The 280,308-nt window shown below is 37.4% G+C and overlaps 2 protein-coding genes and 1 long non-coding RNA gene across 11 annotated transcripts; 2 read left to right on the top strand and 1 right to left on the bottom strand.

Moving 5' to 3' along the window:
• Window positions 1-11,193: 11,193 nt before the first annotated feature.
• LOC311430070 lies at window positions 11,194-17,513 on the top strand. Its single transcript, XR_014688536.1, has 4 exons — window positions 11,194-11,385; window positions 11,813-12,047; window positions 17,146-17,196; window positions 17,380-17,513. It is a non-coding gene; the product is annotated as an uncharacterized lncRNA (long non-coding RNA).
• A 22,117-nt stretch (window positions 17,514-39,630) lies between these two features.
• Window positions 39,631-99,601, top strand: SACS (sacsin molecular chaperone). 2 transcript variants are annotated; one of them, XM_084497284.1, is made up of 10 exons: window positions 39,631-39,841; window positions 58,192-58,762; window positions 69,447-69,597; window positions 71,646-71,733; window positions 74,562-74,647; window positions 76,559-76,670; window positions 77,880-78,026; window positions 79,027-80,509; window positions 82,684-82,775; window positions 86,185-99,601. In XM_084497284.1, exons 2-10 carry the CDS (start codon window positions 58,740-58,742, stop codon window positions 97,743-97,745), a joined length of 13,743 nt encoding a protein of 4,580 aa, XP_084353410.1. In that variant the 5' UTR covers window positions 39,631-39,841; window positions 58,192-58,739; the 3' UTR covers window positions 97,746-99,601. The 2 variants fall into 2 exon arrangements, with proteins under 2 accessions (XP_084353410.1, XP_084353411.1); XM_084497285.1 differs by lacking the exons at window positions 39,631-39,841; window positions 58,192-58,762 and adding an exon at window positions 69,155-69,249.
• Window positions 99,602-103,951: 4,350 nt separating this feature from the next.
• Window positions 103,952-238,641, bottom strand: SGCG (sarcoglycan gamma). Of its 8 annotated transcripts, none has more exons than XM_084497309.1 (10): window positions 238,497-238,641; window positions 195,746-195,837; window positions 176,028-176,077; window positions 167,014-167,211; window positions 151,380-151,481; window positions 148,144-148,231; window positions 133,073-133,192; window positions 124,669-124,741; window positions 105,696-105,819; window positions 103,952-105,248 (listed from the first exon to the last, which is right to left on the bottom strand). In XM_084497309.1, exons 4-10 carry the CDS (start codon window positions 167,206-167,208, stop codon window positions 105,075-105,077), a joined length of 876 nt encoding a protein of 291 aa, XP_084353435.1. In that variant the 5' UTR covers window positions 167,209-167,211; window positions 176,028-176,077; window positions 195,746-195,837; window positions 238,497-238,641; the 3' UTR covers window positions 103,952-105,074. The 8 variants fall into 8 exon arrangements, with proteins under 8 accessions (XP_084353435.1, XP_084353436.1, XP_084353431.1 ...); XM_084497310.1 differs by having other exon boundaries at window positions 167,014-167,208; XM_084497305.1 differs by lacking the exon at window positions 176,028-176,077.
• Window positions 238,642-280,308: the final 41,667 nt, after the last annotated feature.

The raw sequence follows: 280,308 nt of genomic DNA, 5'->3' as shown, positions 1-280,308 counted from the left end.
ATCACTGCTTTGGTACCTGGGAGCTCAGTTCCCTTACTGCCTATATCAAATTCTGTACTCCCAAGTACACACACTGCAAGCACAAATCTAACTTTCTGTGTTGAGAAATTTGTATTCTTTTTTGAATGACTGTCAGCTTTGTATATTCTTACATCTGCAGTTAAGATCCTAAGAGCCTGAACTTAATGACTGAAAAGTTGATAATTGGCTTGAAAAGCACAGAAAGGCTAGAGAGTTGAGATTTCTTTAATTCTATCCCTATTACAAACGCTTCTATGTCTGTGCATTTAAGCACAAGACAGTCAACAGGATTTAAGTGCATGCATATTTCTGACTTGGGACCTAGCCCATGTGTTATTTTTGGAGATTCAGGCACAACAAAAAGAGTCTTTCCTCAGATGATGACACAGTAGCTGGCTTGTAGAGTATGATTAGTATAATATTTGGATGGGTTTTGCCTTCTAGAGAAAATTAGATTTATTCAAAGAAGTTAAAGAAAAAAAGATGTAGATTGTCACCACTTTTAAATAGGCAGCTTTGATAAATAGCACTATCATTAAGGAGACATCTCAACAGAAACAATGTCTTAGAAGAAATAGTAACTAGATCTAATCCCCAAGCAATTCTCTTCAGCCCTGATTGCAATATATATATTTTTTTTCACATATGAAAGAGTTGACATTTGATTATTTTTCCTTTTTTGTTCCTGGTTATAGATGATAAACTATCTTTTCCCTATATGGTGTGATAGCATCCTACCGTCTGCAAGAAATCTTCCATATTATCCAGAGCTATGAAAATGCCAAAATAATAAGGAAAAAGATAAACAAAAGAGTATAAGTTATAAAAAGGATCAGGCTCAGCCAATACTTGCTGCCAGCTTTTTTAAAGCAGATGTTCTTCTTTTGACATTCATCTGTTTTTAGTCTAGAGTTCTGTATCTAGTTTGACGCACATTTCCTAGCTCATGATTTGTAAAGCTTTCATATATTTTCCCTAGATATATATTTGCACTTTTCCTCACCTTAAAGCTCTTTATGTTCTTCCAAAGAGCAAAGAAATGAAAAAAGAGCTTAAAACAACCTAAAAACAAGACATCGTAAAAACTATATGGAGATGACTAAGGAACAGCAATCATGGGTTCTAATGATATCTTCAAATTATACAAGTGATGAGAGGACAGCTTTAAAATTTGCTTGGAAAAGGAGCAATGTATGAGGGCAAAACAGATTTTTTATTTTTTAATCAGGAAAATACTATGATGACAATTTATCTTAGGAAAGGCAACAAAAGATTTGTAGTCAAGATTGCTGACTAAGAGCTAATGCACATGAGTTCCTCACTGAAATTCCACAAAAAATAAAAAAAAAATTAAAAAATCTTTTCTTAAAAGCCTATTTATTCTGTAAAACATTACTTTGTATGGCAAAATGCTTAATTTTTTATTTATTTTCATGTGATGTACTTGCTGTCTCTCAAAATGTTGAGCTTTTGAAATGTGGATCCATTATTTATCTGATATATTCCAGTTTTTGCCCTATTCAATGTACCTTAGTGTTAAATACATACTTTTATCAAAAAAAGTACTGAACCTTTAAGGAAATGCCAAAATCATCAGAAATATAATGCCCATATTTTTCTGCAACTTAACACTATGTTGTATGAAGCAATTCTTCCTTTTGTTTGTTCTGGACCTGGTAGCTTTTTGTTTCATTTGATACCCACGAGTGATTGTAATAAAATAAACAGGGAGTACTTGCTCTATACCAACATGTGCGATCTTATTTTAGGGTTTGAATAAACTTTGGTTTTTGCACCCTAGAAAATACTGTTATGAAATAGCTGTTGCATTTGGCACTAGTATTAATACCTAGCAGTTGAAGGGCTCCATCATCTGTGGGATGTTGGATCCCTGACATGTTCCACAGTATCATAGATAATGTCTCGATCAAGCCTTATGTCCCACTGGACTGCTGTGCATGTTCATACAGCAGTGGGGACCTGAAAGAAAATCATCTGGAGGCAATGTTTATACGTAGAGGTGAAAAAAAATGGAGGTAGCAACTTATAGCAAAGGGATTGGATTCAGAGGAATCAGGCACCTGGGTGGAAAGTGTCAGAAGGTCAACAAAAAAAGGGAAAATCAGTTAATGGGTGGTCAGGGGATGTTTTAAGCAGGAGCAGTGTGCAGACGCAATCTAGAAGAGACCAGTAGTAGCTGAAGAGTGGGAATGGATCCAGAGGTTAATAGTGGGTTATGTATGGAGATCACCATAACATCTCAGCAGCAAGAGTTTCCAGGGATTATAGGTGCCGCTGCTGTGACAGTGTGACAGTATGCAGTGGTCTACAGATCTTGTGCTTGGCTCCTCTTGACCCTGCAGCATCTGGCCCTATGTTGTCTTTGCCTTTCTCCTGCAGCCCAGCAGAGATGTTGCTTGCACAACCTCCTCTCTCCAGAAGAAGGGACAGAGGCTACAAGCCTTTTCTCTGTCCTTTGAAATAGCAGTTTCTCCCCAGAGCAGGCTGGAGTTTGTATTCATCAGGGAACTTGTGTCCTAGAAGGGGAGATGAAGGAGGTTGCTGTGGAATAGGAAAGCTAAAGGAGATGAATGTGGAGGAGATCTCAGTGCTTTGCAGCATCCACGATGGGAGATCTTGTTTTGAAGGAGAGGTCCTGGTTCTTTTGTGAGTCCAAGTGACTGCTCTGGACCTGCACTGACCTGAGATTTAATAATACTGAAAACCTTATGATTTCATTATATTTATTTGGTACCAGTATCACTGAAAAATTCAAAAAGTACCTCCCAACACTCCTACAAGAAAAACATGTGTATGAAGGGATCTCTGAAAATGGTTTGCTCTTATTTCCAAATGATCTTTGCCACATTTAATTATTTAAAGTGACGAAAGCCTGTTGTTTCATCAGTTCTTATATGTCTGAGCCCAATATAATGTAACTAACTCAGTAAAACCAGCTACAAGCTTCTGCTCAGCACAGCTATGCCGTGGTCACATTCAGGTTAACTGCAGCTTCAGGGACTTTTGCAGCCCTGGTTAGGCACTGGGCTTCCTACAGCTGTATCTTTAGGTCCTAAGTGCCAAACAAAACCGTGCCACTATTCACATTGCTTCACAGAGCCTTCTGGAAGAGCCTTGTGTGACTTTCCCTTTTACGTGCCAGGAAGCGTAACATGCCAACAGCTTAAGTTAAATAAAGCAGGTAAGGCTACAGCCAGCCTTCCCTCTGTGAATTACAGCCGCTGCTGCTGGGACACATGCAGGTTGTGCCTGTACGTGGCATTATATTGCCACCAGGTGCTGAGTTTAATAGCTGTTATCTGCTGTGTTAGGCAGCAATCGGAAGCAGGTTTGCTGACGCAGACTTGTCAGATCGCTTGTAGACGACCTTCAGTTCAGCCACACAGGACAGCGCTGCCAGGCACTGCCTGCAGATATTCTGGTTGAGGAGGAAAGTCTGTGTTGCTGGGCATTTGTGAGGCAGTTATTCCTGTGATCTGTCCAATACTGCTCTTTGGCCATGAGCACTGCCGATGAACAAGCACCTGGCTGGGACAATGCAACAGCTGGAACAATCAATAATGCACGTGTTCTTTGTTTCCCTTCCTGTCCCTGCTTGGCAGATCTATATAAGTACTTCTAAAAGAAAAAAAAAAAAGGTTGTTCTTTCATTTTAAACCTCTTCATCAGCCACAGAAAAGAGAGAATGAACACCAGTAAGGATGCAGTGGACATCTGATACCTCTGAGACTCATACATCTGAGGGACGAGGAGGGGATCTTGCTACCTTCAGATAAATATGCAGGACAACTGTTCATTGTTCAGTCAGAGAGCCCAGCCTGTTTTCAGCACACAAAGCAGTGTTCTGTACCTGGCAGAAGATCTAATTACACATACAGTAGCTAATTGATAGTGTTAGAGCTTTGGCTGGTTGAAAACAAAATGGCTTTGTCTTGCAAACCTGTCCAAGTGGTGATGTGTCCACAACAATTCATGCTATTCATGCTGTTGGGAAAGAGCTGCAATCAGAAGTGGCTCAGGCTAGTCCTGATGACAGGAGTGGCTTCAGGAACCCCATACATGGAGGAGTGTGAGCTGCTTTCCATGAAGGAAAAACATGGAAGGGGAGATAGGATGGGTGGAACAAGTACCAGTAACTTGATGCATTTTTATGTCATCTCAAATAAACTTCTTTCCTTTCTTATTTCCTAAATCCTTCATGCTAATTGGCGTATGCAGACACAGGCCAAATCCCATTACATATTAAGTTTAATGTCATGGAAGCAATTTTTTTTCCTGATGATAGCACCCATTATTTTAAGAATTAATACCAGTGGAAGACAGGACATTGCTGTAGAAGACACACAGCAAGTCAGTGGCCAGACTGACAGGTGGACACAAATAAACAAGCATTGAAATGTGCTTGAAGATGATAATAACACAGGTTTTAGACTGAATTCCTGTTGCAAAGAATTGGAGCCCTTTTAAGTCAGAACCTGGACTCTCATAGGTCCTTCTGGTACCCTACCTGAATGGTGAGGAGCATACAAACTTAGACTTTTGCACGTGGATGCTGAGGCAGACCTGGGCAAGAAGAATTGGATCAACATTTACATCAATGTCATGCAAATGCATAGAGGGTTACAAATTAGTGCTGTTTGCACAAAGCATTCACTGCAGAGCAGCCTTGAAAAATATCTACAAGACCTTGCAGTGTTTCAGTTGCTCAAAGAGGGAATTACAAATAATAAGTGATACAATAAATACCCTATGTTTCTCAACAAGATAAAAGCTTCTGGTATTTCAAGAATCCGTCAGGAAACTTAGTCCTGTAAATAACATTGTTTGTTATTGATACTGTGATTTACTCCAACTCTTTCATACTGTGTTAAAAGCTTCTATTTTAGGCAGCTGTGGAAAAGTGACTTAATTTTCAGCCTTTCTGGGCTGTACTGACATGCCATGGTGATCAGCTCTGCACATCTCCAGGTCCTTCAGCAGTGCAGGTAGCTCAGCCCCAGTCAAAGCTCACTGCTGCCTGGCCAATAACACACCGGAGGTTCTTTTGGGGATGCTGACTCCTTTGCCAGGAGATGCCTTGCCTGCGTGTCATGCTCAGCAGGAAGATCTTCCTCCCTCCATCCCAAGCCACAACCTGTGCAGGCTCCCTGTGGTCCTATCCTGCTGGACTGGTGCTGCCCCTGTGTATATGTAGCTGGGTCAGTAGTCACTGGTTGTCTTCATCATGGGATGTGGAACAACAGCCCCACTGACTCAAGGAAAAAATGCTGTCTTTCACCCTGTAAAAGGGTGATATATGGAACATTATGTGCTTTTTGGTTCCTTCTGCCTGACACATGGAGAGCAGTGTATTAGAGTGCTTGGGGACACCACTTTGTATTGGGCTAAATCAGTGTAACTAATTATGCTATCTACTGGGACTTTAATTCTTTGAAAGCCATGTAGCACTGTCTTGCTATTTTGGATATTCACAGCTTTGACATGCCTCTTCCTTAGCATACAGGCTTTGGAAATAGAAATGTGTCTTGGAATAAGACTTTTTAGAAGAAGGAGAGGATAAGCTTATCATTTTGGGAACCACTAATCTCTCTGGTTTAAAAGGCTTTGATAGCTACCTTTTAATTAAGGATCTGCAAACAGCAATTTTCAGCCTTATTTCACTGAAATGCAATTCTGTTCAAAGCTATCCTTTTATAGTGTGATATGATTACCTCAAATACTCTTTTCAGTTAGGCTCTTTCTCTTCTGGCTGAAACTATGCAGATACTTATTTTGAAAGAACATGTATTGTGGATATGATTCACATTTGCCATTCGTTATGTCTATTTCATCTTCATCTTTTGTGATTAGTATTTTGTACTTCCAATAAGTGATTCAACGTAACCACTGCTTTCTGTAGAAGCTCGGAATTAAACTCTGAATTTAATTTAGTTTCCTTTGATTATAGAAATGCATCAGGTTAGTTTGTAATTAAAGATAATGATAATGTTGTTTGATACCTTGTGGGAAGAAATTTAAATATTCCATAACCAAGGAGATGTAGAAAGGAGGGCGGCAAAGACAGCAGAGTTTCTTTTTTCCTCTCTGTTGGCATGGAAGACAGACAACCACCATACCCCAGCAAATTCTGCCTGTAATCCGAACACAGGGAGCTCGTAGCAGTTTTAGATCCACTGCGTGCAGAAGAGAGGGAACACTGGAAAACACAGAGTTGAGCACACATAGATTTTGAGGCCCACCTTGAGGAAGCCACCACCCCTCTCTACCTCCTCCCAGTGGAGGCTGCAGAAAAGGGGCATTCAGGCCAGATCCACCTTTTAAGTTAAACTGTGTGTAAAAATGGGTTATGTGAAGATGCTGAACTCAGCAGGAAAGTGACTGAGGCTTCACTGTAGGTCCCCTTTGAAGGACTCTCTGATGGATTAACTTCTTTCAAAGAGGTGGAGCAGTCTGTTGGAGCTCCTGAGTTTGTTAAGTCACCACAGTAATACACACACAAGGAGTGTTTTGTCAGTGCTCTGAAGTGGAAAGGATCGCTGCTGAGTGATTTCTTTGCATCCTCATGAGTGAAATCATTATCTACTACAGACAAATGCATGTGTCAGGATTGTTAATAAACTGGAATTTTGTCAAGCTTGAATATTTCTTAAAAAGATTGTCTTATGCCTGAAATTAGCAAAACTTCCCCATATACTTTCTAATTACATCTTCACAGAAGGGGAAGGAATGAAGAGAATGAGGGCAACCACACAACTGCACAATCACAGCTAATTATTACTGCATTGAAAAGTCAATATATCCCCTGACTATATATTCTAAAAATTGACCTCAGACATTCCTGTTGTTTCAAACCCTCAGTGCTCAGTCATGTAGTTAGCTTGTACATCCCTCAGGAGGTTTTAAATTCCAGCCTGTAAAACACTATGCGTAGGGATGCCTTTCCTTCTCTACTTAGCCAGAGGAAGATAAAACTTAACAGGCATTTTGAAGTTTGCTGCTATTTCATCTCCTTCCTGCTTCTTATGTGTACACATTAGTAATAATCTCAGGCAGGTGTTAATCCATCATGATGGGGTTGTTTTTACATGTGAAGTATACTGACATATGTGGGAGACAACACAAGAATGGGAGACGACTTTTTTTGCACAGCTGTAAGGAATGAAAGAAAATCAGTCTGTTCTGGTTCTGTGGGTTAAGTATTTCATTTGCTGAACTTGTGGGATATACTAAAGACTAGCAAATTCTTTTGTTGAGTTTGAAAGACTTGATTATTTATTTTGTGAAAATATTGCTTTAAGAGACATTGCAAATCTGTAAAAAATCTGTTACAGCGTTGCTTTATCTACAGATGTTAGCTATTTTAGAAGTCAATAAAGTTTAAAGCTGAGATCACACTTAAACCCATATTTGTAATATTCTCTATCTTGCTTTTTAAACATTTTTTGACAGAGATGTGGCTGGTCCTGTACAAATGCTTTTGGGTAGGAGAAAAGGGGTTATAATTACCTACATTCTTAATGTTGCCTGATTACAAAGAGCAAGAAAAGTAGAATTGAACATTGACTCTTGAGGGATTGAAGAAGGCAAAGGAACTCAAATCACGCCTTAAATGAAGAGATCAGAGCCTCTCCTTTGATGTGGGTTTGCCCCCTAGCAGCATCAGCTAGAATGCTTTTGAGGATTCCTGTGAGGTACACCATTGCTCTGCCATCCTCACTACAGAAAAAGCGCACAGCCCCTGGACTGTTGCTTTCCAAAATAAAAGTGGCTTTGGTCATGTTACAAGTGATGTCATGCATATGTTGCCACTGGGGAGGTGTGATTGCAGAATGTGTGGGCATCTTGAGATAACTTTCATCTAGCTAGCAACAAGCTCAGTACCCATGAGACTTTAGCAGCACTGGCTTTACAACAAGCTTCCTGAAGATTCATAAGTACCTGGTTGTCTGTGTTTTGGTGAAGTCAGTGCTGCCCACCCTTACATTGATGCTGCTCCTCAAACTGGAGAAATTAAAGGTATCCAGACTGTCTCCATAGGTTATAATTGCCCCTTGCTGTAGTGGAATTTTGTTTTGTTGAAGTTTGCATTTACAAAAGGCATGAGCAGCTACCACAGCACAGCACAGACACAGCAACTTCTCATGTCTCTGAGGCCATGAGTTTAACAGGATCCTTCCTTTACGGTAACCATAAGGGAAAAATAAATTGGTTGGGTCAGCCATCTGAAAGAATGGTATAGAAATACTACAAAAAAAAGTGGGGATGATTCAGTGAGCATATGTTTTGACGATGGATACAACAGAAAGACCAAAACACCTCTAAATAAGTAGCAGAAAGCTAGGACAGAATAACAAACACTGCAAAACAACACTGCAGCCAAAGATGTGGTGAAAAGCTTCCGGGCTAAGGGCAAACTGCTGCAGGATTTGCAATTACACTTCCCATTGCTTGAATGGTGTTGTGTCAGGGAAACAAGACTGCCCATTTTCTGTACCAGCAAAACACCCAAATCTACTTAATAAACTCTGTACCTGGAAGAAGTGGGCAACTCTCAAAACTAGCTAATAGGTATAGCGATAAATGCACATTATGTGTTAATAATGATATGAAATATATTGATTTCAATATCTGGGAATTATTTTCTGTACAGCAGGGAGAAAGAGAACAAAGGAGTCTCCCCATATGATGATGATATTTTTAGTTTTACAAATAACACAGAAGATGGAGATAACAATGACTTATCTAAAGGACTCATAATTCTCAAAGGTACTTTCTTAGAGTTACTTACTGTTACCTTACTGATTCTTGGTCCTTTTTACTGATTCTGTTATTTTTAAAAATCCATCTATTTGCATAAATAAATACGAGTACTACAAAGTCTGGGCTTGTTCAATTTGCTGGAGGACTTGGTTAGATTGTAGTGTGAACTCTCCCACAGTACTCCGAGGGACAGGACTGCTGAATTTTCTTCAAAGGGTTCCTCTCTCTGACCTCTAACTATTCACTAGGTGGAAACAGGTGATAACTGGAACAATGGAGCAGGCTCCGCAGGGCAGTGGTTATGGCCCTGAGCCTGCTGAGGTGCAAGAATCATTTGGACAATGCTCTCAGACACATGGTTTGGTTTTTGGGTGGTCCTGTGTGGAGCCAGGAGTTGGACTTGTTGATCCTTGTGGGTCCCTTCAACCTTGGGATGTTCTATGATTCTAACGTCTCATTCCAAATTCGTTACCGCCTGACACTGCCTTTCTCATTGAGTCAGTCTCTGTGTGTCTTGACCCTTGCAGGAGCACATGTATGAAGTTCTGCCAAGGTGGCACAGCCCACTGACCCCTGCTGACATCTGCTGGTGTTAGATACTTCAAAGGAGAGCATGGAACCTTGAAACATTTGACTGTGGAAAAAAACAGCCGTGAGAGTCCACACAAAAATTCCTGAAAACTACTAGTTGAATTTGCTGGACATCCTAAGAGTTCTGCAATTCATAGATAAAACAGCGAATTCTGTCTAATGTAGTAGTTGCACAAACTTTTATTAAATTCAGGGATTGTGGGAGGTTTTGGACTTCTTTTGTAAAATTGCAGTTGTTCAAGCATAAGCTACAGTATGTTGAAAATTCTCAGTTAATTTCGACCTCCTGTTTTTTTTTTTTTCTTCACAAAAAGTATTTAAAATAGAAATTCTTACTTGTATGAAATGCTTCTCTTCCGTAAATAAGAGCCAGTGAAGGACATCATAGACTGAAAACAAAAAAAATTAAAGTACTTATCTTTATTACTTAGGAGGACAATACATAACACTGAAAAAACAATGACTGTTAAAAATAAGGTATGTGTTATAAGTAATTTAGATTTAATGACTTAAAATATCTTGAAGTTAAAGAGGTAAAAGTTATAGGGAAATTTTCATTTTTTTCCTTTGTTTTCATATACGCTAGTTGAAATAAATAAAACTATTCATTTTACTGGAAAGAAATTTTTATTTTCATGCTTTAAATTGCAGATTTCATAATGTAAATTTTCACTTCAAAGTATGATCTGCACAGTGTACTGAAGCACGTTTTCACTTGTTTCCTAGTAAGTACCTGCTCCTCTCAGTAGGAGGGCAAGATGTAAGATACTGTGAACAGAATTAGAGGACTCTTCAATTAGTCCTGTTCCCATATTTTAAGTCTCGTACTTCCTGATGGACTTCAAAGACTATCTTGTTCTGCCCACCTATAGTGTAACTTGAGCTATTGCTAGTTAGAATTTCTGAATATTGTAATTGATTTGTGTGATTTATATTCTCTAGGTGCTGCTATCTTCTAGCTGTCATTTATCTGGCAGGAATCTGTTGCCACTTGTCACGGTGGAGATACAGTTTCCTACAGTACCTGATGCTATGCAGCCTTATCTAAGCTGGAGACGTGTCACGATTCCATGTTTTATCTTTATATTTTAATTTACTGTTTTGAGTCTTGTGCCAAAATCGTTTCCTGTAACTTAAGTCTATCTTGATGCAGACAATTGTAGTTTCCTATTTTACATGTAGCCTCCCTCTTTTGCATGCATATATAATTTAGTAGGAGGTGGAAGTGTGTATAATCTGATGTAGCTGTTCCACGCATACACCTACCTATTAAGATGCTACATGCACACACAGATGCCCTAAGATCAGAAGTCTTGGGCAGGTTTTTCTGGGTTATCAAAACGCCTTGGGTTTCTCCTTCCTGTGGTAAAACCTATATGAGATATTCTTGGCTAGGAAACGTGTGTGAAAACCTGAAAAAAAATCTGTGAAGATGAATAATGTGTTTGCTCTTATACTAGCTTGAAGAGCCCCTCTCAACCTGGACAGATGCTCCATATCCTCTCTGGTCCCCCCCATTTGTGTTTATATTGAGGACTAGCTGTAAGCATGGACACAGGCCAGCAAGCTCAGGCAACACAAACAGTCTGAACCCAGTGCTCAAGGCAGGGAGCAGGGCACATTAGCTTGGACTGAGCACCATGCTGTCAAAGAAGCTATTTGCAAGTGAGATGTGAGTTATTTGCAAGTGAGTCTTTGCCTTGCACTGCAGCCCACAGCTCATTTGTACCGCTGCCTGCTGAGACATAAGGACATCCAGGCTCTGGACAACAACCTGCAGCTTTGCTACTTTCATTTTGGGGGATGCTGCTTGGCCTGTGGAGGAAGTCTTAATCCTGCTATGTCAATCTCCAGCCCTGCCTTTGGGACCTGCAGCCGGGTGCCTGAGAACCCTCAAATGCCCTCAGATATCTCTTTTCCAGAGGAGGCAGTGAATGCTTTGGGTGTGGAGTAAAGAGGGCTGCATGCGAGGAGTTCCCTGAAGGCATTGAGGTGGGCCAATGTTTTCAGCATTGTAGGAGATCATATTCATTTAATGAGATCTTGGCTAGTTTGATATTCATAGTGGTTTCGTTTCTCTTGCCTTTTCCCACCCTACCAAGGAGGGATTAAGAGCTATTTTTTGTTTGATTGCTTTTTAATTTTATGACTTTAAGTGGTGAAATGAGATAAGATATATCTAATGCATCATACGGCTTGCACTTTATGGGTACTCATCTCTTTGGAGTCACACGAATGCCAAAAGGATCAGGATCAAAAATGACACCTGCCCTTTGAACGCAGATTTGTTTAGACGCTTGCATGCATTTCAGGGCCTGGGGTGAGGAAGTTGTAGCCCTTCAGCTGTGACTTGCAAGGCAGTTCTCACACGCCTGGCTGTCAGCAGTTCTGTCCTGGATAACAGGGTCTCTGTCTGCAGGCAGTGGCAAGCCAGTGGGAGCATCAGCAGGAGACCTAACACCAAGCTCTGTGCTCTGTGCTGCCTCCAAAACATAGAATCATAGGATCATTTAGGTTGGAAATGACCTTCAAGATCATCAAGTCCAACCATCAAATGCATCACATGCAGCAGGATAAATGAATTCCCACTGCACTGTTATCACCTTCATCCTCTGAACTACCCCTGGAGCTTCCCCTGCACTGCCGATCTCAGGGTATGTAGTATGTGCTGTGTGGCCTTGAATCCTGGGGAGGTTTTGAATGCTCACATCAAAAGCATAGCCACCACATGGCAAGTCCTTAAAGTACTTTTACATAAAGGAATTAAAAGCTGTCTTCTTTAAATGCACTACCAGCCTTTCCCTCTTTTGATCATATCCTAATAACACCACTTTCAATTGTTTCACTGCTGTAAGGGATCCCCTGTGTAAACGACTTTCATTTGGTCTGGGAGCTGACTGAAATATCAAGTCTGTTCAAAGGAAAATAGACATGAGACATTCTGTGCCTGCACAACTTCCTTGAAGCTAGCCTTTGTGACTTTGTGACTGTAAAATGTCAAAATTGCCAGTGTATACACTGGCAAACGCACACATGCACATACAGCGATGTACGCACTTGCAGATATAAGTACCATGTGCTGGAATATTACTGTCATTTATTTCACTGCATGTATGTGTCACATAATTCTGTTGTATAAATGCTGATGCCAATTTCAGAAAGAAAAAACAGCATCTGTTTTTTTTTGTTTGTTTTTTTGTTTTTTTTTTTTGGGGGGTGGGTGGCAGTTAATATGCTGAAAAGGCTAAGGAAAACATCAAGAATCAGAACGGAAATTAAAGTTATGGTAGGTTGCACACTGGGTGTGAGATGCAACCAGTTAACACAAGACATCTAAACTATTTCCAAAGTAATAGAAGTGTTGAAAAGTAAAATAATTATCTCAGAACAAGAGCACACATTCCTACTGATATAAAATACCTAAGAGAGCCAATTTTTTCCTTCTGGCATGTGCACAGCACATAGAACTTCCTGATAAAATATGTCAGTAATTATGATAAAAATGGTTTGAATTGGTAAACCTTTTTAGGTGAGAATTCCCAAATAGCTTTGCAAAGGAAGAAATCGGAATTATTATCATGAAAGCAACAGGGGAGGGCAAAACAGAGACCCTAAAAACAAGACCAGATGTGTAGATGGAGAGGAATTGCTATATCCTTGCTGAGGTGGTAATTTACCAATAGAATTTGTTGTGGAATTCACCCTGTTCTGCAGAATTGTTTTCTCCCTTCAGAGGGTGTGTCCATGCTTGTGAAGCTACTGGAATTTATTGAAATAATTACACCAGAACAATTTGGTAAATCTCCAGAGAAGCTTCCAGCCCTAGTTTTAAAATATTTCTGGCCCTGATGTTTGAGAAAAATAAGTGGTTTTATTTGTATGGTTGTATGGAAATATAGCTGTCTTCCTGAGGTCACAGAGAGAGCCAGAAATAATAATGTGGGAGATGTGATCTGCCTGGTACCAGGCTTGTTCAAACTTAACAAGGCAAGTCCACAGCACAGTAAAGGTGAAATTTAGACCACAAGATGAAATAAAACCAATTCACTACCAGGTAGCACAGGCACAGCTTTACTGAATGTGAATGTATACTTTATTTTCATATTAAAACAGCAACTTGAATCTTAGGGCTCTGTGAAATTTCTGGCAAATACACCCCTGCATTGTAAAATTTGGGGTCCTCTTGCAAAAATGACACCCACCTTTGTGCAGAGCTCAAGGGCTGTGACAGAAGCAGCACAATGAGTTGCATTTCTCAAGGCTTCAGGAAGAAAATTTTCTTGCTGGATAAAACCACACATGCTTTCAAACCCAGATTGATATGGCTTTGTATATGAACTTTATTCCCTACAAGGGCTTACACATGAATAGCTTTTGATAAAGGTGACATACTCATGCAGGATCGATTAGGTATGAGGAGAAACACTGGTCAATTCAACAGAAAATCTCAGAAAGCTATATTGATACCACATATTCTCCAGAAATATTAGTAATTTATCTTCCCCTTCAGTGAAGTAAAATGATTTTAAATGTGCACATATGTGAGAAGTTATTAAAAACACTTAGTGTATTGGGACAGGCAATAGTGATTTAGTAGTAACAATTCTGATCAGGTGGATGGGAAATCTGTCTTCTATAAAAGAGTATCCATGTCCTTTCTCACACATGATGATGTCTTCCATAAACCCTTATATGTTCACTCTATTTCCTTTTTTTTTTTTTTTTAATTAAAGAAAAAAAAATAAATTTTTATAACACTGTTGATTTAGACTTTTTAATGTTCTCTCTCCATTCATTCTTTTCTCCTTGACCTGTATTGTTTTTTAGGTAGATAAAATTTTTAAATTCCCTAAGAATGTGTGAATGAAGCAATCCAGTCCTAGTTTTAAGGCACTGATCCAGAGACACTGAAGTCAGAGGTAGTCCTTTAGCTGATTTCAGTAGACTTCATTTTAGAATATGATTAGTTTGTCTTAACTTATTCTTATCAACTGTTCTAAATACACGGAAATAGCAGCAAGCTACAGCTGGAGATAGACATGTTCTTGTACATAAATTTAAAATTGCTTTGTTGTACAGATATTAAAAAATATAATCTAAATATTTTGCAGAGTATGTGTTGTTATGAACCAGTGATATTTTTCAGTTCAAAAACCTTTGATGTACTTTTTTGATGCACAAGACAGTTTTGACATATATCAAATGTCAAAGTTTTCAGAAGCTCCAAGATTGTGTAGATAAATGTGATTTTTTTTTTTTTTACACCTACAATTATCTTAATGCATTAAGATAAAAGGAGATTATACACCTGTAATAGACTTAGAAATACGTAAAGCTCATTTGAACTTCTCTTGGGGAATGAAGGACATTTAAAATAAAAAAATATCTTTAAATACTGAAACAATAGTATTTTTCCTATGGTGTTTTAGGCATATTTGAATATTTAACATCAAGTCAGTCTTTGTGAAAGATAATGTGAAAATGATTCTCAGTGCTCTCTGTGAAAATATGTTCTGATATGGAGATGCATGGGGAAGAGATAAAGACAGATTGTGAATGCAGGATTTTCTGAATAATTTGGGAAACCTGTTTTAAAAAGATTCTTGGGCACACTGAAAGTTTTCTGTGCTGAAAGGGGTATTCAAGCCATAATTACAGGCAAGTAGCCTGGAAAGGAGAAGCTCTGGACATGACTTGAGCATCTTGTGTCTATGTCTCAAGAAGATAGAGAGCACCCAGAGGAGGGCTGTAGGAATGACAAGAGTCCTCAAAAGCATGCCCCACGGCGAGAACCTATATCAAAACCAGAAACACACCATGAACAGGCTTTTTGAACTCTAAAACAAACTAGTCTTTAATAACATCCAGTTGGTGCAAGATGAAGCAGATAAATGTAAACTACAAATAAAGCACACATTTTTAATAGAGATGTTAATTAAACTCTGGGACAATTCATCATGGCTTGTGGTAGATTTACCATCACTGGAATCATTTAAATCAAGTTCATATGTATTTCTGGAGGTCTCCTCCAGTTGAAAGGGGAGTTAATTCAAGGCATTCCTTTGGCCATTATTATTCAGAGAGTTAGGTCAGATGATCTCAGTAGTTTCTGACCTGGTTAAATATTAATCTAACTAAAAAAAAAAAAAAAAAAAAAAAGCCAACCCAAAAAGAAACAACAAAACCTACACTCCACAAACACTTTTGCCTGTATAGAATGAGAAGAATTAGCTTTCAGAAACAAATAATACATCATAAACTATTTTCAACAGGAGGTAGCCTCAGAGAGGGAGCAGGGGCTGAAGCAGGTGGCTAGGGACCTTGCAAGACAAACAGTTAAAGATGTAAAATGAATCAGAGATGTCAAATAGCTAATTTAGTAGCATGAAAATAAAAATAATAAAAAAAAACAACACACAGCTTCTGGGGGGGGGGGAGGGCACATTGGTTTTGACACAGTTATAGTGAATAGTTGGAATAGTTGGAATTAAGAGAACTGTACATTTCACACATCTAGAGATAACGTGTTCAGATTATTTATGAGACATGGCAACGGGAAAAAAATCAGCATACTGATCTCCAAAATCATGTCCCTTCGGTCTGAGCAAATGAATATTGGATGCACTGATATTAAAACATGCAATTCCTTTCTTGCCATGACATGGGACTAAATGATATCTATTTAAGAAGTGGTGATCATCTGCTCAGCACAAGTCACTGATGTGCATGAACTGCTCCAAATGGTAATTATAGAGACATAAAAGTAACAGTAAAATGTTTTTGGAAGCTGATGAAATTCCTGAAAGGTTCCTTAGCTGATCAGCATATATAAGACTTGTTAGTGCACACATATTTAGTTAGATTGCAAAGTTATGAAACCTTTGAATTATCTTATGTGCCATCCTTTTATTTCTAATGAGGTGTTTTCCTTGGAATATATTTCAATAATTTTCCTTGTATCCTTGCACATTTATTAGGTGTAAATTTTAATGACCTCATTCTGATTTGGCAGGTTGCTTCCCAGTGATTGCCATTAACTTCACAGTTACCAACAAAAAGGGTTTGTAGTGCTGGCACAGCAGTGAGATAAGGATGGTCTCATTTGTTGTTAGCATCTGTAACCAAAGAAATTGCAAAATTACCTCCAAAACAAGACTCAAAAGTAGTGGAAACTCCAGGTTTTCTATACAATTGGTTAATTACACTGAGATGTAAAAGAGCTTCTCAACCACTGCTGTTCTCCAGCAGGTCCACCTCTGCAAAGGGACAACACATTGGCATGCTGTCATGATACGGACAACACTTCCTCCATCATGGGTCACTTGGGGAAATCATGTTCAGGCATGAACCTGAGGTACCCCCAGGTAAAATGCTGATGAAAATATAAAATATTTGGAGTTTGCAAAGGGGTCCTCCTCCAGCCCAACTTCTGTGAAAGAAGGTCATAGTAATGCAGCTATGGAGCTTGGAAATGATCTTTTTTAAGATAATCATTGAATATTTAATTGAATGTAAAGGAAAACTTTAATTATAACACCACTTAACAAGTCTTTAAAGTTGGATTTTAATCGGGGCTGTGCATCAATGGTGCTTCTGCTTTGCAAAGAAGAGCAAATCATGTCTGTGTGTGACAGGCAGTCTAGCAGATCACACCCTGCTGTGGCAGGAAATGTAGCCCCAGGAGGCAACCAGCCTGCTTTTTTACCCAGGATTTGAAGCTTTTTTTTTTTTTTTTTTTTTTTTTTCTTTCAGGGACAAGAGCTCTAGGAGCAGTCTGAGGCCACGTCACTTGCTCCAGGGGAGGTATGTCCCAGCTGGGGAGGGCTGTCGCTGGTGGCCACTGCTATTTCCCTCTGCACACCCCAGCCATGCTCTACCTCCAGACACCTGCAGCTTATTTTTTCATAAAGACATCAGGTGGGAACATGAATGATAAACCTAAATCACAGTTAATTCCTATGGTCTTTTCTCTTTGTGCATTAGCAGGTAGCACATGGTGATCAGAAAAGGGCTACCTGGGGATGTGCATGGCATGAAGGAGTGTGCCTGTGGGGCAGGGCTGCTGAAGGCACAGGACAGCAGGAGTGGCAGCTGTCCCACCGAAGTACTGCGACAGCCTTAGGCCTGCTCACATCTGATACCAAGAGTTAATTTTGCCAAAAAAAACTAGAATAAGGGCAATGGAAAAGTGACTGATATGCTTTTTCTATTCCCATGACTCCTCTGCACCAAATGAGCACTGTAGTCTACTTTACACACACAAACACACACACAGTTGTAATTTCATGATTGTATTTCAGGCAAGGTTTGGGACACAAGTCACCAGATCCCAGCTTTTTAAGAGCCAAACCATGCCTATGGGTAATATTGTAATAATTTTTCTTTCTCCCAAAGACTGTGTTTTTGGACACAGGAATGCCAATGGCTCAGTGGTTGTAACTTCTTTTGGGACAGCAGCATGACTAGCAGCAAAACATGTGCAAAATGAAAGCACCATGCTCTGGTGGTCAGCTGAGGGGAGGATAATGTGCTGGTCCCAGAAGCACTGGGCAGATAGGGCAAATACACACACACACAAGGTTTTAAAAGGTTTTAAAAATGTAGATTAAAGTTGACATCTGAAGGGTTGAGTATCATGCAGCTTATTAACTATTTCACCATTGCAGCTGTTGTGTAAAGGCTTGTCAGAAAAGGGTGTAATAAATGTTCATTTAAAAACCTGTTTTCTTTATCCTTTGCCTTTGTGCTAATTTTCAGGGCATAATGAAGATATCTTTTAAAGTCTGAGGTTTTAAAATTAAGTAATTCTTAAAAATTATAAACATAAAAAGTCAGACACTTTGAAACATGTGAAACCAGATGACATTTTTATTTGCATCTCACTCATACAGAAAGGGTTTGGTGATTTTCCATCAGGTGGGGCTGGGAAAAAAAAAATCCTTAAAGACCTTTTCTGCATTCTGGCAATCAACAGGGAAAAACGAGACTGTGTAGGGTGGGGGGTGCAGGGTAAGGAAGGGCTAAGAGACAAAAGGAAAACCAAAAAGCTGACAAGAGGGAAACCTCATTTCAGTGGGAACTTTGATTCTGAAAATGTTGACACTGGTGCCAAGTTTCTTCTCCTAAATTCAGGGCTTCAGGACTGAGTCTTTCATAGATGCCTTGGTAAGCTCTTAAGGAGGATTATTTTTTTTTTTCGTACCTGAACTGCTGTCCTTATATTTTCATTAAAACATATATTTTTCTCATTACATTTCACAGATCCTTTATTAATTCCTTTTGTTAGGAGTTTCTTTACATGCTGATAGCACTTGCATCTGAGGAAGTTCACTAAGATGTACCAAATCTACATTCTTCAGTGAATGACATTATTTAAAGTTCATTACTGAATAGCAGGATTTTGATCAATTTCCCAAAAGAAGGGTTAAATAGGAAGAGAGTTTGATCTCAGAAGAGAGCAATGTTGTTATATGTGAAAATAGAAACCCAAACTGTAAATGAATCTGAGAAGTCCAAACTTCAAGCTTCTGTCTCACCATGGTCCAGGTGTGGGACTCCTCTGGAGGATGGAGGTGCCACCTGAATGTGCTGAGCCTGTGACCAGAGCTGTTTTCTCCTCCCTGCAGAAAGCTCCCTGTGCACCAAGTGGGGAGAGAAGAGCATGTGGAAACAGTCTGTGAAGCCTGGAGAACAGGCTTTGTAAAGAAGAGGAGAAAAATGAATGCTTTTATGCAACAGTGTGCTGCTGGTGACCCACTTTCTGCAAAAAGAAATCTGTCAAGGCTATAAAAATTGTAATTGGATTTCCCTTCAGAAACCAGGCAATGTGCACACCCTAGGAGAAATCTGGGGTAAGACCACAGCAGCTTATTCTTCCCTGGCATGGATTGTCTCTAACACTCATTGAGTTTGTCCTACAATTCTCTCCATTATAATAAGAATAGTTATGAAATTATGATGAAATTTGTGGTATATTTCTAAATGTTGTCAAATGTCAGCCTAACTTTGTTTAACATTATCCGTGCATGAATTTTGCACCACCTTCTGGCAAATGGTCTTCTTTCCAGATGTCAATGGAGTCAATTTTGCCCAGTGAGATGAATAGTGTCTTTAAAATGGATCAAGATAGTCATCTGTATTAAAACATGTAACTACCATTCTAGGCAAATATTCAGCTCCCTGTCACCACCTCATTAACAAGTTATAAATGGTTGTGAGTGATAGCAGGGCATGACAGATCTGAGGGTGTCACGTAGCATGAAGAAATAGCCATGTATTTGAGATGGAGATTGTATTCAGCTCTCAGGAAGATTTGCTGCAGCTTCTGTTCTAGTTCACAACAGCGAAATAAGAGCTGAGGGCTAAAATTACTCTTCATAGTCTTTGTGCTTGGTGCTGCTTATTTTTTGTGTCCTAGAGCCTGTGAGATGCTCTGACCTCTGAAAAACAATGTCTTGGTGTCAGAGTGGTACCTGAGTCTTCAAATGCAAAGCTGCAGCTTGAGTTTTGATCCTTTCATCCCACTCTTTGCTGGCACCTGGTGGTGCAACAATAAAATGTGTAATAAGGGAAAAAGAAAAAAGTGAAGAAAACAAACAAACAAACAAAAAGATGTTTCAGCATATTTTTTAGGTTTGGCTCCTGCTGATTCTTATGAGGCTTGCATTTTCTCCATTTTCAATCAGTAATTTTAAGGCATAATTTGAAGTTCTGCAACATGGAAATCATCTGAAGATATCTGAGCTAGCTTATTACAGACATTACATTCAGTTTGTAATTTATGGTTCTTCCTTCCCTAAAAGCAGGACGTCTCTTACATCCTTTTCCCACTTCACCTCTGCTGACCCATGAGACAGAAATTGCAGCTTACGTGTGCCAGCATGGCCAGGTGAGCCCTGGAGGGATTCACCTGAGTGCTCCTGCTGCCTTCCCACCCCCAGGTCTCTGGATGAGCAGAGCAGCAGCATTTGGTGAAAGCTCCTCAACATCCTTCCATCAAATAAAGAGCAGGGAAGAGCTAAACCTCTTGATTTCCAGCCACACCACTTATGCCTTTGTCATTGCCAGCCCTGCCAACTTCTGGGATACCCTTTGTTACTAGCAAAGAGGAAAATGGGTAAAGATCGACTACGTATGGTTTTGGGTTATGAGTCAGAAAAAAAATTGAGATCTGCTTTTGTCCACAAGTAGTAGGGGATCTCCTGAGTGATGGTTGTTTTTTGGCAAGGGTGAGCTCTTCTCCAGGTCCCCCTAAGGAGTCTAAATTTAGGCAGGGAATCTGAGCACTGTAAATAGTTTTCCAAAATCTTCTATTGTGCTTCACCAATGGGGACTGAGAGTCCAGCCCAGGATGCCAATTCCAGATTTTAATCGTTTTGCCCAAAATATGGGATAATCTAACCCAGTGTTCTCATGAAATTCAAATGACTACAGTTTTAAGAAAGAACATATGTATACATTCTTGTAGTCTTCATGGGAACACCTCACTCACCACACTTTTCCTGTGAGATGAGTGTTGTTCAGATGCCCTCTGACTGTTGGAGAGTTGGAAGTTGGGTCTCACACCTCCTAAGGAGAGCATCAGCAATTCTATTGTGTGATTTAAAATAATAATAATAATAATAATAATAATAATAATAATAATAATAATAAATGGACATACTACGAGTACTTGCATAAGGCATAAACACAAGCATTGTGTAGAAGACTTATTTGGGGGATTTATTTATTTATTTATTTATTTTGAGGCTTCTCAGTTTTTTTGAGAGGGCACATCAAGGAGAGATTTAAGGCTTTACAGGCTAGGTCAGAGATGGATCAAGCCACATCTCAGCCAGTCCTGAGCAGATCCTGCAGTGAGATGCTACACTCTGAGAGGCCCAGGGAAGAAATTGGAACGTGCCCCATTCTCCCTGTTTCCTGCTGGTTAGTCTAATTGGTCATGTAGTCTGTGTGTTGCCATGTAAAGATCACTGTAGGTGCTTAAAGCTTCACCAAGCACTGTGGACATCTGATTTGGGGCTATGAATTTTGGTGTGTGCTGCAGCACCTAAGCATTAGGGGTGGCATTGCTCCACAGAGGTGCTTTGAGCACTGTGCTGTTCTGAGCTGTTTGACATTGATGGAAATTGAAATTACACAGTCATGACGGAAGCAGCTACATCCAGGGTAGATGAGCTAATGTCCTTGCTGATACAATTTTTCATTTCAGTTAATTATTAATATCACTTAGTGTTACATTGGATGTATGTTCTTCTCACAAGTGTGGGCTCTTTCACCTTGAGCTGAGGGGCAGTATATTAAACACAGCAATAAAACTATAAACTGAGAAGCCTCGTAGTGTCTTTAAAGATATCATAATTGATTTTATATTTCATTTTGCTAAAGAAACTGTCTTTACAATTTTTAAAGCCTTAGGGCTGACTAACAATATGCAGTATCTAGTTTCATACACCAGATAAGTGCTTAGAAAAGATTAAAATCAATTATGCTATTGTGAAGTTTTAAAGTTCAAAGGGCTTAAGATCTGTAAAAAAATGTTTAGATGTAATCTTCAGGCAAAGAATTAGGCACTTATGGCTTCATTTGGAAAAGTGCTCCGCAGTCACAACTTATTTCATCCTCTCTGTCAGTCTTAGCCTGGGACCCAGCACCGCAGTGTATTAACAATGAAAAACTGCTTGACATTAGTGTGTGGGATTGTCTAAGAGGGATTTGATAAACCCCTTTCACGCTGAACTTCAAGAATCTTGTGGCTGAAGGGGCATTGCAGCAGACACCCCTTTAACTTCCATTTAGTCCATTTAATCCATGCAGAGACTGAAACCTTCTTTCCTTAAAGCCCCTGATAACTGGGGGCGAGCTGAGCTGGGCTGGTGCTGGGACCTTCCCAGCCAGTCTGTCTGCTTTGCTGAACACAAGATCCCGCAGACCCTTTTCCTGCAATCTTTTAATCTAGCACAGGATGATATATATACAGCCATCTGTGCCAGAACTGAATTTCATACATAAAGACTGGAGGAAGAAATAATGGTTTGCAGGTTTATATCCATATTCATCAGCAGAGAATTTGTTTTAATGAAAAAGAAAGAGGCTAAGGCTTTATCTTCAAGCAAGCTATGTTAAATTCATTGGAAAAAGTAGTTCTGAGAGACAGAAGGAATGTTATCTGCATATCTATGGAAATGGAAAAACACAGACTTTTGTGCTGTGTCTGTCTGGGTAAGTGTGGGCCCTTGCATCCCGGAACTTGCAAGACAAGAGCCAGCTCAGAACTGATATCCATGCAAGCATGCTGGTGAAATAAGAGATGCATAATACTACAAGCTGGAAAAAATGATTTCCTTACACTCAGTGTTCTGTTAATATAGATTCATGGTTTGCCAGGACTGGGAGATGGGTATGGCAGTTATTCAATCACCTGTACTAAAGCACATAGACGTGTCCACAAGTGTCTCTACAGACATAGGAGGGGTGGTGGACTTAGTTTCCTTTTGATTTTTTCATGTCTGTTTTTATTTTTACCCCTTTTCCTATTATATCTCTATTCCTAGACCAGTGTGCTCTGCAGAGGATGCTGCCAACATCTAGAGGATGCTGTGGGTGCTGGCAGGTGTGGTATCGAGGGGCAGAGAGAGCCTCGAGCAGCCTGGCAGCTGGAGTGAAGGCACAGGGAATCCAGTTTATCCTGGGAATGACAGCAAAACTTAAAAAAACCCACACAAATGAAACAATAAACTTCCCTTGTCTCTTATAACTATTCTGAAAACCCATTTGTTACAACAGCCCTTACTCCTTCCCATTAGTTTAATCTTCACTCTCCTTTCCCCCAGCTGTTGCCTCATTTCTTTCCTTGCTAGTTTTCTCCAGTTTGGGGCATATGAAGTGTTCATGCTGTTCTCTTCTGAGGCTCCCAGCATTAGATGGTGAACTTGTCAGGACATACTTGCATGCTGCTCATTGCATGTGAGTACACTTTGCTCCTGTGTTTGCAAAGTAGCACTTAAGAGAGTTTATTATTAATAACAGTAAATTATTCTACATTTTCTTATCAGATAATATGAAATCAAGTAGCTGTCAAGACATGTTGAGCAGATATCTACAAAAACAATGATATGTGAAGATCCACAACAAAAAGGAAAAATTTGGAAGGCCTTCAGTCAGCTCCCAGCAGCTGCAAATGTTGCTTTGGAGGAAATAACGAGCCCATCCAAAAGGTTTCTCTGAACAGTCTCACCAAGTTGTACTTGTCAGAAGTTGTATCTGGCTTCTCATTTGGGTGCATTCTCCTCCCCTGCTCCCCTCCCACCCCCCCAAAAAAAAAAAAAAAAAAAAAAAAAAAAAATGTTGGAAGAAATAACTAGAACTGGGTAAATCAGTATGCTATCTAGCTAAGATTAGGGTATATAAATAATAAAAAGAATAGTGACCCTCTATTTGCAGAAAATATGACACTGGAAATACTGCTGAAGTCGCTTTGGTATTACTTACCTAATTTTCTCTCTCATTATCTATATTAAAATTTTACAATACATACAATATGATATGCAAGATAAACTTGCATTCTAAAATCAGCCAATGCCCTTAAGGCTGTGATACAAGTGCTTCTATTTGTATAGTATTTGATTAACTATTATATTCCTCCTGTTTCATAGGTTAGATTTCTGTAATGAAAATTGTCTGTGCTGGCAATTAACAATACAGAAACCAGTAAGGAAATGAAAAATAAATAAATAAATAAATAAAAGGATTAGTGGAGCTTCAAACACAGTGAATCAGAGACAACTTACTGATACATAAACCTTTTTATTTGCCATATGGAATCCTATGTCTTTTTGTTTATTTGACGATATTTATGTTCTTGACCGAATTGATGTTTTCTGCACAAAGGCAAATATCGGACAAATACACATTTAATAACAAAAAGTTGGATTTGCCTTAATTATCTTAATTTTTATTTTCAGAGACAATTGTGTTCAACATCAAGTCTGACAATGATTTTTTTGCTTGAAAGTTTTAATCCTTTATTGAAAAGCTTTTTACACAGTGTTGTAGCAATAATGGTATTCTATTTCCTCACTGTAGTTTTAAGAATCAAAATTATTGTATTTTAGGGCAAAACCTATACAAGTTTCATAAGCATTTCAATTAAATATATATTTACAAATTTTTGCCAGACTTACTGGTTAGAGGTGTATTAATCAGACATATATTAAGTACATCAACATAATACAGATGCTGTCTGTTAGCTGAAGGAAGTAATTAAGAGTTGTTCATTCAGTGAAAGATGAAAAACTTTCACATGCCTTTTGCACATACATGTGGGCACGTATGCGTGTGGTACCACAGTACCCCCCCATACATCTTTTCTTCTGTGTGCCTCATGTTGCAATAAAGCCCTTCTGCAGAGCTAAATAGGCTCTGTTAAGATGGCAAGTAAGGTGTTTCCCAAAGTTTTAGACTTTAATGTTGTGTTCTGTATATATTCCAAATCTTCATTTATCTTCATGAAAGAAGCCAATGCTGCGTGTGGTGAATGACCCAGGAGGTGTCAGCTGGCCCTGTTCAGTTCTCATTTGCTTGCTGAGAAAACAAATGACATCCTGAGTATACACTAGAGGAGCCACCAAACGAGAAAATGTACAGGGAGAAAAGACTTTATAATTTAGATGGCTACAGAGTCCTCTGTTTTGTCCTTTCCTTTCTGGCCCAGAAAGTATCGAGCTTCAGAAACAGTACTCATATACAAAATTGGGAGGCTAATAGCAGTTGAAACAGTCAGGGTTGCTGTATTTAGAAGGGCGCTGAGATGTGTTGTCTAAACGAATAAACATCACTTCATGTTGTGGAATGGGTGACAGGCCATGTTAATCAATAATTTAATTACCAGTGACCCATTTTGCTTACTTCTAGTTGAAAGAGAATTTCTGCATTCTTGCATAAGTTATCATTTATCCAACTTCTTACAGATGGATTCAGATGATCCTTTTCCTGCCTTGAGGATGAGATGAACTTAATCCAATATTATAAATGAAAAACAGGTGTCTAGATACACATTCTTTCCCTCATAGCTCGCATTGCATTTATTTATCTAAAATAATTCATAACTCAACGTTTTCTGCCAAAAGTTTAACTTCCCCTCAATTAAGGTGAGCATTGGTGTAGATGTGATAGCTGCAGCAACAGAAAGCGACTCTTAGCAATGTTTTGAAAAGTTGCAAGCCCTTTCAAGAATGCCAATGTTCACATGTTGTAGTTATTATTATTATTATTCATTTTTATTGGAAAGGCAGCTGGCTGGAGGTTCAGGAATAGAACAGGTTTAAAGTGAAGCAGAATTTTTCATTTGTACCTAAAAATAGGTCATCTTCCAGTACGGAATTTGAAACTGCCAGTTTTTATGCTTTTGAATACCCTATGTTATTCCTGTTGGATCTCTCTTCATGCAATTTTAATAAGAACTCTTTGAAATTGGACTCTGGCTGGAATGTTTCCTTGGCTTGAAAGCCTGTGTTTCACATTCAGTTGCTTTAGTTTAAAAAAAAAAAAAAAAAAAAAAAAAAAAAGCTGGATCAGAACAGGTGGTGCAACACACATTTTTTTATAAACATTTTGGATTTATGTGGTGTGTGGCACTGTAGTCATCTCCACAGTCAGGTGGGCAGCAGAGAAGCAGAGAAGTATGTGTCACATTTCTGAGAGATTAAACTTCAATTTTAACTACTCTTTTTTGATTTCTGATTGTATGATACTGTTCACATAGATGCCCTAGCACTTTGCAACAAATTACTGTGCATGCACTGATTATAATACTGGCTAGAGCTCTAAATAGAAATCAGGATCTTCCTGTCTTGACTCCCAACAAGGAACTCAAGAGCCAGTTCTTGCCCCAATCTGACAGCAACGTGGACAGCACAATGGTAGCACTAATGCCTCCACTGTGATGATGAGAAGCCTAAGCACAGGAAAATGTAATTGATTGTCCCAGATGCACTAAGCCTATGTCTAGACACCATAACAGGGAAACATCTGAGTTTCTGAGTTGGGATGTGCACAGAGGCCGTGTCTTGATCACATTTTGGATGGAAGCCATGTGCATGCCAGCCATCCCTCCTGAGGTCCCTGGTCTGAATGGAAAGGACATGTGGGATGTGAGCCAGGCAGGAGCTACAGCAATCCCCACCAGGTGCCTGCTCTGGTCGATCAGGGAACTGGGTGCAGACAATGGAGCACTTTAACAGTTAAGTGAATTTAAGGCAAAACCACAAGAAAATAAAAATAATTTTAAAATCCAACCTTTGCAACAGCAAATCCCATGCTTAGGTGCACATCTGTACTCTATGTGCCCAAACATTTAACAGGATTAAAATGTTCAGATGGTTCTCAGTGCACAGGGACAGATTTTAAATAGAGTGATGGGGAAATCACTGGAATAGTTCCACTATTGTCCAGGGCCATTTGCTGGTTCCTGGGAACAGCACTTCTGTGCAGCCTCCCTTTTCAATGCACAGAGACACAAAGGAGATTTATTAGACATTTTGGAATGTGAGATATTTATTTTAAAAAGCAAGAGAGAGTTGTATACCACGTCATGGGTGGGTTACTGATGAGCTGCTAGATGTTTTAAAACTGTGAGTTTACTGAAGAAGAAAATGCACGGATGCTTCCAGCAGAATACATCCTGCAAGCAGTGCCTTCCCTTACACCCCAACAACGCTGCAGTAGCAGTCACCATTTAAGGCCATAAGCCTCTGAATAGAGGTAATGTGGTCTGTATTACCCAAATATGGTCTTTATTACCTCCTGTCGCAAATACCATCTTCATATACTTATTTATGATCTGTACCACTTTTGATATAATGGCCTGTAGCTTTTCCGAAAAGATTTTATGATAAAACGATTGCCTGATATAGACTAAATTACAAAAAGTCTTATGAGCATCTGAAGCCAAAGCCTTACTGTTATTTGCACCACAAACTTCAGTGCAGCTATAGGATTCATGGCTACACAACTAATCACATCTTCACTGAGCGCATTACTTTCATTTAAAAACGCACCTCGAAATGTGTAAATTCACAGATGTTAGTGATTACACACATGTTTTCCCTTATTGCTTCGAAGCCAGCAAAGGCCAAATTCTGCTGTAATTTGCACTGCATTGATGAGATTTGGATTACTATCAATGAAATGAAAGACTGAATTCAGAGGCTTTTTGCTTTTTGCAAACAATGGGACATTTCTGGTTATGTCTGCTTTGGAGGAAGAAGTCCTACCCTCCAGGCAATGGGGCAGCAGGAGAGGATGTGAATGAGAAGTTAAAGGTGTGCAGTGTCAGGGAGAAGAGGGAGGACAAAAAGCACTTTCTTTATCCCATAGCAAGATCTGGCTTTTTGGAGCAGAACCATGGTTCATACCTTATGAAGAAAAAAAAAGAAAAAAAAAAAAAGGCAAATAGAGTGGTGGATGAAAAAAATCCACATCAATGTTCAAATACAGCAGCAGTGGTATTGTTTGAGTACCACACACATTCTGCTACCAAAACTCCCACCATGACCTCTGTACCTCTGTATTTTTCTTCCATTGTTTCATGCATTTCCATGCATGAACTTTTGTCAATATATGCAATTTTAAACAATATAATTTTCCCATTTCTATACTAATTCTTGTACCAACCATCATAAGCTAAGACACTGAAATACAAAAAAAAATGTTGAAAAAGCCCATCTATCCAAATATGTGTGATCATAAATAGCTTATAAACTTGTAGAAATGTGTGTCCTATGAATAAAATTTTCATATGCTTTTCTGTCTTTGAAGCTGATATAATTGAAGTTGATGTAAACATATGGGTTTATTCAAGACCTTCTATGTGATGGCTAAGATTTTCAGAAAAGCCTGGGCTCCTAAACCCCAGTTTGTGGTTGTATATAAGCCCTATGCTGTACTTTCCGTTCATGTCAGTAGGACCCACTCAATACTAACAATTTTTAAAACTTTAAATAAAGTGGTTTAGTACAGCTTTAGCAGGCAGACTTAAGGCATCTACTTCCTAATTTTTTTCATCTGATTTTTGCAATAGTTCGATCGAAGGGGCAGTCCCTGTTTTCTAAGAAGTAAAGCTTTTTAAGTGGAATTTAATGTGTGTATGAGCAGACATGCAGGAAAAAAAAATAAAATCCTGCCTCTTTGATGTCAAAACTAAGAGCTGGTGTCATGGCTAAGGGCATGAGGCACCAAGCTGACAATTCTCATGTGCTGCAGCTTACCGCACACCCATGCTGCAACAGAAGTCCCTGCAGCACGCTCCATGGTGTCCTGGGGACAGGGACAGCCCCACTGCGGGCATGGCTCCTGCCTCACCACGCAGTGGGTCTGCCCTGATGGCCGCTGTCCAAATGCCTGCTCCACTCAGCATCAGAAAGCAATTCAAATGCTTTTCGTGCATGTCTTTGATCTGGAAATTTATTTCCCTCTTCAGTCACTCTTTAATGACAGGATAAGGTTTTTGCCTTCTAATCAGCCATTTACAAGGTTACTTCATTTCCCCCCGAGGTCATCTGGTGCTAAAGCTTTAGCATTTATGAGTAGCTGCATGCAAATACATGCACTCTGCTGAGTGCATTGCAGAGCATCACCAAGGTATGTCACTGAGGCATCGTGCTGAGGTGCCTCCGTGTTCAGGCTAATTCAGCAGTTCCACTTGGTAACAGTGCTGCCCACATACAGAACACTTCCAATTTAGGAATTAAGCAGGGTTTTTAGGGGTTTTAGGAAAACAAACATTTAAATCTACTGAAATATATTTCTAATGGTGTCTTAATCAGAATTTTCAGATTTCTGAAGGCTGTAAGATAGCAGGGTACTTTGTTAAGCCAAGGCATAGCTTAAGTTTTATGTAAGCTAACACTGTTCCCCTGGCACAGCAATGATCCTGAATGACCAGGCTGAAGTTGTGTTGGGACTCAGATGGATGGAGGAAGAACACAGTAGGAGCCACAGTACATCTTTGCAGATGGTGCATAGAGGCTTTAGGAGACTTCACCAGGATTATAGGAGACTTAAGCAGGAAAATAGATGTCCTATTGACATCTGCCCAGGTGGAGCTTGTGGCAAGACTGGGCCTGAAACCACCTGTTTCTTGGATTATGTGGCATCACTATGGGTAAAGGAAGCTGAGGAGCCAGATTTTCAGACACTAACAGGAATGGTGTGATGTGAATAGATGGAGGGTATCGAAGGGAGAAGTCTGATCCCGTGTGGCATTTTCACAGGTGCTTCATTTCAAACGTGAGAACAGCCATAGTGCTGTCAGTGAATTGCTTTTGAACTGAAAATTAAGTAGAGGCTTTGTTGGATTCAGGCTGCAGTACAGCCTTGCCAAACTTAGCCCCTGGTTCTTTCTAACTGTATGACTGGGCCGACCTGTTCCTCGCCATTCCCCTCCGCGATGGTGATTAATGTACAGTGAGCAGCACTCAAAGTCTTCAAAAAATTAAATAAACAACAAAAGAAAAGATCTGTGACAGCCATGGGGATACAGCATTGACCAAAACTAAGAGGGTTGCCCATATGCTGCCACTTGCATCTCCCTTTCATGCCGATGAATATCGCACAGATATCTGTCACTTTCGCTACCACGAATCATTAGCCATGTTAGCAATTCAGCTGGAGCACACCCAGGCCTGCAGTCATCTGGATGCCTACCAAAACGCATCTCAGAATATGCTCCAGTAAAGTCATATGGCAAGCACTGCCAGAAAAGTGCTCATCCGTTTGTTCAGGGCCCCCACTGGCACCAAGAAATTTGCACTTCCATGTTAACTTCGAAAGAAGCTTTGGAGGAAAGTGAGAGTAATTGAGTTTATTTGAGGTCTGACCAGAGACAGAATGTTTTTATGAATGATTCTGAATATTTGTTCAGGGGTATTTTTTCCTATTTCTGGTTTTGTGAGGTCATTTTTAATTTTCTATCAAAACAACAGCATCAAATACAGCTTTGGTCTTTGAAACACGGGGATGTACAACTGCAATCACAAGGCTGGCAGGCATGGAGTTGCAGATAATGTGGCTTTAAACACTTTGTCATCTGAAGGAACCCCAAACCCAACTGCACATGGTGATGGACAAGTGACGAGCAGAGTCTGCTCCCTGCTCCGTGTTTCCCGTCAGTGTGTTCTTATTCCCAGAGGGAATAAATTAATTGAGGGGAGAATAAAAATAAATCAAGTCTCATATTTAAATGCTCAGTTTTAGACCCCCGGGTTTGACTAAGTGGCTGGCTGGAGATCACACGGGCTGCTGCTGTGGCTGGTGCCGTGCTGAGCCGAGCCGTGCCTTCTGCTGCGACAGCGCCTCCGGCACGGTTCGTGGGGCTGTGGGGACCTCTCGTGGTGGAATCACAGAATCACAGAGTCATTAGGGTTGGAAAAGACCTTCAAGATCATCTGGTCCAAACACCCTCCACTGTCACCCACTAAACCATGTCCCCAAGCACCACGTCCAACCTCTCCTTGAACACCCCCATGGACGGTGACTCCACCACCTCCTTGGGTGACCCGTCCCAGTGCCTGACTACTTTTTCTGAGAAGAAAGTAAGTCTTGGAGCTGTCGGCCCTGGCTGCCTCCAGCAGTGCTCTGCCCGCTGGTGAAGCCGAGGGGCAGTGGGATGTGGACACGAGCAAAGATGAGCCTGGAGAAATTTACCAGTGCAATGAGTGTTACATGATATCAGAGCTGGAAGAAACTCAGGTCCCCAGCTGTATTCTAAAAACATATTGCACAAAAACTCATGCTTTTTGAAGTAATCGGTCCCTATATTCATTGTACACATATAATTTTCCTTAACACTCAGTCCAGGAAAGATTTTCCATATCCATGGCAGTTGGAGGGACCTGCTCATTAGCCTTCACCAGGCAGTAATCCTGCAATTTGTAATCTCTTTTTGTAACACTAGTTTTGAGGAGTCAAAAATATTTTTAGTTCTATGCATATATGATTTAGGATCTTTTGGTTTCTTCATTGCATTCTGGATTTTTCCCCCCAAAATACCTAAGCCCTGACTTTGAAAAAAAGAATGTAAAACACTTGCTTCTAGTGAAATTATTATTATTATTTTAAATTATGAACAGTGCATTTTTTTTTCTTGTAATAAACCTCTATAGCCATGACCCAAATTATCCCTAAATCAATATGAAAATGTTATCATATAAAATGTACCTTCATGTACTTTTCATTGAGTTTTAACAGAAAAACTTCTAGAATATCTTATGGAAAACTCTTAGTCTACCACAGCATGTGGGTCTCTGAAGCAGGTAGCCCAGGCTCCCATTTAGGTTCACCAATGGACATAACCAGACTTTCATTCTTTTTTGATCTGTTCTCATGAATGTAAAACAAAGGTGCAGTGTTTTTCTTGATTTTATCAAGAGCTACTCATAAGCAGGGATTAAGGAGCATTTCCTATTCTGTTTCCAAAGAAACCCACTGCAGTCCTCCTGCAGAAGGTGGACCCAGCCAGGTGGACCAAGCCTATGCAGTGCCAGGGGTTCTTTCATTCCAGGAGCAGGGCTTTGCATTCATTCTTGAATTCCACAAGACTGGACCAGTCATCCAGACTTTCTAGGTCCCTCTGAAAGGTATGAATTACTAGTCACTAGTTCCCTCTGGGGCTGGTATCATCTGCAAAATTTAATTAGAAATAGATCCTTGCATGTAGGTCATGTGTATGGCTACATGATTCCATGCAGACTAACATGAGCTCTCTGAATCCCTGCTCCAAGTGTTTCTGTGGCATCCGGCCTAAGCTAACACACTTTGCCTCTCAGCAGAGCTTAATAGCATGGGATCAGGTTTGTGCTAATCACAGCTAAATAGCTTTTGGTTCAGAGCACGGGAAAACTGAGCTGTGTCTGCTCCAGTGTCCCATGTGAGTGTAATGCGTAAGTCCACCAAAATGCATGTTCAGTTGGCTCTGGTGGAGCTACTGAGCTGGCAGGCCTGAAAGAAGTAGCACTCTGATAAAGTGGATCCAAACTTAGTGCTGGCCAGAAAGCTGACAGTGAGAGTATTAATTACTCTGAAGTCACTTAAAGCAGTGCCGAAGAGAAATCATTATTGATCACCAAGAATGAGGACATGTTATCCTGTTTGTCTCATGTAACAGCATCGCTGATTGTCATTTCCAGCCTGACTTCAGGCATGTTGAATAATTCGCCTCCCAGACACCTATCAGCAATCATCTTGATTTTGGCAAGCTTTGGGTTTTGTGAGCACTTGCAGGCACCAGCAGAGCTGTGCATGGAAGAGTTTCCAATTCTCTGAGTGAGCATTGAGGGAGCTGGTGGCAGCCTCACTTCCAGAGGGAATATGCCCAGGAAAGGCATGTCCAGGGGCTGATACCATCCTGCAATAACCTGAACAGATGTTGGAAGCCAGATGCTCCTCAGGGCAGAGAGAAGCTGAAGGTTAGGTGAATTGATACTCCTTGAAGAGATTCCTGTTGGCTTCCAGAGGACTCCGGTTAGACCCAGAAAAGAGGGAAAGTAGCAAAATGAACAGACATGAAGGCAATCTGTGTATTTATACGAACGACCAGATTAACTGCATAACTTCTGCTTACCCTTATCTTGCAACCACTGAAGTTTATAAAAAAAGAGTGGGCATTATCTCAGTAGCTGGTGTTGCTGACAGCCTGTAGTCTAAACAAACAGAGCAAGCACCAGCATTAAAGTTTCATGGTCCTATAGAGCAGCTGGAAATGCACTGCATTGCTGCTAGAGGAAACTTAGAACCAATTCTGGTACAAACCCATTGGGCAATCACTGCCTGGGTCTCAGGAGTGAGATGTACCCTTGACAGAAAGAAGCTGTCAGAGCAGCTCTTAGAGCTGGCACCCCGTGGATTCAGGTTTTTCTTGTACACCCATCTTAGGTGACTAAAAGCAAGGAAGCTACTGGGTCTAATGGTCTGATGTGATGGGTCTGCTAGGCTGGCTTTGGGTCAAATCTCAGGCTGTTAGGAAGCATAAAGTAGCTGCTGAGTGCACCTGAGAACAGTGCTGCCATTGAGCCTGAGGGTTGTGACAGTGTCAGAGGTAGGGCAGCATCAGAGGTAAGGGTGCTGCTACATTCATAATTTCATCAGCTATTGTATTAATCATTTATTATGTATTTATTTTGAGACACTCTAACTGATTTCAGCATGATGAGAGGGAAAAGGAGAAGCATAGAATAAAGGAAAAAGAGGAAAAAAAATTCAATTTAAAATTATTTAGTGAAAAATACCACAGAGGTCAGAAATAAAAGGCTACTGACTTGTAGGTCAAGCCTAAACACACACACACAAACATCAGAGAGAAAAAAAAAAAAAAAAAAAAGTGAGTAGCTCTTGGGCCAGGCAAAAAGCAGATAAGGGAAGATGAATAAGATTTTCCCCATGACTTAATTGTCTGATAGGGAGACAAATATACTGGTGCCTGACAGATGAAATGGGAGGTAAAAGGCAAAGCTGGCTATCAAGGAGGTTGTGGAAACTGATTTAGGTAGGAAAAATGAGTAGCTCTTTTCTGAATGTGAAATTAATAGTGTCTAGTAGCCTAAAACCCTCTTTTACTTCCTGTTTTTTTTTTTTTTTTTTTTATCCATGGGTATTTCTGATCATCAGTCATAATTTTTCTTCACTTTCTTTTTGATGAACAAGTTAAGTGGGTTTAACTTCTTCTTTGAAGATGAAGATTATTTTTCTAACTGTTGCTAGGGCTCCTCTGAATCTGTTCTCTGCATCTTTTCTGCATCCTGAGAGGAGATCAGAATCACACAGAGTATCACAGACAGCTCTCACTCTCCAAAAGCTTCATATTTTCTGTCTTTTGTAGATCATGCTTTCCTTCTTCATGGTCTCACAACAACAGCAGATAAAAATTGCCAACAACAATTATGATGATTAGCAAAATAATTTTTATCTTTTTGAATAAAATATATATGAATATATACATATAAATACAAATTTAAAATATATTTTTATATTTACACCTTAGTTAATACACATTATTATTTATAATATTAATTATTAATCTTTTTTCTGACTGCAGGATGGAGGCAGAACGTGGGCTCATTGACGCTGCAGTCTGACTCATGCTACCAGTCTGCCTTCAAGACCCAATTTAACACCCCTCATTTCACATTCTTCTGTTCTTCAGTGATCTCTGGAGAGCAGATTCAAGAGAGCTATCTGAAAGTTTTCCACAGGTTTACTTATATCTGCTGAGACGTGTGGAAATTGTTACATGTGGATCATTTCACCTTTCTCTCCCGAGTCCCTTGGTGTTTAAATCATGGCAGATAACGAGTCAAAGATGACTCTGCGCTGACTGTTGAACACCACGTGTAATGCTAGATCATAGCTAGCTAAGTAGCTACCACTACTTAGAGGAAACATCTCACCTAGGGAATATCCTTTCATAAATAAACTATGACTGGATGTGACACAGCTGTGAGTTGATTAGTGAGGAACATCCTGAAAATGCACAAAGCTAATTCTATGTCCCTTTTCAAACACTTCCCATAAAGCCCTGCCATGGTAAAACAAAGAAAACAAGCTCTTAGCAGGAAAAGCTGAATTGGTTATTTGCATTTCTGTTCACCACAAAAGAGGTAAGGGAAATATCCATGCTGGCATCCTTCCGGACAGAAACAACCATACAGAATGGCTAACTTAAAGCGAAGTAGGTGTAGAAAAGATTATAAGAGAAGTAAACAAAGAGTAACAACTTACTGGGGCCAGGTGTTTTACCCAGATATTATCAAAGAGAATTTCATTTAAGAACTCAACAGTGAAATGCCTGAAAGACTGCTTATGCTTGTAATTTTTTGTTTCAAATTCCTTTGGTTCCCCAAGGGCTGGGAAGTAACTGAAGAGACCAGTTTTCAGAAAGAGTCCCAAGAGGAAACAGAGAAACTACAGACTGGTACATACAATATCTGTACAGGACACTTTCAAAAGATCTATAATAAAGAATAAAATTGGAGGACAGAAATAATTGTGGCACTGGGCAGAAGTCATTTGTAAATGCAAATAGTACCTTTCAGACCTACTTGAACAGAGAGCAGCAGCATTCAGGGATATTGGAAATCCCATAGCTGCTTCTGCACAGTTGGTTTTTTTTTTTGCTCTTGGTGTGAAGTTCTGTCTCTCCATCAGTGTTGCCAGTATTAATTACAGAATAAGCTCGCCTCCTGAATTTCAACACGTGGAGTCAAAGCCATCTCTCCATCATCAGCTGCTGCCACCTGCCTCCATGAAGCAGGGAGGTCTGCGTGCACTTCAGTGGTTAACGCACCGAGTGCCCCGGGTAAATGGGGTCAGTCAGGCTGCACAGCTCTGACTGGGCTGCATGCCATCAGCTGGCATTTGCATTTTAGTTAGAGAGTGAATATGTTATGATCATTGTTTTAATTTCCTTGCCTGGAATTCTTTCTTGATCATCCAGTCTCTTCATGACTTGTCCTACACAGATGATATATTAAATTCTGCATTGCCATGCAGGTACAAACGCACCAAAACATGTTTTTCTTATGATTTCATGAATATTTGAAATATATATGTATATATTTTAATGATGAAAAGTATTATTAATGAAAAAAGTATCATGTCAAGCTAATCTGAGCCTAAATCAAAGTCTCAAAGTACTGTACGATTCCACACCATTGATGATACCAAAGATAATGGCCTGGGCTAGCCACATACCAATCACGCTGGCTCCAGAAGATCAGACTGGTATTTTAATCACCCAAATGTTAATAGCCTGGCCTCTCTGGCATTATAATTGTTATTACACTAATAGCCCAGGCAAGATGGTATTTTAATAATCCTGGATCACAGCCTAGAACTGTCAATTTTTAACATTTCTGTCTTTTTATCAAGGCTACCAAGAGGTTTACCTCAGATATCATCAGTTACAAAATACAGAAATTGCCATTTTAATTTAAGAAAGGATCAAACTTAGGAGCATTTGCGCTCACTGTACCAGATACTCTTCAGTCAGATTGCCTCTTTCCCCTCAATCTCTTAAAATTTCTCTTCTCTTCTGCCCCTCTAAACCTCATGTGAGTCCCTTGCAATAGCCATGCCACACTCTGTTGGTGTTTATTGATCTAGACATTACAATATTGCTCTGTGATCTTACTACAGCATCTAACCAATACAGTCCCAGATATTTAACCTCATACGATAGCAAAGCTCTCACTACTGTTGATATTATAAGAAATTAATTTGGATTGTCAACACTTCTCTTTGCCTTTAAATTTCACTCATCAGTTATCTGTTGAACACTCATTCAGTTCAATGAGCCCTCTAAATCTTCACTGCTGCACTGGGCACATCGTGAGCAGTTGGATTTGGCAAGAAGTTTTATGGCCAAGCCTCATTTTTGTCCCTTTTAATTTGAGGCTTGGAACACATGGGGCTGAGAAGACTGATTGAGAGGAAACTGACAGTTTTCCTCCAACAGCTTGCAGTGCCTGGAAAAATTTAAACAAATAGTTTGTGAATTTGAGCTCTCTTTAGAAAAAAAAAATGAATTGTGGTTAAGATATTGGATTTTGCTTCATATTTCTGATAGCAGCTGGGTCACCTCTTCTGAGATTTTCCATAAAGTTAAAGCAGTTAAAGCAGCTAAAGCTCCCTTGTAACTTCTGAGCTGGGTCTATCATGTAATTGAAATATGTCATGATTTGAGGAGGGATTCAGCTCCCTCATTAAGGTGGTTTGCGAGGACTGTGGGCAGCATGAGGATGATGAAATGATGAAACCCTTTGCTCAGCATGAAGGGCTTTGCAGTGGCACAGTGCATCAGGGCCTAAGCACAAGCGTGTGGTTTGGAAGTCCAGCTCTCCTGCAGCTATTCAGGGAGGAGGTAAGTAAAATGCAAGAGGCAGAGAAGAATGGTCCTGGCTGAGAGAGCAGGTGGGTGAACTCCAGGAGCTCCCTACCCTACAGGTAATCCATGAGAGTAGCCAGCTGCACCCCACCAATGACCAAAGTTGTGCCAGAGGCAGCAGTGTCGATGAATCCTCTAACATGACTGGATTTTCACAGCTGAGATGGTGAATTCATCAATCAAATGCTTATTTTGGCCTTTGTTTTTAAACATCCTTGGAGAGGAAATTGGCCCTTCACCTGCTTCCCACCAGGAAGCCCAGCTGCTTCTCCAGTGGTGGTACTGAGACAGAGGGCTGGCTGCCTCAGGAGATCTTCTGTCAGGAGATCACTGATGAGACTAACAGCTCCCAATCCACTTTTTCACTGTAGGAAGTGAATTTCTTCAAGCCTGCTGCTTAGGAGGGATTTGAGCACTGTGTGAGAGCATTTTCCAAACGCTCTCCTTTCCATGACCCCATTGCCTCCTATCATTGCGATACCTCCTCTGTCACTCGTGGCTCAGTTCCCACAGGTGTGGGATAAATAGGGATTTTTCCTGCTTGCAGGGTCTGACACTGACAAGCCACCCTGCCGACGTACATGGCTGTGGCCTACACATGTGCCCTGCTTGGGAGCAGTGCGGCATTCCCGGCGTGCCACCGTGGTACAGACGATGCTCTGAACTGCTAAACTTAGGAGCGAGGCGACAGCTGGGTGAGATCATTGTGCTGCAGGAGCTTATCCAGTGGGGTAATGCTTTGGAGACTGGCACAGCATGTTTTCATGGCCAAACAGCCCCGTCTGCCTGGTTACAATGCGCTTTTGTTTACTTGAACTCAGAGAGGATTTCTTATGTGACCGTGGCGAGCTTTGGTAGAGCTGAGGTGTGATCACCATAAAAATGTGTTTTCAATGGTCTCTGTGTGACAAAAAGCAACACTGTAAGGCCAATTTTCTTGCTCACTTATGCTCAGCACCTTTCACAAACAGGGCTCTACCTGTGAGGATGTTGGCCTCCTCTGGTAAACTGTTTGTAAGTAAACTCTAAGCCTTATGATAACACAAATAATTTTGTTTACCATCTGAAATATTTTAACATGAAAAATAAGAAGCAGACTTCTATTCCTCGGGAGATTAATATCCTTTCACACAATGCTGCAGGCACTCCTTAATGTTTGCAGCATTGCTCTAACCTTCAACATGAGAGAAGTCAGCCTCGGCTTCTTGGCAAGGAAACAGTTTTTTTAAGCAAAAGCAGCAGAGTCATAGTAAAGTCCAGGAATTCTCCAAGAAGAAACCCTCTGCCTGTACAAAGCTGCAATACCACCGTGTTTTCTTGGTTGTTTTCTACACCTTTGCAGGTGTTACCCTGTGGACAAGCTAATCCTGGTGCATCTTCATGCAGCCAAGGGCTGCTTAGGGAAAAGAGAGCTCCAGGATCCCTTGAAACCCTCAATTTCATACTTTTAGCCAGCTCTGAAGCTCTTGTGAAGTGCTACATTAGTATAATATTTTAAATAGAAACAGAGAGAGGTCAGATGGAAGTGTTTGTGGTGGTGGGTTGCTGGACCCTGAGATCATCAGTTCTTCTGAGGTCTGCTTTATGCTCGGTTGAATACAAATAGGAATAGGAATGCAAAGGAGCTAAGTTTTAAAATATGTAAGTGCTTTAAAATGTGCCAACTTGGAAAAGAGGAGAGCAAATCCAGGATGCTCCTGGTAGTACACAGACCTCTGAGTATTGATGTAATCAGCACTGAAGAAATTAATCTCCTGGAGTCCTGAAGAGTGCAAGCATTGCACACTGGTGGTGGATGAGGGAGGCTGAAGCAGAACAGCAGGGGCATTTGTAAAGCTGCTCCACAGACAGAGGTTTTCAGAGGGAACTTCTTCAAATTGTGACCATTATAAATGTAAACATTCTCTGACACAGCAGGATAGCTCAAACATGAAATAGATATAAAATCTGTTATTTCTCCTGTATAAGCTGAAAGAAATGCAAAAAGTGGAGAAATAGTGTGTTGAAATAGCAGGAAGTAGATTTGAATTAAACAAAACAACAAAACCCCAAATCGGATCTGTTACAGGAGATATTTACTTCAATTACAAGTTATGCCTCACGTTGCCTTTCTTCAAAAACATGTTTCCTTGTCCTTCTGCCTTGTTATCCTCCTTTATTCTATGACTACTCCATGCCTGCAGTTTGTATTGTGCTGCTGAAACCTGAGATCAGTCAGGACCATATCTCTTTAAAAAAAAAAAAAAAGGAAAGAAAGAATAACCCAGGCTGGGAAGGGGGAGCTAAAGCCTCTGCTGCATTGGGCTGCTCGGATACATTGAGGCTGCAGCAGTGGTCACGCATCCCTCCGCAGCTTGCTGATTTTGCAAAAGAGAGGGGAAAAAGATCGTCTTGCATTCCAGATGCTGTCAAACACAAGCAACCAGTGGAAGAAATGGCACAATGAGCAGACGAGCATGTGGAAGCAGTTTATGAAGGAATAGTTAAGTGCAGAGCTTTGTCTCGGCCGATGCTGTAAGTACGCGCTCGATCTCAGATCCCATGGCCACTGCAGTTGTCTGGGGGAGATGTTTACGGGTATGCTGATGCCCTGCAAGATGTTTCACGGGTATCCTGATGCTCTGGGAGGTGTTTCACGGGTATCCCGATGCTTTTAGCACTCACAGTTGAGGAAAGCTTTGGCTGTGTCACATTTAGCAGCGTATCGAGCCAAATAACGGCACCCTCTGTGTCTCAACAGGGTTTTGGGGTGACTGACGAGCTGCAGTGCACTGGCAGGGTGGGTGAAGCCCAGGACTCTGCACATGAGCTGCTCTCCTTGCTGGGTGGCTCTCCTGGGCTCCCCTCTAGGCGTGCCAGCAGCATCCTGCAGTACCCCCCTCCCTGGACACAGGCCTCCCTGAATAGCAGCATCGCCTTCAAGCACGGGGCTACACAATACATTTTTCTCATGTCACAGTTCCTGACCTGATTTTCAAAAATTCTACAATTATTTGTTACACAAGCTTACTTCATGCCAAGTGCTGTATTCTTAATTTTCGTTACGTATGCAGTTGTAGAAAGCTTATGAAATTCCAGCTGCTTTGTGTGTTACCTTTGGTAGGCTGGGTCTTAATGTAGCTCTTGCTAAGAGAGTGCCAAGTATGATTTATTACTCAAAGAAATGAACATTTTCCTATCTTTTGTTTTATTTCTGGTTTAAGAATATGTATGGATTTTTAAATGTAAACACTTGTGCTTATGGAAATCCAGAGTCTTGCTCTCTGGCAGATGATTTAATGCCTTTTGTTCTGCATCTGCTGTGACGATCTAGTACAGCTTTAAAACCAAGTCAAAAAGCAGAGCTACGAGCAAGTTTATTGCACTGTGTTTCTCAGCAAATTGTTCAGTAACCAGGCAACATTTCTTTATCGTGGCTAAAACTATGCATGTAGCTAAAACTAAGTAATGAGTATTTCCCTTGTTCTTTTACAAGAATATCAGTTTTGCTTTCATCTGTCTAAGCACTGTGTAGGACCACAGTGATTTGTTCTGAAACAAAGGTTATCATCTATTTGATGGCCTCTGCAGTTGCAGCTCGGTACCCAACCAGCTGCTGCAGAAACTGCTGGAGATCTCATGCCAGTAGCAGGGGAGGTAACAGCAGGGTAGATGTGATGAGCAACCTTGGTGGTGTGTTATGGAGGACGAGTAGATGATTCAAGGAGGAGTCTTCTGTGCATCTCTTCTGGGACCTAGCTGAACCACAGCTCCTGGTGCTGGTGCTGGCAACTAATAACACACTCGTGACCCTGTCCCACTGGGAATGTCAGACAGAGCCTCCCATATGGGAAACATATCATGCTTTTGGTGTTATCTGCACCTCATGTTTTCAGAGGTATTACAGAGGTATTGTGACTGTCACCGGTCATTTGCAAAACATCTTCTTTTTGCTTGCTATCAAAAACTGAATTATAAGAGGCCCAATTTAGCCCTCGATTAGCTTACAACAAAATACTATTACCTGAGGAGTGTTCCAGCTGGGAATGTGAATGGTGAGGCTGTGGCATTGTCAGTGTTCACTCTCATCCCTTCCTCTCCTGTGTAAAGATTGTCACCAACACCATGCAACATCTCTAGTTAGAAGCAGAATTTCCAAAGATTAAGAGAGCAATCGTTTGCTTTGTCACGTGAGGGTTATATGAATACAAACAGAATGCAAAAACCCAGCCTCATATAGAGAATTTCTGTTCCCATACAGAAAATGTGCAAGACCATGACATAATTCAATTAGATAAGATTGTTTTATAGGCTGCTTACTGTTGTGTGAAGGCAGTGGGAAAAGTTCAGCTCCTGTGTACTTCCATTGTTTTCAGCAGAATTACACTGGGGTGGATTTGGTATTTTTGGGACCAACTGGAGAACCTTTTCTTTCTGTCCCTCTTTCTTTATTGTACTCCTGTTTCTCAGACTTTTTTTTTTTTTTTTTTTTTTTTTTTTTTGACTCCAGGGCAACAGGCCAAGTTTCATACAAAAATAATATGAAGGATGTAAGAGCCCAAGTTAAGAGCATGTCTGCCTACGGCTCCCTGTAAAGTGTGGGGGCACTTCCCAGCAAATTGATAGACAGCATGACAAAAATTAGCCAGTGGTCCTTGTGCTCACAGTGTTTGGGATCTGTTTGGACCCTACTCTCAAAAGCTCTGCTTCTAAAATATTACATTAGATTTTTTTTGTTAAACTATGTGGAAGAGTCATTTTTTTGTAATCCAAAAGAGCATTTTCTTGAAGAGTTTAACAGTAAGTGTCATGCTACCCAGTTTGCATGAATCCTTGGGATAACGCAATGAATTAAAATGTGAGGAAAACATACTTGTTGGATTTTGAAGCATATGATCTTTTGGAAGATTTATTTTTTTAGAAATAAGTGTTAATTAGTTCAGTGATTTTTTTTTTTTTTTTTTTTTTTTTTTTTTTTTTATATGCACAACTATTCAGCTAGTATTTCTGCCCCAGCTAAGAAATATAAGTTGAACATTAATTTGGTACAGTAGCTCTTCTCTGTATATTGTATTCAGATTTTTCTTATCGTTGTGTACTTAATGGGTACATATGCATTTTACCAGCCTTGAACTAAATCTCTAAATGAGGTGATTTAGTTTATTAACATTTTTCTTCCTTTTGGCCATCTCAATGGTCACAGTTTGGAATTTTTGGCCAGTATCTCTTTTGTTTTGATGGAGGTAAAACAGCTGTGTGAGGAAGGTTTCACACTGCCTGTGAAGACCTAAATATGTTCATACACATAAAAACAAACAAACATGAAACCATGAAGGTCAGACTAGAAATAAATGAGGCCTAGGTGTTTTCTCTAAACTTACCTTTAGAAATTGTCCACAATAGCGCAGCATTTCTGGTGGGTGATGATTATACTCAGGACGTGATGGGGCAGGTGTTGCGAGCTCTTCTGGTAACCTCCCAGGAGGGCATGAATATGCCCAGGCTCCTCTCCACTGTAGGGTTTGGCTTCTTTTTCCTTACAGGAGAATGTTATATGTGGTTGCATATCCTACTCCCCACCTGTCTGAGGTGACACAGATGGCAGAAAATAGCTAAGGTCTGAGCTTTACTTCTGGGCTTCCACAAAGAAGGAAATAATAACATTAGTATTCAAATTACCAGTTTTAGCAGAAGCTTCACTGAAGCGTCTTGTACCTCACAGAATTGTTTTAGGTCAGGCTAATAGATCCAGCTGTTTCTTTGCTAGTTGTATATGGTACATGCTGGAGCTTTGCAGCACTAACAGCAAAATCACTCTCAGGTTTTCACCAGTGTAAGCTGAGATCCTCAGGAACATGACAGCAGGTTCAGAGCGGTCTGATGTGTTTTATAAGAAGGCACCAGCTGTCGATGAGTCCTGTTCCATAAGATCATTCACACTATGAAATAAATTGCAAATGTCAGGAGATGTCTAAAACCCATGGGGATAGAAGGGGATTTGCAGCCCACTGCTCTCAATGCTTGCTTATGCAACCTGTGCTTGCCCCATAAACCACCCCATGTAAATCTTTCCCTTCCTTCTTGCATTTCTCCCTTGATATAGTTCTTTTTGCTTCCTCCCAGGCCAGTTGCTATATGAATTACCTCTTCTGATCTACTCTCATTAGTTTTTCTGTAACAGAAATGTCCCTTTCTTTCCCCAGTCCTCCAGTAGCATCTCACATTTTTCCTACTCCCCAGGGGTGAATTTGGAAGCACTAACCATATCTGTGCTGCTCAATAAAAGAGACAGGAAAGAAAATTCTGCCTCCTTTGTGTTCACTGGTACAGCCAAGCTCATGGCTGAATTGGGAGCAGCACAAATGTGTTGAGCCATGGTTTCTGTCTAGAGCAGTCCATGGGCAAGAGACATAACAGGCTGTGCACTGTAGGGTGCTCTCTTCACAGCAGAATTATGTGGACTCTCTTTCCAGGCACTAACAAGTAATTTTGACCTCGTAACCTTTATATTCATATAGACTGGCATTGGAAAGCTGGATCCTGGTATAGGCTTATATTACCCCAGCAGTCCTGTGCCATGGAGTATCTCAGCCTACCACAGTGCAGATACATCAGAGCAAATTAGATTTAGGAGCTGAAGAAATTAAAAGTGCTTTACAGTTTGCTTTGGCTACTTCTGTCAGCACTGAGACTTTAAATGTCTTTAAATCATATTGGTTGTTAATTTTTATACAACTTATGTGTATCTACACTTAGAAATTTCTCCCAAACAGCAGTGGTAGAGTTGAAAACTCATCACTCTGGGACATAGAGAATTATATACAATAAATTGTTTGGTTGCATATGTTAGAGAGCACTACCTTACTGCAGAAAAATGGATTATTAGACCTGAAAGGGCATTTTCATCTCTGCTGTGATGCCACAAAAACTGATTTATTTCAATTTCTCATTAGCTATGACAGGGATGATGTCAGACAAGTTGTGCGTGCTCTGTCTTATAAATAATAAATGAGAAGGACCACTTCTCCTCTTTCTTTAATGCATTTGTGTTATAGCTGGATAGAAAAGGCACCAGCCTGCTTTATGGAGGATAATGGATTAAATAGAATTGCTCAGACACGACTGAAGGTATTGATCCTGGGGGGTCCTGCTTATCATCCTTTGTCTTGTTCTCTGGCATCTCTCTCACCATGTTGTAAAATACTACCTTGATTAAGAGGAATAAAAATAGGATCCTAAAGTATTCTTAAAAAACAAACAAACAAACAAAAAAGAAAAACCACAAAAAAAAAAAACAAAAACAAAAAAAAACAAGGTACACGTTATTTTTTTCTTCTCATTCTAAATTTTATAATATAAAAATCTTCCAAATACCCTATCAGTGGAACTTCATTTCTTCATTTGTGATTTAGTAGCTCCATTCTTAAATATACTTCTCTTTTCCTTCTTTGTTTCTCGTGCAGTACTTGCAGAACGAGATTTGTTGTTATAAGCATCTCATTAATCATAATTTTCACTAATACGGTGCTGTTTAATCAAGTAGTTCAAACTACTCTGCAAACACTCATGGATGTATGAAGATACTCATGTTATGTATGAAGATACTTATGTTATCCCTGTTGCTTAATATAGCTCTTTGAATAATGCTATTTCTGTTTCAGATGCTGAAATGTCCATGTTGATTTCAGTCATTTGCCTTTCTAAACTTTTTAATTAAGAAAAACAGCCTAGAAATACCTGTTTACAAAATAATATCTTGAGTTGGGCATGTTGTGAAACAACAAAAGATAAGGAAGTGATGGCAAATCATGGGCATACCAAATATTGGCAGAGCTCTCCTAAGAATATATTTCAACAACAGTTGCTGTCATGAATGGCACCTGCTAAACATGCTACATTTCCATGCTTTCATAATGATTTGCAGCATCAGCAAAGGAGTTAACTATTCTCAGATGTGTAAAGATTTTCTCCCCACCATCTTGGCATCCTGTATTTAGCCAAGCCTCTGTGTTAATCTCCTTGCTTCTGCAACGTTTGGCATTCCCAGATGTAAATTTTTAGCATATTGTGCCCCAGTTTAGAGTCAAGTCCTCCTACTTACACAGGAGACGTAAATATAGATAAATTCCTGACTTAAAAGCATACTAGTCATAGGCAGAAAATGCCATGCCATTTGTCTTCAATTTTGGCCAACAAATGGCATAGAGTTGAAAATACTTTTAGTCATGTCTGTCAGACTCTATCCATACTTAGAGAAGTATGTCATGATCTTAAGAGCCTCTTCTTGTTGCTTTTGTACAGAATTCATTTTGGAGGACCAGGAGAGAAGGAAGGCAGTTGTTTACTTTCATGTCAGTAACTGGAAATAAATGTCAGCCTTGCAACAGACACCTCAGGAGGATATATCGGTCTGAACAACACTGTGTGTCAGGTAGATGAGATGCACTTGTTGGGGCTATTCTCACTATTGAGTCTGTTTCTGAAGATGTTTCCTTTACTTTGCAGAAAAATTTGCTTGTCTGGCAATATAGAATTTCTTTGAAGAAATGAGTCCACCTGCAAGTTATTCCCTACATTTTCATATTTGCCTGCCTTTCTCCTTGACAGAAGTTGTGGAGGCATGCAGCATTGTGTCTGTGATAGTAACTTTATGCTATAAAAGTGTTATTTTCATGCAACTTAACTGTCATTATTTGAGGCCTTTTGACCTAAAAAGAACCTTCCTCTCCCATCAAACCTCTCCCAGACCTGTTAAGACCACAGGACTGTGAAATGGGGTGCAGAGAAGACCTGGGACAAGGGGTGTGCACTGGGTCTGTAGCCTAGACCTAGCATGCTTCTGATATTGAACATATGTGAGTCAGTAAGCACCATCTAGATAGGGGAACAAGTCCTGCATTTGGACCTTTATGGACAGGATGGGAATATTTCCCAACCTTTCTGCTCTGCTGTATTGCTGCCTCTGACTTTATTTTTTTTTTGCAGAAAATGGATTTGCTGTCTGTCCTGGATCTTAAAGGTTACAGCATCCTTCTCTGTGCCTTTCAGTAGTCACTGTCCTTCCCTGCTGATGCTGACCCAGTTGCTGTTGTGCATATGATTTTCCTGACGTGCCAGTAGGGTAATGCTGCCCTACTCTATGCTTTTATTGGTTCCTCTCTTTTCCTAAGCATCAAGCATAAGCTGTCTATCCTTACTTTCTAACCATTTGCAACCCTGACACACAATCTTCTGTCATGATCTTCACTGTGAAGCTGACCTGCCTTTTTTTTTTTTTCTTCCCCCCCCCCCCCCCCAACTGAACACCTAAGTAACTTCTCCCACAAAATGCCAAAGGTTGCTACATGCTGATCTGAATCAAGTGTGGATGATGATGAGGGACTGCACAGTTTGTGTTTGAAACCACATTATGCAATGTACCCATATGTCCCTACCAGCTGGTGCTAATGGGGAGTAAGGAAACTGTAGATGCCTTTATCTCCTCCTTGCCTATCCTCATTACTGTCCTTTCAAAAATATCTTAGATAACTAGTTTGGTAATAAAATATGAAAAACAGACAACCTTTCAGGTACATCAGTGTTTTGGCAACTCCATGTCCTTTCTAACAAGTATTGTAGACTTTGTTTCTAGGACTGATTCTGGGCTAGGTATTAAGTATTGCAACTCTCATTAATAGGGGATTGGGAATGACTTTGATGGGAGTTTTCTGGGACACCAGGCAAGTCTCTACACTTCAAGCAAGCCATGTTTTACTCAAGTAGTGTGACAACTACATATCTGAGTTTCAAGTAATAATCAGTCATACTAAATTTACATACATAAATAACTATAACATGTATGCCAAGCATTAGGTATAAGTTACTGTAAATCTGATGCTGCTTGGTTTGTCTTAATGGCCACAGGCTTTACTGGTTATGTCTCTGGGGATGAGATGGACAGTCTCCAAAGCACTTCAAAGATGATGCTGAAGAGGTTGTCTTCCCCAGGTGCCACTGGCTATCACTGGAGTTTCCATACACCTTTTACATAGGTGAGGACTAAAGTGGCTTAAAGTAATAGGACTTCTCACAGGTGTGGCTTGTTTATTCAGGTTGGTGTTATGTATTTGCAGACTGTTGCTGATTACATGATTCCTTCCATCAGTTGCAGATTGAGTACCTTTATCTTAGTTCTGATAGTTTTATGCAACTATACCAAGCAAATAGCTGCTACAAAATATTTTGCTTCCTGACCTACGTCAGGCAGTCCTGTGGTATGTCTGGGTGCAAGGCAAACGCAACAAAATCAACTACATCAACACTGAAATTCCCTGCCAAGCTGACAGAACAAACTCATCTGTCTATATTAGGTTGCTAGATAATGTACTAGGCCTGCAATTTGTTCATATCATCATTCTCTAAAAGCCAGATCATCATATTATGCACAACTGAGAGAGTGATCTTCTGTTTTAGGAGACTACACTAAAACAATTTTTGACTTAATATATCCATCCATTTTTGTTTTAGTCTCATACATTTAGCAAAACTGAGATGCATGACTGAGCTTTAAAATAAAGCTTTGTTGACAACACCGTAGTATTCCCAAATCATGAGTAGAAAATGATTTTGTTTTATCTCATTTTTCTGAAGAAATTAGGAATGCATTCAGTGACCCACAGGTCAATGAACTCAGTTGCTACTAGATAAGAGGGCAGATGTGAATTTCAGTTAAGAGCTTCTCCTCACCCTTTACCAGCTGCTAGTTTCCAGATACACAAAATTAGATGCTTTCAGCTTAGATGTCCCAAGTGATTTCCAGGGCTTGGATGTGCACTGCTGGGTTGGAAGGGATCTTCTGGAAGAGAGCAGTGCTCTGATGTTGTATTCTGTGAGATCCTTCTTTGGAGGGAAGCTGATCAGTCTCCAAAGCTGACAACTCTCTGCTTGCTTCTCCTTTTGGAGGGCTGCCTGGGAACCACAATGCTTTTATGATTAATTTTCCCAGCCCTCCCAGGCTAAATTTATTCTGGGATAATTTAAACCTATGTATTTTTGTACCCACATGATCTAATAAGTTAAATAGGACTTCTTCCCTTCCTGTGCTCATCCATCTTAAAAAAAAATAAAAAAAAAATCCAGCCAGCTTTAAAAAAAATAATCTCACCTTTTCTCTGCTATCTTCTTCATTCTGCTTGATTAAAGAGGCTGGTTTCTCTTAGTCTCTGCTTAAAAGATAGGCTGTTGATTTTCTTGGTTGTTCTTGTGGTCTTAAGTCCTGTCTTTGGGGGTCTGTCATTAGATTCTCATAAGCATCTGCCACACAGCTGGTTCTATATCTACCATTCTTGTAATAATTTCCACCTTCTCCTATTCAACTGATGTTTTTTGAGGTGCTCGGTGTTTCTAAACTTCAGAAGGTGAGATTTATTCTTTTCATTTTCTCTGGAAAAATATATTTTCAATAGAATATATTAAGTTGACTTTGCATATTTTACTGATTTTTAAATCATTTTGCATTCGCTTTCATGTCTTTAATTAGTCTTTCATTTCTTAGGCCTTGCACACTATTGTTATTGCACAAAGGATGTGCAGTTGCCCAAAACACTTCTTCCCAGTCATATAGTGGTAACTGCAGTTTGATTTATTTAAAATATTTCCTACTAAAACTTGAGATTTTATGTTCTAGAGTACTTACACAGAAAATCTGGTTTTGAAGGTGAAATCAGACTTACTTTTAAAACATTGTGTGAAATGATACTTTTCCATATATATGCATTATTTATGATAATTTGTGTGAAATGATACTTTTCCATATATATGCATTATTTATGATAATTATTTGGAATTGGATTTAATTAATAGATAAGAAAATATTCTTTTTTCTATTTTAGGCATTTGGACAATTATTTTGTGATCATCCAAGACAAATAATAACACAAGTACATTATTTTAATTCATTATACTTAAGCCTGAACTGTCTGTTATTAGTTTACAAGGTAGGAGGCAAACCAGATGAATAATTCAGTTACTAAAATTAGGTACTCAGAAGTTAGAGCACGACTGACTTTAACTTTGGAAGAATATTTATTTACCATAATCTTTAAGGTAATTTCATTTTCTTTTTCACCTTAAGGCAATTCAGGGCAATTTTAGATTTAATGCATCTGTTATAATGGTCTTTTGTGTACAACCCTGTAAGTGCTTTTATGTAACCATGCAGGATATATGTGTTTCCTGGTATTTTAGCCAGTAGTAATGTTGCAAAACAAAAGTCAAGGTGTGAGTTTTCTGGATTACTTTTTAAGAAACGTGCTCAAGGAAGAACGTTTTTGTAACTAAAAGAACCACTTCATTAATCTGAAGAAAATCCAATTAAAATAAAATGAAAGGGAAGGAAATCTGCGAAAGTACTCACTCCCCCATAGAGAATTGTATTTACATTTGACTGACTCTCTTCCTTTCAGTCTTGTATCCCTTACAGAAACTGACTTTAATAATGCAGCTGGCATATTTATTCTGAACTTTCAGTATTTTCTGTACAAACACTCTGTTCCTATTGTGTTCTTAATGTGTTTTTTCATCAGGGCCTCATGAGAGACAACTCATTGCTCTGTGCAGAATCGTCCATACAAAATTTTGTGAATTATCCAGCAATGTGCTGTTACTCTGGACAGTCCAGACTAGCTTAGATAGTAGAAATGATATTGCTGTTTTTAGCAGAGAGAGCTCAGAGATTTTAACGTACCCTGCTTTAGAGCAAGCAGAGTTTATTGATTAAGCTGAATATCTCTAAATGGCATTGCCTTGTGCAGTCAAGCCATAACTCATATTCCTAAGAGTTTTTTTTTTTCTTCTCTGCTTAATAGACCCATTGTACATATACTTCATTTGCTTATGAATGCAGAGCTCTTCAGACTTCTGCTTCATGGTGTGTTGGGTCTGTCTGAGCTGGAGTCACCTTTTCCCTGCAGCAGCCCGCACAGTGCTGTGCTCTGCACTCGTAGCTGGAACAGCACTGATATCACTCCAGTGTTGTGTCTATTGCTGCATAGTGCTGGCACAGCATCAGGACTCCTTCAAAGCCCCCAAGAGCCAGCAGGCTGGGGGTGGGCAAGTGGTGGGGAGGGGACATTGCTGGGGCAGCTGACCTAAACCAACCAAAGGGATATTCCATAACACCTGATGTCACACTCAGAAATAAAAGGGGGAGCTCTCGTGGGGGAGGGGGCTGTTCCTCCTGAACAACCACTACGCGTTTGAGGCCCTGTTTCCCAGGACGTGGCCGAACACCGCTCGCTGATGGGAAGTAGAGAATAATTTTTTTCCTCTCTCTGTGCTTCCGCGCGGACTGATTGCTTCTTTTGTCTCTGTTTTTTCCTCCCATTCCCTTTCCCTTTAATTAAGCCTTTCTTATCTCAAACCTCGAGTTCTCTGTGTTGTATTTTCTCCCCCTTCCTCTTTGAGGAGAGGGGGAGTGAGAGAGCGGTTGTGGTGGAGCTCGGCTGCCCACCTGAGTAAAACCACCACACATGGTTCATAGAGAACCTCAATTTCATGTTTCATTGGAAAACCCAACAAATCGTTGAGAACTAACTTTCAGCAGAACTGGTTCTCCTTCTGATTGTCCTTTTGTGTGGCACTTACTGCTTTCATTTTCAGAGAAAAGGTCTTAAAGTTGCCAGGCTTCTGGAGAGCAACAGTTCTGGTGACCTTCTAAATCCTTGTCTCTTTCCCTCATTTTTTGTCAAGCCTTTTCTTTTTCTCCATCTGCTATGTATTGTTTAGAAATCACTTAGATACCCCGTGAAAATGGCTCTTAGTTCACTTCATCAGAATTCAATGAAAGGATTCTTTATACATAGTTCAACCACACAGTCCCAGACAGTTAATGTAAGATCATTTGAATACCACAGAATCCAACTGTAAGTTAGTCATATCATTACAAATCATTTTTTAGATCTTTCATATTGTTGTATGTAACCATACTTCCTGAGTCACCTTTTCCGTAGTGTTGCAAGTCATTTGTTAAGCAGATTTGCTTTTCTTTGTTAGGCAGAATTGCTTTTCCTTTCTTCCTTTGAGGAAGAAACAAATGGAATTGGCATGGAGCCTATATCTGGTTTCATCTAACTTAGGCCTAATCTTGAGAATATAAATAGTACTTTTTCTGGCCCCTGAGACGAATTTCTTATATTCTATGGCTTGAGTTAATGGTGATCTTGGCTTATGTCCTCACGCAGTGTTGATCTATGTGGAGATCACAGAATCATAGGATGGTTTGGGTTGGAAGGGACCTCAAAGAATCACCCAGTTCCAACTCCCTTGCCATGGGCGGGGACACCTCCCACCAGACCAGGTTGCCCAAAGCCCCATCCAGCCTGGCCTTAAACACCTCCAGGGATGTGGCATCCACAGCTTCTCTGGGCAGCCTGTGCCAGGGCCTCACCACCCTCTGAGTGAAGAATTTCCTCCTAACTTCTAGTCTAAACCTCCCCTCTTTTAGTTTAAAACAACTCCCCCTTGTCCTGTCATTATCTGATTGAGATAATGGTTGATCTCTGATTAAGATAAATGGCTTCATCTTGAGAACCATATGGCTGTCAGCTCTGCTTGCTGCAGCTGCACCACTGGGTTGTTACTGCTCTGCTCCCTCTGGTTTTAGACCTAGCACTTTTTCCATTTGCTCAGGTAACTCTGAACTGTTTCCCAGTATGTGCTATAGAAGCATCTGTACCAAATTCTGTTCTTAAGGTTATCGCCCAACTTCACTGTCTCTTGGAGAGACTCTCAACAGACTGTCATCTTTCTTTGAGTAATAAATTTTCACAAACAAAACAGTGGTTGTCAGTTGACCAGCACACACTGAGGCAGAGGGAATGTTCACTCAGCCATGAGGGACCTTTGTGACCTTTGCTGTAGATAAGACTTTATTGTTGCTTTGAATTTGCTCTGGACACTGGTGTGTGTTTTGATGAGCAACCTGTCTGTGCTCCCACCCACACTGCTACTGGTGCAGCTTTTTTCTGTTAAAAGGTAATACCTAAATTTAAACTAGTTGCAATTGATTCCAAGAATACTCTTGTAAGTTGCACTTTTCTGTACTTCTCAAGAAATCACTGGGGAAATGTGAGCATTGAGCATTTTTTGTCTTTGTTCTACAAGAAAACTCTCCGTAACAAATCTTTTGTCTCAGGGAACACTTCCTCTTTTTCAAACAGTTCTTGGCATTTTCTGGGTTCAGGCAGACATGAACAGGGAATTTTCTGTGCTATAATCTGGCCTACTGCGGGTGCTTGATTTACTGCCTTACAAATACTCTCCTTTGAAGAGAGCAATGGAAGTGGGGTCTAAAATCTTTCAGAAGCAGTCTGAATCACTGACAGCCTTCGTGAGTCACTGCCATAATGTTGTTTAAGCTGCCCAGCAATCACAGCTGTCTGTAACAACCATCTTAGACAAATATGGTCCTCTCTGCTCTCCGTGGTTTATCTTTATAAATTTTTGGCATGAAAGTGAAGTAAATAGTACTTAATTGGAAGAAACAGTCTCAAGTTCTACCAGGGGAGGTTTAGATTGGATATCAGGAAGAATTTTGCCATGAAGAAGATGGTCAAGCATTGAAATAGACTGCCCAGAGAAGTGGTGGCGTCCCTGTCCCTGCAGGTAGTTAAGAGACACGTGGATGTGGTGCTTAGTGTTTAGTGATGATACCCAGTAGGCCAGGTTGATGATTGGACTTGATGATCTTGAAGGTCTTTTCTGGCCTAGATTATCCTATAATTCTAATAATCCTGCCTCATTTCTTTTTTCTTTTATTTTCTTTTATTTTTTTTTTCTTTGAGTGGATAAAGAAGTATAAAAGAATATATTAAAAGATGTTGATCTAATATAAGGTTATACAAGTATACCTTTGGAATCTGGCAGGTTGTTTTTAGAGGAGGTTGGAATATAGTCTGTTTGAAGTGTACCCTTTGCTTCTGAGTGTCTGCTGGTCTGTGCAGTGATCAGGAGGAAAAGACCCTTCCCTTCTTCCCTTTGATGTATAATATAATTTCTAACAGTGCTTAGTCCATGGGGTCTAAGAGAGAGAACTGCTGCTCTCTGATTCTTGTGTAGCCTTGCAAGGGGTAGGCACAACAACAGCATGTGGTCCAAAAAAAACCACCACAATGACTACAAAACTTGCTCATTTTTTCATACTCTGTATAAAAGTGAACAAGAGTGCGGTAGTTTTATTCTCAGAAGTATTAATAGTATTAATAATATGATATGAACAGTGTCAATAGCAGCAATAGTACTAATGTGTTGGCATTTTTGAAAAAAAATATTTTACTTTTCATCTTAAAATGATTTGTGATAAGGACTGAAAGACCATATTGTGCACAGCAATATAAATGCAGAGCCATATACTTGTCTGATGGCACTGATTTATATTTGCTGGTGGCCTGGACTACTCATTTCAGTTGAATTTGCTGCACCGAAGCTGTCTAGACAATAAACATATTAAGGGCATATATTTTACTTAGAGTATTTCTAGCTTGCTGGCTTGCTGCCATGTTATCATATTGCACTGTATCAGGTCTGTCTCAGATTTCTGCAGGACAGCCACCTCTGAAAAGCAACTCAATAAATTTGTGTGATACCTGCAGTTGTGGGGTAGCCTTGAGTTTAATTTAACCTTTGATAGAAAGGAATTTTGAACCCAACTGGTGTACTTGTGCATCAAGAGGAACAATTTGTATTTAAGTTGTGTCTGTCTTCTCAGATTTTTTGGTACCTGGATGGTCTCATAGTCTCTCTCTCTCTGTTATTTATTTATTTATTTATTTACTTACTTATTTATTTATTTATTTATTTTGAGGTTTAGCTGTTTCTCCTGGAATACAAGCTATGTTGAGTAGATCTGCTGCTTCAGGCTATTTTTAACCCTGTATGTCTGAAACCCTAGAGTGCAAATTGCTGTACAGTTTTATGTCTCAGTATGCATTCAGGTTCACTTCTACATGAGTTTCTGTAGCCTGTTCTGCATGTAGATGTTGCTCTGTGTCTTTGAAGTGCCATGGTGAGAGTGCTGGACTTCACAGTAACACATTACATGCAAGTTGGCTGCGTAGCAGCACAAAGCACTGCCAGCCCATTTCATCCACCAGTCTGTTGCAGCCATGGTGGATCAGGTCTAGGCTCATGCATATTGCACAGAGTGGGATTTTAATTGGGATAATTAAACCTGTCATGTGTTCCTGCCTAATAAATCCAGGGGAAGGCAGAATTTAGTGAAACAGCAGAGCCATTCTGCATTTGTAATGGTATATAGGAGATTACGTATTAGCCCTGAGATGACCCCATACTACTTGAGATCATATTAGTCTTCAGACATACTTGGTTTCCATCTGCCTTTTTGTCAGTCCTCAGTTTCACCAGGTATCCTTGCTTTTTCCCTTTTAAAGGGATGTTTCTCTCATGCTCTCAGGTTTCATACAGAGGAAGTTTTTAGCATGCGTCACAAGGCACATCTCCCTTTATTTACTGTTGAAAGATTTATTGGTAAAACGAAATTGGATGTCACATTCATGGGGTTTGCTTGTGTTGTATGCATGGGGTTTGATTGTGTTGTATGCTTCCTTTCATTTTGTGCTTTACTAAGGAAACATTTTTGAGGGAGAGTGAAATGTCCTAAACAGAAGAAGTGTTTTTTCCCCTAGCTCCTTTATACATGGATTGTTTGTATCAATGATATTACAAGGAGCTGTGATTAGCACAATAGGATTGTTCCACAGTGTATCTTTGTACCTGAGGACAAAAGCAAGGTAGAGCCAGTGCTACCTGTGGATGCAGCAGGTAGCGGGGGTACCTTTTGGCTGTGCACATCTTGTTGTGACCCAGGTGTGCTGCAGCTCTGGTCCACTCAGCCTGTTTTAATGCTATGCTGCTCACTTTTTTTCTTCTGCTTGAAGACACATAACTCCCATTGTTGTGGTCCTGTGATCAAGTTGTGCTTTTAAATGGTATAAAACATGGATTCAGGATTTGTTACTGCTGTGCTGTCTTTGTTCTTAGGTTTTATCTTCTCTAAACTTGTGATTGTATTCAACAATTGTGATGGTTCTTGTGTGCTTCTCATGCTGCTGGATGGAATATTAGAGGTTTGGTTTTAGTTACCCTGGATGAGGAAAGAAACCCATGAAGTACACGTAGTTTAGACTGATCCCAATACTAAAAGGATTGACAAGGGGCAAACAGATATAGTCAGATAATGGTTTTCACACAAAAAATTCCTGGAATAGTATTTAAGTTTAGGTACCTGTTTTGCAGTCAAAATTCAGTATTTGCATAGTAGTGTGCTAGGACCCATACCTGTGGCTTCATACCCAGAACTACTTGTGGGCATCCACAAAATTGAAGAATGTTTTACAGATTGAATTCTGGTGGAGGAGGTTTATTAGCAATTAAAGTCAAAATCCTCCAGCAAAACTGATAAAGGCAATGATTGTAACTTTATAAAAAAATAATAATTATAATTTTTACCCAGGAGAGATGTATGTCAATGTCTATACTGTTGAATTAAATGAAAGAGTGGTGCCATATACTGGAGCTGAATATTGTGTAAAGTTATAGGGTAACCTGCATGACTACCTTGGACAGTGAAGCAGTGTAAGGTGAAGAAGTTAGTGTGCCAGAGTCTGTCTGTATCTGGTGTCTCAGAGCCAAACTGTCTCTTTCTTACCATGCGAGACAACGTGGAGATGACTGTGTCAGAGTCTTTCTAGGATTGCAATGTGATCTGGAAGCAAACTGACAACACCACTTGGTCACATCTGTGCAGGCAAGACCAAGTTCCTTCGAGGACTATCAAAATGTTTTGCAAGTGTAGAGATGTCAATTCATGTGATGATTTAACATGCTGCCCCGCTAAGCAAGCTATTTTTTTTTTTTTTGAATTAATAATTCTAGGTTGCTTACAGGTACTTTGGATCTATCCATTTTCTGGATGAGGTATCATTGTCAAAGATCCTACAAGAATTTTTCTTTTTTAAGGGCATGCCAAGTAACATATCAATTCTGAAACAAAAGGTTTTTTCAGGGTCTTAGGAGAAATACTCATAGTGGTTACTGACTTACTATGATAACAGATTTAGCTAGAGTCTTGTCAGCATGCAGGTCATGCACAGTGATATGTGTGAAATCATGCACAAAATCACAGTGAGTTAAAAAGCGTCCCCACAGCAACATAATAAAGGACAATCTTTGAAAGGCCAAGCCTAGAAATAGAATACAGCCTGAGAAAGTGTGTCACTCACTAATTATGGAGAGGCTGTCTCTTAAAGTCATAATTAGCTTTCCATTATAAACCTATTTTTTCTTTTTCCTTCCCCAAGACAATTGAAGTTGCTCAAACAACTTTAAATGATTTTCATGTATGATTTTACTAATGATTTTTTTAGGGAAAACAGTATAAGCTGTCCTGGTCTCTAGCTATGGCTGCACTAGCATGCCAGGACCCCCCTGGGCATGGCTTTCCACTGCAGCCAACATCCTTTTCGTTGGTGCTCCCCTCCCAGTTGCAACTCATTATGCAGCAGGGCTGCACTGGTTTTATTCTGGATGGAATCATTCACACCTGTGCAAATGAGGCTGGATTTGCATGGCTCTTGGCTTCAGTCTCTATTACTTAACTATGACTTAAGTGTGGAACTTTTCCTTTGGCTAGATATACATCCCAGCATCTCTAGAAAAAAATAAAATATATATATATTAAAGCCATTTAGCAGCACATTATGCTAAGTTACATGATCTGCGATACTTTTCATGGAAAATATGCATCAAAATACATCTTCAGTCTATATCCTTTGATATTCACTTACATGCTGAGTAGGTAAATTCCTAAATACTGAAAAAGAAAAAAATAACCCCTCAAAAACATGCAAAACCCAAACCATATATTTGACCCTCCTTTCTCACATTCCATTTGTATTTCGATATCATACTTAGACAATAAACTAATTTATTTAACTTTTGCAATGCAGTCACAGTTGTTTCCCTTTCTGGGTCAGGAAAGAAAGGCTCTCTGCATTCCTGTTTAAAGAGGGATATATGCAACTGCACATTATGAAAAGACTTGCCAGCACTGTCAGAGGCTCAGAGAAGGTTTACATTTGCACAGATGCAGAACATTAATGGAATACCACTGTCTTTCTCCCTGCTCTCTCACACATATTCTCCTGGGGTAATAATTTAGCATGCATATTGAATGAAATGTTTTCTGCTGCTTCACAGCACATGGCTTGCCTAATTTATACACTCTTCTGGTGCCACAAAAATTTTGTGGGTCAGCTTGAAGGAAATAGTTCCTGAAGACATAGGCAGTGTAGGATGGATGTTGACCTATATAGCTGGGAGGGGGGATTAGATGGGAAGACTTTGAATCATCCTTATGGAAATTCATTGCAAGCTAGTTAATCTCTTCCCGTAGCTGCCAGCCATTTGAGCAGAAGGGCAAAATCCTTCTCCACTGGTGTTCTGCCCAGCCTGTTCTTTTCTTTGATGGCATAATTTTATATCAAAGCTGTAATATATCCTAGAGCCTTTTTTAGCAGATACTGATGTAAAGAAAGAAACTGAAAATTTGTCCATTAATTCAGCGTACTTACAGCTACATATATTAGTTATTGTACTGATTGCACTGTATTGTACTAGAGGAGAAGCAAAAAATCTCACTGCTTTTTTCCAGCTCTCCATGTGCTTACAAGCACTGTAATGCAGAAAGCAATTTATAATTAGCAACATGACTCACTTAATACTAGTAACTGCAACTATGCCCTCAGAGGAAATGACTTTTCCATACCCTTCAGTTCAATTCTGTGTTGTATTAATGGCCCACCTCTTTTCTCTTCTGTCTTTTCTTCCAGAACTCCTGAGTTGACGTTAAGAAGCAGCTTCCAGCAGGTGTGAGGGGGAAGACGAATCAGACTTTTGCCCTGATAAATACTCTTCCAATTTTGTCTGCTTCCAGAAAAAAAAAAAGAAAAAAAAAAAAAAAAAAAGGAAGAAAAAGCAGAAACAGCAGCTGCCACAATTCCACCCCTTCTACAGAAATCAATCCCACAAAAACATAGCTTGAATTCTGTTTCAAAAAAATAAGCAAGACCTCCTTGCTTTCTGAGACCAGTCCTATTAAGTGTGTTCCTGATTATCAGAAAGGCAAGTTCTGTGAACAGTTAAGCACGGGATTTTAGAAGACAACTGGAGAAGCAGCAGATGGTGAGACGTACAGCAATCTTTTGGAATACAGGGATGGTGTGAACACTGAATTGAATTTCATATGTTTGGGATTTCTTGTATCCACTGAAGAGGAGGTGATGAACCACCAAGAGAAGATTAAAAAATAATTTGCTAATCTATAAATCCAGTATCTGCTTCATGTTCCTACAGGGAAGATATCAAAGAAAAAGAGACGATGGAGATCAAGGATAAGAGCAGGTAAAATGATTAACTCCTGAAAGAATCTTTTGTTAGGCTGAGATGTGCTTGCTTGAACCCTTGTGGTCTTCAGTAAGATAAAGATTGTCTTATTATTTGTATCTGTGTCTTATTCTTTGTAAAAAAACAAACAAATGGAAACTACTTTTAAGGATGAAATTTCTTTAGTTGCAAAGTCATGCATAGGTACCAGGTTCTGCTGCATTTACTTATGAATTATTCCTGTGAAATTTATTGCTCCTGTGAGCAACGGATTTATAGTCTAACTTTCCATTTACGTGTGCAGTCCACTTTCACAATAACATTTCTTAAAAACAAGTAAAAGCTTTCTTCTGCCCCTATTGCCAAAGGGTGAATTTAACATATTGCTTTACTGGGAACAAAGAATAGTCTAGCTAACAGCCAAAGAACTAAGCAAGTTCCTTGGGTGGATGGGCAGTGTCTGAACAAAGCTCAGGAGTTAGGTGTTTATCTGGATGTTAAGCTGTCACTAGAAATGTGGTTACTTGCTACCAGTGGGCCTTGCATGAAGAGATGGCAGCCTCTACCCCCAGCCTTGTAATCTGCAGGATCCCCACTGATGTGCAATTCTCTGTAAGACAGCCTCTGTGTGGATTGTCCTAGAGGTTCAGGACCAATATTCAAGTTGAAACCATGCATTCGGAAGAGATGGGACTGAATAAATCAGACTTAAGAGTTGTAGACAAGGGAGAAGCAAACAGACTGGGCCTGACACATATTGACTGTTGTATGTGAATGGCTCAATCTGTTCTGCTATAGGCAGATTTCTCGTAGTGAGTATTATTCATGCTGCCAACGGTTTAAAATTCTATATTTCAATATTGACATTCTTGCATACTGTTAAGTGATGGGTTTTCTTCTACCCTGATCATAAATGACAAATATTCTGTCATATCCATTATTTAATGATTTCTGCTCACTTGGTTCCACGCAGTTTTTGTTTTTATGTAAGTCTCAGTTAAACTGAGTTTCCATTAGACTATGAAGTGATATGTCAGAATCCCCGCTGGCTTTTTTTTTTTTTTTTCTATTCCATTATCATTAAATTAGGAAAAAAAATACAGATCTCAAAGATTTTGGTACAGTACATCAACTTCACATCAATTTTAATATTGTTATTGTTCCTAGCTATAATAGGAAGATTATTAGTTGTAGTTGAAGTGTCATCTTCAACTTAGTTGAAATGAAGTGTCAATTATAGTTGTAGTGAAGTGTCAGTTATCAAATGAGAGTGTGAAGTTTGGGCTTTAGATGCCTGACTTGAAGCAACTGTCTCAGCTTTAGCAGACCGCTGTGACCTTGTGGTATCATACCAAATCAGTTTGCTTCTTAAATTTAGATGTATGCCCTTCCTCCAGCAAGTCTGCAAATGTTTTTTTTGGGGCAGGGCCAAGCTATTATGCATTTTATTTTTTTGTACAGTGCCTTTAACAACAAGACTTTGGTCCCGCTTGGAGCTTCATGGAATTTGTGCAGTATATTTAAAGACAGTAGCTAAAGTGCAGACTTCCACTGCAGGTGATGACTTTGAAGTTTTAGAACTCTTCACTACGTGTATTTTGTAGTATTAATTCATACTAACAGGAGTGCAATTCCCCTAAGTTCCTATCCTCATTCCACTTTCTATCAACACACAGATCTAATACAACAACAACAAAACCTCTTATAGCTAATTAGAATGAACTTCTTTTCCAAAAGGGATTCACTGATTAAGCTGTAGGTGGGTTTTGCTGCGTTATTAAACAAATGCTTCATTTAATCTCATTTCTGTGCATTCACAAAAATCTTTGGGTACTGAAGTGTTCTAAGTTGGTCTGTGGTGGGAGGGCGAGAGTGCGATGCAGCCCCAGGGGTGCTGATGCTCCCATGGGACACAGTCACACTACACCTTCCATTACCACACCTGTTAATCCACTCTTCGCTGGCTGTGAAGACACTTAGTGCAAAAACCAATTGCTGCAATGTGGCTGTTTCTGTTCAAAACAGACACAAGCAGGCTAATTGATGAGAAATTGGCACAGGCTTGGGTAACTTTGCAGTTGTCATACCCATATTTCAATAGAGATTTTACAGGAGTTATAGTAAGAGGTATATTGTATCTAATCAGCTCTTTCCATAGCTGTGTATGTACAAACATTAATACATATTCATAATAAATAAGCATACAGCACTGTATCAAAATCTGCTCAGTAGCCCCTGTAGGTGTCCCATCTCCTTTTCCTTGGACTTTTTAGAAAAATTCCTTGACTTTTTGTGCTTCTCTTTTATCCAAATATACAGAGGTATGCTGATATCTGTGCTGTCACACTGATGGAGATGTAAATGAGAATGATGGCATTTTCAAAAGTACCCTACCCCCAGCTAGGAAAATTTTACCTTTATCTTTAGTGGATGTAGTGAGAACATTTATATCCTTGCTGAAGCTAGAGGGTAGCATTCTGCCGGCTCTGAGGGTATCACAGCTTCTGTAGTTGCTTTGTGTCTCAGCTCTGTGAGAATGAGCCAAACCAGCTCAAACAAAAAGAATTTGTTAAATTGGGTAATAACATCTGAATCAGGGTAAGGGGTGATTATGTAAGATGTTCCACCAGAAAACCGAAAAGAAGAGTGAAATGCAGTGGGGTGTAGAAGGCTGGAAATACTTCCATCTTACCCTGTGCTACCTTATGTAGGACAGGAGATGGAAACACAGCCTCTGGCCCCTGACAAATGATTCTGCAACTCTTGTGCAAGAGCTATAGCTTGGAGTAGTGTTTACTTGGAGATACCACAACTGTGGCACTGGACTTGTCAGACAAACCAAGAATCCCTTTCACTTCTCTGTGTTTTCCACAGAGAGGATGCCCTGTGATGTTTCTTCCCCTTTTACTCCCTCTCACTGGGCATTATGTGTAGCTAGTGTTTCTTCTTTTGTGCCACCCATCATTCTCCTGTTGTCCAAAGGATAATGTGTTGCTTGCCTTACTATTTTAAAAACAGCTAGAAATGAGACGGGAGTGACAGAGAGCTAGCATCACCTGCAAGGCTATTGAAGGGTACCACCCACTACATATTTGATTTACAGTTATTTGCAGAGGTGCTTGAAGTTGTGGCTAGTCATAATTTAAAAAAAAAAAAAAAAAAAAAGCATGTCTTGCATCTCCTTCTGTTTGATATTTTAATATTTTCTCCATACATAGGGTGTTCTGTTCAGTGATGCCTACAAGATATTCAGAAACTTTGGAGCATGAATAGATGCAGTATTTAGAACCAATCCTCTTGCTCAAGGATAAAAAAAATAGATCTTAAAATGTATAATCCATATGTAATCTGGGGCTGATGATCTCATTTTACAGTTGTTGAGTGGATTTTCCTCACTTAAGCAGAAAGATAATAGCTTCATTACGTCTTCTGGAAAGAAATAAGAAAACTGTGTTAAGGCAGTATGGAAAAAACACCCTTGATAAGCTGATTACTGCATGTCCTAAGTGGAGGCCAAAAACCCAGGACTGGATTTGTCATGGTATTTAGGAACCTACATTAGGCACTGAAATCAATCTGCAAATTTAGCCTCTGCTTTTTTGGTGCTACAAGGTTAAAGTAGGTATTCTAAATCTGGCCCTTTTATTGTCACCAAAGGCTGTAAGAAAACAAGTATTATTAAAAAAATGTGTGCCAACAGCAGCCTTGCAACACTGCAGTCCCTCCTAAGGCAATTCTCTGAAGAGCAATTGAGGAGTTTATTTTTATCACTATTTTGGCTTAATGTTTTGCATATTTTGAAACTCCAAGCATTTTGTACTGGTATTTGGTTACTTGTACCATCTGGAATAGAAAACCCCAAGATTCTTAGCAATTCACATTTGTGGAGTAATGGTTACTGTACTAGAGTTAAGAGTAAGGTTAGGTCTGCCCTTGAAGAACTTCAAGTATTCTTTTCCCAGAGGTAGATCTAAGAGGAAGTTTTACTTAAGAATTTGAGAAGATTATGATGTTTTGTCATTTGTTTATGCCTTCTTGTTCTGCTGTTTATTAGCAAAAGGTATACAAGTTTTATGGTCTTTTAAGCACTTTCCATTGGCATTTGCTTAGGGCCATCAAGGAACTGGCTTCAACGTTAAAATAAATAATTGAGAGCACAAAATCATTAGATGGAAATAAATGGCTGCCCTTGGCCTTTTTGTCCTTTAATCCTTTATTAGTAGTAGTATTTCAAAAGCATCTTGTTATTTTAGAAATACATCAGCTTGCAAATAGAATACTTTCCTCTAGTTCTTGAATATTTTACTAAGTCATGATCGTGCAACTATTTGGCTCAGAAGCTGGCTGTAGTGGTTTCACATGAGGACTGCAGAGTAGGAAAACTGATTTAAACTCACTGCACTGAAATACTGTAAAAAAAAATATTAATTAATTTGCTTAATTTTGTAACAGAATTTTGTAACAGAATTCAGGGCAAAACTGGATATTTTGTTTAGATCAAGTGCCTCACAGGCCAAACTTTTGTTATTTGTACTAGATGTCATTATAGCTTGTTCAGTGATTTCTCTCTCTCTCTTTTTTAAAAAATAATAAAAAAAAATATATAAAAAAGAAAGGTTTGTTTTCTATTAACAAAGCTATTCAAATAACATAGAAACTTTCCACTTTCCAGAAAGGGGTGTTTTCCCAATGAGTAGCACATGTGTCATCAGCAAATGACATCAACAAATGGTAGGTTTATATTCGAACTTCTTGAAAGAGCATTTGTAAGCAAGAATATACCGAGCTCCTGGCAGTGACTGCAGACCATTGCAATCTATAGTCTCTGGCTAATGTGAAATATGTACAATGTAATGTTCAAAACATCTGTTAGAAACACTTAAGGAATTGATTTCAGAATGGAGGTAAGTGCTTACTGTGTCATAGGCAGCTTTGAGTTTAGTGTGCGCTGTCTGAAATAAATGTAGCTGTTGAGTCACCACTACTTGCTTGCCAGCACTGCAGAATATTTGCTGCACTGGATGGTGCTGTACTGCAGTGGTTTCCTCTTGCATTACTAACCTAACAATGTTTACTTCTTATCACACCATACACTCTTCCCTTTGCAGACTCCATTCCATCTTTTTGTGCACAGTGATAAAGAAGGAATGGGCTCAAATCCATCTCCTTCTGCTGCTGAACAGTTATTGTAAATTATTGGAAATACGGGGTCATATTTCCAACATAGAATTTTCTGCTTTCAAGGAATAATCACTATGAAATTGTCTTTCATTTCATTTCATGGAAAATACTTTAATATTACAGATACTTTCCACTTTTTTTTACTGCGTGTCTCTCTGTGTAGGGGTTATATGACCTCATTCTCAACCAAACAGAATTCTTGTTTTTACACGCAGGAGAATTTCCCATATATATTATTAAATCCAAATGCTGTTCAGCTTGGAAATGTGGTTATAAGAATGTTATCACAGGGATTTCTACATTTATTATTTGAAAGTTCCCAAATCTATCTCAATCATTTTAAATGTAAAACTTATGCTTTGTAAGTACCATAGCTACAAAATTCCACCTGGTTGGGTCAAGTGTGTTGTTTTTTTTTTTTTTTTTTTAACATCATCATGTACAATCAGTAATACAAATATGTATGTTTAGGTTTCATGTATATACACATGAAACATATACACATGATATTACGCAGTTTCCTAGTTCTGTTTTACAAAGGGACAAGCAAGATCGAAAACTAAAACCAAGATTTGTGTGTGTGTGTATTCCCAAATTCTGCAAACTAGAAATTGTAATTCTTTTTGGTTAGACACTGCAATTTCTGAGTAACTCTTTGGAGTTACTTAGATAAATAAAAATCTTATAGAAATCAGGACAAAAAAAAAAAAAAGGAAGGTTGATAAAGGTCGCTGTCAAAAAGACAAAGAGATTGATAATGGATAACAGGATGTACATAAATCACTTCATAATAAAAAAGGAAAATTATACCAATAAAAGGAAACTTATATTATATTCCTTGCCAGATGAATGGCCAGGATATTGCTGATAGAAATCAGCATTGTAATTGATGCTCCAGTAGTGGCTTTAAATTCCTGTTAAGTTTCTGCAAATAGGTTTTTACTGAAAACCTATTTATTTATTTATTTATTTTTTAAAATGGAGTTTGAGAAGAGCTTGTTTTCCCCATTCTTTGGATCTGATGTCGGTTTGTTTTTATCTTTCTTACTGAAATCAGTTCCTTCTCTTGCTAGGAGTCTGTGTCATAAAATTGTTAACCTGAAATTTTGACACCACTGAAATCAGGGGAAAGCTTGTTCATCAGCAGCAACATCTATCCAATAAACAAAAGGGAGCCCTAAAGAAGGGGCCAGAACTCTAAGGGTAAGGGCTTATGTCTAAAAAAAATCAACAGCCACCTAAAACCAAATGTCCTTGTCTGTTCTGCCTGTGGGCAGCTGTCCCTGGTTTATGAACTGTCTGGTCATCATCCCAAAGACTAGTGGTGGTTATGGGTCAAAATTGCAACAAGAAGCACAACAGCAGTTAAACAGTGCGGATAATCACATGGCTGTGATGGAACACATGCTCTAGTCATGCCTACTCTATTAATGCAGATACACAAAGAGGATGACTATCTTGCTTCTATCTGGATGGACAGAAATAAAGAACCCAGGGCAGAAATTGATCAAAGGGAAAAACATAGTAGAAAACACATAATAAAGGAGAGACAAACGAAAGCCATCCCATAGTAAATAAAAATGGAGAAAAATATAAATATTGCTGATGAATGAAAATAAGATGTTGCAGCACTGGCAAAGCTGTCTACCTAGATGTTGTGTTGGGTGCTGATCCACTTGACCTTTGTTTTTGAAGCTTCCTTCTGTTTTAGTGGGCTGATCACAGAAACTCTGTTATCTGTTGCTGCCATGCAGTAGTTTTAGCTCCCTGACACTGACTGAAGTCCTAAATGGTTTCATTTATAGTCAGGGACTGGAATTTAAGACCAGTTGGAATGAAATGGAATTGTTGGTTGGGGGTTTTCAGCTTCCTCTGGAGGTTTCCAGTCCAGCTTCCTGTTCAAAGGAGGCTCGGGTCAGCCATGGCCAAGCCTTGAAAATATGCCAATATGTTAATTGTCTTTCCGGACAAGTCCTTCCAGTACTGAATTACTCCTAATGAAGTCTTTTCCTATTGTCCATTGTGAACCTCCCAAGGTGCAATCAGTTGCCATTGCTCATTTTTACAGTCTTACTCTTCTAAGAGTTCAGTTCCATCACCTTTGTAACTGCCCTTCAGGTAGTTGCAGGGTGCTGCAAGATTGTATTTCACTTTCCTCTTCATCAGACTAAACAAGGCCAACTCCCTCAGCTTCTCTTTGTAGGTGATATGCTTTGTGTCCCTCATCATGTTAGTAGTCCTCTGCTGGCTTCTGGAGCTAAGGAGGCCCCAGTCACCACATTCTGGTCACAATATCCAGCCTCATCAGCACTGAGCAGTCTGCTGGCCATCCTCTTTACAGAGAGCACACACTGTTGCCTCATTCAGCCTGGCATTCCCCATGTCCTTTGAAGTAGTTTTGCTATTCAGCCCATTGCTTCCCAAGCTGTGCTGACACAGCCTATGGTCCCCTCTGCAGAACACTGCACACATTAACTTTGGAGGTTTCTGTTGGCCTCCTCCACCAGTTTCTCAAAGTTCCTCTAGGTCATTGGGATCACAGATAGACTAAAACTCTGGAACTTGAAGACTGATTTGTACAGTGAGACTGCCAGTTTAATTGACTGATGAGAAGCACAAGGATCATTGAGCTGCAATATCCTTTACTGCATAAAAAACCAATTCCAACTAGTTATTGGTAACCCTATTGCTAATATTATGGGTATGTGCAAACAATATCTAACCTATTACAATATCCACAATAACTTATAACAATAACCCCACTTATAACAAAATCCATGTTCACATGGATACAGACCAAATTAGCTCACTCATGCACTAGTTGGCCCATTACTGCAGTACTGCTACCCTACTAGCCACCAGGAGCTCAACTTGGCAATACCAGGGAAGCCCTACTCCCCTGTGCCACCTAGTTGGTGACAGGAGGAGGGTATCCACGCTAAAGATAGTGGGCAAATGTCTCTGTAGGTGCTGCCACCAACCTAGAGCAGCATTCACGTTAGGCTTCTCTGCTTCAGGCATGCATCAAAGACAGACTCATCCTCTTCTCTCTAACCAGCAATTAAAGTCCCCAAACAGGATCTCTTCTGAGGTTTCAGAACAATTTTCCTAAGCTTGATTTGCCACAGTTTATGCTTATAACGGTTTTCTCTGGGATAGGGATCACATGGGCCACCCAATCAGATATTTCTTTATTCATCTTGCCATGATATTATCTAGTCATCATAAATCTCTTGCAAACCATACCTTTCTACTGTTAGTTTTGGCTAGGTACCAATTATTATTATTATTATTATTATTATTATTATTATTATTATTAAATTTTGTTATATCAGTCACCTTACAGCACAACAGTCACTTAATTTCCATACCAGTCATATTAAAGGTTGTCTGTGATAGACCCCAGGTGTCAAGAGAAGGCTCTGAACACTCCCTCATAAGTGCTTTCTGCAAATTTACTTAGTGCCATCATTGTCATCATCTAGGTCATCACTGAACAATATCAGGCCTACGCAACGCGATTGCATACAGTACTTTGCTTGCCATCTCAGTGTTGAATTACTTACCGTAAATTCTTAATCTCAGTGATCCAATAAAATTTTAACCCATCTAATTTCCAGCCCATACTTCCTCAGCTTCCATATATTTATGCTAAAGGGGACCGTGTCAAAAGTCATACTAAAATCAAGGTATATTTCATCCACTACTTGGATTTCATCTACCTGCTCAGTCATCTCATCATATAGGGTAATTAAAAGTTCATTAGATCCTTGTTAATTAGTGTTTATTTTTCATGGTTACCTTTTTGTCCTTCAAGTATTTGGAAGAGAATTCCAAGTGGATGTTCTTCACGATATCTCTTGGGACTGAGGTGAAATTTACTGGCCTTTGATTCCTTTCAGCCTCCTTTTAGTCTTTCATAAAGATGAGCCTTTTTATTTTCTTTTTTTTTTTTTTTTCCCCATCCATAAAGCTCTCCTCATCAATGTGCTTTTTCACAGACAGCTGATTTCTGAGGTGGCCTTGCTGTCATGTTGATCTGCATTTTGAACACTCTGGTGAATTCTATCTGGGTTTATGGGCCTGAATAGACAGAACTTCCTAACTGTGGTACCTAATTGCTATTTAGTTTTCATCCTTGGCTGCTCCTCACTTTTATCAAAATGTGTCAGAGATTGGAAACAGGCTTTGCCTTTGAAGACTAATTCATTGAGTGCTTCAGCAGTTTCCATATTGATGGTCATTAGGTTGCTTTCTCCACACATCAACATCCATCTCCCAATTTTGGAGAAATTTCTTTTTCCTGCTAGCATATTGGTAATCACTGAGCTGCTGTACAGTGAAAAGTTACAACACAACCAGTGCATCCTTTGCCTCTCGCTGCGTCTTGAGAGACTGGAGTTGTTCCTGCCTATTGTCAGGAATACTTTCCACGAGTCTTGAACAGCAAGGGGAATTATAAGATGAGATATATATATGAGATATATAATATGAGATATGTTGATCTTCCACCCTATGAGATAAGGTGGAAGATCAACACCAGTCAGTATTCATGGCCAAGCCTGACAGAAAAGCAGAAAAATGATGTTTCTTTCTGTGCTCTGTGTACTTCAGAAATATGAGGTTTATTAGCACTGATGTTGTGTGCTCTGCATTGTGGTGCCTGAATGCTGGGCATTACATGAGATATGATGAGGAAAAGGAGGGGTGGGAGATACAGCTACTTAAGGATGGCAGTAGTGGAGGGACAAAGCACAGCCCCTGCTCTCCTCAGGGTGTTGAGCTGTTACTGAGAGAACTCCCTAGGTGGCAAAGTCGTGTTTGCAGTGCACAGATCAGGCAGCACTGAAGGCAGTAGGTGCTACAGCCTTGGTCCTGCCCCATCAGCGCTTTTTCCCTGCTGAATGAAGGAGGGAGCTGCGTGTGGCCGTGCTTCTGGACCCAAGTGTTACTCACGGATTTGGGGACCTCATGCCACACTCTCCCACTAAGAGCTGCCTCACGCAAGCTAACAAGCCCCCAAAACCAGTCACAGAGGAGCTTTATCACCACGGGGATCCTCCCCACGTCCCCAGGGCACCCTACTAAAGGCCGGGCCCTTACTACCGCTAGTAAGGCCACCTCCCCCCGCAGCCACGGCTGCTTTTAGGGCGGCTTCTCCGCCGGCTCCCCCCTTCCTCCTCCTCCTCCTCCTCCTCCTTCCTCTTCCCCCGCGGCGCAGAGCTGAGGGCGAGCCCCTCCCGCTCTCGATCCCACCCCTTCCCCGTGAGGGGCAGCGGTGGCTGTGGCGGCTCCACCAGCCCTTTGTGCGCCGAGGCGGGCATGTGAGTGGCATCGGGACGGGGCACGGGGGGCAGCGGGCGTGAGGCGCTGCCCCAGCCGCTCCCCTCGGCGGCTCCTTCCCCTCAGCCCGGCGGGGAGCGCCGCGGAGCCTCCGGCGGCCTCCGTGAGGGAGGTTTGGAGGGAGGGAAGGCGGGCTGCGGGCGGCTCTTCTCAGCCGGTGTCTCTCGTGTCGCCGCAGGCTGTCCCGGGTCACCGTCCTCCATGGCTGCCTGGGCTGCAGGACGTTTGAGCTGCCGCCGGCCGCCACCGTGGGGGACGTGAAGGCGCGGATCGACGCGGAGGCCGGCTTCCCCGCCGCCCGGCAGCGCCTGTGGCACCGCGGCAGAGAGGTGAGAGAAGCACGGGGAGTGTGGGGGGGAAGCTGCTGCTGCTGCTCCCTGCCTCTGGTCGGGTCCCCTGGGCACTGCAGAAGCTGTCAGCTGAAATCCCAGGGGAGGAGGGAAGGGATGAAAGCCCTTGTCCTGCGGAGAGCATCAGCCTGAGGGCAGCCCTGCGCGGGGCTGTGGTGGGAGCAGGGTCCTGGAGGTGGGCAGGAAGGGGAGAGGAGGCTGGGGGTTTCCAAAAGCACCAAAAAGTGGGTGTTTCTGGTTGTGCTGCTCCACACGCTTCAGGAAGGGAGTTTCCGGAGCACTCAGGTTTGAAACCCATCTAGTGCATCTTTTATATTCTGCCCTTTTTTGTGCCCTTGATTCTGTTCTCTTCAGGCCTTCCTGTTTCGGGAGGAAGGAGATCTATGTATCTCTCTCTAAAATTCATCTGGAAGCCAAGCTGTGAGTAGCACGCTGTCTGGCACAGAAATCTATGTTTTGGCAAGGAGCAGACTGTAACAGCTATTCTGAGACATATAGCTTTAAATATTAACCTCAAAGATGTGTAGGGACGTTCATTCTGTGCTGCAGTCATCTTGAAAATCCTTCCTGAACTTTTGAACTCTTATTTTATTCTTTATTTTATTGCTAAATCTTTTTTCCATTACAGCTGTTACCTACAATTACCAGCTGTTGAGTGAAATCCTGTATCTCTGCTTCTCATAGCTCCTTACAGTGTTAAGCTATTAATACGAATCTGTTAATTCTCCAGTTTCTGATGGTGTTTTGGGTACAAAAAGCCTACCTGAGAAAATTTGGTTATTCTACCCCTTTTATACTTAATGTATAAAACTCCCAGCATTTGTGGGTTCTTTTTAATTTTAGTGAATTCTGAGTGGGAAGTGCACCCACTTTAAGTTATTTTACATCTTGAGACATGGTTAGCTCAAGTACAACGTTTATCTAGGAACTTACAATAAGTGTACTGTTCTTGTAAGTACTACTTAAAACTGATGTAAATGAAAAGAAGCATCTGTTTCTTATTAATGTTTAAAAAAATATAATTATACATTGTGAACTGGGACTGTCTTTTGCTTATTAAATGTAGTTTGGTTGTAAGCATGTCTGTGTAAGCACCAACTAGTGATTTGTTTTTACCCATTGGAGAAAGTAGATCTAAACTTTACTATACACTGAGACTAATATGATGATTTCTCATAATAAAATTTTCAAGTAGCTTACTGTAAACTGAGACTAATTTGAATTGCTTAGGCTTCAAATTAGCACAATGCAACTTCTAATTCTACGCTCGTTATATTTGTGCATCGCATGATACATGATTGGGACACACATAATAAACCGACATTGTAACAAAACCATGACTTGTTATGATCACTAGTTTTCCCAATGGCTGTTAAGGAATCTGTTGCTTAGTTTTTCCCTTATTTCTCTGTGGTCCCAGTGGGTCCATAGGCTTGCATGTGGAGGTAATAGGGAGATGAGGCTGTCAAGTTTTTCAGGGGTCTTTCTATGACATACTTTTGTCTCTACACTTTTTGTCTTATTAGCTGCTCTTAGCTGATACTGCTTAGTTTGAAACTACTTTACAATTGTATACTTATATGTACTTTTTGGAGTACATAGAGCACATTTCTAGTGTGTTTATTTTCTTTATGGGTTTGTACCTTAGAAAAATAACTGTTATGGTTGCATGCTTTCAGAAGTTCCCAGGACAAGGAACTTTCCAAGTGTAAAAATACGAGGCTGTGGTTTGCTCTTAGCATGCTTCTACAGGCATTTTTCCACCTGATTTGTTTGCAGCCATTTGTTGGTCCTGTTACTGTCAGACTGATGCACCATGTGAGTATTATGTAGACCATTTGGCAAAGGAGGCCATCCTAGTCTGGAAGGACTTAAAGTGCAGTTTAAACTGAATACTGGACGTTGCAGAGTGTTTGTATACTTTTAGCTAAAACTAGGCTTCATGGTATAAATATTTATGGAATAAAACTGCAGTAAATTACTTACACTGTGGAATGTTTTGACCAAAACTTGTCTTTTTATTTCAGTTGTCTGATGGCATTAAGATTGCAGATCTTCAAAAGTCTCAAAATCAAGTTTTTCTGCAGCTTCAGTCAGAAGGTTTGAAAGGAGGAGGTAAGAAAAATAGTTGTCTGTGTTTATGAACTGAAAGGTCAAAACATTTTCTGACACAGTCTGGAGTTAATAGAAATTGTTTTTTGACCTCAGATAGGAAGCAATTATTTTGCTTCCATGTTACAGGTATTCCTTCATTTTATTATTTTCATTCTTTTCCAGGAAAAACAGTGTTTTGGTGTTTCAATTTTTATTTGTAATTTGATACATAGAAGTTATAATGTTGCTGTGCTTTGGAACTGACAAAAACTCATCTTGCAACAAAGTTAATAGCTGCCTTGTTTCACATAAAATAAGCTGAATACATGTAGACAAGGTAGCCACTGAGAAGATATTTTTTCAGTAACTATTATATAGACAATTGTACTGTCAGTAAAAAAGCTTCTGTTACTTGGTTGTAAGTGTTAATATTCTTTTAACAGTAACTTTATTATAAGGGAATGAATAAATGCTAATGTAATGGTAGGATGAAGAAGGAAGCCTTTATTGTCATGCAGGTATTTTATTTGTTATCACAAAAAAGCTGCATTTCTCAGCCTATGTAAGCCATGAGTTTTCTAGACATAGAGGAAAGCAAGGTGTTTGTGTTATTAGCTATAAGTTCATGTTTTCTTTCTCTAGAATCTGAAATGGTTAGAAAACACCTATGAAAATGGACCCCATGGTTCTATGGCATGAAATATTTTTTCTTTCTCTTATCCCTGACTGCTCTGATAGTGATTTTGGTATCTGTAGACTGGTATACTCTTTATTTACAGTTTTTTCCTCTTTTTCCTCTGTTTATTTTTTGTCATGCAAATACATGAAGAATGTAGAGTAAGCAGCCATATGAAATCCTTCATGGGAAAGAAAAAGCTGTTGTTTTTTGTGCCTGGGAACTGTTGTTTTTTGGCCGTGAGATTTTCATAGAGATACCTCTCTAAGGATTCCATGTTTAGATATAGCACTTGTTTTCTGGCCCACAACTCTGATGTAAATCAGTCTAAAAGATCTGAAGGTTTTAATTCAAGCCTTTTATGTGCATAGTGGAGCCTTGTTTCAGAGATTTATTTATTTATTTTTCTAACAGCAGGTGAATCAAAGAAGGTCCTGAATTTATAACTTCAACAAGGGCATGGTCAGTAGGGCCAGGCGTGCTGGTTCCTGAAGCACTCTGAAGTTCACTTAAGTCACATCTGTATTCAGTCATTGCTAGTGTCTGTCAAGTAATATATAATAATTCTATATGTTCACAGAATATTTCATTTTGGAAGGGATACTGGGGGGTCTCTACTTCAACTTTCTGCTCAAAGCACAGTCAGCTTTGAGGTCAGACCAGGTTTTTCATGGCTTGATCTTGAAGAGTTTAGAAAGCCTTCAAGGATGGAGGTGCATGGACTCTTTGGGCTCCTATGCTTGGCTGTACTGGTGGAAAATGTTCCTTCTTCATATTTCTGGAACCAATATGATCTGCTCTGATACTCAAGAAGAATCAGTTCAGCACTTGATATCATGCAGTAAATCAGAATCTCAAGATTTTTTGAGTAGATCAGGATCTCAGAATTTTTTCTGTTGTTTGTAGACCAGAATTTTAGATGTTAAAAGTTAGAATAATGTTCATCCTCAGTGCTATCATTTGAAGTTACTGATGTGTTTTTGTTGTGCCCATAGTGTTAATATAGTGTTAATACTTCCTCCCCTCCACCCAAGTTAGACCTAAAGAAGATAAGTTTCCTGATCTTAGAGAATTTCTATTAAGAGACACAAACTTTTCTCGTATTGATTAGTTCAGTTTGTTTTGGAGGTCTGCATATTACAAGTTGACATTCATGTACTTCTTCATACAGTTTAAAAAAAAAAAAGTTATAAAATAATTCCCACGTTTTCAACTGCATGTTGCAACTTATTTGTTTTCACTGATTTATTAGCTAAACTCAAATATAGAGTGATGAAAGCTTCCTAAGACAAGATGTTGGATGTGACTTTTTCTTGGCAAACACTTGACATTTTCTCAGCAAATAGATCTTCTATCTCTTGCTTCTTCCACATTGCTGAGGACTGTGGTCTTTTTTTTTGTCTTATTTTTTTCTATAATATATGTAAGATATACATGTTTGCATCTGTATATTTGATAAACATATATAGGCCAAAGGGAGACAGAAATAATTGTTGTATTAGTAACTTTGAAGGGAAGTAATAGGTGATGACATCAGTAGAGCCTGATTTTCTTGAGGGAAATACATCTACTATTTGAAGTGTGTGTTTTAGAGGTTTCAATTTAGGGAACTACTCTTCAGTCCCAGGCTGGAGGTGGAATTGAAGACTTTTGATCCTTTCATTCTGTGATAGATTCTTTCTCTTAGAAAGCACTGGTAACACCCATGCTAGCACCACAATATGCCAGAACAAGAAGCGTACGCTAGAGCCATAGTGTACTGTGAGGGTGAATAGATGTCACTAGGGATCATCACTGTCTGTAAAGAAGTTAGAGACATTGATGCCATAGAACACCATCCTGCTACTTAACTACTAAAGGAGTACTACTTTTTACTATATTTAAACAGTAGTAGTTGGAATTGGAGTATAACTGATCTAAAACCTTTGTTTCACCCAGATATGAAACAGCGTGCTGACATTAACATCAGGACCACTACTTGATTTTGAAGAAAAGGATTTATAATATGATATTCTTGCAGTTCATTTTGTAAATCCAAGATTTTATAGTATCAGGTCTTAGGATATTTTTTCAAAATTAACTCAAGTAATTGCCTGATAAGTATTTTTTAAAAATCTGATATTCAGTGCATCGTAGAATAAAACACAGATTTTTTTTTTGTTTCTGTTTCTAGGTCGCTTTGGACAAACAACTCCTCCACTTGTTGATTTTCTTAAGGATATTTTAAGAAGATACCCAGAAGGAGGACAGATTCTTAAGGTATATAAAAGATGGTATTTTTAGCAGACATTTAATGTGCATGACATCCTACCATTAGTTTAACACTTTCCAGCAGATCTTGCTGGAAGATTTGAAGTATGGAAATCATACTTTATCAGATATTCATTCCAGAGCAGTAGATAAATATTTCTATTTCTGTGTACAAAGCAAAGTGAGCTGTGTTTTGTTTAACATCTCTGATCTTGTTTGCTGTAGTTGCCATTGTAATTTAATTAGAAAATAGAGATTAAGATGCAGATGTTAATCTGTATCATGAAGTCTTTGATGTCATTATATGTGAGTGAGCTATCTAAAATGTGTATTTTGGTAGCTGCTTGATTGTACATTTCTGTTGTAAATGATGACAAACCCACATTTATAGTATATACAATTTCAGGGGGGCTCATCTTAGTATAAGACTGGGATAAGCCTGAGGCTTTAATATAAGATTTCGCCATGGAATTTCTTGGTAGCTAAATGTATTTTTCTCAATGAACTATAACAGTATCACAACGTTTCATTGTTAGATTAAGTGCACTTTGTATATATAGGCAGGTATATATTTGTCGGTACATATAAAACAGACAAGTAAAAATTGTGAAGCAAGATGAAAGTCCCAGCTGTTGGAAGGTTTGCTTTGCAACCATGGAACTAGAAGGTTTTTTTTTTTTTTTTTTTTTTTTATGCATAAGTTCATCAATTGTTTTGGCAGATTGCATCCTGGATATTTTTTGAGAATTGTATTTTTTGAGGGAGGGGTGCTATATTTTCACTATGCATTCCCCAGGATTAGTTGAATTTATGAGGTGCATTTGAATCACGAAGGGTTCATACTTAACAACTAAAGCCTAGATTTTCATTCCAACGTGAAGAACTAAGATAATGTGCTTAGAAGTCAGAGAGGTAGATATAAAATTATAAATTCTTTCCACATCTTTCCACACTTTACAATTTACAGTTAATAGGATTTTTGCTGGTCTGTTAATTTGATTTCATTGTTAATATTCTTCAAGTACATTGCTTTTAAAATTAAATGTAGCAGATCCTTGATGTGACACAAATGAATGCAAGTCTGACTACGTTGTGGTTTCCATAGCTATTTAATTTTTCTAGAAACTTTGGTTATCTTTCTGTATCTTCTTGCATAATTGTGGCAATTCTTTTAGAATCATTTTTTTAAAAATTCAGTAAATACAGATACTGTTAAAAAATATATATATAATTATTGATGCTAAGCTGGTTATTTTTATTGCTATCTCATCTTGCTTCAGAATAATATAGACTTGCCAATATAAATAATTTATCTTGGTTGCTTGTGAGATGTACCTTACAGATTAAATATATTGTCATAAAGTGAAAAATTGAGGGCTTATAGTTTTAAAACTATACATTAGATAACAGCAAACATCTTTTGCTGTCAATGGTATATTAGGATCCAATGTAAAGATTTATCTTGCTAGCAAGTCTTTTATTTTTATGCATGACTGAATTAAATTGATGTTGTATGAATACACTGGATTTGATGTGTTGTACCTACATAGCTTTTCAATTCAGCTGAGGTACCCCTTTATGCCAAATTACCACCCCTCCCCCTCATACAGGTGTACATTTGTGTGTGCATGTGTATCTCTGGGGCCCTGATTTCTAAACTTTATAAATACTGCTTGTGTATGATATTTCAGCTCCAAATTCAAATTGTGTTTGCAGTATTTGCGTTTATAGTATGTTCCTTCTATGTCTGTTTTCATTCAGGTAAGCTAGATAAAAGACTAAGTTGAAAGGTATGACAACAATTAAACTTGAGACAATTACTTTATATTTTCTACTGCTTAAGTTGGAAAGCCGTGGCTACAATATGTATATCATTACTGCATTGAATACTAATGTTTTATTTTTTGTTTTTGCTGTCAGGAATTGATACAGAATGCAGAAGATGCTGGTGCCACAGAGGTTAGGTTTTTATATGATGAAACTCAGTATGGAACAGAAACTCTGTGGTCAAAGGACATGGCACAATATCAGGGTAAATATACTTATTAATTAATTATTTTGGACATTATTTTTCAATTTGGATGTGGTTCTGTGGTTCTCTTTTTCTTTTGTGAAGTTGACCGTATAGAGATGACTGCATTACCACTTCCACCTTGCTAGGTGGATATTTTGTCTATGTTCTAATGTTGATAATTCTTTTCCAAAGCCAATTTTTCATCTTGAAGGCCTTACTGTCTTTTTGCATGCTGTCAGTAGCAGCTTTCTGAATGCTTCCAATTAATTTCGTTTGAGAAAGTCTTCATGTTCTTCTTTATTCTAAGTAACTTCTTCCAGGGAGACATGTCCATCTTTGGATTTAATTCCCTGATATTCCAAAATACAAGACAGGACTTTCTTGTAGAGCCAGTAAACAAGATTTAGTAAGCAAGACCTAAGATGAACAAAAGTATTTGACAGTCATTTTTGGACTTTTACATGTTAACTACGTCATTTCAGTACTATCTCCAATCGTTAATGTAAAGATGGTACCTAAAAATGGTGTCTTCTGCATGTGTAGTTTCTGCCCGTGTACTGCAAATGTAGTTTCTTTTAACTGTAAGGTTTTTAAAGTCTAAAATGTCTTGGTGTGAAAGAGGCCAGTTATGTGCTTATCAAACAAATTAGTTTGCATAATTATCCCACAAGGCATTCAGCTGTGATTTGAAGATTTCAGTGATGGATGATCCACTGCTTGTTTCCGGCTTTTACCAGTTGTTAATCTCATTATGTCTTCTAATTTGAATTGGTCTGTCTAATTTTCTAGACATTTATTACTTATTATAATTTATGAATTTATGGAATTTATGCTTTTAAATGTCTAACTTTCTAGACACTTATTATATCTTGCTACATATTTCCCTCCAGTGCAGGTATTACTGTGATTAGTACATATTTTGAACATCTTTCCGATATACTGAACAGAATGAGTTTAAGCCTTTCACCATTGGACATTTCTTTCAGAAGATCTGTTGTTTGCTTCTACTTTATGTTCAGTTTTTCAGAATCATTCTCTTATGTGGACACCAAAAATAGATACCACATTAGAATATGTATCTCTCAAGTACCATACACAGAGGTAACTCTTTGCACATGCGTACTTTAAAGAAATGCTTTCTCTGTTTTGTCAATTCATTCTCTAGAAGATTTCAACAGTAAATAATTTTCTTCTGTTATCTTTTCAATGCTTGCCTATTTATTTTAGGGCCAGCATTTTATGCATACAATGATGCAGTTTTCACCCCTGAGGACTGGCATGGTATACAGGAGATAGCAAGAAGCAGAAAGAAAGATGATCCCTTAAAAGTTGGAAGATTTGGAATTGGCTTTAATTCGGTTTATCATATAACAGGTATTCTCAGTAGATATCTTCATTTTAAAAGTATTTTTTTAAAATTATTTGATTATTTTAGATATTTACCAAGCACGTAACATTGTCTCTGTAGTATATTTTAAGTTAGATCCCTAGCTAGGTTTCCCTATGGAGCATTCATAGCTTTCTAAAACCCTACAAGATATCCTTCTAATTTGAACGTTTGGGGGAGATTTACTTCTTCTAATAACATTATTATGTACTTAGTCACTTATATTCAAATGAACATTTCCCTGCATTGTTCTGTCAGTTATGTGCTGCAGTTCACATTATAGAGGCCTGTAATATAGGGTGTATAAACAAGTAGAAGTGTCTAAATTGGACTAGACCTAAACTTTCATGCAGGTTCTTTGTATAATAAGCAGTGATGTTTATTCCATGCTAAAAAGGATATATGCACATTTACACTGGAAATAGATTTCTCCTCCCAAAAAAACAAAGCCACCCAAAACCCTCACAAGAAAAAACTGTTTTACTAACCAGGAATATTAAGTCTGGAAACATATTTTTCCAGTGAAATGTTTTGTTAATGTATAGCAAAAAAAAAAAAAAATAGTGTAAATAGTGCCTAGATCCTTCATAGCAGTTACAGTAGTACAGGATAAGAAGTAAAATTTGCTGAAATAACATTTTTAACTTGCGACTTCCTGTGAAGGGAGTTTGTAAGGCATAGGATGTTTTCTCACAATATTCATGCTCTACTAAGTAAAATAAAAGCTTAATGCATTCAGTGGTGTTTGACAGTTTGGGGAATTTATGCTTTCAAATGTGCCAGCCTTCAATTTAATTGCAGAATAGGGGATGTACTTGTTTCTTCCTGTCAATAAGTACTGAAGTATATGTTATCAGAATTCTACTAGGTTCGTTGCAGTTTTAGAACATTTGTTTTTCTTGCCCTTAATAAAATCTTCCTATAAGACTGTATTTGAAAATCTGTTCTTTTAGGGTTGTTAATATTTGTTGGTTTTTATTTATGCAGATCTCCCTAGTATTTTCAGTGGGGAACAAATTGGAATGCTGGATCCCCATCAAACCCTCTTTGGACCACATGAATCAGGCCAGTGTTGGAACCTAAAAGAAGACAGCAAGGAAATCAATGAACTTACAGACCAGTTTGCGCCATTCATTGGTGTATTTGGCAGCACTAAGGAAACATTTAAGAATGGAAACTTTCCTGGTACATTTTTTCGCTTCCCACTTCGTCTGCAGCCTTCTCAGCTGAGCAGCAATGTTTATGACAAGCAGAAGGTTTTGGAGTTGTTTGAATCCTTCAGAGCAGATGCTGACACAGTGTTGCTCTTCTTAAAGAGTGTTCAGGATGTTTCATTGCATGTTAGAGATGCTGATGGAACAGAGAAGCTGATTTTCAGAGTAACCGCTAGTGAGAACAAAGCCTTGAAACATGAAAGACCCAACTCTATCAAAATCTTAGGAACTGCAATAAATCAGTACTGTAAGGGAGTTCCAAGCAATAGCATCACATGTGTGACATACCATGTAAATATAGTGCTGGAAGATGAGAGTGTTAAGGACGCACAGAAAACGTCTTGGTTAGTATGTAATTGTGTAGGTGGTCGAGGAATGTGTACGGAACTGGATTGTTTAGCTGATGACTTGAAATTTGTTCCTACTATTGGAATAGCCATGTCTTTATCAAATAAAGAGGAGGAAAACGGAGCTGTGGCAGACTTTTCAGGAAGAGCATTTTGTTTTCTGCCTTTGCCTCCAGGTGAGGAAAGCAAAACTGGTCTCCCAGTTCATGTTAGTGGTTTCTTTGGTCTCACAGACAATAGAAGGAGTATCAAATGGCGAGAGCTGGATCAGTGGAGAGATCCAGCAGCTTTGTGGAATGATGTTCTTGTGGTGAACATAGTGCCAAAGGCCTATGCCACTCTTATTCTGGAAGCTATCAAACGCATGGAGACTGAGAAGAATTCAGATTTTCCACTGTCAGCTGAAAGAATTTATAGTTTATGGCCTGATGAGAACAAAATCAGGGTGCCCTGGAAACCAATTGTAATACCTCTCTTTAAAGAGCTGCTCCAGCATACAGTTATTTACTCAGTGAGTAATCAGTGGATAAAGGTGGAACAGGTGCACTTTTCTGAAATGGATGAGAGTTTGGAGTACACACAGTCTGTTCTCAACTACCTCCAGGATTCAGGGAAGCAGATTGCCAAGGTGCCAGCAAATATTGCTAGTGCCGTGCATCTTACTACTTCTTCTGTTAAAGCTGTGAAAAAAGTGACTCCTGCTGTTGTACGGCAAGTGCTAAGGAAATCTGGACACAGTGGACCTGCTGAAGAAAAGCTTCACCTCTTAGAATTTGTGCTTTCTGATGGAGTCTACAGTGAACTGATTGGACTGGAGCTTTTGCCACTGCAGAATGGAAATTTTATTCCTTTTTCCTCATCTGTGTCAGAACAGGATGTCGTTTACATAACCTCAGAAGATTTTCCCAGGTATGCTTACCAGCAACAAGATGATATGCAGCAGCCTATGATGTACTGAAATATTGCATAAACAGAACTCAGTTCTCTATATAAGTGTAGATGTTTATATACATAGGTCTCGTTTGAAAATTTTGACCGCTACCTGTTATAATTTTCTAAAGAATCATGTAATCTAGGCTTTAGGGGAATGCCTCAGATTAGCTTTCTTAGAATTAGTTTAGAATTAGTCAAATTAGCTTTCTTAGAATCATAAACGATTAGAAACAGGAGGAGTTTAGGCACATGCATACTAGGAAGTACATTAAATCAGTTAAAGTTAAAAGGCTTTCATAAAGTTTGAGATGGCTTTGTGCTTTTTAAAACAAAAAACAAAAACTTTTATCTGTTCCTCCTTAAGAAGTTACCAATATGTGTGTACAACTGCTGCCTCCTCCTTTCCCTCAGTTTCAATGATTTTCAGATCCTCTGCATTAGAGGTGTGACATCTGGCATGTGTTTTGCTACTTTTACTGGCCTTTAAGGAATGTAGATTAGAGTTGGGGTGTGCCCATGTAGGTATTAAGGCAAAAAGTACTCCATATAAAGGTACTGCTCTAAGTCATGGTTTAAGTGTTACGTATAGACAACACATATTGAAGAAAAACACTTTCAGACAGGTAGCTGGTTTTACTTTGTTTCTTGAGAAGAGTTTGCCTTTTTTTCAAACCCGCTGCTGTTCTTTTTCTGTATTCTAAAACTGCTATCTTTTAGATATATTTATTGATCTAGACAATTCAGGTCATTCATCAGGGCACTGACACAGATCGAAGAATCTGTGATTCTAGTGTATTCTTTAAAAAACAAAACAAAAAAAAACCCTAAGTGCTTAGCATCTTTTTGAGATCATTTATCTTTTGATATTCTTTCACTATTTTCTTTTCCTCTTTCAAAATTCAAGCCATTACACCAATAGAGAACATACATACCCATGATGAGACTAACAGATTTTCTTTATGGCCTTGCTTCAGACTAGTCATAAGACTAAGTCACTTTCTGGGAAGTTAATGATACCGCTGTATCTCATTCAATTCATGTTTTTGTTGTTAATGGACTTAATTAGTTAGTCTTATAAAGCTGATACAAAAGCACATAGTATGCATATATCAACTTGCTAGCTATGATAATGCAAATAGTAATGCTTTGACTCTGTTCTTGAGTACAGTAAATATTTCCAATTCTAATGCTATAAATATGATAAATTACTTAAGATATTTTAAAACACCTTCAGTTGAATTGTTTGGCTCTTTGCAGATTCAAATTTGGAGCCTACTTAAAAAGCTGAAGTAAGCTTTTTACAAATTTCACAGACTCACAGGAGGGCTGAGTTCAGAAGGGGCCCCTGGAGGCCCCTGGTGCCACCCCAGCCCAAGCAGGGACACCCAGAGCAGGCTGCCCAGGACCACGTCCAAGAGGCTTTTGGAGATCCCCACAGCCTCTCTGGGCAAACTTTGTGAACTTTGTAACACAAGTTGGCTTGTGTTAACAAAAAGCAATCTGTTAATATGTGTAAACAGGCAATTTCTTTTTGTTAACATATGCATTTGAAAGTAAGACTTATTCAACATAAAGTCTTGTTATTTGTATAATTGAGATATCTGTTGTCAAAAGTAAATGGTTAGTTATTGGTGACTTCAGAATTGGAAGGAGCAGGGCCCTTAAACTATTTGTTTAATTTTAAGTACCAATATAAGGGAAAGTGAAGAAATTACAAGGTAAGTGATGCTTGGTTACAATAGTTTAAAATGGTGTCTGCACACAGACCAGTGTCTGAACGTACAGATATGTGTGAAGTCCTGGAATTAAATGTTGTATTTTTTTTATTATTTCAGATAATTTTTGAGACATAATATATAGTATTATTCTAACAAAAAAAATAATACAAATAGATGAAAATACTTTTCTAATACTAGTTTTTCTATCAAGAGAAAACTCTTATACCCGCTTTGAAAAGATGAGTAGTTGGAAAATTTATTTTCTTATTACTCTCTTTTTCTAAGTTCATGAATTTCTTATAAATAAGAAAACACCCACTTAAAGCCCAATTCCACATATGGAAGTGACTGCTTTGCATGCAACTCTTCTGTGTAGGAACATACATGAATTAGATGCTTTGCTAATGTTTTTGTTTTTATATGGTATGTTAGATCACTCTTTCCTGGCCTTGAAGGAAGGTTGCTTTCTGATGACCTGAAGCCTGAGGTTCTAGCTGCTTTGAAAGAAGCTGCCAAAAGCAGAGGTAATGTCTTTGGTATTCTCATAAAGTGAAACAGATTGCTAATAGTTAAACAGACTAATTCTAAATCCAAGTTAAAAGCACTGTCTTCTATGAAACTGAGCTTGCCTAAGTAAGTTGGTCATTTCAAAAAAATAAGATACCGCAGATGGAGTTGTAAATGGCATAAATGAAAATTCTAAATGAATAAAAAGGCAAAAGCTAAAGGATGAAAACTTACAATAAAATGATAGCAGGACATGTCTTAGTGTAAATTTTGTGCAACTAGTATTCCTCTTTGTAAGAAGGTCTGAGTTCTATTTTACATTTATAGTATTTTCATATGCAATAGCTATGTCATACTTTTTATATTGTGGATCATCTTGTAGCTCACAATTGCAAGCACACACTAATGCATTTTAAAAATGCATTTAAAAAAACAATAGATGAAACCGAATCATCTGGCCTGGAGTATACATGTATGAAGACCATATTAATTTTGTCAAGTGTTACCTGAGTCTTAATTCATAGCTTTTTGTTGTTTCAAAGCAGACCTACTGAAATACTTCTAATCATGATCCAAATAGTTTGCTACAAAGCTTGCTGCATTTGTAGATATGATGCTTCAATGTTTAACTTCCTTCACTATTACATTTTTTTTTGCTTCTTTTCAAGTCAGCATTAGTTTAATTTACCTTTCTGTCTTTGCATTTCACTATGCATTTGATGGGTAAATTTGAAGTCCGTCTCCAAAACTTTTTTTTTTCTCCAAACAAGTCACACTTTAACTTATTTTTAAGTAGTGCGTATACAGTGAACTATTTTACTCTTCAATCTCTAGAAAATGTGCCTTTAAGAAAAACATCCATGTTTGTCTTTTTAAATTGTTCTATTTATCAGAATTATTTTTTAGACTGAAAACATTAAAACCAGAAATAGAATACTAGAAATCATTGTATTGATTTTCTTTCTTTGATACCCTTTATCGATGTCTTCAGTGACAGTCTCCATTTCTTCAGTCCATATTCTGACCTTTTTTCCCTACAATCCTTTTACGTCTTCTGTTTATTATTCGTCCTATTAACTTGGAAACCTGCTGCTTTCTCCATGGGTTGTTTATCACTTGATTATCAAAACTAATAGAAAAATAAGATAATTCTAAGGCAAATAAGATGCATTATTGAAATTATGGCTAAGCATCTATGAAAAGACTGACAATTGGAGTGACTTATTTCACAGAATAAACAGTGTACATACAAATTGTATAGAAGGTATGAAATCGGTGCTGGGACTTTCATTGGATATGAATGACAGCAAGTCTGAAACTATTGTTAAAAAAAATATATTTTCTAAAAAACAGAATTGTCAAAGCCTTATGGGGGGCATATTATGTGATGAGTGATGTCTATTTGTTGTTGTAGGAGGGCATGCTGGTATCTGAGTTGCAACAAATTCTATCCAGTCCTTCTAGTTCCTAGAAGAAGTTTTGGTCACATTTGAGGTCTAACTTCCTGCTCTCTTCTTTTGTCCATTTCTTTGAACTCCATTATTCTAGGTACTTATTCTTGGTTGGTGGTGTGCCTCTCATTCATTAGAAGAACATATTTTTGTAATAAATACGACAAGAATAGTTCTTCCAAATCTTTTAGAAATTCCTAGGGACGTTCAGATGACCCTGTGCAAGTTTTTACGTGGCTTACTTTTCTCTACTTTCCACCTCCTATTCTTCATTCTCAGATTTTGCATAGTTGTAAATTATACCTCCATATCTTCAGTACCATAAATATGTACATTATAAATTTGTTAGATTTTTTGACAGATTTTGAATTATTGACAAGGATCTTACTTCTATAATTGTAGAAATTATATTGGAGATATTCTTGATATCAGTGTAGAAATGGAAACTTCCTTATATAATTTCTTTGAGAAGATGGGATAAACTTTTTTTTAAAAAAAAAAAAATAAAATTGTTTTGCACAAAGAGAACCATATCTTATTTTTTTCTCTCCAAAAATATGTACTATAATTTTGTAGCTAAAAGCTGTTCTATATTTGGTGTGTTAATGTGTAATTGACCAGATGTTTTCTAAATGGATTTGATTATGTTCTAGCCCAACAGCTTCTCTGGGGATTTTCAGGTATGGTTATCAATTGAAGATGTACTGGTTTAGATTGAAGCTTGATATTTGTGTGAATTTGGTGATGAGCTATTCTCCTTACCCCCAGCTTTTTTGTAGATAAAACCAGCCAAACATAGCTACCAAAAATAATTAGGAAAATAGTTCTAAATATAGAGAAGGGGAAAATTGCTTATTAATGAAGTAAACCTTGTAGTTAATGTTGCACAGAAATGATCAATATTTTCCTTAGTTTATTTATGTATATTTTTAAATAAAATACTGGAAGTCATCCTACACTTCAAGAATTTAAAGTCACATGTACAGATTTTGAGCACAGAACTAGCGATACTGTCTTAAAATGGGATTGTAGTTTAGCTTTTAAGTAAATTCTTAAGCAGTTGGTCCACTGCTGCCAGTATTTCTCACTTTCTTAAGACTGCTGTGTTTTTCTAATAGCATGACTAACAATACGTAGCTCTGTGGGCATGAAGTGAAAGAACTTTTTTTTTTTTTTTTTTTGAAGGATTTTACTACTTATCTCCAGCAGAGCAATGACAGTAGATAGTATCTTTAATTGGACTGTTGCTTTTAATGAAACAGCAGTGCTATTTAGAAAGAAGAAAGATCTGAAACTCAGATGTCTTGATTCCCTGTTATTGTTTTTGGTGTCACTGGGAGGTGTTGGTATTTTTGTGTTCTGAACTATTTTTTATAAACTAGAGTCTCTGTGGCTAAGTGTAAGCTATTTTAATGATAATTAAGATGTATTAGCATTTCTTTTATTGAAGGCTTTCATGATAGGAATAAAAACATACACATCTAAACTTAGCGTTCCTTGAACAGCAGAGTTTTGTTCCTTGTCAGTTTTTAGTGTAAGAGCATCTATACCTGCTCTGGTTTGCTATATCTAATAAATAAGCTTTCAAAACTACTGTAATCCTTGTGGGTATAGACAAACAAATAATGGATTAGGTTCTTATTTGCCACTAGGCAAGTAAGTAGAGCAAAGAATCAACCAAACAGGAAAAAACTACTGACTTTGATTGTAAATCTGTAGTTGCTTTGTATGCCTGAAGGTTCTTATAGCAAACTAACAAATTCAGTAACTTATTGATCATTTTTGATTGTTTTTTATACTAATATGGAATGTATTTGTTTTTAATTAACTCCCTAAAAGCAAGAGTAGCTGGTATATGCAGTTCTATGTAGCAGTTTTTCCACATAAAGAGGAGCTTCATTTCTACATTCAAAAAGCAATTTGCTATGTAACTCTGCTCTGATTTTCATGGTTTACCCTTTTGCTGTAATTTCAGGAAGACCATGCACTCAGCTGCAGCTTCTGAACCCAGAAAGATTTGCTCGGCTAATTAAAGAAGTTATGAATAGCGTGTGGCCTGGCAGAGACATGGTGGTACAGTGGTATCCAGGTTTGGAAGACAAAAACCACCCATCAATTTCCTGGCTTAAGATGGTCTGGAAGAACCTCTATATGCATTTTTCTGATGACTTGAGTGTGTTTGATGACATGCCGCTTATTCCTAAGACTCTTCTGGAGGAAAACCAAACGTCAGTGGAACTGGTTAGATTTAGGAATCCATCACCTATTATTCTGGAAGATGAATCTGAGACTCAACTCCCAGAATACTTAGCTGATATTATTCAGAAAGTTGGTGGAGTGGTACTGAAGAAACTAGATGTTTCTATCCAACACCCGCTTATAAAGAAATATGTGCATCCACCATTACCAAGTGCTGTTTTACAAATAATGGAAAAAATGACCCTACAGAAACTATGCAATCAGGTTGCATCATTACCATCAACGCATAAAGATGCTCTTAGGGCATTCTTAGCTAGTTTAACTGATGCAAATGAAAAAGAGAGAAGAATTATTCAGGAATTGCTGATATTTAAAAAAATGGAAAAATTATCTGATGAAGGTGTCCCTGCTTTTGCTGGACTGAAAGGTAGTAAGGTATTACACCACACTGCTAAAATTCCACCTGGTCTAAGATTTTCTGTTCCAATAATTGACAGCAGTGATGAAGCTACTATTCGCTTAGCTAACCTGCTAAAAATAGAACAGCTGAAGAGCACAGATTGCTTGAAGTTTATTATAGAAGACATAAAAAATGATTTTTATTCATATGACGAAACAACAAAGATAATGCAATGGGTTCTTGAGAATCTGACTTTTCTGAAAAATGAGAATACGGATGTGATAGATTGGCTGACAACACTGAAGTTTATTAGGATTTCACAAGAAAAGATAATGACAGCAAATGAACTCTTTGATCCTGAGGTGGAACTGCTGCAAAACCTGTTCTATGCTGAGGAGGAATTTTGCTTCCCCCCTGCTATTTTTACATCTTCAGATATTCTTCATTCTCTGAGACAAATAGGCTTAAAAAGTGAAGCCAATCTTGAGGAAAGTGATATTGTGAGAGTGGCAAATAAAATTGAAAATTTGCATGCAAACTCTAACACCGATCATGATTTACTGTTAAGAAAAGCTAGAACTCTCTTGATGATTTTAAACAAAAACCATATGCTGCTTCAGTCATCTGAAACAAAAGCTGTGCTGAAAAAAATAAAATGGATTCCTGCATGTAAGGAAAGACCTCCAAATTATCCAGGATCCTTAGTTTGGAAAGGAGATCATTGTAATCTGTGTTTACCACCGGAAATGTGTGATATCTCTCATGCAATTTTAGTAGGTTCCTCAGTTCCTCTTGTGGAAAATGTGCAGTTAGATATAGAAAAAGCTCTTGGCATCTCCACAAAGCCCAGCATAAAGGCAGTTTTAAAACATTTCAAGGTAGTTGTTGATTGGCACAGTTCTAAAACCTTCAGTGATGAGGACTATTATCAGTTTCAGCATATCCTGCTTGAAATTTATGGGTTTATGCATGATCATTTAGAAGAAGGGAAAGAAGCTTTTAAAGCCTTGAAATTTCCCTGGGTTTGGACAGGAAAAACATTTTGTTCCCTCACACAAGCAGTAATAAAGTCAGTACCTGATCTTGATCTCCAGCCTTATCTGCATTATGTGCCAAAAACTATGGCAAAGTTTCACCAGTTGTTTAAATGTTGTGGTTCAATTGAGCAGTTAACACCAGACCATGTTTCTATGGTCATTCAGAAAATATATCTGAAAAGTGAGCAGACTCTGTCCGAACAAGAGAGTAAACAAAATCTTCACATTATGTTGAGCATTATAAGATGGCTGTACAGCAATCAGATTCCTGCAAGTCTGCATACACCCATGCCACTGTACAGTGGCAAACATCCTTACAAACTTGCAATGAGGCCAATTCACGAATGCTGTTATTGTGATATCAAAGTTGATGATTTAAACGATTTGCTTGAAGATTCTGTTGAACCAATAATTTTGGTGCATGAAGACATACCAATGAAAACTGCTGAGTGGTTAAATGTCCCATGCCTTAGCACAAGGTTGATTAATCCAGAAAACATGGGATTTGAGCAATCTGGGCAAAGAGAGCCTCTGACTGTAAGAATTAAAAACATTTTGGAAGAGTACCCTTCCATTTCAGACATCTTTAAAGAACTTCTTCAAAATGCTGATGATGCTAATGCGACAGAATGTAATTTCCTGATTGACATGAGGAGAAATATGGATATAAGAGAGAATCTTCTGGATCCAGGAATGGCGGCGTGTCATGGTCCAGCTTTGTGGTCATTCAATAATTCTGAATTTTCTGACTCTGATTTTCTAAATATAACTCGATTAGGAGAGTCTTTAAAAAGGAGTGAAGTTGACAAAGTAGGAAAATTTGGACTGGGTTTCAATTCCGTTTATCATATTACTGATGTTCCAATTATTTTGAGCCGGGAGTTCATGATTATGTTTGATCCAAATGTTAACCATATCAGTAAGCATATTAGAGATAAGTCTAATCCTGGGATCAAAATTAACTGGAGTAAACAACAGAAGAGGCTGCGAAAATTTCCCAATCAGTTTAAGCCATTTATAGGAGTTTTTGGTTGCCAGCTACCACTGACTGTAGAATCTCCATACAGCTACAAAGGAACACTGTTCAGGCTCTCCTTCAGAACTCAGCAGGAAGCTAAAGTGAGTGAAGTCAGCAGCACATGTTACAATACAGCAGACATTTATTCTCTTGTGGATGAATTTAGCATTTGTGGTCACAGACTGATAATATTTGCTCAGAGTGTAAATTCAATGGTTTTGAAATACTTGAAAATTGAGGAAGATGATCCTGGGGTGGCACAAGATGTTATCACTATTAAAAAAAAAATTTGTTCTTCCAAAGCCTTGACCACACCAAATGTAAGCGTTTTAAAGGAAGCAGCTAAACTAATGAAGGTCTGCAGCAGCAGTAATAAAAAGCTTCCCACTGAAACACCAAAGTCCTCATGTATCCTACAGATAGTAGTAGAAGAATTTCACCATGTATTCAGGAGGATTGCTGATTTACAGTCTCCGCTCTTCCGAGGTGCAGAAGATGATCCAGCTTCTTTCTTTGAAATGGCTAAATCAGGACAGGTGAAAAGGTCATCTGATGAACTGCCACAGAAGACAGTAGATTCAACAACGTGGCTCATATGTTCTTGCATGGACACTGGTGATGCTTTAAAATTTTCATTACATGAAAGTGGACGAAGACTAGGTCTTGTTCCTTGTGGTGGAGTGGGTGTGTTGCTGTCTGAAACCCAGGATCAAAAGTGGGTTGTGAAACCTAATTGCAATAACGTAGGTGAAGTATTCTGCTATTTACCTCTACGAATAAAAACAGGTTTACCTCTTCATATAAACGGCTGCTTTGCAGTTACTTCAAACCGGAAAGAGATTTGGAAAACAGACACAAAGGGGAGATGGAATACAGTGTTCATGAGGCATGTTATTGTTAAAGCCTACATAGAAGCTCTGTGCGTTCTGCGTGACATGGCAATCAATGGTGAGCTAGTTGACTATAACTACTGTGCTGTGTGGCCAGATCCTGATTCAGTTCATGATGATTTTTCTGTTATTTGTCAAGGGTTCTATGAAGACATAGCTCATATGAAAAGCAAAGAAGGGATCAAAGTGTTTTCTGATGGTTTCTCTTGGGTTTCCATGAAGAATGTAAGGTTTCTAGATGACTCGATACTGAAACGACCAGATGTCGGACCGTCAGCCTTTAAGATCTTTCTAAAGTACCTTAAAAAAACTGGTTCCAAAAATCTGTGTGCTGTAGATCTCCCTTCTTGGGTTAAGACAGGATTTGAAGAAGCGGGATGCAAGTACATACTATTGGAGAACACTTTCTCTGAAAAACAATTCTTTTCTGAGGTGTTTTTCCCTAATATTCAGGAGATTGATGCAGAGTTGCGTGATCCTTTGATGCGTTATGTTCTTAATGAAAAACTTGAGGAGTTTTCAGGAATTCTTCGTGTTACTCCATGTATTCCTTGTTCTTTGGATGGACATCCGTTAGTTACACCATCAAGACTGATCCATCCTGAAGGAAGAGTTGCAAAGTTATACGATGCTGAAGATGGAAGATTTCCTTACGGCACCACTCAGGATTATCTTAATCCAGTCATTTTGGTTAAACTTGTTCAGTTGGGAATGGCTAAAGATGATATCTTATGGGAAGATCTGATAGAACGTGCAGAGTCAGTGGCTGAAGTTAACAAGACAGATCATGCAGCAGCTTGTCTCAGAAGCAGTATTATATTGAGTCTTATTGATGAAAAACTGAAGTGTAGGGACCCTAGAGCTAAAGAATTTGCTGAAAAATGTCAAACCATCCCTTTTCTTCCTTTCCTTAGCAAGCCAGCAGGCTTCTCGCTACACTGGAAAGGCAGTGATTTTGAGCCTGAAGCAATGTTTTCAGCGACTGATCTTTTCACTGCTGATCATCAAGATATAGTTTGCCTAATACAACCAATTCTTAATGAAAATTCCCATTCCTTTAAAGGTTGTGGTGCTTTGTCATTGGCTGTAAAAGAATTTTTGGGTCTACTGAAGAAACCAGCTGTTGATTTGGTCATAAATCAATTGGAAGAAGTTGCAAAGTCATTTGATGGCATTACATTATATCAGGAGAATATCACTAATGCTTGTTACAAACATCTACATGAAGCAATGTTACAAAATGAATCATCAAAAGCTATGATAATTGAACAGCTGACAAGTTATAGTTTTATTCTTGTTGAGAATGTCTATGTTGATCCAACAAAAGTGTCTTTTCACTTGAATTTTGAAGCAGCACCATATCTATATCAGTTGCCTAATAAATACAAGAATAGTTTCCGTGAGCTATTTGAAAGTGTGGGTGTAAGACAGGCTTTTGCAGTTGAAGATTTTGCACTTGTTCTGGAATTAATAAATCAGGAAAGAGGGACCCAACAACTAACTGAAGACAACTTTCAGCTGTGCAGGAGAATAATCAGCGAAGGAATATGGAGCCTCATTAGAGAGAAGAAGCAGGAATTTTGTAAGAAAAAGTATGGTGAGATTTTGTTACCCGATACTCGTCTTGCACTTCTGCCTGCTAAATCTTTGTGTTACAATGACTGTCCATGGATTAAAGTTAAAGACACAACTGTTAAGTATTGTCATGGTGATATACCGAGGGAAGTTGCAGTAAAGCTTGGAGCAATACCAAAACGCCATAAAGCTTTAGAAAGGTATGCCTCCAATATTTGTTTTACTACCCTTGGAACAGAATTTGGCCAGAAAGAAAAACTGACGAGTAGAATTAAAAGCATCCTTAATGCTTACCCTTCAGAAAAAGAAATGCTGAAAGAGCTCCTTCAGAATGCAGATGATGCAAAAGCTACAGAGATCTGTTTTGTGTTTGATCCTAGACAGCATCCAGCTGATAGAATATTTGATGAGAAATGGGCACCGCTTCAAGGACCAGCACTGTGTGTTTACAACAATCAGCCTTTTACAGAAGATGATATTAGAGGAATTCAGAACCTTGGAAAAGGTACTAAAGTAGGAAATCCCTGTAAAACCGGACAATATGGTATAGGTTTCAATTCTGTTTATCACATTACTGACTGCCCTTCTTTCATATCTGGCAATGATATACTTTGTATTTTTGATCCTCATGCTAGATATGCACCAGGTGCGACGTCAACAAGTCCTGGCCGCATGTTTAGGGATTTAGATGCAGATTTCAGAACACAGTTCTCAGATGTATTGGACCTCTACTTAGGAAATCACTTTAAACTGGATAATTGCACAATGTTTAGGTTTCCTCTTCGAAATGGAGAAATGGCAAAAGTATCAGAAATTTCCTCAGTTCCATGCTCAGATAGAATGGTCCAAAATCTTTTAGATAAGCTGCGTTCGGATGGAGCAGAACTCTTAATGTTTTTGAACCACATGGAAAAAATTTCTATTTGTGAGATAGAAAAAACAACAGGAGCACTGAATGTGTTGTATTCTGTACAAGGAAAAATCACTGATGGAGACAGATTAAAACGAAAGCAATTCCATGCATCTGTAATTGACAGTGTAACTAAAAAAAAGCAGCTAAGTGAAATACCTGTGCAACAGATAACTTACACGATGGATACTGAAGACTCTGAGGGGAATCTTACAACTTGGTTAATTTGTAACAGGTCAGGCTTTTCTGCCATGGAAAAGGTATCTAAAAGTGTGGTTTCAGCCCACAAGAATGAGGACATAACTCTTTTTCCACGTGGTGGGGTAGCAGCTTGTATTACTCATAATTACAAAAAGCCCCACAGAGCGTTCTGTTTCTTACCTTTATCTTTGGAAACTGGGCTACCTTTTCATGTGAATGGACACTTTGCACTGGATTCTGCAAGAAGAAATCTGTGGCGTGATGATAATGGAGTCGGAGTAAGAAGTGACTGGAATAATAGCCTAATGACAGCACTGATAGCACCAGCCTATGTTGAATTGCTGATTCAGCTGAAGAAACGGTATTTTCCAGGCACTGATCCTACAGTGTCAGTACTGCAGAACACAGCAGTTCATGTTGTGAAAGACACTTTGAAAAAGTTTTTATCCTTTTTTCCAGTTAATAGACTTGACATTCAGCCGGATTGGTATTGTTTAGTGAAAGCAGTTTACAGTTGTATTTATGAAGATTTGAAGCGTCTTTTGCCTGTTATGCGAGCTCCGAATGTTGATGGTTCTGATTTGCATTCTGCTGTTATCATCACGTGGGTTAACATGTCTACTGTGAACAAAGGCAGGCCGTTCTTTGACAACTTGCTACAAGATGAATTGCAACATCTCAAAAATACAGAATACAACATTACAACTCGGAAGTCTGTGGCTGAAAACGTTTACAGACTCAAACATTTACTCTTAGAAATTGGATTTAATTTGGTATACAACTGTGATGAAACTGCAAATCTCTATCACTGCTTGGTAGATGCAGATATTCCTGTCACCTATGTGACACCTGCTGATGTTCGATTATTTTTGATGACGTTTTCTTTTCCAGACTCTAACTGCCACATTGGAAAGTTACCCTGTCGTCTTCAGCAGACAAATTTAAAACTCTTCCATAGTCTCAAACTTCTGGTTGACTATTGTTTTAAAGATGCAGAAGAAAATGAAATCCAAATTGAGGGCTTGCCACTCCTTATTACCCTTGATAATGTTCTGCAAATTTTTGATTCAAAACGGCCAAAGTTCTTAACAACATATCATGAACTGATTCCATCTCGCAAGGATCTCTTTATGAACACATTGTATTTGAGGTACAACAATATTTTACTTAGCAGTGATGTAGCAAAAGTCTTTGATATCGCAAGCTTTGCTGAGTTGCTATCTTCTGTGTTGCCTAGAGAATATAAAACTAGAAGTTGTGTGAAATGGAAAGAAAACTTTGCAAGTGAATCTTGGCTTAAAAATGCCTGGCATTTTATTAGTGAGTCTATAAACGTTAAGGAAGAGCAAGAAGATACACAAGCAAAATTTGATGATGTTGTTGAAACTTTGAAGGACTGGACATTGCTTCCAGGTGTAAAGTTTACTGTCTCGGCTAATCACCTTGTTGTGCCAGAGTGTGATGTTTTGCTGCCACTTAGCATTATGCATATTGCTGTTTTTCCAAATGCTCAGAGTGATAAAGTCTTTCATGCTTTAATGAAAACAGGTTGTATTCAGTTGGCATTGAACAAAATTTGCTCCAAAGACAGTGCTTTAGTGCCTTTGTTGTCAGGACGTACAGCAAATATAGATAATCCTTCAAGCATTCTGAAAGCCATACAATATATGGTACAAACATCAACTTTTAGAACTGAAAAGTTAGCAGAATGTGACTTTGAGGCTCTCTTAATGTACTTCAATTGCAATTTGTGTCATTTGACATCTCAGGATGACATTAAAATTTTAAAGTCTCTTCCATGTTATAAATCCATTAGTGGCCGATACATCAGCATTTCAAAATATGGGACGTGTTATGTGCTCACAAAAAGCATCCCATCAGTAGAAGTAGATAGATGGACACAGTCAACTTCAGCAGCTTTTCTTGAAGAGAAAATTCATTTGAAAGACCTGTATACTGTGCTTGGCTGTGTCTCTGTGGATGATCTTGAAGTGTACTTGAAACATCTTCTTCCAAAAATTGAAAGTTTGTCTTATGATGCGAAGTTGGAACACCTGATCTATTTAAAGAACAGGCTAACTAGCATTGAAGAAACTTCAGAAATGAAAGAACAGTTGTTTGAAAAGCTTGAAAACATATTGATCATTCATGATGCAAGCAATAGATTAAAACCTGCAAAATATTTTTATGACAGGACTGTAAAAGTCTTTGAAGTTATGCTTCCTGAAAAATTATTTATACCTCAAGATTTTTTTAAGAAACTAGAACAACTTACAAAACCAAAAAGTCAAGCTGCGTTCCTTCCATCGTGGATAACTTTTCTACGACATATTGGGCTAAAATTCATTATTTCACAGCAACAGTTATTACAATTTGCTAAGGAGATCAGCATGCGAGCTAATACAGAAAACTGGTCTAAAGAAACACTGCAGAATACTGTTGATGTCCTCCTTCATCACATATTTCAGGAAAGAACCGATCTTTTGTCAGGAAACTTTCTGAAAGAATTGTCATTAATTCCTTTTCTGTGCCCTGAACGAGCACCGGCAGAATTTGTTAGATTTCATCCTCAGTATCAAGAAGTTAATGGGACGCTCCCTCTTATACGATTCAACGGGGCACAAGTGAATCCAAAATTCAAACAGACTGATGTGTTACAGTTGCTGTGGACCTCATGTCCCATTCTTCCAGAGAAAGCAACGCCTTTAAGTATCAAAGAGCAAGAAGGAAGTTCTCTTGGTGCACAAGAACAACTTGAGCAAGTTTTAACTATGCTGAATGTTAATTTAGACCCTCCCCTGGACAAGGTTATCAACAACTGCAGGAATATATGCAATATAACAACTGTGGATGAAGAAATGGTGAAAACTAGGGCCAAGGTCCTGAGAAGCATTTATGAATTTCTTAGTACAGAGAAAAGGGAATTCCGCTTTCAGCTTCGAGGTGTTTCTTTTGTAATGGTGGAAGAAGGTTGGAAGCTCCTGAAGCCTGAAGAGGTGGTAATAAACCTTGAATATGAATCTGATTTTAAACCTTATCTTTACAAACTTCCTTTAGAACTTGGTACTTTCCATCAGTTATTTAAGCATTTGGGTACTGAAGATATTATTTCAACAAAACAGTATGTTGAAGTTCTAGGTCGCATATTCAAGAACTCTGAAGGAAAGCAATTGGATCCTAATGAAATGCGCACAGTTAAGAGAGTAGTTTCTGGCCTGTTCAAAAGTCTTCAGAATGATTCTGTCAAGGTTAGAAATGACCTTGAGAATATGAGGGATTTTGCCCTTTATCTTCCCAGTCAAGATGGTAGGTTAGTAAAGTCAAGTATCTTAGTTTTTGATGATGCACCCCACTACAAAAGTAGAATCCAGGGTAACATTGGCGTACAAATGCTTGTTGATCTTAGCCAGTGTTATTTAGGCAAAGACCATGGTTTTCACACTAAACTGATAATGTTATTCCCTCAGAAACTGAGGCCTCGCTTGCTTAGCAGTATTCTTGAAGAACAGTTGGATGAAGAGTCTCCCAAAATTTGTCAATTTGGAGCATTATGTTCTTTGCAGGGAAGATTACAATTACTGTTATCTTCAGAACAGTTCATCACAGGACTCATTAGGATTATGAAGCATGAAAATGACAATGCATTTTTAGCTAATGAAGAAAAAGCAATAAGACTTTGCAAAGCTTTGCGAGAAGGTTTGAAAGTTTCCTGTTTTGAGAAGTTGCAAACGACATTAAGAGTTAAAGGCTTTGCTCCTATTCCCCACAGTAAAAGTGAAACATTTGCTTTCCTAAAGAGATATGGAAATGCAGTAATACTGCTTTATATACAGCATTCAGACAGCAAAGACATAAATTTCCTGTTAGCGTTAGCAATGACCTTAAAATCTGCAACTGACAACCTGATTTCTGATACCTCATATTTAATTGCTATGCTGGGTTGCAATGACATTTACCGGATCAGTGAGAAGCTCGACAGTCTTGGGGTGAAGTATGACTCTTCTGAGCCATCAAAACTTGAACTACCAACACCTGGCACTCCTATACCAGCTGAAATTCACTATACACTTCTTATGGATCCAATGAATGTTTTTTATCCTGGTGAATATGTTGGTTATCTTGTTGATGCTGAAGGTGGTGATATATATGGGTCATATCAGCCGACTTACACGTATGCAATCATTGTACAAGAAGTAGAGAGAGAAGATGATGAAAGTCACAGTTTTCTAGGGAAGATTTACCAGATTGATATTGGATATAGTGAGTATAAAATAGTAAGCTCTCTTGACTTGTACAAATTTTCAAGACCTGAGGAAAGTTCTCAAGGCAGGGATAGCACTCCTTCTACCCCAACTAGTCCTACAGAATTCCCAGCGCATGGACTGAGAACAATTCCACCTCTCTTCAGTGGTAAAGACGGCCACAAAACAACGTCCTCAAAACATCACTCTCCAAAGAAGATAAAGCCAAACTCCTTGCCAGAAATACTAAGAGAAGTGACATCTGTGATTGAACAGGCTTGGAAGCTTCCAGAATCTGAAAGAAAAAAGATTATTAGAAGGCTGTATCTTAAATGGCATCCAGATAAAAATGCAGATAATCTTGATATAGCTAATGAAGTTTTCAAACATTTACAGAATGAGATTAACCGGATGGAAAAACAGGCTTTTATGGATCAAAACATGGACAGAGCCTCAAGAAGAACGTTTTCATCCTCAGCTTCTCGATTTCAGTCAGATAAATTTTCATTTCAAAGATTTTATACTTCATGGAATCAAGAAGCAACAAGCCACAAATCTGAAAGGCAACAGCATAAAGAAAAATGTCCATCTTCCACAGGGCCGTCTTTCTCGCAACGCTTTTTTGTCCCACCTACGTTCAGGTCTGTTGGCAATCCTGTAGAGGCACGCAGATGGCTTAGGCAGGCCCGAGCTAACTTTTCAGCTGCAAGAAATGATCTCCATAAAAATGCCAATGAATGGGTATGCTTTAAATGCTACCTTTCTACTAAACTAGCCTTGATTGCAGCTGACTATGCTGTGAAGGGAAAATCAGACAAAGATGTAAAGCCAGCAGCCCTTGCACAAAAGATAGAAGAATATAGTCAACAACTTGAAGGGCTTACAAATGATGTTCAGACATTGGAAGCTTATGGAGTAGATAGCTTAAGAACTAGGTATCCTGACTTACTTCCTTTTCCCCAGATTCCAAATGATAGGTTTACTTCAGAAGTTGCTATGAGAGTGATGGAATGTACTGCTTGTATCATAATAAAGCTTGAAAACTTCATACAACAAAAAGTGTAAGAGGGTTGAAGATGTTAGAGAAGTGTATTGTCAAGAGCTTAGGTATTCCATGTGATGAGACACAAATGTGATTGTGCAGATTACTGAACATCCAAGGGGTTAAACATTGCAAAGCAGTTTAGAAGGATAATGCGCACAGGTGGTTGGTACTGAACTGCTTAGAATTGAAATTTATTTAAATGGGATTTATTTTTAACTGAGCCTGCTGTATAAGCAAACTGTAAAACATGAATATTTTTAAAAATTTCCAAGGAAACTGAGCTGCAAAAATTAGCTGTGTGTATAGTATCGTGATTAATTGGCATATTATTGATCTGCACTTTATATAACCAAAGCTTAGCTTTCTGTTAGATGAAGCCTGTAAATATAAGTCCTCATTAGATTTTACTTCATTTAATATTATGTTTCCAAATAGATGATGCCATTTTTCAATGTACTAATCTTAAGACTGGACATACTATGAAATAGGAGGCGAGATGGAAAATAAAATAACGTTGGAGATACCGCTCCAAACCATTTGTTTTCTTTTGCGTTCTATGGACATTCACGTCAATTATAGTAATATTCTTATCAGCTGGATCTGATTATAAATTTGCTGCAGTCTCTCCTTGTGAACATTTAAAGGATTGTTTAGTATCTGTGAATTGGTACAGTATTTTAATCCTGAATAATGATACTTGATTTAACATGCAACTTCATGTCATGCATTGATTGCATTTACTTCATTGTAAAATAATTATTTAATTTACTTCTTTTTTTTCTAGAGCCTGTCTTCTTTTGTTTAATGAACAAATGCATGTGGATGATGCAATATTGTTGACCATTATTATACAGTGCATTATGATGATTTTTTTTTAAAACCACACACCAAAACCCAGTTTTCAGATGTCTAAATGCTTGAGTTTCTTTTTTTATGTGTGCCTTTGTGCATGTACATATATACATATATTTTTCCACAAACAAACATTGGTAGTAGTACAATTCAGTAACACATTTCTGGTGTACAGTGAGTGCTGTTTTTTTTTGTTGTTTTGTTTTTGTTTTCTTTTGTTACATATGTAAAGGTGCTGCAATGTAATACTTTTGTTTTGTTGCTCACTACAGCCCTGCAGAAGTCTGGTTTTTAGTTCATGCTCTTTCTTTCATAGTTCATAATACTTCTGGTAATGTCATGCAATATATTCAACATTAACTATTTGTAGAAAAATAAAATAAAATGAAGGATAATGCTAAACAGAAGGCTGCTTCTTTACTGGATCAGCCACACTTAACATGTTAATCACTTTCCAGTGACATGCTGCTATGATTGTTTACTCAACAGCACAGCAAAACTGTAATTTACCTTACAGAATGCAAAGGAAAATAAACAACAGTGACCTTGCAGGGCTGATACAGCTGTTAGAAGTGTTAAAATCCAAAATAAAAGTCATGACAAAAGCTTCTTCAGTTTTGTGCAATCTGTAAAGGGCTTGTTCTCTGAAAATATTCTGGAAGCTCTTGCAAATAATTAACAGTAGTGGGAAGAAATTTGATGTTTGGAAAGTGATACTCCTTCTGGTTGTGAAGCCCTGTTATTATTTCTGCTATTAAATATTAAGTGCCATAATTTTAATAAAAATGCAAGCATACTTCAGTCTGATGTGTCTTGGTTTTATAAAGTAGACTAAATTTAACTATTATTTCAAGCTTTCTATTATATTATATGCAATCTTTTAAATTCTAAACAATTGTACAGATACTAATATTAAAAAGGAAAAATGCATTTTTTCTCACAATGACAAATGTTTGTGATTTTCTCAAGAAATTGTAATTTTGTTGATTTTTTTCAATAAATAGCATGTAAGTAAACCACAAAACTTCTTGTGTGCTATCAAATAAATCAGTTAATTCCCTATACATTTTTTAAACACCCTTTTGTTGCTCATCCTTATTTTGTGTATTGACAGTTGAATAGTATTCAGAATAAGCATAAAACAAACAAGGGGGAATAGTTCTCCCTGCTTTTCAGTTTAAGTACACCTGAAATACAAGGTAGCAGGGGGGCATGGAAAAAGCAGAGAAGCTATGTGAACAATTCCATTTTTAGGTGAGATTGTGAGGAAGAAAATCTTTAAAGTATGTAACTAAGTTTTGTAAGCAACTTATGTTACAGTATTGACATTATGAACCATTAAAATTGCTGTGCAAAATTATTAAGCTATTTTGTTAACTATGTCGGATATATCATCGGGTGCTGATGCTATAAGAAAGAAATGGTCTCAGTTCTTAGGAAGCTAAATGGTCTAAATTAAGTTTAAATGCTGAACCAAGATGTGCAAGAAAACCTGTATGACACAGAATAAATAATTTATTCTATTAATGTGTTGATGCCATCTGTAAATGAATTTACATATGAGTACAGAAAGACAGGCAAGAGTGGGTGTCTACATTGGCAATCTCCATTTTCATTTGGTTAACTTTCTGTAACAGCCTAAGTAAAGAGGCCTCATGAGATCAGGAAAACGTGATAGAGATGGATTTCATAAGGGTATTTTAATCCCTAGAGGGGGACAAAAACAACAACAACAACAAAACACCTTAATTCATGTTTTCTTTTGGCTCAGCTGGGAGCTTTGGAAACACATAGTATTGTTCCTAAGTTCAGCGTGGAAACTGAACAGTATGTTGTGATGATGCTTAGTAAGGGTCTGTAGAAGTAAATGTTTGCATTCAGGTTCCACAAAAATAATTTTTACAAGTAATTCCGCACGTTACACAAATTCATGAGTGAAAAAGTTTTTTCAGCTAGCTATATATCCATATGCACCAATAGTGTGTGTCTCTAAAAGGAGCTATAGCAGTCCTGTCTTCAAGGATTACAGTTTCGAGGCTTAACAAGGATAACTGCTATGGGAAACTGACTGAACCATCAATCAGTAGCTTAAATCTAAGCAGCTGTCATGGTAGAGTCTTGTTGAGTTTGTTGCTATGTTATCTCCTTGTGGAAGTTTCAAAAGTTTTCCTCTCAACAGCACTAGCTCCTATTTGAAAAGGAGTTTCTTGCCTCAGCATTTAGTGAGAAAAGTAGCTCACTTGCCTCAGCATTTAGTGAGAAAAAAAATGACATTTTAAAAGGAAATAAATTTTTGTGTAGGCTACTAAAAGAAAAAATAGTTGTGTAAAGAAACATGGTTTTGAATATTTGTGCTTTAATTGTCATCAAAATAAAGTTACAGTGGTGACTGGAAAAGTAAGATTAGTTTAAGAGCTATTAGTGTATGGTTTGAATTAATTTGGTACTTGGGTTACTTTAAAAGAGGTTTAAATAAAATCTATTGTAATTGTTACAATTAAAGTAAAAAAAGATAGTACCAAATTTAAGATTTCATATTGCCAGATCTGAACAGTCTGAAGATGGCTGGATTGACATTGTGTAACACTGCCAGAAATAATAGTTCAAGAATAATTAAGCTTGACAGACGAAGTAGACGTTTTCACTTGGAGAAGACGCATGTTTTTGTCACATGGAGGTGTTGGTCAATGAGTTTTTTACCAAAGCTCTTTATGTTTTCATTGGTTTGCTTTCCAGGTGATTAATTCAGTAGCACTGGCATAATATTTTGCTTTCTCTCACCAACTACTGATGAAGACAAAGAAATTCTAGATGACCAGTGAAGCCTAATTGCAAAGCACAGTCTTGATGCTGGGAAGTAAATCTTTAGACCAAATTTAGTCCTATTTTTAAATAGCATTAATTTCATATTCTTGGAGTCTTGGGAAGACAATCACATTTTAAAACATAAAAACATTCAGTTAAGGTGAGTTTTGTTTGAACACAAAGGAGAAGCAGATTTTTCAAAATGTATAAAGTTTATTCAAGAACTCAGTTTTCAGTTAATTCTTGCAATTTCCTTTTGCATAAAGTTATATAAACAAATGTAAATACTAAAGGCCTGTGAAATGGAAACAAAGTGTAGTGTTTGGGCAATTATCAGTAAGTATTTACTACTGCTTTGATGTTTTACTTTTCCACTGTATAGTAATCCCAACCAGCTACAAAAACTGCCATACGTAGTTCTTTTTTGGGGAAAAATACAGTTCATGATGCTGGGTGTTTCTTTTTTTCCTCCATTTGCTTAACATTTTTGTAAATAAATCAGAGAAGTGCATACTCTCATTTTCCTGTGCCATAGTTTTCTGTTAATCTCTTAACTCTTTACTAGAGTTTGATTCAAGTAGAAACAATAATGTGGAAGTATTAAAGGTTGATGGAAGGATGGCCACATGGAGATATCAGAAATGATAAGTCAGTGATATATGAACTACACTGACATTAACAATTCAGATGATAGCATCAGCTGATTACACTGTGATAATTTTAGCATGAATTCGGTTTCTTTACTAACCACAATTAAAAGAAAAAATCCCCGAAATGTTCTTCAGTGACAAGAAGATGCTATCCAGGGTTTAAAAAATCCTGCGGCTTTTCACTTCACAACTTAAAAAATGCAATTATGTTTTAACATCAGTTTTGCAGAATAATGAAAATGAGACTGAAGTTTAAAAAAAAATAAAGAGGGGCAAACTGGTGGTTGGGATGATGGCCCAGCCTGGGACACGGCAGCTCTGTACTACCCAGAACTCACCTGTGAACTTAGGCAAGTCAAAAAGGATTACCTCCACTGAAAGGCAGTAATTGCAATGTCTATCTGAGGTGCTATAATGCTCAGTAGTGTTACTTAGCCAGGGAATGGCAACCCTATTTTCTTAGGTCTACACCACAGCTTTGTAAATGTTAACTAAGATGGAGCAACTTCAATGGATGAAGTCGCAACAGACCTTGCCTGCAAATACCCAACATTTTAGGCATTAGGTTATTCTTGTGTAATATGGGAAGCCTGGATGTTATCCCTTTGACTGTATTAAGTGGCAATTCATGTTTGAAAATGTGCCTCCAAAACATAAGCTTAAAATGAGTAACTTAAAAATGCTGTTTTCATTGCCAGCAGAATAGGCAGATTGTGACTGACGTACTTATTTTCAGTCTCTGGCTAAAATGTAGAGATTAAATCAGGTAGATGAGTAGTTTGGTACCAAACAGAAGTGGGTATGTGGTCCTTGCTGAAGGAAATGTAGGTATGAGGAAAATGAGATGTCTTTGAAACTAGACAGTGGCTTAACTCTCTGAGGATTAACTCCCTCTTTTGCTGTTCCACTACTTCTGGACATTACAGCACTCCAAGTTTCTTTTAGCAGTAGTTTTTAGGTATCTGGCACGTGCAGTGGAATTTGCCGTCTTTTATTGTAATATATAGAATTTTCATCTAATATATGTAAGCTAAGACTACCCATAATTTGGCCTGGAAAAACTTGTACATGGAGCTGGAACCACCTAACTAACTTAAATTAATGCTGAAAACAGGTTTCTGTTAAAGGTTGTTTCAGCTGAGAGTTTAGTTGCGTTATTCAGTAGTAGAGATACATTTCCCTCTTTAGGGCCAAGAGCCCTGGATTCACTCCTGAAGGTAGATGTCTAAAGCCAGAAATAAGGAATTTTAGACATGGAGGATGTGTGGCTTCCTACTTCTCCCTTAGGCATGATGTTAGCAGTCAGAGTAGTCTCCAAATATTAAGGGAGACCTGGATTTAATTGCCTCCTTTGCCTGAAGGGACCCAAAAACTCAACTCTCACACTTCTCCTACTTTTCCCATTGAATCTCTTCTAATTTGCAGGAATTGCTAAGAGCTCCACCCTGCTAATGAAGGGTAATTTCAGGACTGTACATTAGCATCATTGGATAAATTACAAAGGCAGCCCTCGAGGCAGGGACTACCCAGGGCTTTGCTGCAATAAGAACAGATACTGTTAAATGGGGGCTCTTTTTCCACTCAGACTTCTGTAGCTATCTGGGATCTTAACTGAGTGTTGGTTTCTTCAGTTGTCCACCAAAGCTGAAATACCAAGTGTAAAAACACGGTACAATCTTGGTCATTTGTTTTGATTCTCCTGCCTTAAGGATGAAGATTATTTTCTGTGAAGGATAGGCATTCTGTGGTCTAATAATGATTATGGTTTAAAATCCTTCTGTAAATAGACCCCAAGGCACAATGTGGTAGCAGCTCCTACTTGGGTGATAATAACAAGTGTATATAAAACAGCATCAATGGGGTCAAAAAGACGATGAGGTTTAAATGACAGATTATTTAATACAAATCCTACTACCCAGAGGTGTGCAAACAATTTATTTGCGTTCAGTGCAACACTGTACAGGGGAATGGGTCTGTGGTTGTGTTTCTCTACAAGGTCAATAAATGGTTTGTCAGCTCTGGTGAGCATTTACTTTGTATCCAAAGTCCTAACATAAAAAATAATAAAGAGTAATTTTACTCCCTCCATTTGTGATGGAGTCCCACTCTGATAGGATATCAGTCAACAGCTGCAGACGGAAATGATTTTTTTTTTTCCCCACCGCCCAGACAGTTCCTTGTAGCAGACAATCTGGAGCCACATTAAGGATTATTTTGTTTTTAGTGGTCGAGCTGGCAGAGTAAATTGCCTTGTTGGATTAGTGTGTCCTAAAATCAAAAAGGGGATTAAATGAGTGTGATAGTACAGGCAGTACAACAAACTATTGCTATTATAAAATATACAAACATATTTCTCTTCTCTTTAGTGAACAGTATTGAAGACACATAAGGTAGAAATAACTCTTGTAACTTCTTGTATTAATTTTTATGTGAATCTCAGAAATACGCAAATCAGCATTTATGTTGCCAAATTAAAATAAAAAGCTATTAGCAAATTAACACCTTTTACACAGGACTTATACAAATAGCACATCTTTCCTATTTTGTGTTATTGCAAGAACAAAATTGCATAGACCATTTGCTGGCACTGTCTTAATTCTCCAAATAATGCATTTGTCTTATCAAATAGTTCAAGTAGTTCCCTCAATTTAATTTCACCCACTAATGCAGTAAGTATTTACATGTAGTGAGAGAAAAAAACCACGGAGCTCAGAAATATTAGTAATGACATAATCATCTGATGGAATAATAGTTCAGCAAGAAAACATACTCCCTTTATTTTTCCTTACGCTCTCTATCAGGATGTTTTCAAAGTGTGACTGCCAGAACATATCATCTCACTCAGGTCATTCTTCTGAAGTTGAAATGTCATTTGTGCTCTTCTTCCCCTTTCACCCTGTAGTCCAGAGTTGTAGATACAGATTTGTTTCATAAACAGAAGTACTTTGTTTTTAAAATTCTGAAAATTCCACTTTCAGTAAATGCTTGTTAGCAATACTACAAAACTGAGAATAGCGAGGGCGTGCCGCATTTTCTAGTGCTTCACTGGCAGACACGGCTGTATTCTTGGCACGTGGAGCCCACGCCGGCCACTGACAAATAAAGCTTGCCATCCGGGCAAACACAGATTTCATACAGCCCCTGAGAAATACCAGATCCACCTCTTGTACCCTCAGGCAGCTTAGGCAGTCGCACCGTTTCTGCATCGAGCAAAAGCTGCATGGAAGAAAGAAGGACAAATTTTTTTTTTTTTGAGATAACGATGTAATAAAGTGTGCCATAGAAACAAACAGACCTAGCTGGTAGATTAAGAAGAACCTAAATGGTTTCTGCAGAGCTTTGTGCCTTTGTTCAGCAGTCCTGGGGCTGGGGCTCTGCCAAGAAGCCCCCAGTGCTGCCTGGGCACCTGGGAACTGGCAGAGAGCTGAGCTCCAGCAGAGTTTTATTAAAAGACATTTCTCTAAGCTAATACAGCATTATATCAATTGGCATTATTGTTTAATCTGATCCACAAATAAATGTCTTCTTGTTGGCACCATTGATTTTAATATCCCATCCTCTAGAATCTTAGGAATTCAATTAGCAGAACTGATATAACTGATAAAAGGCCTGAAGTTATTTATTGTGAACCACAGCTTCAGAAACAGAATGGCTTATACTCACCACACCATCGCTGCTTTGTAGTTTGATATCCATCTGGGAAAGAGCCTCAATATTCCCTGCTTGTGCTTTGATATTAATGCCTCTTGGTGCATCCATGCTCAAAGATCGCGTTGGTGATTCCAGCCTGAAAACAGGAGCAAGAAATCTGATAGGAGCACATTCTCATATGTTTCTTTAGTTTGAAAAGCAAGTAAACTTTGAACAAGCACTTCAAGGATCTTGCCTGAACTCATATAAAAGATGCAGCTTTTTTTTTTTTTTTTTTTTTTTTTTCAGGCAGCCTTGAAAAAGTAGCTAAATTACACCAAAGCATCCCAAATGAAAAATATATTGGCATTCATAATAATACAAATGCTGAAGTTGTAATATTACAAATGCAAGGTATTATTTCAAGATAGTTTCAGATTATTTAATTATAACTAATTTATTTATTTATTTATTTTTTAAATGAAACCCATTTTTACATTGTTTCATTTGAACTTGTTTTTATTTGTAACATAATAAGGTATGTAAAATAATATAACTAGTGCAGCATAGATGTCTTTTAATTAACAAGTTTTGACATTGTCGTCAGTCAGACCAAGATTTCACTCCATGTTATTTAACTAGATAGCATTTGAAACGTAAAACTCAAATAACTTGAAGGAAAAATTATGCAATATAATGGAAAGTCGCAAACCCCTTTGTGCCACAAGGTGGCAGGAAGGTACCGTGTTAGCTCAGTGATCACCTCGGTGGGCCAGCCGTGCAGGATTAGTGAATTTTATTTTCCAAACAGATAAGGTCTTGTTTCTTCAGGACTTTGGTACCATTTCCACAATAGACAGAAGCAGTAATTAAAAATCATGAGAGCCCAAGCTCAGCAACAATCTAGTGATTATATTGCTTCTTTCGAGTTATCCAGTAAAGAACTGCTTCACCTGGGAGCACTGGGATTCTGGTATCAGACTTCTTACAAACTGTGTTTTGTTTCTGGACCCTCCCTGGTGACACCAGCTGGAATTTTGCAGCCCCCATTGAACAGGTCAATATTAAGGCTAGAGAAAATAAACTAGAGGACCTTATGTTTTCCTTCAGATAATACAATCCCTAAGCATTTTAAATAAGGCAGCAGACATTATCAATGTCCTTTCTCAGTTTTGACCTGAATTTTTTGCAAGCAAGTTACATCACTGGATATATTTTTTGAAAAATCTCAGGCCTTCTTGAGAGGTACTGGCCTGACAACCTCATAGGAGGGGGAACTGTGTTCAGTTTTGGGCCCCTCGCTACAAGAAGGACATCGAGGTGCTTGAGCGGGTGCAGAGAAGGGCGACGAAGCTGGTGAGGGGCCTGGAGAACAAGTCCTACGAGGAGCGGCTAAGGGAGCTGGGCTTGTTCAGCCTGGAGAAGAGGAGGCTCAGGGGTGACCTTATCGCTCTTTTTAGGTACCTCAAGGGAGGCTGTAGAGAGGTGGGGGTTGGCCTGTTCTCCCACGTGCCTGGTGACAGGACGAGGGGGAATGGGCTTAAGTTGAGCCAGGGGAGTTTTAGGTTAGATGTTAGGAAGAACTTCTTTACAGAAAGGGTTGTGAGGCATTGGAACAGGCTGCCCAGGGAAGTGGTGGAGTCACCATCCCTGGAAGTCTTCAAAAGAAGCTTAGATGTAGAGCTTAGGGATATGGTTTAGTGGAGGGCTGTTAGCGTTAGGTTGGAGGTTGGACTCGATGACCTTGAGGTCTCTTCCAACCTAGAAAATTCTGTGATTCTGTGATTCTGTGATTCTGTGAACCTGGGCAGGTTCCAGCCCTTCAGACTGACTGTATGAGAAAATAAAGCCCAGGTGAGGAGGAATAAAGGTCTCAGGAGAAAATTCAGCTTCTCGGAGTTATGGGAACACTGTGGTGGTCCCAGTTTACTTTACATTTGGGTTACTTTGTCTGTTCTGTGCCCTCCTTCTACAAGCACAGAATAGCAGGGCCTACATCGGTAACACAGTCCTCAGGCATGCTTCCCTGTTCTCTCTCTCTGTGTGGTCACCCAACATCACCAGGCAGAAAACAGTTTTCTCCAGCCTCTCTGTCTTGCTGTCTACCTTCTGAAATTTAGGGACAAGGGTTGTGTGTGTGTGTTGGCCTCTTCATGTGCGCTGAATGGCTGCCGGCCTGGATGAGAGCAAGACTGTGCCCCAGGAGGTCCTGCACTAAGGATGCATCCCATCGTAGGTCTGGACACTGACTACCAATCACATGCTAAAGCATGAAATAATTTCATACACAATACTGATGTAGCTGTCTTTCATTTACTCAAACTGCTTCAGTTCTTCCTTTCTTTGCAGTTACTTCGGGACTCTGAGATGGCACAAACATCTACCATGGTCATGCTGAGGACAAGGGCATGAGTACAGCTCTGTCCTGCACCAGCCTTCTATTAGTAATCATTATTAAGCAGTGTCTGTGATTTAACAACTTTTCTATGACCTTGCTTCAGATCTGTAGATTTAAACTTTCATGAAAAGGGAACTCAATGTTTCATCATGTGATTTACATGGTAGGTCTGTTTCATGGGAGCATTTTTCAGTGCACATTTGTATGCATTGTATAATGAAAAATTAATCAAAGCTTGTATTTTCAATATTTAAAGTTTAGTATATTTTCATAAATCTGTGTCAAGGTAGTTGCATATAACAGGAATGCAACTGTTTCGTTAGTTTGTTTTAGGGAAATGCTATAAACATTGAAATTGCTCATGTTTTTTGTAAAGCATTTCACATATATAAATAATCTACATGTAGATATGCATTTTTCTTTTTAAGGTCTGTTGCATATTAGAAGGAGGCAGACTGGGACAGATTTTTGAAGAGCATATCAGACATGGAGTTTGAAAAGCAATCAAGCAACAGAGAAATATTTTTTACTTTCTATGAAATTTAATGCTGTCAAGAAGCCTACAGGATCCAGAAGCAGTTACAGATATATGATATGAGTTGCATGTAATTTAAATTACATGGCAGGATTACATTTGGTATATTAATCACAATCCTAATTTTCTAATGTTTATTAGAAAACAGGGTCCTATTTCTAGATTAACTATGGGTGGGGTTAGCTAATTTATTAGGATTTACCTTATTGGGGCTTCTGGGCAATGGAAACTGCAGTGAAACTCATGCAGTGATTTTAAGCCCTTCTGGAAGTCATGTGTGTGAGATTTTAACAAAGGCAACATTCACTAACAATAAAGACATATTTCTTTATACAGCTGTCATGTCAAAGACTCCGTGTCTCAAATCCAGACATAATAAAAGGGAAACAGGCACCTATTGTGGAAACTATATGACTGAGCTGAACCGTGCCTTTGAACGTCCCTTCTTAGTCCCTGCTTGATCTCAAAGCCTGTGACTTCATCAGTCCTTAGACTTGACCGTAAATTCTTCAGTGGTCACAGCCTTGAAGAACTGCCAGTTTGTCACTGATGGGCAGGTTTGGACTTTTCCTATGTCCTTAAAGGTCTGGAGACCACAGATTCGTTCAGTGACCAGCGGATCTACTTAAAACTAGAAGTTGCTATGCAGTGCATAAGGTTTGCATCAGTCAGGGAGCACACAGATACACTACTGTGTGCATACAGTGGCTGATAAAGTTTCAAGGTCTCTTCCCTAGGAAATAAAAGGAGGAAGAGAGTAGAGGGGGTTGAGCAAAAAGTAAACATGCATCCCTCAAAATTCTTGGCAAAACAGGAATTCAGCTTGCTTGCAAATGCAAGAGGTGCAGGGAGACTTAGAGGACAGTTTTGGAGTTTCTGGTCCTTTTGTAGTGTTTGAAGTCAAATGATGAAGGAATATATTGTTACCAATCACTTCATCTTTTTAGTATATTATTATTTTTATTACAGGCATAAAAATTGCATTTAACAGAATGGAGTGAGAATCTTTATCATCTGAGTGATTAATTTATGTAATATGCTGTACCAAAGGAGATATCTGTCACAGCCTGTGTCTCATTTGGGAAGAGGGATTCAGAACTTAGGGGTAGCTGCTAGGTACTGGGGTAGCTGATAGGGGTGTATTAGCAACTGGTGCAGTGCAGGAGGAATGGGGTGGGATTACACAACGTCTGATGCCAAGGACTTGACACCCACATTGTATGTGCGGAGTACTCTGGACTAGCTGTTGCCTGGACCATACTTGATCTTACAAGTAACATAATGTATCAGAGAGTTGGTTTTAGCACTGCAGAAAGAATACTGTGGTCTTCAGGAGCCCCAGTGCCCTTCATAACGCAATGTGGGGTTGCTTGACTCTTAAGAGTGGGACAGAGGAACCAGCTTGCTCTTGTGGATCTGGGGAATAGCTAATTCCTTCCTTCTGGCCCTTTTCTGTCTCTTACATCTTATGAGTCAGTAAGTATCCTGAATTCATTAGAGACAGAACTCCTGTATGTTACTCTAGATAAAGGTACATGGACTGTTCCTCCCAGCAACTACCTAAGAGAGTCCAAGGTTAGTGTAAGTGGACTGGAAAGGTAAATGGACACTGCCTTTGAAACTGCGGTGCACCCAACAGCTGCTGTGTGCATACATACAGCTAAATTCTCTTGCCTTTTGGTTAAAATATCGAATATCCTGATCACTTTTACAAAACAGAGAACATTTAGTGAAAGGTAAAAGGTAAACCTGGCACTAAAAAGTTAAAGGTGTGGTAAAGAAATTAGCACTGTATAAGGCATGTGAGTTAAATGTATTCTTGTATCAGTAAAAGAGAAGCACCTATGTGTTCTAGCATTGACTTATCTTTAATTAAAGAAAGGGCCCTTGTATGCAGCAGAAACAAAATCTCATAAATAAATTGACTTGATTTACTTTGTATTGCATTATGTTTAACTACACCATTAATAAGATATTGGTATGGTGATTTTTGTTGTTGTTGTTGGAAAGCTCTTTTAAACAATGAAAGAACACTAGCTGGGCCCAAGCTAAATACTAGCTAGTTCACAATTTCATTAAAAGTTGTTCACAATGCTTGCCAGTATTGATTTTTATGAGAATTCATAACATTTATTAATCCATCACTTATGTTTCTCTAATGTGCTCAACTTTCCTTCCATAGTGCTTTACTATACTTAAAATAAAAGGATTCATGCAAAAAAGGTCAAATAAATATATAGTAGGTTTGATTTAAGAATGAAGACATAATTTCAGGTTGGAATTTAGGAGACATTTATTCTAAGAAAGAGCAGTCAGGCACTGGGACGGGTTGCCCAGGGAGGTGGTGGAGTCACCGTCCCTGGGGGTGTTCAAGGAAAGGTTGGATGTGGTTCTTAGGGACATGGTTTAGTGGGTGACATTGGTGGTAGGGGGATGGCTGGACCAGGTGATCTTGGAGGGCTTTTCCAACCTTAATCACTCTAAGATTCTATGATACTAATGAGGTCAGAAAACAGTGAAATATCCCATGTCCCTTTCTTCATGTCATTTAGTCTATGGGACTGAAGATGCTGCTTCACACTTGCTCCTAGGCATTGATACATGTATAGCAGCAGGCACGGGAAGTATAGTGTTAGAGAAAAGATTGAAGAACATGAAGAAAAAAGAAGAGAGATAAAAAATGGTACTCAGAAGAGATGGAGCTGGATTAACGGTACTTTCTGCACTGGTCATATTTGCATGTTATTCTTATTTCCCTTGAAGTTTCATGAAGATAATAACATCAAACCTCATGACCTGATATGGTTGTCTCCCACTCTTCTTTTTTGAGTACATGGTTGTGGGACCCACTTCTCAGTAAATGACCTCCATGACGCCTCAGTGTTAGAAAGCATTTACAAAAAATGGTGTGTTGACTAAACTGTTCCAAGGCCAAATAAAGCCATTACAGTGAGTTCAATAAGGTTGCCAGTTATGGGACTAAAGATCTCATCCTGCAAACCTACAATACTCTGAAAGTAAGCCCCATGCAACACTGCCTGTGCATATGTACTTCCAAGACTAGGCTCATCTTTTTTCTAAGATTATTAATATATGTAACTTCTCATTCCTAGTTTATTTCCTAGAGAGAAACAGGAGGAGTTAGGAAAGAAAATGCTACAGTCTGTAAAGATGCAGAAGTACTGAGGTTATCCAGGCCACAGCTTATGAAAATGGGGTATAGAGCAACATATGCTGTTGGCACATAAAGAAAATAGCTTTTTCACATTGTCAAGTAAAGAAGAATCCCCTCATATGCCTCTGGCATGAAGAAAGGAGTCTTAACAGGTATACATGCCCTTGAGTTCAAGTCTGACTTTAGAAAGGTGAAAGAGGAACAGAAATAAAATTCGTCAGTGACCGGAGGCCACAGAGCCATGGAAGAATAGGAAAGGTAAGGAACAAAAAAAAAAAGAGAGGGAAAAAAAGGGGGGGAAAGGAGAATCTTTAACCTGCTAAGAAACTAATATCTCTAGAGTCAAAAAGCAGCCTACAGAGGATTCTGTGGGCTTAGCTGGCCATGGTTCTCTGCTTCAGTCTGCTTTCAGCTCTGCTCTTTGAGTGCATGTTAACCTTTGAAAGGCAATAGGAGTGTGTATATATATATATGTATATATTTTATCATTATTATTATTATATCATTATCATTATTATATATATATTATCAATCTGAAGGCAGTCTAATTCACTAGCAATGCAGCTAGACATTGTAAGAGGGTAAACCATAGCCAGAGCATACACTAGTTACACCGGAAAAAGTGATCATTATTTATTTATGGTCCAATGTACAGAATTTCAAACCATATTCTCTCTTTACGAGGAAGCTGGATTTCTGTTGACATGAGCTGGTGCAAAACCTTTCCCAAATTGGAGCTGGAAAGGTGAGCAGCAGGCACACACTAATGCCTGCTGCCAATTCTCACCCAAACTCACTTATCTCCCAGCAGCTTGCTGTTTTGAGGTCAGACAAGTGTGGAGGGTGATCAGGATGTAGGAAGAATAATGCACACAGCTATGGATCTTGGTGTTCTGTTTTGTGGCTTTTGGTTGTTTGCCAGCAGGTCCAAAGGCAAAGAAGGACAAGACAGAAGGACTGAACTCTCAGACTCAGTATATGCCTCATTTCTGTTTTGTTTTGGAAAATTATTTCAATTGTAATGTCTCCTAAAACTACATCTCTATTCAAACAGGACAGTTGAGTTTCACAGCATGTTCCAAAAAACTGTATATACCTTAAGTACAAGGAATTATTAGTACTCAGCAATAAACTCTGATTACTAAATGTCAAAAAATGCAAAATACTAATGACTAATTAAATATTCCCCAATCAGTTTCTGCACAGTAATGGACATTTTTTTTTTTTTATTTAATTGAAAACATCCTATTGTAAATCACACAAACTGAACTTCTTCATTAAAGGGTGCAGTAATTGCTTCCTATCTGTATGGTGCAGTCTTTTGTATTCTTCCATTTCATTTGATACTCTAAGTCTGAGCTTCAGTGATTTAAACTAAATAAACTATAATGAAAAAAAATTGACTGAAAAACAGCATCCATTTTCCCCTGTTGAGTCCATTACTTGGTCAATGGTTATGTTATATCATCCCAATTTTTGTAACTTAGTTCAAAAAAAACATTTTCCAAGAGTTATTGCTCCTGGGACTTGTTTGCCTCAGGACACACATTCTGTTCCAGTAAGACTAATGTCAATACCTACAGCTCCCTTACACTGAATCCCAAGTTAGTCTATCATTTATGTCACAATAAAACGTAATATGCAAAACAGTATGGTTTTAATGAAGAAGAATGAAGTAACAATTACCTAAAATTAAAAAAAAAAAAAGGAGCTTTTTTCCATCTTCTTTGAAGTGCACCTGGCTATTTCATTCCAGACAAATGCACAGGAAAACTTATAATAGCACAAATTACATCTTAATATTAGAAAAGTACTTCTGACTTAAGAATGCCAAGGCTAATACTTCTCCATAAAATTTACCATTCCAGAAACAAAAAAGAAAATCACCAGTATCTTGGAAAAATACAGAAAAGTTGTCTGATAATATCAGAAGAAAATGAGCAGGTGACAACTGAATTCAGAGCAACAAATTACAAGAGTATCTGTTTAGAGGTCTGCATTTACATACAAAAGAAATCTATTAGAGAAAAATTATTTGGCCAGAATGAAGGAGCTGCACATAAACCACCTCGTTTTTCTAGTAATTATGAAGCATTTTTTAAAAAAACTTCAGTGGCACTATGTTGTAATTTAGAGACTACAAAATGATGGAGCAATTTGTTGCAATTTGATTTTAAAAATCACTTTTTTCTCAACTCTCTTCTGCTTACTGGTTAAACGCATTGATGAAAATGTCATTTGGGGAGGTCTATTATTTTGTCTGCAATCACTTGGGAAAGTCTCAAAATGTGCTAGGCTTTGCTGGCGGTTTGTAACATTTCTGACCTCTAGAAAATAGACACAAAAGAACATTGTAATGCACTGAAACATCCCACATACTTCAGTAACAGCAGAACTACTCTGAAATAATTGCACAAAGATTCAGTATGTTTTGCCCTTTCTGGTAGCCTTCTTTCTTGGGACAATAACGCTGTTGTCATTTACATATATACATGTAATGAGAGTCCTACTGAGTGATGCAGCAGTTGTTGGACAAGTGTTATCTGATATAAGCTGTTAATAGTAATGCAGGACTTTTGTGTGACGTGTAATATTGCTGCAGGATTCTTACTTGAAAAGTTCATTCTCTCTTGAAAATAACATTGTCAACTATTTTGGTCTGAAATAAGCTGTGAAAGTATGGTTACTGAGCTTAAAAATAATATCTGACACCCCTCCCCCCCCCCCATCTCTATGGATTTTAGCAACTTAGAAGGAAAATACACTTCTTTTAGGTAAATATGATGGGATCATGACTTCATGACTTTCCTGAAGAGACAAGGTTCTAGCATGGTCAGGGCCTCCAAGCTAATTATTACCTTGGAAGGACTCACTACCTTGTGTCTGATAGCAAACAAGAGCCAGTAATTGGCAGCATTTGCTAGTCCTTGTTACAAGGCTATATAAACAATGATTAACAATTTAAATGAATTCAAGGAATATAGGCCTACAAGTGGAAAAAGCTTCACTCTGGGATTGGAATATTTCCCAGGACAGTGTGTGGCCTTGTTTCTTATGATGAATTTTCATGTCTTTGGAGCTTAGCCAAACATGGCACTGTTGGTAAGTGTATGACTCTTCTAAACAAATGTAGTTGCCTCTAGTAATGAGTACTGGACATCCCCTGTGCACCCTTCAAAATGAACAGAGAAAAACAGGCACTGCTAGGGCTTAATTCATCAAATCTATTTTAGGTGCCTCTCTTGGGGTAAAATGTATCATGCCCTAACAATATGTGTTTCTTCCTGCAAAGAGGTGATGAGATCCAATGCAGCTAGCTACACTCCAGATGTATAAATGAGATGAGATCAACTGCACCCGAACTAGCTGTCCAAGCAGTTGTAAAACCCTGAAGCCACATTCCATGGATTTTAATTAACCTCTCTGAAAAAAACATTTATGAGGATGATTCATATGTAAACCTACTGGATATAAAACTATTAGATGGCATCCAAAGGAGGGAAATAAAGATGGTGAAGGGGCTACAGGGGAAGATGTATGTGGAACAACTGAGGTCCCTTGGTTTGCTCAGCCCCGAGCAGAGCAGGCTGAGGGGAGGCCTCATGGCGGCCTGCAGCTCCCTCACGAGGGGAGCGGAGGGGCAGGCGCTGAGCTCTGCTCTCTGGGGACAGCGACAGGACCCGAGGGAACGGCATGGAGCTGGGACAGGGGAGGGTCAGGCTGGGGGTTAGGGAAAGGGTCTGCACCCAGAGGGTGCTCGGGCACTGGGACAGGCTCCCCAGGGCAGTGGTCATGGCACTGAGCCTGCCAGAGTTCAAGAAGTATTTGGACAGTACTCTCAGATATGTAGTTTGATTTTTGGGTGGTCCTGTATGGAGCCACGAGTTGGACTTGATGATCCTTGTGGCTCCCTTCCAACTTAGGGTATTCGATGATGCATGAGAGGAACCCTTCCCACTTCAGTGAATGAATTGTGAATGAGTGTTTCTGCTTGCAGAGAGAGGAGAGTTTTAAGCCTGGGTGAGCATTTAAGATGCACCTCTTTATACTGGGCACAGAGATCCTCCATGATTGGAATCTCTTGTGTAAATGCAGCCTGAATATGTATGAGTTGAATGGTAACCAGAAGTGTGTGCTGAATTATGAGCTGAATCATGGAAACAATGAGGAACACATTTAGGATCACCCAAAGTTTTGAGCAGGTGTTTGTTATTGTTGTTTTGTTTGTTTTTGTTTTAGCTCTACTCCATACATTAAGGAAGTGTGGTTGCTTTTCAAATACGTATCACTGTTGATTTTTAGCTTATGTTGTCTTACATTAAAAATAATCAAGGCTAAAGGGCATATCCCTGAGGCACTCCATTCCTTTCGAGCAGCATTCTTAAACGTTGGGATTATTTGCTGTTGTCAGCTGGTATGTTCTTCAGCATATTTTCCATTACTTTAAATAAAACTTTCTCATCATATTTTTCTTTCTTAAAATAGTCACTGTTCCAATTTGTTCCACATTTACGTTCTAAATACAAAATGACTGGCAACTGATGATTCCAGTAAAGTTCAATTATAAGATTCTGGATTCAAGGGAATTGTGAAGCATAAGCACTGCAGGCACCAACATTGCTTACCGCTTAGGGGTGATCTTTGTATGCAAGTACAATTACAAGGCCAGATTTGAACAACAGATGTTTTCCAGTTCCCAAGGTTTTGGATAACAGAACTTATTTTATGTAAGCAATATGAAAGAAATGATTCAAGTTCTAGGACAAATGCACTTATATATTCTTTTGAAAAGAGAATAAAACACTGCCAAGTTTTAATGATACTTTGAAAAGACTATAAAAGCAATTCAAAACAACATTTATAACCTATTCAAGAGCATAGCAGGCATGATTATTAGAGTGTAGTTATTTGTTTGCTAGTGCTTCATCCATCTTAAATACTGAGATGTTTTTGCCTGTTTGTTCACTGTCACTCAGTTCAGAGATATTGAAGGAATGAAGACTGAAGATCAGAACTGAGATCTGATTAAAATAGAAGCTTCTCTCAAGACTGGTGGTTATGATAAAGAGTGGTAAGCAGAGCTAATTCAAAAAAGGTCTCCAGGATGACCTCAATTTTGTGATGTGCTGACTCTCAAGGTAATTAAAAACAACCAAGAACCCGGTGAATATGATTGAATCTGGCACACCACAGATGTTTCCAGAATGGTTATATTTTTCAAACGACTTTAATGATATTATAAAACAACTTATAGTGTTATATTTTTTTTTCTCTGATATAATAACACTCTTTGCATCACTGTTGTCAAAATTTGGTTAGTATTTTTATTATGAGTCTTTATTTCCTTAAAAATATCTTTCAGATTCAAATGCCCCATGCATTTCCTTTTATATGATTCAACCATTTTTTTCCTTTGTTATTTAGAAGCATAGAAAGATTTCAAGAAACCAGAATTATTCAGTAGGTGCTCTTCATAATGTCCACTTGTTCTACAGGTATTCATGGAAAGAAACACTCAAGTGAAGAGGTCTTTGCTAACAAGCAGGTCATACCATTTCCCTCTTCTGATTCATTAGTACAGTAGTTGAGCGTGCCACACTCTTTTCATTGTCCTCACAACTGAAGTATCACAACTGCACATAAAAGCTCAGAGAGAGGGTAAAGAATGTGAGAAGTGCCCATGCACATGTGCAATATATCTTGAAGAACTACTGTTATTAAGAAATGCTCTCCTTTCTTCTTCCCTTTTTTCTGTTTCATTTGCCACATGAACATCCTTATGGTGGGGGACTCCTGTTTCATGCTTTCCCCTACTTTCTTTGATATAAGTGCTGGCAAGTATGTAAGTGAAAACTAATGTAAGGGGTGCTCTACCCAGCTCAATGTTACATCTTAGACATCTTGAAGTGACAGCATAATCATAGACTTACAGAAAGAGCTCCAGGTGGTCATCTGCAAGGTATCTATAACTGTGACAATCATTAATGAAATTTTCACGGTAGCTTGCACACTGGTGGAGTATGCTTTAATCACTGATGACACGTTCACTTCAGCAATCTCACAGAATAATCTGACATTATCGGGTATGCAGTTCAACAGTGTAGGAGTAGAAATCGTTATACCTCCAGTCTTTGCGCTACTGACATAAGCAGCCATGGAAAACATGTAAATGGCTTTGTCCTGTACAAGCAGCAGAAATAACTCCTATTGATTTTAATGTGTTAAGTAACTTCTCTGAAAAGCTGAGGCTTTAGGAAGAACATCAGCCACCTTACTATCTTAAGTGGAAGTCAGTTACAAGAATGGGCAGAAACCTGGCATTTGTTCTTAGGGAAATCTTATTTGGCAAAAAGGCCACTAACGGTGCATGGATTTCCTCTACTGTTACTGAGGTATCACTCACTGGTTTCAGAGGCAGTTCTCTGATGCACAAAACACTGTAGGTGCTCAGGAGAGCAGCTCTGACTGCCAATACATCTATGTGGAAACAGGCTTGCTAGATCTGAGGCTCTATTTCCACTGGTCACCAAATGTTTCTCCTACCTCAGGAGGGAAACATCTTCTGTGAGAGCAGGAGAGAGCACCTCTACAGACTCAGCATTACAGAAAGGAGGATTATCTAAGCAGCAGAAGTGAGTTAGTCCCCTAAGGTCAGATAGTCCATTTGTCCTTTATTTATTTATAAGATTTTGAAAATTCCTTAAATCAATCAGCTTTGGGTGAAACATTGGGAGACCCAGTTTAATCTATGTGTATTAACAATGGAGGCTCCAACTGTTTTCACTAGTGCAGGGGTGCCTCCCACAAACTGGTAAATTCGAACTGAAGCATGTTCAAGGTTAATCAAGACATCTTGGCCACAAAGACCAAACCTTGAAATCTCAATCCAGCATCTACAGCTGACCTGATGTGGTCAGCCTGGGGAGCTCTCAGTTAAAAAGCTAGCCAGGATCCTGCCCTACTGCCAGCTCTGTTAGGTAATGCTACTAAAGGCTAATAAATTAAAGACAGATCTGCTGAGAATCAGAAGAACGATGAGTGAAGTAGCATGACCAGCCACATCAGTAGAAAGAGAGAATACAGAATGGACCACTCCTATGAGCACCAGAGGGAAACAAATGAGACCATTCTCCTTGGTGTGAAATCCACTAAGAGGAGTCAATGAAGTAAACTCTCTTTCTGTAATGTCAAGCAGAGTAAAAGAGATTATTGCCTACAAGACTTACTATGGCATGCAAGAGGAGGTGCATCTTGAGACATAGCAGGGTGACCTCCTGAGTTGTGTAAAACTTATTATGGGATGTTTAGGGGAAGGATCAAAGAAAGGAAAAAAGATAGATCAAAGTGGATCCAAGAGATGAAAAAAAGGAAAAATAGAAGGAAACGGGGATAAAAGTGGCTGGTTGGGTGCAAACAAATGGCTGGTCAGTTCTTGACTACTGTGGTTTATCCTCTATTCATCTTAAATCCTAACTATTTTCTGTATGAGTTTGTTCCCTACTCTGAGCTTGTGTGTATGAAGAGAGTGTGGTGAACTTCAAGCCTAACTAGCTGGTTAGCTGGTTAGCTGGTGAGCAGGTTGAGTGTTCAAAACTGAAGCAGGCTGGTCTACTGGATACACTGCATGTTCAAAGCTAGATACTGGAGGAACCTTTTTTTATTTTTATTTGTGTGTGTGTGTGTGTGTGTGTGTGTATTTCACCAGCGAACCTCAATACTGGTTAGCCAGGGAGGAGGAACAAGACTGAGCTGTCCATGCTACTCATGCTTATGTGATGTCCATTTGTGTTGATGTGGCTGGGTAATGGCACTGCTCTTCGGTTGCTTGGTGTGGCTGGCCATGCGTGTATTGTTTGTAGTCCAGGCACTTGCATGCCCACCAGGAATATGTGCTCATACATAACTCAAGAAAGATGGTGAAATTAAATACTGGGGAAAGATTATCTTGACAGATTAAAGCTTCCAGGTATGTGAAAAGGGTAAATGCTTTGAAGTACATTTCCTTGAGTTTGGAAGCTCTACAGTATCTTCGTATTTCGGCTGAAGGGAAAACAGTTGTACAGAGAGCACTGTTAGTTGAAAATAATCAGTGCAGATGGGCCTCCTTTCCCTTACTGTTATTCTCTTTGTAACATGCTAGGGATGTATCAGAAATATGTTAGAGTGAATGTAAGTACAAACCTATGCGGAAGATGTTACAAATTCAATGCCTGAAAAATAAGAAAAATTAAAAAATGACTTGAGCTTATGGAGCTAGTACTTTAATATATTGACAGAATATGAGACGTGACATAAGGAATTGTTGTAATTAAGCAAAAAAATAGCACTGTAATTTGTAATGTCAGTCCCAATGAACAACCTGTTTCAAGTAGATGGGTGCACAAAAAGAAGCTGGCAACCATGACAGAGAAAAGAGATTTTACTTGGAAACTACTTTCATTTTAGAAGACAAGATGTGAAATAGTACCCAGGCCTATGCTAATAAAGTATTTTAAAATATATGTCAGATCTTTAAATTTGTCAGATATGTTTCTGAAAAGGTGATAAATGTGATGACCTGTACCATCCCATCCTTTTACACTACATGTTTTCATAGATTTGAAACCATTCATTGAATGGAAAGAAAATCTTTAAGCTTCCAAAAGAAGTATGTGATGATGTTTTCAGTTAACATGAAAGTAGTAAAGTACATGAATGCAAATGTGTATCTAGCAAATTAATGCCAGGGCTCATAAAATTATATTGCAGTAGAAATGTCTCACTAGTCAGGGAGCAGAGATGCTTTACAAACACTGGCTTATAATTGTAGACTCACTTTCCTGTTATGTAATTCATTCTCTTCTGACTGACTGGGCTTTTAATTTGCATAATGAATGCAAATAAAAATCACTGTACTTCAATTAGTCAAATGGTATTTTTAGTCAATTAGCATGTAAGCATTAGTATTACAGATATGATTAAGCAATGATTTTGTGAATGCTTTTACCCTGATTGGCTTCTATACATCTCCTTCTAGACTTTCTTCCTTCCTTATAGAACCCCAGAGCTTCACCTTCCAGCAGTTTCTTACTGTCCAATTTAACCCTAGCAAACCTATACTTTGAGTGGAAAAGGCAATAGATTATGCATGAGTAATGGAAAGGATAAAAGTAAGACTTTCCTTTAAAGAGTCAAAGAGAAGAAGAAGCCGTAAGAAAAGTAAACTTACAGGCTGCCACAACAGGGACGTATTTATTTTGAATATACAGGTCGGGATGTTTACCAGCAACCCACCAGTACATGCCTTAACTAAATGCTGAGATGTATCAGTATAATTATGCCCTCAAGCTACCAGTATTCTACAACATGAATATCAGAAACTCATAAATACATATTTTGATGCTTTTCATTGTTGGACGGAGGTGTTTCATCAAAATATGAACAATAGTTTCTTAAATTACATTTTTAAAGTTTTGGTGAATGCCAATAGAATGTATTTGTTTAAAATAAGGCTGTTTTCACTAGGAAATATTGAAATCTTCACAGAATATACATGTAGACTGTTAAATATACCTATATTCTGTTAACAGTATTTATAGATTTATAATCATGCTCTGACCAAAGCTGACTCTCTGGAAAAGTGACATCACTCCTACTATAGCACTTTTCAAATCCAAGAAATGTGGAATGATGTGGGTCACATTTGAACCTTGAGTTGAAGAACTGGCAAAATACCACACGCTGTACTAAAAGTGATTTCCCATAGGACTTCTGGTCAGAATGCTCAGTTGTTGGCTGTCAGACATCTGTATGTGGCAACTATGAGAACAATGCTAGTACTCATCTGTGAGCATTACATTCATCATGCATAATATGCAATTAGCTGATAAATGGTATCTTATATAGAAGTAGGCAATGTTATTTTAAACCTAGGGATGTTTCAACTTTGAGATGTAGATTTTGTTCCTATAATTCTTCCTACCACTTCGAAGTAAGTGCAAGCACATCTCTTTTTCTTTACAGGTGAGTCGTGAATTCAATCTATTAGACTGAAAAGGACTTGATGTGTTTCCTTCAAACTAGAAAATGAAAAGACAGGTACTAACCACAGTGTAATTGCATCACTCTGTCTCCATTGCTTAGCTATAAAAAAGATATGCTCTAACACACATCATTTTGTTTCCAGAAAAATAGTCTATCTTGAAATTTGGCATTTGGACAGGAAATCCAGCAGAATGTGTAATTCAGAAGGCCGTTTGTGTCAACATTGTTTGCGATGCTGCTCTAAACCTGAATGACAGAGAATGTCGTCCCCATTCATATGACACTAGCGGAAATGTTATGACCACTAAGAGCTTTCCAGTCAGCTCCTTGAAACATGCAACTACTGTTGAAGTGGATGGATTTTCTTGAAGCATTATTCTCTGTATATAAGGCTAAATATTGTGGCACTTTAGATCACATTCATCCAGCATATTATATTCACATAGTACAATATAACCACTGAAAGAAAAATAGAAGAAAAATAGAAGAAGATTAATAGGTGGTGAAAGTGTGGAGATAAGGCTTGGGGTGAGCAAATAGGTTCTATTACCTGTAACTAGATAGTCACTACTTTAATCTGTAAAAGAAGTATTATTCAAAATTAAAATAGAAAAGTATTACTTAAAATTGCATTTAAAAAATTCATATTGAAGTGTTTTTCAATAGGTATCTTCCTGTATTTAACAATGTGGAATAAAACAGAATATTTATAAAGCATTACAAAATTACCATGCATTGGTAAACTTGTTTCAGCTTCTTCACAATGGAATGCATGAATTTTGTTTACACTGCCATTTAAGGTTACCCTTGAAAATAACCTTTCTCCAGTATGAGCTTTCTAAATCGCTCTTCTCTGTATCTTAACTTAGCATCTGCACTGCAGACAAACACATTTGCTTCTTGATCCTCATAAGAAGCCCTTCATGGAATCATTGCCACCTCTGCTTTCAGACTTGACATTGATTATGGGTGGTGATGACAGCAAAAAAATTAAAGGAGCGAGGCATTTTGAATAGCTGTGATTTAGCTTCAGGTCTTCTGGGCCTGCCGGGACATCACATAGCTTCATGCCCTGATATTCACCATTTTTCTTAGGGTTAAGCTAACTTGGTTTCTAGCACAGGTAGTTAGCAGCTCTGGCTTTAAGGCAGATAATAATGTCTGTCACAAGTGTCAGTGCTGATGCCACCACGTAGATAGTTCCTAATAATTATTAGGTTAACTTTTGTAAATTCTGAATCTGTGTTTCCCGCTATTTTAAGTCCACTGGACACAGAACTGAGTGAGATTTTAACTATTACTGTTGAACCCTGCTCACGTGGAGCAACATTATAGATAAAAATGTGCTTATAGTTGACATGGTAATATCACTAAACAGATAAACCACCAGGTAAACATCTGTGAAGGAGAACCTTATAAATACCTTCAATTAATCTTAGTCTGTTCCTTCTAATGATATTCTGTGTCAAAAATAGATGAAAAATTTATAATAGACATAGTTGAATATAGCTCAAAACAGTGCAATTGTTAAATGAAATGTAGATAAGAGCTTACACTTAAAATGTAACATGGTACAATAACTGTAGGAGAAACTATTAGCTTTAAACCTATTAAATACTAATTGATGATGTATTTAAAGCAAAGTAACAACTACAGAAAATATCCAATTAAAATTTATAAAGAGCTTCTTGACTTTGTAATTAGAAAATTCAGTGTCTTAATTGTTCATAAATGCTACTTTATCAAAACTGAGACAACCACAGGAAATTAAAAATATACAACATAATGAGTCCACTCCCTCCAAAACCAGACAATGTTCATTACAATGCACAATCCTATATATTGGCTGAAGTCTGTCACATTCAAATTCTACTACAGTAGAAGGAACACTTTTTTGAAAGTAGAGATAAACATGTGGAAAAACTGATGTCCCAAGCCCATTCTGTCTTCAAATGCAAACACACAGTATTCGCTCTAAGTAAATGTTGAAAATCATGAAGAAAATTAAAAGAAGAATCTTAATAAAGTTTCCCTCTCATTTGCCATTCTCAATTTGCAAGTTCAGTCACCAAGGTACAGACAGTGCTCTTGAAAGCTTTAATCATCTTCTGCTACTCTCTAATAGTTACTCCTGTTGGAGAGGAAACACTAAGAAATTATTACAGAAAGTAGCAGACTGCCAAGGTATGAAAGGACAGAAGTAAAACTGTAAAGAGGTCCTCTTCATTTAATTTTTCTTTGAACTGACATACAAATGGAATAAAAGATTTTCATGAACTGAATGTAGATTGAGTTGAGCTCATCATAATCAACACATTATAAACTAATTAGGGATACTACGAATGACACGGAGTAATTCACAAAGAAATCTATCCCAGGATTAAGGAGTTTTGAAACTTAGGAGATACTTTATAATTATATTCTCATCCCAAACTGCTTTTTAATGACACAGTTTTGTATCCTTCCAAATGTTTCTTACTAGTCTGTTTCCTTGGACTGATAATAGCTTATAAAAATTTTGCCTTGTCATAAGACTACGACCTACTTCAAATAAGTAACTTTTATTTCAACATAGAAGAAAAAGTTATACTTATGTGTTCTGAAATTTTAAAATTAAAGTGTACAGAAAAACTTTGCACAGTAGATTATGTGGCTTTAAATACTCACCAACAGTAACAAATCATCTCATAATGGTGTGCAATACTTCTAGAGTTGCACACCAATGTAGAATTTTCCAGTAAAAAAATAAATTATCACATAATAGGAAAAGTTAGCACTAGTTCTGTAAATATTGTTTAAAATCCCTTGTTATGAAAAAAAAATGTGCAAACAACATTTACTTATTAGATTTATGCTTTTATGTATAAGTTCTTACCTAAGCTGTTTAAAAGGCTCTGCCTTCACAAGCGGTGTTTCTACAGAGTGTTCAAAAAGTGCTCCTTCGGGACCTGGAAAGAAGGAAAGATACTATATTAAAAAAGTTCAAATATTAAAGACATAGTGACAGTGATTTATATAGCCACTCTGAAAACAGAAATTGAGATACAAAAACATGTATTAACAACTAATGAGACAATTATTATCCAGATAGAGTTTTACTATCATTGTATTAATTGGAACAAAAGAATACACTGTTAATGCAACATTACAAGTTAAATTCTTAAAATGGAATTTGAAAAGTCAGAAGACAGTCAATGTTTAAACTACTTGGGAAAAAAATATAAGTTAACAGGATTTTTATAATACAACTTCCTTTAGAATTACCAGAGATAATTAAAGCTCCACAAAACCTTTGCAAATATTATAGAATTAAAACATCACCTGCATTTTAGACCATTCTATATAAAGCACAAAAGCTGCCATGTAGCTTCATCAAAGATTTCTCTTGATTGTCAGTCAGATGTGGTAAACATAAAATAGTATTTATGCACATAAAATTGTATCAGATGGTTTAGCTCTTGAAATAAGAGTAATTTCAGACCAAGAGAGGAGAAATGGTGCTTACCTACATGTGGTGGTATGTGTGTAGATTGAGCAAAGCAAGTCAGCCATATCAAAAGATTTTTTGTGTTGTTCAGCTGAAGGTAAATGCAACTTAAAGCCAAGATGTCCAGAACCCAGCTGAAGTGGATACAGAGTCTTGAACTGTTCCTAAGATCCTCCCCATAAAGCGGCCACTGTCTAGCCTTATTACCTAGATATCAGTACCCTCCTGAAAATCAAGAGTCTGTGGCTGTACTCTTTCTTTGCAGTTTTAAGTTATTTTGTGCAACAAATGATATGATAATAAAGGCAGTAATTTTCAAGACCAGAACTTGTAGTACAGAACACAGAATGCAACGGACAACAATATTACTGTGAGAATTTATGGTCTGAAATAGAAGCAAGATTGAGTGCTTCTACAATGAGAACAGAAATGAAAAGGTAATAGCTCAGAAACCAAGATCTTAGAGGATAAATCCAATTAAGGACTTACATGAATTCTAGCTCCTGCACATTTAATTTATTTAGGAATTCAAGTTGCCCATAACAACGAAAGAGTCAATTTTCAACCTAGGTGTGAAGTGCTGAGGTTCAAGACAACAATTAAGATTAAAAAAAAAAATCATGGTCAGACAGCTAATGAAGGTAGTGTCCTATGCCTTATGTCTTATGTCTTGTTTTCTACCCAAAATACAGCCTCTGTCTCTCAGAACTTCTCATGCTGAATGAAGTTTTCCTTACAGGATTTCCCGTAAGAATCTTCTGTAGGGGTCCCGGTTTAACTCTGAACTCTGTGTCACAGATCATATTTAAAGGCAAACTTTATTCATTATTTATTTGGTCCCACTCTCAGGCCGACTTTGTGGGGTTGGTCTCTTCTGAGAGCTTTTTTTCCTATTCGATCCTTCCCTGAGGCTGGTTTTCTTAATCAGACTCTTTTGATATTTGTTTGACCCCCACTGGGCATCAAACTTCTGGGAGCAGTTTGATAGCACTTGGTACTGGTAAAATCAATATGCACAAATATGTGCATATAAATAATCAGTTATTGAGAAAAAAGTACATATATGTACACGTAAGTAATCAGTCATTGATAAGTAATCAGTTAGAAGATAAATCTGTTTTTTTGTGTGTGTGTTTTTCTTCTGGAAGATCTGATGACACCAGGATGAAAAAGTGAATGTGGAATCAGAAGGAAGGCAGAAAAGACAAGAAATGTGTGGTTAGTAAATGGATGTGGTATAATCACAGAATCACAGAATCATTTATGTGGGAAAAGACCTTCAAGATCATCAAGTCCAACCATCAACCTGAGCTACCAATTCCCATCACTAAACCACGTCCCTCAGAGCCATATGCACACATCTCCTGAATACTTCCAGGGATGGGGACTCCACTACTTCTCTGGGCAGCCCATTACAGTGCTTGACCAATGCAGCATGAAGAAATTCTTCCTAATACCCAATCTAAAATTCCTCTGGTGCATGATTAGTGCCATTAAATGTCTAGTCTTACATTTGCATTTTTATAGTTTCCTGTTGTGTGCATGTGAGAAAAAAAAAAAAAAAAAAAAAAAAAGTTTTAATTTAGTCCACTTGCTATAAGTCATATAGTTTGAATTCTTATAAAGATTAGGGAAGAATATCATCACTTCCATTAATATTTTGCAAAAGTACCATCAACAGATATTCCAAGAATCATGAGATAGCATATTTAGCTTTCAGTGCAATAATCAGGTGATAAAAGGTAAGTGGAGCCTATAAAACAATAAAAAAATGACTTCAAAAGGAAAAGAATTGTGTCTGTAACTCAACTCATGAGTTTTATCTTCACATTAGACATCACCTGCATGGACAGACTCTGAAAAGCCCTACTCTGTGCTCTGCCTGATTTTCGTTTAATTTCTCTGTCATCTTCAGAAATCCATAAAATAGCCATAGCTCATCATCTATTTGTAGTTTCAAAACTGATTAAAAGTGGAATTAAAGGTTTTAAGTATGGATGTTTGCATCAGTGGCTTGGAGAAAACATAAGAAATTTAATTGCTCTCTTTCCCATACATACTTAGCTGATAGTCAAGAAACTGAGGTATCAGTATGAAAGGTGAGCACAAAATACTAAGGTTCTCTAGCAGATTAAACACCATCTTCTGTAGTTCTTGCACCGTTTTTGTATGCAGTAAAGCACTGGGTATGACATTATTAAATGCATTTATATCTTTGAATTGTAAATGAGATGACAAGCTTGGTTGATAAAGATAATAGTATGGGCGTAATAAACTTTCATAGGTATTTACTTTGATGCCACATCACATTTTGATTAAGAGATTAGTGCAACACAAATCAACCTGGAATGCATTACATGAATTAAAATGGGCTGAAAGGTCTTAAACATAATTGCAAACAGAGAGCCATGAATGAATGGATGTATTACTAGTGGGGCCAAATGTGGTATAACATTTTATCATGGACTTGGAACAATAAAAAAAGATAATTTCAGTTGACACAGACACTGTGAAAGAGGAGATAGGAGTGAAAAGGACAAGTCACTAATAAAGGGATATCTCTGTTTAGCAAATGGGACTTTATCAGGTCAGCAATTTTTAAGCTGACCTATCTATACATTAGCTCCCTATTCAATTATTTAAGTTAAACTAACTTGTCTAGTCTAGTAATATTTTCTGACCCTGAATGCTTTGCTTTGGCAACATTCCTAAACTTTATTACTCAGAAATCTACTTCTTTTGTAATTAAAATTCAGAATGTCCTACTGACCCTTGAGCTTAGTTTTAAAGCCACCCTCAGAACTAGATGTGGAGCTTGCTCAGAAGTGGGCTAGCAGGCTTCTGGGGGCTTCTTACAGCACAAAGGATGTCACATACCAAAGGTGCCCTCATGATATCTTGCTACAGAATATGCAGAGCACTGCAAGACTAGTTAGAAAGTGCTTACAGAAGGGGAGGAAACTCTTCTTTCTCACAGACTTTTCTTATTTCACTCTGGGACCTGATTATGAACAGCCTTTTGTATTTCTTCTACAGTGCCTTTTACACATAAGTTCACATTTGACGATATAAAAATGAATAGTGTTTCCTTGCATTTGAGATGTAGCTTGATAAGATTATAAAAGACATTGTACGACCTACTTGTCAGGCATGAAAGGGATGGGAGCTGATAAATCAGATGCCTCTTCTAGCCCACTTTTACATTCCTATCAAGGTTTGGACTTGCTGTGATTAAGATGACCAGATATGCACAGAGAGATGTCAGAAAGAGGAGCCTGGCAAAACTGACTGGAGGAGGGGAGCAATCATCTATATGGAGATTTCTGACGCCTGAGTGCAATCACAGAACCATAGAATCACAAAATGGTTTGGGTTGGAAGGGACCTTAAAGACCATTTAATTCCAACCCCCTGCCATGGGCAGGGACACCTCCCACTGTTATGTTTGCTGAAACCTTGTTTGAAAAATAAACAGATCCTTTTTCAAGGATGTGCTTCTGTCTCTTGCTCTGGCATGACAGGTCTAAGCACCACCATGGCTCAGAAACAAGGCAGAGAGACACACAAGCTCCCTAGAAAAGCCCGATTGTATCACTAATTCTCAGCCTGTGCAAACCAAGAACAATGGAGATAGTTCTAAAAACCATCAACCACAGCATTTTAATTAAAAATAATCTTTCCAATAGACTTTATATAACAGCATTATCATCGAAGCATTCCCCCCTCACTGGAGGAGACAGAAGCCCACACTTGGCAGTGAGCAACTTTGAGGAGCTCACCTTCTATTTCTCCTTTTGAAGGAGAACCATGAAAAAGGAAGAAATGAGAACATGGGGCCACAGGCAGAGCTTCACATTGCTAGTGGACACAGAGTGCTCTTTTTCAGCTATCTTCTTATGTTGTGCACATAACTTTTGCATGGCATCACAGAGCACTGTCTTGGGTTGCAGGATTGCAGGCCTGAAGTTTCCCAGGCCACAGAAGGAAATTCAGATCATGTCTCCCATTTCCTAAGTGCCCTAACTAATAGATTTTGAAAAAAAAAAAAAAGAAAAAAGAAGAAGAAGAAAAGAGCCCTCTTGGGTGTGTGCTTCCAGGACACCCTGCTCTGAAAGACAGGTGAATGGTAATAGAGATAGTACTACTTGCATGGGAATAGGAGCTAAAGGAAAAAAGCCAATGTGAAATACCAGTTTAAATATTCCAGAGAGAAAGGTATTAAAGGGGCATGTGTGCATAAGAGGGAATAAGAAGGTTTACTTATATATTACTTATATATTCTAGAGTTGTCATTTCCAAGAAAGTTTAAAACGTTACCTTCCTGTGAGGAAAACTTCATCAAACAACATTAAGTTTTAGTCAGTATGACACACGCACAAAAAAAAAATCACTTCATGGCAAAAGTTTTTGGGAAATGGCCCTAAACTGATCTCTTGCCTACCTTAACTACTTTATCTTTTAGACTGTAAAGGAGTCGTAAATTATTTTATAAATATTACTGCATTTGCTATTTGCTATATATATGGAATGTTGTTTATAAATATTATTTAATCCTAAAATGCACAAGAACAAGATACTCATTTTCTATGGAGAGGATTTTAGTGAGAAGACTGAAGCCAGAAGGCTTAATTAACACCCTCCCCAAACACACTATCAAGCAAGGTCTATTTGCCTCTTAAAGTCTAACAGCAGAATGTTTATTCATATACTAAAATTGTCACATACTTAACATAGCTTGTGAGCAGAAACATTTCAATTAAACACACATCTTCACATTGAGCTTCAGTGTTAGCTACTCAAACTGAAAACCTTTCCACACAGAACTAGAAAACCACTGTCAATAATTAGCAAACACTCTAAAAGATTATGAAGGACAGGCAAGCAGAACAAGTAGTAGACTGGATAAAGTGTGATGTAATACTGATTGCCTCTGCATTGCCAACTTTTCCGCAAAAAGAGTGGAGGATAAGCAACTTCATTCTATTAATTTCTTATGTTCCATTATTCTCATCATCAAAATATTACCCTTTACTATAGTCGTGATACATAAAGCACTGTTTTTTGTCAGTAGTTGAGACCATTTTGGACCACTCCTCCCACAGCCTGTAGCGCTGCATGGGGTTGTTGTGCCCCAAGTGCAGGACCCGGCACTTGGCCTTGTTGAATCTCATACAGCCCATCAGTTCAGCCTATCCAGATTCCTCTGCACAGCCTTCCTACTCTCAAGCAGATTAAAGCTTGCATTTAACTTGGTGTTGTCTGCAAACTAACTGAGGGTGCACTCAAGGCCCTCATCCAGATTATTGATAAAGACATCGAAGAGAACTGGCCCCAGTACTGAGCCCTGAGGGACACCACTAGTGATCGGCCTCCATCTGGATTTAACTCCATTTACCATGACTCTTTGGTCCCAGTCACCCAGCCAGTTTTTAACCCAATGAAGCGTACACCCATCCAAGCAGACAGCTTCTTCAGGAGAATGGAATGGGAAATGATGTCAAAAACCTTACTGAAGTCTAGGTAGACCATATCCACAGCCTTTTCCTCATCCACTGAGCATGTCACCTTGTTGTAGTAGGAGCTCAAGTTCATAAAACATGACCTGCCTTTCATAAACCCATGCTGACTGGGCTGGATCACCTGTTTGTCTTGTAAGTGCTGTGTGATGGCACTCAAGATAGTCTGCTCCAAGAGCTTCCCCAGCACCAAGGTCAGACTGACAGTAGTAGGAGAACCTGTAGTTCCCCAGGTCCTACTTCCAGCCCTTCTTGTAGATGGGTGTCGCATTTGCTAGCTGCCATTTGATTGGGACCTCCCCTGATAGCCAGGACTGATGCTAAATGATGGAAAGTGGCTTGGTGAGCACTTCTGCTGGCTCCCTTAGTACCCTTGAGTGGATCTTATCTGCCCCTATGGTCTTGCATATGTCTATGTAGTTTAGCTGGTTGCTATCCATTTCCTATTTTTTCCAAATTAGGAAATGCTAACATTTTCCAAATTGTTGGAAAATGACAATTCCTGATGTGTTGAGTTGGATTAGATTTGCATTTTTCCTGAAATACTATACATCACAGACACTGGTTCTCTGCTATACTATATTTTAGTTAAAAACTGCCAAATTTTCTTATGAATTGTTACTGGGCTTTTCATAATTCATGTAACAATGAGAAGTAAAATCAAATAGCTCACCATACTGTACAAAATACCCTGCAAAATATTTTTCATGTATTTTAAGCCTGTTGCAGTCCTATTGTATGAACTTTTCAAAATTCATTTGACATAGATCTTTCTATGAAAAATGTTTAAAAATTGTATCTCAGTACTCAAAGTATATCCTTTATGGTAATAGTATCATTTAAATCACAATTCTAACAAATGGTTTTAAAGCATAGTAGGCATGAATCTCCTTTCAATTCTGTTAATTTTACACTGAAATAACCTTACTGACTTTAATGGATTTATTTTTGAATTGTACTACAGTATAAAAAAGAAACAGGCAATGTGCCTTTCTACAATATCTGCTAAAGTAAACAATTATCCTTGCCGTCCAAAGATTAATATTGGACATGTCAGAATACATGTTTTAGCATAGCAATTTCACCTTGTGTATGAATGATTTTTACTTACTTTGAGCAGAGATAGACCTTTTCCAAATCAGTTAACAATTATGCAGTTTTTCATATCTTTGTTAAACATTCTTTTCTATTAAAGTTTAGCATCCCTTGGGCAAACAATAATCATTTGATATGGTTTCCTGGTTAAACAAAGTTGTAATTTCAATTAGGTTAAAAAGTAAAAAACTTAAGATAAGACCCTCAGGTGTAAACAAAATTCATTAACACATTCTTCATAACTTTGGCTTTGAAACATTAATTGTGTACTTACTATCAAATTTGTAGTTTTGCACAGTGAAATAATATGAATTGATCCATTAAAATTAAGACCTCAGTATTTCAGAGGACCGACAATTAGCAAAAGTTAACATGATAGTTGCAATCATTTTAAAAATACCAAAAACGTAATTGAAATCTAGCTACAGGATAATTTCAGTATTTCCTTTGATGGAGTCTTCCAGTTAAAGAGAAATCACACCTTGACATATCTGTTTTAATGCAACCTTACACCTGGAAAATGAAGGTTGACTTTATCAGGTCATATAAAAGGAAACAGCTTTTCATGTGATAACTTTGACATCTTACTTTGTAAATGAGTACTTTGGTGATTTGCAGAAATAGCCTAAAGCAAACTTGTCTTCTGACAGATGACATTTTAAATACACTATAAATACCATCCCATGGCATATGTGCTACACATAGAGCAGAAATACATTGGATTTCACTTTGAAAGAAAAAGTCATATAAAATATCAGAGTCTAAAAAGTTTTCACAAATAAACATTAATTTTCACAAATTAAGTTTTCACCAATAAACCTTAACACAACTGGTTTCTCAAATAGAAATATGTAAGACTTTTCCACCTTCAATTAACAGTAGGCACCAGAAATTTTAAGTAATTAAAAAAAAGAAAACCCATACAAATACAGCTCCAATCACTACTTGTATTTGTTTTAAGTAAAATACATACATACAAAATGCATATGTATTTATACATACATATTATTACTTTTTTGTTAACACTTTTTATGATTATTTACTGAAAAAGGTCACAATACCTTCAGATATCTATTTTCTAATGAGGTAAACCCAGCATTTTTCACAATGGTTTATTTAAAATGCCATTTTATTGTGTTTTTCTTGCGACAATCAGTTGCACATTTCTTAAACTTTACAAACCTGTGACTCGAAGTTTATCTGTGCCAATTACAACCTCATTTTCATCCACTGTAAAAAGTGGCTTGCCATCCTTTGAGTTGATCTGAAATTGCTGACCATGAAATTCTACCATTTTAGGACCTGCAAAACACAAGCAGAATAATGGAATAATTACATGAGCCTTCTTCAGCTTTCTGTGTAAATTGCTAACCATTCAAACTATGATCTTAATTTAGTGACTCACTAAAGTACATTAGTGACTCACTAAGTACATTAAAGATCATGAAGCAGATATTCCAAGGACAGTGGCCCTAGAAGTACTGAAATTGGCTAAGTGTATTTACATGTTCTGGTCCGTTGTTCAAAACTGTGCCTGGAGTCATGCTTTCAAGTTGGGTTTCCAAGAGGGAATTTAGGAAATCCCTCACAAATCAAGATCAAGACAAACATTCACATTCTTGGTGCTGAAGTTGCTAAGATTCCTTGATCTATATGAATGCATAAGGTCTTCCTTTTTTTTTTTTTTTTTTTTAACATAAAAATTAATTATCAGAGTCTTTGCAGCATCATCCCTTTTGATTAGAGAGGCTCAAATGCTTTAAAATCCCCTGTAAGGCCTGGATCCTCAGTTCTCCATAACAAATGCCAGTTTAGCTCCACATATCTAACAAATATCACTGATCATGTTCTTAGATGATTTTTAAAAAGCTGAGGGAGTATTTTCAATTGGATCTGGAACTCCAGAAATTAATATCGTGTACATGAGTCTTTGCATATCAGCAGATCCAAAATTCAGTAAAAAATTCTGTTCTACAGTTTTCTTTTTCAGTAAATATATGCCAAGCCCTTAACGTTCCTCATTTTAAACAATTAGATCAATTAAAAATTCACATCATATAAGTTTGAGTATCTGTTTGATAGAGTCATCTAATTTTATGTTCAGAATTAAAATTATAGATAATGGTCAAAGTGCTTAAGATTCCGTTTTTTAATTAAGGGAATTCACAGAACATCCAGAGGACCGACAAGCACTGAGATGTTTCATTTCCCTGCAGGAACATGGACATTAAATACCTTCTGGGTAGTAATTCTCAAAGGAACCAGGAGCTTTTGACAGATCTTAGGTTAAAATGGCATTAGGTAGCTGATTAATATAGCAATGAAATAAATTCAGACATTTCTTATAATTTCCATGGCAGCTGATGCAAGAGATACATACCATAAGGTCCTACATAAATTGTTACTGCTTCATTCAGTAGATGCAAACAATTACTTTTAATCACTTAACAATGCATAGAAAGGATTATACAGGCCATAAGAACGTAAACCAATAAAAAACAATACTGACTCAACTTGAAAATGGTCAGGATAGAGGGCTGAATTCATACATTGTACTCTGCTGTACTCAGGCACAATCTTACTGATCTCTGGCTCTTCTCAACAGCTCCTCCAAAGCACATGGCTTGATTTCTGAGAAGTGTATCACAAAAATACAGAAAATATCTTTGTTCAGAGAAAAGGTGTTACTCAGAGTCCTTTTTTTTTTTTTTTTTTTTTTTTTTTTGGAAAACAAACAACCAAACAAAGGAGTTCCAGGTAAATGAAACAAGGATGGTTCCCTATCAATGCTTTCCTAAAAAATATTGGTTGTTTTATTACTCATGATCCTGTCCAGTGGGGAGTAATGTAGTTACTGATCATTTATGTAGTGTGGGTAGATCCTTTGTTCAAAGGCCTAAGTAAACTGGCAATTATTATCTTTAATTGGTGCTGCAATGTCTGGTTCCTCTTTTCTTCCTTTCTTTCATCCAACACCACAATTACAGTGTTTAGCATGACTATTATGGGATACACAAATCAAAGCCTCTCTTGAGGCTTGACATGATTCAGGTTGGGCGATTCAGGCACATTGAGGCACATCTTTTTGGTGGGATGGGTTTAGGAGCAATTCTCACTTTTGTTATAGATGTTGTATACAGTATAGAAAAGACGGTATTTTTTGAGCCTTTGCTTCCTCCATAGGAAAGAAACACATGAGTCCAGTTTCTGTGGTCAATATGCTGGCTGCAGAACTGATAGAGAAAAGCTGCACTTAACACCATGTCTTCTGATCCTGCTCATTGTCCAAGCTCATTCTAAGAAGCATGCAATTACAACATCTACTAGACTAGACTCAGCAGATGAGATAGAAATGTGAATGCTGATTCTGTAAGGCTCTGGCAAGGTTAAGTATTTTTCTTTTCAGTATTGTCAATATTTTGGAGGTCTGGCATGCCAGAAGCAAATATAGTTATATTGCCATAGAATATTTATTGCCTAAAACAATTAATAGCTGAGTGAGGATCCTGAAAATTTACATTTTAGGCATATGTAATTTAGAGTAAAGTAGGTGCTCAAGGCCTTCCACAGATTCAGTTCTAACCTGTAAAGTTTTATAGTACGGGTAATCTTTAAAATACTCATTAGAAACTGCTGTAATTGTATTAGAACTATTATGTAAGCCTGCAAAAAATGTGCAGGAATATCTCTAAAAAAAACAACAGATCAGACATGTATAGTATTAAGTTATATTTCTTTGTTAAGTATTTACACATGATCACTGGAAAATACTTTAGTACGATGAAGACACTGTACGTTTAGAGGGAATGCCATCTACTGATTTCCTTAGTACAAGGGCAATTAGCCTTGAAAATAAATTGCTGGCTGGAATAGTGGTACTTCTGCTCTTTCCTTTTCAGCACCTTGGTAGATACAGAAGTTTTCACTGCTTATAAATCACCAGGGAAAGAAAAAAGTAGATTTGAAAGAACTGAAGAAGTGTGGCATGATTTGCACCAGACCTAACTTGATCTCGTCTATGAGTACATTTATCTTATTGATTTGCTAATTCGCTGAGTCTATTTCACAAGCAATCTTGTCAAAGGAAGATTTTTCATGTCTCTCCTAACAGGAATAGGAAAGAACTAGCTCAAACAGAATTAATCGATTAATTTAATTTGTACACCTGCATGTTGCTAGAAAATTGACATCTTTTTTGTTAATTGGATTGTTATGGAATGCAGATTAATTTGCAGAGAGATGTGACATGACACAAGAAAGAAGTTATAAGATGGAGGAGCTGTTTTAACTATTTGAATTTAGGATGAATACATATATATTATATAGCATTTACATACCTTGGACTGAATTCTGATTTCTCTCACCTAACCAGAGTAAAAGGTATAGTTGACATAAACATATGCTTTGCAGACTGACTTTGTCTGCTGTCCTATCTATTTAATGCAATTTTCAGGCACAGTGTCCATAATGAACATCATACTGATACAACTGTGGCTGCAGTATTTACTATTTTAATTAATCTGGCCCATGTATACAGTGACCACAGTTCCAACAATAATAGGAAAAAGGTTGGGATTCTGTCTTTCCACTCCCAGCTCTTTTTTTTTTTTTTTTCTTTTTCTTTTTTTTTTTTTTTCATTTCTTTTATCATTACACCAAATAATAATATTCCTGGGCTCTCCTCTTCTCTTCTACTCAATTAATATCTAATTATTCTGGGCAAAGCAATATATCTTTAGCAGTAGGAACTGAAGGAGTACTACTCTAAAATAATGAGATGTGGGAAAAACAGAGAAAAATCTACTTAGAAGAGGAACAAGAGGAATAACAGCATGTGTAGAGAAGTGCTCATCCTGGATGAGCTGTAAGTTCTAACAAACTAATGAGTACATCTATGCCAATAAATTAGAGAAAAGCCAAGGCAGAGGAGACACTGCCAATTTCTGCTACTCTAGTAGCATGATCCTTGGCAAAGTCTAGACCTGTGTTACACAGTGACTTGCTGACAATGCATAGACGGGTGCTGTTCCTCACAGGCAGGATGGATGAAGCTCTCCAGCTCTGGAGGAAAGTGGGTTTAGCTGTATAATGAGAGTTGTGACTTGCCATCGGCCCCAGGGGCAGACTGTGGGTCCTGGCCTGTTTTAGTTGATAATGTAGGCATAAACTATCTCTACCTGTAAAACACGTTCACATGTTAATCATGCAGTGAATTACTCATTAAAGCATCCAGGGATTTTATTGCTTAAGAGTTGTATTGGTGCCTATTGCTCTTATCTTTTTTCTTCTGATCAAGTTACAAGAATCTGAACAATGAATTTAAGCATGTGGAGGGGCAGCTAGGTAGTATCTAAGATAGGTGCATAGTAAACTATTCCCATTACATTTTAAAGCTGAACTTAAATAAGAAAAAAAAAACACAACAAGCACTGAAAGTAGTCACTGTACATTATATATTTTTCAAAGGGGTCTTAACTGGTGGCTGTCTGAAACACCAACTCATAGACTTGCTTAAGCTGGCTTTGCATCTGTATTTATCTCCTGATAAATTCTGGTCCTTGCACACTTGACTAAATCTTTAACAAAAACCTTTAGGTTCATGGTTTTGTCAACACAAATGCCCCTGTAAAGTTGGATGAGGACTGTCCCATGGATAATCCCCATTATCAAAGAATGGTATGGAAAAAAAAAAAAAAAAAAAAAGACTTATTTCAAGTCTTTAGATGGAATGCCAGGGTAAATTAATTCAAGCATGTTTCATTTGTGTTAGAGATGAGACAGCTCATGTGTGGAACAAATTTCAAAAAACAAAAATAGGCTTTTAAAGAAATGGAAATACATTTACGCAAACAAAAGTAGCCATTAATTTCTCCCAGCTGTATGTTGCAATACACATGCAGCAGCTATACTGCAATAACAATAATTGTATCATGATTCATTTTCAGCTCATACACAGCAGCCTAATTCAATATCTGAAACTTTAATCTCCTGCTTCCTAAATGTATTTTGTTTAGCACCATAGTATCCTAACTACATGTAAGTCAGTTAATACTATATAATTGTGCTTCCTGATAAAATCCTACAGTCAAAAATGTAACATGACAGAACATAGGTTATAAAGAACTTTTGAACTGTTTCCCCATTTCTGCAAGAGGTGCCACAAGAATTTCCAGGTCAATAGGTTATTCTTGTTAATTAGGATGACTAATATTTGTCCATTGTTTCTTTATACTTCCTCCTTTAACAATGTGCAGTTCTGATGCAGACCTCAGATGTGATCATCACATCACATCACATCACATCACATCACATCACATCACATCACATCACATCACATCACATCACATAGCTCTTGACACTGAGGATGACAGTTTAAATGATGAAAAATGGTTTTAAAAACAATTGACCTGTTGCCCTTTAATAAATGTATTTCTTCTAAGGTGTGTGATCTTCCAATGTTTCCTGTAGTGTTTTGCCATAAATCCCTGCAAATAGGCACGCTGCTAAGCAGTCTCCCTTTTTGTTTCCCTTCCTCACTCTTGATTGCCCTAGGTAGCTTTCCACAGAGGCAAAGTCTTTTGTTGAGTGTTTCCAGTTCAGTAGTTACTTCCCTTCTACTGTTACCAGATCTTTGAGTTCCAGTCCAATACAAATGTAGGACAAAATGGTGAAGAATCTTTTATCCAAAAGAAGAATATTTTTGTCAAAAATAGGGTCTGCTGTCTCATATGTACACACAAAGACTTAACATCAGTCACATTGGTAACATATAGGCAAAGTCTTCAAACTTCTGCCAAGTATTAAGCTCTTCTAGTATGTCTTTCGATCTTTCAGAAGAAAAGAATTTTGATCACTTAAGTTATTTAATTTCAGATCTTTTCTTTTCTTAGGCTCTTCTACCATCCATCATTTTTTTATTCCTTATGGCTGTCACCCAGTCTGTATGCTTCCCTCTTCTCCTACTAGCTAGAATCATTGAAGTTTTGAATATAAGCCAAAATCCTGAGTACTTTGGGGTACTGCTATGCAATTTCATTTTTTTTTTAGTTATTTTTTTATTATATTAAAGCACCTTACTTAAAATAAGTTCTCATTAAAAGTGTATTAAAAATGTAATACTCCTACAGATTCAGTTCTAGTTCTATGAGTAATACAATACCAATAAATGTAAAGCCATTACTTTTAGAAGCATAAAATTAATCAGATTTTCATATGGAATTGTATAGAAGTGCTGGCTCATCTCTTATTAGAACAAATGTATTATTACAAAGTGTATAAAGCACATTGCATATATATGCTTTATCTCCATATCATATATCCCTCATCACCTTTAAAAACATCTCTGACATCTCTGGCTGCTCCTCTTTCCTTTTTTTTTTTCTTTTTTTTTTTTTTTTTTTCTTCTCAGTTCTCCTTTTATGTAATGGATGCAACAGTCTGTGCCTTTGCAGGCCAAAGTAAAGATGCGCTATTGTCAGCACTTCTTATACATTGTTGTTCCCTACAGTTGAACACAAGTCTAGAGATCTTTGAAAATCTAGTACTGAACAATCAATGCAGACACTGATAATAAATTACACCAGCAACCCAATCTTGTATTAGGTGCTTAGGTGGCAATGCTTTTCAGAGAATCACAGAAGTGTAGGGGTTGGAAGGGACCTCAAGAGATCATTGGGTCCATCCCTCCTGCCAAAGCAGGTTTCCTAGAGCAGGTTGCTTAGGCAGGTGTCCAGACGGGCCTTGAATATCTCCAGAGAAGGAGACTCCACAACCTCCCTGGGCAGCCTGTCCCAGTGCTCCGTCACATTCACCGTGAAGAAGTTCTTTCTCATGTTGGTGCGGAACTTCTTGTGCTCTATCTTGTGGCCACTGCCCCTTGTCCTGTCCCCACAAACCACTGAAAAGAGGTTGGCCCAATCCCTCTGTCTCCAACACTTAAGATATTTGTAAACATTGACAAGATCCCCTCTCAGTCTTCTTTTCTCCACGCTGAACAGGCCCAGGTCCCCCAGTCATTTCTCATAGGGAAGATGCTCCAGGCCCAGTATCATCTTTGTGACACTCCGCTGGACTCTTTCTAGGTGATCCCTGTCTTTTTTTGTAATGGGGTGCCCAGAACTGGACACAATATTCCAGATGAGGCCTGACCACAGCAGAGTAGAGGGGGAGGATCACCGCCCTTGACCTGCTGGCCACACTCCTTTTAAAGCACGCCAGGATCCCATTGGCCTTCTTGGCCACGAGGGCACACTGCTGGCTCATGGTCAACCTGTCGTCCACTCTCTGCATGATTTTGCTAACTAAATGTTTTTATACATCTGAGCATTATCTTTATAAAATAGTGTCTATAAATATTAAAAAATAAAAACATGAAATGCTTGATTTTAAAAATGATCATTGCTTGTAGAAACCATAGCAGGAATAGACAATCATGTTCCTCACACAGTTACTTGACCAAAAGGCTATGGTGTCACCTTTTCTGAGCCTCTCATTCCTCAGTGAACACTTTATCCTACTTTACAAAGAATACTTGATAGTTTAATTTTAGTAAGTCCTTTATTCTTTAATATTATTAAAGAATACTTCTGTTTAATAATATCTTATGTTTAATGGATAATTGTATTACCTCTTCTTACTCTCATTATTATTTTTTTTAAAAAAAAAGAAGATATGGGTTTATTTTCATAAGATTGACCCCAGACCTACATTTTAGGAACATTTTACAAATGCCTACTGGATCTGGGCAGAAGACTCAATGTGAAACCAGTTAAAGAGGCGGGACATGACTCAATTGCCTAAGCATAGCTGTTTTGTGCCATTATGTATACTTTGGTGCCTAGTCTTCAGCTTATTTTAGCTGACCTGCAGTATCTAAGACTAGAAGGGCTTGGAGATCTGTCCTGGGATCTGTAAGTGACCTGAACCCTTGACGAGTGCCAGCCAAAGACTGGACAAGACAGAACCATAGAAGAATCTAAGTCAGAAGGCACATCTGCAGGTCACCTCATATAACTGCCTACTTATAGCAGGACCAGCTTGGTCGGAAGTTAGCTGAAGGTGCTCAGGGTCTTTTTCAGGTGGAATTATAACATCTTTAAGTACAGGGAGTCAGCAGTCTCCCCGAGCAACCTGTTCCAGTGCTTAGCCATTTTAAAAGTGGTATTTCCCCCACTTCCATCCAGTTACATTTTGCCATGTCACAACTGTTGCCTCTTGCCCTTTTTCTGTGCATTTTTCTATGTGTTTCTGAGAAGAGTACAGCTACACCCTAGCAGGAATGAGAAGCCCACCTTAAGCCCTCTTTTCTGTAGCTTAAAAAATGCACCCTCTTCAGCTTCTTATATTTCATGTGCTCCCAGTGCCTGATCACGTTAATGTGAGACTCCCCGTGGGAGTCTCCCCAATTTGGCTGATAGGAGGCTGATAGGAGGGGGTGAATTTTAATGCCATATTCCAGATCCAGATGTAAACTCCCAGGAGCGGGATAATACAACCCAAAATGCTATTAGCCCTTACTGCCACAAGGGTACGCTACAGACACATGTTCAAGTAGTTCACCAGGATGGGAGGGTTCTTTTCCTACAGAGCTACTACTGCCGAAAGATAGTTAGCATTAAGAAGAAAGTACTGTTATACTTTATATGAATAGCTTGGATGTACTTAATTATCCAAATTATATAATAGATTTTAGTCATAATAAATTTCAGCCATTTTAAGTTAACCTTTATGAAGTCATCTAGTGTTAACCAATTTCAATAATTCATTCTTTATTACTTTAAAGGAAGAAGGTACAAGAACTAATTCCTTACTTTTGGTGTTATTACCTTCAAATTTTGCTCCCAAGATTTGTGTTAATGCTCACTACAAAATATGAACCAAAATATGTTGTTTGGGACTGTAAATTTACTGAAGACTGCAAAAGTCGAGAAGGATTTTATAATTCCTTTTTCTTCAACTATTTTGAATTCCTTACTCCCATTGAAATAAAGGGGTTAGTGGATGGGGGAGCTACTCAGATGAGTAATTGCACTCTGGTAAGAGCTTGGTATCCACAACCTAGTTCTTTTTCTATATAATATTTCACATAAAAATGATTTCCCAGATGTTAGTTTCTTTTCAGAGCTAAGCCAGGTTTACTTACATGCATACTACTTTTCTCTTCTAGACACAATTAAAACAGATACGACAGCACTGGACTCAAATCCCCATGGACAGGTTAAATTTCTCCTTTACGGTGATGTTGGCATATTTAAGCAAGTTAGCAATGCACCTAACTACTTGATTAATTTGTAGAGGACTTTTATAGTCTGGTTTAAGTCAGCGTTGCTGATTCTGAACATCTTCACATATTTCTTTATAAAGACTATCATATTTGGGACCAACATGTGAATCTGCTATATACATAGTACTATCTATCAATGATATTTTTGGCAGAAGAAGATACTGTTCATTTGAGTTTAAATATTAAACCGTGGCTGTGATGACCAAATTTGTATTTTCACAATAAAGTTTTCATGGTGATACGATTAGCTAACTATCCCTTAAATACATATTGATTACCACTTACTATTTCCTGTTATTTTTAAAATACTTTTCAAAGTTACACCCATTTAAATACAAAATGTTGTCACAAATGTCTAATAGCGTATGCATTTAATTTAGAACAGAAACACATCTGCCATGGATTAAAACAGGAAATCAGAAAAAAATTTAGCAGCCACCTGTCATTGCCTAAATTTTGCCTGAGTCAACTAAGCTTTACTTTTAAATAAAACTAGAATGTATGCCTTGATATGATCAGATTCATTGGTAGCTAAACTCTTATATCCCTGGGGGTGAAAATCACTACTTTCATCCTTTTGGAACAAATAATATAAGTTCTTGATCATAGGAAGACTTAATCACCTTAAAAATGCTTCAGTTAAATTTGCAATTTATCTTTCTATTAATTACTCCTATGTTGTATCTTTCCTTCTTATAACCCAGCTGGACAGCAATTAAAGTTGTGCAAATAATCATCTTCCTGCAGTACAAAGATCTTCAAGAAATATGTTCTGGCTTTTATCTTAAAGATAAGAAAGAACTTATTTGGACAAAAATGAAGTTTTTAATGAAAGCCTTCTGGGAAAAGTGAAGAAGGAAAAGCTAAATGATTTTACAATGCTATTAATTAAGTCAAGTTTATAAAACTGGCTTCAGGGTTTTCCCTGTAAAAACACCACCAAACTCTTCTTACATACATCATGCTTCATTAACACTGTTTTCTTCCTATTATGTCTCTAACGAAAAAAACACTATCACTTGAGAATGAAATATCAAAATGCTGATAAGAAGAACAGTAATGGTTTGACGTTGGAAAGTAGTAGTTTACAGATGGCAATTAATGCTAATGAAGAAATATATTAGGTACTAACACTTATCTGCTTCCTCAGAATGTTGCTCCTCTCTGAAAAAAAAGAGGTAAGATGGCTCTCATTTAAGAGCTTCTTAGAATGTGATGGACATGAAAATAGTCAATAGGCAGAATTTTGACTGTAATTTTGTTTTCAGACTGCATAAACCATTTTGACATTTACCATATTCCCATGCTTTCTGAGTGGTACTGATTCCATGTTTCAAAGTGTAAAACAGCTTCATAACACAGGTATCTAAATAAATTCTCTCTAGTTTACTTTAAAGTGAACTCCTCACCTGAAGCTACTGATGTCACCGTTACTTGGTGTAAATAATTGAACTAGGAGAAGGACCAGTAGTCCACTGTACTCGAATCTGTTCTCACAGGCTCTGAAAGACTTTGGAAGCTCCTTTCCCTTGTGTCATTAACCCTGAAAAAAGCCATCAAAATTCAGTCTTTTGGAGCCTGAAGCCTCCTTATATGATATTTGAAAAATAAATCTTTTCAAAAACTGGCCATACTTTTAATTAAAGATGAGTTGGAAAGCATGCTGCTCTTCAGCCACTTTCTTCATATTCAGCTCCTAATATATTGCAATGCCACCGCAAAATTATGACTATTGTATTAATCTGCTAGTGGGCTGTATATGTAAGCATATCTTTACTTAACTGCAGCATCATTTACTATTTGATACAAATGTTGCTCTTAAATACTTGATCATCAATTCTATAGGCTATACATTTTAAATATATATTATACATGCTAAAATTCATTATTGAAAAAGTTTGCTCATTTTTTACACTATTTTCCTTTATTATAAAGAAGAGTTTTGATAGAATCAAAGGTGCTACATTTTTATTTTAGGATTGAATAAGGCTTTGAAGTGATGAGAATGGAGGTCTTAGAGATGATGGTTAGCAGCCTTCTTCAACTGCTTGGATTATCAAAGAAAGTTCAGGATATTTCAGTTTTTAAGGCTGATAAACGAGCTGTGATAATGAGAACTTTTGAAGCTTATTCATGATGTTAAAGATATATATACTAATGAAAAAAAGTTACCATCTATTTTGTGGACGTCCTTGACTTGTCTATAAGGCATCTCTCTCTATTGCTTTCTTAATTCCCTCTGACTGACTATCAATCCTATACCTTCACAAACATGTGCCTTGCTTAGATTCTTTCCTTTCTCTCTGTTGGTCAACATCCTTCTTCTAAGCCCCATTTCTCCCATAATTGTTCCAAAAGAAATAATCTCCCCACATTCTCTGAACTAAATGTCCCATTTCCTTTTTTTTTTTTTTTTTTTTTTTTTAAATTTAATTTAGTAATTAGTTTTTGTTCCTTCCTTCCTTCCTTCCTTCCTTCCTTCCTTCCTTCCTTCCTTCCTTCCTTCCTTCCTTCCTTCCTTCCTTCCTTCCTTCCTTCCTTCCTTCCCTCCTTCCCTCCTTCCCTCCTTCCCTCCTTCCCTCCTTCCTTCCTTCTATAGTGCTTGGTGATATGGTTTAGTGGAGGACTGTTTAGTGTTAGGTCAGAGGCTGGACTAGGTGATCTTGAAGGTTTCTTCCAACCTAAATGATTCTGCGATTCTGTGTAATTCTGTGAGTTTTAAATGATTTTAATGAGCACCTCGGACAAAATGGGGTATCTCTGCCATCCAGAGGGATACTGAAGACAAGAGTAAAGCACAGAAGTGGTGATTTTTTTTAGTTACAATCCCTATTGCATTGAAAATATTATCTTCTTGACAGACAGTTAATGTATCTGCATTCATAAAGGCTTCTGAAAGCAGTGTGATTATGGAACACAGTCCAAAACACAGCAAGCTCTACATAAAGTTTTTATAAAGAACTACAGTGTTCACAAAACTTCTCCAAGAGGTATGGCATGCAGGTAAACTTAAGAGCATGTAGCAACTTTAAAACAAGAGCGTTAATGGTAAAAGTTGCTCACATTTGAAGATATTTTAGCATAGCTGTAATTCATGAGAGAAACTTCGTTCATTCTTGAATAATACATGCCTGTTATCCTCATGTGACAAATTCCATAGAAACTCCTCAGGTGAAGACTTGTTTCACATCCCTCTTGCGAATTACTTCTATTGAAGACTGGGTATTTGAATCACTCTTAATAAGTTATTAAAATATTTTAACAGATCACTTAAATCACAGTCTTCCGTAAGTTAAAATGTGTTTTCATTATGATCTTATGAGTGACACTATATTATATTGTCATCTTTGAAATAATCTTTAATTTATCTATATACCACATCACAATGGCAACTATTCATATTTATAAGGTGAACTGAGTATTAAGAGGTAACTTCAGCATGCTGGCAACTGTGAAAGGCATTAATTCTTTAGCAATGTCTTGTGCATATGAAGTAAATTACCCATACTATTACCCAAAGCGTTTTTCACTCTTTTTTATAAGAGAACATCATCTTGCATGTATTTTGACCAGCTAAGGATGACTAAAAATATCAAACAATTTATAGATGGTCATTTAATCCAATAAATTGTAACTTGCCCCAGTCACTGTTGCTTGGCCATATCTTTAGGTATTAACAGAGTTCTTTACTCAATTAATTTTTACTGGTCTTTCAACACTTTATTAGTCTAAAATTAGTATTGTTTAATATTAGTAATATTTCATGTTAGTATTTACAATGCTACCAATTATCCCAGACATCATTTAAGACCAATTATTAATGAATTGAATAAATAGAACTGGCAAACAGAGATTACTTAGACATGAATGTATTTTAAGTAATATGTAAATGCATTTTCAGCACTTACTCTTGATGTAGTTCTGATTTTCCCATGCTCAAATCATTATCACACCCTCTTAAATATTTTTGTAGTAGTTTTAAAAGAGCAAGCCAAAGTGCTGTCAGAACTTCCCCCTTCAGTGTTGAATCTGAGTTGCTTTAAAACACAGACCACTTTTAAGAGGCTTGGGATGCAGGTCTTCCACTCTAAACTCTCCTCCTTCCTCATAGTTTCCTCACATATTGCCTAAGCCAGATAAAGCCTGTCTGGACAACATGAAGTATTGGGTTTTCCTTTGGGAATGGGTTAAAGATCATAAGATGTAACAATACTGACTTGCACATTAATGGGAATGAGGCCAGAAGAACCAGGTGATTAAAATCAGAGAAACAGAATTAAACTACCATTAAGGAAGGAAAATACTAAATATGGATAGTACTTGCTATAAATCAGTCATTATGGCCAAGTCTGCTTCTATCCAGCAGAACATTCCCCTCTAAATAACACAGTCCCTATATGATATTGGTTCGTATTGACCATTCCCAGTCAATCAAGTCTTTGGTTTACAAGTCCTCTTTGATCCAGATATCTCTAACTCTACAGAACAGATACGTTTAACTTTCTGTGTATTTAAGAAGGCACATTCCCATGCGTTCTCCATACCATTCTTTGTTAATGCTCTCAGAAGAAAGCCTCTGTGGTGACTGGGAAGGCGAAAAGAGGAAATTAAAAGAGAGAGGTCTGAGCTTTTTTTTTTTTTTTCTTTTGGCTGGCACAATAATTAAAATACCTCTCCTTTCAGTAAAATATGTAATTTAACTACTTTCAGCATTGCAGCCTCTTCATTAAGAAGAAAGATAAACTATGGATGACTATCTCAGATAGAGATCATTTAAGGATGTCAATTACAGTACAGGTGCCAAACACTAAATGAGCAATGCAGTTACAACACTCTTCAGTGCCTATATTTTTTCCCCCACAATGCTTCTTAAGTCTTCATGCAGAAACGTCTGTCTGAAGTGATGCACCTTACTCCTGCCAGTATGTCATGTTTCTGGCTTGAAATAAGGAGGTGCCTTATTTCCATAGGGACATAGTCCCATAAGCGCATTGTGAATATACTAAAATATGATAACAGAATTGAGTTCAGCAGAAATCTGAGCATTTCTTTTCATTTTCATGCAAAACCACCAATTAATGATGGGGTCACTCATCTGACTAGTGTCTAAACTCAATTCAGGGCTCAGTATTCATGAACATATGTACAACACACCTTTCCTATTAGCAGTTCTAGGTAATGCAGGCTGGACACAGCCTGTCAAACAATTCATCAGGCTTTCAGGTTACTGTCTGACATGATTTTACTTCTAAGTTTCTCAAATTGGGCAGGAATCAGGTTGGACAAATTAATGTGGTGATAAATGATCTGTTCTGTGGTTCACCCTTCCCAAAGGGCCTCCTGAGAACTTCTCATCAGGCAGGATGGGGACCTGACTACAGCACAAGAGTATATCTGGTCCCATGATGGGAATCCACAAGCAGACAAAATCAATAGCATATGTTACACATAATGGAAATTTTAACCATGTAATACGTACTGTTTTGGTCATGTGGTCACTGTATTGTTACCTATTGCAAAGTAGCTTAATGGCAGTATCAATAATATGAAACTAAAAGTACTGTACATTTCAAACCCTTCATTATTATCAAAATGAGATATGAGTTCCACTACTGTGATTTGATAAATATTTATGAGCATTTTTAAGAGGAATGATTCAGATCCTTATAATTAGCTTGAATGACCAAAAAAAAAAAAAAAGAGAGAAAACATTTAAAGACCAAATTGGGATTAATTAGTGACCTTTCCTGCATAACTCTGCAATAAAGAAGTGCTTTAAATATTTACATAATTAATGCTTAAGTGAGAAATGGAAATATACTGTTGCTATTTATTAAGTGGCAGCTGCACTATCTAAATGTGGCCGTAACAGTATAAAAAAATCACATTTAACTTTTTGTATTCTCCAAGCTCCTTAGAAATATTTATTAAATCCAAAAACAGTGAATAAGGAAATATTACTTAGACTTACCCACGTTTAATCTGCCTGTAACTTCTCCATTTGAATTGCGAGCATTCACAGTCACATTGTGAGTAGACTGGAGAAGCAGTGATGAGTCCTGAAGTATGGAGAAAAAACAGTAGATTCAGTTGAATACTTAGAACTGTAAATAATTTTCAAAATTTGGTCTGGGGTATATATTAACTCAGTCACTGAAAGAGCTCTGCAGTTACAAAACCATCCACAGGTGTCATCAAATAATTTGGGCAAATACCTTTGATTATTTCAAGTATATCAGATTTAAAATATGAAACTAATTATAGAGAATATTTCAAGTGGCCAAAATCTATGTTACTGGCCCATTGAATATGGTTGTTAATCTTTTAAAAAGAAAAATGCTTTAGTATTAGATTAATTACTTTTCTATACATAAATTGAGGCTTCCTACAAGGCAATGGCCAAATTATCAGGAAATATGTGATACAAAGAGAGTATTAGAAAGCTGTCTGTTTGTGACCTCAGAGGGGATTCTCATCCCTAGTTTCTAACTATTTGAATACTGTAAAATACCAGCCTCTTTCAAATATATTGCATCTGGTACCTCTTCTGGACTCAAGCCAGCATGTTGAAAGGCTAATCCCTGAAAATCACTCCCAAATCACGTTCGCATTGTAATCTAATATACAAGTTAACCTGAGAATTTTGAATATATTTTATACAAAGATTTTTGCTATAAACACTTTCCTAGAAACTGTGGTAAAAGCAATAAACAGTTTGGAATATGACTTACACATTTTTGTTAAAATGGATGTCTTACAAGTAGAAAGATAGGCTATCTCAAAAGAAGTCATTAAATAAGCAACATAAATGAATATCATTTTATAAATTACATCAGATAGAAATTATAAATTGTTATTGTTGACTTATAACAGTCAATGAAGATCAGATAAATACATTACATTTAAGTGCGTGTTCTAAATGACCCACAAATCTGGGCATCCCTGGTAAACTTATTTTGACTGCTATTGGTTGATTTCAAATATAATTTACTGATTTGTAATGTTAATTTGAAGTGTGAATAAACTATATTCTAAATCTGCAGCTGCCACATGTGTTGTTGACTAATTAAAGCCTAGTAACATATTTCTAAATGCTCAACTTTTATCTTGTTATGAATATGTATAAGCTAAAATGCAATGGTATTGCCCACAACTCTGTGTTGGCATAACAAAAGCATAAAGTTGTAATAGGCTCCAGAGATGATACACAGCGAGTAGATTTTCTGCTATATATTTTCTTAGCACTTTGGAGGCCTCATTAGGTGAGAAAAGCTGTTAGGAGACTACAAGCAGAAAACACTTAAGGCAAGGAAGAAAGCTGCTGTGATAGCCTAATTCTCTAACAGGCAAACTTAGAAAAAGAAGTCATAACAAATAAGCAATTTTATGAGAGTAAATATATTGAATGACACTCAGGAGATCAAGCTACAGGCAATTAAACCTCTCTAGAGGCTTATATTCAATAGAGTTCAAATGTTTCAAAAACAAGCATGGAAACAAATAAACAAAACCCTGATGAATGATCAGTTCATAGGGGGCAGAGCCATCCAGCAGCCTCAAGGCTCTAATTAATACATGCTACTAATGATCACAATGGGTCATTAGATAGATGGGTGTATATTAGATGCCACCACACATCTTCCTTCCTATATGGTACTAAAGGTATTAAGAGGAATATTTTAAAAAAGTACAAAGGGTAGCTGAACATTGCATACCTATTTTTCTGTGCAGTGAGCTACTAAGTATTAGCTATGTTGCTTTTAAAAAGTTACATGTTTTATCAGATAATAAAAAATCAAGAGAAATTCAATTTTAGCACATAAATACTGTTTACACTGCCTATGGGGCAGAAAAGAACACAGCATAAGAAATAAAATGAAACTACAGTTTTAGTAACAGCATCTCTGTGTCTAAATAAGAGCTGTTCCTGCTACTGGAAAAAATTACTGCAGAAAGAAAGAAGAAAGTCTTAATAAAGTATGTTGGCATTGCTTGAATTTCAGTCACTGAACATTTTAATTACCTAATCCTAAATCCTATGTCAACCATGTTATCTGATAAATTTATTTACCTTTTCTTTTGCCATAGCAATACAAATGCTAACTTTTTCTTTAGTTTCAGAAAAGTCTAATACCTGGCTATTCTTTCTATTGAAGTAGTAAGGATGATTATGAAGTAATGAAAGAGTCAAAGCTGGCTTTTACTCTCATTGAGTAGTGCTTCATCCTGTGAAATGTCCAATTGGTTGATGATACTGCTCATAAAATATTTTGTGAGTTTGTATGACAGAAGATAGCTCCAAAAACTATTTTTTTTTTGTTGACAAGAAACAGATATTGCTCAAAAAAAAATAATAATAAAAATCCACCTGCTTCAGAATTCACCTGCATAATTCAAAACCAATTCAGATTCTATCTTCATCAAAACTCAGTACTTTAATAGAAATCTTCCATACTATACCTACTATTCCATACTATGCATACTATTACTGTTGTTTTAAAGTTAAACTGCTTATGAAATACTTCCTTTGACCATTTTTTTTAACCTCAATAATAGTAATAAAATTTTTGGTATACATAAAATTCAATCTGAAATATTTCCATTAAGTCTTGTTGGTTTTACATACACATATATAAAGGTGTCATGCACTTAATTCTGCTGTCCTAGAGTGATAAAAACTGAACTTAATATAGAAATTATAACTTTTCCTACAGCATCCACTAATTTTAGAGATATCTACACAGTTCTGTAAGCTTATAAATTCTGTAATGTATGAATAAACAAAACAAGCAATTTCACAGGGAAGCATACATAAAAATATTCTAAATAAAAATAATTAAAAACTTTCTATACATTCTTAAAAGCATTGCTTATGCACATCATCTTTCTTAATTCGTTTTTAAGCAATTTGTAAGCATATGCCTAAAAGAAAAATGTTATAGTATCTGAACATTGACCTAACGACCCTGCTTGTAAAATATTTATTATATTCTTGCATACTTCAATACAATATTTATATATCTACAAAAATATTACACACATGCAAAACTGTGAGTGCATAACATGTATAAAAATACATATCCATATATTTACATTATACGTATATATATATTTTTCCCCCTGACAGGTGTTGAGACTTAACCTAAATTCAACTGCTCATAAGTGCATTAATTTTATTTCAGTATTTTTGTAAGATTAATTGCTTACCACTCTAGAATGTATTTCTTTGGCATAAAGAGGGAATAAGAATTCTGATTCCCCTTCTAGACGAAGGCCTTCTTTTGTAACACGTAGATGTCCCATTCCAGTCTGAGGAGAAGAAGCAAGAAGTATGTGCATTTTAGTATTGTTGCCATATTTCTCTTTTGTTCATTTCAGAAACTGAAAATGTCCAGAGCTGTCTGCCTAACCTCTATTTATAAAGATACCCACACTAATGCATTTAATTTTTTGTGAATTCTTCACTTATATCAAGAACATTTTTCTTTAATAAATTGTAGCTTTCAAGAAAAAATTAGTAATTTTTTTGTTTGTTTGTTTTCTTGTTTTTAAGGGAAAAATACAATATTCATTATCTTAAAAGGAAGTGTATTTGTATTGCTTGTGCTGAAATACTTTTTGTACTTCTAAAAATCATGAAAAATAGTTTTACACACAAATGCTCAAAAAACAAACCTTATGGTCATATCTCAAGATTTATTCTATCAGCGTTATACTTCACACAGAATGCAACACTTCTAAGCCCATTGACGGGACAAAGGGAGATTTATATTTGTTTGCATTTTCAATAATGTCTTCCTTCTTTTTAATAGTTTTTCTTTCTTGGGTTCATTCTTTTCCTCCTCTGATCGTAGGCTCAGGCTCCTCCTTTCACACTATCATATTACTTTCTCCCTCACCTGCTTGCTAGTTTTTGACCTCATTCTCTTAGTCTCTTTCTCACAATTCTAGCCCAGCTCCACCTTCCACACTTTCAACCCATTTTAAACTTTTCTTTCTTTTACCATTATCACAGCATTGATAATGTGAAAAATGAATCTGGAAATACTACATTAAGCAAATCAGAGGACTTTTAGGCTTCAGCCAAAGGACATTTCTCACAGGTATTTAGATAATTTATAAAGGATTTGCCCCCTGCACCACCAATATAGAGTGAGAAAAAAGCTGAAAAAGTATTACAACACTTACAGCTCAGCCACATACAAAATTATTCCAAGTCCAAGCTGCCTCAAGCTACAAGAAATAGGTGGGAGAGCTAAATAAAAACAATAAATCCAAAAACTATTTCTGTTCCAAATATTTTTCAGGCTTTTCTCCATGTAAGGAGAGAAGAGGTAATAGATGACAGGCCATAGATCAATAACCTATTCAGCTAGTTAATTAAAAAAAGCATTTTTTACCACTGGAAAAAAATGTAGCTTTAGCTGTAATTATTTTCCAATATAGCATGTTCTCTCCAATGAAATGATATATTTTATATATAAAAAGTTAAATAACTTCTAACCAGACTACGTTGAAAAACTTTTTTTTTTAAAAAAAAACAGGCTTAAAGAAAGATGAAGAGAAACAAACTTGGCTTAAATTCCATAAGGTGGGAAATCCTCATGTCAGCAGTTCATTCTGCTGGAGAGTACCACTACGATTCCTCCTTGGTATGAGTTTATTTAAGGAAAGAGGCTTTTAGAATAGCTATCCATGGAATCTGTTATTTTGTGTCAAGTATTTTACAGCTTTGAAATACATAGTGTACTGACTTTTCTCAGTACACTAGATAAAATTTCTGAAGTCTAGACCATTGCAAAGCTTTTTAAAAAGTAGCTAGAATACATATCAGGAGTCTAAACTAAACTAATACCTGTGATGAATCCCCTATGTAATCCCCCTATGTAACCTTCATAACGATTTCTAGGCACCACTGAATGATTCAGGTATGTGATTTTTTAGTGAAGACTATAGACTATTTTTTCTAACTTGTAACACAAAACAGAGATAATTTCAACACTATAAAAACACACAGATTTTAAAACAAATAGAGGTTTTAAGACAAACACTTTTGAAAAATATAAGAAAAATCATGATATTCTAGAGAAATACTGGTAATAGATGTCTGTCATTTAGTTAAATAAATTAAGGATCTGATTATCTGCTCTCATCTCATGCCTTTTCCCATGAGGTGAAAATAGACTATATTAAACGTCATTAGTTTTTAACACAGTTTTCTTATTTTTCTTGGAATATAGGGAACTAAGTAAACAGTATATTATAGAGTAAGCTAAAAAAAAAAAAAAAAGACTGACAAATTTGAAATTTAAGAAGGTAGAGGAAGAAGTAGCAATCAGGGAAAATTATAAACTCTTGGGTGACAATTTCTATACTGACTTTGGCATTGCCAAGAGACAAAAAGCTGCAACTGATGCTGAAAATGTAAATTTTGCAACTTACTCTGCACACGTTTTCTAATGGACTCAGATTTTTCTCTAATGTTTATTCCAAAAATGCGGTACAGACAAAAGAATATTTGACATCAAGAATAATACACCACATGGCAAAATTTAACATTTTAATTTACTTATATATTTATGTTCTTATTTTCCACAAATCCAGACATACCACTCAGGATTACTTTGTATAAGTCCTCGAGTATGCACCATTTTCTTCATCAAATATTTCATTTAGGCATTAGCACAATGCTCACATTCTTACATGTTTGAGTAAGAGCCTCATCATCCATTCTCATCATCTGGCCATGGGGAAAATTCTATTATTTCCCTTTGATAATAGGTAAAATGAAGTTACACGGAATGTAAAAGAGACAGATTTAGTGTGAACAGGTACCGTAATGTACTGAGATGCAATGATAAGTTCCATAAAAAGGAAGAGTATAATGGTAACACATTATGTTCTTTAAAAAACCTTTCTGCTTCTTACGTTACCACTCAGGAGAAGCCAATTATAATTTACCGAGTATTGTGACTTCCTCAGTGATGAGTAACCTTGATGCTTTCCATCTCAAGGATTTGATTATGTTCCTCTTGAAATCCTTGGATAAAAATATTTTATTGACGTGAGGAAAAGGTCCAAATGTAAGTTAGATGCAGGCTTTGATACAGTTATACAATAAACTATTGATTAGGGAGAAACGTGCTTCATTAAACATAGCAGATGTATAGTAAGTCTGGACTCCTGCCGTCCTGATGCTGGTGACTGTCACTGATTGATTGTGCTTATCCTTAGCCCTACACACCGCTGTGTGTAACACCCTGAGACTCCTATGTTTTCCAATTACTAAAAGCTCACAGAAAGGCAGGGACTGAGCTGTATAGAAGATGAGGATGAAAAGGTACTTCTCTGTAGACACTGAGCAGATTTTGCTCGCCCTGCAAGTTTACTGTTGTGGGAACCTCTGGCACCTACCAAAACCTTTCAAAGTAAAGATACAATTTAGCAACAGTGTTCAAAAAGGTGTGACCAGTTATTTATTTCAAAACTGGCAGATTCTAATTGGAATAAGAGGAAGCCTTCCAGAAGCCTTTTTCATCATTTGAAAATGCTCCTGTAGAGGTAAGCACTTGTAGAAACAGAGCCAAGGGATTCTATAATAAATGCAAGCTCTGAATGGGTTCAAGCCTCTTAAAAGGTCAGCAAAAGGCTCTTTGATTTGGAAATCTCAGTTTAAAGCATATTTGAACTCTATTTATCCAATTACATACATCAGATACTCCAAAGTTCCTAAAATAATTAGCTACCACTACTAGAATATTAGATAAGACTCATGGTGCTATGGAACATTTGCATGGGAGGACCATCTTGGATGGGCTATCCAAGTCTTAGACTCCGCAACATGACAAATGTGAAATAATTTTCCTCTGAAAAAGGGGAAAGCAGTTCTGTTCTCCACAAAGTATGTCCAGGAGAGGTTCAGGTTGGAAATTAGGAGACATTTCTTCTCGGAAAGCATAGTCAGGCACTGGAATAGGTTGCCCAGGGAGGTGGTGGAGTCACTGTTTTTGGGGTTGTTTAAGGAAAGGTTGGACATAGTCTAGTGGGTGACATTAGTAGTAGGGGTATGGTTGGACCAAATGATCTTGGACGTCTTTTCCAACCTTAATGATTCTGTGATTCCATGTTAAGTCTAGCTAACAGGTTGAAGGAGGTGATTCTTCCCTTTTCCTATCATGACACCCCACTTGGAGAAACGTGGAGTAATGCATTCATCTCTGGGGCACACAGCATATTAAAGATGTGGATCTGTTCAAGTGGATCCAAAGGATGGCCACAAAGACGATAAGATGGCTGGAGCACCTCTCCTATGAAGAAAACCTGAGAAAGTTGGGGTTATTTAGCCTAGAGAAGAGAAGGTTTGTGAGTGACCTTTATAGCAGCCTTTCAATACCTAAGAAACGATGGGGTTTATCAGGGAGTGTAGTGACAGAACGAGGGACAATGGTATTAAACTAAAAAGAGTGTGGTTTTAGATTAGATATTAGAAAGGAATTCTTTACTGAGAGGGTAGTGAGGTACTGGAACAGTTTCCCAGAGAAGCTGGAGATGCCCCATCCCTGGAGGTGTTCAAGGCCAGGTTGGATGGGGCTTTGAGCAACCTGGTGTAGTGGGAGGTGTCCCTACCCATGGCAGGAGGTTGAAATTAGATGATCTTTAAGGTCCCTTCCAACCTAAACTATTCTATGATTCTATAATTCCATAATTCTACGATTATATGACCAAAAAAGTCACATGGAATGTGATGCACATTGCTGTGGGACTATCAAGAGGGGAAAAAAGCAGCTCTAGGGCTCTTGTACCCACACCAATTTGCTCTCAGGCAGGTGAGCAACATACAGACTATAGCTTACGGATTCAAAAGAGCATCAAATATATATTCAGGATTTATCTCCCAAGCCAACATAATAATGTAGAGGTCTGCTGTTTGGGGTACTTGGCCCTTAAAAATGAGATGAGGCATAAGGAATATTCATTCAATTTATGCCAAGTGTTTCTCATCACCTAAATTCAATCAGTACCCATAGCTTGCATTTTCCTACCAATGTAGGAACTGACATACATGGGGACTCACTACTCTTGGTCAACCACTACTTTTATTACATCGTATCGTATCGTATCGTATCGTATCGTATCGTATCGTATCGTATCGTATCGTATCGTATCGTATCGTATCGTATCGTATCGTATCGTATCGTATCGTATCGTATCGTATCGTATCGTATCGTATCGCATCGCATCGCATCGCATCGCATCGCATCGTATCGTATCGTATCGTATCGTATCGTATCGTATCGTATCATCACAGTTTCTGTACTTTCTCAGAATGTTAGTCTCAACTGAAGTCCTCAAACTCCTCTAACAATGGAAATTAAACTTCTGGTCTATGTAACAGCTAAAAGCTGCACAGGAAGTTACGTATTCTCCTCTTTTGGGAAGAAATCAGATGCAGAAAAAACAAGCAACAGTAAAATCTTTAAGTTAAATCAGACAGTAGTTTAGACATGCACTCATCTCAATTTTAAGTGGTTCCTATTTCACAACTTAATAGCATATTTGATCTGTAATACCAGTTCCTTGAATATTTCAAATTTTCTGAGTATTAGAAGTCCACACATACTGTAGTTGCTGATTGAAACTGATAATTATATTAACTTCAGAGTAGATTGGATGCATTATTTTGATTCAGGTAAACACCTTATCTTATAGGATACTTGCATCCTACTTTTAGGTCAACCCAGGGAAAGACTTTGGCAAGTTCTGACTGAAACATCATTTGTTGTGCCCCAAAGGTAGTTCAATTAATGGCTTTATAGATCCAGCTTTCACTGCAGTATTTCTTGCAGCTATTACTATTTAGAGAACTTGCTTTGCAAACAAGAGCATACTGTTTCATTGAGATAATAGGGCTTTGGGTAGAGATTGTTAAAGAGCAATCAGCAAAAACAGGACTGGTAATGAATCTGATGAAACTCTCTGTTTGACTTACAATATCTATTTTGGAGCTAAGTACGTGCTTGGTATAATAACATTACTGATACCTCATCTCATTTTCTATTGCAAGGACTCTATTTCCTGGGCTCAGACAGAGAAGGTTATCCAATTCCTGTTCTCAGATGACAATGGTGTCTTTTTTGTCAAAGATATTGGTCAAATCAGAACAGTTAGCAACAGCAAGCATTCCTGGTATAGAAGTTAATCTCACCTGGCCAGCAAAGGGCTAGATAAGTCCTGAAACACCACTCCCTGATATGATTAGAATGATTGCAGGTAATATTCCCTTGTCTAGAAAAGTAGATGGCCACTCCAAACTCAACAGTTTTGTACAGAAATGGCTATGAAAGATGCCAAAAACATTTTCTTATTTTTGATGAATTTTTTTTTATAAAATAAAGTGAAAGCTTTAGGACAATTTGTATATTTCCCAACACAGTTAATGAGGAGTTCTAAAAACATTTACATTTTAATTTTATATTATTTAAATTATATTTATACGTTGTCAAATTACTTTTTTCCCACTACTGTATGTATACAGAAATATGTATTTGGAAAAGTTTAGTAAGCCGTCAGTACAGGTACATATTATGCTATTTAAGTGTGGAGAAGTATGAATTCTCATTATCACTTTGCTTGAGCAGACACTAAGGCACAGACAAATGTTTTAACTGCAAGAGATTTCAAAAGCTAAAAAATAAATAATTTCTTTCAAATATATGAGACCATTGTAAGATGTACACAGAATACATATGGAGATGCTACCTGGATTCTTAGTGAAAGGAAAGAATTCTGGACAACTTATTTGAGTAAAAAATGATCAGACAAAACACGTAAGGTAAATTTGGGGCCATTAGTATGAGGATCTGATACAGACCTGTGGAAGGCTTTTGAGAAACCAAGAATATAATGGCTTTCTGTTTATTTCTGTGGACATGACAGGCAGGTTTCTTTAAGTGAATGAATAACAATGGAAAACATACATTAAATAAACAAGAATGGAACAAATTGTGGGAGTGATCATCTGCTCCTTGAGTTTACAGATTTGGGGATTTGTAAAAACAATGGTAAGGCTACTAGTAAAATCTTTATTACATACCTAAATATCTTCAAAAAACATGTAAAGATATCATAGAAAACCACTGTTTTCTCGTTTCTTTGTACCAAAGGCAAAAAAAAAAAAAAAAAAAAAAAAAAAGAAAAAGAAAAAAGTGTACAGCTTAGCCATAGGCTATTGTACAATTCTGAAGAATGATATATTCAATTCTTTGTTTTCTACATAATGGTCCTCCATAAAATAAAATAATAAAAAAATAATAAAATAAAATAAAATAAAATAAAATAAAATAAAATAAAATAAAATAAAATGTATAATTTAAACAAATATATATAGGCAGCCATCATTTGGGAACAGTGATTACATTTCTGTCTCACTGATCTCTACTGGAGCTCAGTAAGCTCAGGTCATTTTAACGTTGGACTCAAAACAGACGTCCTAAGAGTCCCACACTGAAAAATAGCAATTGAGAAACTGCAGAGTGAATGTTTCTGATCAGATGGTGGGATTTCATGCATTCTCCTGAAGAAGATGGCGGCTCAAGGCTTGGACGGGTGTACACTTTGCTGGGTTAAAAACTGGCTGGGTGTCTGGGCCCAAAGAGTTGTGGTAATGGAGTTAAATCCACTTGGAGGCCAGTCAGTAGTGGTCACTTAGATATCCACTGTCTCACAGAGACAGTGGGAATGGTTGTGGTCTGGTTGGAGGCAAAATATATTTAATTTAATGGAAAAATGCAAAACACAACTCTTCAGGATTGTTCAGAATAGAAACTATGGAATATTATTGTTCTGACTTGAGAATTTTTTAGTAAAAGGATGAGAATTTGTGAATAATTAACTACGTTTGCTTTTGCTTGATTATTAAAAAATGTGGCATCTTCAAAATGACAACTAATTCCATGGAGTATACACTGTTAATGATGAAATTTGTGGAAAGGCTGTTCAGATTCATTAGTATATGTCTCTGCAGTGAAGGAGAACTCTTGCCATGAAAGAATGTTCTTTACTCTACATTTTATTGCTGATAGTCAGGTTTTAAATGTTCTAAATGATTGGTCACCCACAATTTAATATGGCATGCTATTGCACAGCCTAGTAAGTCAGAAAGTGTTACTTGATTTCCAGTTAAAAATATCCTTTCTTAATGCATCATATTTCTAGTTTCATATTTTGCAAATTTCCTTAAATGATCCTCTCCTTCATAAGTGTCTGAACTTATCAAGTGCTTAAATAGTTGCTTAAAGAAGTATTTAAATATATAATAAGTTAATTTATTTCTAAATGCATATAATATTCATAGATCTAGACTGGTATCATTGTCAGCTAACTAATGAACAGATGTATGTTTTGTTTAGTAAAATAATATAAAGTTACCTCTTTGACATTTTCTCATGCCATTAAACTTCAAAAAGTAATTAAAAATCAAATTTAGTACTTAATTTACATTGACGATTAATTGCACATAGGAACCCAAGAAAATTAGCAAAATGGTATATCAGGGAAAAAAATTTTGGGGTACAGATATATGGGTAGAGTAGTCATTAACTGAGACAAAAGAGGAAAATACATGCGAATGATATTTGGAAAACATTGTACTTGTCAGGACAATTGCTGCAGCTGGACAGTTTATTCCAGTCCCAGCAATATGTGTGCATGAAAGAGAAACTGGAAGACCACTCTCTAATCAAAAAGTACAGAGACCTTCCCAATTCTCATTGCCTATGTCTGTATGTCCAGGTGAAGTGCAGATATGAGAGCATGTAAAATTTGCCCTGTCCTTAGGAAGAACCATGGTTAGAATATGCATTGATGGACTGGACATCATGTGCTTGGCCTCCATATACCAAGTTAATTCCAGTCATAATAAGGTGATCCACAGATTGTTCTAAGGCTTAGTATTTGGGCTTGACTTTCTACTTGTTAGTGACTCAGACACAGGTAAGGTTTAACATGCAGGAGAGCATGAGACTGGGTGCACATTCAAGTCATGTTTAACTGACAATGCAGCTAAAGTAGTAAAGACCTTTCTGCCTCTCTTACTTGCACTGAGATTGAAGTTTTGTAGCAGAGAAAAACCTGTGCTACATGCCAAACTCCAGTCTGGAGAAAGGCAACTAGTTATCCTGGGGAGCACATTTGTTTCATGATTCTGTCCTTATCAACCTGAAATAGAGCAGGGTTCTCTTGGCCTTTCTTGTTCCATGAAACCGTAATAGCTGGGCATTTGTGAAAACCCATGTAACCATGTGTTTCTCCATCAGTTGCTAAAAAGAATCAGAAATACTCTTTGGCACACAACTGTTCCTGGCATTACGGTAAAGCAGCATCACGTGAATGATATAATTGAATAAGTCTTCACTGATTACAGTGTAGACACAATGGATCAGTATTAAGGGTGAAGTTCTGAATACCAATTCTATATGTGACAGCAGAGTAGGAAAGCTGAAGACGGTTGTATTCAGGAGAAAATGTGAACTCAGTCTCATGAACCTTGTTTTATCTAAGGAATATAAAGGTATGGGAAAAGTAATACTGTGAAAAGAAAAAAAAAAGTCATAAAAATGTCAAAAAATATGTATTGATCTGCCACCATGCAAGCAAAAGATTATAGTTGTTAAATCGTATCAGTTACATAACAAACTGAGAAGCCAAATTCCTCTTGTTAATGCCTCATGCTAAGCAGCTAATCTTTGTAAAGCTTTCTGATGCTAGAAATCTATAAAGCATTGTTATTCAGATTAGCTTAACACTGTCCAATTTCCCCAAGTTATTTTCCAGTCATGCAGCCTTCTAGAGCTGTGTTAGCATTGAATCGGTATGTTGGGCAATTATTATTCGGGATTTTAAAATAATTTAAGAATGAAATTCCAACCTACAGATCCTCAAAAGTCCTGCTTACTTGTCCAACAGATCTAGAAATATTGATATAAACACAATCAAAATCCCATAAGTAACTATCTTATGAGTAAAGTCTACAGGGATAAAGAGTGGCAATGTACAGATGTCTTTTTACATAAGAACAAGTAGTTGCAGGAGTTAACTGGGATGTTGCACTCCCAGATTAAAATTCCTCCTTTCCCTGGGAAAATCTGTTTTCATATCTTCTTCCATAGATCCATGCTCTATTCAACATATTATAATACATTTGCTGTTATGAATGTTATAAACTCTTTTTCTACTTTGTTTTTCTAGTTTTCTTCATATAAATTCATTAAATAGTAATTGGAACAGAAGCTACAACAGAAGCCTCTGTCTCCAAGATAAGTGCCATCATCATCTGACAGTTAAATCAAGTGTTATCTCTAGCCCAACAAAAATTGAATTATTCCATATAAATTAAAAGTTTAAATTAGAAAGACTGACAGATGCCCAATTTTGTAGGCTATACCACAGTAAGGAGTTGAAAAAGAACAATGAGAGTAAAGGATATTCTTATATTCAATATATTCAGTATTTTCCTAGTTAAGTATTTTAGGATCTGATAGTATGTACAAGGATGAACTTTAATCTCATATGACAGCACCTAGCCCATTAAGTGATGGCCTTAAAATTAAAATGTTATAAGCTAAGAGTCAGTGGATCATTTTAAAATTGCACAATCATTTTTATCAATTACAAAACAACAAAGTAAAAGAGGAAACTAATACATATTTTTCCCATGAAGCATTTCTTTTCTGTTTCTCAGAAGCATAGGATATATTAAAAATGAGTTTTTTGTGTAAAATCACCAGTATAATACAATTAAAAGAAAAAAAAAAAACACAACATGATATTCTCTCTTGGCAACATCAGATGGACAAGCACAAGATAAAACTTCTAAAAAACGAAAATTAACCTACATTTTGTCAATATCACTCTTCTACTGGGGGGCTCAAAACTGGAGGCAATGTTGTACGTGTGCTTTAATGAGTGCTGAGTAAAGGGGGGATAATCATTTCCCTCAGTCTCTGGCTCTGCCCCTGCTCACACAGGATCTGTTGGCTTTGTTGCTGCCTGGAAACCCCAAGGGAGGCAGAACTACATGTACAGGCTATCTTCCAAGCCTGATCATCCAGTCGATTTTTTAACCCATCTGGTTGCCCATCATGTGGGCAACTAGGATACAATAATATTGTGGAAGAATATTGAAAGCCTTGCTAAATTCAAGGTAAATGACATACAGTACCCTCCCCTCATCTATAAATCCGGACATTTTATCACAGATGTAATCACATTGGTCAGTCATCATACACCTTTACTAAATCTATGCTTACTGTTCTCATTTATCCTCTTCTCTTTCATGCACCTTGAAATGTCTTCCAAGAGGACTTGCTTTACCATTTTCACAGGAACTGAAGTGGGATTGAGCAGCTTGTAATTCCCTAGGCTGTTCATTGGACTTTTTTTTTTTGGGGGGGGGGGGAAGATGGGGAGACAAGCAACACTTGCCTTCTTCCAGTTATCATGGATCTCTGCAGTCTCCATAAAATTTCAAACATGAGTTTGTAAGGCCATCAGACAGTTCTCTCTGCACCCATGGACACAGACGAGCTGGTCCCATAGGATTATGTAGGCTGAGGTCTTTCAAACAATCTCTGATTCTGCCCTCATGCACTGCTAGTAGTTCTCCTTTCACTAAGCAGAGGCCTGGGAGAACTTGCTGGTGAAGACAGAGGCAAAGAAATTAATGAGCACCTCAGCCTTGTCTGTGTCTGCTGTCCCGTTTGGTAATGGACACACATTTTCCTTGTTCTTGTACTACTAATGCAACAGAACAAGCCCTTGATGTTCCCTGAAAGTCTTAAATAAATCGGAGTTTTGGCTTTGCTGACACATGAAGCTTGATACATTTGCTTGCCCAGTCAATGTTTCTAAATTTCTTCTAGGAAGCTTGTCCCTGCTTCCAACTATTCTACATTGCTTTTTGCATTGGAGCTCCATTATGAGTACACTGTCTACATAAGCCTGACTACTTAATCTTCCTGAGTTTCAGGATAGATCATTCCTGCATTTGAAGAATATTGTTCTTAAATGTCAGTAAGTTTTCCTGAGTAACTTCACCCTTCAGATCTGCCTCCCTTGGGATTCTGTCTCCCACATGGAATAAACCAAATCTGCACCACTGAAGTCCAGGGTCTGTACTCTGCTACTCTCCTTCCTCATTCCCTTCAAGATCTTGAATTCCACTATTTCACAAATACTGCCATTGATTACCACACTTCCCTAGATCTACTTTGTTCATGAGTAGCAGATCCTACTGTGTGTTGCCTCTAGTTGGCCCATCCAGTATTCATAATCATCAGTTATTCCAGACACCATCAAGAAATCTTGACTGCTTCTATCCTGCCATATTTGTCCTTTCAGCAGCTGTCAGGGATGTTAAAGTCCCCCTTTTCAGAACTATCAGACCCCTCAGAATCACTCACGTCTTCTGACATCCTGGTCCTGTTGCAGCCCCAAATTCCTTAGGATTCTTAGTTTTTAAACTCTTAGGACTATCAGTCCCCTTTAGTTCTCAGAAAGCCTCAATACATAAAAAAATGAAATCTGGAATTTCCATTTCATGAGCAATTTTGATATGTTATGTCCACGGGAAAACACCACCAACACCACCAACAAAACAGCAACCACCTGCAATTTTTTCCAACTTTCTAATTTTCATGCAGTTCCAGTTTTTAAATTGTTCTATTTCACCTTATTCACCAAGCTGAAGGCATAAATACTTAATCCTGTCTTCTCTAAAACAGATGAATATAAAGAATTCATAGCTTACTTCCCTCATCTCCCTAAATAACTTGAGACCCTGTTCCCCCAAACTCTGGGAGAGAAAATGAAAAAAAGAGTGAGCCATATCTGACACTCATAAATCAATCTGCACAACCTGGAGATACTCATATACTATGGAATTGGAGCACTATGAGAAAAGGAATACATTCTATGTTCAGGTTGTTCCCTTTTAGCCTAGTTTTTATGAAATTGAATGAAATTCTGTTCAGTGTAGTGATGCTTATTAAATTCTGAAGGCCTCTCAAACAATGGAGTTCAGAAAAGTCTCTGTCTTTCATCATCCTTCTGAATTTCTACAAGAAGATTAAAATCTATTCATCTTGCAGCATGTCTATGTCTGGTTCGTGTTCTCCTTTATCAGCTTACCTTGTTTGCTAGTATTTATCATACTGTCCGTTTTCTGGGGGGGCGTTGAGACAGAAGATGTATCCATGAATTAATTCTATGCCAAAGCCATAGAACTCTGTTTTGCCATAGAACTCTACATTGCCAAAGCCAATGCAAACTCTGTTCAGAGTTCCATTATTATTTTTATCTGTATCTATATCTATTAATGGATATAACGTATGATCATATGATGCTTGTATATTCTAAAGTATATTAGTAAAATACCTTTTTAAATACTCCTCATGTGTGTGTTTTTTTTTTTCTTCTAAATATGTTTATCAACCTTAGAAAGAATAATACAGATTGTTCCTGATATTATTTTACAGAGAAACAGTTGTTAAAATTTTGTTTGTTATTAATCTGATATTTTTAACAGAGATGACATTTAAATGTATTTTTTAAAACTAGGACGGAATACTTCTTTAAGTATATGTTAAAAACAAAGTATCTATTATTATAATTAAGCATAATAAGTAGTATAATGTCTACATAGTATACCTGGAATACATAATAAATATAAAAAGTATCATCACAGCTAACAGACTAATATTTGCCAAATAACTGATGACTGCATAGGATATTTCACAATTACTTTTAACCTCTTCCCAATAATGAGAATGTTTAGTTGGGTAAGTATTGGGTATATAATAATCAACTGATTTCTTAGATAGTAAATACCATTTGTGGGTAGAACTCAAGAACGATAAAAAACAGTTTCTTAAAATATACTGCTACCACTCTTTTTTCTAACGGTTAACCAAAAATTGGAGGCATAAAAGCTTATTTTCATCAGGAAAATCATTTGGTCATAGTATTGGTGACTTCTATGACTGTTACCTTCACTCTTTACAAACGGTATTTCCTTAGACACAGGAAAGGACTGTGATCCTTCGATTATACTTCCAGACTTGAACAAGCAGTATACTCCTGTTATACTCTTACTATACCCTATACTCTTTCTTGGACTTTTCTGAGAGGCTAGCAGCACGTCTCTGGATGTTATTTCTGGTATCATCTGAGTTGCTTCTTATCTTGACAAGATACTAAAACATTTTTCCATTTCTTAATGGTGTTGCACATACTTTTGCCAAGAATTGTGACATACACCTCTACTTTGCCCAACTATTACTCTCGTTCTAGAACTGAGTTTGGTAGTTCCCTAGAATTAACCCCTACAGAGGACAGCATTGCAGTTAAGTCACTATTTCACTGTCAGAGTATGTCAGGAATACAGATTTTTTAACAGAGAATTAAGAAAATCCTTATAGCCATGGCATGCACAGTCCATCCATCAGAAGAGTATAAGCCTGCCCTACTTGAGCTGTTATTAAACCACTCTTGTTGCCATGGCATAAGGATGTTGTGCTTCAGCAGTTTGACCCGTTTAGTGCCTTCTTCACAGACACCTAGTAGGAGACAGTGGTTCCTGAAGTGGAGTTTCTGAGACTATTCTGTTAGTCCTGACTGATGTTAGAGAAGAAACACCCAATTTCATACAGAGAAACCAAGCCAATGGAAAACAAATTTAAAAACTGCTTAAAAATATCAGCCACACAGAAAACTATTTTAACAATTATTCATATTTCCTGTGATTCATGATATGCAGACACTAAGTGCTCATCTTTCATGTGAACTGCATAACAGAAAAATTATATGTGATCTAAGATGTTCCACACTGTAATTTCTACGGCAGTAACACTGCTGAAAAGAAATTATGTGGGGGAAGAAACTTGATGGAAATTCAAGCAGCAGTACATATTAGCAAGTAGCACTTAAAATTAACCTATTTTCTTTATAGTAAGAGAACGCAAAGTGTAGAAATGTTTCTGTGAAGTTCTAATACCCTCCATTTAGTGACAGAGGTGTAACAATGATAGATAATGGCAATTTTCTTCAATAGCAGGGCAGAGCTGTAGGAATTAACTATTATTGTTTTCCTTGTAACTAGTTTACTCATATCATCTCTATATCACAACTGCTTATTAGGGACAAATTAGCTCTTTGATATTCACTGATGCATTTTATTGCATTCTGACTAAAGCTATATCTTGCAGACTTCTGTAAGTTACCCCCTAATCTACTACACACAAAATTGCATTATAAATATTAAAACACATATGGCAGTGGAAAGTTATTACATTTTTTTCCTGAATAATACATCTGTTTAGCCTCAGGCATGAAGTAATAATAATTACCTCTGAGCTTTAATTAATTGGTCAAATAAATTGTTAAATTTTAGATGCTGATAAACAAGAGAATTAAAACAAGAAAAAAACAGCACCTGAGAGCAATCTTTTAACACTAGTCAATTCTAGTGTATAAGAGAAAATGACAGCACATGTTTATAAAATATAAACTAAACAGACTATGATAGAACAATAAAATACATTCTCTTCACAGTAGTTAGAACCCACTTCAATAAAAGGTATCAACAACCTCAATATTTTGAAAATTAATGCTAATAAAGAAATTACAGATCAATAGATATGTTCAAAGATAAACCACACATATGTCAACCCAAGTAAAAATTACAATTAATAAGAAACAGAAAAGCTGAGGTACATATGAAATAAAGGAAATGGTGAGGCAGGAAAAGAGAATATGTAAAGAATGGAAAATTAAAAAGGACACTTACTGGAGAAAACCACATCACTTTAAGAATCCAAATTGTCAAAGAAAAATTCACAACTAGGATGATTAGCAGCAGAAGAACAAACAGGTAGAGGCAACGCTTTCTCCAGCCATAAATTCCAATTTTGTAGACGTACTCATTCTTTGGCCTCTCTAGGCTAGTGCCTGGTGTTGTTGTAGTGTATTGTTCACGTACCATCTGCTGTGTAAGAAAAAAAAAAAAGAGACTGCTTAGTTACTTGAGTTAAATTATGTATATAAATATGTATATAAAAAACAAGGAAAATATGAAGACATAGTTATAATAGTAACTTACTAGAAACCAGACATTGTTACAAAGTTTTAGTTGGAAAGTATTTTCATCTGCTCTCATTAAAATTACAGTTACATCTTACTTTTTGGCACAATGTAATATATGTTCAATATGTGAAATGTATTAATAACTATTTTTAGGAGGCTCAAAGTTATTCTATATAGGATGGTAACAGTATTCTCCAATTTTTCATAATATTCTGAATCTCCCTTCACAAAATATTTAATAGGATTATATCTGCAGCTCACAGAACAAAATTATTGGACTGTAAAAATACTGTTAGATGTGTTAGAAGTGCTTTGCAAGTACAGGTTTAAAACACTTCTACATATTCTTTCCTCAATTCAGTAAAAAAATGCGTTTTCTTTGTGTTGCAAAACTTAACTGTGTAACACTGGAATGACAAAATATATTAAGCTTCAGAATCTATATGTAAATAAAAAAAATAGTTCTTAATAATGTAAAGGAAATAATGATTTCTTAATTTATTAGATGTTCACACAGACATATTAACAGTGAAAACATTATATACTTTTATTTAGTTTATACAACTTTAAATTACAGGTCTTAAAGAAGCAGTTTTTGAATTTAAAGAAATCTTACCAGACAATGCTTCCTTAAACCATAAAGATATCCACTAATTTCCACCTTTACAGCACAGAGATCACCAACAATTCAAAACATTCATTAAAGTTTACATTTCAGACATGAGAATAAAACCTCAGCAGCTGAAGCTGCTTATCAAGAACAGCAGTGGGTAACATCTGTCCCATTTCCACTGCTATAAAATGAAAAAGCAAACAAACAACCATGGATGTCAAAATGAAAATAGGGACTGTAAGTTCAGGTATTTCCTGTGAGCCAGGAATATTCACAGGCATCTTACATCCAAAAATGGGTCAACTTTACTACAATGTAATGTTTCCAGATGCGAGTGCCTTCAGACAGGTTCCACACCAGGTCTATTCTCAATTCTGAACTTATTCCTGGGAATTAGATCACTGTGCTCTGCACACACACTTTTCAAAATGTGATTAAATTGCATCCTTGCGCAGCTGCTGAATTACTTTGTCATTAAAGAAGCTCCGTTCTAGTCTCCTGCAGAGGCATACAGTGTCTGTAACAAGCTTGTGGCTCTCAATACTGACCCTCATAGTTAGAAATACATTATCTTTTGTTTATATAGCTTCCTATTAAGCTATAAGCCAGATAACACAACGTGAGTTTACAATTAAACATAAGTTTATGCAATCTCTGTACATGTGCTTTGTTCATCTTTTTTCTGCATTTCCTTCAAAAATATTTCAAAATTATAATTTGTTGTTTATCCATATTAAAAATGAGACTTATCATCAGCACTTCATAATGTAACTGTGTTACTGCCTTTATAATATAATATTCTCATTAATTTGTTGCTGCTATCAGTCACAGTTGCTTATGATACTGTGCAGAAAAATGCTTACTTTGCAGAAAATACTGAAAGTAGTATAATGATCAGTGGAGAATCACAGATTCTGAAATAACTTTGTTTAACATTACTGCAAAACACTGTAGACTTACAGGATGGTACTTAATATTTACCAAGTGAACTACATTTGCTTAAAGATACCAGATTATATTATTCCATGTATTATTCAAGCACCCAGTCCTGATAATAGGATAATAGGATCCTGTTCATATATGAGTTCCTTTTTTTTTTTTTTTTTTTTTTTTTTTTTACTGTTGTCCCACTAATCATTGTATAACAAACCAAGTCATTAACACTGAGGTAGCCTTCTATGTTAAGCTTACTTTACCATGCTCTGCCAAGTAAAACAAATTGGGACATTTATACATATGACAGACTGCATAAAATACTTAGAAAAACCTTTATCCTTACTTTCATGCAGTTCTCTCCTGAAAACTGTAACTTAGAGGACAGGATGCGTTTAACTGTAATCTGGTGACATGTATTTGGAGAAATAAGTGGCACAGTTTTTGCTCAGATTATAGTACCCTGCAAAAGTCCTATTATAATATCCTAACATATATACATATATATAATGTAAATATCCTAACACAGGATATATCCCTATATATAATAGGACATATCTCTATATATAATATAAATATCCTAACACAGGGGATCCTCTGAGTCGCTTTTGCTTCCTTTAGCACACATACGTGGTAAATGCCGGTATAACAAGAAACAAGACAGATAACAGCTACAGAAATTTCTGTAGTAATGTAAGCCCCCTTCACAAGACAGACGGCTTATTTTTTGAGGAGAAAAAAGATAAAATCTGCTTCTAAGAATACTTAGAGGGTTATTTCAATGGGGCTGTGAGAAAATGTGCCATTCTTTAGAAATTGCAAAATCCCATGAAGTTAGCTGAGCTTTCAACAACAAATCTCTAGGTATGACATCTGTGCTTTTCCTGTTTCTAGTGTTGCTGTCCATTACATCCTCAAGATAAATTTCTCAGTAAAAACACAATTTGATAAAGAATAAATTAATTCTTGGCTCTTCACATTCTTACACCAGTCTCACCACAGTGATCTCTGAGGTTGAGATTCCTCTCACCATGTTAGAGATCAGTAATTTAGCTTTCAATATCTGAGCCAGTCAACTTGTACTCCTTTTATGATCAATGGAGATAGATTCACCCCTGCTGGGAATTATTTATCTAACTTTAGATGTGTATTTCACACCTCCAATGAACTGCACCTTAAACATGGTTAACTTCTCTCCATAAAAAGAGAAATAAAGAGCCTGGAATGACTTATTTATTTATATGTACACACCTACATGCTTTAGACATAAGTATTTGGTCAGATTAATTCCAACTGGAATGATTTCCAGAAGCATGTAATTTAACAAGAAGATAGGATTCCTTCGATTCCTGTTTTCTGCTGTTCTGTTTTTACTCTGTTGTAAAATGTTTATTGTGTGAGTGTGTGGGGTGTTATACATAATGTATTATGTACTGCTGTTTAATGAGGCAAGGTTAAAATCCATTATGCATTTCACCAAAAAAACTATGAGTTTTGTGATTGCTTTCAGCCCTTCAGAAATTCTACAGGGGACATCTCCCAGTGCAGCTCTGTTCCCTCCACAAATTATTTTTTCCTGACAGAAAACAGTTCTGTTGTTCCTGAGCATTACTACTTCTGAAAATCGCTTTGGTCCCAGCAAATGGTTAATGCAGGCCTAGACAACTGCCTGCTTTGAAAAATATACAACTTTCCTAGTTAATATAATATTTCATGATTTCTAAAAGAATTAGTACCAAGCAATTGAAACTGAAACCCTTTAGGAATTAATATCATTGGACTTTTTTTTTTTTTTTTTTTTTTTTTTTTTTTTTTTTAAGGATAAACAGATTTGGGTTTTTGTGATGACTGATGATATTACCAATTTATACATTCCAGAGCTGAAATTACGTAGGAGAATACTCTTAGACCTGCATGGAGAAACCAGAGAGAAATTTTTTTGTAGCTCAGTGCTGTTTTACAAGTCTGGGCTGAAAGGAAAAGCCTTAGACAAGGATATCTTATAGTTGGTTGGTGAAGTCCAACAAAATTCAAGACTCTTAGAAGGTAAACAATAGGTATTTAGTACTATGATGAAGAATGTGATTTTTAAATGGAATAACCATGAAACTGAACACCAGTTGTGCAGGAGTACACTAAACAGACACCTAGAAAGAAATGGTGACTTAGACACTTGAGTGTACACAAGTCAGTTGGAGAACCAGGCAGTTTAAAAAAATGAGCAATGACTTTGTTAACTACTATCTTTTATACTCTTCTACAAGGAAGCAGCACATTGTGATGAACTACAGAGTAAAGTGGTCTTGGCAACCTATATCGCTGATAAAATGGTAATTCAGTTTCAAAATGAAAATTCTGACATAATTCAAATGGGTGATGAAAGTATGAATTATTTGGATCATGTCAGATGACATTAGCATAATAATGACAGTCTTCTGTTTAATGGGAAGTGGAATTTTTCGGTGTTCCTACACTTGGGCCCACCTGAACAGAAGTTAAATAGGATTACAGTCAAATATTTGCATACTCCTTGCAGATTTTTGTATATGCAGAAATAATTCATGGGATCTAGCTCTACAGTGATATGTTACTATTTGGAAGTATTTTCCAATACTTACACCTGTTTTACTGGAACCCATTTTTATGTGATTATTTCTTATCCATTTGCTGATTTAAAACAGATAATGAATGGTAATTAACTGACAAAAGATTTGTCATAGATTTTAAATGATAGATATAAAATGTTGCTAACCTGGACATTGCTGAGATTCTGACCCTGTGAGATTTTCTCATGTTTTCAGAGGTTACTTAAAAATGCTGCATGTAATGCACAACATTCATGCCTGTGGGAATATGTGTATGAGCTGCAGATGAAACATCTATATATTCTTTACACTGTGCTACTAAAGGTGCCCTCTGAAGATGTGTAGCCATGAAAGAACATTTCCTTGGACCTATTCCACACATTTTTCAAGGAAGATTTGCAAATGGACCTCTGTGTCTATGTGATTCTGTGGTCTGGGATTTTTTTACATTAATCCCTAGATACTGAAAGCCTGTCCATCACTAATGCTGCCATTGGTTTCAGGTTAGTTTGGACCTCAAGTTCAAAAGGATATTCTGACAGATCTGGAATATTCAGTTACGACAGCTGTCTTTTGAAGAAGGAATTTACAAACTTATCTGTAAGCCTGCTTGGGAAAGCAAGCATGAGTAGAAACTTGTTAATCCTATTATTTTCAGGAATTCTGTGTAATGAATATTGAAGCTAAAATACTGTTTCAATTAAAATAAGAAATCACAGGGGTTTTTATTTCAACTAAAAAAATATATATAAATGCGTTTTCACTGTTTTTATTCACAAATGGCTGCTGTTTTCTTGAACAAAGTTCTCCTTAATATTTAGTTCAAATCTGTATTACTATAGTACTTTATCATACTGTCATGAAGCAACTAATAAAAATAAACAATTAGAAAGCAAATTTTAATTGGTTAATAATATAAACAACTGTAATTCCATTAATAATTATACAATTATTAGCATTTTCTATCTTTAGACTGTTTCTAACTGTACTGGGGCTTTCAGCAAAGAGATAAAAAGCATTTGAGATACTCTTTTAAGTCAGAGTTAAGAAGAAATGGTGAAGTGTCATGAAGAAATTTGCACCACTGATGCTCATGTTATATAGATTCTTTTGAAAAGGAACTTCAGTCGTCAGTACTTCTACTCTTCAGTTTTTACCTGAAGCATATTCATTCACATGCAAGAAAATTCAGAGTACGTGTGGGGATGAAAGAGGTGATAGAGTGCTAAACTAAAACAGATCAGTAGAAACACCATTTGAATCATTTTAACCTTCCCTGATTTTTTTTTGTCATTATAAATGAACAGTAAGCTGAAATAAAACCACCTGTCAACTCAGACAAGTGAGAACTACTTATACAGTCTGCATATAGTGTCTTCATGGAACATTATCTTCATTAATGTTTTCATATAATGCATCAAGCTAGAAGGGTGTTATTATATAGTATGAACATCAGAAGTACATTAAGACTCTGACTTCACAATTTGGTGGCATTCAGGCAGGCAATAAAAGGCACACTTTTGTCTTTGCTGGAGACAGAAGCAGTCCACTGACTAAGCAATAGGAAATAGATGCTGCTGTAGTATTTTTCTACCAGAGGAAAAACAGTTGACGCAAACCTGTTGTTCAAAGAAAATATAGGAAGGATCAAGAACTCGTGGAATCCATATGGAAAACTTTCAAGTTAAATTCAGAAAGGCAGGGAAAACTGAAACTCTCATGACTAGATGAAAATTTTCTAATTCAACTCTCCATCATTCCAATATCATATATTCAATCTTGTCCAACTCTGCTTTGCTTAGATTTGCATATTATATAGTATATTACAGATTGAATTGTAAACTAGTAACATCAGCTAAAAAGAGATGAATCCCTGCAGTGTAATTTGTTGAAACCAGCAGAGAAATTCATATGGCCTCATTAACTATTTGCATACCCCACAGTGCAAATTTACATAATAACCATGAGACGGTCACAATTAACAGCTTTGCACATTTTAAGTACTACTGTAATAGCTGAAAGGTAGTCACAGCATAGGCTGAAGTGCTATATTAGAAATTATTATTTGTCTAATGTCTGTACTTTTCAATCTCATTTACAGTATTCATGACTCTTCCTTCAGAATTAAAAGACTAAGCAAGCAAAACTACTAGAGAGATGCAACTGAAAACTAGATTTTTATTTTTTTTTTCCAGGTTCTAGAATAAAAACAGGACCAAGTCCAAACAGGACTCCTTTACTGTGCTTTTACATTTAACCTGCTGGAGTTTTCACAGAATCACTGAATCCCAGAATTGTAGGGATTGGAAGGGACCTCAAGAGATCATCGGGTCCAACCCCCCTGCCAAAGCAGGTTCCCTAGAGCAGGCTGCCCAGGTAGGTGTCCAGACAGGCCTTGAATATCTCCAGAGAAGGAGACTCCACAACCACCCTGGGCAGCCTGTTCCAGTGCTCCGTCACCCTCACCATTAAGAAGTTCTTTGCATATCAGTGTAGAACTTCCTGGGAAAGAAAATGTAAAATTTTCTTTCCTTTTAACAAGTTGCTTTATGTAGCATCCCTTTTTAAAGTTAGGAACAATGACTAAGATTCTTTGGCTGTGGCTGCTCCATCAAAGTTATTTGCTCCAAGATCAGTGTGGCCGGTGTTAAAATACACTCCTTAACAAGAAAAAAATCATGTCCACGGATCAGAATTAAGTCAGGAAATGACTCTGCTTCTTGAGAAACTGCTCCTGAAAACAGTCATTGATGGGATTGAAAACTGTATATTGGACCTAACTATGACATTTACACATAGAAGTAAAAGACAAAGTAGTTTTTTTCTCATATTGTTTCTGAGCTACTACAGGTTTCCTAAATATTGATACTAGGTATAAATTATCACCAAAGGTATGTAACTTGCATCCAAGTTACTTGCTGAACAGCAGGTGCAAGTACTTTTGATACAGACTTGCATAAAGTAAAGGAATTACTGGTGCTATAGCTGCATTCAGAGTGAAGAAATGTGCTACTCTTTTACATCTTTGTGAAAATTCTAGATATATGTCTCCAACAGATCTGACAGCTGGCCGTAGTAGTTGGATTTGGTAAGAAAGGAAGGAGAAAAGATACATTAACCATCTATATGGAACAGAGTTTAAAATGTGGTTCTGTTGCAGTCATAGAGAAATATTTTATTCCGATTCACTTAACTAAGATTAACATCTCATTAACTATGCTTAATGAGATGTTCTGCCTCTAGCACAAAAATATACTGCGTTTCCTAGATCTGCTGAAAGTTTCATTCTACCTTAATGTTACTAACATATATATAAATGGTAAGATGCTGATTTCCAGTTTAATATACCAACTTAAATCTTCTTTAACATGATTTCACTCTCCTAACCCTCCCTCCACTTCAGGACTGTAATCATGAAGTTTGTTGTCTATCCCAAGATGCTGCTTGGTTTAACTAACATAATTGATGGTAGGCCAGAATTGCCTTTGTTTTGTAGGGAAGGAACTTGTTTCTGTGAATGCTGACTCTACTTGCAACCTGTCTAGGACATTAAGAAGTTAAAAAAATGAACAGGTCAGCTAAAACACCATATGCAGAACTTCCCCCACACCCTCCTCTTTCTTCCTCCACTCCTAATAGAGTACTATTTTAATTTAAGATGCTTCTACTGTCTTTCAAATTGACATGGAAGAAGATTAAGACACTCCAGCTCGAAGTAACAGCTAAGCATGCAGAATCATTGTGGTGATACTCCAGTATCAGTAGTGTTGTTCCCAACAACAGAACATGCTTATACACTGGCACTGTCTCCTCAGCAGGAATCTGCCACCTGTGCAGCTTCCAGGAATTTTGCAACCTGTTTGGTACTCCATGAATACTTTTAGTAATATTTTAGGGAAATATTATTTATTGGACAACCATTCAAAAGAACATCAAGCTAGATGTCATCAGTGGGGCAAATTTTAGAAAACAGAAATTAAGAATTCTTGTCCTAAAGTATTTGCCCAATATGTGAGAAAACCAAGGTAATTAATATAGTCCACTGAGACAATGGGAGACAAATTCAGGATAATAGTCAAGCCTAGATCCTAAAAAGTTATTTAGCTCAGAATACAGCAATAGTTTAACTGAAGGTGAATTTCAGTGAACTCCCAAACTTGAAATTGCTTTCAGATCTTCCAGCCTAGGGCAATCATACACAAATAGGTTCAGAAGTCATCCAAATGCTAATTGTGGCAAGCACATAAAGACTGTCGATTTCAATGCCGTAACTTTCATTCATCCTTCACCCCCTCACTTGGTGCACTGCCATCCCTTTCCAAATCTCTTTTCTATATCTGCTACTCAAATGGTGAACAAATCAAGAAGAAAGGAATGAAAAGACTAATTAATAACTAAGAATTCTGCTGAAAAAATAAGGAAGTACAATGAGAGCAGAGTGTTGCACAGCGTACAGGATAAGAGGAAAAGGCAACTCCCGCTGCTCATGCTGGGAAGGGAAGCGTAAAGCATAGTGGAGATATTTCCTTCATAGTGGAGACATACCACAAACTGAGGCCCAAAAGTAAAACACAACAATTCACTTACATTTATAATTTTAGCTGATAGTACTTCCTGAGTCTGCACCTCAGCAGTGCCTGCGAAATAACAGAATGAATCACAAGAGGAAGATCAACCCTCCCTTTTTCATTCCTTTTTCTCATGAATAAAGGGAAATATGAATGAGAGGAAATAAGAATGAAATATAAATGCAGAAAATGTTACTATTTAAAAAAAATCTTTCTTGGAAGCAGTTATAATCCTATCTTCTGTAATTAAAACATCAAATGTCTTCCTGAATGATAAAAAACACATTAAAGACTCAACACCAGTCACCTAGCCTCCTTTTATAGAGACATGGGAGGTTTTACCATATCTATCTTAAACACATCCTTGGGGAGGTGATGAACCATGTCCTGGCCTCTCCATTTTCCATGAACAGAGCCTAGGTAGGGCTGGGTGTAATTTGTGATTAGCAAGGTGAATTCTGGTCTGCATAGCTACATCCAAATGGGTGAACCATAATGACTGTGTGCCATAGAGTCCTGGAAGGTTTCAGTTAGTTAAGATCTTTGTAGTTTTTGGTTGCAATGTAGTCAGTACTGATGCTACCTTGGCTAAGCTGAATGTCTGTTTCCCATCTAAACAAACATGGTACACACATATTAGATACAGACCTCCTTTTGATTACATAATGAGAAACAAATGATCCTGATACACCACCAGGGTGTAAAAACAACTGCATAGAATACAATTAAAAATAAAAGACACCAAATTTGCATGTCTCTGTGGCGCAATGGGTTAGCGCGTTCGGCTGTTAACCGAAAGGTTGGTGGTTCGAGCCCACCCAGGGACGGGCAGCAAGCTTTCTGGTTGTCATCATATGAAGGAATATGGGAATATGGGCCTGGCAAACAGCAAAGTCACGACCCTCACTTTTAGAAGAGCCAAACTCTAGCTCTTCAAATATTCTATTAGTGGATGAGATCCCCCTGGGAAACAGTTCTCAGGGACAGAGGAGCTGGTAACTCTTGAAGGATGCTTTTCTTAGAGCACAACAGCTCTCCATCTCCGTGTCAAGAAATCATGCAGGGAAGGCAGGAAAATGGAATGGCTTTGTAAGGACATGCTGGGCAAACTGCAGTGTAAGAGAGAAACTACAGTGTAAGAGAAAAAGCTGTCTCAGGCAGAGGAACCAGGGACATGGGGGCTGGGAAGAGCACAGGGATGCTGTCTACACATGCAGGGATGGGGGCAGGAGAGCCAAGGCACAAATGGAACTGAGCTTGGCAAGGGATGCAAACAAAGTGATTCTAGAGGTACCTTGCTTAAAAAAGAAAGGCCAAGAGAAGTGTTTCTGTCTGACAAACAAGAAGGGGGAACTGGTAATGACAGACATGGAGAAGGCTAAGGTACTCAACAACTGCTTTGCTTCACTCTTCACTGCCAGTCAGGCTTCCCACAGCTGAACCTCTGGGCAGGGGCTGGGGGACCAAAGTCTCTTGCACTGTAAGCAAAGAGCAGGTTCGAGACCAGCTGATGGAACTGAACAGGTACAAGTCTATGGGGCCTGATTCTGTGCATCACAGGGTCCCGAGGGAACTGGCTGATGGTGCCAAGCTTCTCTCCATCATGTTTGAAAAGCCCTGGCAGTCAGGTGAAGTCCATGGTTACTGGAAAAAGGGAAACATCACTCCAGTGTTAAAAAGGGTAGCAAGGAGGATGCAGGGAACTACAGACCAGTGAGACTCACCTCTGTGCCTGGGAAGTTTTTAGTATCATAACATCACGGTATGATTTGGGTTGAAATGGACCTTAAAGACCATCTAATCCTAATGCCCCTGCCATGGGCAGTGACACCTCCCACCAGACCAGGTTGCCCAAAGCCCCATCTCTGGAGGTGTTCAAGGCCAGGCTGGATGAGGCTTTGGGCAACCTGGTCTTCTGGGAGGTGTCCCTGCAGGGGATTGGAACTGGGTGTTCTTTAAGGTCCCTTCCAACCCAAACCACTCTGTGATTCTGAATTAAACCCAGCATTAGAGAAAGCCATTTAAAATATATTTTTTGAACTTTTATGACTATACTAATAATATGCAAGTTCTTTCTGTTTGAAAAGTCAGTGTTAAAAAGCAAGTTGTATTTTAATTTTTACATATAATCATAAAGATCCAGTAACAGAAGATACAATATTAATCTATTCTGGAATAAGTTTGTAATTACATGAATAACGCCCCACTTGGAGTGCTGTGTCCAGGTCTGAGGCTCCAATACAAGAAGGATGTGGACTTAATAGAGTGGGTCCAGAAGAGAGCCACAAAGATGATCGAGGGGCTGGAGCACCTCTCCAGTGAAAACAGGCTGAGGGAGTGGGGATTGTTCATCACTGGAGAAGAGAGGGCTCTAAGGAGACATCATTGTGGCCTTTTAGTACTTAAAGGGGCCTATAAAAAAGATGGAGAACAACAAAAAAACTTTTTACACAGGCAGATATTAATAGGACAAGGTGGAACAGTTCTCAACTAAAAGCAGGATGCCATTCTATGATTCCAGCCCAAGCCATCTTATGATTCTTTTCTTTAAAGTTAATAAAAATCCTGTCTGTATGGAAAATAAGAACAGTGTACATTTTGTCTATTCTGTAAAGGGCTTTCTCACTAAAGACATAACAAAATTAAAACCACAAGGATGACTTGAGGATCTTATAATGTTTCCATCCCTAATTATCAAATGATAGTCTTTACAGGATTATAAATCACACTGAGAACTGAATACTGCAGCTCTCTTATTCTGATTATTTGATCTTTCCAGGTATGAGAAGGCTTTACTTCAGGTCAAAGTGGAAGGTTTCCCTTGGCTTTTATGCTTTGCAAGTAACGCATCTTTACAATGTGATCCAGGCATTAGCAGACACTGCAAGAAGAGAAACAGACAGGAGATGGCTGGCAAAATTACTGAACTTTTACTATAATCTCTCTGAGGTAGTTTTTGTTCACTGGGATTTTATCGCTTTTATTCAGTAACAGCTGAATGATTTTCTTATTCAGAATAGACATGCACACTACACAGAATTTAGACAAGGCCTTTTTGTTCAGTCTTTATTATGGCAACTCATTGAAAAAGTCTAGCATTGAATTCTTAGGGTACTCTGAAAGCACCTTAATGGGCATAACTCTGAATAAAATAAAAAATAATAGAATTATATATTATATACCTTATTATATATAAAGTATAACTCCATATATGTAAAACCAAAGAACTGTTTTAGTTACCAGACAAGGTTGTGATATTTACCATCTACAACATATAATTTATGTTCTTATGATATGAGATGTATCCTAGGCATCCAATTTAAATAATTTTAAAAATAACTATATTAGGCAGCATGACAATCAGTTGAAATCAGAAGTAAAACATGAAAATTAAAAGTAGGTATATAGTCATACCAAAATCTAGGAACACCCAAAGTCAGACAGTCAACAGCAATAGGAACAGCTGGCAACACAACTTAATATGAGAAGTTGATTGATATCAGAACAGAATCACAGAATCACAGAATTTTCTAGGTTGGAAGAGACCTCAAGGTCATCGAGTCCAACCTCCAACCTAACGCTAACAGCCCTCCACTAAACCATATCCCTAAGCTGTACATCTAAGCGTCTTTTGAAGACTTCCAGGGATGGTGACTCCACCACTTCCCTGGGCAGCCTGTTCCAATGCCTCACAACCCTTTCTGTAAAGAAGTTCTTTCTAACATCTAACCTAAAACTCCCCTGGCTCAACTTAAGCCCATTCCCCCTCGTCCTGTCACCACGCACGTGGGAGAACAGGCCAACCCCCACCTCTCTACAGCCTCCTTTAAGGTATCTGTAAAGAGCAATAAGGTCACCCCTGAGCCTCCTCTTCTCCAGGCTGAACAAGCCCAGCTCCCTCAGCCGCTCCTCGTAGGACTTGTTCTCCAGGCCCCTCACCAGCTTCGTCGCCCTTCTCTGCACCCGCTCAAGCACCTCGATGTCCTTCTTGTAGCGAGGGGCCCAAAACTGAACACAGTACTCGAGGTGCGGCCTCACCAGAGCTGAGTACAGGGGGACGATCACCTCCCTAGCCCTGCTGGTCACGCTGTTCCTAATACAAGCCAGGATGCCGTTGGCCTTCTTGGCCACCTGAGCACACTGCTGGCTCATATTCAGCCGACTGTCCACCATCACTCCCAGGTCCTTCTCTGCCTGGCAGCTTTCCAACCATTCCTCTCCCAGCCTGTAGCTCTGCTTGGGGTTATTGCGCCCCAGGTGCAGGACCCGGCACTTGGCCTTGTTAAACTTCATGCAGTTGACCTCAGCCCATCGGTCCAGCCTATCCAGATCCTCCTGCAGAGCTTTCCTACCCTCAAGCAGATCGACACACGCACCTAACTTGGTGTCATCTGCGAACTTACTGAGGGTGCACTCGATGCTCTCGTCCAGATCATCGATGAAGATATTAAAGAGGACCGGCCCCAGCACCGAGCCCTGGGGGACGCCACTAGTGACTGGCCTCCAACTGGACTTGGCTCCATTCACCACGACTCTTTGGGCCCGGCTATCCAGCCAGTTTCTAACCCAACGAAGCGTGCGCCAGTCCAAGCCAAGAGCAGCCAGTTTCTTGAGGAGAATGCTGTGGGAGACGGTGTACTTAACAATATATTTGAAAATATTCTGAAGTTGTAATTATAGAATCATAGAATGGCTTGGGTTGGAAGGGACCTCAAAGATCATCTAGTTCCAACCCTCTGCCATCGGCAGGGACACCTCCCACCAGACCAGGTTGCCCAAAGCCCCATCCAGCCTGGCCTTGAGCACCTCCAGGGATGGGGCATTCACAGCTTCTCTGGGCAGCCTGTGCCAGGGCCTCACCACCCTCTGAGGGAAGAATTTCCTCCTAACCTCTAATCTAACCTAATCTAATCTTTTACTTTAAAACCATTCCACCTGTCCTGTTGTTAATATTACAGGAATATTACATTAATACAGTGTAATTATCACAGGGATTAAAATTCAACAAAAATGTTTTTAACCAATTAACATTCATGGAAATAAAGGTAAAAAAGGAGAAATAAACCTTCATGAACTAAGTACTAGAACACGTTTCTAATGAGAAGATACTTATTAAAATAAACTTGAATCATTGTAATGTCTTGTAAATTATTAAAGTACTATATAAAAAATTATTGTCCCTTCTTTTGTTAATCTGCTTTTCCATACATTGATTATATTTCCAATACTGGAGTTCAAACTTATCTTTTGATCTCTGTTCTCTGAGCTTATTGCTTTTGTGGTTCTACAATGCTTAATACTGAAAATATTTACGAAATTAATGCAATTTGTTACACAAATCAGCTCTTCAAGCCTTTAAAAACAGAAGAAACAGTTCAAGTATTTTTCCTGTAATCACACTAAATCCCAGAAAACTTGTACTGAAGCAGATGGGAATTTTGTAGTCTAACAGCCAGCAGTTTCTGAACTAGACACAAGATATTCTGTGCCAAGAACACAAATTAGCTCACAAGTAAGTCCTCCACTACCCTAAAAAAACCTGATGTTTAAAAATACATGAAGTAATTACAAACCTATGGAGAAGAGGAGACAGAAATAGTTCTTTCCTTGCCAGCCTCCTTATCCCTACTTGAAGCTAACCATCATAACATCTGTATGGGCTGGAAAGGGAGCACTTTTGTAAATAAACTTTGCAGATGTTTAACATTGTAATTGCATTATTATAATTTATAAGTGATAATATGGATGTGGCTACTCTGTTTAAGAGAATAAGAGAGCTTAATAATGTGGATGCCAGACAACCCTTTGACTTTTCCGCAGGTGCAAGTGAATCTATTAGTACAGATCTAGCTCTTAATTTGGATTTTTTTTAACCTTTCGATACTTGACTTTGCTACCTTTAGAAAGCCCTAGTCTTCTAGTCTTCAATTTCTCTTTCATGTAGCTTCCTAGGTTAAAAATAAACAAAAACACACACACACACAAATATCACAAAAGAACAAAAAAGAAAAAATAATATGACAAACTATTTATATTGAACTGATTCATCTGCAGAATCCTTAGATCTAGCACACAGATCTTGGTAAAAATAGTTGCAGTACTGGATGTAAGTCCCGTATATGGACCAGCACTACGGGAGAACCAGATTTTGTGGCAGAACATCTCCTATCTAATTTATTTACAGTGGGACGATGTTAATGCTAAGGAATTCCAGATTCCCTTCTGACCATTGGTTGGTGGGATTGTCTTATTTCTGTGTATTCCAGAAACTGAATCAGCTCTTCCATAAAAGCTATTATTTCTTGTGTTCTTTGTCTTTCCCTTGCCCATGCAATTAAGGCTTAATTTCTTATTTATTTTAGACAGACTTAGTCTCCTCTTAAATCAGCTGCTTCTCCCAGGTTTTGTTTAATCTCCCTCTCCTTCTCTACTTTCTTACAGTCTTAGCATCTTCCTTTCCCCCTTTACACAGTCTCAGTCTTCTTTCTCATGTCTTCTTTGGTTCTTTTCCTTTGGTCTAATTTTCTGACTTATACTCTCAACATAGCTGTCCAAAAGTATTCCATGTTTTCAATTATTTATATCTTAATATGCCTCCTCTCCTTTTGTTGCCTTAATCTTTACATTTATTAATAATTCCACCCTTTTTGTCACATCTATTGCTAGCATTTCTTCTAGGTCCTAAATTCTTGGATGACCCAGCTCACTTCTTGTTTCTTTGAGGAACCCATCTTTGCCTACTATCCTCTATCCTCTCCTTGTTTGGCTTTTGTTCACTCTGCCTTAAAATCAAGTCTTCCTCTATCTTCCTTACAGACTCCAGAAGAGGTGCTGAGAGAAACGTCTTACATCCAACTTCCAGACCCAAACCTATTTCAGGAAGAACCTTGCTCCACTTCTATATTCCCTAGAGAAGAATAACTAATCATTCTGTGGTGACTGCACATGAATCTGGTCTGGAGAAAAGTGAGATACCAAAGTACGAGAAGAGCTTAAAGGACTAGCTGAACCATTTATTTCAGGGATGGTGAACTATCATTTTTGGGGTTAAAAACTGATGTGAATTCAGATCAATTTTCATAGGGTATAAAATGCATGCTTTGGTACATGTTGTCACCCATTTGCTAACCAAAGACATTTTCTGTGCTAAGAATTTTCATACTTCACATCTAGAATAGTAAACTACACATGTTTAAGGCATGTACTGTGAACATCCATACTGTCCAACTGATAGCATGCCTCCTGGAATAGTTCAGCCTGTGCCACTAGGCATTCTGACAGACGTTACTATGGTCACTTCATGGTCTGGGCATAGCACAGATGAGGACTCCCAGAGGAGCACTCTGTTTTGCTGGGGTTGAAAATCAGTTACACAGATGCAATCTGTGTAATGCCATTTGCCTTCAAATCTGAGGATTAGCCTTTGCTAGCGTGTATGTGGCTTACTCAAATAAATAGAAAAAATTTTGCTCCTTTCACGTGAATGTTATCCTTATTGTCCACTTAAGCAAACTACTTCTAAATGATCTTAATTAAATATATTGAACGGAATAGTAAGATGCTCCAAAGTAGTAAGCAACAATCATTTTCCTACACAGATTAAATTCAATGGACATTGCACTAACTTTCTTTTGAGGAGATTACCAAGATTATAAAATCCCTGTGTGGTGAACAAGAATGCCATCTGTTATGCAGTTTTAAGTATTTGTCTCAGAAAAATGTTCTTGATTTTATAAAAAGGAATAATTCTTCACTTGAAACAGGAAAAGGTTGTCGTCACCTTCTCAGTGTCCAGAGGAAGTGAACTGTTTTGCATCATGTCGTAGCTCCATCAGGCTATGTAGCCCAATGAACAACTTGAGATTTCATGAAATTCAAATTATTACTCTCGATAACACATTTTTACACCACAACTTGTGGCACTTGCCAAAGCAATATATTCAGATCTAGAAGAAAGTGTCAGACAAAAATAAAAAAAAAAAAAAAAAAAAAGAGGAAATGTGAGTCTGCCATTCATTTCCAGGCTGCTCTATGGAACTATTTCTGTATTCTCACTTGTCTATTAAAATCTCTGCTGTCCTCCAGAGAAAATTTCACTCACTTGGATCTGTAGTATCATTAGCAAGTCTTGAAACATACAGCAGTTGCCAGACATCTACAGAAAATATGTATTTGCAAGAAATTACTTTTGTTTGTTAAGCAAGACTGTGACTTTGCATGACAATGGACTAGGAACAAGCCCAAAGTACCTCTGGAAGTCTGAACTCTGGGGACGTTGTACTCCTGTTCAAGAACTGTAACTTAAAGCACTCTTCCCTGGTTGCTTGCAAACTTCTGATGGTCTCTGTTTGCCTAGCTTACATTTTACTTATTCCTAACAGACTCTTCCTTTGAAAAACTTTTGAGTAGGTGATCTTACCTAAAAAAAAAGGCATCATTTAACCAAGTACAATTAAAAAAAGGGTTACATTTTGGCTTAAACTGCCATGATTGCTTTTTCATTTATTCAAAATACCAAGATAGGTTTAATCTGTAGGTATGTAACTCTGCGTATCTTCCACTGAAGAAGCTATTCAGGCTTACCTACACTAGCTATTTTGCTCAAATGAGAGGGGCCAAAAAAAAACACCCTAAAAATCCAGTGTCAGACCATAACTCAAGTATGGCAAGGTGAATATAAAGTAGTTTATGAAGTCCCTGGTGAGCAGATTTTCTGTCTTTATGTTCTGCTTATCATCCAATATTAACTTAACACCTGACTTATGATTCCCCTGAGTTATCCCACACAGGTATTCTTAAATGTTAAAACAGCCATGAGACGGGAAGGACTGGCTCTTACTAGCTCTAATCATGAAGCACTTCAGACAAGATATTCAAACAGACAGTACATCTTTTATGATTACAGCAATAATATTCTGAGACAAACTGGGAATGTGTGTTGGCAGGTGTTTCATCTAGAAGGAACATTGGGAAACAGCAAAATAGGAAGCCCCGTTTGAGTCACGGTGGCCGAGTGGTTAAGGCGTTGGACTTGAAATCCAATGGGGTTTCCCCGCACAGGTTCGAATCCTGTCCGTGACGTGAGTGCAGATTTTGGGCTCAGAGTGGTGGCTGCAGGTGCTGCTCTCCAGCATGGTCTCTGTGGTGCAATCAGTTAGGTTAGCTCATTCGGCTGGCTGCACCTCAAGTACTGTGTTCAGTTTTGGGCCCCTTGCTACAAGAAGGACACCGAGGTGCTTGAGGTGCTCGAGCTAGTCCAGAGATGGGCAATGAAGCTGGTGCCTGTTGACAGGACGAGGGGGAATGGGCTAAAGTTGCGCCAGGGAAGGTTTAGGTTGGACATTAGGAAGAACTTCTTTACTGAAAGGGTTGTTAGGCATTGGAATGGGCTGCCCAGGGAAGTGGGCAGTCACCATCCCTGGAGCTCTTTAAAAGACGTTTAGATGTAGAGCTTAGTGATATGGTTTAGTGGAGGACTTGTTAGTGTTAGGTCAGAGGTTAGACTAGGTGATCTTGGAGGTCTCTTCCAACCTAGATGATTCTCTGATTCTGTGATTAATGCTTACAACTTATCAGTGGTAAGCACTGATCACTGCCATATTTGTTCCCAGTCATTTGGTCTTGAAATGTCCTCCAGCTAAGCTAAAAAAAAAAAAAAAGGAGGGTGGCAACCTGCACAAGCAAGTGACAGGTGATGACAGCCACTGGAGACTTCCCCTAGGAGGGGACTGAGACACCCATCCACTGACCTCACCTCATGTTTTTGGAGTTTTGCTGCTTGCTGCATGATCAGACCTAGGGTGTTGCAGAGGGAACACTGAGGCTTATCTGGCCCTTGGGGCATGGTCATAAATGATATTTGTAAGGGTGATGCTGAGCATGACCCTGACTATGGACTTCTAGGGGAAAGTGAAGGGCAAAAGGGCCAGCTGTTTTTTCTTTTCAGCCCTTCCAGTCAAAGAGAAAGGTTCATATAGCAGTGGACACATTCCGCAAGTTAACACCTCGTTGCTCAGCTGGTGTCAGAAGCTGAGCTTTGGCTTTTATGACCACATAAATCTCAGAGGAATGAGAACTGTTTAGAAGAGATGGGATCCATATGACCAAGTGGGGAAAGAGCATTTCTGGTAACTTGTTGAAGGCTTTAAACTAAGTGTATCAGGGGAGTGTTGCTATAACCTTATGAGAAGTGAATGCATGGGGGGGCAGCATGATGGAGAAGTCTGTGTCCCTCTCCCTATAAAAGCAGCATAACCAGGGCACATCTCCAATGTCTATACATGAATGAAGATGGTTTGGGAAACAAACAACTGCAATTAGAAGTCCATGCACAGTCTCAGAGCAATGATCCCACTGGACTTACAGAAATACACTTGGAATGCCTACATGACTGGAGAGTTGCAATGGATGGATTAGAAGCACTCAGGAGAGAAAGGTTGGGGAGGCATGGTGGAAAAAGGTTGCATTCTGTGCAAAGGGATGAGTCAAACACATACAGTTTTGCTTTGAAACAGAAAAGGAGACATTCAAGAGTTTATGGGAAAGGATCAAAGGAGACAAATCAAAGGACAAGTGATGTTCTGCTAAGAGTCTGCTATGAAGTTTATATAAGTTCCTCATCAAGTACTGCAGAAGGTTGGACTAGACTAATCTAGGATTCTCCCAGCCTTCACAAATGGCATTTTATCACCACTAATAATTCACCTATTTCATTCCTGAGTACTTTTAAAGGTCTTAAGAGAATATCTTCTGATTTTGAAATATTACTATGTATTTTATCTATATGTCGCATATATATATGCTTTTTAATAGTTCTTCCAATCTGAAAGAGATCCCTTGTTGAGTACTCCATAAAGTGGGGTCCTAGCACAGAAAGTTCTCCAGTTTCTTCCACAAATGAACAGGAAAACATATAATTCATTTTTGTGTACATGTTACATGTTTGCTTCTCTGACTGCTCTTTTTACTCTCATTTCTTACTCTCTTTCTTACTCTTACTTTCTTACTCTTGTTTATCACAAAAAACAACCTGACAGGTTTGGGTGGTTCTTATGTATAAAAATATCACTAACTCCTTTCTCCAGTGCAGTACTATGTTGGTTGAGAACCTTGAAAAGTTGTGCATTTACATGTAGCCTTGTTAAATGATTTTGCGTATTAAATGGAGATAAAATGCTACTCTGTGGAGCTTTTTTGAATCATAAGTTGGAAATATGCTGAAGAAAAAAGCAATGGAACTAGGTGCAGAGGCTAGAAATCTTTGTGTTTTCCCTTCCTAATTTAAGTGATTGCTCACAGACAAAATTTTAAAAATATGAAACAAGAATTATTTGACTTTTCATCTAGAAAGCCTTAACTGTGCCTTTTTACCATGTAACTAAACTACAATTTCAAAATTCACTTTCCTTTTCAGTCGTGAAGGAAGCAAAATAATTTCTTATTTATACTATGTTTCATTATATATTTTAAATGTCTGCCCTTTTCTGATGAATTTTTAATGTTAATGAACACAAACTGATGTCTCTCTTTTGCACTGCAGTCCTAGACATTAAGGCTTTATTACACATTTTTATTTACACAGGAGAAAAAAGATTCATTTAAATGTGTATTAGAAACATAAGGAAATCATCAAATGACATGTACAGCAGAAGCCTTTTTTGGTGATGTTGACTTCACATGTTTAGGTAGCAACCGACTATGTTTCTTCAGTGACTATGACAAAGCAATAATGCAAAAACATAGAAGATGAAGAACACAGTAAAATCTGTAAATACTTCTTTTTGATCAATATGCTACTTTCTGGATTAAAACCAACAGGTACGATGTTAGAGTTATAAAATACATAGCTAATCTTTCACTCAGCTGTAAAAATAAATGAAGCATAAACAAAAGCTAGAAGTGCATGTAAAGTACGTATGCGTTCCAAAATAAACCAGAGGAAAATCTCTCATTCAACAAAACATATACACTATTTGTATCTCAAAGTAGATTTTTTTCATAGGAAATATTTTAACTGAAATGGAAATAAATGGTTATTACTAAAATTCCTAACTTTCCATTAAAGTTGATTTACATCAGTAAATCTAATACTGTGATCTGAAAAGTAAGACTTATATTTTGCATATTTCTTAATTTTAAAGTTCCTACTTTGGGAAAATAGAAAACATTTGCTGTTAGGATCAAAGAACAATCACATTACATTCTCCAGGAAGAACGTCTCTAGTTTCTAAAGTCATTCTTTGGACGTATATGGGAAAAATATTCATAGAGCATGTCTAGAACTTGCCTTTTTAAATTCAGATTAAACATTTCCATCAGTTTTTATAGTCTGAGATCAGAGAATCAACCCAGAAGATAAAAAAAAAACAAACACAAAAACCTTGGAATAAAGTAATAGTGAAGAATTGCTTTCTGCTATGTATGCACCCATTACAGTTTTATTTACAATTGTGACCATGAACAATGAGCAACTGACTAGTTTCAGAGCTTTGAAATTTGTATCACAGTTGTAAAAATAGTATTAGAGGCTTAAGACCTATTACCTAAACTATTTCTTGTAGGTCCAAAGAAAACTGCATGTCATGCTGAAGAACAGGTTCTGATATGCTGTTAAGAAAGGTTCTTTGTCACTTATGTGCATGTTTAGACTGCTTACCACATGCATTACAGTTTGAATTAGACTCTTATTTCAAAAAAACAACTTATTTCACTGAATGGTGATTTCTCATTTAAGTGTTCCTCCAGAAACAGAAAGAGCCACAAATGAGGCTTGGCTTTCTAACCTCAGATTCTTGGAAAGTCTACACAACATTCTAAGTGCAATTTTGTTACAAAATGAAGGTACATGGTGCTAGATCTTGGTACAGTAAATTCAGTATTGAGTAGACTTGAGAATAAACAGAAAAGACTAAATAACGGGTACACTCAGGAAAGAAAACTAAAACATCAGTGGACACTGTAAAATAGGGACAGAAAGTTTCAAGTGAATGCTGAAGAAAGTCACAAAGTGAATGGAAAGGTATCAAAAAATAAATTTGCTGATAAAGCAGAGGATGAGAAAATAATTTAACTTTCTGCACTCTTTACTTTCCTTATTTTATTATGCAGCCATTTATATGTTTCACTTACTCAGCAGCCCAAATTCAAAGTTTATTTCTAGACAAGTTTCTAGTCTTAGAGCTTTGAATTTTCTCCTGAGTTAAAGTCATATTTTACTAGGTACTTGAGCATTTCTGATACAGGATGACAGTAATTTTATTGTTCTTAATTTAGCTAGCATTTTAAATGTTTTCAATATGACTAAGGGGATATGGCTTTATCTTCCATAAACATAATTAACATCAGTTAACAAACTAAATTACCAGCTGTGAATCACAGAACTATCAGTTCAATATCTGTTTAACTAAAAGAAAAATTAATAAAAGATACGGAAATAAATGTGTTTTTTTTATGTTTGTTTGTTTGTTTGTTTTAAAAGTACTTTTCACAGACTCAGAAAGTTTTTACTAACAATTTCAATGAAATATAAAATTCTAAAAGGATTTGGGGTACTCAGATAAACACAAGCAGTGGTTTTATCAAGTATGACCTTTAACAGATTCTTCTGTGTTATGCTAATGTATTAAATGAACTGCATTTCTGCTTACCAGCATTATCTTCTTACATGCACTGAACATAGCTGTTAAATGACTCATGAAATCATGCAGAATGAAATGTAGCATGAGCAGCAAAAATCTACCATCTCCTATCCTGGTCTGTGTAGCTGTCTATACTACGTAAAGCTGTCTCCATCTACGTAAAATTGTATACTACATCCATCCTTCATAAAACTTCATCCGTATTACATAAAACTTGGCTGAGGGTCCCCTCTGGGTAAACATGCAGCTCTAGCCCTCAAATATGACTGACTTTTTGTGGAATAGGAATGTGTGTTACAAGCCTTTCAGTGTGACAAGGCTTACCTGGTGACTGGGTGGAGTATGGATTGAGAGCAGCTATGAACAGAAGGACTTGGGAGTGTTGGTTGACAAGAAGCTCAATATGAGCCTGTAATGTATGCTTGCAGCCCAGAAAGTCACCTGTATCCTGGGCTGCACCAAAAGCAGTGAGGACAGCAGGGCAAGGGAGGTGATTCTCCTGCTCTGCTCTTGTGGGACCCCACCTGGAGCCCTGCGTTCAGCTCTGGGGTGCCCAGCACAAGAAGGACAGAGAAGTATTAGAGGAGGAGCCATGAGGATGGCCCAGAGGAGGGCCATGAGGATGATCAGAGGATGAACATCCATTTTATGATTCTCTGTGGAGAGAACCAAATCTGATATAGCCTCATCTGCCTCATCCATGCTGGCTTTAGGGAGTGTTCAATAAGTTCTGTCTCTTGTTTGCCATTCAGGCCAAACCCCAATCAACTAATGAAAACTATCAGTCAGGCAAACAGTAACTACAACCTTTTCTACCAGTCTCCCAAATATCTTCCTGTGATTTTTCAGCCCCCAGGGAATGCTGATATTAAAATAATCCTTCCTGTTACTTTTTGCCCGTTAAACATTTAATCTGTCCATTTTCTTCCTTGTTTTTCCATGTAAAATTCAAGCTCCATAATAAAGTCAATTCTTACTGATTTATAGGTACTGTAAGCGGGCCAGCAGGGACTGGAGAATTCTATTAACTACCAATATCCAATGACTTATCTTATTTGGATAAACTGTGATGCCCTCCATGTACTGAAACAAACTTGAAATCTAAAACATTGCAGATTGGATCAACTATTAAGACAATGAGAGGAGTAATCAAGACCAGTACATAATAATAACAATAACAATAATATCAATAATAATAATAATAATAAAATATATATTTCCCAAAAGACATTAGAATCATTGAAAAATTTAGGATGTAATCACACATTGCTACAAGCTTCATGAAAATGAGACTTAAAACAGTAGAATAAAGCCCATTAAAGTCTCCACTAAGAGAATGCAGTGGACAAGAAGACACTTATTAAATATCAGAACACCTGCATTAGGAAATACCTTGTAAATGTCCCTGTTATGGAAAACCACCAGTAACCTCATTAAACATCTAAGACAATCAATTTTGTGAAATTTATATGACCAGAAAATTATTCTCTGAATTTTGGCAGAGGCTTGGGTTTGTATGATACAATTTATCCATTTTTTTCCTTTCAACTGTTCTTCCAAAACTGTTTTCCCATTAATAAGAATATTTTTTTTGCATGAAGATCTTCAATATTAAGAAGATCTTAATATTAATTAAGATGATTATTAATTAATATATTGAATATATTAATATTCAATATTGAACATTTATAATCAACATTGAATATTAATGTTCAATATTGAATATTAATTCAATATAATACTCATATTTGTGTAATTACAAACTTATTTCAGTATTTTATCTTCTGTTATTGGATCCTTATGATTATACATCCAGAGAAGCTGTGGATGCACCATCCCTGGAGGTGTTCAAGGCCAGGCTGGATGGGGCTTTGGGCAACCTGGTCTGATGGGAGGTGTCACTGCCCATGGCAGGCCCATTGGGATTAGATGGTGTTTAAGGTCTATTTCAAACCATACTGTGATGTTATGATACTACAATCTTTCCAGGCATAGAGGTGAGGCTCACTGGTTTGTAGTTCCCTGGGTCCCTCCTTGCCACCCTTTTTAAAACTGGAGTGATGTTTTCCTTTTTCCAGTCACTGGGGACTTCACATGACTCTGACGTCAGGACATGATGGAGAGAGGCTTGGCACCTCCATCAGCCAGCTCTCTGGGGGCCCTGGGATGGACCACATAGACTTGTACCTGTTCGGTTCCATCAGCTGGTCTCAAACCTGCTCTTCGCTTACAGTGGGAGGGACTTTGCTGCCCCAAGCCCCTGCCCAGAGGTTCAGGGACTTGAGAGCTGTGGGAAGCCTGACTGGCAGTGGAGACTGCAGCAAAGAACCTGTTGAGTAACTCAGCTTTCTCTATGTCTGTCCTTGCCAGTTCTCCCTTCTTGTTTATCAGATGGCAAACACTCTCCTTGGCCTTTCTTTTCTGAGCAATGTACCTCTAGAAGCTCTTGTTTTTATTCTTTGCATCCCTTGACAAGCTCAGTTCCATCTGTGCCTTGGCTCTCCTGATTTGATTGATCCCATCCCTGCACATGTGGACAGCATCCCTGTGCTCTTCCAAAGGCCCATATCCCCAGTTCCACTGCCTGTGCATTTCTTTCTTATGTTTGCCCATCAGGTCCCTTGCTGAGCCATGCCGTTTTCCTGCCTTGCCTTGCTTGATTTCTTAGACACAGGGATGGAGAGCTGTTGTGCTCTAAGAAAAGTGTCCTTCAAGATCTGATCAGTTCCCTGATTCAGAGAACTGAAAAGAGCTGGAATTTGGCTCTCCTAAAGTTGAGGGTCATGACTTTGCTGTTTGCCAGGCCCATATTCCATAAGATCACGACCAGAAAGCTTGCTGCCCGTCCCTGGGTGGGCTCGAACCACCAACCTTTCGGTTAACAGCCGAACGCGCTAACCCATTGCGCCACAGAGACATGCAAATTTGGTGTCTTTTATTTTTAATTGTATTCTATGCAGTTGTTTTTACACCCTGGTGGTGTATCAGGATCATTTGTTTCTCATTATGTAATCAAAAGGAGGTCTGTATCTAATATGTGTGTATCACGTTTGTTTAGATGAGAAACAGACATTCAGCTTAGCCAAGGTAGCATCAGTGCTGACTCTGTACTGCAACCAAAAACTAAAAAGATCTTAAAATATGGTTCACCCATTTGGATGTAGCTATGCAGACCAGAATTCACCTTATTAATCATAGATATCAGACAGACCTACCTAGGCCCCCTCCATGGAAAATGGAGAGGCTAGTACATGATCCGTCACCTCTTCAAGAATGTATTTTAGATTTGGTAAAACCTCCCATGGTTTTACTCCCTCTCTGTAAAAGGAGGTTAGCTGACTGGTGTTGATGCAGTCAAATCACATTCCTACACTTTGGTAATAACAAAGTTCATTCTGATGCATGATTCAGTGCTAGCGCCTGACAGAGACACACCAAGTATATTCCACTAAATCATTTGATAATATGTCACTAACCCACTGATATTTACCTAGCCATTTTCTTGCAGTCAGTGAAATTATACAAGAGAAAGTATATTTGAATTCAAGGAGACTACAAACCTGTAAAAGGAGTTCTGTATACACAGTTTTACACTACTTATTAATGCAAGTAAGCTAGATTCACATCCAAAGAAGTTATAATGCATTTTGATAACAGTTCCTCAGACAGAAGTTTAGTATCACATTGTCATGCCAAAAAGAAGTGTTCAGCAGAAGCAAGGAATCCAGTCTTTACAGAATTTGACAGTATGTGATAAACGAATAAAAACTTCAAACTACAGACATCAGATATGTACTTCTGCAAATCAGATCTCTCTATATATAACAATATCTCTGTGTACTCATATGATATTGTACCAAATTTAAAAAGTACTAAAAGTTAGCTTCTTAATATTACACAAGTGCAAGTTTATACTTTGCCACTTAATACCACCTCTAAGTGTTAAAACAAACATACTTAAATGAAGAGAATCTAAAACTATAACTATATAAAAATTAAAACTTCAATTTAGGTCCTAAAAAAGATCGTATTAGCAGCAATGTGATCCTTAATTGAGGACAGAAAAAGCCAGAAAATCAGGTTCGAGCAAAGTTCAAAATATCCATAGATTAAGCAAAGACCAAATCAAAACCAATCTGATCATTAATATGCTAACATTTTAATATGGAATAAAAAGAAATCTAAAAATATGTTACTTACTTTAGAGATCTGAAAGAATGTGGACTTCTGAATAAACTACAATCAGACCCTTCCCAAGAGAGAATTGTCTAACTTTTCCACTACTTGCAAATCTGGAGTGGAAGATATTTTAGTCCTGGCCAAATATCACTGGAAGAAAATTTGCTCACATGTTTGGCTGTGTTTTACATTCCATCCTGTTGCTCTGGCATACAGACACAGCTAATTTTAATCTGTGACATAAGCAGCCAATTCTACTGCTAAAATGGTTGTGTGCTGACTCTAGAAATGAACTGTCCCACTATAAGATAGAACCAATCCATAATGCATACTAAAATGGCACAACCTGTTTTATCAAAAAATCCAACTGCTTTTTTAAAATCTAAGACTATGCAGCACTTCACAGAATTTCAATGTAAATACTATTAGCATAGCTGTTAAGAGCACAAAATAAAAAAAAATAGAAACAAAAGGACTTCTGTTGTCTTTTCTGAATCCATGTGTAATATCCAACCAAATTTTAAGTCATTTTTTGATAAATGTTAATTTTAATACTAATGGTATTCTAACCATTATTCTACTGGCTGGTATATAGAGTTTCTTTCAAAAAGCAAATACATAGATTATAACATAGTTATAATAGTACATATGAATTTTATATAACAATTACATTAACAATTATTAACCTTCCCCAAAAGTTAAGCTACTTTTGGTATTTAAGAAAGATGTATATAAATACCAAGAGCCATATAAAACAAACAAACAAACAAAAAGAAGTTTCATATATGAGATGTTTTAAGATGATCTTTAGAAATTATGAGCCATCTTTCTTCCGTGTCATTTAAGCTTTGAGTTTTCAAATGCAGAAAACAATTTCATCCCTGCACTGATTACAAAACTGACTACAAAAACACTGAACCACAGCCTGTGTGTTCAACCTATGATACTTTAGAATCTATGCTGTTAACTGTCTGCAGTTTAAAAACCATTAAAACATACATTTGTAAGATTTACTGAATAAAAGTCCAGTAGACGTCTGCTATGTGAGGTGTTATAATCATCATCCATATGGCTGGACAACTTTATTTCTCAAAGCAGAACATTTCCTTGTTTTTCTAGCACTGCACTCATGCTGTTACAATGCTGTAAAAGATGAAGCTCCTATCAGACATTCAACAGCTGCAGATTATAAATTTAGGACTGACACAAATCCAACTGATCACAGGCTTACAAGGTATTTTTTTTTTCTTTTATGAATTCTGTGGCCTTTAATACTTTATCAGATTGTTTATATACACAAATGGAGTAGTTCTATTCTGTACAAATGACTTAATTCACTGGTATCTGACAAAAAAGAAAAAATAGCTGTCATAATGAAGCATTTATAAACATCTTTAAATTAGCTTTTATATTTAAACTCATGGATTTATAAAAAATGGGATGAAAACATTTGGATATTGTGTTAAAAAGCTTCTCTTTAATTGGAAATCCATGTCAGTATGAGAGGAAGAAACCTATAAATGTCAGATGCTTTTGAAAGATTCAAGACAGGCACTGTTTAGGTGATCGGGCATTCACATCCAGCAATTTCTTGCAAAACTGTCCATTCTTGGAGCAGAGGACCACATAAAAGCGGATAGAAGACTAAAACAAAAGCAACATTTTAACTGCACTTTAATAGGTTTCCTTTTGGCATATCTGTAATTAACTGATTTCTCAATGTACATGTATATCCTAACATAGTGCCCAGCTATAGAAAGAGATTAGATTACATGACACTGTAGCTCTTTTTGGACAGAACTTCTGTGCTATTTTCCCTGTCTGATTACTCCTCTTGGTCTATATTCCTGATGACTTTTGTCTGTTCTTCTACCTATCAAATATCTGCAAAGTAGAAATTCTAAAAAGAACAAATAAATACCTCAGTTAGTATCTTCTGAAGTTCTCATGAAGCAGGATTGGAGCAAGAGCAACTGTCAGTGAATTCTGTATCATCTGAAGGCAGCTGTCTTCCTATTCAAAGGAAAAGGAAGAAAAAGGAAAATTTTTCATGGATATAGGAAAAAGAACAGGGTTTATTCTGAACTGTCCTCCTGAGTACTTTAACTGACCACATCTTACAAGTGATAGACCAAAATTCATGGAACACAAACAAAAAAACCCAACACTGGACACACAGCTCCTGTTTGGACTGAAAACAGGATCATCAGCATTGTTTATAGTGTATGGGAAATAAATCTTAGTCTAAAATCTATGTGAAAAATAATAAAAAGATTTCTCTTGTAATATTAAAGTTCCATCTACTATTGGAGAGTGTTAGTATAGTGAGCAATGACTTGAGTCATGGGCCTCATTGCATCTGTATGACAATGTAGGTCTTCCTTGGAGTCAAGTAATTATTGTGCCAGTCCAAGAAACTTGATGACCTGTTTCTCACCAAAAGCTTCCAACCTCCTTTTTGTTTGGATTTTGAAAGTCAGTGACTGGCAACTTAGTTCTGGAAAGGTAACTAACCAAACGTATTTATCTTCCACATTGACAGGAGTCCTCATACCAATACTTGTCCAACTAGAGCAAGAACCAGATACAGGATTTAGAGGCTGAGTTTCAAGTAGTAGGTAATTAGAAACTCCCGTAACTCCGGATTTATAATGCAAGCATAATTATCTATTAATTTCAAGAAATACACAAAAACTTACACCACGAGAAAAAAAATGAAAAAAGATACATAAATTGGGGTTTGAATATTGTAACATCAAAATATGTCACTTCTTTATATAAACAGTTTACAACTTTGACCAAAATTTCAACAACTGCTCATCCCTCAAAGTAGAAGACAACAAAATGGTGGAGAAGGCAATAACTATCATACATCCATTTAACTAATTCATCCAAATAAAAGAGACATAAAAGTCCTCTGGTCCTATATGTATTGACTTCTCTAGAAGCTAGTGTCAGTAACACTCCTTCTTCAGAAAAAACAAGATACCCCAACCTTCTTATATGCTTAGAATTACACAGCAAGAGGTATCCCTCTCCATACTTATTAATGAAGCTAACTGAGAATAGAAGTACTCTACTGCTGAACAATTGTGATTATATGGAAAACAGCAAATATAGCTAAAATTAGATGTGTAAAGGTGTACAACAGCAGATAAAACCAAGTTTTGCTGTACAAAATATTAAATAATCCCTTCAGAAAGGTAAAATAATAAAATTATAGCAACTTATGTTAATGATAAAATGGCAGATACTTTGGAAGATTAAAAAAAACCAACAACACAAAAACAAAGCAAGCAAACAAATAAAACCCTACAACTAAATATCTATTAGAATCACTGAATGCAAAACACAACTGAATTATCAAAGAATTAAACTGGGGGATAATTTTATTAACAAATGGTCAAAAAATATAAAAGGTAGTTAGTCACTAGTCATCTCTGGACTGCTGAGAACCAAGGGAAAAAAGTCTGTATCTTCTCAATTCTTGTTGTTGTGCATGTTAGTCACTTGTGAGCTTGAGTAATGATGCAATAGAAACACCACATTTTCAAAAGAGACTTTTTTTTTTTTGCTTCTACTGACTTTCCACTGCCTTTAGAAAGTATAATATGGTATGAAACAAAAAATGATGGAAACAAATTTTTCTAGTGTTCTTATCCAAAGCATTTTGATTTAGATGTCTTGCTGCTATGCTTTTTAAAAAATTTAAAAGGGATAATACAGCAGTCCATTTTTGGATAGACTGAGACCTTGCCCCTTCCTAAGAATAGGGCTGAAATGTGTATCTCATAAATGGATGTCATGTAAACCTGAATAAAACAGTGTGCCAAATCAGGACTTAAACATATAAAAAGAAATAAAAATTTTAAAAGATAATGTTGCACCTATTTGAGCTATAAAAATGGGGTAATTTTAAACAGCTACTTACACAAGGTGGAAAATATTTCAATGGCAACACTTTGGAATATAAACACAATAAAACTTAAGAGCAGAAAGTGATAAGAATACACAAGGCTTTAAAATATACATGTATCTGCCTAGACTGTTTTATTATGCCAACACATACAAGGAGGTTCAAAACAGCATTGAAACCCAGAATAGTTAAGTTTTAATAGAGTATGAACAAGTATACTTCTAATATAGAAAAATATCCAAATGACTATGCAAGACAAGATAAAAATAAAAGGACTTATTTATAAGTATCCAACTGGCCAGCATGTCAGTGCACAGCAGGCCCTTGTGTCTGCCTTCAACTAAATTTTTCCATATGTGAACATGAACAGCTGGCTGTGGGTCTGTTCATCTTATCAGTGTTTCAATCTTTGTATCAGCTGTTATCTCCCAACTCCTTGCTGCCACACCTCTATCAAGCAGATTCAAACTGTGACAGAGGGACAGTTTTGTTGTTTGTTGGTAGTTTTTGTGGATTTTTTGTGGTTTTTTTTTTTTTTTTTTTTTTTTTTTTTTTATTAGATTGTATCTTCTGCTTGGATTGTATCTTTGCATATTTTTGTTAAATAAGTCCTTTATTTCTGGGAGTTTAACTCTGTGTGAGCCTTTAAAGAAGTTAAGAAGTGAGGCAGCAAGTGAAAAACTGCACGTGTATGTTGTGCTTCCTGCTGCACTCTGCGTAAATGAGCCTAACAGGATAAGTGGAATAGATGTTAGATGAGACAATCTATTTATTTATTTATTTTTTTAAAGGAGCAAACAACTAAGCTCAGTATTATAGACCCTTTTCATGAGGCAAGCTGAGGAGTGAAAGACTCATTTTCAGTCTGCAGCTTTTGTGCTGACCAGAAGACATGATGTAGAGATGTTGCTAGTAGTTAGTGGTATCCTAAAGGCAGAAGATGTTGCCAAACTTAATACTGCAGAGAATAAAATAACAAAAAACAACAAAACACCTTGACTGTCCAAGTGGATTTGGAATGATTTTGTCCTATTTCACAATTTGGAGAATACTTTTATTGTACCAAGTATGAAATTCCACTACTGTTGGCTTGCAGAAGTTAATTGTTAGCTTTTTCTCAGGAACAAAAACAGAAATGTATACTTTGATTTATACAGAACTCTATGCTATTCTACGCAGGACAGGGGAGTAAAGCCCACTTTAATGGGTTCATACTTTTGTGCATTGGATTTTTTATTTTGGTGCATGATTCAATATGCTATTTCAGCTCCACCTGCAGACAGTCTGAGACACGTAGAAAAGTGTATTTACAGTTATATTCTGTACGTGTATGTCACACAACTTCTACAACAGAGTCAACAGTACTGGAAATCATCATAGAAAGAACCATATTTTATGTTCTTTGGTCTGAAATTTTCCTTTTAAATCACTTGGCCTTTACTAAAAAGTAAAGCAAAAGCCTCAAGCCCACTAACCTTCCAGAGCAGGATATTCTGCCTTGGGATATCTGAACTCTGAAGAATTCAAGTCGAAGGCATGTCTGTCACCTGACTACATCAAACAGAAAGCTGACTGACTGCATCCCAGGAGATGCTGGAGGGAAGGGATGTCATCCAGAGGGACCTTGAAAGAAGGACATGGACTTGTTGGAGTGAGTCCAGAAGAGGGCCATGAGGATGATCAGAGGGCTGGAACACCTCTACTGTGTGCTTGCTGAGGGGGAGGGAGCTGGGGTTGTTCAGCCCAGAGAAGAGAATGCTCTGGTGAGACCTCATTGCTATTCCTTTTATTTCCATTCTTTTTTCTTGTTTCTTTTCCTACTTAGAGATACACCAGATGTATAGCTGACTTTCTATTTTAAAAAGACCCCCATTTTCCTTTATCGTCAAACTCTATGTTATTTGCCAGGAATATTTAATACTTCACTATACGTAAGGATACATTATGATCAAATAATTACATCTATTATACTCTATATATTATAATAATTTTATATTAATACATAATACCTACATAATATATTTAATAGTAACATAATAAGATAGCTACATCTAATCTGCATTTGAAATAAAAACGTGATAGAAAGCCTAGTTTAAATCCTTTGCTTCAGTGCCCACTGCTTTAGCTTGAATAGTTTTCCAGTCAAGAAAAGTACCAGCATATATATTCCCCAAAAGAAAAGTAGAAGCATGGGGGAGGAGGGGTGGGGTGGGGAGTTCAGGCACATAAAAGAAAAATGTTTCCTGTTTTGAAAGACTTAGAATAAGCCAAGTGGAGACATGAAAATTACAGTGCTCTGGCCAGGACGCTAACAGGAACCATGGTTTCAGAGCTCATTCCCCGACAAACTCAATGCCAGGAAAGTTTTAGTGGATTGCAATTTTATGTTTTGAGCAAGAGAGTATTGAATTATTTCCATAGGAGAAATCTGCACAAGTTTTATTTTTCTAAAAGTGTAATCATTAATAACAGTAAGAAAAAGGTGAACAACTAGTTAACGATTTCTAAGAAAAGGTGTAGTGCTAATGTAGTGCTTCTTTGTTAAGCAACTGGAAAATGTGACTGCAGATGGTAATAATTCATATTAGCACGTATGCTGAAAGAAAAAAAAAAAAAAAGAGAGAATGAGTAAGACTCTGTCTAGCTAGTATAAATTATATGAAAACATTCTTAATAATTTGTTGAGTCCTAAAGAGAACTTCCTTATTTTGTTTAACAGGGTCAGCTTTCAAATTCTCAGAAATACTTCCAAAAACATGAACTGAAATTTAAAAGCTAACAAAAGCAAACAGGAAAAGAAAAAAGAATTAAACTTTAGTAGGAATTAACCCAAATGTCTGTCTTAGCTAGTAAGTAAAATATGGTCATTTACCTAACTAAATCTGGCTCCAAGATAAGGGGTTATTTGCATAAACCAATGAGTGAGCACAATAAGCATATACTGAATCTGTATCCTACATTTTATTTAGGAATAACCTAGAAAAAAAAATAAAGTAAATGTTTTCATTTTACATGACTGCCTGTGTTGAAATATTCCAATAAATGTTCAATTAAAAACAGCAATAATGAAGATTTCAGATGGATAAGAAATTTGCACAAGTTTACATCATCTATTTCTAAACATTTTATATTTACACATATTTGATCTGGATAGGCTGGACCGATGGGCTGAGGTCAACTGTATGAAGTTCAACAAGGCCAAGTGCCAGGTCCTGCACCTGGGGTGCAGCAACCCCACGCAGAGCTACAGGCTGGGAGATGAGTGGTTGGAAAGACGCCTGGCAGAGAAGGACCTGGGAGTGATGGTGGATAGTTGGCTGATATGAGCCAGCAGTGTGCTCAGGTGGCCAAGAAGGCCAACGGCATCCTGGCTTGTATAAGAAGCAGTGTGGCCAGCAGGGCTAGGGAAGTGATCGTCCCCCTGTACTCAGCTCTGGTGAGGCCTCACCTTGAGTACTGTGTTCAGTTTTGGGCCCCTCGCTACAAGAAGGACATCGAGGTGCTTGAGCGAGTCCAGAGAAGGGCAATGAAGCTGGTGAGGGGCCTGGAGAACAAGTCCTGTGAGGAGTGGCTGAGGGAGCTGGGCTTGCTCAGCCTGGAGAAAAGGAGGCTCAGGGGCGACCTTATCACTCTCTATAAGTACGTTAAAGGAGGCTTTAGTGAGGTGGGGGTTGGTCTGTTCTCCCACGTGCCTGGTGACAGGACGAGGGGGAATGGGCTAAAGTTGCGCCAGGGGAGGTTTAGGTTGGATATTAGGAAGAACTTCTTTACTGAAAGGGTTGTTAGGCATTGGAACAGGCTGCCCAGGGAAGTGGTGGAGTCACCATCCCTGGAAGTCTTCAAAAGACATTTAGATGTAGAGCTTAGGGATATGGTTTAGTGGGGACTGCTAGCGTTAGGTTAGAGTTTGGACTCGATGATCTTGAGGTCTCTTCCAACCTAGACAATTCTGTGATTCTGTGATATAAAACAGAACTTTAAAATTTATCTGCTTAAACGTTTCACTTACAGTGAGCTCAAAATAAAGCAGAAGTTTATAAATCTTAATTACATTATAAAATATAATTTTATTATTATTATTTAGTAGAGAACCTAAAATCAGCCAGGTGAGGCAGAATATAAACAGAAGTTTACAAATAAGTAATTTCCTACCCATTTCTCTTTGCTCAAAGAAAATCCTTGCTTTCAGACCTGATGTGTGTCACCTTAATGAGTTTATGAGTTGCAGAAAACACTTGCTTCCTCCAGAATCAAATTTCCTCCAGAATCAAGGAGGATTCCGTTTGATCACTCATGAAATCTGACTTGCAGCTCCCTGGCCTTTGCAGCAATCTCTCATCTTGGTTGTTCCTCCTGAGCTGCAGGCTCCTAAGCCCCTTTGCTATGTTTCTCTCTGCCTTTTTTACTCATTGATAAACTTGCATTTTCTGAAGTCTTCTTTTCTGGACTCTATTTCAATGTCCTTAAGCAATGAACAACCTTCTCTGATTCCATGAGGTCTTTGACTGACTCTGTCACTCTTAATCAATCACAGGAAGTAAGAAGAAAACAAAACAGTTAGACAGCCTGCCATATACACCTGTATTTAAAAAAACATCTTAAGCAGTAGGATGAGATAGTTTAATGAGCAAAAAGACACACTTCTCTTCAACAGCTTGCAGAAGACAAGCCATATTATAATTAAGTGCTCTCTGAAATCAGATGTATTCCCAATGTTACCGAATGAAATCATTTCTTTCAGACTGTAGGAAAAACTTTTATCCAATACCAATTATTTGTGGGAGTTTTTTGGTAACCATAAAAAAAGAAGCCACGTTCTCAAAGCATATTTTTTATTCATTTAAAACTATGCTATAAAAAAGTGAATGATTAATGATTCTGCATTTCACAAGTTGTCCTGTTCTGAGGCAGATTACTCTTAATCTTGCACTCAAAATCATACTACACCCTATGACTCACCAAAAGAATGTCAGGAAAAAGATCTTAATGTTTTTAAATTACAAAAATGGGAAGGAGAAAAATGGCAGAATAATAAGCATTTTTAGTGCTATAAAGTAAACCAGTCTAACAAACACACATTAGCTATTATTTTGGAAACTAGAAGTACACAGTGTTTTGTAGCATTTCCATTTTCATTCTGGATGATCCTGCAAGAATCCAACTCCCTCACTTCTGTGTAGCTTATAAAACTTACCAGTTCAAAATCATAATGTACCATATAGGTAGCTTCAACCCACAGAAAAGTGAAAGAAAGAACTCTTCACCTTGAAGGCCTGGGCAATCTTTGGTAAACAAAATGCAGGTATGTTTGAAAGTGTAATTTAAGTGATGACTTCCTGAGATCAATCTGTGGATATTCTGTACTGAACCACAGTTCAGAATGCCAGATTGATGTACTTACTCCAGAATCTCTCAATCATGATGATTGTCCTCATCAGGCAGACAATGGAAGCTCAGCATTTAGCTGAGATGCTCAGGAATTTTTACCCTTCTGAGGGTCTAGGAAGACAAAGAGAAGGCCAATGGAAAAGAAGCAGAAAAAGGAAAAACAACTTTTCTCACCAACCACCGTAATAAGATAGCAATTTGTGCTCTGACCTGTGGAAAAAATTCAAACAGCCTTTAAAGAGCAAGAACAGAACTGTAGAGCAAACTATTTTTAAGAATCTGCTTTGAAGATCTGAACTTGTAAAGAAGTAGAGCCTTAGTGCCAAAAGTCAAGTCACAGCTCTTGAACCATCAAATGTTTTTTGAGCTACTGTTCACTATAAGACTGCAAAAATAACAATATTAATGTTAACAATATACCCCAACAATCTGTTGGCCCTACCGAGATTTCAGCTTTGCCAAAATGCAAGCAGAAAAATTAGGCACATGAGAAATGTATTTAATTAGGAACTTGCCATCTGGCATAAGCAAGTAAATTATAAGCATAGCCCTTTTAATATAGAAGAAGCTATAATCAGCCGGGGAATAGACCATAAGCTATTTCTTGTTTGATTGAAATGCCTAAGTTAGGTGTGGGGATACTGCAATTATCAAGTATTTTGAAGCATTATCCATGAGGCCGAGCTGTGGGTAACCACAACAAGCAGAGTAACTGTTGTAAAACTGTTGACTTAAAATTGATGGATATAAACCAGCAGTTTTGGCAGCCTTTAGGAATCTGACACCGTACTTTTTAAAGTACAGTCAGAACATACTTGGAAAATAAATAGTTCAATTAGTTTAAGCAAGAAATAAAAGCATGCATAACATTCTTTTTGAGTGCTATCCGAAGCAATGTTTATTATAATTAGGCATCTCATTCTCATTTTGAAAAAAAAAAACAAGAGCCACGTACAGAAACAGTCAACAAAATGCAGTAGGCTTCAGTCAGCTGCTCTCATTGTGCTGACCATGAGACTACTGGTTTGATTTTAATAATAAACACCATCAGCAAATGACAAAGTTTCTTCTTCTGTGAACTTGTGATCTGTAATAGTTTGGAATCAATAGCCAAAGAAACTGAAATTATGATTAACATTTTTTCCCCTATTATTTAAACAAAACATTTTACTTTACATTTTTACTCCTCACTCTTCAGCAGCTGTACACAGCTGAAGCGAGAACAGCAGTGTTCTACTTCATACAATCAACTCCTTTACTGTCTTGACAGCTACAGTAGTACTTAAGCAAGCTGCTCCATTTTCAGCTGGACAGTCTAGCACCCAGTCCCTCAGATCTTAGACAACTATTACAGGACCAAACCTAAAGCCAAGTCACAGACCACGTCCTCCAGCAGGAAACAACTTCCAGAAATTCACTGACCCTTTCCCAAGGTGTCTGACAGCCTCTGACCCACTTTTTTTTTTTTTAAATTTTATTTTTAATATTTAAAAAAAAAAAAAAAAAGCACCAAAATGAGTGTAAAAGTGTGTTTTCCCAATCAGCAACTGTACAAATAGGACGGACCCTTTTATTCACAGCATAATTACCTGCAGTACACAGTTTAACCATGACTTACAGTCCTCTGTACTGTTTCTAGCATTTTCTACGGAAGTATTCTTGATGTTTCCTGGAATATTGATTGGAAGAGGCCTTAAAGGATGACCATTAATATATGAGTAGTTAGTTTCAAGCCTTTCAGATTTTCAGAATGGGCATATACCTTTGGGTCTCTTTTTCTTTAATTATGGTTGTTCAATTTATAATTGACCGATTTTACCTGCCTCAGAGGATCCTTAAAATTTGATTCTGGGCTGGGCAAAAACATCAAGAGCTGACCAATTAATTTTTATGTTCTTAAACAAGCTTGAGTAGATGCTTAATGTTCTTCTTTTTTTCTTATTAATTGCTTGATGTGCTTGGATTTTAAGCTTTTCCTAAAATTTGTGGATATATGGGTTCACTAACAATAGCTAGTAGTTTTTATTTCTTATACAATTTAATACTCCTTGGCTGCCTTACATATAGTAACCCCAAAAGAAAAAAAAAAAAAAGAAGCTGCATTTTAAAAACAGACATAAAATCTAACACATACCTGGGTGTATGTGAATATATAAACCCCCAGATTTGCCCACAGGTCTCTGGTGATTGCTACAGGATGGAACAAACAAGAAGGATTATTTTTTTATGCTGCTGAAGTAGTTCAACCAGAAAAGATCTGGTCACTATACTTGGAATTTCTCTGGAAAATTGTATAGGGAGAGAAGCACCATTTTAGATACTTATGCTCTCCTTAAATTTTTAACATTGAATCAAGGAGGGATTGGTACTTTAACACCTGGGGCTTGAACAGAAATTGCCTCCTACTGTGTTGATTTTCATGATGAGGTTCCTGAACGTGGTTACTGAAGATTCACACAGCCATGCTCATCTTGTAGCCACATGGATGGCCAAGAGACTACAAAAAAATGAAGACAATGACATATCTCTATGTTACATACTCAGAAACTGTATGGAAGCAGCTGAATGAAAATGTGTTTGGACTGTTGCTGGGGAAAAGTGTTGGGAAAATGATGGGGAAGGAAGGTAGTAAAAATGTTTCATGTGAAGACCGCATACCAAGAGATCAGGACAAGAGCAGATGGTAAACTTCCAAAGGGAAGCTTTACCATATTCTGAGATCAGCCAAAAGAGACCTTGAAGAAAGAAGGAGGAGCATTCTAACAAAACTGTTTTAATAACGACTCTGGCAGATACCTCTTGTGCTCTTGATGTGTAGGATGTAGGTTACAGGATAAAGGAGACCTCTAAGACTAGTCAGACTACCTAAGTGAGCAAAAAATCTGTATGCAATGAATGTTTTCCTGTAACACGCTCCCTGACATGATACAGGAAACCAGTACACCCATTAAATCATACAATGTAACCTCTACAGGAGAGGCCAAAAGATAAATGAGCATTCAGGAGATCCTTCTGTATTTAGTTGTATCTTTACACTTAAGGAGGATTTTATAACCCACATATTAAAAGGATTTTGCATCCCTACCTTGTCTTTCATTGCAAAAGAATAGTTTTAATACACATCTCATTGTCAGTCAGTGGTTTACTGGCTAGTGCCAGCTGTCTTCTCTTCATGAAACTGGTGGTGGTGATGGTGTTACTTCACCCACATTCAATTAATAAGAGATAACTATGTGGGCAATCTTAGGAAGATACTTGGTTAATCCTCAAACCATGGCTTAGAATGGACAAGTCACAAAAGGAATGGGAATATACAGTTTAAATAGGCTACTCTTACCAGAATCATGTCCTTAAGCATAACAACAAATGGGTTGAGTATGCTTTCTGGGCCCATTTCTGCCAATTTTTCTGGTTCCAAGAAATGCACTGGTTTAAACAGTTCTTGATTCTTATTTTACTAAATGCCCAAATGGTAATTTGTATCTTCAGTGTTAATTACTTTACTAATTTCATTGATTTACACAGAAGTATTACTCTCTAGTGACTTAAAATTCTTAGGAGTCTATCTGCTGGTGGCTCTTTTGCTTTTTCCCCCCCCCCCAAATCTCTAGCCTGCTTTGAGAGTCTTCCTCAAAGCTGACCTCTTACAATCACGACCTCTCTCCTTCCTTCTTGTGTTGAACAATATGATATTTTTGAATGTTGCTCACATCTACCAACTGACTCTACAGAGCACCAATTCAAGTATTCTAGGTTCATATATTTAATCCCCAGTCCATGTTGTCTGAGCTAACATCAAGCAGAATGGAAGCAGACGAGTGTTATTCCTCTTTGGGTTCTCAGAAAGCAAGAAGGGAAAAGGAAAATTAAAAGCAGAGAAATCTGTACCAACTGATCCCAGCAGCATTGCCAGTTGGTGTTTGTTCTGTGATACTGAGATCTGTCTTAGCATCCACTGGTCTATGATTGCTAAGCTCCTTGAAGCATCAGTATACAATCCAGCATACTTTCTTTGTGTGGAGCTTAGATAGTTTAAGGGTGGGAACAGACAGCAGTCATCAGAACTTATTGCCCTTTGCTAGAACTCCCTCAGCAAACTGAGGTCTGTATGCTTCACTTACCTATCCCCTACAAAAGCTTGAATTTTCCTGATACATCAAGTGCTGTGGCACAGCAATTCTAATTGAGTTCAGTTTTATTTTTCTTTCTTACTTTTATCTATACACTTTAATCATACAAACATGGATTGGGGTACAGAGGTATAGATGAAATGTTCTGCACTAATCATTGTAAATTGACATTGTAAAAAGGCCTTTAAAGAAACATACAATAAACTTCTGATTAGTTAAGTTATATATTTTTTTGTTTCAATAAAAAGAGTGAAATAAAGAAAATATCTAATTTATATGATCACCTTCTACAATTTGAAGTATTCTGTTAGAAAACAAACAAAAAATCCACCAAGTCTATCCATACTGCATGTAGTTACTTTACACTCTAGTACAGACCACAGATCACATGTCCTAAATTTTAACCAGTTTTAACATGCAAAGACGTATTAAATAATCTTAAAACTAATTAGAAAGCATTAGTTGTTACACTGTATTATTACAGATTTTACTTGAAGTAGTAAACTGTTTTCTCAAGCCACAGTCTTGCAGAGGCATGCACATGAATAAGACTAGACATTTTTTTGTACTTCCTAGACTACAGTGGAATCAATGGCAAACATAAGTGTAAGGATAAACTTTAATTTTCATATAACTGTAATACGTTTAATCATCTGGTCTTGTTTGGTCCCTATCTGGCAAGCCAAAAGATAATCAAATATATTAATATGGTTTCACGGGTTACATCAGTGTTTTTTGTTCACTATTATTATTTCTACTTGTGGCATGTTCTTTAAGTACCTTAGACAGATTTCATTCTTTTCAAGTGCTCATCAAAATTTGGAACAATGATTTGCTTATGATCTATACATTCTCAATAGCTATCTATGCTCTGAATCTTTCCCTTACACTAGCAAAGATGAGAAGGTAATTTTCTTTTGTTAATTATTTTATGACTTAACAAAAAATATGGAGGAAATACATCAACCTAATTTGTCTTTAATTATAGTATGGGTGTATAAGTAAAAAATCAATGTAATTAACAGAAAACATTTTGGCTATATGTATTTTTAAATTGCGTATTAGGAAATAAATATGGAAAAAAAAAAACACACAAAGATTTATAATCCCATTTCATAATCCCATGCTTAGTAAACAGTAAAATTAATCCAGTTATATTTATCTATGAAAATACGATAGCTACCTTAAACTTTTTTTTTTTTCAAAAACTTTTACTGGAAGTACCACATGAAATTAACTGAATGTTCAGTGTAAACCCAGGGAATAGATCCAGCAGAGGGCAAAGGACCCAATTAGCAAGATGAGCTAAAATATTGCAAGACAAACAGATGGACACATATGGCAGCTAGCAGTGTGTCAATTTCTTATGAACTAAAGTTATAAAAAAAGCAGGTTATACTTATGTTGCATTCCCAGAAGATAACTAAGCATAAATAACATTGAAACATTCTTTTTTCTTTAGTGAAATAGGAATTTTCATGGTAATGATAATTTTCATGGACCAGTACAATGAAAGTTCTATTTCAATTCCTCAGAGCCAGTAATTATTTTAAACTCTGAGTTACATGTCGAATTTATTTGGTCCAGAAGATACACTACTGATAACTTACTGATAACTGTAAGATGCTTCTCTGTATTCAGCAGATTGCAAAACAGCATCCGTAACAATGTCACGTATTAACAAATCTCATACCTCATTCCCAAATCAATTACAGTCACTAGAGTTCTTGCTTTCACCCGCTGTAGTAAGCATCCAAAGAGGATACTTGTGAAAATACGTTGAATTCCCCAAATTAGTGTCTTCCTGAATGTGAATAGTGTAGAGTTTTTAGGAACTTGTTTCCCATTGATTTCAGAAATGTGGGGTAAGATCCAATGCAGTTACCACAGGAAGGGGTGACCTGGCTTTGGAAATAATCAATAGCATACCAAATTGTATGTTTACTTACTATATTGAAACTAACACTCAGTCTTAAGAGAAAATACAGAATAAATTTAAGGCGGCATGTTTGCAGTCATTAGAAAACCATGACTTATACAAAACTGCTAAGGTAACTCGCTTTAATAGCTCATTAGAGTTACCACAACGCTAATAAGAAAATCTTAAAGTGCAATTTTGTTAGTGAAATTACCAAAAGTCTATCTGCTCCATTTGTGTTAGTCTGGGTTCATAATCAAAAGCAATAACCTTTTGTATAAACTATGTAAAAATCTAAATGTTTGGCTTAAGACACTGAATAATTAATAATTAAATATTTTATAAGGAAGGAAACATAGGAAGCTACTGAAAATTTACACTAAAAAACCCCAAAATAAAAGCATTACAAACTAGCATGCTTTGAAACATTTCAAAGCAGTTAAAGTTGAAAAATTTCATAAACTATTCAAACCATAGCAATGCAGAGAATTTGGCTGCTGTAGACCATTGGCTGAATGTCTTCCATTTTCTTTGCAGAACTTATGAAGTCAAGATGAAAGCAGAAAAGGATTTTATGACTGAAGTAGTCACAGAATCACACTGAGAGCTCTAAAGCAACAGAAAGGGCTAAAACAGAGAGAGCTGTGTGTATGCCGTGTGCTCCACCTGGAAAGATGAACTGCAGTTAACCTATAAAGTAGAAGCAGGTAACAATAGAAGTCCCAGCCAAGTTTAGGGTAAAAAATGAAGTCCTACTGTACCACATCAATCAATCCTTCTGCCAGACTTCTTTCACTGCCTTAAGAGCAATGGCAGAGATGTTACTGATCCATGAAATAAACTGTATCATACCAGGACCCTATATAGCTACAATATGACATTATTTTTTTTAAACAACCAGAAAAAAGCAGTCTACTCAAAAGGTACTTTAGTTCCTATAAAAACATTTTTTAATGGTGAGTCCACTAAAGTTTTCTAAATTGTAAATAGCACATTCTATAAACATTTATATACATAGTCTATAAATAAAATTTTACTTTCTCTCTTAAAATGTTTTGATGAATAGCTATTGAACTTCATTTGAGATAAAATTTGCTCATATCGTATTAACTTTTTAACTGCTTCAACTAATTAATAAATAGGCACAAAATTTAGCATTAAACCAAGATATTGTTATTGACCATGCATATATCACTGAAGTAGATGAATTTAAAGCTGTTTACCATATGGCTTAATTCAAGAGGCTAAAATATATTCTCTTTTCATCAAACCTTCATCTGTGAAACTCTAGTTCAGTGTTACATACGTGAATTCTCCTATCAGCAGTCTTAAGCACAGCACATTTTAGATAGGCAAAGAAACAAAGCTTATCACCATTTTTTTTTTTAATTTTTTTTTTTTTTTTTTTTTTACCCTCACCCAATATCTTCTCTGGCTTCTCAGTTGAAAGGGCAGTCATATTCCTGACCTTTTGTGTATCCTGATGTTCTTTGTTAGTTGTATTTCTGAATGATTGTAGCTTTCACAAAACCAAGGGGAAAAAATCTCCTTACCAGTAATGGTGTTCTTCTCTGGGATAATTCACAAATGCATTTTAACAAAAGGTGTATATATCCTTGTCACAAAAGACTGAAGTCCCTTGTGATGTCCACTGCAGGAACACTCTAACCTCTGACTCACTAACATTGCATGAGACAGAACATACCCACTACCTTTTCTGCATCACTGCCATCTTCAATCAATTCCTTTCAGGTGCAGAGACTTATGTGGAAAAGACTCATAAAAAAAAGGCAAGTGGGAGACCAATGTATGAACAAAGTACAAAAGATTTTCTTTGAAGGGCTCACATATGTCTTCTAACAACGGATGACGGTATGCACTACCCAACCATCAATTAAGCAGTGGGGGTTTGAAAAGTTCCCTCGTAATAGTGATTGTAGATGTTGGCAATGACACAGTGCCTGATACGTGACTGCACAGCAAGATGTCTGAGGACAGATGTAAAGAACATGGCTACTGGGGTCACTCAAGTGCTGGTAAAATGGTGGTATCATAACTATCATATCTAAAACACAGCAACATGCATGTTAGGACTACTACGCTGAAATAGCAGAACCTGCTTCCCACAGTGGAAACCAGTACCTAGGACACTTTCCACAAGGCTTACACATGCAATGATGAAGTAAGAACAAGCTTTTTGATGCTGAGTAACAATACAGAGGTAGCTCTAGAAGCATGAGACCAAGAACACCAGAAGATGAATCTTCTAGACTGGTTTAATGGAATTTTGATCCAACCTCTAGACAACACCAGGGAAATATGCTGAGGGACTTTCTGTCATCTAAATAGACATGTTCTACATTTCTGTAACCTGGATTCTACACCCAGCATCAGAACGTCCTTCTCAAATTATTCCGTTAATCCTAATTCTTACTCCTTTCAAAACATATTATCATCAGACTTCCAAACCCTTGAACTACCTTTTTTCCATGTCATTTCTGAGATAGTACAACTCAACGTGTGTTATGCAAGACCTGTGTTATGCACTGCAAAAAATTTAGCATATATATTCCTCCTCTCTGTTTTTTACATTGTAGCCATCTGTTTATCCTTTCAGGTACCCTTCTAATTGTCCCATGGCTGCTTTGTTTCTTAACCTTCTGCTTATGGAATCTCTTGAAAGCTTTTTGGAAATTTGAAGAACCTATAATCAATGAGATCATTTTTACTGATGTAATTTTCTATGTGCAGGGAAACATGATGATCATACATCTGGAATGAAATTTAAAACAGAATTGTTCAAAAGGTCAATCTAAAGTTTGAAAGCAAAAACATCTGGATGGATTCTAAGTCAATAGTGTACAATCATTTGTTTTATCATGTTCTTTTCATGGCTTCTTTGCCTTTGTGATACATACTTCAGAAATCTAAGAATCTGATTTATCTTATTTCTTTAAAGATTTTTAACTTCTAACAGTACAACAACAAAAACCTATGTCAAAAAGGTGTGTCTAAAACTTTTAAGATGCATCAAAGAACTGAAATTACATGACAATGCTGAAGACTGACAGAATGTAACGAAGCTTTTATTTTAGCATCCAATTTTCTGAGAATTAAAGAACAAGTATCAATGTGGTAGCAGTATTGAAAGGAATGTTGAAAACTGTCAACTTTTGATAGGAAGATTATTTTTGTAGAGCCAAAAGCTAGTCAAACATCCCTAAATCAAAGGAGAGCAAATCTCAACAGCTTAAATGTTCACAGCTACATAAATTAGGTACACACTAAAATACGCGCAGAGGACTTTTGTGTTAGACTTAATTGCATTAAGAGTCAGCTTATTGCTTACAGAAATGCAAAGATGCTATAATATTAATCAAAATTACATAGAATTTGGATTGTATGAGATAGCTTCTATCATCAGTGTAAAAGAACATGCTGGCTTAGTCAGGTAGAGTTAATTTACATTTCATCAGACAGTGGAAGGAATTCTGAAACCTACTGTGGCAACCTATGCATAGCACAGTTCGATCTTTTAGCAAGCAGCCTTGTGGATGATCTCCCTGGCTTCAGACACTTAAGATAAAGGACTATAGCTATCTAAACATCTAATTATGTAATATAACTTTGTTTCAAGGGAAAACAAATGAAAGACAAAAGAAAAGCTTTATCAGGATTCTAGGTAGATCTATTAGGAATGAGAGTACTCTCATAATTGTTTAGAAGTCCTGATATATGAAAGTGGAAGGAAATGAAAAAGCTCTATTTCTGGATATAAAACAGTGACTAAACAAACATTCCTGAAAAGAGATCTTATGCTTCACCAAGGAAATAAGTGGTATATAAAACTGTAGGTTCCTACTTACGCTGACTATACCATATAAGGAATTTTTCTTATCTTTCAGTGTATATTTTTTCTCGTGATGCTTTTCACCTACTGTTCAGAATTTTCTTGTACCTATGATGATTACTCACTGTACATTTCTTTTAAATGGGATGCCTCACATTCACACTGCGTGCACACTTTGTGTTAGTGTCTGCACACTGATGTGGGTGTTGAAAGCACTATGCCTGGATGTCTTTTACATCTGCAGAAATATGTGTCACCTCACCTTCTGCTATAAAATGCAAGAACAAAATGGTGGTGAGTATTATAGGATTCCAGATTCCTTTGAAGCCTAGGTCTCGTAATAGGATTGAGTCCTCCAGAATAGGTAAAGGAAGGCTAGTGAATGTACATGTAAGCAACACGTACATATAGAGGAATTTTCTCTACTTCTTTCTCCTAGGTACTTTCCAGATGAACAATCACAGTATCAGCTCTGCCATAGTAAGTGGAAGTTGATTTTAAAACTCTCTGAGGAAATCTGCTCTGCCAAACAAATGCAGCTTGCCTATGCAGCAACAAACTAGTTAATAAAAATCTGAATGGCATTAATGCTAGCTACCTTACAAATACTTCAGATTAGTATATACATGTGTATATATATATATATATATAATTCTGATTATGTGATTTGAACACCAGTGGAAAACACTCAGATTCAAATGGACAGAATTACTTCAGAAGTTTTGAGCTAACTCTCAACAACTTGGACAGTCTCTGAACAGATGTGGTGGTGCTTTTTTGATTTCCTGATTACAAAAACTGATGTGGAAAATCAGTGAAATGGTCAAATAATCCTTTTTTTTTTTTTTGTAAAAGTCAGACACCTACTGGGTTTTACCAAACAAAAACCAAAAATGACAAGAACATATATACAGAGAAAAAAAACAAAACAAAAAATTAATATCCTTATTCCAATTCCATCCTGGTATTCCAATGCAGCACTGGAACTTTGAAAATGTCCTGAGAAAACCCTGGGAAAACTACTGAATACAAAGGATGATGCATAAGAAGGCTTACGTACCTCTAACTAACCCTGACACAGATGATAACTGTAGGTAAAACAAAGGCCTGTGATATCTAGAAATTGTAAAGGTTCTAATTGGGGTATAATTAATATTAGTTACCTTAAATCCAAATGAGTACTGAAAATCCTGCAAACAGAAGTGTAAGGTGTACTGCAAAAAGTATACTAAAAAACTGGAATCACAGTAAGCGTGCAACTATTCTGTAATACTGTGATGACACAGCCAGACACAATGCATAAATATTTTATATAAATACGTGAACAAACCACCAAAGGGACAAAAGATGCATGTAGATGCATGCAGTAGACCTCCAAGTAACAACAAACTGCCAAAGAATAAAATAAGCACAAGATGTGAGCAAAAGAGAGGACTGCAAATAGGCGGAAAACCCTGTTCAAATACACAAAAAGGATGGCTGAAAAGACAAAAGAAAATCAGTTAAGCAGTATCAGGAGTAGGCAAAATACCTGCTGCCTCCTCTTCTGGGAAGAGAGACAAGATAAAAACATGAAGAGGAAAGACAGAAAAAAAGGACAAACCTCCATCAGTTCTGTCTTCTCTCATCAAAGAGCTCTCAAATCTGATGATCTTGATCTCAATGACTAAATCCAAAAACCTAAGTCATCAGAGGTAATTGTATGGCATCATCTCTGTGATTGTATATACTCACAGCTAACCTGAAATATGATTGTTAAAGATTCATATTTTCATCTATATATGTAGTGATAATGATGTATTAACAATTAGCACAAAATGTGCCGTTAATGAATTCAGCAGTCTTCTTTTAAAATTTAAAACCAGCTTGATTTGTCAGTCTGCTAAATATTCCTCTTGTTACAGTAATCTATGTGCTGAATTTATATATGTATTTGTGCACTTGTATCTACATCTGTGTATACCTATGATAATATATACACAAACACACATTCAGCTATAGCAATAAGGGCTTATTCTCAGAGGTATACAAAATTAATAAGTATGAATCTTAAGTATTCTTACTAAGTTCCAGTTGGACATGGGATTCCTGATAGCTGGAAAAATTTAAGCAATTGTTTATGCAACTGTAACTATAGTGTCATTCTATTCACTCTTTTTCTGTTTTACATAGCTGTCACAACTCATGAAGTAGGTCCTGAATGGGATTGCAAAAGTAAGGGTTATAGAACACCAAACTTGATTTGCCATTCATCACAATTCCAGGAGGCATGTGCTCAGGGCAAGTAAAGCTCAGGCTTTGCAAAACCCAACATCTTCAACTACAAAAAATGGTGGAGAAAGAACAGAGAAAAATGAAGCAGAACAGAAAGGCAGTCAACAGCCTATCTTTTTGTTGTAGATTGTGGCAGTCTATCTCTTAATAAAAGAACTTTGTAAGTGGACAGAGATTAAGCTACCATAATAGAATACCAAAAGATCTATACCAATAAAACATTTGCATACAAATAGTTGGTCGAGGTGGCAGGTGTACTGGTTTTGGTTGGGATAGAGTTAACTTCTTCACAGCTGCTTGCATGCTATGTTTTGGATTTGTGACCAAAACAGTGTTGATAACATACCAATGTGTTAGCTATTGCTGAACAGCATCAGCCTTCTCTTGCATGAGCCCAGCTAACCAAAGGACTATTCCATACCATACAACATTATGTTCAGCAATGAAAGCTCATGGGAAAGAGAATGGTAGAAAAAGAGTATTCAGAGTAATAACATTTGTCTTCATAAGTAACTGCTACAAATGACAAAGCCCTGCTTTCCTGGAAACTGTTAAACATTCACCTCCAAACACGAATTAGTGAATTAATTCCTTATTTTGCTTTGCTTGCTTGTGTAGCTCTTATTTAGCCTATTAAACCATCTTTATTTCAACCCACAAGTTTTCACACTTCTATCCTTTCAATTCTCTTCACCATAACATTGCCTGGTGGATAGCAGGGGAGACAGAGAGTGGCTGTGTGGTGCTTAGCTGCCTACCAGGGGTAATCCACAACAGGGGAAAAAACAGGAACTCCTGGATGTGAGGGGCACTCTGGACTATTAGAGAGACATGATTTTCTTTTTTGTAACAGCAGCAGTACACATCAGTCCTACATATGATCAGCCTTTCCAAATGAAAGGAATGAAGGACAAGACATAAAGGTAAGGCATAAAAGCCATCTGAAAGCTAGTCGCACAACCTCAAGAAACATCTACCCGCATTTCTATGTTTTGATAACTTTTCCAGAATCAGTTCCCCCTCTGAGCACAATCTCCAGCCCCAGGGACTGATATTATCACAGTTGGCACAACTGCACTTCAGGATAGGGTTAAGGAGATTTCTGTTTTAGCAAAGAGGAATGTCACCCTACTGCTGTACTCAATGCCCCAGTCTTTTTTACCAGAAGAAACATAAAACACCTGAACTTCTTCATTTATTTCAGGTGGTCTACAAAGATATAAATGGCTGTTTCACCAGTGCTTTTCAGGCAGTAGGCAGAAAACTATCCTTCCCTTCTCTTTTCTTCCTTCACTACCAGTTTCAGGGAAAAAAAAAAAAAAAAGAAAGAAAAAAAACCAAACAAACACTAAAATTGACCTCTGTCTTCATTCTCAGGATCATAAGTTGTGATTTAGCCACCATCTGCCATGCAGTCCTAGTCAAAGCGTTGTCAGAGTTATTTATTATACATGTGAACTGCACTGGAATGACCCCAGCCTAGACATCCACACAGAAAACTGCAGCTTTTGTTCTTCACTTTGGGTCCTTCAGGGTGCCAAGCCTAAGAATCAGAGTCCAGGTATTCAGGACTGAAAGGTTTGGTATTTTTGGTTCCACTGACATTTCTGATGTTTCAGACCATGGCTCGGGAATACGCAATCCCTATATATAGTCCATCTAGATACTCAGCAAATCACTTTGGACTGACTTACAATTTTACTTCCAGGGGATGGTATAAAAGTTACTGACTGAAGGAAGATTCTTTGACCAAACTTCAGGCCCAGGGCAAGAAGGAAAGAAAGGCTGGGCCTCACTTCCTTTACTGTTATTAAAGGGACTTCCTGGAGTAAGAAGGTAGTGAAAACATGCCATGATACAGTATTATTTCACGGCAATGAGAAGGCACATGAAATACAGATAATGATTCTGCACAGCACATGTGCTAAGAATTTACACAGGTTGAAGAAGGAAGGTGGACAAATTCCTAGAAAATAAATCAATCTAAAACTGTCACATACAAAGGCATGCCATTTACCTTTGCAAATTCTTGAAACATGCATTGCTAGATTGCAGGGTAATATTCCTGAGGAATATCACTTAAAGCTCAATGTTTACTGTCCTTGTATTCTTTCCTACACATTTGGTGTGAGTGACTGTTAAGAAACAGACAAGATGGAGCTGGAGTATTTCCAAAGTTTATCATAAATACAGCACTGGAGATATTTTATTAGCATCCTACACACCTTTCATGTTTATGTGAGCAAAGGCATAATTCATTTCTACCTGCAAGAGTTCTAGACTGAGCTGTTGTCCCTGTATTAGCCTCACCAATTAGCTGTCAGCTCTGGAGCAGGGCATGCACGGCACCCATCACAACATAGATTAATGTTCTGAGGCTGATCAGGGTGTCATGGGAATAGCAAAGAATGCTACCCTGTCTACGTTGTAAGGAATCCAGGCCATTAAAAGAAGTCCTATGCATGCAATGCACATTTACCTGATAAAAAACCAGTCAGGGAATCCACAAGTCTCCCTTGGCAGTCCACAAACCTCTGTAAAGAGCTATACAGTGCAGATGCTACAGTTATATGCATTATGTGGAGACAGTCATGTAAGTGGACCCAACCTACTACTCCAATGCAGATGGTAAGTCCCCCTGAACATATATCCCTATAAGCTTGGTCGTTTGAAATATGTTTTGTGGACATGCTCTCTACAGTTGACTATGACAAGACCCACATTTAACCTGCTTAGGTCAAAGTCACTCCTCAGGTACAAGCTGGGGGTTGGTGTGCTCCAAAGAAAAGTACAGCATGATCACAGATGCCAAATCACAATAGTTCTGTTACCTCACAATGCTGCAACACATAAGACAGGATGACCCTAAATAAACTCTCTGGGATCAGAGCTTCACTGGTGGTGACAGTAACAGCACCATCACGTCTGGGCAATTACTGCAAACCAATGGCTTGCACAGACACTGTCACGAAGCATTTGAGAGGTAAACAGGTCAAGAACAAAGACGCCTAAATTGTGAAAGTCCCAAGGGCTCTGAAGCAGTTGCTACACTGTGGTCTACAGTTATATGCAACTTACATGCAACTTAATTTTCCAAAGTCTCAGGCTTGTAAAAAAACACAGATATAAGTCAGTCTTAACTAGTCATCAGGTGTAGTCAATGGAGATTTCTCTCTGAAGTCTTTTTCTGATTATATTACAGTGTCAGATTCCTTGTCGCTTATTCTGTTATACCCAAATATTTTATTCTTTGCTGGACAAGGATACATTATGAACAGACTGCCTTGAGAGTGAAACTGTCTAATACTAATCCACAGTCTGGCTGTTCGGGATTTCTCTTGGAAGAGTAAGTTGTAGGCTGCAATAGCCAGTAAGTGTCTGAATCTGGTCTCCCACTTCCCCAACCATTTCTCTTAGCTTATGATCAAAAAGGTAGATGGCTCATCAAAACACCCTTTTTCAAGTTATGGTATGAAATAAAATTCAGTAGTCTCCAGCGTAAAATAACTCCTTTGTTTTTGTTCTGGAGAAAGATTTTGGTCTTTTAAGACTTATAACCACTGCATAATAAATTAATACTTTACAGTAACCATATGTGTACTATAAACCAAGTCATAAGTTATTTTAAAGATTCATTGGACTATGCACAGGTCATATTTAGCCCAGTGAAATGCATTCCAAAATATTCCCCAGCATACTCTTGAACAGAAATAGTTAGTCATTGTGAAAAGGCAAGACAGTATTTTTTTTTAAATTATTATTTATTTTTATTTTATAAGTTGCTTACAAGAAGTACAATATTATAAAATGCATTTCCTTTCCTACAGTCTAATAACATTTCTCTTTATTTAACTTGCAGGAGATAAATCACAATTATTTGCGGTATTCATATTTATTTCAAGAACTTTAAAAAGTATGTCATAAATACAACCTCAGTTGCCAGTGTGCCAAACCCTGTAAATATGAAGAAATTTATATTCTTTTGGCTGTGACCTATAATTCTTCATGATGACAGCTTGGACATGTAGTGTATTTGCAAAGATCACTTATCCCTCCCTCAGAAGGGCAACTTAACCTGTCCTTGACATCTGCTAATAATTATTACTATGTCCCATGATTGCCTGATTACATATCCTGTACCAGATATTTCTCATAATCATTTAAACAGGTGTGGTGTATTTCAAGAATATTAATATTCCAAACACCTAATATTTACAAATATTTAAGATCTGTCATAAGACTGACATTCACTGATAAGCAACAGATTTTTTCCTTTTACCTATGCAATGTGAGATAGCTGCTTTTTATAGGTTCTTGAAAAGGGGTGATACTCACGCATTGCTAATGAGCAAGAATTCACTTGATGCTTAGCCTTCTCTCAGTGACTCTCTTTTCCAGAAAGCCTTCAGTGTCAGGCCACTGTCTGAACCAATTGTATCAGCAATAGCTGCACAAACCACTTCTGGTGCTTTTTTCTCAAGGCCACAGAATGGTTGAGGTTGTAAGGGACCTCTGGAGGTCGCCTGGTCCAAAGCGGATCCTTGGGAAAACAGACAGGGAACAAGCACTTATTGATACCTGCAGTGCACTTCCAGTGGGCCGATATTCAAAGAGCACACTTACTCTCACGCAGTGGTATATATGATCTTGTGCCAAGGGAGAGGCTGTATGCACTTACAAAAAAGATAGTGGCTGGAACTAGATGGCTATCTCAGAACAATCCACAGCCTTTTCCGGGTATTGTCCCACTTTATTTTATTTTATTTATTTATTTATTTTGAAAAGATAAGTTCCAGAGAAGGGCTAATCAACTGGTTTTGATGGCAGCAGCTTACTCCAAACTACCTGGAGTAGCATACATGGAAGCTCATATGAATATGTAGTGAGCCTAATATTTCTGGAGAGGAAAGAATGACTTTTTTATTATTATTTGGTTATAACACTTTATTTTCAGTTTTGCAATAATATAAAGGAAAAGTTGAGGACTGACACATTTGTTAAATTTTCTCCCCTTGGCCAGAAAGGTTACTGTAACCTTGTTTGTTACTCATAAAAGAAAACCAAGATATAATATTTTTCTTTACTTGATATATCTGAACTGCCTGCTAGTATTGCTTTTGATCAGTTATTACATAAAGGTCAAGCTGCTTTGACACCATGCAGTTTCAATAAGGTGCTTCCACGATTACGCTACAAAAAACACCATGACCTTAAAGTTACTGTCAATGCAAGTTTGATGGAAATATGAAAAAGTGATTTGTGTAACCAGGGAATGTTACATATCAAAATGCATCAAGTCCATCTAAGATGAATACATAACCAGATACATAAAATGCATTTATTAAGGTTTTGGTGTCCTAGAGCTTCTTCTGAGGTAACATTGATAATGTATCAGGATTCCATTCTGCTATACCTTGCAAAAGGTAAACAAAATAATAGGAAGGAGCTGTGATAAAGCACAACAGTTTTTTTTTTTCTTTTTTTTTCCTCAGTTATAAAAATATTGATTCCATGACCTATCTGCTGAAATGAATTGTGATTTCTTGTTACAATTTCAGCAGGGCTGGTCATTTAAAAAATGAAGAATAAAAAGGTAGGAAAAATTTAAAAGACATAACTGAATTCTTATAAAATTGCAACACTATGTGACACTTGTAAGTAACACTGTGCCTTCTGCCAGTGAACAAAAGGTTACATGGCATGGGGAGTATATCCTGTCACTAAAAATGCTATGAGATTTATCTGCTGGGAAAGCTGGAGCCTAGAACACTTTGTATTTATTTTAATATCAGATACATAACTGAAATACAGCTTCTCAGTGACATATTACTATGTATTCCCTGCATTTGCATCAAATCTAGGTTAGATTTGCTACTAAATTGTAAGGTCAATACTCCAAGAGACACAAGGCATTTTCAATGGCATCAAATGGTGTCATATCTTTCTTGAGTAGTTATTTCTACAGATAGAAGTGAAGCATTCCAGGAAGTACAAGACAGGGTAATAATATGCAAAAGAAGAACAAAGAAAATGAATAAAAGACAAAAACAAAATGAAGGAATGAGAAAGTGTGGAGTAGATGGAAACAGCCTGTAGTGGTAAAACACACTGACAAGGAACAGCTGCAGATAGAGAAGTTAGGACAATATATGGAGAAATAGACAGGAACAGCTATTGTAATATATATGTATATACATATAAAAGGAAGATGATGCAGCCATGTAAAAAAAAAACAAAAAAAACACATTCACACACAATCTCAAATTCAACTCAAAATTCTTAAATCTAAGTGCTTTTAGAATAGCAGGCTGCTATTGAAAACTATGTTTTGATGGCCTGGTAATAACAGATACATAACCTGCTAATGTCATCAATATCTCCATTTACTCAGGATACAGGACTGTTGCATAGCTATGGATGATGACTAGTGACAACTCACACAAGGAAGCTAAACAGTAATGTTAACAGTTTCTGTTCACAATGTTTTAAAATTACCATATAAAACAATAAACAAAAATAGCAGAGAAGTCATAAAGGCAATGCCAATCATTCACCATTACATAAACAACAGAAGTTTTATCCCTGAATAAAGAGTATAAAGACTAATCCATCAGGAAGGAGTCAGAGACCCATTATTTCATGGAGTAGATGGAAAGCATTTACCACCACTGATCACTAGAAACTTAGAAAAGTTTCCACTTTCCTCAAGAACTAAAGGGGTTTGAAGAAGAAGCTTTTACATTTACATGATTTTATGAGTGGAGATGATTACTGAAATTTCAATACTACTTACCAAAATTTAATAGAATCAGTGAATGGTTTGGGTTGGAAGGGGCCTTAAAGCCCACCCAGTTCCACCCCCCTGTCATGGGCAGGGACACCTCCCACCACACCAGGTTGCCCAAAGCCCCATCCAGCCTGGCCTTGAACACCTCCAGGGACGGGGCATCCACAGCTTCTCTGGGGAGACTGTTCCAATGCCTCTGAGTGAAGAATTTCCGCTGAATATCTGTCTACCCTCTTTTAGTTGAAAGCCATTACTCCTTGTCCTGTCACCTCCAAACAGAGTCCCTCCCCAGCTTTCCTGTAGGACCATGTTAGGTACTGGAAAGCCACTGTAAGGTCTCCCTGGAGCCTCTTCTTCTCCAGGCTGAACAACCCCAACTCCCTCAGTCTGTCTCCTTAGGAGAGGTGCTCCAGCCCCTAAATCATCCTCGTGGACCTCCTCTGGACTCACTCTAACAGGTCCATGTCCTTTTTGTGCTGGGGGCCCCAGAGCTGAACGCAGGGCTCCAGGTGGGGTCCCACAAGAGCAGAGCAGAGGGGGAGAATCACCACCCTCACCCTGCTGGCCACACTGCTTCTGATGCAGCCCAGGATACAGGTGGCTTTCTAGGCTACAACAAGCACACATAGAATTACTACTTAAAAATCTGAAAGCTATAAAAGTTATCTGGCTTAGATAACAAGTCAACACAGACCACCAAATTTCCACGTCAGTGTTATCCTGAAGTATCAGCAAAACCACTTCTTAACTTGTTCTTGACTAAACAGTGAATATTGTAAAACTTAGTTGCAGTGAAACATAAGTTATTCTTTCAGAGAGTTTGTAGAAGTAAGCTCACTTGTGACTATCTACAGTAACTGAAATACTTCTTTTCCCTGGACACAAGAGCATTTCACCTACTTCCACTTTAATATTTTCTATTGGATTAGCATCTGAGTGCTCTGACTTTTAGAAGTGTCATAAATGTAGTTTTCACAGGGATTCATCATCTATCAATTATACATTTGATAGTCATTGACTGTTGAAATTTTACTTATAATGAAACCTTAAAGATAATGCAGGAAAAAAAAAACACAACTCAGTTTTCAGTTACTCTACTACCAACTCCTACTCTAGGTTTAGAATCACTTAAGTTCTTCATTACATTCACTTAAATTCTTCATAATAACCAAAGCAATTCTTAGTACAAAGCAGCTCCTGAATTTAAAGTAGTTATTAGCACAGACAGGGAATATGTAACCTGAAAGGTTGAAGTAAATTGTATTTCTGAACATATATATTTGCCAGAACATGATGTTAGCTATCTGATTAATTTTGTGATTTTATAAACTCTTTCAAGAGAGTCATTTTAGAATGTTATGTTTAAAAACGCTCTGGTGTAACATGTTAAAACAATGCCAATGAGTAAATGTAGTGCACACATCTTCCCACGGCATTGCACTTGCTGTCTAACAAACTTGCTCAGCAAACAGTTACTTAAACTTAGGAGTACAGCCACAGGATTTTCAGCAACAGAAGTTGCTGAAACTCAAACACCCACATATATCTGCGCACTTTATGCAGACAGCTATCCCTAATATGATAATCTCTACCAATATATAGACTACAGTATGATCCCATGCACTCTGTTAGGATGTACTGTCCACTTCTTAGACATATTGGTATCCCTTCCTTGTTAAAGGACACTTACTTCACATGCTGTACGAGTATACCATTTCCCGGAACTATTATCAGAAAATTATTATGATTTTAATATCCACTCTGAATAGATAAATTAAACTGTTTTATCTTTCAGACATTTTTATATACCAGCATTGGGCTCTTCCTATTATCAACACACAGTTGCTGTCAGTTTCAGTTTTCCACTTGTTACTGTCAAATGGTTCCAGAGAATAATGATATAGTGTAAGACTTTTACAAGAAAAAGATATAATCTTTTATTTTCATTAGAATCACCCTATTTCCTTAGTCTTCTGTGACTATTGAAGATATCACCAGCTGTCTCTATTTCTCATGCAATACCAGTTGCATGACTTATGACATTTCTTGACTTGCGACACTTGCATATGTCTTGTGCAGCCTGCAACACCTTATGACTTGTGACAACAGCCTGGAGAATCTCAATTTTATCTCTCTCTTTTTTTTTTTTTTTTTCTTCTTCTCCCCTCATTAAAAGACCTAAATTGTGAAAAAGCATAATTCACATACTTTGTGCTAGAGGAGTTTACCTCTAAAACTAACAGGAGGAAAAGACGTGCCAGCATCTCCTTTGGAATAATGTCTGCATTAATAAACTCTTCAGAAGGACAAAGAGAAAGAATGAATTCAGTTTGCTGAATTACTCAAAGAAAGTCACAGTACTCTCTCCAAGTGTTATCAAGATCAGTAAAATTCTGTTATGCCTGTTGCAGCCAACTGCAGATACAGCTAGTTAATACAGCCAAGTTCACTCAATCCACTTGTCAGGTAGGTATTTTCTTCTTTTTCCACTGCAGATAAAATAATCAAAATACTCTCCCTGATGACTTTACTTAGCTTATTGCCTTTGTATGAATGGAACAGAAGCAAAACATAACCTTTTTTTTTTTTTTTTCCTACGTGCATTTATACTATTGCTATATATACACATTTTTTCCATTTTTAGTACTCACTTTATGCACCACAAAAAGACAACCCGGTCATTTTGAATCACTGGTGTCAACTGGGGCTGCACAGGTATTTCACAGTTTGGTATTTTCCAAACCTGGAAGTCTTCTTTTGGCTTTGGGAAATGAGTGAGATTCATTCATTTCTCACTGAAGGAAAAAAAAAAGAAAAAAAAAAGAGAGACAGAAGGAAAAAAAAAATCTATATGAAGGTGTCTACCTGTCAGCAAAACTGCACTCTGTCAATGGAGGGTTTTCTCAGTTACCTAAGCAAATTCATTTTAGGTGCCTCAAGGTAACCCAGATGCGGGAGACTACACACCCTCCTACAGCAACAACTACTGGCCAGACAGGACACCAGAGGACCCAGATGTCCATCTTTAGTCAACTGAATTGTGCTCTCACTAGCTACTTTAAAAGTAGCCTTGGAAATAAATTCCTTTAAAAAAAGAACCATCCATAAACACAAGCATGGTATTTAATTAATATGCATATTGACAAATATGGTGTTTCTCTCAAGTAAGAAGGAGGCTAACAATTTTACTCAGAAAGAACACTACAGCAGATCAAAATCTGAAGACAGTGAGCATGATAATCTTTGAAGGTGGTATCGTATTTGTAAAAGTTTAGCAGATCTCAGTAGGTTGAAATTGGATTGGAAATTCCTTCAGAGGAAGTTAACTCCCAGGAGGGATCCTGTTTGTGTAGACAGTGATATTGATCAAGAGATACCTCTTTATATTTGAGCTGACGTTTCAGTAGGACCCTTTTCCTTATGAAAGATCTTATACTTTCCTTAGTATCTGTAAACCATATTAGCTCATTTGCTGCACCTTGTACATAAGAGACAAAAAACAACAACAGCCAAACAAAAACATTCAGTATCTCAATTTGCCAAGCCAAATTCAGGTTCCAAGGAGGATTCTTTTGCTAACTATTGAAGAAGCTCAGGCTTGTGTTAACTTTTTAGAACATTTAGCCATGTCAATAAAAATGTAATTGCTAGGAAAAATGAACGAATCATAGCCGTATCTGTAAGGTAACCTTCTAGTGACCTCATTCAAAGTTACATCTCTCTAACTCCAGTAGGTATTCCAAAACCTTACAGAGCTGCAGTTTAAATGAAAACAGCATTTTGCATCCAGCCATATAAATTATTTTAAACTAGTCACTTCTGTTGTTAATTAGGAATTTCTGCACACTGTGCAAAAACACTGCGAGCCCATGCTCATCATTTACACAATGAGCTGGAAGCTGCAGTACACATGGTAAAGAGACTGACCCTGAGTCAGAGATTATACCTGAAAATGACAGTACAATCAATAAGTACTAATGATGGATAGATGAGAAGCAGATTTTACAGATGGCCTCAACTCCTGGGTATTTGCACAAGGACCTGATTTTTGGATAGGCATGGACCTTGAAGTAAGCCTGTCAGCCGAGAATGGATGCAGCAAATGTCTTTGCTGGAAACATGGGCTGGAAAAATGAGAAACATTGTCTGTCATTGCCTGCTCATCAGCTTGATGGCAGAACTAAAGAAAACACATGAATCAGCATACATGTCTAAAAATGATTATTTGGCAATATGGGGTCTTCAATCAGTTTTGCATTCATCACAGATAAATGTCTGGAATGTTCAGAGATGTATGTGCAGGTGCCAACTACATCAAGCAACCTAAGACAAGAATTTACTGGAATGCTTAGGCACACTTGCAATTTTTGTTGGAGTGAGGGACTGAATGGATTTGTTATTAGCATATTTCTGGGCTCAGCTGAGCAAACAATAACAGAAGATGCTGGTTTTGGTTTACTGACTGAACTGGCTGCAAATTAACCGATCATTCAGATTTAAAAAACACCCTGAATACAGAGCCAAACAACAATTGTCAAAATTTACATGTTCTTTAAAAATATTCTCAAGTAAGTAAGCGTTGTATAAGAGACATTGTATAATGACAGTAACAATTCTCATTAAAAGTTTTAGATATTTCCGTTGTCTTAGATTAACACAAGAAACGATAACCCCCAAACTGAGAACAGTTTATCAATCATTAGGCTTAATGAGAAGATAACAGAGGCACAGAGCATACTTAAGGGGAGGGAGGGATATTTTCTTTTACTACAGATATTTGTCTCAGATTTAAGATTTGCATTTGCTTATGGGAATGAGAAAGCAGTAAGCATGAATATTCCCTTATCATATACAGATGCTTCCTTTATGGCCCAAAGACTAGCATTCCAAAAGGAGAATAGGAGAATTTATTCATACTCTCATGAAAACAGCCTTTAAATAGGAATTAGAAAGCCAGGTGCTAGTTGGACAAAGAGTGGAATCATATATATATATATATATATATATATATATATATATATACACATACATACACACACATATATACACATTACGTATATAAAATTATACAGTATTAAGAACCCAGTAACCCATGTTGATGAGTTACTGCAGACACTTCAGAAGTATAATGTCTTTCCCTACAAAGAAAGGTCTGATAGAACTGATATTTTGCTCTCAGTCCAATTTGCTGTTGAGAAGACAGCACAAAAGGCTATTGCAAAATAAGAGGAAAAAATAATCCTTCCCATAAATTTATGCATTTTCCTTAAAGCAATGTTATTTAAGTTGGGAAACAAACAAATAAACAAACAAACAAAACAAAACCAAAATGTATTCACTGTTGATCTAAATAAAGTTGACTTTGCATTTCTTTTAAGAACCTAGAATTCAAGCTTTCATTAGTCTTGAATTTACTGTAAGCCCAAATATGGAATGCTTGATGTTAACATGAAACCAACTACACTCCTTAAAATGTAGTATCTTTAATTGTATTTTTAATTTCTTAATGTATGCCTTTGCATTTAGAATCAAGAAAGACTGGTGTAATGGTATAGTATTGCCATGGACTTACACCAAAGCAATATTCATTTGCATCAAAAACTGAAGCATGTCTGCAATGCTTACTTAACCTGAAATAATCTTCTGGAACAGGAAAAGTCCTCTTTGATATCTTGGGCAAATTCTTTGCAAGACAGCTGTAAAACCTGACTGAATTACACTTGACTGAAACTTCCCGGTAGTTCCCTCCTTGAAAAAGCAGTGATGAGGATACTTATCCCCCCCAAAGCTTAGCTTTTTTGGGGGGTATTTAAGCCAACTAGTACCACAACTTAACGTCATGATTATTAATGATGTTTCAGTTCAAGAAATGTTTGGACAACACTCTCAGACAAATTGTTTGGTGTTTGGATGGTCCTGTATGGAGCCAGGAGTTGGACTCAATTATCTTTGTGAGACCCTTCCATCTCAGGATGTTCTATGATTCTACAGGTTCAAAGCAGTAATAAGTGATTCAGACCATCTAAATTGTGAGTTACCTCTTCCTCTGTTTAGACTGAACAAGAAGCAAGCCTCGAATTAAAACACAACTTTTGACAAGATAATTTAGTTAGACTCCAGTAGTAGGCTATCTGAATACATTCCTTTAAGATGTACATTTGCAGAGGAACACAGCATACACGGCATACAGATGAACAGAACAGCGACCATACTTGATATATCAAGTCACTATCTTGTTTCTGATAAAAAGGATGCTTATGAAAAGAAATGTAAGAAACATTTCAGGCCAAGGACTGATTCAGTCATTGCACGTTCATCCATCTCTTCATACATGAGACTATCTGAGAACTCCTGTGCCAGCAACTGCCTGTGGACCATCCCACCTGATGGTTACCAGCGAACTTACAGTCCGTCAGTCTGAAAAACCTGCTTTGAGTTCTTTTATGTGTGCCCTCCACAACATCCTGTAGCAATAATTTTGACAGCTTAATTATTTAATAATTTGTTTTATTTTATTGCTGGTAATTTCACTGTGTGTTCTCACAGAATGAGAAATGGTGAATAATGAGCCCATTTTCACTTTTTTTCGTACCACTCAATGTCATTGACTTCTATCATATTAGCTTTTAGCACCTCTTTTACAAGCTGAAGAGCTCTAATCTGTTTGATCATCTGTTGAAGAGTACAGCAACTCCTTGACATGTTTTCTGCCTTTTGCTGAATTGTTTATAAACTTGTATTTATTTTTTGAGATAGAACTGTAACTGCATATGGTATTTAAGATTAGCAGAAATATTTTCCTCACGATTAAATTTTTACTTTAAATGCTGTTCATGGCTCCTATTCTAATTCATAATATTTAATTCACTTTTCTGATTTTCTGATATTTGTCTGATATTATATTTTTCTGATATTCAATAATTCCAGAACTCCTATTTGAGAAGCCAACGGTATTCAGACAGATGACTGAGGGCAAGGGCCAAAGCAAAGATCCTTTAAGATCCTTTGAGAAGTTCCTTAGTGTACACTGAGAATAAAAGTTACATTCCCAGGAAGTAACACTGCTTTTTTAATAGTAACTACCTTGATTAATTCACTATTATTCAGCTAAAATTCTCACCATCCTACTATCTTTCTTCTTCAAATAATTTATGAGTTCATTTTACAGCATGTGTTCCAGCACTTCTTATCCCAACACCTCACTGGTAAGGGCCTCGTCTTCGTCTCATCTGGGAAAAAAAATGACCACTTATTCATACAATCTCTTCCCTATGTTTTAAGTAACTATTTGCCCCTAGTCAGAAGCTGCTGCTCTCCTAAAGCTCAGTTTTTTGAGAGAGTTTTTGGTAAGAAATTTTAAAAACCTTGACGAAATTTATTGATAGTTCTCCTGTATGTCTTTGCTTATATCAGAAGACAAACCCCAAACAATTATCTCACAGGACTGTATTCCAGAACTGATTGTCATATCATGTCAAATATCGAGGAATAAGTTATCATGCTGAAGCACTTGACAAGTAGACTGGAGATATACATAAGCACCCTCTCATTGCTAGCAAGGGAGACCTCAATCAGATTTGGCACACGCAACCTGGGAAGCAAACTCTTCTGAATTTTAAACCAGCTCTTTAATAGCATATTTTCCTTGTAGATATATGATGGAGAAGGAGGAAAGCAGCAGCAAGAATCAAAAACATCCTTCAGTGAACAGAACTTTAAACAGAGAAAGTGGAAGCAATAGAGGACAACATGACAAAAAGCCTACAAAGACTGCCTGTTGGAATGAACTGATCCTCCAAAGTGATCAAACCCTAGTGGAGAAAAAAGGCACACAAAGTCCAGTACACTAAAAGATCTGAATTTCTACAATCAGTACATGATCAGGTAGAAGCTGTTAAGATTCATCTTTTGGTGGTATTCAGTACATTTTCAGAGCATCTACTTTTTTTTTTTTTTTTTTTTTTTTTTTTAACAACCATTTTTCCCTATTATAAAATAACTGGAAAAAAGATGTTCATCATCCTTCCTGCTGACACCGGTCACAACATAAAGCAGAAAGCAAGCTTCATAAAACCAGCAAGTGATTCTAAAATAAGTATAAGGTATCTGCTCTGTCAGTTAAAATGGAAATATCCCTCGGAGTGTATATTTTTCACTTAAATTTATTAAAATTATCAACAGTCTTGAAAGAAAATACAAGAATCCTCCCTCCCTGCAGAATGTCAAACCTGCTCTTCATAATTCTTCAATTATTTAGGAAACTGGGTGCTGAAGCCAAAGCATCAAGTGTTTTGTGAAGACAACATATTTTCAGGATTGCAATAGTAGCGTTAGTCACTACATACCACATGACAAGACCCCTATAGCCTGCACCATTCCAGGTTAAAAAAAAAAAAAAAAGAAAGAAATTAAATTTTCATCTTGCTTTTTCCTAATTAAGCCTTACTTTGGGCTATTCTTTTCCTAAAGCAAAATAAAAATGTGAAAAAAAATAAGTAAATCATTTTTGCACAAGCTGCTAAAGAACCTCCCCCTTCTTTAAAAAGAAAAATCTTCAAATGTATTTTAAAAACATTAATATTTTTTTCCAAATAACAAATTGAAATGTTCTTATGACACTTCCTTGTGTAGAGGAGAACTTCTACAATTTCTGTTAGCGCACTCTAGTTGCAAACATTTATATCTGCTCTTTTGAAAAACTGATGTATGCTCAACAACATAATTAATGTTTTTCTAGCCTTTTAAATTAAAAAAAAAATATATTTTAAATTTTGGAATCTCCTTTTAAAAGAATTAGCTTGACTGCAGACATGTAGTTCTAAATATTTCCAGACTGGCTGATCTCTATCCAGTTCCTTCTATGGATAGAATACCCAGTATATGCGACAAAATATATTTGTTCTAGTTTGACAAAAGGAAAAGAAGGAAACAAAATCCTGTCACTAAAAAAATAAATAAATAACCAAAATAAAGTATTTTCAAGAGACATGATTTTAAGATCAAATAAATAATAACAAAAACAACAACAACAAGAAAACCACACTTTTAATCCTGTTGAATTACTCTATAGGAGTCTGAAGAACTAGGTAAACTAATTGATGAAAAGTCAATCTCACTTGATGATATAACATATCCAAAACATCATGGTTTCTTGACAAAGGATACCTGGGTCCCCCTCTTGCTTTTTGCTTTACATAATACACAGTACTATCAAGAGTTGTCAGTTTTCATCGTTGATTCCTGAAGTTGGTGAAAGAACAATCTGCATGCATTTTGAACTTCCTGAAACTCCAAAACACTGAAATGAAGGAATTGCTTCTCCAAATAGTATTGATCCTGAATGAAGCAAGTGCCAACCCGTGAAGTAAACATCCGTATTTTCACTGACTACAAAGAGTAAACAAGCATATTGACATAAGTCTGGTTAACCTGCCAGAAAAGGGTGAAGGAATAAACACTAAATGTTCATGCAGCTGCCATCTGAGTGAATATACTATACAATGTTAGTTGGAGAACACAAAGAACCAGCAATATATATGCTACCATAAAGCAAACATACTGTACTCTATCATAGATACAAACTGAAGCAATTCCCTAACCATAATGTTTTCTACCCACTAACAACCATTGGCCGCAGGCCACTGCAAAGAATCTGATGGCGTCACAAGGTGGGTGTCTATAATTGCCTTAAAGATTTTATATATATATGGAGTGAGAGACTATTAAAGTTGTTCAATTTGACTTATCTTGCACTGACCAAAGCGATTAAAGAACTTCTTGGGATCACCTTGCACTAGCCATCCACTAAGGCAACACAAGGCAACAGTAAGACCTCTCTGTCTACAGGGCTTTGGTGCGTATTTGCCACAAAGTGAAACATTAGTTTCAGGGTCCTGATTCATCTTGAATCAGACAGTCCTGATAGCTGTACAAAAATAAGTATCCTGCAAGTCACATGAATGAATTAGTTTCTTGAATCACTGGGAAGATACCTGCCAGGTTCACCACTAGGAACTGAACTTGCAAACGTGTATGAGTTACTTCAAGTAAAAGAATTCACACCAGCTTCCCATGTACCTGAGCACAAGAAAACAACTGCAGAAGTTTTTGTCCTTGGCTTGCACCAATGTAAGTAGCATCTGTGATCAGAGGAAGTACTGACTTCTTTGGTGCATCAGTAGTGCTTGCAAAGGGTCCCTGAATCCAGATAAAACCAGAAAATTGGAACGCAGCAGAGGAAAGTAGATCAAAAACCATATGCTGTTGTGTCCAGTATCCTCAAAGAGGCTAGAGACATTATCCCCAAGGTAAGCTGCTGAGTGTGGTCTGTAGACCCTCAAGGTAGATGACAGTCAGTTGAACGACCACTTTCTTCTAGGTCCACATGGAAGATCTGACAGAATAGCTACTATCTTGGACATTTTTAGAACAAAGGACTTTGAATCAAAGAAGAGGACTTTGAATCAAATATATATTCCTTTAAAAAAAGTTTCTTCAGACACATGCACTTCTTTGGAAAGCTCTGAAAGCTGCATTTAGGACATGCAGCAGAAATGAAAAGCCAAAGCATCCAGAAGGTGCAATTTACTCTCAGCAGTACATATGGCCACTAGCACTGGGTGTCTCCAGCACTGATGAATCCTTAGCATCAACTGGGAATTCTGCAGAGACAGCAACTTCTCCAGGCATTGAAACTTGTGCCTGGAGAGGGAAAAGCAAAACCAAAACCAAAAAAACCCACACACACAGCACAAGAGTTGCCTTTTTTTTTTTTTTTTTTTTAAAGTCAAACGGATGAACTAAGACAGAGCACTCTCTCACTCCTGGACTTTATTACCTGGTCCTGAGAGCACAGACCTCACCAAAGTACCCCAAATGTACTTTTATGCTGCATATGTGTAAAAGCATTCTCAAAGCTTGCATGTAAAAGAAATAATCCTCCCTTTTACTGATAGAAAAAGTGAAGATGGAGACTGCTGAACTGCTGGAATGTTCTCCTCCAACATCCCTAAGTATGCAAAGTGACTGCAAGACTGAAATAGAGAAAGACAGTCATGAATATCCACTGCTCTATCTCCAGCAGATCTTGGCCTCCTTTATAATGCTTAATGAACTCATCATGTGCTTGGAAAGGTCTGGAGATGACCTTTCAATCATCTAGGTAACTGGGTCTGACTTCCTTTCAGGTCCATGAAGAACACAGGTCATCCAAGGACGAATGTCCCAAGAGAAGCAATGATATAAGCTTGTATTTCAGACAAGAGGATGGGTTTGGCTGGCACCAAGGCACAGTAAGTGATTTTCTAAAAACTGAATATTCTTTCTAAAGAAGAGGCTTCAAACCCAGCATCAGCTCACATTACAGTGACTGGGTGGAAGGCCCTCTCTAGACTTCCACTGCGACTTCACCCGTAAACAGTTTTCAAAACTGCTTAAAACCTTCTTTCTCAAATGATTTTGGGGAGTTTGTTTTTGAGAGTGAAGCGAGAAATTCCACTGTGTTTAATCAGTCAGATTTTTCCATTTCAGTTCTCTTTTTTTGTGTTTGATTCAAGTATTTGTAGACTTGTGACACTAGCACCAGGAAAAGACTGAGTACATTTTATCTGCATGCATGCGTACCTCTGTGAAAAATGTATTTAAAAAATAAGAGATTCTTAAAACTCCTACCAAAAATCTTCATACCAATTTTCATAGAAGAATTATGTCTAAAATAATCAAGCAAGGGAAACAGTATTGCTCTATGATTTTTCACAAATATTTTTTCAAATTAGTTCACAATTCCTCATTTATACAAACTTTATTTTGGAAAAACTGTCAGATATCTAAAGAACTTCTTTATTTCTGAAATCAAATTTCTGTCTTCAGCATACTTAAATATACACTATTTTGCAATTTTTGTGATTAGTGCTTGGTTTTGTTTTGCACACAGTTTGCAATTTCTTGAACCCTGAAACATTTTCCTCAAAACTGTCCTATTCTAAAATGTATTCCTTACAAATGTACTTTTCTGTGACAGAGAAACATGTTTTTGCTAATAAGTTTTATGATAATAAATAGTAATGGTTTACTGTACTAAAACCCAAATTCCATAGATCAGTTCTTATAAACCTGTAGAGACAGCTTCTATTTGTTTTCTAGACACATAATACTATAAAGTTTTTAATTTGTTTATAATAAATGTTCATCAACACAACAGAAGTGGTGGGTGCTTAATGCACACCCACAAATAAGTAATTTATTTGGATATTTTTGTATAATTTACATATGTTGCAGTTCACAAAACTAATCCTTCAATTTCAGAAGCTGATTATTTGTGTGACTTAAATCAACAGCAATATTGACAAATATATTAATTTGGAATATCATGGTGTGTCTCTCCACTGAAGTGGAAAAAAGATAATTAGATGTTCAGTATTGTTCTGTTAAATTTAAGCCACAACATATTAGCAAGAAGCAAGTAAATTTAAGATCAAATTTAATAAAATGAAAATTTATTAAGAGACTTTAGATTGCTAAGATTTTTAGGGACACACACCCCTAACAGTCAGTTTTTATTACTAAGTTTAGTTTTCCTCTAACGTTTCATAAATGTGTACAAATGCTGACCTTGCATGACCTTTAGGCTTCATATAAAGCATATATATAAATTCTGTAAATTCTACATATAAACACATAAACACATATTTTACTGTAATTTGGCATATTACTTCAGTAATTTGGCATATTACTTTCCATTATTTGCTGACAAAAATCACTTACTATAAATAATTGTCAGAAACTAAAAAGTAAAACTACAACTTGTATTACTTTGGTAATTTTCATGAGGTTTGTGAACAGCATTTTGATTACAAATAATATACGTGATATGATTGCAATGTACCTATCCCAGGGTTATTTTGACCTGACATCCAGGAAAAGGTATTTTGTTGCTCAATGAAAAACTATTGTATTAGAAAGAATTTTCAAACTGAAAGCCCCAGGAATACTTTCATTGAAAACTACATGTTTTGGTAACAAAAATCTACACAGCAGAAATACATACCACTACTTTGGGTTTTACAGGTGTTGACAACAGACAATAACACCCATATTTATGCACTCATATGGTATCTCCAGAATGAAACCCACTGCGCTTTTAGAAAAATATGTTACAACATCATATTCAGAGAATCTTCACCATCAATTCATTGACAAATAGAAAGATTTAATGATCTCCTCCGGTCCATCCTGCTAGATACTTATTGTTTTATTAATAGCTTAGTTGACAGAGCATACTTGTAAATCTGAATGTGACACTAGCTTAGGACAGCTACCAGTCTGATAGTAAATAGGATTAGAATTCATAATAGCCATAGGAAATTGAAGACACAATCTAGTAGAAAATAAAGACGCAATTAAAGAAGGTAAATACATAGTTTGCTTAAGAATAATCAACTGTGAAAATACAGGATGAGGACAAATAGTATGCAGCTATTCTTCAGAAAGACTTTTTGGTAGCTATTGTTGAAGAGTTAAAAGTGATCAGCAATAGCATACTCTTGCATAAAAGACAACACACTGGCTTTATAAGTACTGCCTTGAGTATAAACTAATCTTTCCACTTTACTTGTTGGTAAGTCTACAGCTTCATTCTTTATAGATGATACTCTACCTGAATAACATGAACTGAAAGGAGTTCAGCAGAAAATATTAACTACCAAAGGTCTAGAAAAGATCTAAAAAGAAAACTGAACAAAATTAGTTTTTCAGTTGAGTGGAGACCTAGTGGATATGCAAGTGAAGGCAGGTTAAAACACACAGAATGGGCATGCAAAGTGAGAGCTCAATCTGCTATCTGCAAGAATACTACTTGGTCATGGCCAGCAGAAGGAATAGGAATAGAAAAGCTAGCCCTCGTGCTGATTTGCAGTATGCACTACTCAAAGCTTGTGTTCTTCCTGAACTTGTAAATAAAATGGATTTTTTTCCAGATGGTATTTCATTTCTTGACACTCTCTTTCTCCTAAAGAGGTAGTACACTCAGTTAACTAGTTTCACCATGATTTACCTAATCCAACAACACCAAATAGTTTTTTTCTATCATGGTTTAACAGAAGCATTCAAGAGAAGACTTTAGATTACAGCAGTACAAGGCTTGGAAACAGAACCAAGGAAAATGCTATAAATGCAACATAGTCTTCAAGTAAAAGCAAACGTCTCAATGCCTAGGTATATTTTTACCTGAAATCCTCAAGGTACATATTATTTTAGAATGCTGGTAACTTAGTTTTTAAGGAAAAAGTTTGTGGTCAAGAAAAACCCTGAATTCCTAACCTAGTTCTCTTTTTTCCCTCCTTCACAGACTTCCCATATTCCCATACCTTAACAGCACTGTATATACCTCCTTGCTTCACCTGGCCATTTTAACTGCTTAAGATTTCACATGCTGCAAAAGAACACTTGCTTGACACATAGTAATGTTTAAGCGTATGACTTCTAGCATGATCTGGTTTGGATAGCAATGACTGTATACAATTTGAACATGTTAAAAGAACGGGAAACTTATAAGCACATGAAGCATTTTCTTCATTACATTATAACAAGGTAAAATTCTACACTCCACCTCTGGGTAGCTTAAGCAGTGCTGCATCAACAATACTTTTTAGAGTTTAACTGAGATACCACTATGAAGAAAATGAATCAAATACCTGTTTACAGAATTGAACACTGAATCCTTAGGCATCCAATATTCAAACTCTAGTCAAAATCCAAAGTTAGACCCTAGTTCACTACAGTAATTCCTTATTTTACCACTTAGTTACCCCATAGCTGTCACTTTACAAGCAATATATTCAGTTTCACAAAAATACATTGAAAAGTTAGTCAATGACAGTTCAGAGTGACATCTTTTAATGCACTACACATGCTTGCTCCTATGCAAACCAAGTTTTAACTGTCATGTTGTCAAGAAAAACGATAATTCCCTAGTCATATCTATCTTTCTAAGCAAGTATGAACTACAGAACATTTGACAATAGAAAATTGTTTCATATATTTAAGAAATTCTGTCACTTGCATGAAAACTTAGGGAGAAGTTACATTTGAAGCTGACAAGGAGAGAAAAAAAACACAGAACACATAGAGGTGGAAAGCATTTCAAGTTTTATATATAATTTGTACTTCTCTTTTTTCAGCCCTTAGTTGAACGCAACTTAAAATCCATTAATAGAAAAATTGAGCATACATAAAAATGCAGTCTCAAAGCTGCACTTGGTCAATAACTTTGATGGACCTTCATAGAGAATGTAACTGCGTTTATTAAAAAAAAAAAACACCAACACAAACTCAATCTGAAATTCAGATTAATTGATGTCCAATGAATAATCATTGGGATTACCTGCAGTAACAGATGAATGTTGCTCAGTCTATTCTCCTTTTGAATGCTCCCCTAAATTTGTTGTATTGTAAAGTAAGTAAATAAAAACTATACATGCTTTTCTAATCAAGAGAAATTAAGATCTTTCCATTTGATTTATTTCTTCGGATTTTGCAAGGAATATAGTGAGATTACATTGGCACTATGAAAATATGAAAAAGTGGACGTAGAACAGTCATAATTGCAGATAATACAATTCTTAAAGTAGCTTCTCTCGTGGAGTAATGGAATAAGCACAGCACATCCTTTATGAGGAGGGACCTTGCCTTTGGCAAATCTTGCTTAGTTGAAGTGACTTAAATCTTTTCACTCTCAGGGCAGTTTGCAATGCACTTCTCACTTCTTTGGGCTGGTAATGAAGCAGGCTTTTGAAGATACTGTTTTTTTTTTTTTTCTTCTTTAAGCTGGTTCAATGTTGCTTTGTAGCAAAGGTGCCCAGAACCTCTGTGGGGCACCCTGCTCGCTTTTCACTCCTTAAATGATTTTAGAAGAAATAACCAAAAAGATGTGAAACTGACTTAGTGTCTTTGATACAAACTCTGAGCAAAGGAAAGCAAAACACCACCGTGGCACACTTAAAGGGGGATTTAGCCTCGCATCGCGTTAATTAAAACCCACACCCTGTACTAAAAGTTGACAGCGAGCCCACAGATGCCCAGCAAATAACGACCCAAGACGAGCCGCGGCTTGTGGACAGCCGGGCACAACAAACACACCCAAGTCCCCGATGTAGCGCTACGCGTTACTACTTTCTGCTAACATTTTGTTTGCTGCTTTCTTCTTCCTAAACACACCCGGGGCTGTCAGGGAGGGCACGAAGCCCCGGGGAAGGCTGCCTCCTCCATCCCCCGCGGACACACACCCGGTCTTAGCTCTGTAAGGAGCCGGGCACGGAGCCCCCCGGGGCTCGGGTCCCGCCGGGAGAAGGGTCCTGCAGCCCCCGGGAGGGAACTTTTCTCCGGGCCGGGGGCGAGGCGAGGGCAGTCGTTACCTGATGCCGCCGCTGGGCTCCTGGGCAGGGTCCCCGCGGCTCGCTGCATGCCCGAGGGGCTTCATCCGGCTTCCTCCCCGCAGGCAGCGCCGCCTTCCCCGCCGGCCCCGCAACCTCGCCGGTACGGCGGGGAGGGAAGGAGGAGCGGCGGCAGGGAGGAGAAGGGGCCGAGCAGGGGGCGGGCAGCGAGCTGTGCCCGCCCTCAGCCCCACGGCGGCTTTAGGGGGGAAAGCGCCCTTCCCTGCTCGGTGTCTGACATGGTTCGGGCTCCCTGAAGGCGACACGTCCCGGCCATGGCAGAACGGGGGTGCCCGGGGCTCGGCGGCGCCGCCAGGCAGCGGTCGGTGCCCATGGAGGGCGCTGCTGCCCCGCTGGGCGCCCGCGTGAGGCGGTGCTGGGAGCACATCCCTCGGGAGCCTGTCCCAGTGCCCGAGCACCCTCTGAGAGCAGACCCTTTCCCTAACCCCCAGCCTGACCCTCCCCTGTCCCAGCTCCATGCCGTTCCCTCGGGTCCTGTCGCTGTCCCCAGAGAGCAGAGCTCAGCGCCTGCCCCTCCGCTCCCCTCGTGAGGGAGCTGCAGGCCGCCATGAGGCCTCCCGTCAGCCTGCTCTGCTCGGGGCTGAGCAAACCAAGGGACCTCAGCCGCTCCTCATACATCTTTGCTGGGCAGGACAGCTTGCAAGGGGTACATAAGTAGCATAAGGTAGACCCTTAGGGGGGTTGAGGAAGTATGGGATTGGGAAGTTTGGGAGAAGAAAATGGGACCTAAGAGGTAAGGAAGGAAATTGCCAATGACAAATAACTGTGTCTGGTAGATTAGGAAGATAAATGACAAGTGTATTTTTTTTTTTTTTCTTTTTTTTTTTCTGGCAAATCTTACTATCCAGAAAGACAGAGAATACTGAATGCAATCAGGATAACCGTAAAAGAGAAAATAGTAGGAATTCCTAGTTTTACACTGAAGTGTTTACTGCAGAAATGAGAGGAGGAAATGATGAACACCAAATTCATATCTTCATCCAGTTTATTAATTGCGTGGAATAACTCCTCCCCCACTGACTTCCCACAACTTCCTGGCATGACCTAGAACACTTCAAAGTATTTCTCGTTTTCAGTCTCATTCTGGTCTCTTAGAACTTCTCTTCTTGTAGCTCAGTTGTTTTGGGACAGCTGTAGTGACCTGCATAGTGTCTGGCACAATACTTGTGTTGTAACGTGTAGTAATAGGGATATTGTAGACACTTCTGCACAAGCTAGCCAGGGAATAGATTGGACAGGAAAAAATGGAGAAGCTAGTCTGCTTTAATGTAGGACTATGTAATCCATATCTCTCCATTTGTTTTTCTCTCTTCATTCTTTCTGCCATCTATTTTTCAGAATCTTCCTTTTTCTTGTGGCTCATCCATCTTACCACTGTATCAATGTCTAAAAGTAATTTTAAATATTTTGTATTTATAGATATTTTTAAACAATGTTGTTGCCAAAGATCTCAAGGATGATACTTTAGTAGCTGTCTTTTAGATAAAAATAGTGTGCCAGTCTGGACTGCCAGGTGCTATTGGAGTATTGGTGAAAACAATAGCGGTTAATAATAAATGCCTAGCAGGTTGTTTATAGGATTTGGGCACATTGGTCCCCGTGGAGCTGTTGTCAAGCTGGTTCTAACTGCTGAAAATTCTGTACATCTGAAAGATGGAGAGATCAGCATTTTCAACTTATTTCTGAGCTTAGTGGTCCTTATGTTTTGGTGGGAATTATGAACCAAGCAAAATCAGTAGCTAACTGTGTTTTTTGTTTTGTATGTGTGTGAAAGATGTGCAGTCTGCTACCAGTTGGTATTATGTTAAGTATTTTTTTTCCCTTGGACCCCAGTTTATCAGAATCAGAAGTAATATACTGGAAAATATGTTTTATTGGGTACATTAGAGAGTTAAATCAAAATTAGTGCAAAAATCAGTCATTTCTTAAAATAAAAAATCCTTGCTTTATGTGATAAAAAAGTTGCTAGTGATCAACTTAAATCTTTCTTGCAGAAAAGATTATACAGAACAAGAATGACATGCTGATGAGTGAAACTAGTTTAGGAACATTTGACTTGCTAGAACATATATTTATGTTCTAAACAAATATTTAGTTATAAGTATTTACAGGCAAATATACCTTTACAAACTAGTTTCTCATAGTTATATACAAGCACGTTTTTCTGTGAGAAGCAAGTAATAGTTTTTGAAACAAGCTAGAGCAAACGAAGCATGTACCTGCTAACATACCATAACAGTTGGGCTTGATGTGCTTGGAGGTCTTTTCCAGTCTAAAAGATTCTATGATTCTGTAACATACATGTATTTGTACATTCAAAATAAAATTCTAAAAGTTATTGGTGCAAGCAAAATGTTCACAATATGTTTTAATCACTGGAGAGAAATAGAATTTGATGCGTTGATCACCTAGACTAAAAGGTAGCAATAACTTGTGTGTAGGAATTGTTTCTACAGAAAATGAAATCTCGTATTATTTATAGAAACTATTAAATTTCTGAAGAAAAGTCATCTATTTTTGCATGAGTGACGATGCATTCACTTGTTTTTGGAGACAGACTGCTTGTGCCATGGAATAAGCAATCAGTGAGATGTAAATTTAATGTCATTTGGTTTTGTAATGAACAGGCTAACATTTTGATCAGTTAGGTTTTGTGTCACCTATGCCATCATGAAAGCAGCTGAGTTCACCTCCTCCTTCCTCACCTGTCCCTATTCACCCCTCATTGGTCACATTGGTTATGTCTTTTTTTCCTGGATTCATACTCGACTGTAACTGAAGCTTTCCAATAAGGAAACTGAAAGTGAGAGCTGGGAATAGCTCATACAGACAGCATGGATCCACCTGTACACAGCGAGCTCATAGTTTCTTATTCCTAGTTCTTCAAAAATACAGCCTTTGTCATACTGCATGACTTTCCACTGTATTGTCATCTGCCAAGCCTCTAATGTAGCCCTGCCCTGAGTACCTAGCTACAGAGGCAGAGGTATACTGGACAGTAAAACATCTCCGTTCTTTTGGGGAAATCTCTTTGGCTTGTCCTACACATCTCACCTAGAATTAGATGCTAGCTATTTTCTGAATCGAGTAGAAGATACAGGAGCCGTGTTGTAACATTTCTCAATGACTTTTTTGGTTACTTGAACATTTTGAATTAATCACCATTTGAACTCCTGGAGTCCACATAATAGTACCTCTGTGACCATGTATATCTGTAGGGTCTTTATTTTTTCTCTCTCACTTTTGTTGCTGCATTTAAGATTATAAACTCATAAGGACAACTTTTGCTCCTTTTACAGTGTCTAGCACAAAGTGGTTTGATAGTAACTATGGAAATAAAATAATAATACTGATAATAGTGACAATGATAGCAGTATCTTGCTACTAAAAATTACATGGGAAGCTAGAAGATACAGAACTCCTATCCTGTGAGGTTCTGTGACAAAAAATAGTTTTTGCTCATAGTAGGAATTTGTCTCACAAACATTAGTGTATTGTGATCTCTATTAATAATTATTTGAATGAGCATTTGAATTTATAGTGAAAACATCCATTCTTTTTCCAAGCATCTGTTTGTTTTTGCAGCTCAGAAATATCTGACTTGAAATGTCTTTCAGCTTTCATCCTTTATGGTGCTTGATGTCAAAAGTATAAGTTATTACAGTCTTTCATATCAAATTTTAATCTGCAACATAAGAATAGTAGATTCATCCACCTTGACCACCCTTTTTGTCTAAGGAAATCTATGTTTTCATTGCAGAAAAGAAGAAAAGAAAAAAGTTTTCTTATTTGTTCTACATTCAAACTGCAACCATGAGAGCTGCAAAAAACTTCAATTTGCATCTGAAGATATCTCAGCATTCTAAATCTCCCGTGGATGCACATGCCCAGCACTCAGCTCTGAAGCAGGCAACTAAGCTCCTGAGGCATGCAGAAATTCAGACATACTCCTCTTAGGTTTTTCTGTTTCCTGTTGCATTCTGCAATTTGTGCATGGAATCCATCATTGTCTTTCAAAATTGTTCTAGCATCTTGTATAGTCTATAAAAAGCTAGGAATATTGCTTGAGTACTCTGGAGAACATTTTTTTGAGATCTCTGTTGATCCTTGTTGATTCTACAGGAGCTTAGGCAATAATTTTAGGAAGCATTTGCAAGTAACTGAACTTTTCAATTTATTATGGCCCCTACTGCACTGAGGGGACACACTGAGTAGGTACTGGTTCAGTCCTAGGCTGCTTTCAGTGCAAACCTTCTAGGTCCCACCAAGAGGAAGCCCCAGACTTCCTCTATTTTTCTTGCTGTTCCTTCTTTAAAGGCAGTATGGATCAGGACCAGTCCAAATTATATTCCCTTTGTCTAAAACAATTCTTCCAAATTATCCCTTCAGATTCCATATGTATTCATTACTCCCTTCCTTGCTCCCTTTTTTCCTTCACTCCTTTTGCTTTTTTTTTTTTTTTTTAAATTATCATTATTTTTGAATGTGCACTTTCAAAGACCTCCTTCTTCAATGGAAATTTACTGTAATTCATTCAAACTATATGTTTTGCTTGTCTTTTTATATCTTTTAGATCTGACCAGTATGAATTTGCTGCTAGCAGAGAGCATACATGGTTCTCATTTCTACCAATTCTCTACCTGCTAATATTGTATTATTTTCTTCTCAGTTATCCATGGGGAAAGGGATAAACTAATTAGATTTTAAATGCCATAGTGTAGTTCTAAATGAGGCATTATTCATTAAAAAATAACCTTTTGTTATGACAAATCTTGTTACTGTAGGGCACACATTGACTGTGAGTTATCTATTTATTTATTTATAATTCTACCTGCTTAAGCAAAAATTTATCATTTATGTGATATAGCAGGATAAATGTTTTGCTAATATCACGGTAAAGGTCGTTCAGAAGCAAGAAAGTATTATTGTAAAGCAATTGTGGTAGGGTGGCAATTACTTGAATAAGTAATTGTTTTACAACAACGTATGTTAAATAGTGTATTATATTTAAACTTGTTAAATACAATAACTAAGACTTTTTTAAAATGTAAGCATTAAAAAATATATAGTTATGCGAAGAAGGTTTTTTTGTTTGTTTGTTTGTTTGTTTGTTTTTATTTATTACAGGTGTGGTTATAAGAAAGCTCTTTAATTTCCTTCTACAAACTGGATTTACAACATTGTTAACAAGTTTCTATTTTTTTTCCTATCTAAATTGATATTTCTCTCCCCACAAATTGCAATGTACATGCATGTAGCATAATAGTTTTATTTTTAACTCTTCACTGTCAGCATAACAATTATTTAGCCTTCCAGGACATTATACAGGGAACTGTGAATTTCTTGGGGTCTCTGCAGTCTTTCATTACTTTTGAAATTTCTTTTGTGCTCTTGTTCAAACTTTATCAAGAATGTAATATAGTTCTGGAGAGGCGTTGTTCTGTTAACTCACAAATTCTTGTGTCATCCACTTGAACATATGCCTGGTGTATAATGTTTTTTAAATTTACTTAGTAATGAGTAAAAATAATAGTAATAATAAAATCCAATGCTTCAGCTATGTTACTACATTAAAATGTTATTTTACATCCTTCTTTTATTGTGCACTAGTTGTTTAGGAAATACTCTTGCGATATTGTGCTATATCTATTATAAAATTTGAAGTTTAATTTATACTGTTTTGAGCACCTTTATTCACTTATACTTTACTTTTAAGAGTAGGTAGCATGTGTACCTGTAAGGAACAGAAGGAAAGTCAGTATAAATAAAGAAACAAAATATTGTTTGTTACCACAATCAATACAGAGACAAATTAGTACATGCTAGTCATAGCATGAACATGTCATGAGTTCTACTGTATTTGTAGGCTGTTAGGGGCATCTGCACCTCACTTCAGCTGTTGTATTGAATGTATGTATTGAAATTTATATACGTTTAAATAGTTACAGGGTTGACAATTAGTTTGTGTAAAGTAATACATAGAGGAGTTCCTTGGTAGTACCTGCAGATAAAACCATTTAGAGTAGTTCATGAGATACCATATAGGATCTCTTACAAGTGACATTAGGTCTTGTACACCTATTTCACAGCTGGAACAATAATGTAACTATTTCTGGACTGGGTAGAAAGAGAAAAAATTGAACAGTTATGAAATCCTCTTACAACTTTTAATCTTTCAGAATTGCTTATACCTAATTAAATCAGCTTTAATCCTGTAATGTAGAGGCTACAGTGATAGTTAGAGGGGTGTTCCTGCATGAGAGGTGAGTGATGCAGTATGCTCTTAATTTTTCCCTTATGTGCCCAGGGAAGTATTACTGCAGTGTTCTTACAGAAGTTCAGAAAAACTCTGTATATTCTAGTGACAGATCACTTATGACTTGCAAGAAAATATACAAGCATGTGAGAGAACTGTCTTGTGTTTCTATAGTTCTGAAAAACAATTAAAGCAAACATATTTTCCCACTGAAAAAGAAGAAATTGTAGCAAACGATAGCCGGAAGAAAATAACTAGCTCTGCAAAATTAAAGCCCAGTTACAGAAAAATACAAGAATTTTCAGTAACAGTAATTGAGATAAAATAGTCATGAAGAAAGCCACTATTAAATCACAGTATTCTTTAACATAGCTTTCCTCTTTAAAAAGAAAGAAAGCAAAAATTACATTTTAACATTAAGCATACATACTATTCAGATTGAATATTAGGAAAAGGTTCTTCACCGAGAGAGTGGTTGGACACTGGAACAGACTCCCCAGGGTGGTGGTCAAAGCACCGAGCCTCCTGGACTTCAAGAAGTGTTTGGACAACACTTTCAGATGTACGGTCTGATTTTTGGGTGGTCCTGTGTGGAGCCAGGATCCAGGATCAATGATCCTTGTGGGTCCCTCCCAATTCAGGATATTCTATGATCCTCTGTTTCTACGATTATATGACAGTTTTTTTTCTTGAACCTAACCAATAATGCCACTGAAAAGGACAATAAAATAGGTTTTGCTTTTGTGTAGCCAATGCAGAACATAAAGATTCTTTCCAAAATATAAATTCATTTAGGATGAATATAAAAAAGGTAAGAGTTGCTTATACAGGCATAAAGTAGAGAAAATATTTCAAAATCTCCTACAAAGCACACTATTCCTGATTCTGCTTTATCTTTTCCACCTTCAGCATTATGAAGGGCAAGTATAAATGTGGTCCCTGATTAACTCATTATTTCTAGTATCTAGAATTCCACTGTTGAGTTTGTGAGCACATTAGTTTCATTCTTTGGAACTGGTGAACAGTGAAGGAAAGAAAGGTTAGCTACCCTACTGTGGGCAGTGCTTCTTAACTCTCTGGTTAACATAAGTGTTCTTTTGAATTTCTTTGAGGCAAACCTCTCCTACATTTTGCATGACTTAGATAACTAATGCGGGGTTCTATATTTCATTCAAGGGGTAGAGTTTCCATTAGGTATGAGATTCAACTGAAATCCCATGTATTCTAGTAGGAATTGTACTTAAATACCTGAAGCCATATTCTTAAAATTACTTTTATAGAACCATAGAGGAGTTCAGATTGAAAAGGATCTCTGGAGGTCATCTAGTCCATTCCCTAATCAGAACAGGTCTAGTTAGGTCACATTGCTCAGTTCTGTGTCACCTTCAAGTCTATACATTCCACAACTTCTCTGGACAACCAGTTCAAGGATCTGGCAACCCTCATGGGAGTTTTTTTCCTAATATCTAGTAAGAATGTCTCATGTTCCAGTCGTGTGTGTGTTGCCTCTCAACCTATCACTGTGTACCTCCAAGAAGAGTCTGGCTCCATCTTCCCTGTATCTGCTAATCAATTCAACTCTGCATAAACCTGTTAGCGGATATATTCCTAAGTGGTTAGGGACTGTCCATTTATTTCTGTAAAATACTGGGAGAAGTAGAGACACCACCTTCCTCTGTATCTTTAAAAGAATCACTTGGAATGCTCCAAGCAGAGCAGCTTTATCAAAGCCTTTGGGCTTCTTGATCTATTTCGCTTCAGCTCAGGTGGGATCTTGACCCTGAGTTGTGGAAGAAGAGTTCTGAATACATGTAGGTACAGAACTACTGGTGACTAGAGAGCTTCACGTTAAATCAGGAACCCCGTAAGATTAGGTGGTCCAGAGAGAACATTTTTTAGCTACAGCTTTCTAGCGAACGTCCATGCAAATGTTGTTTTAAGAGTCATTTCAGTCAACCGTCCATAGGTGTCCAGCATTCTCTGAGATGCTTTCAGGTTGTCCTGTTCATTCTTTGTCACGTAGCCAGCCCCATATGGATTCCTTGGAGAAGCTAAGAAATCTCAAATGGCAAAATCTCTCTCTCTCTATTTTTTTTTTTTTTTTCCTCTACTGGGTTGAGGATGGCATTTAGTCTGGCCAGTCTGGCATTAAGAAACCTTCATGCAAGTGCCCAGGTATATCTAAAAGTAAACTAAAGGGTTAAGTTCACATTATAATCAGTGGGGATCTGGGACTTGATTCATTCACTCATGCAACTAAATGAATGCATTTTGGAGACATCCATGGGGATCTAACAGGTGGGAGGCAAGATTTGTGGGTGGTCTCTTTCCTTCTGGGACAGGTTAAAACTCCCTACAGGATCTCATATTGCAGAAACCATTTCCTGGCTACCTGAAAACTTGTTGAATGTTTATTTCGGTCTTCACTTAAAGATAAACTATGGAAACCTTTTCCTCTTTCTGCTGCTTCTACTTCACTGTGCCATAATATGTCAGCCTGCTGTCACAATTCAATTATCACTTAATTGAAAATTGGCTTGATTATGAATTGCATGCTTTATTAAAATCAATTTAAACATAAATTGCAGTTCAATAACACATTTTGATGTCATTCAGTGTCTCCAGCAAAGATGCTGTGCTTTTTCATACTTCACTGATGCTTATTTCAAACCAATAAATAAATACTTCATTAAATATTTTATCAAAGCATAACAAAAACAAGCCCTTCCTTACACCCAGTTTTTGTAGTGCATGAAATGTATTTTGTAGACTTTTTTGCCTGTTTTATGTTAAGTGTAGTTGTTTCTTGTTTTCCTATCTTCCCTTTGGTCATCTTTTTTTCTTTTTTTTTTTTTTTTTAAAGTTATAAATACACATGTATAACACACCTACTTGCATATATTGCATATATAGCCATATATTTCTCTTCTGCAACATATGTACCAATACATCATGTTATTAAGTAATTTCAGGGGAACATAATGAGCATCTTTGGGATGCAAAGTTTATTGTATGTAGGAGCTGAAATCTTCATAACTATCCTTGAAAGTCTTTCTTGACTAATGGGATTAATTATATATCTCACAGATGCCTGTCATACACTCTGTTTACACTATAGGGAAATGAAATAGGATAGTTAATTTTCTTTTATTCTGTTAAAATGCCAAGGTTTAATTAAACTGCTTCAGCTTAAGTATTGCACAGCTACTTTCAGCTGTCATGAAGCATACTAGAAATTGATTTGCCTTTGCCTACATGCCCAAGAAAGCATTCAGCAGGCATTGTAATTTCACTCAAAATTGTTTTTATTAATCATAGCTGCTTTCTGATTTCTAAAATTTGTATGAGAAACAGAGTGTATTAAAATACGTTTCATCCATATGTTCAGGGAGTAAAAACAATGCAGATGCCAGATATCTGAAATTTACATTCAGTTTGGAATTAACAACTGGTTTTTGCTTTTATATGTGTAAGATCTTTATAACATTGATATTTTATGCATTCTTGAAGATTTTATATGATTATTTCAGTTATAAAACAACGATTAGGCAGTACCATAAGTTAGCAAGACAATTACAAAGCAATGAAGCCATCATTTTTACAGTTATGAGAAATAAAAACTTCACAATAGACAATGAAAACTAACTACTCACTTGAAGCAATGCATATTTATATGTAATAGCTGTGATATAAAGTATTTTCAGAACCCTTGGAAAAATGACGGTAAGGATGTTCACTTCAAGCACTCCACACCCAGCCTAGTGTCCGATGGTCTCAGACAACAGCAGCCATTGTAAAATACAGAAAGCAGCAACTACTAAATCTGCATTTCCATTAAAAACAAAGAAACAGACAAACAAAAGCACACAAAACCTAGATATGTAAGGAGACCTGAGACCCACAGCAATCTCATTAAACAGTCATGCAAAGTCAGTGTTAATAAAATCCTTTCTTCTCTACAATCAATATCATGTAAGATACCCGAGTTTCTACTGAAGGACCTAGCTGAAATCTCTATATAGCTTGATTTCAGCATGCACAGAACTGCCTAGGATTTGACAGTATTAGCGTCTGTACTAATAAAAATGTAATGATTTCCCATGAAATGCAGCAATTTGCTTAGGAATAAGATAACTAACCCAGAGTAATTAGTACTGTCTGCATGGGCCCCCCTCCCCAGGTTGGGTTCCCTTTATTAGGCCCACTATGGGCATTGTTTTTTTGATCCAAGTTTCCTGTTTTCCATTTCCCAAAGGTAATTCATTTTTATTTATTTATTTTTTTTAGTTTCTATGGCTGTGATCAAATGGGGTCATTTGGAAAACTCTGTATCTCAGATGCCAGGAGAGCATAAAAATTCTGAAATTTTAAGGCAAGTTACTGATGGCTCTTGATGCTACCCTATAATTTATTTACACTGTTTTCCTGAGTGGGATAGTCAGGTCCAAATACTTGATTCAAATCTGACAAAAGTTGATCCGAACCTCTCTTTCGCAGCTAGTTCCCTACAGCTCAGACTTAGACATGTAATTCTTTTTTGAAATGCTGAGCTTGGATTCACTTCCCTACTTGCGGTTTGTACCATCTAACTTATTTGGTTCCTTTCCTGTCATGCAAGTGGACCTTTACTTTCGATTATCTCTTCCTTCCCAAAGTATTAAGCAAGTAATCTCAGGCTGTGGTTTTCAACTAGCAACAACTTATTGAGAGCTGAGCTTTCATGCGTCTCTGATCAGGGTATGCATGTGAGGTGAGAGTTCATACCTCTGAGGGTGGTACCAATGGCTGCAAGTACAATCAAAACATGACAATCTTACCAATATATGGCAATAGAAAAAAATGAATTTCAACAAACAACCTGCAGGGTTCTAGGATAATTAACTTCTAAAAGAAAGTGAACTGAATCTTTAGGGACTAAAGTAATAGACACATTTATACTACTAGGACGAAGGGCAATAACCCAAAATACTTCACGTGTTTCTTCCTCTCCCTCCCCCCAGTTGTTAATACAGGCATTGAGATATTAAAACAACCACAATTGCATAGAAATTATTCTATAATATTTTTTATTTGGAGAACCAAGTGAAATGTGTGATTCTAAATATCCAATGCCATTTAGGGAGGAGGAGTGGGAGGTAAAGTATCATGTGGTGCAAACTGGCATGGATCCTTTCCTCTTACTGGATGTGATGTTGATAAGGATCTGGGCCATGAACTTTAGATGCAGAGAGTTAAATCAGAAATAAAAACTTTACTTTCATGCTCATCCATCAAGCATTCTTTTGATTTTCATTTAAAATAATATTAATAAAAAAACAGCTGACATAACAAACCTTAGAATCTCTAAGTAAAACTCTCATCACAGTTGTGTTGTTTCTGGAACAGTGAAGATTCTTGCAGATTCTTGCATTTTAATTTTCGGTTTGTCTACCACACTTGGTTTATTTTAAAGGCGCACACTGTGAAGCTGAAAATACTTTTTCTGGGAGATTACCTTCACTTTTCCCCCTTGCTTCAACTGTCGTCTGCCTCAGATACAGTAAGTGACATTATTTCATACTCTTTCATGCAGGGATGCACTTAATAGGCTCACAGGAAAAGTGATCATTAGGTGACTGACTGTAGCTTGATTGCCTGTGGATAACTCTCACAAGCTTATTTCTTCATTTTAGCAAGGAGTGGAAGCTGCCACACTTCAGTCTGCAGATTTACGAACACAACACCTGTTGGCATCAGAAAATGCCCACGTAATAATAAAACGGCCAATGCAAAATGTTCAGCTGATGGTATCTTCAATAACATGTGTATTCATAGGTCATTCCATAAGTAAATGAAGAACAGAGCACAGAAGAATACACTAGGTATGGTAGTGTTTGATATTTTTAAAGGAGATAAATGCCATCGAAGAGGAAAAAAGTCTTTTATTTGGGGTATTAATAAGGAGGTGAGGAAAGATGATTGATGGGGAAAAAATCATGCAAGTGCACTGAGGTAACAAACATAATTTACTATTAATCATTTATGTATTCATTATTCAATGACTTCTTTATTTAATAAAAACTTTAACCAAGTACAAGTGATTTTAGAATGAGTAGGTAGAGTGGCACCATTTGTTCTGAGTGTTGTGAAGACCAAGAAGACCTCACTTTCTCCATCCCCTTTAAGTGGCAGCAGCCCTGTGTCACACACATCACTGTACTTCGTCAGTCTACCTACCTGCCAGTGCACTTACATATTTGAGACACTAATCTGCATTGGTGATTGTATTTGTAGAAGAAAGTAAATTTAGTTTTACATAATAGATGTTAGCAGCTCTAGATCCCTCTTTTCCTCTCTCCCTGCTTTTCGGTACTCCTCTCCCCACCCTCCCACCATTTTATAAATCAGTCTTGGAAGTTTCCTTGTGCATACATGTATTTCAGTTTATCTTTAATTTTCTTTAAATTTCTTTAAATTATATATACATTAAAATGTATATATATTATTTCTTACTGTAACCCAGTCTGTGTAACCTAGTCTGTAGATATGTGCAATATAGTCAGTTATTTCAGAGTTACTAGCAAACAGTCATCTTTCAGGAATGCAGTTTTAACAGTTTTTACTGTGCTGTTACTTTAAAATTTTGCTATGACTCAGTGCAGTGCTTGTGAAATTAGAATCAGAGAATCACAGCATCATAGAACATTCTGAGCTGGAAGGGACCCACAAGGATCACTGAGTCCAACTCCTGGCTCCACAAAGGACCACTCAAAAATCAAACCATGTGTCTGAGAGCACTGTCCAAACGCTTCTTGAACTCCAGCATGCTCAGTGCCTTGACCACTGCCCTGGGCAGCCTGTCCCAGTGCCCGAGCACCCTCTGGGTGCAGACCCTTTCCCTAACCCCCAGCCTGACCCTCCCCTGTCCCAGCTCCATGCTGTTCCCTCGGGTCCTGTCACTGTCCCCAGAGAGCAGAGCTCAGCGCCTGCCCCTCCGCTCCCCTCGTGAGGGAGCTGCAGGCCGCCATGAGGCCTCCCCTCAGCCTGCTCTGCTACGGGCTGAACAAACCCAGGGACCTCAGCTGCTCCTCGTATATCTTCCCCTCTGGACCCTTCATCATCTTTGTAGCCCTTTTTTGGACACTCTAATAATTTTATGTCCTTCTTAAACCAGCTACTGCATTTTACATAAACATGACAGAATTAGTTGCTCCTTTGTGCAATTAGTTATCTCTCTCCTTTAAATACAAAGAGCACCTGGACAATGGAGAAGACTTGAATAATGCTATATAAGTTGATGGGGATAAAATGAAGAAAGATGAATCCTAACAACCTTCCCTTCCCTTCCCTTCCCTTCCCTTCCCTTCCCTTCCCTTCCCTTCCCTTCCCTTCCCTTCCCTTCCCTTCCCTTCCCTTCCCTTCCCTTCCCTTCCCTTCCCTTCCCTTCCCTTCCCTTCCCTTCCCTTCCCTTCCCTTCCCTTCCCTTCCCTTCCCTTCCCTTCCCTTCCCTTCCCTTCCCTTCCCTTCCCTTCCCTTCCCTTCCCTTCCCTTCCCTTCCCTTCCCTTCCCTTCCCCCATCTGTCCTTCCTTATTTCTTTTCTTCTCTCTCTCTCTTTTTTTTTTTTTTTTCTCTCTCTGTCTCTCTTTTTTTAATGATTTCTGATGATAATGTTTGCAAAAGCAAAGCCTTTTTACTCTGCATAAAGTTTGCAGGCATGTTAGTATATGGCTCCATAAAATATCCATGATATATCTCCAATATGTTTACTTGCATAGGTGCTCCTGGGGAGGCACTGATGTTATAAGGGCTATTTAGTCAGATGTTACAAAAAAGTAAACCCAATAACAGTATTTTGTACTCTTCTATCATGCCCATTTCCACCAAGACAAAACCTGAGGGGAGCAGGATTACTGGCATTATAATGTCAGTGGTACAAACAGTATTGCAGCATTACTAGCTCTAGAGACATAGTGCAGCTCCACCTGTCCCAGGAAAGAACAGGATAGCTCTTGTGCAGATAAAGTTGTTCCACATATATGCTTTTCCAGGTCCATTCTGAGTTATGGTTGAAGTGAGTAGTCTGTTTCAGCTTGGTACAGTTATCCAGGAGAAGGTATATCATGAGGATTATCCTGATGGATGCTCTATCTCATTAATTGTAACAATCTAATTAAATACATGCAGTAAAAGCAGACTCACAGTTAAACGGACACATATTAACTTTTGCATCTGTACAGTCTCTCTTTGGAGTTGGCTACAAGTTAATTTCCAAGAGCTGGAGAGCATTGAGGCACAGAGCAATACAGTTGCATCCAGTTTTCCCAGGCGTTTTCTTTCTCTTAGTATTAGTTTCAGCCTGAAAATATCATTGACATATCTCACCAAAGGTCATCACAGAAGCATGCTGCCACCTGGCTATTGTTATGAGCCTAGATTAATTTTAAAATGAAGTTCAATTTATTACTAAAAGTATTATCTGACTGATTACTGAACTTCATGGCCTTAGGGACCCCTAACTATAGCTAGCTCTTCTATCACAGGGTTCATGATGGAGCAGGTAACAGTTCTCTGCATCGCAGCGCCTTTCAAGCTGTTGTAATGATGCTGATCTGTGCTGACGTCTTAATCCCATTTCAAATTTTCTCTGATAAATGCATGTTTAGTAATTATCTGATGGCAAAGGTCTCCTCATGACAGACTTTATTTGTTTTCCTAGACTTAATGAAAATTTTGTGCATGGTACATTTGGCTGATATCTTGTCCTTTATCATTTGGAATTTATACAAGTAATGGTGTATAATATAGCAGAACAGACTGACATATGGATCACAAAAGAATAATGGCCTATTCACTGGTGAATATGGAGGTTATCTGGTCTTGCAATTTATACTTGAAGTAATTGAGAAAATAGATTAACCTATATTAAAGGTTTGACATGTAATGAATGAAAAATATAAAATGAGATTAGCAGGTCACACAAGTTGAATACAACATATTTGGCTGATGAGAAGTAACATGTCTTTATGCTTTTCTTGCATGATTCAGCTTTTGGACTATAAAACTCCTGGTTTCAATCTTGGTTTATAGTGTGGAAGGGCCAGATAAGAGAACAAATTCAGAACTGATATGGTGCTTCTAAAAAATTTCATGAATTTAAGTGAGAGTAATAGAACCTCATATTACTTTCAAAAGGGAATATTAACAATTTTGATGGACAGATCTATCCTAGTTTATCAAATTTTTTCTGAATTTATACAGGCTATCTGAGAACAGACTGAATAAAGCACAAATCACAGCCACAGGACAGGGATCTGGCTATTTGGCAGAGGTGCATGTAGCCTCTGCCTCCCAAATAACAGACATAATGGTTAAGTAAAAGGAAAGAGGAACAGGATGAATCTTGTAGTAAAGGAGGCAATGTTAAGCTGTGCAAAGAGCAACTGATTAATGTAAACATATTGTAAGTAAACGATTGATTAAAAGGAATGTCTAATACATGAATTGAGTTGCTCTTTTCACTTGCAAACTCTATGGTCTCACATTTCAAAACTGTGTACAATTACAGTGATTATGCATGCAAATCAGATAATGACACATACAAGTAGCCGCTTAGATGCACAACTAGCCATTTGCATATAAATTTGCATGCAATCACATTATAGTCTCATTAAGTACGGAACTTTGATTAATTATGTGGGCACTGTCATTCTCTGAATGAGGTAGATCCTTGAAGAAAAATAGCATATAAGCATGAAAAGAGGTGCCTAAGCACCTGGAAACAAATTTAAAGTTACATGGACAAACCTTAATTCTAGCATATTCTAATCTCTGCATGCTTAATTTTGCTGCTGAATTTTTAACACTGATTTTAAATTATGTAGGTAGCATTCATTCTGAGCTATACATATAAGCATAAAATTTTATATTTAAGCAGATTTTTAAGGTGAGATTTTGAAATCTAATGTTATTCAGGCTACTGTGACCAGTCAGGAAAACGTTAACTCACTTTCAAAAAGAGTGTCCTTTTCAAATGCATATAAGTAACTTTGAAGCCTGTTCCATTTTCACAAGGTGACTTAGCCATTTAGAATCTAAGTGCCAGTGACTGCCATTGGAGCTAAGACTCTTGAATCCCTTGCATGTCTCTGAATTTTCTATACAAACTCTTTGTTCCAAGATGTCTGAGGACCATATTTTAATAGTTGTGTAATTGCCTAAAATATGTATGGGTGATCAATGAGAATTTAATGTTATTTGATGTATAAATCGCTCATGGCTGCCTCTGCCTATATCTAAATGTCTTTGCAAATCTGTCCTTAAATCACTTTTCAAAAGTCTGTGACTGAAAATTCCAGGTAACTTAGGTACTTTATAATCAATACATTGAATCAATATATTAACTCTGCAGATTTTAGTAGTTTTCATCAATCATCCATCACAAAATGAATAACATAGTTTTGAAATCTTGATTTTTAATCTTTTCTGTAACCATTGCAGCATAAAGACCTTTGGTTGAAAAACTACAGAACTGAGGTCCTAGTTAATAACTGATTTTTCTTTAACCCATAAATATTCCCTACTGTCTGTGATTGTAAAATGCATTATAAAGTGTTACTGAAGAAGAGTACCCCCAGTTTTTCAAAGTTACCTGCAAATCCTACAAACAATCTGTTGGTTAATTAAGGCATTACTTTCATTTTTAATTACTTTTATGACAGATTTTATTTTCATCCTTGCTTTTAATAAAACTTGTGAGTCTACTGTTAAAGTGGAAGACTGTAAGACTTCTGTGGGTGTCTGAAACTATTAGTGTTAGTGTCATGACAGCTTGGTTGTTCTTGCCTCAATTAACAATGTGAATGGCCAATTGGATCAATAGTCTTTCAGGGTTCGCAGCTGTGATGTATAATGTCTGAGACTCAGTGAACCCTAAACCCTCTTTTCCAGCTGTTGCTCTTGAATAGCTTTCAAAAAGAACATCACATTTTAAATCTGGAAATACAGCTTTGTTACCTTTTAATGATGGAATAAAACTGAGAAGAATAAAACAAATTTTGTGACCTTTTGTCAATAGATTTTTGATGAACTTCATTCCTTCTCAAACACGTGAGAAAATAAATAAATAAATAAAAACAACAACACTTTGTTTTAGCCCATGAAAATTCGAACATACAGTTTGGCTTTCTTTCAAACTTGTGAGTGCTTTTGAAAACAGGCTTAATGTTTCCAAATACCACTGAATCATGCAACAGCTGAGGTTGGAAAGCACCTCTGGAAATCATCTAGATCAACAGACACTAGCAGAGTGCAACAGCAGGTTACTCAAGGCCATGTCCAGTCAGATTTTGAATATCTCCAAGTACAGAGACTGCAACAGTCTTTCTGGGCAATGTGTTTCAGTACTTGCCCACCTTTGTAATATAAATATTTTCATATGCTTGAGTGGAATTCCATGTATTTCCATTTGTGCCCATTGCCTTTTGTTCTGTGAGCCACTGAGTGAGAAGAGCCTGTCTGTCTCTTGGTCACTCCCCCCCCATCAGGTCCTTATAGACATTGACAAGATTCCCCACAAACATCGTATTCTTTGGGCTAAATAATCCCAGCTCTCAGCCATTCCTTGTACATCAAAAGCTTCAATCCATTATTCATCCTTGTGGCTCTTCACTAGACTCTCTAGTATGTCCATGTCTTCTTGGACCAGGGAGACCAGCACTGGACACTGCACTCCAGATGTGGCCTCCCCAGTGCTGAGTAGAGGGGAAGGATCACCTCGCCAGACCTGCTGGCATGGCTTTCTTTAATGACACCCAGGACATTCCTGGTCTTCGTTGCTGCAAGGATGCATCACTGGAACATGTCTCCATCCTCTTGAGGTCCTTCTGAATGGCAGCACAGCTCTCTGGTGTATCAATGGGGATGGACCATTCTTGAGCTTGGAGGAGATGAGCCTTGAGTCAACCAGCCTTTCTGATCCCCTCTTCTCTTGAGGATAGTCTCCCATGGGACTTGAAAGCAGTTCCCTAAACAAGCAAAAATATGTGCTTCAGAAGTCCAGGATTATGACCCTGTTTGTTTTTTAAATTGTTTCCTTCTCTTAGGAGTTTTAAAAAATTCTCTCATCTTGTTGGTTTTATTTATTTATTATATATTTTCAAAAGAATTGTATTATATAGGTCCTAAAGCTCAGTTATATTTGTAATTACTTTTACATATTGGTAGAATGTTAACCATAACAGAAAGTATCTATTATTGAAGACAGAAAATAAAAAATACTTAGCATTAGATTCTAGTTTGGCTGATTCTTGGATAAAATCACATAGCAGTGATGATGGGGGTGGGTGTGGGGTGGGGGAATAAACCAATAAGCCAGAGGAGTCGATGCTATGTTGTAATTAAACATTATTGTTGGAAGTAACTTTTAAGCTTGTAATAGTTCATATTATCCCCATGTGCAGTACAAAAAGAAAATATCTAAGGCTTTTAAAGGAAACATAAAAAGTTATTTTGCTTCTTTATAGATATCAGTCCTTAATAGGACTGATAATAATAAAACCAAAAACCAACCAAACACACATACACGCACAGAAAACAAACAAAATCACTTGGTACAAAAATCAAGATTTTAAATGCATTTCCCTTTGTGGTACATAGAACTAAGCATATATGATAAATGATAAGACCTCTACATTTGTAAGCTGTTCAGAACAGAACTATATACATGTTTAAGATGATGTAAGACTTTTAATATTTAATGACAAAATGAAGACTCAGAATAATAGTAATAATTTATATTAAATATCAGTGTTAAAGTATGAGCTTAAGAAAATCTTGAAAACTACAGTGATCTCCTCCAAGCTAATTTCCTGTGCTACACATAGATACCTCCATACAACCTACATTCGATATGTATACTACATTTATTTACAAGTTTTTGCTCAGCCCCAGTGACACATGAAACACATTTTCCTTTCCTATATGTAGGAGACTCATACATTCCTGAAGCATTGTGATAGTTCCCAAATTTATTTAAACGACAAGGTTTTATTTAAGAGTATCCATTGTATAATAAAAACTAATTTGCATTAATATAATGAGGTATTTAGTCTAAATTATTCTAGTGAGAGTAGCTATGAAAATTGTTTTGAAGGATTTATTTTCCACTTACAAGTTTCTTTCTTAATGAGGATTACATCCTCAAAGGAGAACAAGTAATTGATAAAAATAGTTTTTTGCCTTTCAATAACATTTTCGCTCCCATTATCTTGTTCAAGACTAAAATGTTAAATCTTTACAATTCAAGACAATGAAATAATAACCATCCCTAAATCCTCACTGTAGGTCAAAGCTTTAAATTGTCAACTACGTGCATTATAAAACTCACCTAACATAGTTGTTCAAGGTCTCAGTTTTCTTTTCTGCTTTGTTCAATTCTATGGAAGCAGTTCTCATTTGATTCTATTATACAACGAAAACACATCTCTGAATTTGCCACATGCTAGTGGTTTTGTTAATATTGTAATAAAGTCATTCACCACTCAATGGTAGAGCTTTGCTGCTGAAGAGTCAAAAAATTGCAGCAAATACAAAAAGCAGCCCTTGTTATATGTGTGGACAATGGACATAACACCGCTTGGGTACATTCATGGTCATCTTTACCCACTTCTCAGCTTGAGTGTGCTCCAACTTGTCAGCCATCCACCTGGTACCATGAAGATGATACTAACAGTAAAGACCCTTCCTACCTTTACACAAGATTTTTAAAGGGCTGTAAGTCTGTACTGGTATAAATCACACCAGTGTAAAATAGCAATTAGTCTGAGATGAGCTCCTTTGTTCATGCTGTCCCATTTGCTTTGCTCCTCAGTTGCATCCAACAGCTTGTACCTGCTCTCTTGATCTACCTCCTCAATTCTTCAGCCTGCAGCTGGATGCTGAACCTGGCTTCCACAGCCTTTCTCTTTCCTTTGAAGACTGTGGTACAGGTCAGAAAAATGTTGTCTACATGAGCATTTTCTGCTCTTGTAATTAAAGCTGTATAATAAGTGACAAGTTGCAGGTACCTCCTAGGAAGGCAGAGGAAAGTAGTTCTGGATGAGACCAGTGGTGCAGTCTGAGAAAGAGAAATTATTATTATTATTATTATTATTAACCATACGTAAGCTATAACAGTTTCTTTTGTCTTAGTTCAAGAGAAAGTGAAAGATATTTTCTTCAAATCTAACACTGAGAATGAAAGGCCTCTAATTAATTTGGCTTAGTGTTACATTGTATCTGGTATTGTAAGCTAATTAACATTAGTATTTAGAAAATAATTTATTTTGGGTCATGCCTTCTGAAATAATGTTGTTAATTAAAGAGAACAAATAGGAAAGCCTCTTTCCCGAGCTTTTGTTTTAGTCTCCAAGATATCATAGCAACTTTTTTTTCCCCATTAAATAACACCCACTTAAAGAAAACAACAATTAAAGATAATCAACATTAGAATATAGGAAGTTGGTAAAATCTTGTTTAAAAACCTGTATCAATGTACAATTGATAGATTCCATGTAGCTTATGAGCTACCTGCAGCTCTTTGGCCTATGATTTTGACAGATGGAATCACACTCGGTGGCTACATGATCTATGTAAGCATCTGTCACAGAAAACTTGTGAACTTCAGGAAAATGAAAACAACAAAAATAGAGGCCGTTGTAGTTTCTGAGTCTCATCTGAGCAGAGCTATAATGAGATTTTGAAGAAGATTTTTGGCTTTGTGGATGATGTGTACTATAGCCATGGTACTGCAGTCAGAAGGTCAGATAAGGCCATCATCTTGATCTCTTCAGAAGTATTGGTAAGCAATTCTCTCTTCCTCAGTGAAGCTGCTTCCAGGTCTATGTAAGAAAAGAGAGAGAAGAAAAAGTCCTTCTTTCTTTCTGATGTTGTCTGCATGTGCTGGCCAGGATCTTTGAGACTCAAATATTTCCAAATAAGGAGGAAATTCTGTGAAAATATTTCTCCAAACTGATTTAAAACATGCCAATAAATATTTATGACCTCAATATTTTAATAATTTTCTTGTTGTTTGACCATCAGGTTTATTAAAAGAATTTGCCTGCAATATTCAAGATCATCAGGAACATGTTGTGGCTCTTCTTTTTTTCCTGAAGACTTTTATTTCTCTTGATGCAGGATACTGTCATCATACCTAATGACTTCACTTCAGTCTGCATCATTTCAAATGAAAAAAAAAGACCCTTGTCTGAAAATATGCTCTGAAGAGAAATTGAACTTCATTGTGGAGCTTTGGGTACATTTTGAGCCCAACTTTAAGAGCAACCTTTACATTATAGTCAGAACCATGTATTTTTATGTGCAATCTAAACATAAAAAGGAAACCAATTCATTGCAATAGGTCTGTTGCTAGGAGGTTTCAGGTACAATGTACATAACCAAAACTTGAGAAAAGGTTTTTGTGATATTATCATGTAACAGAACAGTTATAAAATGGTCTTTCATCTATGAACATGTCAGAAGAGATTATTTGAGTGCTTGAGCTTTAGTCCCAAGCAGCAACACAGTACTGTTATACAGCATCAGTATAAAACTGCAACGGGAGAGAGTGTTGCCAAGAGACATACTTTGAGGAACTGACTGAAAAAATTGGAAAAAATCCTTATATGTTAGTACATTACTGAGTTAAGAGCTAGAGGAGGCCATCTGAACTGAGGCCAGGCCACCGTGATTGCAGGCAACCCTGCCTGACAGCTTTATTTAGAAATTTAACGGATTTGATTTTAGCTGAGGGGATGTTCATCCCACAGCGAAGCTATCTCTAGCATTGTTCCAATGCAATTACTTTTACTTGCACTTACAGCCTGATTTATTGAATTACCAACACCTTTCTGACAGCACTGGCCTTTTGCATCCATGCTGTATGTCTATAGATCACCTCATGTATGTGACGGTGGACAAATAATAGATTATTCTTCTATGTAACTGTCCCATTAATTTAGGAAGTTTTTACAAAAAGTTAAAAGAATTTTCTTCAGTGCTTTAAGAGATAAAAAGAAAGAATATGTTATGTCTGAAAAAGTTACTTTTGGAAATCCCAGAAGTTAATTCAATGATATGCTCTTCTAAGTGACAGAGCCAGCCTAAGTACTGTTGGTAGGAATATCTTCAGTGTGATTCATGTTTGCAAATGTTTGTACTTGTGCTTGTTCCAGAACAGTAAGACAGAGATGGTGAAGTGTGGCTGCAGGCAGAGTAATACCATTCAGTAAATGTAAGCTGGTGGCCGCAGCCCTGCCTGGTCAGCGCCTACAGTGGGAGCTGGGGCATTCAAAATTTTGGGCAAAACAAGTGGGAGATGGTAAAGTATTTTCTTTATGGCTTCTGGGGCTGGCTTTTCTGTGAACAAAGCAATTATAGCAGATGCTCCTTTTCAGGACTTAAATATTAGTTTATTCTCTGTATTCACATTATAGTACATGGGAAGTCAATATTCTGGCTGTAAACTATGGCCCAGTATTTCCAGACAATCCAAGCTCAAGAACTTGATTTACACTTTTAGCAAAGAGGACTTTCAGGTGGAAGTAACCATTTAAAAGCAATATTTAGAGATCCTGAGCCAGGATTAGGCTGTTCACTGATTATTTGAACGCCACTGCTTACTGATTTGTATTTTTCCTGGTATCTTTGTTTTAAATGTACTCAAAAGAAAAGAAAATAGGGGGAGGAGATGGTGATGCTATTTATAACATGACTGCCAATTTGACAAACCAATTTGTCTACTGTTAAGTACAATACTCTGCTTTGTGCATTGTCCTGTAACTAATCTTACGTATTTGGTAGCAGTAGTTAGGTACCGATGAACCATTCAGGAATTATGCACGCACACACAAAAGGGAACACATGATTACACTGCAGGGATGAACTCTCTTGGTACTATCTTGACATATAAAGTATCACCTAATGTATGTGTTGGCTAGCATTCTGGGGGACTGCATGATTCCCAGCTTAGGAGAATCACAGAATCAGAATGATGCTGTATGAGTGTGTTTGGAAGAGACCCCTGGAGGCCCCTGGTCCAAGCCCTGCCCAAGCAGGGACACCCAAAGCAGGCTGCCCAGGACCACGTCCAGGTGGCTTTTGGAGCTCCCCAAGGAGGAGACCCCACAGCCTCTCTGGGCAGCCTGTGGTGGCTTCATCATCCACCCAGCACAGTAGTGCTGCCTGGTGCTCAGAGGGAGCCTCCTGGGTGCCTGTTTGTGCCTGTTGCCTCTTATCCTGAATTTTTATTGCTCTTTAATATGTTTACTTTTTTTTTTTTTTTTTTTTTTTTTAACTTGGTTGCTTAATTTTCAAGACCAGCTTGAATTTTGTAAAACTGAAGAGCACTTTTCAAATTTGTCTAAATGTTTCTTTCTTCAATCTCAACGCTAGATTGTTATTCAGGCAAGCAAACTCTCTCCTTTTAATTAGACCTAATTAAAAGGAACACACCCTACGTTAATTCTAAATTCTAACTAAATCCATGTAAAGAATATTTCTACAAGAAAGTTTCACATTTACCAAAACAGTCATATTTTGAGGATTTTAATGGTAGTAGCATAGTGCAAAACTCTTAGCTGGCCTTTTACAGAAATGACTTTTGTATTTAGAACATGTATTTTAAACATTGGTAAATTAACAAAATATCCTATTACTGAATGTATCAATAGGTGTGAAATCTGGGGTCACCTAAAATCACTTCTGTTTTTTATAGCCTCAGTTAGGATAAACAAGATGAATTAAAAGTAGGTGTCTGTGATTTAGTAGTATACTAACTTTCTATGGGATTTAGACATGTAAGTTACAAATGTGCTTTAAAATGTTAATGAGACCTCTGAAATATACTTTGGTTGGACATAAATTAACTAATTATCTAGTGCATTTTCTTTTACTAGAATATAAATTATTCTATAATAAACTACTAATTCAATTGAAAACAAGCTCCCTAAAACTGGTTGCTACTTCCATCGAATTTCAAATGTCATTAAAGCCCATCTTTGACCGTATGCTATGCTGTCTAGTACTTTATTTTTGCCCCAGAATGACAGCAAAGGCTTATGAAAAGATGACTCATTTAACAAAAGGAAAATTAAATTAAAAAGTAGGACTTCACACAGTCTTGCTTCCTTAGACTTCAAAGATGAAGAGAAACTGTTTCAAAGCTTTCAAATAGCTAAATTATTCTTGCTGCAGTTTTTACTGATTCTTTATCATCTCATCTGTGAGGTTTACATTAATCATAGCTGGAGACTGAGGTTTCAAGATGTAACCATGGTTAGGAACATGGAGTTTTGAGGCTCAGTTCTTTAAACATTCGTCTCTTCCCTGAAATAGTTGTTTAGCCTCTTTTTGTGAAATAGAAAGACTGCAATGGGAATTCATTCCACCTATTTTAAGCAGCTGCTGTGGGTGGAATGAAAGGATTGCCTCATGTAGTGCTTGTCTCTTTCTACTGACCTAGAGGGAGCCCAGGAAGGTTGGTTAGGTAGGCCATGTAGCTATTAGAGCTTTAGCGTGAGACACTAATTCCTCATGTCTGAAATACCATGCAGCTTAACATCTCCAAAGAGTCTCTGGTTATAATTCTGCAGGGGGAAGACATTTTTTCACTTACACGCATCCCCTGTCAGCTTTGCTGCTAGTGGTGAAATCTCTATTGATACCAGCATTACTGCCTCAAGACCACAAAAAGCTATATGGTATTTTTCTCTTCTAAAGGATCGAAGGAATCGAAGTGCAAGAGAACAGCATATTGCCCTGAACCTGGCCTCTCACCTTTCTTCTTCCTTGGTTTTGTCAAGCTGAAGCCATGCTTTAGTCATTGTGCTGCTTACTTGGGAATTATAGGAATATATACCTTTTGTTTTTCTCTAAAAAAAACAGCATGGCTAAAGATGGGATAAATATAAAACTGTATGTCCTTGTTCTCAAAGAGAAAGTGATTATTCTTTCTCCAGAAAGCAGTGGCTTAAAGTGTTTTGTATCAAGTGAAATATGTAACCTGAGTCAGTACTGACTTCCATGCAGCCATTTGTAAAAATAATGTTAATTCAGTATGATTACAAGCCCAAGCAGAATGTTGTTAAGCTTGTCATTCAAACGAAACATACTGGTACTGATAGAACCACATACCTGAAGGCAAAGCAACTTGTTTAATATTAAGGGATGAATACAAATAAAGTAACTCATAGTATTTTTACAGAAAATTTTCAAATACTTTTAACTGTCTGATTTAATGAGCTAAGCACATAATATATATCACTGAATATTGCAGTCATCATCAGTGTTTGGTTCCCCCTTCCCGGTTTCAATAACGAATGAAAAATATGATCACTGATCTGACTGACTGCCCAACCCAGGTCACACAGTTCTGCAGCTGTATTGCTTCAAATCACTAACTTCTTGTGGTAAATCCTTCCACAATGATTACCAGCCTTGGTCCCTAAAATGTAAGTTACAGAGAATCCCCCAAACATCTTAGCAGGCCTTTACAAATTTCCATGTTATTTTCAGCTTTGGAAACATACAAATATGGAACCAAAGCCAGCACCCAGTACTTGATGTTTTGTCAGGTAGGAAAAACAAAAGTCAAAACAAGTCAAAATATTTGTGCTCCATTACAGGAAATTTCTACTTTGTGTAAGACTGCAGATATTGGAAAAGCGTACTAGAGTTTAAAATACAGGAAAATAGTCCCCACAAAATACTGACAGCTCAAATATCTGAACACACAGCTATATATAATTTGAATTTATAGTTATATTTCATGGATTAAAGTTTCATGTAATAAGGGAAAGTTAAAAGCTGATGTATTGCTCATAAAAAAAAAAAAAAAAAAAAAAAAAAAAACAAGCAAAAAACAACAACTCACAATAGTTGAATACTAATACTGCCAGCTGGACGAGGAAAATATTGTCAGAAATATCAAAGCATTTGTAAACAAAATAGGACTAATTAATTATAAAAGACATGCTAATACAAAGTGCTAGCTTCTCCCTTTTCTCCCTGTATCTTTAATCATAGAATTCTTTTTTTCCTTTGCTTACAAAAATCTGTCATTTTCTCTCCTAACTCTTGTAACAGACGTAGGTCCAAACTTACTGTCTTAATTAAATAAAATAAAATCTTAAGTTCTAAAAATTCCTTACATGAATCAAGAAAGTTCTCCATATCTGCAGCATGCACACAAGTCAAAGTCAGCTAATTCAATTTTGCTAACAAAAGTTAATTTGCTTCTGACTTCAAATCCAGAAGTGGCTAATAACTTTACACTGAAACAATGAAATCCATTCATTTTTCATATAGGGTATCTTTTTCTACCACTTCAAAAAACAGGGAGTTTTGATAGCTTTCAAGTGTGTGTTAATATTATTTCTTGCCAAAAAAAAAGTGATAATCTCATAGTAACTTCTCCATATTTGGAAAGATCTTTTGAATATATAACTATTGAGTATTCAATATTCCTTGTTTAGCTTTTTTCATGTTTAAGGTGTTATTCATAGCATTTTTTTCCTCCCTCTGAAGTTTAAAATAAAAAATAATAAATTAAAGTGAAAACTGATACACTATCCCTTTAAAATGGCAACTTAAATACAGGAAATGATCCAGCCTCAGCAGTTTTCAGGTTTTCAATACACTCTGAGATACTGACCTTTCAAGATTTTCAAAAATCTTGAAATGTAATATATTAAGAATTGGATTTCCCCCTTCAGCTTCATTTAACATTTGGAATGAAAGATACAGACCATATTATCAAAATAACATGAAAGCCTGGGCTCCAGTTCAACCTTTGGTCTTGGTCTAACAGCATGTTGTTGGAATGACAGTGTCAAGAGGCCCTGCAGAATTCTGTGGAGCTCTGTAAGGATGCAGCAATTTGTACATATGCTATTTACAGAATGGGTCTCCACATCTAGGTGATTGGGTAGATTAACTGGCAACAGCAACCACTACAAAAACTTTCATATAGAGAGTAAGAATACCTGAAAATTACTTTACTTCACTACTAGGCAAACTGTTAACCGGAGAAAAACTTTAAAAAGTATTATAAGCAAAACTAGAAGCTGCATATAATTTTTAATCGCAAAAACTAATGTTAGCTAGGTTATCCTACAGTCACAATCATTCTGATGCAATAAAAAGTTCTTATAATGAACTCATCTGAAGGTAGCTATACCTATAAACAAGTCTTGTTCCTCTGGGAAGAGAATCATAGAATCACAGAATATCCCGAGCTGGAAGGGACCCATAAGGACCATCAAGTCCAACTCCTGTCACTGCAGAGGTCTACCCAAAAGTTTAGACCATGTTACTAACTGCACAGTCCAATCGCTTTTTAAAGGTCCCCCCTCAGCCTCCTCTTCTCCAGGCTGAACAGGCCCAGTGACCTGAGCTGCTCCTCATATGGCTTCCCCTTTAGGCCCTTCACCACCTTCGTCGCTCTCTTCTAGACACTCTCCAACAGTTTAATGTCCTTCTTGTACTGTGGTGGCCAGAACTGCACACAACACTTGAGGTGAGGCCGCACCAGCACAGAGTAGAGCGGGAAGGCTCCAAATCCTCACCAGTTGTTCCCAGTTAAAATTCCATACTCCACTATTTATTTATTTTGACATTAATGCTGTTACTCAAAACTCCAAGTGAATGAATAACAACACATTTTAGCCCCCTATCACAAAATGTCCTGTGTCTCTAGGATTCTCAGAATGAGGCCCCAAAACAAAGCAAAGAAATTAAATAAAATAGGAAATGAAGGGAAAGAATGTCAGTGAAATTATCAAACATAGCTAAAGAAGGGCTAAATGGAACCAGGGAACTTGACTGAACCAGAGGAAGCATCTGGGAAGTCAGGCTGATTGTATGTAACCTGGATTACTCAGTGCTTTCTGTCAAAGAAATTAAATTATCACAATGGTGTAGAAAAAGATTTTAAAACAATATTAAAAACAAACAAACAAAAACAAAAAAATACCCATAAACAACAAGAAAACATAAAACAAGCAAACAAAAAATGAACAAATGAAAAACAGCCAACCAAATAAAAAAACAGCACACACAAAAACAACACACAAAAACAAAACAGAAACCCCACAACCAAGCAAGCAAACATAATATTATTCCTACCTCTACAACAGATTTTTTCCTTGCTGCTTCTCTGCTTTGTTTTTTTTGGGGGCTTACTAAGAAGCTCCTGTTCCAGTGGTCATTTTTCTGGAGTGCAGGAGCATGACCTGTGTGCCTGAGTCCCCTGGGACTCGGTGCTCTTTCTGTTATGCTACCTGCAATCAAAGAGATAAGTAGCATTTTGCTACGGTTTAAAGCCCTTATAAACATGGGCACTCCACGGTGTGTGCCCACCTGCTGGCCTGCTGCAGCATGTGTTTGCCATCCTGTTTTTACAGGAGAGAAACAGTGCAGTCAGGTGCCTAACATGAACAGCCGTAGGCAGGATATTCGTTTTTCTACATGTTCCGTGGGAATGCTGCTGCAGCTGAGAACAGGAGTTACATGGCAGGAGCAGAGGAACTCCACCAGACCTCTTGTTTCCTCTGTGACAAAGGATAACATTTTGGGTACCGTGGTCTATCTGCAAGATGCTTCTTTAGAAGATGTTTAGTTTAATTTTGCTCAGCTGTTTCGTATAAATGATTTCTTTTTCAACTTAAGTATTTCTGTGAGAAAACACAAAAAAAATCTATAAACAATTTTCAGAAAGAAAAAGATATGTCACAACAGTCATCAGACACTGTGCTAATATATATCATTAAAAGGAAAATGCAAATATTAATAAAACTGAAATATTAAAATGGAATATAGAGACAGATGGCTTTTTTTTTTTTTTAAACCTCTGCTTACCAACTACTCCTCATTGCATGAGGAGCAGACAAAATCTATGCTGAGTAAATACATGTTTTCTTTGCAAATAAATTCTGATCCCATTTCACAGTTTGTTTCTTGTTTTCACAGCACTGCTTCAAAGTTACACAGCCGCTGTCTGTGCAAGCCATCACCATAAGTTGTTATTTCATCCCAATGGCTCTGCTCCACTATCTGGAGCTTTAGGACCAAAGCAGAAATTTTGCTAGCAAGGAAATCCATGCACCAGAAGACAACTTCACCTCCTTTTCCTGCCTCACAAATAAGAGCTTTTCTCTTAAAGGGAGGTGGCCTTCTCCAGGTCCTTTCTAGCTCCTAGGTGGACCCCTTCCAGGTGACACAGAAATCCATGTATTTCCTGGCAAATGCTTCAAGTTCATCTTCTTGGTTGCAGACCCAACCACCTTAATATCAGCATCTGCACAGACTTCCTACCAGGAGCTTTAGAGAGCTATGGTGAAGTCTGTAAATTAATTAATTCATCAATTAATTTACATGGCAAGGGACAGGACTCAGAGTTTTACATGTATTTAAAACAAAGTGACATGGAGTAGGTGGGATTCATGTGATAAAACATGGGTGGCTACAGCTGACCTATTTATAGTGGCCTTTCTTTATTGCCACAGGAGAGACATGGGTTTGCTTGTGCCGGGGTTGCAATTCATCCTGCTCTAAAACAGACACCACCAAGAAGTGAGAAGAACTATGATCTAAAAGCCTTCTGGACTACTTTGTGGTTTTAAATGATCTGAAAGTGAGGAGCACAGAAGTGTGCATGTCATAGACATCTAAGGCTAGGCAACGTGAATGTCAGCTGTTCTGTCCCTACATCACCCTACTACCTGCCTGCCACAAACATATCCACCTCTTACCTGTTACAGGGAAGCTCCTCAAAGTCCTTCCCTTCCATAGTCACTGTCACCTAGGAGTTACCATCTACTCCTTTGAAGTCAGTCAGTCAGAAAACCAACGTAGGTCCATCTGGGTAGATGAGACATAAATAACTACTTCTCCATTTTTTTTTCTCCAACGAGTTTTATCTGCATTGTAGTTTTATCCGGTGCTGGGTCTCTTCTACAAAGTCTCTAGGTGCAGCTCCGATATAAACGCTTTAGTTTTCTAGTATAAAAAGCACACAAGTGGGTAATATAGCTGTAATAGAAGACAATATGAGATTTTCCCTTCAGTTATCCATGAATTAGAAAAAAAATCATACTTGTTAGAAAATAGATTTTATATTTTTGAGTATTTTATGACATAATTAATTCTAAGTAATTTAAATTTCAAATATCCCATTGTACATAACATATTTTGCTTTCTTGTCAGCTTTCCAATTATCTTTTTATACTTAGGTATTGAGGCAAAAAAATTAGTATACCTGCCTTCTTGGTTCACATCATGCATTGTCAACCACTGGAAGCAAGAACTGATGTGAAAATTATTAGGGAGTGAGTATAATACGTGTTATAATTATTTCAACAATTTTAACAATTAAAATAATAAAGCCAATATCATAAACTTATTATTTCTTCTCTTTTATATTTGTTTACAAACTATCACACAGAAATGTTTTAAAATCTCTTTAGTCTTACAGTTTTTGGCCTACTTGTCACCCACTGTATCTAATACTACGTCAGTTTATCACACATTAATTACCTCAACTAATGAAAATAACTGGCAGCATTAAGTAACCTTTGGTAATGAGGAAAACCCTTCTCATGACACAAAGGTCACTTTTTAACATGTCTGCTTAGGTAATTGAAGGTAAGGAATCTAAATGTATGTTCTCTGGTGTCCATTTGTTTGGAAGTTTTCTTCCAAAGTCCTACAATAGCATCAGTAATGTCTCAGTGTACATAGATCTTGTCACCATCTTTCTTCATTACACATCTGATTTGGTGAGGACTGTTGGAACTGGTGCTGCTAAACCAACCTGACGCAATGCCACATCTCAGGGCTATATGTATATCTGAGCTGCAGAGAAGAAGAATCTGTGGACCCTAAAGGCTTTATGAGAAGGTGGGAAGTGACAAAAATAGGTTGTCATTGATCTAGTATGTTTGACCTACCTGCAGGGTAGGACAGTCCATTAGTAGCTTCTGTCTTTGTGTGGAGAAGTAAGCCATTCTAATCTATCAGCATTGCAACAACCCCCAAGCTCCAATTTCTCTCACTGAGAATGGCCTTTTCCTGGAAGTACTTTAAGGTCTATAAATCTATAGCACAATGCTCAACCTGCCTGTGAGCCTGTTTAGTAACCCACTGGAGTCTGTGGAAGAGCTTCCAGTGCCTTTGAGAGCCTTTGACTTGAGTCTTGCTTCATTCCAGCAAAATGCCTGTGTTTTCTTCACAACCAGGGCAATGCACATCAGAAAACATGTGCCTCTGAAGATAGATAGTATCTGTTGGGAGTGTAGTGTGAGTACAGGGGCTCTACCTTCCTCCTAGCAGACCTCCGTGTTTAGTTTCCAAAACTACCTGTTTGCTATAGACATTGCTCATTTACTATGAGAAATAGCTTGATATCAACTTTCTTTTAAACCTGAATATTGCTTATGTTTCCATTGCACTTAGGAGCTGTAACCATGAACAGCTGCATACACCAAGCCCCGTACAAACACATATTTTAAAAAATATAAGATCTCTGCTTTCACCTCCAGATTTCTGTGTCATCATAAAAGGAAGGGCAAGAGGTAGGTGCAAACAAGGGAATGGAACAGAAACACTGAGACTATTTTTCAGCAGCACAAACCTCAGAAGAGGTCTAAGCACATTAGCAGCCCAAATCATATCAGGCATGTTTAGTGTATAAAAATAACAATAATAATAAGAATTGATGGGTAAAGAAAAGATGAAATACTTTTAGCATGTAACATTGCATTAATTGGTATTGCTGACGTAGACACTCCACTGAGCTTGGTCCTCTCAGGTGCATCGATGTGGCTGCCTGCCTTTTCCACCTGATTCTTAGCCACCCAGCCTCAGTGTGGCATGAGGCTGCAGAGGCAGCAGCTCTTTTTTTCCTGCAGCTGTGGGCAGACGGGTGATGCAGAAGCTTTTTCTCATCTCAGTCTTTCCTGGCATGTCCCTGGTAATGTGTCACGTTTCTTTCAGCATGCGCTTGGGTATCCAAACAGAACTTGTGAGGGAGCAGATTTATTTGAATTGTGTTCCTAGCTTGTGCTGCATTCATGCCTCATTTCATTTGTACTGGTTAATTTAAGACAGCACACCTAGAAAAGGGAGAAAGCTGCTGAATGTCCATAACCAGCAAGACAAAGACAGTCTGATGCAGAGGGTAAATCTTCAGCTGCAGTTTGCAACTAAACAGTGCTTCCCATGCTGCAATGTTTATGGTCTCCTCTGTAATCTTCTTTAATAACACAGGATTCAGAGAAATTTATTGATGTTTCTGGACTGCCTGAAGCTACAGATAAGGAAAGATAAAATAAATATATTTTAATGTTTCAAAATATCTTCGTCAAATCAACTCTGCACAGCTTTTGCTTCTCAGGAGCACAACACTCCAGCAGAAAAACTGTTTCAGGGAGAAGATAATTTTTCACACTTTATCCTTGTTGATGTTTCAGTTCTATTACACTGGCAGTTGCTAATTACTAAATAATGTAAGTCACTTGTCACAAGTTTTTTATTAACATGTCATTATCTCTGCTGAAAATGGAAGATTAACTTAGCACTTCAGTTACAGGCTCTAGCCAGGATTTCATACAGAAAAACATAAACATACAGAACACAATCTCCCAGGGCCAGATAGGACTTCTATTTTGACCTTTAATATGGACTAGCCTCAGAAAATAAATATAAAGTCTGCAGTGTTGAAACATTAGCTACAAAGTTCTCAAATTTATGAAATACAGACTTCTTCTTTCCTTGTATTTCAAATTAACTTCAACAGAGATTTTCTGAAAAATATTCACTCATACAACAAAAGCTTCCATGACAGAATCAAAATTCGTAATCAGACTGATAGTATACAATAATATGTTAGAACCTATATATAAGCATTTGCTTTCATAATAATGAAAGATTTCACCAATCATGAAGTCATAATAAAACATTATTGTCTTTGCTGGCAAATATGAAGCTGATTTCATAATACTATTTTTCCCATTTATCAAACCTTGAATTACTCTGATTGAAAAAATCTGACTGCACTAGAATGATACAGTCCTGTTCTGAAGAGTTCATAGTCTAAAATTCAGAGACTGCAAAAATGATTAAAGACACAACTATCTGTGTGATTAAGCCTATGGTTCACATCTTCTTTTTTAATGATTGTTTTTTGTAGTTTCTTACCTAGCTACTATTTTTCCTCTTTTTTAATGCATCCCAAATCTCATCAAATGCATCTCTCATTCACCTATTTGTTCTCTACCATTAACACAGACTTATTCTTCACAGCTTATCTCCAGCTTTCCAACTTCCTTAACATCCATCTTCCCTAACTTGACTCTGAACATGGATTTTTTTTTTCAAAAGTTCAAAGGATTCTTTCTCTCTCTCTCTCTCTTTTTTTTTTCTTTTTTTTTTTTTTTTTTTCTCCATATGATATCCTTAGGTCAGGAAGAACACGAGGAACAGTTTTGTTTTAGGGCAAAGCATATGAGAGGTAGAGAGGGGTTTTCCATAATGATGGCAAGTGTTCTTAATCTCCAGGTTATGTGGTTCATTTCCCAGAGACTGAAGGATTTGCAGTTCCCTGCCACTATGCACTTCTGCAAAAGCAAATCACAGGCTGGCCATCTGATAGCAAGATTACTGCAATGGCATGATAAACTGCTTCTGTTCCCAAGTATGAATTAGAGACAGCCCTCAGAAATGTAAATCCAGCTAGAAAAGAGCCTCACACATAGGAGGTTTTATATTTTTTACCATCACTTTTGTCTGATCTTTATTCTTTATCCAAATACACAGAGGCTTTTAGTTTTAAATTAAAGACTGCTTTTATTCATCAGCTCAGCAACCCAGCTGGAATATATTTTCTAGATATGTCAGCAACCAGCAACTCTCATTCCCACATTCACTGACAGACAGTCAGAAGGGCTCAGAACTGCAGATAAGATCTCCCCAGTCATTGCAGCCAGTATTTTGCCCTTGCAGGCAAACAGGGCACACACATGTCCTTCATACACTTATTTAAAATCCCCCCCCGCTTTTTTTTTTTTTTTCTCCTGTTGCTCTTTCTGGAAAGCTGCTCCAGACAGGTCTGAGGGTCTGAGGATGTATTTGTTTCAGTACTTTTGGTCTTAAAAGATACTCCCGTTTTGTTACACCCACAGATCTTGTGCAAACACTGTTTTTTAGCCTGAACAGTTCTATTTATTTTTAGTATTTATCCTAGAATATATTTATAATAAGTAGACATTTTCTTAGCCTGCATTTTGCCAGGCCGAACAGTCAGTCTTTTACACTGTCACAGGCTATCATCCCAGATGAACTTTTCTGCACCTTTTCCAAGTCAGAAGTCACTCATCTTGAGCACTGCTGATGAAGGATTATGTGCCATGCCTAGGATGACGTGTCAAGAACACCTTCTTCAAGGGTACTGATACTTCTTTACCTGTACAGTTAATACTGCCTGATGTTGTATTTTGTTGTGTCATGCTGATAGCTTGTTATGTCCCCTCATCATCATTTCCATTCGTTATCTTCTGACTTGCAGCACAAGTTCATTTTAACTGTCTCCAAAACCTGGATTCACCCCAGCCATGTACTTGTGTTAGGACTGTGTGTTTCTTGTATAGACCTTGAAAAAATCTAAGCACTTCCAGGGAGGGTTCAGAACAGAGCTGCCCTCTGAAGATGCCTCTTTCTATCTCTTCTTATTGACTTCAGGGTAACAGACTTCTTAAGTAGCTAAACTGAGGTGCCTAAGTTAAAGGTGATCAGTACTGGTCTGAGTACGTGGCACTTGGCCTCTTCTTTGTGATTCTTGTTCTTAGGGTCTTCAAGCTCTTACTGTAAGATGAAGGGAGGAAGATCCCCCTCACTTTCAACTGTACCCTCTCATTTCTTGTCACCAGCAAATTTGTTAGCACAAGACGTGCCAGTTTCATTCATCAAAACATTAAAAAGGATGAGCCTGAGATCTAATCCATACCAAAATTTGCAAAAAAATTGTCTGTGTATTCCTTTCCAACACCTCAGCCTCCTCCTAACCTATCTTCCTAATGCCCTCCAGTTTTTGTCCTGCAGTGACCCAGATCACATTTGTCTGTCTTAACTATAGGCATTGCTGTAAGCATCTCCAGACAGCTGGAACATCAGTCTCCAGATGATGGACAGGAACACTGGGCTACTGGGATAGCTCAATCCAGTGTCTATACATTTGGGCAGCAGTATATGAGATGTTTGTTTCAGAAGGATTTGCAGAGCAGATGTTCCATGTGTCAGTATGTCATCCGTGGAAATCATTCACAGAATGATTCCTTTTAACAGTTAAAATCTGCAGTAAAAGACAAAAAGCTATAATTCTGTATGTGCCACAACAACATAGCAGGGGAAACAAATTACCAATGTCCTGGGTTTTTCCTTTTTGTTAAACACAACAAATATTTTTCAAACAATGTAAACAACAGTATTAGAAAAACATTGCTGCAGAATTTGAAAAGTGATATGGCAGGTCTTCCAAAGCTTTGGAAGATAGATATTTTTGATTGAAATTCAATAATGTCTTTGGGTTTTGCTTCCACTTAAGGTGAGATAATTTTCATTCTCATTACCTGTCCTGCTTTTGCCCCCAAATTCAACATCATTATCTGTATTAACAACTGAAGCAAGTACTCATTTAGTTTTGAGGACTTTCCAAGATTATCTTTAATCTTGACCTTCTCAACAAACTTCTTTTTTCCCTTGTTTTACTTTAATTAAAATGGTTGAGAAATGTTTATTATTATTTCAAATAACCTTTGAAATCTCTGGTAAGGCTTGACTTGCTGTCCTCTTGAACTCCTGAAATATGACTGTTTATTCTAGCATTTAAGTGGAAAGTGAATGCTAACCTCTTCTGAAAATTTCGCTTCGGGAGTGAGTTCCAAGCTCATAAAAATTCTAGCCTGAATCCTCAAGTATTTTCAAAAGCACACGAGAAATGAAGAAGGTTAATTACCGGTGACTTTCATGTAAGTCATTTAGATTTTTTTGAAGTTTTTATCCAGGGTGTAAAGAGTGTCAGCCATGTAATCTGAACCCTTTGTAGTTCACTCATTTTGTATACAATGAGTAACTATTCATTTATACCTTCTGTATTTTCAAGTATAAAAAGAGAAAAAGTTTTCAGAAATGGCTTTCAATATGTACTTATGATTAGTATCATTTTACTGCACACGTTCCTTATTTATCATTCCATGCTTTTGTTTTGAGCTGATACAACATTTACAACATATCAGCTTGTAACATTTCCACTTGCTGGTTTATCTAAAAATTGTCAACATTTGTTTTTTTAGAAATCAGCAAAAATTATCATATTGTAGAATCGAGAACTGAAAAGATCAAAGTGTCCTAATAAATCTTTTTGGGGGTTGTGTTAAGAATTACCAGACAGTTCCCTCAAACCAGTTTGAGGCATTTTTAAAAATGAGATATTGTTTCATGATTTTGCATTCTGGATTATTACTTAGGAACCAGCTGCAAATGCCCTGTCACTTTTAATACAGACAGTATTTTTTACTTCTGATTCATTTATAACCACGGGCAGCAAGATGGAGATTTAAAATGCTTTTTAAAATGAGGTCTCTTGGTATTTCTCCTTGAGTATATATGCTATGATGATTCTGACAGCTGAATAAACAGTAAATAGCCTTTTTTCCTAAAAGACAATAACTTTATAGAAATTAGAAAGTGAGAATCTGACATACTCTCAAGGTTATATAAAGACAAAATAATTAAATATAAAGACTGTACACATAAAAGAAAGACTGCTTGTCTCTGTAATTCAGATGCAACCTGCATATATTTGGATGGTGAGCAGAGAGGACTATTCTTCCAGTAACAACACGTATGATGCTACAGTTATTAAAATCTTGACCTAATAGCAGGAACAAATCACTGCAGTTTGGGTCACTGATCATCTGTCCTGGTATAGAACAGGAGTGATACATAACAGAAGGAAAGTAGTTCAACAGCTTCCATCTTGTCTGGAAACCAAACTCAGGACCAGAATGGTTATTTTATTAGAAAATAGTGATTTCTGCATATGCAGAGAACAGCATTTGCATGATGCATTTGCATGATTTATTTTTTGGTGTTATATGAATGTAACATATGGGAAAGCCACCCTGTGCTGCCTTTGGGAGGTATCTCATCAACCCCAAGCCATGGACATGTTCTGAGTGTGTCCATACTCCTGAACCCTCAGTCTACTTAGAGCAGACATGGCTTGCTTGTCCAGCATGCTGTCTGGAGTGGCTCTTCCTGCTTTAGCAACCCCATAGTCCTTGTGCCATTACAACACCAGCTCTTTTTAAAATGCCCTGCCCTGAGTGGTCTGCATCACACTATGTGTGGTGACACCAGTGTGCTCCATGCATCAGGGCTTGTCTGGACTGGGGGGAACCCCTCTGCATCTCACAGAACCTGCCAGAGATGGGCACCAAGCTGCTCCTGTGCAGAGCCTGGGGTCAGGGATCTTACCCCAGTCTTGGAAGGCAGGCTACTTTATTGCTTTTATTTTCCAATGGCAAGGAAGTATCTACCAATATTAGTATTTCAAAACTTTTCAAGGATGCAAAAAGGTTCAAATTTGACTCAATTTTGAAGCAATGTGTCTAAAAAATTTATGTTCTGTAATAACCAAGAAAAGAAAGAAAAACAGCAATAGAATAAATATTTCTTTCCTTCGGGTATTTTGAGAAACTAATATGAACCACTGGGAAATAATGGTATAGCATCTGACCTCACAGAACAGTAATTTACAATGCAAATATATAATAATCTTCCTTAGGCATGCTAGAGTCAGAAAGAAAAAAAGCTCTGTCAATACACTAAGAAAACTGCCCCTGAAACTGCTCTTCTAACCTCCTTTTACTTTAAGAACTTTTTTTTCTTTAATATTATATCATATTGTTTGTTCTTAATGACTGTCCTGCCAGTCTATCTGGGGACTTTAAACAATTGTGAATATTAATAAATAACTCCCTGAAATTAAGATCTCAAGAAGCAGAACATAATTACTTCCTTTTAACAACCTCCTTTAAGTCTCTGTTCAAAAGGAATAAGCTTATATTATCTCCCATGTTTTAGACTGTACTGAGGAATAGATATATTGGTAATTGGAGGTCTCGGTGTCTGTCACAGTAGAGTGGCAGCTCTAGCCTCTTTTATGTATTTGCTGTGAAGTGGGAGAAGGAAGGACGGTCAGAGGAGAGGTCCATGGATCTGCTTGCCAGATATCTCATGAAATAAATGTGTCTATAGGGGTTAACCGTGAAATATGTTTTCCTACAAGACTCTTTGCCATGCCCTCGAAGCCTGGCATTCCTCAGCTCTAACTGGCTTTATGCAAGGATGCAGAAAGTATTTCAGAAAAAAATATTACAGTCTCTGAAATTTTTCTTGGTGATTAGATTAATTTCTTCCTTTAAATTCTATCCGTTGTTAATGTTAGTATGCACCTTGACCACGGTGACTTTCTGACTCAAGGATAACAAAGTTAAATGAAATTCAGTAATTTCACACTAAGTAAGAACCTAATATGTGACTTTCTGATCTTTTCAAACTTAATGCAGACATTTCCTGTGGCCTTCCCCACATTCAGAGCTTTTGGCTTCATCTCCATTAGGGTTTTGGGTTGGAACAAAGGTATGGGCTTGAAGGTGTCCTGGTTTCAGCTGGGATTGAGTTATTTTTCTTTTTGTAGCTGGTGCGGTGCTGTGTTTTGGATTTAGGATGAGAATAATGCTGGTAACACACCACTGTTCTAGTTGTTGCAGAGCAGTGCTCACACAGACCAAGGACTGTTAAGCTCTTTGTGCTGCCCTGCCAGCAAGGTACCTGGGAGTGCACAGGGATCTGGGAGGGGACACAGCCAGGAGCTGGCCCAGCCTGGCCAAAGGGATGGCCCATGCTGCATGGTGTCATGCTGAACAGTAAACTGGGGCTGAAAGTTGTCCGTGTGTGTGTGTGTATGCCACTTCTTGGGGAGCAGCTGAGCATCAGTTGGGAGGTAGTGATGCATTGTGCATCACCTGCTTTGTATATTCTTTTATCATCACTATAATTACTTTTATTTTCCCTTCCTTTTTCCGTCCTATTAAACTGTTTTTATGACAGTCCAGGAGCTTTTACTTTTTTTTTTTTCTTTTTTTTTTTTTTTTTTTTTTTTTTTTCCTATTCTCTCCCCCATCCAGCTGAGGGGGGAAGGGAGGGAGGGAGGGAGGGAGTGAATGGCTGTGTGGTGCAGAGCTGACTGCCGGGTTAAACCTCAGCAGAAGGGAATCACAGAATCACAGAACTGTAGGGATTGGAAGGGACCTCCAGAGGTCATCGGGTCCAACCCCCCTGCCAAAGCAGGTTCCCTAGAGCAGGTTGCCCAGGTAGGCATCCAGACAGGTCTTGAATATCTCCAGAGAAGGAAGCCCTGGGTGTCCTCTTTTCCCAGGTCCCAGAACTCGTAAAGCAGCTCAGAGGGGTAGAACTGGATTTCTTTTGGGGGAAACTCAACAAGAAGCTGTTCTCCAAGGTACATTACAGGCACTGCAATGGCACATGCAGACTTTGGTAGGAACCAGCAGCTGGCCCTTCAAACTACTTCACGATGCATGCTTTGGGGTGATGCTTGATCCAGGGGAATGGGCTATATCCAGCCAGATAACATCTCTGAGCCACACATTGTGTGGGATTAGAGAGCTCAGTATCAAGTCTTTTGGCCTTCTAATTCATCACAGCTGTTATACAAAATTATTCACTTATGTCTCAGTCTCACAGCTAGGTTCCTGTCTTCTGATAGGAGATAAACACAAGAGAAGCCATTATGCTTTTGTTGTTGTTGTCATCATTGTTTTTATATTGAGCATAAGCACAGTGACTGTCACCAAAATTGAATTTATAATCTTTTCCTACTTCCTAAAAATGTTGTAACATGGCTATCCATAGAAATTCAGTGCTTGCAGATTGTGATTTTCAGAGAGATTCTGTTATTCATTCAATTTTCCAGCAGGACTGATTGATACTGAGTGGGTGGCAACCATATAACCTGCCAAGGTCACACACAGAGTCATTGCTTTCCCTAAACTGCAGCTCAGCATCCTGCTGGGTAGCTGTCCTGCTTTATACAGGCTAAAGGCAGCCTCCACCTGCTAGGAATTAATGGCAATGGCCATATAACCACCAACTGCTGAATTAAAATTGGAACAATGTTTAATGGTCCTCACGTTAGTGGATCTGGTATTTAAGTGAGTACTAAACAAAGGCAGCAAACAATTCTGTTGGCTGGATTATGGAATAGGATCTTCTTCTGCAGTGATCATGGCCACTTCATATTGTTGGCTAATTTAATATGCCCAGCTTAGAAAGAGTACATTCTAATATATATACAAATTAATAAGTATTTAGCATTAAGAACATAGCTCTCTGCTCCCCTTACTCATGACCTACTTTGATAAAGATGAATGTTTGCATTGCCCCATGTATATTATATTATATTATATTATATTATATACTATAATCTGTAGATGAGTGATATTATTTTATCTATGCTTTTTGTGATTAAATTATTTCTCATATTCTTAGTGACATCTCATCTCCTGCTACCCAGGTATGCTGTTTGCTCCATATGAAGTCTAAATGTGAAGAAAATTATACTTTTGCCATTCAGGCCAGGATAAGTGAAGAGTTGTGCTTTTTAGTCTGAATTACTAGAAATATTTCCTGCAGCTTGATTCTTGCATGTGCTCACAATCATCAACTAAATGAATAAGAAAAGAGTAATGAAGCCTGTAAACATGTTAGGAGAAAATAATTAAAATATTAAATGCTTGATTATGTCACTCAGTGGCAGTGTGTGCATACTTTGAAGGTACATAACAGCCTAAGGTGTCAAAATCAGGGATAATGACGAGAAGATTAAATGATCTCTATCAAAATCAAAGGAATAACCTGAAAATAAAAAGAACTTGATACAAGTAACAATCACTAGATGATTTAAGATTTAAAAAAATATGTTGACAAAGGGCTTTATGGTCATGACAAAACAGAAACAAACTTAGAGAACTCATCCACTGACATCCTGTAACAGTACATTATTCCTGTATCTGGAAAAAATGTAAAAGAAGCCCCCTAAAAAAAAAAAGTTGTGATTAAAAAGAGTTGCAAGAAGCCTGCTGCTCCTTGACCTGAGTCTTTTTACGCTGTCATGCTCACATTTCATGCGGTGAGGGGAGCAGTATTTCTCAGGGCTGTGTGTGAGTTCCCCTGATGCGGAAAGCCCCTTGCCTTACCAGGGACCTGGTGGCATCACCGTGGGCAAGCTGCTGCTGAGGAGCCTCTGCCCTGAGCTTTGTCTGAGGATCCCGCTGACCTGCAGACCAGATGATGGAAATACCAGTCATTTCTATGAAAGCAGCCCGTCACCCACTACAAAGCAATTGTAGAACAAAATGTTCAAA

The sequence above is a fragment of the Aythya ferina genome (genome assembly GCF_964211825.1).
Source record: "Aythya ferina genome assembly, chromosome: 1".
In the NCBI taxonomy this organism is placed as follows: Eukaryota; Metazoa; Chordata; class Aves; order Anseriformes; family Anatidae; genus Aythya; species Aythya ferina.
The sequence above is the reverse complement of the archived record's forward strand: the minus strand, read 5'-3'. Positions and strand labels throughout refer to the sequence as shown.

Bases quoted from the DNA above. Each gene is read 5' to 3' on its own strand.
- SACS (XM_084497284.1), top strand. From the start codon at position 58,740: ATGGAGATCAAGGATAAGAGCAG. The intron at 69,598-71,645 runs GTGAGAGAAGCA...TTTTTATTTCAG, and splicing joins TGTGGCACCGCGGCAGAGAG to TTGTCTGATGGCATTAAGAT. The intron at 71,734-74,561 runs GTAAGAAAAATA...TTCTGTTTCTAG, and splicing joins AGAAGGTTTGAAAGGAGGAG to GTCGCTTTGGACAAACAACT.
- SGCG (XM_084497309.1), bottom strand. From the start codon at position 167,208: ATGGTACGTGAACAATACACTACAACAACACCAGGCACTAGCCTAGAG. The intron at 124,742-133,072 runs GTTTGTAAAGTT...CCTTCTTTCCAG, and splicing joins AGATAAACTTCGAGTCACAG to GTCCCGAAGGAGCACTTTTT. The intron at 105,820-124,668 runs GTAAGAACTTAT...TCCTGTTTTCAG, and splicing joins GAGCCTTTTAAACAGCTTAG to GCTGGAATCACCAACGCGAT.